The sequence below is a fragment of the Bos indicus genome, chromosome 2, assembly GCF_029378745.1.
Source record: "Bos indicus isolate NIAB-ARS_2022 breed Sahiwal x Tharparkar chromosome 2, NIAB-ARS_B.indTharparkar_mat_pri_1.0, whole genome shotgun sequence".
In the NCBI taxonomy this organism is placed as follows: domain Eukaryota; kingdom Metazoa; phylum Chordata; class Mammalia; order Artiodactyla; family Bovidae; genus Bos; species Bos indicus.
Genome location: NC_091761.1, coordinates 9,561,903 through 9,850,260, shown reverse-complemented (window position 1 = coordinate 9,850,260; position 288,358 = coordinate 9,561,903). Strand labels below are relative to the sequence as shown.

Genomic DNA, 288,358 nt, shown 5'->3' with positions numbered 1-288,358 from the left:
ATATTTTAAGATTAATGTATATTTACATTTCTGTATACAGGGTATTCTGTATCTAAGTGGTTAGCTTAAAAAAGATATGAATTGAATGTACCTATTCCATATACCTAAGCATTTACCTTGGAAACAGACCACACTGAGCCACTACTTGTGTATTAATAATACTGTCTCTCTAGGTGTGCAAGCATTTCCTTGAAGCTATTGAAAACAACAAATACGGCTGGTTTTGGGTGTGTCCTGGAGGGGGTGATATTTGCATGTATCGTCATGCACTGCCTCCTGGATTTGTCTTGAAAAAAGATAAAAAGAAAGAAGAGAAAGAAGATGAAATTTCATTAGAAGATCTAATTGAAAGAGAGGTAACTGGTATCTTTTTCTAGCATAAAACTCTAAAGCAGTACTGTGAAATTCTAATATTTACCACTTGGGGGCAACAATAGCATATTGTTATGAAAGGGAAAAAATAATACGAACTTTTCTCAAAGCTTCCTTACTTTTTATTTGATTACTGTTACATGTCAAAAATGCAAACCTAGCCATAATCATGATATTAATTTTAGGATTGTGAAACAGTTTTTTTAAGTGCTAGCCACTGGCTTATCAAATAAATTGTTTTCATAAGATTCATATACTGGTACATCAATTCATGAAAATGCTTAGTATTCAGAATGACTGAACTTGAAGTTTTAGATGTTTTCCTTGATGTCTTTATTTTTTCACCATTTTACCTAGTTATTTATTGGTTATTTTAACATGTGAAAGGAGCCACTACAGCTTTTCAAGTATGTTTCATCACTCTTGGACTCAAGGACTCTTCATCTGCTCATCTCTGGTTCAACACAAGAATTTTATCCTTTGAGCTAGCAGATAGGTTTACTGAGTCAACAGATAAGGCTCCTAGCTGCTGCTAAGTCGCTTCAGTCGTGTCCGACTCTTTGTGACCCCATAGACAGCAGCCCACGAGGCTCCCCCATCCCTGGGATTCTCCAGGCAAGAACACTGGAGTAGGTTGCCATTTCCTTCTCCAGTGCATGAAAGTGAAAACTGAAAGTGAACTTGCTCAGTCGTGTCCGATTTTTAGCGACCCCATGGACTGTGGCCCACCAGGCTCCTCCGTCCATGGGATTTTCCAGGCAAGAGTGCTGGAGTTGGGTGCCATTGGCAGTGACGTGAAAATGTTGAGATTATTGGAAATATTAGATTTAGGGTTGTGTGCTTCAAACAGTATCCATTTTGTCTTGCTATGGCTGGTCTAAATATGTTTTTGTAAATGTCTAACTTTGAAGTTATACATTTGTTCTTGAAAGGATGTATCATTTGGTGTCTCACACAGGAGGCAATATATTGTGATAAAAAATGTAGACTTGGAGTCAGATGTATTTGGAGTTTGTATCCTAGTTCTGCTACATTCTAGCTAAAACCTTATCTTTGAGAATCACAAATGAAACTTGGATGTATTGCTGCTTTTTCCTATTTCTTGTTTCACTATTTCTCATGACAAGTTTTACTCACCTTCGATTTTGAAAAGACATCTAGCTCAGAATAATATATTTTATAATGTTTGGAAATGTTTGTATCTGTGGACAATCATTTTGCTCCTTGCCATGTAAAGTAAAGATAAAGCAGTTAACTCCAGATTTAATGTCTTCTTAACAGTCATAGCAAGGACTTAATTGAACTAAGAGAAAATGATTAGATGTTATCATAGATAACTTTAGGGGGAGAAAATTAACTTTTTTATCTTTGCAGCGTTCTGCCCTAGGTCCAAATGTTACCAAAATCACTCTAGAATCTTTTCTTGCATGGAAGAAAAGAAAAAGACAAGAAAAGATTGATAAACTTGAACAAGATATAGAAAGAAGGAAAGCAGACTTCAAAGCTGGGAAAGCATTAGTGGTATGTCCCAAACTCCTGATTAGGTTTTCTATTCTCTCTTTCATTTTATAATTTCTATATTATGGAAGATTTTATCTCTATTTAATTGTATATGTCTAAAGTCAGTGACCAGCAGAGATTTCCCTGGCAGTCCAGCAGTGAAGACTCCACACGTCCACTGCCAGGGGCATGGGTTCAATCCCCGATGGAGGAACTAAAATCCCACATGCTGTGTGGGACTGCCAAAAAAATAAAGGCTTTTTAAAAATAAAACCAGTGACTAAGAAATGTTTGAAGGTTGTCCTGAGTTGATATATGTGTGTATTTGAATAGATCAGTGGTCGTGAGGTGTTTGAATTTCGTCCTGAACTGGTTGACGATGATGATGAGGAAGCAGATGATACCCGTTACACCCAGGGAACAGGTGGTGATGAGGTAAGAAGGACGCCTTGGCACTTCATTTTCTCATGTTGATTGAGAGAAACAATAGAGAGTGACAACAGAGCAGTACAGTTAAGAGTACTAACTTGGAGGCCTTGGTTCAAATCCCTGCTCTACCCTGGGAAATTAGCTACACTCTAGGCCTCCACTCTCATCCGTAATACTGCCATAATGATAATCCCTCCGGTCACAAAGTACTTCTGAGAATTAAGTGAGTTAGTACATTTATATTTGTTTATACAACTTGGGACAGTGCCTAATATAGTGTTCAATGCTTGAGTGTATTAGCTGTAAAATGTTCTACTCTCCCTCTCAAAAAAAGGTTTTTGTTTAACTACTTTATAGTAAAAAAATCATGAGACAGAGACACTAAAAAGTACAGAGAAGGGAGCAGAAGACAGCAGCAGAATTAATGGTGATAGATAAACTTAGTATTATTAATATTTTAATTATTAACTATATTGATTAATAAAATAGCAAATAGCTTTTGATTTTTCATATGAATATCATAAAATTCTGACTTCTGCCTTTGAGTTAAAAGATTAAAATATATTGTATATGTAAAACTGTGATGTCAGGAAGAAGCGTCAAGTATGACATTTCTATTCCTTTCTCAAGAAGTGTATAAAAGAAGTAAATTTGGCAATAGTCATTTGTTTTCATTTGGCACTATTAATTTTCTATCATTAAGATAAATGTCAGAGGTAAAGGGCAAGTAATGTATGAAAACTATTTTTATTAGTAACATTCCTTTTCTATGTGTTTTTAAAGGTTGATGATTCAGTGAGTGTAAATGACATAGATTTAAGCCTGTACATCCCAAGAGATGTAGATGAGACAGGTATTACTGTAGCCAGTCTTGAAAGATTCAGCACATATACTTCAGAAAAGGATGGTAAGTATGCTGAATTTCCATGTAATTCTACAAACTAAGAAACTGTCTAAAGGAAGTTAGACCAGTCTTGGCAAACTTAGATGTCTGCAGGTACCAGACCAGTAACATAAATGTATGATCTGGCTGAATATAAAAGTAGTAAATAGTGGAGGCTGTGGAAATGGGTGGCTGATTGAATATTGAAGCCATTAACTGAAACTTGAATGAAAATGAGTTTGGACATTTAGCTAATGAGTTCAGTTTGGGAGCACACGAGTATGAGATATTTTGGTTATCAAAAGTGGCATTGTCTAGGATGCTGTGTAGACATTCCTAGGAGGAAAAGGTTTGAAAGTCATCTGCATTCATAGCTAACAGTGAATGATTTCACCCAGACACCATACATAGGATAAGAATGTTCTAGAACAGACTTCTGAAAACATTAATGTTTTAGAGTAGTAGAAAGGAAAAGGCTTGGGAAAGTTGCTGAGAAGAACAGAATTTCAGGAAGATTAAGTTGGATGAGAATTAGAAATAATTATGACTAGGGAAAGAATTCTAAGAATAGAGTATACAGTTTTCATTGGGACTACAGTGGTATGAGGAATGAGGAGAAAAAGTGAATATAAATCACTCACTTTTAAGAACTTTTAGAGGGAGACATGGTCATGAGAGAAGGGTCTTTTAGAGTATGGGAAATCTAAATATTGGCCAGAGAAAAAGGATCTGAAAAAGACAGAAAAATTGAAGATGAAACAGTGCTAGATATAGAATCAAGATCTGGAACTGTAAGTAGTTAACTTCGATGAAGAATAAAAATGGAAGGGAGGCTGATTTACATATATTTGGAAACAAAAGATAGCTAATACAATTTATATCTAACTGTGTCTTGAGTGAGAATTAAAAGTTTGGCACAGTTGCTGTGAAAGAAAAGAGTAGACAAAAGTTGAGAGGGGAAAAAAAAGCTAAACCTTATTTTTACACTGAAGGAATACAAGTTATAACTGGAAAATCTGGCCTGTCCTGAGGTTTGAGAATGCTGTCAGACTATTGTCTTAATGCCAATTGCAAACTAATTTGCTCCTTTTAGAAGTAGGGCTTTGGTGGTAATAGGTACAATTGCAAGTACCTCAGAGGTTTTAATTCCTAAGAGTTTGTCATCAGAGATGTATGAAATAACTTTAAGCTATTGAAAATTCTCTTCTGTTCATTATTGGTGTTATTGAACAAGAAAGGGAAGCATTTTTGTTTTGTCAGTCATAATAACTATAGCCTGAAAGAAGTAGCTGCATAGCCCCAGGGTTTTTTTCCCCACAATTTGATGACAAGGTAAAATGTTGCTGTATTTACACCATTACAACTCATGTGACTTAACTACTGTTTGTAAAACCAAAAACTCAGTAGCTGCTTGGATCATGAACATTTTCTAGATCACATGATCATTTATCAAAGCACATGGAAGTTGACTTTAAAAACCTAATTGTTGGGTCATGTAGAAAATACAGAGTTGTATAAGATAAATCTTGCCCTCAGATGTATGAACCATTGAACAATCAGCTGTCTTCAGTGAAAGACGTATTTTATCGTAGGTTTAGAAAAGTGATACAGATAAGCTCAAAAAAAGAAAAATCAGTTCTTATTAGAGTAATCTTAAGGAAGGTTTTCATGGAAAAAGGAAAAGAACTATATCAGTCTGTAGCTATTCCTGATGGACTAGTGTTTTCTTTTTCTAGGCCTTATTGATTTTAATTTTTATTTTTAGAAAACAAATTAAGTGAAGCTTCCGGAGGTAGGGCTGAAAATGGTGAGAGAAGTGATTTGGAAGAGGACAACGAAGGGGAAGGACAGGAAAATGGAGCCATCGATGCTGTTCCTGTTGATGAAAATCTGTTTACTGGGGAAGATTTGGATGAACTAGAAGAAGAATTAAACACACTTGATTTAGAAGAATGACACCAAACAAGTCAATGAAAAAATTGAGCCAGCTCAGCAGGAGTTGAAATTGACTACATTAATTTTTTTCCACCTAAAACTCTTCAACAGGATGTTTGTTTCCCATGCTGATTCTGGAGGGCTTAGTTCCTCCAAAAAAGGAATATTCTCCCTACATCTCGTTTTCTGACTTTGGCTACATCTCATAGTAAGTTCAGAGTAGTTCATGATAAATTAAAGATAAATGGTCATTGCAGGAAATGATTGATTATTGTAATTGTCCACTCAAGTAGGAAGTGTAAACTACTTTTCCAGCTTTTGATTTTCATTGGGCATGTGTTGTTATAAGGACAACATAAATTTAAATTACCCTTCATTTAATGCAGTTTTTAATGAGTGATTCTATTTCCTTTGTATTTATATGTTTAAAAGACTGCCTAAGATATGAGCCTGTACTTCATCAAGGAAACTGCATATGCAGGTTCAGTATTATATATCTTTGGACAATTAGATGGTCATTTAAAATGAAACTTCATTAATCTGACAGGATCAACTGCAATGCCCTGTGTTAAACTGTTTGAAACTACTCCCTTTTCTTTTTTTGCCAATAAAGTTGTAAATAAAAACAGTGATACAATAAATTCCAAATACAGACTTTTTTTTTTTTAATGTTTTTCTATGAAAGTCTTCTGACTATTTCTAGCTTGAGAATTTTTACTAAATATCTATTAGAATTAACTATCACAAAAGACACACTTAAAGTATTCTCTTAATACCGATTACAAGATTGAGTGCTGATAGCACTACTATGAGTTTAGTAACACAAATACTTAGCCTCAAAAAGAGGCTATAGATGGTGTTATGTGAAAGGGTAATTACTGAATTGATAGATCATCAACCTAATTAAGTATCGCCTACATGCATATGTGCTAGCAGTGCAGGTAAAGCAGTTGTACCAAATACTACTTAAGCATCATTGTGGAGATCCAATGTGTTACAGTAGTGTGCAATGAAGTTTGATAACCTTGTTTAAAAGAGTGTAAAGAAATCCACCAAAAAATTGAGCAGGGGGCCTTTGACACTGATAAATTTTCAAACACGAATACAGTGCTGCTTTTGTTATTTGCTAACCTAATGGATTTTAAGGCAATTAAGTAATAAAGTAAAAGGTCAGGTGACCTAGGCCCTAATTATATGAACCTTAGTTTCTTTGTCTGCATAAAGAAGTTAAAGTGCTTCTGAATTGTGAAAGCTAAGAAAACATGATTGTAAATCTTATCAGCGATAACATCAAAGTTGATAGAGAAATTGAGTTCTTGACAGTTTAGTACTGTTAAGGTTTAGATTATCAGGAGCCAAGTTTCCCATCTGCAGTGGAAGTATGCTTTCATACTTTCTATGAAAGGTTTATTTCATTCTTTTTATTAAAAAGCTCTAAATACTTTAATAATGAAGCATTTCAATTTGAAGTATTATTTCTTTACAGCAAGCATTTGATTTTGAAAACCAGTTTTCTTTAATCAGTGAGTTAAAAGGAAAATACTATAGTGTGAAAGTAATTTTCATTACCCACGATTTACGTATAAGACAGCCTTCATCTAATTTGCCTGTGTCTTCTATTAGGAAAAAAAATACGCTCAGAAAATGCAAAAAAAAAAAAAATCTGAAAAAAATCAGAATGCAAAATTAAATCATATACAGGCATACCTCAGATATTTTGAGTGTTCAGTTCAGACAACTGCAGTACAGCAAAATATTCCACTAAAGCAAGTCACACAAATTTTTTTTTCCTGTTGCATAAAAAAATTTTATTTACACTGTATTGAAGTCTGTTAAGTGTGCAGTACCATTATGTCTATAGAACAGTGTACATTCCTTCCTTAAAGATATTGCTAAGAAAAAAGGCTAACCATCATTTCAGTCTTCAGAAAGTCACTGTATTAATATAAAAAAATCACTTACCACAGATCATTAAAACATTATAATAATGCAAAAGTTGACAATGTTACAAGAATTATCAACGCATGACAGAGACACAAAGCAAGCAAATGCTGTTGGAAAAATGGCTCCGATAGACTTGTTGAGCAAAGTACAGTTTAAAAATGCAGATGCTGAATGTTTATCAAATTGAAGGCCTGTGGCTTCCCTGCATCAAGCAGGTCTATCAGCATTATTTTTTCACATGTTATTCTTAATGTTTGTTTTTGTTTTTTAAGATGTAATACTATTATACACTTAATAACTTAATAAGCTGCAGTGTAAACTTTTATTTGTACTGAAAGTGAAAGTGTTAGTTGCTCAGTTGTGTCCAACTCTTTGCAATCCCATAGACTAGCCCACCAGGCTCCTCTGTCCATGGAATTCTCCAGGCAGGGATACTGGAGTGGGTTGCCATTTCCTTCTCCCACAGATCTTCCCTACCCCCAGGGATTGAATCTGGGTCTCCCCACATTGCAGGCAGATTATGGTCTCAGCCACCAGGGAAGCCCTATATGTACTGGGAAACCAGTAAATTTGTGTGACTCACTTTATTGTAATAAGCAGTTTTCTTGCATATTAATGTAATATTGCGTATATGTAATATGTGGTGATCTGGAACTGAACCTGCAGTCTCCAAGGTGTTCCTGTATTGTTGACAGTGCAGTTACGCTGTCTTGGTACAACAAATCTGACATTGGCACTTGTTTTTCAAGACCATTTACACATAACTTTAGGGTGGGTTTTTTTTCACACATTGCTCTTTTGTATAATTTCCATTGTTAACATAGTAGGTCTCTGTCATCTAATTTTAATTATTTGATGACTTAGCTTCATTTTTAAAGATTTGTGGTTTAGAAACTTAAAATGTAAGCCCTTCACAGAGAACTGTGACTTTAGCCTTATTTCCCTTTAGTTTATTAATGAGATCATTTTCCCAAACCTAAGGCCTTTTTATTTTCTTTAACATATAGGGGGTTTCATCAGTCAACACTTTTTATCCTGTACTCAATAATTGTTACTATCATGATCCCATGTTTGCCAAAATGTTTCTAATGCAAGCTAATTAAATTATAATATTAACTTCTTTTTGTACAGATAACTTATATAATACTATGGACCTACCATGGATGGACTAATGCAAAATTGTGTAATTGTTATATTTTTTTAATATTTGAATTATGCCATTCTGACCATTAAGTGGTTTAGAATGTGGTAAAAAGGAATCTACAACATCACATTTACATGTAGCAGATCATAAAGCATTGCATCCATCCTCAGGTTTTAGCACAAAAGGGAGTTTGTGACAGAAATGATTACAGATAATTAATAGTATTGAATGAGTTCTATTCATATTCTGTGTAGTGAACTTTGTATAAAGAGCTTTCAGGATCACAGGCTAAAAACTGGTCTTTATATATTAAAGTGGAGATCTGAGATTCTGATACACATACAGATAATCTATCTGATATCTATACAGATACATATATATATACTGTTAATGTTAAAGCTTCCAGGTATGTACACACTGTTCATACTGTATGAACTTAGGTACATGTAGCAATGAATGTATTACTACAAGGAATACCATGTGAGAGGTAGTAGGTGGACTACCAAAATCTTGTGTTTTGGGTTTTTGTCTTTTTTTCAGATGCATATCCCATTGGTAATAGTATTTTCTGAATGAGGATAATACCTTGTTTCTCAATTAATAAAAACTACAAAGATAACTTTAAACTAGAATTTAGTACCATCCACAAAATAAACTAGAATTTAGTACCATCCACAAAATTTCATGGCCTCCCTGGTGGCTCAGATGGTAAAGCATCTGCCTGCAATGTGGAAGACCTGGGTTCATTCCCTGGGTTGGGAAGATCCCCTAGAGAAGGAAATGGCAACCCACTCCAGTATTCTTGCCTGGAAAATTCCATGGACAGAGGAGCCTGGTAGGCTACAGTCCATGGGGTAGCAGAGAGTTGGACATGACTGAGCCACTTTACTTCACAAAATTTCATAGTATCTTTAGAAATAAATCTGAATACAGCTGAGTGTACAAGCACACACACAAACCTGAATGGCATTAGTACAAAATGCATTTCCAAATACCTCCCCCCATTGTAATGTATGTTTACCCTTTCACTGTTCATTGCTTTCTGTTAATAGGCAATTCATTCAATTAATAGGTTTTTGTGCCTTTTCACAAATACGATACTTCTCGTATGCACTGTAGCATGACTTACCTCAAGACTTTGTGCCTAATTTGAGTATACATTTTAGAAAAGGAAGGTCACAGCTATGTAAGGCTATGAAATATGAAACTAAAATAGCAAGTACAGAGCTGTTAATAGAAATGGCTTTTCTATCAGACTATAGGCAAACTTTTCAGTCATTTTGTATTTACATTTCATTGAGTATTTAGATTTTTTTAAATAAAAATGTCTTTTGTGAAAGTATTGTGAAGGACATTCTTCAGACAAAGGTGGTTATTTTATACTTGGTACCCAGAGACATATATTGGTTTTGAAACAAATGTATGTAAAATTAAGTGGTACTTAGGGACTTAAGCACTAGGACTTAATTTTGTTAGCCCTGTCTAGTTGGCTTTGTGCTATAATTCAGAAGACAATTAATACCTGACCACTTTTTTTTGACACTTAATCTTGAGAAAAGGGTATGCAAATGTTTTCAAAGGAGCATATATATACCAGTTTCAATTTTACATGTGCAGTTGTGTCTCTTTTTACCTATGAATCCTTAAAACTGCACTTAATCTTACCTAATTTTTAGAGAACTGTGTATTTCAGTGACAAAGATCAGTACTACTTTTACATATTTTAAGAATTTTGTGATGCTGTTACTGTGTTTATTTGGTAGTTATTTATTTTGAGTAATCTGTTTATAACTTTACAGCATGTAGAGAAATGTATCAAAGAATGTGTAATTGAAAGGTGTATAATACACTAATTGTGTGGATTACCTCATGATTATGCATTATTGCATATATTGTATGTGTGTGTGCATGCATGCATGCAGACTCAATCATGTCCAACTCTTTGCAACCCCACAGACTTAGCCTGCCAGTCTCCTCTGTCCATGGAATTTTCCAGGCAAGAGTACTGATGCTATGCTAAGTCACTTCAGTCGTGTCCGACTCTGTGTGACCCCATAGACAGCAGCCCACCAGGCTCCCCCATCCCTGGGATTCTCCAGGCAAAAACACTGGAGTGGGTTGCCATTTCCTTCTCCAATACATGAAAGTGAAAAGTGAAAGTGAAGTCGCTCAGTCATGTCCGACTCTCAGCGACCCCATAGACTGCAGCCTACCAGGCTCCTCTGTCCATGGGATTTTCCAGGCCAGAGTACTGGAGTGGGGTGCCATTGCCTTCTCCGAAGAGTACTTAAGGGGTTGCCATTTCCTTCTCCATAGGATAGGCCCAACCTGGGGATCGAACATGCGTCCCTTGCATCTCCTGCTTTTGTAGGCGGGTTCTTTACCAACTGAGCCACTAGGGAAGCTCATATTGTGTATATTTTAGTTAAGAAATGTGGGAGAAGTAGAATCCATTGCATTCGTAGGAATATTCATCCTTTAATTTTTATTCGTTATTGAATAGATAATGAAAGTTAAGACTATAGTAACTAAATCCTTTTGATAATTTTTCAAATTAAAGTGATTGAGAAGCAAGTTAATTTCTGTAGATAATCATAACTAAACCAGCTCTCACTGATTCAACTGTATATCAGCTGATTGACCACATTATTTGTTCACTCCATGGACCTTTTTTGTCTGATAATACTATTCCTACACTTCTTGCACTGGTTACCCATCATAAGAAAGAAAAGTGAAGTTGCTCGGTCGTGTCCGACTCTGCGACCCCATGAACTGTAGCCTACGAGGTTCCTCCGTCCATGGGATTTTCCAGGTAAGAATACTGGAGTGGGTTGCCGTTTCCTTCTCCAGGAGATCTTCCCTACCCCAGGATTGAACCCAAGTCTCCTGCATTGTAGGCAAATGCTTTACCATTGAGCCACCAGGGAAGTCTAAAGAGAACACCAGTCATAAAGGAAAAGTAAATATTAGCTTATTTTCTACTTACTCCAAACTTATCTTTCAGCTCTGTGGTGAGTGGGGTGGGGCGGTCATTAATAGCTCCAACTTGTTTATCTTCAATTTAAAACTAGGACTAAAAAGAACTATATCAACTTTGAACTATTAATTACAATTTTTAAATTACTTGATTGGTCTTTTGAACTTTTTCTCCAGAACAGTCTTCTAGTGGGAAGGGTAAATTCTCAACTATCTAATATGTAGCCTTCAAGAACCATTTGATGTATGGAATGGCTTATATACAGGAGACCCCATTCATCCCTTGATAGCCACCTCACTCCTTTTCTTCCCAGGAAGATTTCTGGCAGCAAAGAATTATTTTAAATTATTAATCATTCAACATTGGAGGTAACTAAAAAGATTACTTAATTTGTAGGTTTACTACAGTAGTTTCTGATTGATGATATTTATAAAAAAACTATGAAGGATGAAAGTTGATACCCTTATTTATTTAAAAAAATATATTAGAAGTGACAGAAGTATGAACACAGATGAGTTGTCTTATCAGAAGAAAAGTGGACCAATTGGATGTCAGGTTTTTGTCAACAAACAGGCTACTAACAAGTTTATTCCAGCACTTATATTTTTATATTTAATTTAAATGCATACATAAATATGATTCACCATAAGTGCCTGTGGAACCGGGAATAAGCCCTTCTGTGAGAACTAGAACTGTATTTTGGACACTGGAACAATTAATTTGTTGTACAATGGCTTTCTTGTGGGAGAATTTTGCCAGCATTTTAAATGAACTATTTAAATGAGCTTATTAAGTGAGTTAAGTTAAATTTAAAGATGTAAAATCAGTCAAATTTCAAAGAGATAAATTGATAGAAGCATCTCTATTAATTCCTCTATTCAGATAAAATGGTTTTTCACAGATGTTTACTGAATTATTTAAACAGCTTCATTGAGAAGGCATAATTAATACAATAAATTTATACATGATTAAAGTGTAAAATTTAATGTTTGACAGATGTATATACCTGTGAAGCCATAATCACAAGATACAATATGTATGTTCATCTCCACTGAAAGATTCCTCATGCCCTTGTGTAATTTTTCCCTCCCCAAGCAAATACTCATAACTAAGTTAATTTACATTTTTTAAGATTTTATATGAATGGAATCATACAATATGCAATAGTACTCTATTTTTTTCTCTTTGCTTTCATGCAGCATAATTATTTGGAGATTTATCAATGTCTCAGATACTAGTAGTGCATTCTTTTCTGTTAGTCAGTGGTATTCTTTTGTATGTATATTAACACTATCCATTCACCTGTTGATGACATTTGAGGTTGTTCCCAGTTTGGAACTCTCATTTTAAAAAGTTACTATGAACTTTCACATATAAGTCTTTGTATGAACATATAATTCATTTCTTTTAAGTAAATGCATGTGGAATGTTTGGTTCATACGTTTAATTTCTTAAGGAATTTCCACAATGTTTTCAAAGTGATTGCATCATTTTACATTCCCATGGCAGTTTGAGTTCTGCTTGTTCCACATCCTTACTAACACTTGATGTGATCAGTTTTAATTTAAATCTCATTCATTTTGGGTTAATGTTTTTATGTAGTCCAAAGTATGAATAAAAGTTCTTTTTTTTTTTTTTTTTTGCGTTTGGTGAACACTGTAATCATTCTAGCACCACTTATTGGAAGGGTTATTATCTCTCTCTTGCTGTCAGTACCATACTTTCTTGATGACTGTAGCTTTATACTAGTAAAGCCTGAAATTAGGTAGAATAAGTTCTCCAACTTTGTTCATCTTTTACAAAGTTATTTGTATTTTCATGTGCATTTTAGAATGAGACTGTTGATTTTTGCCCAAAATGATACTGGAATTTTGACTGGGCTTGCATTAAATGCATAGACCAGGGAGTTCCCTGATGGCCTAGTGGTTAGGATTCCAGGCTTTCACTGCCATGGCCTACATGCAATCTCTGGTTGGAGAACGGAGGTCCCAGAAGCAGTGCAGCACAGACCAAAAAAACCATACATCATATTTGAGAAGAATATGCATCTCAGTATTGAGTCTTCTGATTCCTGAATCTGGTGGATCTCTCAATTTATTTAGGTCTTTTTGAATTTCAGCAGGTTTGTAGTCTTTAGTATACAAGTTTCAGACATCTTTTGTGGTATTTAGTATTTGTCATACTAAAGTATTTCATATTTCTTAATGCTGTTGTAAATGATACTTTTAAAATTTCAATTTATAATTGCTCATCCCTACCATATAGAAATATAATTTTTGCATTTTGATTGTATTCTGCAGCCTTGGTAAACTCATTCTACTTTTTTTAACATAGATTTAACAGTCTTCTACATAGATGATCATTTGATACCATCTGTGAATAAAGATAGTTTTCTTCCTTTTCAATCTGGATACATTTTTTTTTTCTTTTTTCCATTATTTCATGAGTCAGCAAACCTGTTCTTATAAATAAGGTTTTATTCAAACATATTTATATATCCATTATCTCTCCTGCTTTCATGCTACAGTAGCAGGTTGGGTAGTTGCCATAAAGACCAAATGGCCTCACAAAGCCTGACTTACCATCTGTTTCTATTTTTAAAAAATTGAAATTGAAGAAATGCTTCCTTATTGTCCTGGCTAGGACCTTTAATTAAGGTATTAAATAAAAATGGTAAGAGCAAACCTTCTTGGCTTTTCATAATATTAGATAAAAACATTCAGTCTTTCATCATTAAGTAATGATGTTCAGTCAGTTCAGTTCAGTCGCTCAGTCATGTCCGACTCTTTGCGACCCCATGAACTGCAGCACGCCAGGCCTCCCTGTCCATCACCAACTCCCGGAGTTCACCCAAACTCATGTCCATCAAGTCAGTGATGCCATCCAGCCATCTCATCCTCTGTCGTCCCCTTCTCCTGCCCCCAATCCCTCCCAGCATCAGGGTCTTTTCCAATGAGTCAACTCCGCATGAGGTGGCCAAAGTCCTGGAGTTTCAGCTTCAGCATCAGTCCTTCCAATGAACACCCAGGACTGACCACGAGGATAGACTGGTTGGATCTCCTTGCAGTCCAAGGGACTCTCAAGGGTCTTCTCCAACACCACAGTTCAAAAGCATCAATTCTTTAGCACTCAGCTTTCTTCACAGTCCAACTCTCACATCCATACATGACCACTGGAAAAACCATAGCCTTGACTAGACGAACCTTTGTTGGCAAAGTAATGTCTCTGCTTTTGAATATGCTATCTAGGTTGGTCATAACTTTCCTTCCAAGGAGTAAGCATCTTTTAATTTCATGGCTGCAATCACCATCTGCAGTGATTTTGGAGCCCCCAAAAGTAAAGTGTGCCACTGTTTCCCCATCTATTTCCCATGAAGTGATGGGACCGGATGCCATGATCTTAGTTTTCTGAATGTTGAGTGTTAAACAAACTTTTTCACTCTCCTCTTTTACTTTCATCAAGAGGCTTTTTAGTTCCTCTTCACTTTATGCCATAAGGGTGGTGTCATCTGCATATCTGAGGTTATTGATATTTCTTCCAGCAATCTTGATTCCAGCTTGTGCTTCTTCCAGTCGAGCGTTTCTCATGATGTACTCTGCATATAAATTAAATAAGCAAGGTGACAATATACAGCCTTGACGTACTCCTTTTCCTATTTGGAACCAGTCTGTTGTTCCATGTCCAGTTCTAACTGTTGCTTCCTGACCTGCGTACAGATTTCTCAAGAGGCAGGTCAGGTGGTCTGGTATTCCCATCTCTTGAAGAATTTTCCACAGTTTATTGTGATCCACACAGTCAAAGGCTTTGGCATAGTCAATAAAGCTGAAATAGATGTTTTTCTGGGACTCTTGCTCTTTTGATGATCCAGTGGATGTTGGCAATTTGATCTCTGGTTCCTTTGCCTTTTCTAAACCAGCTTGAACATCTGGAAGTTCACAGTTCACGTATTGCTGAAGCCTGCCTTGGAGAATTTTGAGCATTACTTTACTAGCATGTGCTATGCTATGCTAAGTCACTTCAGTCGGTTCCGACTCTGTGCGACCCCATAGATGGCAGCCCACCAGGCTCCCCCATCCCTGGGATTCTCCAGGCAAGAACACTGAAGTGGGTTGCCATTTCCTTACTAGCATGTGAGATGAATGCAATTGTGCGGTAGTTTGAGCATTCTTTGGCATTGCCTTTCTTTGGGATCAGAATGAAAACTGACCTTTTCCAGTCCTGTGGCCACTGCTGAGTTTTCCAAATTTGCTGGCATATTAAGTGCATCACTTTCATAGCATCATCTTTCAGGATTTGAAATAGTTCCATTGGAATTCCTTCACCTCCACTAGCTCTGTTCATAGTGATGCTTTCTAAGGCCCACTTGACTTCACATTCCAGGACGTCTGGCTAGGTGTAGGTTTTTCATATAATACTTATAAAAGATTGAGCAAGTTCCCTTTTAGGGGGTGAGTGGTATTTGTTTTGTTTTAATCAAGATTGAATGTTGGTTGTGTCAAGTATTTCTCTGTATCTATTGAAGTGACCATATGGCTTTTAAATTTTTTAAATATGATGGCTCAGTCTGTAAAGAATCTGCCTGCATTGCAAGACACTTGGGTTCAATCCCTGTGTCAGGAACATCCCCTGGAGAAGGAAATGGCAACCACTTCAGTATTCTTGCCTGGAAAAATCTCATGGACAGAGGAGCCTGACATGAGGCTGCAAGAATTGGATATGACTTAGCTAATAAACCACCAACATGGTGAAACTAACTTTGAATTTCTATAATAAACCCTACTTGACTCCAAAATATGATAAAATTTTATTTAAAATACTTATGTCTCTGTTCATTATTGATGAGTTGGTCTGTAGTTTTCTTGTTATGTCTTTGAGTTTGGATCAGGGTAATACTGTCAGAGAATGTGTTGGGATGTATTTCTTTCTCTTCAATTTTCTAGAAGATATGTGTTCAATATTATATCTTCCTTGAAATTCACCAGGGAAACCATCTGAGCCTATAGTTACCTTTATTAAGGGAAGATCTTTTTATTACAAATTCCAATTATTTTTTCTTGTATGAGCTTTGTTAGTTTGTATGCTTTGAGGAATTTGTCCATATCATGTTTTCAGTGTATTAGCATAAAGTTTTTCATAGTTTCCTTTATTATCCTTTTAGTATACTACTGCAGAATGTGAAGCAGTATTAGCTCTCATTCTTAATGTTAACAGTTTGTGTCTTCTCTTTTCCCTGATAAGTCTTGCTAGAGACTTACCAACTTGATTGTCTGAGAGAAATAGCTTTTGATTTCTTTGATTTTTTTTGTGTGTAATTCTGTTTTCTGTTTCACTGATTTTTTTACTCTGATCTTTATTATTTTTTTCTTCTGCTTGCTTCAGGTTTAATTTGCTATCTGTTAGTTTCTTAACATGGTAACTGAGGTTATTAATCTGATACTTTTTTTTTTTTTTTTTTTGACTGCACCACACGTTTCGCAGGATCTCAGTTCCCTGACCGAGGATTGAACCATGGCCACTGCATTGGAAACCTGGAGTCCTAACCACTAGGCTACAAGGGAACTCCCAGATTTGATATTTTTTAAATCTAGTGATTGAGTCCTATAAATTTCCCTCTGATTACTGTTTTAGCTACGTCTCATCTCATGTTTTGCTTCTCTTGTGGCTCAGCTGGTGAAGAATCCACCTGCAATGCAGGAGACCTGGGTTCGATCCCTGGCTTGGGAAAATCCCCTGGAGAAGGGAAAGACTACCCACTCCAGTATTCTGATCTGGAAAGTCCCATGGTTTGTATAGTCTGTGAGGTCGCAAATACTCCTACACAACTGAACAACGTTCACTCTTCACTTTCATGTTTTGATATGATATATCCCATAACTTTTTCCTTTTTAATTCAGATCAAAATTCTTTATAATTGCCCTTTGACCATGTTATTGACTCTTGATTCTATTGTGGTCAGAGAACATACTTTCTATGACTTGGATTCTTTTTAAATTATTGGGACTTGTTTTACGGCTTAGAGTATAGTTCACCTTGGTGAATGTCCCATGTACATTTCTGCTGTTTGTTCTTTACATGTTTATTACGTCATATTGATCAGTAGTGTTTTTCAGTAATTCTGTATCCTTTTGACATGTTTTTTCCTCCTTTCCACTTAACCTATTTGTGTCTTTATTTAAAGGGTTTCTTTTAGGCAGCATATAGTTGGGTCTTGCTTTTTTATCCAATCTTATCTCTCTATCTTTTCACTGGAGTGCTTAGACCATTTACATATAATAATTGGATTCACAAGAGTGGGTTAAAGTCTATAGTCTTACTATTTTCTATTTGTTCTATTTCTTTGTGTCCCTTTTTAATTTTTACTACCTTTGGGGGAGATTGAATATTTCATATGATTTCCCTTTTTTCCATTCACTTACTAGTCATAATCTTTGTTAGTTTTGATTGACTGAATTTTTTCCTCCTTATGGGTTGTATTTTCCTGCCTTTTTTTTCCCCTGATAATTTTTGGTTGGATGATAGACACTTTGAATTTGTTGAGTGCTGGTATTTTCGTATTTCTCTAAATATTTGTAAGCTTTGTTTTGTATTCACTTAAGTTACTTGGGAAGATTTGCTGCTGCTGCTGCTAAGTCGCCTCAGTCGTGTCCGACTCTGTGCGACCCCATAGACGGCAGCCCACCAGGCTCCCACGTCCCTGGGATTCTCCAAGCAAGAACACTGGAGTGGGTTGCCATTTCCTTCTCCAATGCATGAAAGTGAAAAGTGAAAGTGAAGTTGCTCAGTCGTGTCCGACTCTTAGCAGCCCCATGGACTGCAGCCTACCAGGCTCCTCCGTCCCTGGGATTTTCCAGGCAAGAGTACTGGAGTGGGGTGCCATCCAGGTCTAATTTTCTACAAGTGAGGCAAAGCCTTTCTGAATATTGTGCCAGATGCCCCATGAATTTATGAGATTTTCCTGTCTGATAGTTGAGAACAGGAACTGTTGTAGCCTGTGTGAGCTTCAAGTATTAATTCTCTCTGAAACTGTCAAGTGTGGGTTTTGTTTGTTTGTTTGTTTGTTTGTTTGTTTCTCCAGCCTTAGGTAGTTTCCATGCATGGGCTGGTCATTAGTACTCAGTTGAAGACCTAAGAAGGGACCCTTGGTGTGGTGTGTGGCTTTCATCTCTGGCACTTTGCCTTGTAAATTCTAGCTGCCTGGGCTTCCCTAGACTCCTTCTGGGTTTCCTCTTCCTATCCTATAACTAGAAACTCCAGGCAGTAAACTTGGAAAAGTCATGGGGGTCACTTTCTTTTCCCATCTCTCAGAAATCATTGCCTATTGTCTAATATTTGTATCTTGAAAACCATTTTTTATTATTCTTTTTAATTTATTTTAGTTGGAGGCTAATTATAATGTGGTAGTTTTTGCCATACATTCACATGAATCAGCCATGGGTGTACATGTGTTCCCCATCTTGACCCTCCCTCCCACCTCCCTCCCCATCCCATCCCTCAGGATCATCCCAGTGCACCATCCCTGAGCACCCCGTCTCATGCATCAAACCTGGACTGGTGATCTATTTCATATATGATAATATACATATTTCAATGCTATTCCCTCAAATCATCCCACCCTTGCCTTCTCCCACAGAGTCCAAAAGTCTGTTCTTTACATCTGTGTCTCTTTTGCTATCTCACATATAAGGTCATCATTACTATCTTTCTAAATTCCATATATATGTGTTAATATACTGTATTAGTATTTTTCTTTCTGACTTACTTCACTCTGTATAATAGGCTCCAGTTTCATCCACCTCATTAGAACTGATTCAAATGCATTCTTTTTAATAGCTGAGTAATATTCCAGTGTGTATATGTACCACAGCTTTCTTATCCATTCGTCTGCCTATGGACATCTAGGTTGCTTCCGTGTCCTGGCTATTATAAACAGTGCTGCAATGAACATTGGGATACACATGTCTCTTTCAATTCTGGTTTCCTCGATGTGTATGCCCAGCAGTGGGATTGCTGGATCATAAGGCAGTTCTATTTCCAGTATTTCAAGGAATCTCCATACTGTTCTCCATAGTGGCTGTACTAGTTTGCATTCCCACCAGCAATGTAAGACGGTTCCCTTTTCTCCACACCCTCTCCAGCATTTATTGCTTGTAGACTTTTGGATCGCAGCCATTCTGACTGGCGTGAGATGGTACCTCATAGTGGTTTTGATTTGCATTTCTCTGATAATGAGTGATGTTGAGCATCTTTTCATGTGTTTGTTAGCCATCTGTATGTCTTCTTTGGAGAAATGTCTATTTAGTTCTTTGGCCCATTTTTTGATTAGGTGGGCTTTTTTTTTTTTTTTTCTGGAATTGGCCTGCAGGAGTTGCTTGTATATTTTTGAGAATAATTCTTTGTCAGTTGCTTCATTTATTATTATTTTCTCCCATTCTGAAGCCTGTCTTTTCACCTTGCTTATAGTTTCCTTCTTTATGCAAAAGCTTTTAAGTTTAATTAGGTCCCATTTGTTTATTTTTGCTTTTATTTCCATTACTCTGGGAGGTGGGTCATAGAGGATCCTGCTATGATTTATGTCAGAGAGTGTTTTTCCTATGTTTTCCTCTAGGAGTTTTATATTTTCTGGTCTTACATTTAGAACTTTGATCCATTTTGAGATTATTTTTGTGTATGGTGTTAGAAAGTGTTCTAGTTTCATTCTTTTACAAGTGGTTGACCAGTTTTCCCAGCACCACTTGTTAAAGAGATTGTCTTTTCTCCATTGTATATTCTTGCCTCCTTTGTCAAAGATAAGGTGTCCATAGGTGCGTGGATTTATCTCTGGGATTTCTGTTTTGTTCCATTGATCTATGTTTCTGTCTTTGTGCCAGTACCATACTGTCTTGATGACTGTAGCTTTGTAGTATAGTCTGAAGTCAGGCAGGTTGATTCCTCCAGTTCCATTCTTCTTTCTCAAGATTGCTTTGGCTATTCGAGGTTTTTTGTATTTCCATACAAATTGTGAAATTTTTTGTTCTAGCTCTGTGAAAAATACCGTTGGTAGCTTGATAGAGATCGCATTGAATCTAGATTGCTTTGGGTAGTATACTCATTTTCACTATATTGATTCTTCCGATCCATGAACATGGTATATTTCTCCATCTATTTGAGTCCTCTTTGATTTCTTTCATCAGTGTTTTATAGTTTTCTATATATAGGTCTTTTGTTTCTTTAGGTAGGTTTATTCCTAAGTATTTTATTCTTTTCATTGCAATGGTGAATGGAATTATTTCCTTAATTTCTCTTTCTGTTTTCTCGCTGTTATTGTGTAAGGATGCTAGGGATTTCTGTGTGTTAATTTTGTATCCTGCAACTTTACTATATTCATTGATTAGCTCTAGTAATTTTTTATATACTACATATGATTTTTTGTTTCAAGCAGGGGTATATCTGATTCATTGTGTCATTTTGGCCAGAAGTGGAAGTAAAATCTAAATTTAGACATGCACTTTTTCTTTAATACAGGAAATTTTTGAATGAAACTTGACTTTCTCTACACAATTTGGTAAGAATGTGGGGGTTCACAAAGTACCAAACCCCTAATTAATTCTTCCCCATATTTCCTGTGTTTACTTTGGATAGCTTATGTTTTTCAGTCAGTACTACTCATAAAAATCTATTCGACAGTAATAGCTTTGCTAATACTGCTGCTGCTGCTAAGTCGCTTCAGTCGTGTCTGACTCTGTGCAACGGCATAGACAGCAGCCCACCAGGCCCCGCTGTCCCTGGGATTCTCCAGGCAAGAACACTGGAGTGGGCTGCCATTTCCTTCTCCAATGCGTGAAAGTGAAAAGTGAAAGGGAAGTCGCTCAGTCGTGTCCGACTCTTCGCGACCCCATGGACTGCAGCCAACCAGGATCATCCATCCATGGATTTTCCAGGCAAGAGTACTGGAGTTGGGTGCCATTGCCTTCTCTGTTGCTAATACTAAGAATATTCATATTCAAAAAATTGTTATTTTCCCTTAAAATTCTTTTTTTAATGATTAAGCATTGCAGTATGTATTCTCTGTATGAGAATATAGTATAAAGTATTAAAATCTCATGAAAATTATTTTTTGAATGTGAAAATAACTCAGGTGTAATATAAATGGGTGTCACAAACTTCAAGGGAAAGAACTTCAGGAGTCTACTGAGTGGCTGAGAAAATGCTCTTTTACATAGTTCTTGAGTTCACTGTTGAGATATATCTGTATTTAAAGTGATTTTATGTAACATGGAAGATCTCTCGAAATTACTGCTTTATCTTTCCCGGATATTTTTATGTAAAACCCACAATAACTATAGAACTTTATAGAAGTGAGTGACCTTCTCAGAGAAAATACAAGTATATCTTTATGTCTTCTTTTCATTTCCTTATGCTTAAAAACTGTTGCTTTAAATTGGATCTTTTGGTATACAAAAGAATTCTTTGGACACATTTGACCACTTTGGTTTTCTTGTTTCATTTACTTGCCCATATGTTAATGAAGCAAACTGAAGTTAATAGCACCCTAAAATTGAGGAAAACACTTGGAGTGATAATAACCTGTTCAAGATCTCAGCTTTAAAACGTGAGCTTAGAAATTCAGGGAACATAGAAAATAACAGTTTATTTTGCCTTATCCTCTGAACATATTGACATAATTATTTAGCTGTATGATCATCCTAGGATGTTCAACATCTGCATAGATTGTTTACTATACATATTAACTTGCCAAAAATGGTTTGCAGAATTTTTCTAATGACATGAATATTGCAGTTCATTTTCAAAAAAGCAAAGATAAAACCATTAATAATGTCAAACAGGGTATTGTCTAGAGAAATTCTAGCCAGTCATTTAGTTACTGTTTACAATTTATTACTGAATGTGCTTTACCATCAGGAACAAGCTTCCCATGGTGGTTGTATTAAAAATTAGCAGTTTTACACTGAGAGGCCCAGTGCCAACCTGGAAAAATTGGTTGCATTGATGAGTAATAAACTGCATGTTGCAGATTCCCATACTGTTTGAATTCATTTCACAGTATTGGCAAAGAATCTGAATTTTAACTGGAAACACACGGTTCTCTTCCAAGCAGGTATTAAAAACACATTGTCTACTTTTCAGAGAATCATAATAGAGTTTCTGCACTTTGTCATTTTGACCGTAGTTTAAGGTTTAAAAGGTTTGAAATTTCTTGAAAATATTAATTATCCTTCTCTATTTTCTCATTCATAAAGTTAATATGATTCCAGTGCAATGTACCATTTGTTTTTAGATATATGAAGAAATACGTGGCCTACTTTAAAACTGTTTTCCTCCAAAAAATGAATTTTTAAAATGAAGGAAAAGATAGTTAAATAATTGCAAAGCCACTGTTTTCAGTTAGACTTGTAGATTATGTATATACTCTCGATACTGAAACATTGAGGTTTCTTTGAAAGGAGACAAGCTTAAAAGTAGGCCAGTATTCCTGTGGTTTAATTTCAACTTTCTGGACAGTTAAATAGAATTTTGTACTTAAAATATTTTCATATGGCTTTGTTTTAAGAGCAAAAAAATATGAATTTGCCTTACAAAATGTAAAAGTTTTAAATGCACTTTTTTTCCTCACTTGTCAAAGCAACCTTAAAATTAAACTCAAATGTCCTTATATATATGTTTATCAACTCCATATAGTAATTTTAAAGTGTACATGGTCTTTCCTAGGTAAAATTTATATCTCCCTGTAAGTGAAACAGTAAATCCTGGGCTTTCATATATGGACACTAAGCAATTTGTCAATATACCATATAGTTCTGAATGCACTAATAATACAAAGCTTAATTTTGTTCTTTAGTCTTGATGTATTCACTGATAATGGTGGGAGAGACCTCAGCTTGGCAATCTACAGCAAGTTAGTTAGGAAAAGATAACATTATTCATACACATATGCTGAGAAAATGAGTGACAGAATGTTAGGTACTTGAGTGGCCAGTGTCACTGCTCTGTTTATCTTGTATCAATCACTCTAGTCCTGAGCTAGAAGTACATTTATAACATAACACTCAGAAGTTCACATTCAAAAGAAAAATGTTAGGGATTTCCCTGGTGGTCCAGTGGTTAAGACTCTGCACTTCCATTGGAGGGGCCCCAGGTTCAAGCCCTGGTTGGGGAACTAAGATCCCACAAGCCACATAGCGTGGCCAAAATATATAGTCAAAAGGAAAAAGTTGATAAAAGTTTTTAAATGAAATGATAACAAGCAGGAAACAGTTTGTGAAGTCGCCATTTGGTTTCCTGATCAGCTACTTTCAAACTCAGCATTCTGCATCTGCAGTTGGTAATTTTGACTGAGTTCAAGATGATCAAGAATTATAGAACTGTTAACCTCATTTAGTATTTACAAGATGAGAGTTGTAACTATGTACTCCTTGACATCCTCCAGGCCTCTTTGCCACCTTTGATTACTCTCTATTCCTTGGCAGTGTCATTCACTTTATGATTTCAGTTATCATTTCCATATGTGCAGCTATATCTCCAGCCTCACATTTCCCATAAACTGCCATACAGCTCAGCATATCCTGCCAGTACATCAGATTCCAAACTGAAGTCATCATTTTCTCTCCTAAATCTTTTCTTTTTCTTTTTTTTTTTTTCACTTTCTTTTTTAACCCATTATTGAGGTTTTTTTTTTTTTTTCTTTTTTTCTGTCCAGCCACTTGAATCAAAAAAGTGCTTATTATTCTACTATGCCAAGATTTCTCTCACGTCCTTCCTCCCTTCTATTCACCCTGCTACTATCCGATATCACTGAGGTTCTCATTTCCCTTCATATTTGGTCACATGGTTATGTCTCTTCCAAACCAGGACACTTTTGAATGTAAAAGGGACATTATGGAGAGTGAAGAAGGCTCTTAATACATACAATAGGACAACTGTTACACAAACTATCCTTCGCAAATCTAGGTATATGATCACCGTTAATCTATTTCCTTCCTTCCTGTAACTAATCCATTAGTTTATAGCCCTGCCAGATTTATCTTCTTTTTTTTTTTTTAATTGATGTATAGTTGACTTACAATATTGTGTTAGTTTCAGGTATATACCATACTGATTTGATTTTTTATTTTTATTTTTTTTTTTTGCAGATTATGCTGTATTATAGGTTATTACAAAATAATGGGTATAACTCCTGTGCTATACAACATATCCTTGTTGCTTACCTTTTTATGTGTAGTAGTTTGTATCAGATAATGCCATCACCTTAATTTGTCCCTACCCTCTCCCCTATCCCCATAACCAAAAGGGACATTTTGGAGAGTGAAGAAGGCTCTTGTAATACTTAAACTAAGACAGATGTTACACACTCAGACTGTCCCTTGCAAACGTGGAACAGTTTTAATCACTGTACTCTGGTTAATCTATTTCCTTCCTTCTTGTAGATAATCCATCTACTGCACTACCAGACTTAACTTCTTTTTTTGAATTGATGTATAGTTATTTGTTTTCTGTGTCTCTGAGTCTGTTTCTGTTTTGCATATAATCCATTTGTATTATTTTTTAGGTTCTATATATGAATGATATCATAAAATATTTATCTTTATTCAATTTATTTCACTGAACTTAATATTCTCTAGGTCTATTCACATTGTTGCAGTGGCAGTATTTCATTCTTTTAATGGCTGAGTAATATTCCATTGCATATATGTAACACATTTTTGTAATCTAGTCACCTGTTGATGGGAATGGGGCTTGCTTCCCTATCATGGCTTTACACATGGTCCTGCTATGAGCATTAGGATGTAAGCATCTTTTCCAATTAGTGTTTTTGTTTTTCCAGATACATATCCAGGAGTGGAATTGTTAGATCATACAGTAGTTCCACTTTTGTTTTTTTAAGGAATCTTCATACTGTTTTCCAAGGTGGCTGCACCAACTTACATTCCCCCCAACAAGATGAGCTTTCCTCATAGCTCAGTCAGTAAAGAATCTGCCTGCGATGCAGGAGACCTGGGTTTGATCCCTGGATTGGGAAGATCCCCTGGAGAAGGAAATGGCAACCCACTCCAGTATTCTTGCCTGGAGAATCCCATGGACAGAGGAGCCTGGCAGGTTACAGTCCATGGGGTCGGACACGACTTAGCAACTAAATCACCACAGCAGTATATGAGGGTTCCCTTTTCACCACATCCTTTCCAACATTTATTTGTAGACCTCACTGCTTTGCATTTCTCTAATAATTGATGATTTTGAGCACTTACTCTTAGGCCTGTTAGCCATCTGTGTGTCTTTGGGAAAATGTCCAGATCTGCCTATATTTTGATCATTTAGTTTTTTGATATTAAATTCTATGAATTGTTTGTCTATTTTGAACATTAACCCCTTGTTAATCACATTGTTTGTAAATATTTTCTCCCATTCTGTAGATTGCCTTTTCATTTTGTTGATGGTTTTCCTTTACTGTGCAAAAGCTTTTAATTTTAATTAGGTCCTATTTGTTTATTTTTGCTTGTATTTGTTTTGCCTTGGGAGACTGATCCCAGAAACTATTGCTGTGATTTATGTTAAAAAGAGTTCTACTTGTGTTCTCATCTAGGAGTTTTATGGTTTCAGATCTTATATTTAGGTCTTCAAACAATTTTGAGTTTATTTTTTGTATATGCTGTGAAAGAATGTTCTCATTGTTTTACATTTGGCTTTCTAGTTTCCCCAGTACCACTTGTTGAAGAGACTATCTTTTCTCCATTTTATAGTCTTGCCTCCTTTGATATAGATTAATTGACCATTTTTGTGTAGGTTTATTTTTAAAATCATTTTATTCTGATTTTTCATTATTAGTATATAGAAATATACCAGATTTCTGTATATTAATCTTGTGCCCCACAACCTTGCTGAATTCATTCGTTCTGGAGACTAAATTTCTCTATATATAGAGTATTATGTCATCTGCAAATAGTGACAGTTGTATCTCTTCCCTTCCAATTTGGATATCTTTTATTTCTTTTTCTTGACTTATTACTGTGGCTAGGACTTCCAATACTGTTATATAGAAGCAACAAAAGTAGCCATTGTTGTTTTGTTCCTGAATTTACATGGAAGGCTTTCAGATTTTCACTGTTATTTTCGTTGTGGGTTTGTCATAAATGACCTTTGTTATGTTGAGATATGTTCCCTCTATACCCACTTTGCTGAGAATTTTTATCATTACTGGATGTTGAATATTGTCAAATGCTTTTTCTGTCTATTGAGATGACCAAATAGGTTTTTCTTTCCTTTTGTTGATGTGGTGTATCACATTGATTTATTTACATATGTTGAACCATCCTGTGACCCAGGAATGAAGCCAACTTGATCATAGTATATGATCCTTTTTATGTATTGTTGCCAATATTTTGTAGAGGATTTTTGACTCTATACTCATCAAAAATATTGACCAGTAATTTTCTTTTTTGCAGTGTCCTTGGTTTTGGTATCAGGATAATAGTGGCCTCATAGAATGATTTCTTTCTCTTTGAATTTTTAGGAATAGTATGAGAAGGACAGGTGTTAGTTCTTCCTTATATGTTTGATAGAATTCCCCTATGAAACTGTCCGGCCTACACTTTTGTATACAGATTCAATTTCACTTCTAGTGATTTTTGTAGTTGTTTCGTCACTCAGTCATGTCTGACTCTTTGGAACCCCATGGACTGCAGCACATAAGGCTTCCCTGTCTTTCACCATCTCCTGGAGCTTGCTCAAACTCATGTCCATCGAGTCGGTGATGCCATCCAACCATCTCATCCTCTGTCATCCCCTTCTCCTCCTGCCTTCAGTCTTTGTGAGCATCAGGGTCTTTTCTAATGAGTCAGCTTTTCATATCAGGTAGCCAAAGTATTCGAGCTTTCATCTTCAGCATCAGTCCTTTCAATGAATCTCAGGATTGATTTCCTTTAGGATTGACTGGTTTGATCTTGCTGTCCAAAGGACTCTCAAGCGTCTTCTCCAACACCACAGTTAAAGAGTATTAATTCTTCTGTCCTCAGCCTTCTTTATAGTCCAACTCTCACATCCATACATGACTACTGGGAAAACCATAGCTTTGACTAGATGAACATTTGTTGGCAAAGTAATATCTCTGCTTTTTATTATGCTGTCTAGGTTAGTTATAGCTTTTCTTCCAAGGAGCAAGTGTCTCATAATTTCATAGCTGCAGTCACCATCTGCAGTGATTTTGGAGCCCAAAAAAATAAAGTCTGTCACTGTTTCCATTGTTTCCCCATCTATTTGCCATGAAGTGATGGGATTGGATTCTGTAATCTTAGTTTTTTGAATGCTGAGTTTTAAGCCAGCTTTTTAACTCTCCTTTTTCACTTTCATCAAAAGGCTCTTTAGTTCCTCTTCACTTTCTGCCATAAGGGTGGTGTCATCTGCATATCTGAGGTTATTGATATTTCTCCCAGCAATCTTGGTTCCAGCTTGTGCTTCATCCAGTCCAGCATTTCACATGATGTACTCTGCATAGAAGTTAAATAAACAGGGTAATAATACACAGCCTTGATGTACTCCTTTCCCAATTTGAAACCAGTCCATAGTTCCATGTCCAGTTCTAAGTGTTGCTTCTTGAGCTGTTTACAGATTTCTCAGGAGGCAGGTCAGGTGGTCTGGTATTCCCATCTCTTTCAGAATTTTCCACAGTTTGTTGTGATCCACACAGTCAAAGGCTTTAGCATAGTCAATGAAGCAGAAGTAGATGTTTTTTCTGAAATTCTCTTGCTTTTTCTATGATTCAACAGATGTTGGCAATATGATCTCTGGTTCCTCTGCCTTTTCTAAATCCAGCTTGAACATCTGGAAGCTCTTGGTTCACCTACTGTTTAAGCCTAGCTTAGAGAATTTTGAGCATTACTTTGCTAGCATGTGAAATGAGTGCAGTTGTCAGTAGTTCGAACATTCTTTGACGGTGCCTTTCTTTGAGATTGGAATCAAAACTGACCTTTTCCAGTCCTGTGGCCACTGCTGAGTTTTCCAAATTTGCTGATATATTGACTGCAACACTTTCACAGTATCATCTTTTAGGATTTTAAATAGCTCAACTGGAATTCCATCACCTCCACTAGCTTTGTAGTGATGCTTCCTAAGGCCCACATGACTTCCCATTCCAGGATGTCTAGCTAGGTGAGTGATCACACCATCATGGGTTATCTGTGTCATGAAGATTTTTTTTGTACAGTTCTGTGTATTCTTGCCACCTCTTCTTAATATCTTCTGCTTCTGTTAGGTCCATACTGTTTCTCTCCTTTACTGTGCCCATCTTTGCATGAAATGTTCCCTTGATATCTCTAATTTTCCTGAAGAGATATCTAGTCTTTCCCATTCTATCGTTTTCCTCTATAGCTCTGCATTGATCACAGAGGAAGGCTTTCTTATCTCTCCTTGCTATTCTTTGGAACTCTGCATTCACATAGGTATATCTTTCCTTTTCTCCTTTGCCTTTTGCTTCCAATTTTTCCATACTCTCACTTTAAGTCTATATGTGTTGGGTTTCTTGTAGGCAGCATATATATGGGTCTTGTTTTTGTATCCATTCAGCCATTCTGTTTCTTCTTGTTGAAGCACTTAATCCATTTATATTTAAAGTGATTATTGATATATGTGTTCCTATTGCCATTTTCTTAATTGTTTATGGTTTGTTATTGTAGATCTTTTTCTTCTCTTGTATTTCCTGACTATATATGTCCCTTTAACATTTGTTGTAAAGCTGGTTTGATGGTACTGAATTCTCTTAACTTTTGCTTGTCTGTAAAGCTATTGATTTCTCCATGAATTTTGAATGAGATCCTTGCCAGATAGAGTAACATCGGTTGTACATTTTTCCCTTTCAGTACTTTAAATATATCCTGCCATTCCCTTTTGGCCTGCAGAGTTTCTGCCGAAAGATCAACTGTTAAAAAGATCAGCTTTTATTTGGATAAGTTAGATTGTTTGAGATTTTTCTTGCTTCTTGAAGAAAGCCTTTATCACTGTGAAATTCCCTCTTAAATGTGATTTACCTGCATCACATATATTTTGGAAAGTTATGTTTTCAATTTCATTTGTCTCAAAATATTTTCTGATTCTCTCTTTGATTTCACTGTTGATCCACTAGATTTTAGTGGCACATTGTTTAGTCTCTACATGTTTATTCTTTTCCTGTTTTCCTTTCTGTAGTTGATTTCTAGTTCATACTGATGCAGTTGAAAAAAATACTTCAGGTAATTTCTATCCTCTTACGTTTGTTGAGACTTTTGTTATCTAGTATATGGCCTATCCTGAAGAACGTTCCATGTACACATGAAAAGAATTTGTTTTTGAATGTCATGTCCTGTAGACATCAGTTAAGTCCAACAGGTCTATTGTGTCCTTTAAGAACACTTGCCTTATTTTCTGTCTGTATGTTTTGTGATTGATATCAGAGGAGTATTAAAGTCTCCAACTATTACTGTATTTTTATCAATTTCTCCTTTATGTCTGTTACTATTTTCTTCATATATTTAGGTGCTTCTGTGTATATATGTTAACAAGTGTAATATTATCTTCCTGTCCTGATCTCTCCTTTATCATTATATAGTGCCCTTCTTTGTCTTGTATTATAGCGTTTGTTTTAAAGTCTAATTTGTCTGATATGAGGATTGCTAGCCCCCAGACTTATCTTCTTAAAACATTGTTTTAGTCATGCCTTCCATCTTCATAATTCTTTAGTGGCTCTAAATTATAAAAATGTTCAGGCATGATCTTCAAAGTCGTCTTTAGTCCAATTTCAGTTTCTCTTTCCTACATTATTTCTTTTACAGTTTTATTGAGATATAATTGACACACCGCACTATATATGTTTAAGATGTAGAACATAATGACTTACATACCTTGTGAAATGATTACAATGTTAGTTAACATCCATCATCTCATTGATATTTTTTTAAAAAGTGAGGGAAGTATTTATTTATTGTGATGAGAAATCTTAGGGTCTACTCTCTTAACAACTTTCAAATATACCATATAGCAGTCTTAACTGCAGTCATTGTGTTATACATTACATTACATCCCCAGTACATATTTATCTTGTGACTGGAAGTTTGTAACTTTTGACTACCTCTATCCAGTTTTTCCACCTCCCACTCTGGTAACCACAAATTTAATCTCTTTTTCTGTGAGTTTGGGATTTTTATTTATTTTTAGGTTCCACTATTTATTTTTAGAGTCTGTGTATAAGTGAGATCATACAAATATTTGTCTTTCTCTGTCTGACTTATTCCACTTACGATAATGCCCTCAAGGTCCTTCCATGTTGCATTGTTATTATTTCCTCAGTCAAGCAACTCACAATGTTAATATTTAACTTTTCTGATCCTGAGTTACCTCATTAGTAAAACGGAATTAAAATGTTTATTCCTCACTTATGAAGCTAGCTTAGTACATAGATAAGTGAAGTGAAGTGAAGTGAAGTGAAGTTGCTCAGTCGTGTCTGACTCTTTGCAACCCCATGGACTACAGCCTACCAGGCTCCTCGGTCCATGGAATTTTCCAGGCAAGAGTACTGGAGTGGGTTGCCATTTCCTTCTCCAGCAGATCTTCCCGACCCAGGGATCGAACCCAGGTCTCCCTCATTGTAGGCAGACGCTTTACCTTCTGAGCTGTACCTACTGCCAAGTACTTGGTACAGGCACACTGAGGAACTGGTAGCTACTATTACATACTATAATTTTGTGTATCTTCTCTACCTATTTCTACTCTGTGAAATATTCTCTTCCTCTTCTCTAACTTCTCTATCTTCAAAGTCCTTAATCCTTCCTATCCTTGAATATTCCAAAAGTGTATTCCCTTTAAACCACTTTTTTTTACATTTTTTTATTTTTTTTAATTTTATTTTATTTAACTTTACAATATTGTATTGGTTTTGCCATATATCAAAATGAATCTGCCACAGGTATACATGTGTTCCCCATCCTGAACCCTTCTCCCTCCTCCCTCCCCATACCATCCCTCTGGGTCGTCCCAGTGCACCAGCCCCAAGCATCCAGTATCGTGCATCAAACCTGGACTGGCGACTCGTTTCATATATGATATTATACATATTTCAATGCCATTCTCCCAAATCATCCCACCCTCTCCCTCTCCCACACAGTCCAAAAGACTGTTCTATACATCAGTGTCTCTTTTGCTGTCTCGTATACAGGGTTATTGTTATCATCTTTCTAAATTCCATATATATGCATTAGTATACTGTATTGGTGTTTTTCTTTCTGGCTTACTTCACTCTGTATAATAGGCTCCAGTTTCATCCACCTCATTAGAACTGATTCAAATATATTCTTTTTAACAGCTGAGTAATACTCCATTGTGTATATGTACCACTGCTTTCTTATCCAGTCATCTGCTGGTGGACATCTAGGTTGCTTCCATGTCCTGGCTATTATAAACAGTGCTGCGATGAACATTGGGGTACACGTGTCTCTTTCCCTTCTGGTTTCCTCAGTGTGTATGCCCAGCAGTGGGATTGCTGGGTCATAAGGCAGTTCTATTTCCAGTTTTTTAAGGAATCTCCACACTGTTCTCCATAGTGGCTGTACTAGTTTGCATTCCCACCAGCAATGTAAGACGGTTCCCTTTTCTCCACACCCTCTCCAGCATTTATTATTTGTAGACTTTTGGATCGCAGCCATTCTGACTGGTGTGAAATGGTACCTCATAGTGGTTTTGATTTGCATTTCTCTGATAATGAGTGATGTTGAGCATTTTTTCATGTGTTTGTTAGCCATCTGTATGTCTTCTTTGGAGAAATGTCTATTTAGTTCTTTGGGCCATTTTTTGATTGGGTCATTTATATTTTTGGAATTGAGCTGCAGGAGTTGCTTGTATATTTTTGAGATCAGTTGTTTGTCTGTTGCTTCATTTGCTATTATTTTCTCCCATTCTGAAGGCTGTCTTTTCACCTTGCTTAGAGTTTCCTTTGTTGTGCAGAAGCTTTTAAGTTTAATTAGGTCCCATTTGTTTATTTTTGCTTTTATTTCCATTACTCTGGGAGGTGGGTCATAGAGGATCCTGCTGTGATGTATGTCGGAGAGTGTTTTGCCTATGTTCTCCTCTAGGAGTTTTATAGTTTCTGGTCTTATGTTTAGATTGTTAATCCATTTTGACTTTATTTTTGTGTATGGTGTTAGAAAGTGCTCTAGTTTCATTCTTTTACAAGTGGTTGACCAGTTTTCCCAGCACCACTTGTTAAAGAGATTGTCTTTTCTCCATTGTATATTCTTGCCTCCTTTGTCAAAGATAAGGTGTCCATATGTACGTGGATTAATCTCTGGGCTTTCTATTTTGTTCCACTGATCTATGTTTCTGTCTTTGTGCCAGTACCATACTGTCTTGATGACTGTGGCTTTGTAGTAGAGCCTAAAGTCAGGCAGGTTGATTCCTCCAGTTCCATTCTTCTTTCTCAAGATAGCTTTGGCTATTCGAGGCTTTTTGTATTTCCATACAAATTGTGAAATTATTTGTTCTAGCTCTGTGAAGAATACTGTTGGTAGCTTGATAGGGATTGCATTGAATCTATAAATTGCTTTGGGTAGTATACTCATTTTCACTATATTGATTCTTCCAATCCACGAACATGGTATATTTCTCCATCTATTAATGTCCTCTTTGATTTCTTTCACCAGTGTTTTATAGTTTTCTATATATAGGTCTTTAGTTTCTTTAGGTAGATATAGTCCTAAGTATTTTATTCTTTTCGTTGCAATGGTGAATGGAATTGTTTCCTTAATTTCTCTTTCTATTTTCTCATTATTAGTGTATAGGAATGCAAGGGATTTCTGTGTGTTGATTTTATATCCTGCAACTTTACTATATTCATTGATTAGTTCTAGTAATTTTCTGGTGGCGTCTTTAGGGTTTTCTGTGTGAGGATCATATCATCTGCAAACAGTGAGAGTTTTACTTCATTTTTTTTTAATTGAAGGATAATTGCTTTACAGAATTTTGTTGTTTTCTGTCAAACATCAGCATGAATCAGCCATAGGTATATATATATCTCCTCCCTTTGAACCTCCCTCCCATCTCCCTCCTCATCCACCCCCTAGGTTGATACAGAGCTCCTGTTTGCGTTTCCTTAGCCATACAGCAAATTCCCACTGACTATCTATTTTATATATGGTAATGTAAGTTTCCATGTTACTCTTTTCATACATCTCATCCTCTCCTCCCCTCTCCCCATGTCCATAAGTCTATTTTCTATGTCTGTTTCACCATTGCTGCCCTGTAAATAAATTCTTCAGAACCATTTTTCTAGATTCTATATATGTACGTTAGATTATGATATTTATCTTTCCTTTCTGACTCACTTCACTCTGCATAATAGGTTCTAGGTTCACCCACTTCATCAGAACTGCCTCAAATGTGTTCATTTTTACAGCTGAGTAATATTCCATTGTGTATATGCACCATAACTTCTTTATCCATTCATCTGTTGATGGACATCTAGGTTGCTTCCATGTTCTAGCTATTGTAAATAGTGCTGGAGTGAACAATGGGATGCTGCTGTTGCTGCTGCTAAGTCACTTCAGTCATGTCCAACTCTGTGTGACCCCATAGACAGCAGCCCACCAGGCTGCCGCGTCCCTGGGATTCTCCAGGCAAGAACACTGGAGTGGGTTTCCATTTCCTTCTTCAATGCATGAAAGTGAAAAGTGAAAGTGAAGTCGCTCAGTCGTGTCTGACTCTTCACAACCCCATGACTGCAGCCTACCAGGCTCCTCCGTCCATGGGATTTTCCAGGCTAGAGTACTGGAGTGGGTTGCCATTGCCTTCTCCGAACAATGGGATATATGTGTCTTTTTCAATTTTTATTTCCGCAGGGTATATGCCTAGAAGTGGGGTTGCTAGGTCATATGGTGGTTTTATTCCTAATTTTTTAAGGAATCTCCATACCGTTTTTCATAGTGGCTATATCAATTTACATTCCCACCAACAGCGCAAGAGCGTTCCCACTTCTCCACACCCCCTCCAGCATTTATTGTTTGTAGACTTTTTGATGATGGCCATTCTGACCAGAGTGAGGTGATATCTCATTGTGGTTTTGATTTGCATTTCTCTAGTAATGAGCAATGTTGAGCATCTTTTCATGTGTTTGTTAGCCATCTGTATGACTTCTTTGGGGAAATGTCTGTTTAGGTCTTTTTCTCACTTTTTGATTGAGTTGTTTGTTTTCCTGGTATTAGTTGTATGAGCTGTTTGTATATTTTGGAAATTAATCCTTTGTCAGTTGTTTCATTTGAATTATTTTTTCCCATTCTGAGGGTTGTCTTTTTACCTTGCTTATAGTTTCTTTTGCTGTGCCAAAGCTTTTAAGTTTAATCAGATCCCACTTGTTTACTTTTGTTTTTATTTCCATTACTCTAGGCGGTAGGTCATAGAAGATCCTGCTTTGATTTATGTTATCTAGTGTTCTGCCTATGTTTTCTGGTCTTACATTTAGGTCTTTAATCCATTTTTAGTTTATCTTTGTGTATGGTGTTAGGAAGTGTTCTAATTTCATTCTTTTACACATAGCTGTCCAGTTTTCGCAGCACCATTTATTGAAGAGGCTGTCTTTGCTCCATTGTATATTCTTGCCTCCTTTGTTAAATAAGGTACCCATAGGTGCATGGGCTTATTTCTGGGCTTTCAATCTTGTTCCATTGGTCTATATTTCTGTTTTTTGTTTTGTTTTGTTTTGTTTTTTGCCAGTATCATACTGTCTTGATTACTGTAGCTTTGTAGTATAATCTGAAATCCTGAAGGTTGATTCCTCCAGCTCCATTCTTCTTTCTCAGACTGCTTTGGCTATTCGGGGTCTTTTGTGTTTCCATATGAACTGTGAAATTTTTTGTTCTAGTACTGTGAAAAATGCCATTGGTAATTTGATAGGGATCACATTAAATTTGTAGATTGCATTTGGTATTTTCACAATACCAATTTTTTCATTTCACAATATTGATTCTTTTTTTTCACAATATTGATTCTTCCTACCCAGGAACATGGAATATTTCTCCATCTGTTTATGGCATCTTTGATTTCTTTCATTAGTGTCTTGTAATGTTCTGTGTACAGTTCTTTTGTCTCCTTAGGTAAGTTTATTTCTAGATATTTAATTCTCTTTGTTGCAATGGTTAATGGGACTGATTCCTTAATTGCTCTTTCTGATTTTTCGTTGTTAGTATATAGAAATGCAAGTGATTTCTGTGTATTGATTTTATATCCTGCAACTTTGCTAAATTCACTGATTAGCTCTAGTAATTTTCTGATGCTATCTTTAGGTTTTTCTATGTATAGTATCATGTCATTTACAAACAGTGAGAGCTTTGCTTCTTTTCCAATCTGGACTTTTTTATTTCTTTCTTCTCTGTTTGCTGTAGCTAGGACTTCCAGAACCATGTTGAATAATAGTGGTGAAAGTGGTCACCCTTGTCTTATTCCTGATCTTAGGGGGAATGCTTTCATTTTCTCACCGTTGAGAATAATGTTTGCTGTTGGCTTATCATATACGACCTTTACTGTGTTGAGGTAGCTTCCTTCTATGCACATTTTTTTGAAGATTTTTGATCATAAATGGGTGCTGAATTTTGTCAACGGCTTTTTCTGCATCTATTGAGATTATCATATGGTTTTTATCTTTCAGTTTGTTAATATGGTATGTCATCTTGATTGTTTTGTGCATATTGAAGAATCCTTGCATCCCAGGAATAAACCCAACTTGATCATGGTGTGTAAGCTTTTTGATGTGTTTCTGAATTCTGTTTGCTAAAGTTTTGTTGAGGATTTTTGCATCTATGTTCATCAGTGATATTGACCTGTAGTTTTTTGTGTGTGTTGTCTTTGTCTGGGTTTGTTATCAGGGTGATGGTGGCCTCATAGAATGAGTTTGGAAGTGTCCCTTCCTCTGCCAATTTTTGAAAGAATTTTAGATGGAGAGCATAGCTCTTCTCTAAATGTTTGATAGAATTCTCCTGTGAAGCTATCTGGTCCTGGGCTTTTGTTTTTTGGGAGATTTTTGATCACGAAAATGAAGTACAATAGATCGCTCCAGTGAACAAAGGAAATCAAAAATTATGTTTACCAGTTAAGAACAAAACTAACAAAGCACAAACTGGATAAAAAACTAAAGCAAAGTGCCAATTGGGGAATAAAGCAATGAAAATAAAATTAACAAATATGTTGAGAGGAAAAGAAAGAAAGAAAAGAAAGAAAGAATAGATATGCAAAGTTAAATATAGGTAGATAAAGAAGATTTATATATATTAAAGACTAACTATAAGGGTAAAAGAACAGGAGGAAAAACAAACAAAGGAATAAATGTAGAGGAAGCCACTTTTTACTCCTCCCAACTGAGAGTATAAAATTCATGTAGTGATTAATATATATGTCTTTATACCTTGTCTATTCATGTGTGTATCTTTGCCTCCATAATAGAGTATTGTTTGCCTGAGGAAAGGAACTCTTATCACTCATTATAATGCATTCCCCACACCCTAGTGCTGGACTTTTAGGTAATGAATATTGTTAATTATTAAAATTTTTACAATTAAAGGGTTCATTCATTTGGACTATGAAGCAATTGAGACCTACAGTACTATGTTTGCCAAATATGGTACATTTGTATATGAAATACTATGCAGTTGTTTAAAAGAATGAAGTAGATTTTTCCATGTACTAGCATGAAAAGATAACTATGGTATTCTATTGAGTATTAAGAAATAAGGCAATTATGAGAACTCTGTTGAAAAGTATATACGGGTGTATGGAGTGGCTGTATCTGTATATTTCTTTAAAAAAAGATTTTAAAACTATATACCTGTTAACAGTGTTTGTTGTATTTATGTAGTATATTTATAATTATAGTAGGAAGGGATATAATTACTGAGACCCTTGATTTTCAGATTTCTTCTTTTTGTGTGTGTGTCAAAAATAAATAAATAAAAGTAGTCCACAAAATACATACATTATATTTACCATTTTTAAGTGTTCTGTAATGTTAAGTATGTTCACATCACTTTGCAACAGATAATATAAGTGGATTAATACAGTATGTGTATGTGTTATGATTTTGCTTAGCATAATGTTCTCCAGGTCCGTTAATGTTGTAGCATGGGACAGAATTTCTTGAATATATACACAGAAGTGGCATTGCTTGTCAGTTCAGTCAATCAGTTCAGTCACTCAGTCATGTCCGACCCTTTGAGACCCCATGGACTGCAGCACACCAGGCCTCCCTGTCCATCAACAACTCCCAGAGTTTATTTAAACTCATGTCCATTGAGTCAGTGATGCCATTCAACCATCTCATCCTCTGTTGTCCCCTTCTCCTCCTGCCTTCAATCTTTCCCAGCATCAGGGTCTTTTCCAATGAGTCAGTTCTTCTCATCAGGTGGCCAAAGTATTGGAGTTTCAGCTTCAACATCAGTCCTTCCAATGAATATTCAGGACTGATTTCCTTTAGGATGGACTGGTTGGATCTCCTTGGTGTCCAAAGGACTCTCAAGAGTCTTCTTCAACAACACAATTCAAAAGCATGAATTATTTAGCAGTCAGCTTTCTTTATAGTCCAACTCTCACATCCATACATGACTACTGGAAAAACCATAGCTTTGACTAGACGGACTTTTGTTGACAAAGTACTGTCTTTGCTTTTTAATATGCTGCTGTCTGCTGCTGCTTCTAAGTCACTTCAGTCGTGTCAGACTCTGTGCGACCTCATAGACGGCAGCCCACCAGGCTCCCGTCCCTGGGATTCTCCAGAAAAGAATACTGGAGTGGGTTGCCATTTCCCTCTCAGGTGCATGAAAGTGAAAAGTTTGAAAATGAAGTCGTTCAGTCATGTCCGACTCTTCACGATCCCATGGACTGCAGCCTACCAGGCTCCTCTGTCCATGGGATTTCCCAGGCAAGAGTACTGGAGTGGGTTGCCATTGCCTTCTCCGTCATTTACAAGCTGGTGAGATGTAATTTATATCTGAGAGCAGGACATGAAAATATGCTGTCTTGGTTGGTCATAACTTTCCTTTCAAGGAATAAGCGTCTTTTAATCTCATGACTGCTGTCACCATCTGCAGTGATTTTGGAGCCCAAGAAAATAAAAGTATCTCACTGTTTCCATTGTTTCCCCAACTATTTGCCATGAAATGATGGGACCAGATCCATGATCTTAGTTTTCTGAGTGTTGAGTTTTAAGCCAAATTTGTCATTCTCCTCTTTCACTTTCATCAAGAGGCTCTTTGGTTCCTCTTCACTTTCTGCCATAAGGGTGGTGTCATCTGCATATCTGGGGTTATGATATTTCTCCTGGCAATCTTGATTCCAGCTTGTGCTTCATCCAGCCTGGCATTTCACATAATATACTCTACATCAAAGTTAAATAAGCAGGGTGACAATACACAGCCTTGACATACTCCCTTCCCAATTTGGAATCAGTCTGTTGTTCCATGTCCAGTTCTGACTGTTGCTTCTTGACCTGCATACAGATTTCCCAGGAGGCAGGTCAAATGGTCTCATATTCCCATCTCTTGAAGAATTTTCCACAGTTTGTTGTGATCCACACAGCCAAAGGTTTTGACATAGTCAATAGAGCATTGCTTAACCATATAGCAATTCTATGTTTGTTATATTCTGTTCTTTTGATAGTGATCATGCTAATGGATGTGAGGTGATATAGTGGTTTTGATTTATATTTCTCTTATGATCATCTGTATTTCTTCTATGGAGAATTGTCTTTTCAAGTTCTTTGCCCACTGTTTAGTCAAATTATCTGTTTTTTGTTGTTGAGTTACAGAAGTTCCTTATATATTCTGGATATTAGCCTTTTTTCAGATGTGGGATTTGCAAATATTTTCTCCCATTTTGTAGGTTGCTTTTTCACTCTGTTGATTGTTTCCTTTGGTGTGCAGGATTTTTAAGTTTGATATAGTCTGTTTTGTCTATTTTTGCTTTTGTTATCTGAGCTTTTGATGTTTATCTGAAAAATTACTGCCAAGTCTAACATCCTAAAGCTTTTCCCGTACCTTTCTCCTAGGAGTTGCAGTTTTAGGCCTATGATTTAGGTCTTTCATCCACTTTGAGTTTATTTTTAATATGGTATATGGTAAGTTTCCAAATTCACTTTTGGCATGTGGATATCCAGTTTTCCCAACACTATTTATGAAGAGACTACTCTTTTCCTCTTGTGTAATCTTGTACAGATTCTTTGGCCATATATGCAAGAGTTTATTTCTGGACTGTCTATCGTGATCCTTTGGCCTATATAACCTGTCTTTATTTCTGCAGCACACCATCTTGATTGGTCTCTCATGTATTCTTCATAACAACTATGTGAGCCAGGTACTATTATCCCCACGTTCTAGAAAAGGTAATTGAGTTCTAGAGAGGTTAAGAAAATGCCCCAAGGTCAAATAGCCAGTAAGTGTCAGAAGCAGAATGAAATCTCAGTCAGTTTTAAGGGTTTTATTTTATGAATGGATCTTTGTTCTTAACCTTAGCTAATATACTGTGGGGCTATTGTGATCACCAATTGACATTACTGTGATTTAATTAGAAGAATATCTGAGTCTATTTGACTACTCACTACTGGGCAATGGATTTGCAAGATGAATTAATTGGGCCAAGGCACAGTAGAGCCATTCAAAATGAATACTGAACCCTGGGACCCAAATGATCATGCTGTGATACCAGTGAACTCCTAAAGCAAAAGCTTGGCCATTTAATAAATCTATTTGTTCCATTCCTAGATCGATTCATTCATTCCTTCTCCATGTGACATTTCCCTCATAACAGTTCTTCTAACTATAACTTTTTAATTAGAATGATATGCTCTCATTATATATAGCATTTACTGTATGAAGCTGTTGTGCTTTCTTCACATAAACAACTTGTTGCTATAGAGTAATTCACTTAAAATCATTAGAAGAGAAGACATCAGTATAGAAATTGACCACTTGGTTACTGTACCTTCTTGGCAATGACTTTAGTTCAGTCAAACATGGAGGGGAAAAGCTAGTCAAATCCCTCTAGTTGTGCCTTTGTTAAGCATCTCAACTTTTTCATTTATTCAACAAACATTTGCACAATTACTATGCACAAGTATTACACTAGGTGTTGGGGATATCAGAGGTGGAAATGAAACAAAACCCACCTGTCTTGTGAGGCCCCCATCTAATGAGGAAAATGGGAAAATAAATGGATGATTTTAATACATTAAAATAGAGAAATGTATGTACTCTATGAAAGCACATAAGGGAAGCACTTAGCTCAACAGAGAGGATCAAGAAGCAATCCCACAGATGTCTTCTTACAATACTTTAACTTAATCTCAAAGTTCAGAGGAACAGAAATGTGAGCAAGCATGGATCATAGTTCGGTACAAAGTTCAGTACAATTGGAGCATTAAAAGAGGCATCGTGGGAGATTTCTGATTTCACGGTTGAAAGCATTTCAGGCATGTACATGTGTGCTCAGTCGTGTCCAACTCTTTGTGACCCTATAGACTGTAGCCCACAGGTTCCTCTGTCCATGGGATTTTCCAGGCAAGAATATTGGAGCAGGTTACCATTTCCTACTCCAGGGGATCTTCCTGACTCAGGAATCAAATTCACATCTCCTGCATTGACGGGTGGACTCTGTACATCTGGTGCCACCTGGGAAGCCCATTCTAGCAGATGAAGCAAAACTTGGTAGTGTTGGTTGTGCGATGTGCAGTTGAGGGTTGCTGGGGGAGAACTGAGCGCTTTCTGTTGACCAATGCCGGCTGCAGGCATTGCAGTTTTCAGTGCATCTCATCCATTTGCTGAGCATACTTCTCAAATATAATGGTTTTGCCGGGATTCAGAAAGCCATAGTGGATCAGACTGTCAGCAAACCACTGAACAGTAACAAGCTTTTTTTGTACAAGTTTGGCTTTGGGAAGTGCTTTGGAGACTCTTCTCAGTCCAACTTCTAAGCTGGTCATCACTGGTTGTCGTATACAATCCACCTTCCATCTCACATCACAATCCAATTGAGAAATGGCTCATTTTTGTTACATAGACTAAGAGAAGATAACACTTCAAAACGATGATTTTTTTGATTTGTGGTTATCTCATGAGACACCCATTTATCAAGCTTTTTCACCTTTCCAATTTGCTTCAGATGCCAAACGACTGTAGAATGGCCAACGTTGAGTTCTTGGGCAACTTCTTGTGTGGTTGTAAGAGGATCCACTTTGATAATTGCTCTCAATTGGTCATTGTCAACTTCCAATGGCTGGCCACTATGCTCCTCATCTTGAAGGTTCTTGTCTCCTTTGCAAAATTTCTTGAACCACCACTGGCCTGTATGTTCATCAGCAGTTCCTTGGTCAAATGCATTGTTGATGTTGTGATTGTTTCTGCTGCTTTATGACCCATTTTAAACTCCAATAATAAAGTCGTTCCAATTTGCTTTTTGTATAGCATCATCTCCATGCTCTAAAAGACATATAAAATAGACAGCAAATAATAATTCATTAGCAAAAAAAAAATACTGCAAGAAATGTGCATTAAAATGATGTATAACATAACCACATTTAAGAATGTATTTCAATATCAAATGGCAAAGTTCAACAATGCAAATCTGTAATTACTTTTGCACCAATCTAATAATTTCTATCAACTGTGTAAGTCTTTCAACCATTTCCTTAGTTTTTTCTTTCTGGAAAATAGCAGAATGACATGTTGGAGTTTAATATTTCCTGTAGATTGGAAATTGTTACTATTCATACGTTTCGGAGTCCCATGTTTGAACATAAAAAGAAGAAATGTTTCTCTTCTCTTAATGCAATTCCATCCTTGGCCTTCATACTTACGCACAGACCACAAAGTGACAAAAGCTGTATATCCCAAAACTGGATAAAGAAGAAAGACGGAAATGGAAATTACCTAGGAGTCATGATTCCTTTCTTTTTGGGGTCCCTGAAAATTGTCTCGTGTCTGAGTACATTCATAGCATCAGATGCCACACTCAGTCTCCAGAAACCATGTGAACAAGTCATGGCTGCCAGCACTAGTAAGGATTTCTTAAATCTGACACAAAGCAGGTTAAAGAGTACACAAGTGCAGGCACAAGGGCCTTCTTGGCCTTAGGAGTAAAAATTCATAGCCATTGTGTTATCTCTCTTCCTCCCCCAGCTGAATTGGAGTCTTTTTGCCAAGTGTTTTTTCCATCCACTTATGGACACTAGTGTATACGTAGGAGAAGGCAATGGCAACCCACTCCAGTACTCTGCCTGGAAAATCCCATGGACGGAGGAGCCTGGTAGGCTGCAGTCCATGGGGTCACTAAGAGTCAGGCACGACTGAGCGACTTCACTTTCACTTTTCACTTTCATGCATTGGAGAAGGAAATGGCAACCCACTCCAGTGTTCTTGCCTGGAGAATCCCAGGGACGGCGGAACCTGGTGGGCTGCCGTCTATGGGGTCTCACAGAGTCAGACACAACTGGAGCAACTTAGCAGCAGCAGCAGCAGTGTATATGTGCATTGAAAGGTGTGGCTGATTTGGACTTGGGTAAATTTTTCCTTGGAATCTTCTAACTATATGATACAACACCATGAACAGCTTCCTTTTTATGTGAAAGGAAAGCATGATAACACACTGGTGGCCCCAAAGTGGGATTGGCTGCTATTGCAAATTGTTGAGAGAGCAGAAACAAACAAATGCTACATAGATTAAAATATTTTTTTAATTGGCACAGTATAAGATGCTCATGGGGATGAGGACATCTTTAACAACAAATGAACTGGACATTGAATCTAAAAGGAAAGTGGATATCAAATTAATACAACTAGAATATCAACCATAAACCTTGGTAGCTCACCTGTCCCTGACAAAAACCCAAAATGTTTACTTTTATTCCCAAGAAGTGTTGGAGAATTTTTGTATTCAGTATCTCAATACTGGGAATATATAATATATTCTGGCACAGATTCAAAGAATAAAAATAAAAATAATGTGTGAGATTAATATAGAAGACATTTAAAGAATTAAATGGAGGTTGGTTATGAAAAGGGTTGAGAATGAATACCCTGCCCTTATTTCGGTTCTCCTTGTTCCATGAAGGAGGTAAGCTGGCCAGTCATTTAAATTCCTGCTTTGTGCCCAGGATATAGCTCATCCCAAATAGCTTTTGCATTGCTTGGGAAGTCACAAAAGAAAAAAAAGAAGGATCCCACGAGGTTTCTAGAGGCTGTGCACTAGTCTGAGTACACCATGCTCTCTCTGTACATAGTATCTGGGACAGTTCAAAGCAAATAGGCACCTCATAAATCATGCTGATGTGAATGGATTAACTAGATTTTTTACTGTAAAGTTAATCTCTCTTGGGACAAATATCAGATTATCTTTCTCTAAATAATTCTAATGTAATATAATTTAAATCACAGTGTAAAAGTAAATAATCATAATTTCTTAGGTGTATACTAGCCAAAAAAATTTGCTCACTGAAAAACAGATTCAGAAGAACCCTCAAATCAACCCTTGCCCTAGATACTAAATTCACTGCATTTTGTAAGAACCAATGAGCTAATATATTCTATTTATAGTTGATTCATATCCTTCTCCATCATCAAATGGGTTCCAGGAGATAAGTGAGATGTTGTCACTATGTGCAGTAACATTTTATCATTCTCTAAGTCACTTCATGGGAAGTAGATGGGGAAACAGTGGAAACAGTGTCAGACTTTATTTTTTGGGACTCCAAAATCACTGCAGATGGTGACTGCAGCCATGAAATTAAAAGATGCTTACTCCTTGGAAGGAAAGTTATGACCAACCTAGATACCATATTCAAAAGCAGAGACATTACTTTGCCAACACAGGTCCATCTAGTCAAGGCTATGGTTTTTCCAGTGGTCATGTATGGATGTGAGAGTTGGACTGTGAAGAAGGCTGAGCGCTGAAGAATTGATGCTTTTGAAATGTGGTGTTGGAGAAGACTCTTGAGAGTCCCTTGGACTGCAAGGAGATCTAACCAGTCCATTCTAAAGGAGATCAGTCCTGGGTGTTCATTGGAAGGACTGATGCTAAAGCTGAAACTCTAGTACTTTGGCCACCTCATGTAGATTCATTGGAAAAGACTCTGATGCTGGGAGGGATTGGGGGCAAGAGGAGAAATGGACGACAGAGGATGAGATGGCTGGATGTCATCACTGACTCGAAGGACATGAGTTTGGGTTTATTCCAGGAGTTGGTGATGGACAGGGAGGCCTGGTGTGCTACAATTCATGGGGTTGCAAAGAGTCGGACATGACTGAGCAACTGAACTGAACTGAACTGAACTGAATTCATTAGAAGTGGCAATGAGAAGTTTCTTTTCTTCCTCGTATTTCTACAAAAGCCTGAGTTGCAAGATTTTAAGCTCAGTGGTAAGAACACAGCTACATTTTATCACCCTTGACATTTGCAGACTGAAAAGAATTCTTTTTTCCACTTGGTTTTTGGCTTCCCTCACTGACTCAATAAACAGGACTTATTTACTGGAGAAAGATTTAAAGACCAAACCCAGCATGGTGAAAATGGCAAGAGAATAGATTTTGGAGTAAAATAGCCCTTGTCACAAATCCTGACTATTCCCCTTAATAGCTTGATAATCTTGACCTCTAATCTTCCTCATCTATAAAATGTGGAGAAAAAGATTTGTCTTGGGGATGCTGAGTTTTTGAAAAAGAAAATGCATGTGAAGCACTTACCACAAAGCCTGACAGTTTATAACTGTCAGCTCCCTCCCTCTGTTTCTCTTTTCTCTTCATGTTGTACAACATAACTCCAGAAGAAAAGATTCAGAATACATTTCTTCATCCTTTATTTACACAAATTAAAATTTTCTTTCTGCTAATACTCATTATATCACACTAAAATATGAACAATAAATTATAATAAAATATACTAATGATGATGATGTTTACTAATGATTGTCTTCCAAGTTGTTTGCCACAAATTGTAATAAACTTCAAAGGGCATGTTTCCCTCAAATAACAGCTCTGGAGGAGGGCTATCATTAGGCCAGGCTTGATCTAGATGCTCAAAGGATGTCATCAAGAATCTGGTTTTGAAGTGTTTACATAATATACAGGCTGCATCCTCCCCTAGGGGCCTTGTTGATGAGGGAGAGAGAGGGGAATTCTTTGAGGGAGATATTGGAGAAAGCAAGAGACAGAGACACGAGCAGATTACCTGGCAGAAGGACACTCCCGGCAGTGGGAAATCAGATGCAAAAATAACGGACAAAGGAATTAATCTAGGGCCTCCCTGGCCATTGACAGATATATTGGCTTTTGCTCTGAGTAAGATGCATAAGCACTGGAGGATTTAGGATGAAAGAGGGACACAATCTGACTTAAATTTTAAAAGTTTCACTCTGGTTGCTGTGTTGAACTAGACCAAATGGAAATAAGAGAAAGGCAGGGAGATGGATCAGTAAATTTTCAACGGAGCAGGTAGATGATTGTACCTTGGTCGAGAATACAGGGATGAGATATGGGGAAAGTTTGGATTCTGAATGTATTTTGAAGATAGAACCTTCAGTATTTTCTCATAGACTCAATGAGGAATATGATGGGGAAGCAAGCAGTAAAGGATGTTAGATAAGTCTACAGGAGCAGGGACTTAAGGGAGAAAAATTGGAAATTTGGCTTTGAACGTGTGGTGTTTTTGATGCCTAGTAGACAATCAGCGTGTTTATAGCTGATTGTTTAAAGTCACTTACTGTGTTCTGACAGTTTTAAGTGCCTATGCACATTAATTTATTTAATCCCCATTACAGCCATGAACTTCCAGATATTCAAGCTGGTTTTAGAAAAGGCAGAGGAACCAAAGATCAAATTGCCAACATCCGCTGGATCATCAAAAAAGCAAGAGAGTTCCAGAAAAACATCTATTTCTGCTTTATTGACTATGCCAAAGCCTTTGACTGTGTGGATCGCAATAAACTGTGGAAAATTCTGAAAGAGATGGGAATACCAGACCACCTGACCTGCCTCTTGAGAAACCTATATGCAGGTCAGGAAGCAACAGTTAGAACTGGACATGGAACAACAGACTGGTTCCAAATAGGAGAAGGAGTACATCAAGGCTGTATATTGTCACCCTGCTTATTTAACTTATACGAAGAGTACATCATGAGAGATGCAAGGCTAGAAGAAGCACAAGTGGGAATCAAGATTGCCGGGAGAAATATCAATAACCTCAGATATGTAGATGATACCACCCTACAGGCAGAAAGCGAAGAACTAAAGAGCCTGTTGATGAAAGTGGAAGAGGAGAGTGAAAAAGTTGGCTTAAAGCTCAACATTCAGAAAACTAAGATCATGGCATCTGGTCCCATCACTTCATGGGAAATAGATGGGGAAACAGTGGAAACAGTGTCAGACTATTTTTTTGGGCTCCAAAATCACTGCAGATGGTGGTTGCAGCCATGAAATTAAAAGACACTTACTCCTTGGAAGGAAAGTTATGACCAACCTAGATACCATATTCAAAAGCAGAGACATTACTTTGCCAACAAAGGTCCATGTAGTCAAGGCTATGGTTTTTCTAGTGGTCATGTATGGATGTGAGAGTTGGACTGTGAAGAAAGCTGAGTGCCGAAGAATTGATGCTTTTGAACTGTGGTGTTGGAGAAGACTCTTGAGAGTCCCTTGAACTGCAAGGAGATCCATCCAGTCCCTTCTAAAGGAGATTAGTCCTGGGTGTTCATTGGAAGGACTGATGCTGAAGCTGAAACTCCAATACTTTGGCCACCTCATGTGAAGAGTTGACTCACTGGAAAAGATTCTGATGCTGGGAGGGATTGGGGGCAGGAGGAGAAGGGGACGACAGAGGATGAGATGGCTGGATGGCATCACCGACTCAATGGACATGAGTTTGGGTGAACTCCGGGAGTTGGTGATGGACAGGGAGGCCTGGCATGCTGCAATTCATGGGGTCACAAAGAGTTGGACATGACTGAGTGACTGAACTGAACTGAACTGAACAACTGCATGATTTTTTTCTTTGAGGCATCCTCAGTTATCAATAATATGTAAAGCCATGAGTCTGGATGAGATCACCAAGAAAAGTGGGTATAGATACAGGGAAGACCAAAGACTGAGCTCGGTGAACTCTAATAATTAGCTTTTAGAGACATGAGCTAAATGGGAGGGGCTTCCCAGGTGACGCTAGTGGTAAAGAACCCGCCTGCCAATGCAGGAGACATGAGAGGAAGGTTTGACCCCTGGGTCAGGAAGATCCCCTGGAGGAGGGCATGGCAACCCACTCCAGTATTCTTGCCTGGAGAATACCATGGACAGAGGAGCCTGGTGGGCTACAGACCTTGGGGTCACAAAAAGTCAGACTCGGCGGAAGAGATTTAGCACACACCCGGAGACAGGAGCAGAAACTAGCAAAGGAGATTAAGGAGTGGCCCACAGAGGAGGAGGGGAACATTAAAAATTAGCACTCCAGGAATCAAGTAAGTCTATCATAAAAAGATGAAATGATCACTGTGTCAACAGCTGCTCGTATTTCAGGTAACATGAGGGCTGAGAATTGACCACATTTCAGTGGAATGCTGAGGACCAAAGCTTGGTGGGAATAGATCCAAGAGAGACAGGAAGAGGGGAAATAGAGGCAGCTAGTGAGCACAGGCAACCCTTTGGAGGAGTTCTTCTCTAAAAGGGAGCAGAGAAATAAGGTGGCAGCTGGAAGGCAATGTGAGGTCCAGTAAAGCTTTTTTGGTTTTGGGTTTGTTTTCAAATTGATTTTCTTTTTAGAGAAATTTTAGTTCAGAGCAAAATTGAGCAGGAGTAGGGAGATTTCACACGTACCTACTGAGCACACATGTAGCCTCCCCCCACCCTCAAAATCCCACACTTGACAGGTGCATTTGTTACAAGCAATGAACCTATACTGATACATCAGCATCACCCAAAGCCCATAGTTAACATTGGGGTTCACTCCTGTTATTGTACCTTCTATGGATTTTGACAAATGTACAATATGCACCTACCACTATAGTATTATACCTAGTGGTTTAATAGGCTCCACCTATTCACCACTCTGTCTCCCAACCCTAGCACCACTGATCCTATTACTGTCTCCATAGTTTTGCCCTTTCCAGAATCAAATTTCCTAAAAATCCTCAGAACTCTGCCTATTCATATCCCCACTGCTACCCTACCCTCCGACAACTGAACTTTTTATATGGTCTCCACAGTTCTGCCTATTCCAGAATGGAATATAGTTAGAATAGTACAATATGTAGCATTTGGGGACTGGCTTCCTTCACTTAGTAAGTAATATGCATTTATTTAAGATTCCTCCATGTCTTTTCGTGGCTTAATAATTCAATTCTGTTTAGCATGGAATAATATTCCACTGTCTGAATGTACCACAGATTATTTATCCATGAACTTACTGAAGGACATCTTGGTTGCTTCCGTGTTTTGACAACTATGAATTAAGCTGCTAGAAACATCTTTATGTGGACGTTTTTATGTGGACACAACTTTTCAACTCATTTGAGTAAATACCAAGGAGCACAGTTGCTGAATCTTATGGTGAGATACTGGAGAAGGCAATGGCACCCCACTCCAGTACTCTTGCCTGGAAAATCCCATGGACGGAGGAGTCTGGTCGGCTGCAGTCCATGGGGTCGCTAAGAGTCGGACATGACTGAGCGACTTCACTTTCACTTTTCACTTTCATGCATTGGAGAAGGAAATGGCAACCCACTCCAGTGTTCTTGCCTGGAGAATCCCAGGGACGGGGGAGCCTGGTGGGCTGCCGTCTATGGGGTCACACAGAGTCGGACACGACTGAAGCGACTTAGCAGCAGCAGCAGCAGCATGATGAGATATGTTTAATTTTGACAGAAATTGCTAAATTGTTTGCCAAAGTGGCTGTACTCTAGTGCATTCCCACCAGCAATGACAGTTCGTTTTGCTCCACATCCTCACTAGCATTTGGTGTTATTAGTGTTTTGGATTTTGGGCAAAGTGAATAACAGTGCTATCTCATTGTTATTTTAATTTGCAATTCTCTAATGACATATGATGCTGAGCATCTTTTGGATGCTTATTTGCTGTCTGTATGTATTCTTTGATAGAGTGTCTGTTCAGGTCTTTGGCTCATTTTTAAATGTAGTTGATTTTCTTATTTTTGAGTTTTAAGAGTTCCGTGTGTGTGTTGGAAAACTGTCCTTTATAGATAAGTCTTTGGGAAATATTTCCTCCCACTCTGAGGCTTATCTTCTCAGTCTCTTAATACTGTCTGTTGCAGAACAGAAGTTCTTAATTTTAATGAACTCTACCTTATAGTTCTTTCTTTCATGGATCATGCCTTTGGTGTTATATCTAAAAAGTAACTGCCATATCAGAGGTCATCTGGTATCCTATTATATTGTCATCTAGGAGGTTTATAATTTTGCAGTTTACATTTTGATAGGATACATTTTTAGTTAATTTTTGTGAAGATTGTAGTTATCTTTAAATATTCATGGGACCTGTAGCAATGTACCTTCTGTTAATCCTCTCTTCTCCTCCTAGTATTCCCATTATGTGTATGTTACACATTTTATCATTGTACCACAGTTCTTGGGTATTTTGTTCTGGGTTGTTTTTTGTTTTTGAAGTCTTTTTTTCTGTTTCCTCTTCAGTTTTGGGGGCTTCTAATAAGATACATTCAAGCTCAAATATTCTTTTCTGAACTGTATCCAGTCTACCAACAAACCCATCAAATGCCTTCCTCATTCCAGTTACAGCTTTTTTATCTCTAGTATTTCCATTTTATTCTTTCTGAGAATTTCCATCTCTCTGCCCGCACTGCCCATCTGTTCTTGCACACTGCCTACTTATCTGTTAGGGAGTCCTTAGCATCTGGTCTGATTATTCCAACATCCCTGCAGTATCTGAATCTAGTTCTAGTGCTTGAAAGTGAAAGTCACTCAGTTGTGTCCGATTCGTTGCAACCCCATGGACTATACAGTCCATGGGAATTCTTCAGGTCAGAATACTGGAATAGGTAGCCTTTTCCTTCTCCAGGGGATCTTCCCAATCCAGGGATTGAACCCAGGTATCCCACATTGAAGGAGGATTCTTTACCATTTGAGCCACAAGAGAAGCCCAAGAACACTGGAGTGGGTAGCCTATCCATTCTCCACAGAATCTTCCCAATCCAGGAGTCTAACCAGGGTGTCCTGCCTTGTAGGTGGATTCTTTACCAACTGAGCTATCAGGGAAGCCCAGTTCTAGTGCTTATTGCCTCTTCAAACTGCATGTTTTGCCTTTTGGTATGCTTTTTAATTTTTTGCTTGACAACCAGGTATAATATATTGGTTAAAAGGCACTGTGATAAAGACTTTTAGTAATGTGGTAATAAGGTGTGAGGGAAGAGAAAGGTCTCAGTCTTTTAGGGAGCCTGTGTCTCTGAACTGTGCATCTTGGTATTTGCCCCCCAGGTGGGACAGAATGGATAGAGGAGGCTGGAGTTGGCTATTTCCCTTCCCCAACATGGAAAGTTAAAAGGAATTAGGGTTGGGTATTTCCTTTCTCGCATGTGGAAAGCTAGAGTGGGCTAGACTTGGGTATTTCCCATCTAATAAAATCTCAATATTTAGGTTCTGTAAAATAGGTTTTCTTATGGGCAGGACTTGTTAAGAAAAAAAATGTTCCTACATACTTCAAAGTGATTTCTTTTCTCATCCCCCTGCCATCAACCTAAGCATATTTTCCTCTGATATTTACTGTAAGAGCTAGGTCAAGCTCTGGAGATAAAACTCACAAAATTGTGGGGACCTCCTGATGACTGGGTCCCCCTAGAGTATTTAATTCTCAGGCTTGTCCACATTGAGCCTCTAGCAATTTGTCGATTACAGTTCAGGTTTTCCTACCCTTGCACTGGTTCTCATGAAGGTCTTTGCTCCAGCAAGTTCTGATTCTCTGTATTTACTTGTCTCTCCAAGTTTGGAGGCAGTAGTTTGCCTATGACCTCACTTCTCTGCTGGATTTCAGAAAAGATGTTGATTTTTCATTTTGTTCAGTTTTTCACTTGCTGTTAGGACAAAATAACAGTTGCCAAGCTCCTTACATGCCAGATCAGAAACAAGACACATGTTTTTGTATTTAACATAGGAATATTACTTTACCTGCCTCCTGAGAAGCCTGTATGCAGGTCAAGAAGCAACAATTAGAACTGGACATGGAACTATGGACTGGTTCCAAATTAGGAAAGGAATATGTCAAGGCTATATATTGTCACCCTAGTTATTTAACTTATATGCAGAGTACATCATTTGAAGTGCCTGGCTGGATGAAGTTCAAGCTGCAATCAAGATTGCTGGGAGAAATATAAAATCTCAGATACGCAGATGACACTACCCTTATGGCAGAAAGCAAAAGGGAACTAAAGAGCCTCTTGCTGAAGGTAAAAACTCAACATTCAAAAAACTAAGATCATGGCATCCAGTCCCATCATTCATGGCAAATAGATGGGGAAAAAAAAGGAAACAGTGACAGAGTTTATTTTCTTGGGCTCTAAAATCTCTGCAAATGGTGACTGCAGCCATGAAATTAAAAGATGCTTGCTCCTTGGAAGGAAAGCTATGACAAACTGAGACAGCATATTACAAAGCAGAGACATTACTTTCCCAAAAAAGATCCATATAGTCAAAGCTATTTTTTTCCTGGTAATCATGTATGGATGTGAAAGTTGGACCATAAAGAAGGCTGAGTTCTGAAGAATTGATTCTTTTGAACTGTGATGCTAGAAAAGACTCTTGAGAGTCCCTTGGACATCAAGGAGATCAAATCATTCAGTCCTAAAGGAAATCAACTCTGAATATTCCTTGGAAGGACTGTTGCTGAAGCTGAAGCTCCAATACTTTGGCCATCTGATGTGAAGAGCCGTCTCATTGGAAAAGACCCTGATGCTGGGAGAGATTGAAGGCAAGAGAAGGAGACAACAGAGGATGAGATGTAGATGGCCTCACCGATTCAATGGACATGAATTTGAGCAAGCTCTGAGAGATAGAGAAGGACAGGGATACCAGGTGTGCTGCAGTCCATGGAGTTGTAAAGGGTCAGACACGACTGAGCAACTGAGCAACAGCATTACAGAATATCTGTATACTGATGGGAAATGATTTACGAGGGTAGAAAAATTGATGATACAGAAGAGAGGATATATTTGAAAAAGAGAGATCCTGGAGAAGGTGAGGGAATGAGATCCAGTGGAGCTACTGGATTTAGATAAGCAGATAGACATTCATCCATGGTGAAAGGTCAGGCAGGGTACATGGGGCCCGATGCAAGAAGATCAGTAGTTGTGGTGTTAGGAGTATGTGGAAGTTCTCTTCTGACTGCTTCCATTTTCTCAGTGAAATGAGAAACAAGTCATTGGAGAAGTGGCAACAAAAGTCTGAAATGAGATATGAAATAATTAATAAATGAACTGACTTAGAAAGTAGAGTAGGCTTTCAGGGCTATGCCGTGTCATGAATTTGAAGGAAGTATAATCAGCATGGTTATTAGTCTTCAGCTTGTTCAGTTTCCCAAGGACAGGCAGGAGAAGTACAGAATTCAATTTAACCAGAGAGGAGTTTGGCAGAAGTGTGTAAAGGCAAAGAGTATAGACTCTGGAGTTAGACTGCTCATATTTAAATCATGGTTCAAGCACTTGGCAACTAGCTTGTCTTGAACAAACTGCTTACGCTCTCTGTGCTTCTGATTCCTCAGCTGTAAAATGAGTACAGTCTGTTTCCCATTTACAGAGATACTAGGACCATTTAGAGGAAATCTTTTACATGTTTCCACCACCCTGTCTCCCAGCTTACCTGCGTCTGGGCCCATATACTCCTAGGGTGTGGTTGAGTGTCTGGGTGGATAATTCTAAGCACTGAAAAAAGAGGAGGGAAGGGTAAAGGATGGGGGAAGAGGGGAAGGACACATAGAAAACACAATAGAAGTGCTTTATTATCTTCTAAGAGGGTAAGGTGGAGGAGCAAAGTAGCAAGAAAGCTGAGGATGTATACAGTGCAATGATTAAAGTGATGAGTTGTGAGTGAGGAACTGAAATCCTGCTTCTTTAGATCTCAACAGAAGTGCAGGAAACTCCAGTTAACTTTAGGGAAACCCCTTCATCCAAAAGAAAACTCTAGAATTTGATTTGAACCTAAATGAAAGTGAGGCAGACTTGAAACTCATGATCTCTCGTACAGTTCCATGATGAAAGGAGAAATATATGCCAAGAAAACAACAAATTCTTAATGCAAATCAGAGAAATTCTGCTACTTCGTTGAAAATGGTCTTTCTCTTTCTACTGTAATTATTTCAGTGGTGTAGGATTGACTATAATCCCTGCTCAAAAGCAGCCATAGGGCAGTTTTTATACCAATTTCAGAAGTCTAGAGTTACATGTCAGCTTGCTGCATTTCTTAAGTATTTCATGTTCATTGGCCACAAAATTACTTCCATATTCTCATTTGTTTAAGAAAAGGCAGTGCCTTTTCATGTACTTATCCTTACAGAGTTCCACCAGAATTTCTCTGAATTTCCTGTTAATTTAGTGACTATATGACGTTTATCATGAGGACCTTTCTCTCCTAATGTATCTCAAGAGACTCTATTAGAGAAGAAAGAAGAGAACTGTTTTAGGAGGTAGCAAGGCATTGGCAGTCATACAAATGAGCAAGTGATGCCTAGGGCTTAAGAGTGTGGCCTCTGAAGACACATCGCCTGGGACCAGCACCTCCCTCCCTTCACTACTATTATATAGCTGTACATCCTTGGAGATTTTCCTTGGGATTGTTATTTATAAAATGGGCATCATAATAGGGTTAGGTGTGAAGATTAAATAAGCCATTGTATAAAATGTTCACAATAGTACTTGATGCAGTAGGAACTCAATAAGTATTATATATCTCAATTTTTAAAAATTAGACATGAATGGGTTGTAATTTTCTGTAGTTTTCTTCCTAAATCCCATAGTTTGGGATTGAGCATGATGAGACCACATTTGAATACTCCCATCCTTTTTTTTTTTTTTTTTTTTGGTTTTGTTTTTTTTTTTCTCAAATAACCCTAGGATTGTCCCTACCCAAAAAAAGTGTCTGCTCTCTTAAAGATAGCTTAGTATATGAGGGACAGAAAAAGGCAAAGCAGAGATTTTTCAGGTAGGATCAAGTGTTCATATATCGTACCATATAATCATTGGGTTATTGTTGAGTTAGTTGAGTTAATATGTGTAAAGTGCTTGAAACAATGCCTAGCTCGAGTGTTATCTGCCAAGAGAAAGAAGAGGAAGAAAGTAGCAAGGAATCTGGAGAACCAGCTCCAGTTACCCAGATCAATACGAAATCCTGTTTTCTCTTCACCACCTTAAGGGTTCATCCCCTTGCCTCCAGTTTTCCTGGACACATCGTGCCCCCCTGCTGAAGAACCATGGGAGTGCTAATTGTCCTGCCTGGAATACTCTTCCCGCAGTCAACCCACCCCCTCTTTCAGTTTGCAACCTCTCTTCTTCCTTCAGATCTCTGCTCAGCATCTCAGCTCAGATGTTGGTTCTTCGTGGGAGAAGATTTTGTTTTTTGTTTTTTGACTTCTCAGTTAGGTCTTGAGTTCTTTTATGAAGAAACTTGTCTTCAGCCATAATCATTCGGTTAGTCTGTCTACTCGTAGTTAGCAATCTGTGCATATTTATTAAACAATGAAAGAATAGTGCTCCTATTCTCACATTTTGAAAGCTTTCTCCTCCTTCCTGACTCCTTCACTGTTCATGCCTGGCCTGTGACTTAGAGAAGTAACCAGAGGAGAAAAGGGACTGGGACTGTATCATCCTGTGGCTGCACAATTGGGGCAAAGGCAAAACAGGCCTGAAGCTCATTAAAAAGTGTACAGTACAAGAATTGGGAGTACTGGTAAAGTCTTTCTAGTCCAGCTTCTTTGGTATCGACAACACAGGAAAATTCAACATTTAGTCAAGAACTTTAGCCAGTTACTTTCCAGACCACAGCTTCATATACAAATAAAAAAATGTGTTTGAAACTGTAAGAGCTTAAATGTGACTCATCAACATCTGCTTAAAGTAGTTTTTTCCTCAGAGACAAAAAAACCACTTACAAGGACAGAAAAAATTCCCCCAGCTTAACACATGACAGAAGAAAAGCGTTGTATGGCATTTTTCTTTTTTAATTCCCTCATTTTTCATCTCAAATGACTTTATCGTGAGACTCCTGTGAGGAATGTTTGAAAGGATCTATTGAATCATAGCTGTAGAGTCCATATTTAAGTCTCCTTTAATTAAGGGAATAATCAAAGTCACATCTACTTTCAGTAGAAAGTTATGACATTTTGATATTGACCTAGAGAGTAACCCAAATGTTAGAGGACTCTAGCCTCAGGGGAGAAAAGAAAAATCAGTTTGTTTTGAGAGTGTTTGCCTTTCGTCTTTCTCCTCTCTTTCTTCCTGACAAAGAGAAAAGTTACCTTGAAGCTGACTCCTTGGTACTCAAAGCGCTCCATAACATTACTCAAGCGCATGGGCCATGCACTGTTTCAAACATTCTTTACTTTCCTTGTACATCTCATTCCTTCTGATAAAAATAAACGGCAAAACATTTAATCAGAGACCACAATTATTGTTAATAAACCAATGTCCTTTCTCAATGAGGTAATAACATCCTTTACACATTTAAAATCCAAGTTCCCAGAAAGTCCCTTGGGAATGACTCATTTGGGGAATTTCAGACATGGCATCAGACTCATGGATTGAAATATGTTTGAGCAGTTGAGTCTTTCTCTCCTTATCCTTTAAACAATTTTTTTTTTTTTTTTTTACTGCACCTTCTGATATGTGGAATCTTAGTTCCCCTGACCAATGATGAAAACTGCAAGCCCTGCTGCGGAGGCAGTCTTAAACACTGAACCGCCAGGGAAGTCCCAGCTCTCCCTATCCTTTATGTTACCTTGTGTAGAGGGCTTCCTGTAATTGACTTTGGGCAGGGTTGACCCTGGAGAGTGAGTAACTGCCTGGTTACTGTCAGTAAATATGTTACTGCCAGAACAACCTAAGAAACTGAACAGTACAAAAAATTTGTGCAAATTAAAAGTTGCTTCCTATGATAGAAACCTTCAACAAAGCTAAAAGACAGAAGATAGTCATAAATAGCAATCAAAGAATTGCTAGATAGCATCAAGACTATATGAGGAATTTCAACAAGGTAAGAAAGCATGAACAACTCAATAAGAAACCAAGCAAAAACTCATAGAAAATTAAGTGTACGTAACCCACAGACATTTGAGAAACTAGTCAACTTCATTTGTAACCAGGAAAATGGACACTGAGAAAGCAAGGAGATACAGTTTTCATCTGCCAGGTTAGGAAATATTTAAAAGTTTAACCTTACCAAACTTTGGATAAGAAGTAGGGAAATAATTATTTTTTTCTGTACTGCTAATGAGAGTGTAAAGTGGTAATGGCAGAATGGTAAGGTTCTGAGACACTTAAAATGAGCCCTCTGTGGAAGCAATCTGACATCTTTCTATTCATCCTGGAAAATACTTCACATATGCATGATATACGGAGAAGGCAATGGCACCCTACTCCAGTACTCTTGCCTGGAAAATCCCATGGACAGAGGAGCCTGGTGGGCTGCAGTCCATGGGGTCACTAAAGAGTCAGACATGACTGAGTGACTTCCCTTTCACTTTTTACTTTCATGCATTGGAGAAGGCAGTGGCAACCCACTCCAGTGTTCTTGCCTGGAGAATCCCAAGGGGGAGCCTGGTGGGCTTCCATATATGGGGTCACACAGAGTCGGAAACGACTGAAGTGACTTAGCAGCATGCATGATATAACACAAGGGTGGTCACTGCATTATCATTTGTGTAGCAAAATGTTATATGGTGTTTTTCTGTTGTCTTACTCCCTAAACTGCAATCAGCAGGTGCTACTGCCCTCCTCCTGTAGAGATCCCCTAAGGATCCCTCAGACTCAGTGTCTAACAGTGCCTGCAACTGCAGCCATTCTGCTGGGGCCATGACGATGGGAAATCACACAAGGGGACAAGTCAACAAGTAGAGAAAGCATCTGCATCTTTGAGGATATTGTTAAGCCAATGGCAGTGAACTTAGGAGCAGTTCTGCCTGAGGATTTGTTGCGGTAGTCAGTATTAAGGGCATTTTTAGATACCCTTTCTAACAGTTCTTACCCAATCATCCACTAATCTCTAAAACCAGGTATCTTTTTCATTGACTTCAGTATTCCATCCACTGTCTTCCTCTCCACTTCAAGCCCTGTAATCCTCCCAAGGATAGTCACTAAGGTAGGATTCATGAAAATACTGAAAGCTAACACTAAATATTAATTTTAAATATGTTATGAGCCCTTTTCAGGTGTCAAACATGATATACGTTACTTATAGTATCCCATTTAGTTGCCCAACAATTCTAAAAGTTGGGAACTAATATGACCTCCATTTTGCAGATGAGAAAACAGATGAGGAAACATTTAGGAACTTGCACAGGGTCAAGCAAGTAAAGAGTGATAGAGCTGGGGCTTGGAGCCCAGACCACTCTGACTTACCCACTGGGTCATATTCCTGTGCCACCTTTCTCGCAGCTTTCTGGACTTTGAAGTTGAGTTTCTCTCCATTAGGTGACCCCCTGATAAGGCCTCTCTAGACCATCAGTGTTGCTCCATTTCTGAGATCTTAACCCCTGAAAATCCACATTCTAATCTCAACTTCAAGTCCTTCCACTTCTTTATCATCACTTATTTTTTGATCCTAATGGTATCAATGTATGTCTTAAACTTTCTCTTTTCTTCAATATATTCTCTCTGTTCTGAGTTCATGTGTTATGTAAGTAATATACCAAGCCATGTCAGTAGTTTTTCACCACATGGTATCCCTTACCATTTTTTTTTTCTCCCTCACTTCCGCTTCAACATCATCAAGCTTACTATAACCCAAAATATGCTTTCCCTGCTCTTCTTCCCTGATCATTGATCATTTCTGGGGAAAGTCGATGGATTGGGTCTACATGATATCATTAAGCCAGTGACGCTAAACTAATTGTCTAATTTCAGCTAAGCTGTCATTATTGCTCCAGAAATAATTGAATTCAGCTACAGTCAATGCTGTACAGCAGCCTTTCCATACGGCTCTCCTTATCTCTCAGTTCCCACCCACTCCCATAAATCTCAGCATATAGTAATCACTTTCTTGTTTACCAGTAAGATCCAAGATATCTGATCGAGACCTCATGCAATTCCATTTGTTCCACCTCAGTATCTCTTGGTAATTTTAATCTGCCCACTCCAAGAGAGACCCATGTGCCCGCTTTTATAAAGTTCAACCAAGCCTCTATTCTTGTTCTTACCTATTTGCTCTAAGTTTTTTACTAAGATTTTCTTATTCCACAAAGGACTTCTCTTGATGGTGTTTCATTTGCCTTCCTTATCTGGAAGATTCTCTCTCCTTATAATGATCCTTCCCTTGACGTTATTACTTCCTTGTTTTCTTGTCTATTCTTTGGAAAATATCTTTTAAAAGCAGGCTACCATTGTAGTGTTCAATTTTCCTACTACTCAGTTCCTCAGAATCTGAATTCCCCCTTGATTCTCTTTCTGAAACTGTCCTCTCAAGATCGCCAATTACCCCATAATTGGTAAAGCCTACAAATGTTCTTGAGTTTTTATGTGTCACTTAGCAATGTTGAGCATTACTGTCCTTCCTGCACGTTTCTCATTCTTGGGACTCTGACAAGTATCATTCTGCTCCTGGATCACTCATCTTTTCTTATGTGTCCCTTCCTGGCCTCTCTTCCTCCTCCTATCTACAATAAACAAACACCCAGTAAGGTTCATCAGCCCTCCTTACTCCCTTAAGGTTCTCCATTATTATCTCTATGTATATAATATTCTAAAATCCATACCATAAGGCCCCAAACCCTAAGGTTTTAATACACAGAGCAAACTGCCCTTTAGATTTCTTCAATTTATATTTTAAAACATCTATCTATTTTCTTTCCTTAAAAAAAATGTATTTATTTATTTATGATTGTGCTGGGTCTCTGTTGCTGTGCATGGACTTTCTCTAGTTGCAGCGAGTGAGGGGCTACTCTGTTGGGGCGCACAGGCTTCTCTTGTGGAGTATGGGCTCTACAGGGCAGGCTCCGTGGCTGTAGCACATGGGTTTTGTTACTCTGTGGCCTGTGGAATCTTCTCAGACCAGGGATTGACCTGTGTCCACTGCATTGGCAGGTGGATTCTTAACCACTGGGCCACCAGGGAAGTCCTATCTATCTATTTTCCAAGTGAAAGAGTATTGAGAAAATTCTTTAAAGAACCCACAATTAATAGAGAGATTAGCAACCAAATATCGACTAAATGCAATGTAGTAGTAGTAGCAATGTAATTAGAATAATAATACCTAACATTTAGAATCTTGGCTTCATGCTGAATACATTCAAGAACATATTGAATCTTCACAACAGCTCTGTTGGGAGCTACAAGTTCTATCCTCTATACATAAATCATCTCATAAATCTTTACAACTATAGTTGTTGTAATTATTCTCATTATTCCCCTTTAAAGATGAGCTGCTGCTGCTGCTGCTAAGTCACTTCAGTCGTGTCCGACTCTGTGCGACCCCATAGACGGCAGCTCACCAGGCTCCCCCGTCCCTGGGATTCTCCAGGCAAGAACACTGGAGTGGGCTGCCATTTCCTTCTCCAATGCAGGAAAGTGAAAAGTAAAAGTGAAGTCGCTCAGTCAGGTCCGACTCTTACCGACCCCATGGACTGCAGCCTACCAGGCTCCTCCGTCCATGGGATTTTCCAGGCAAAAGTACTGGAGTGGAGTGCCATTGCCTTCTCCCTTAAAGATGAGCAAGCAAGATTTAAAAAAGATTTAACAATCATGTAGCAAGCAGGTAAATGACTGAGCCAGTATTTGACCCTGACTCTGTAATGATGATGATGATGGTGATAGCTATCATTTCTTAGCACCTATTACATGTCAGGACCTGTGCAAGGTAGGTACGTATGTTATCTAATTTAGAAGTCTATGAGGTAGGTTTTTCTTTTGACATATTAGGAAACTAAGGCTGAGAAAGATTAAGGTAAAAGCCCTAGGGTTACAGAGCTAAAAAACTGTACAATTGGTGTAGTACATTCAAAATGGCAACAAATTGCAGAATTGGAGGTGGGCTTCTCTGGTGGCTCAGAGGTTAAAGTGTTTGCCTGGAATTCGAGAGACCCGGGTTCAATCCCTGGGTAGGGAAGATCCCCTGGCAAAGGAAATGGCATCCCACTCCAGTACTCTTGCCTGGAGAATCCCATGAAGGGAGGAGCCTGGTAGGTTACAGTCCATGGGGTTGCAAATAGTTGGACACGACTCAGCGACTTCACTTTCACTTTTCACTTTAACTTTCTGTTTCCCTACTAACTGAAGGATAGAATGGAGCCAGAAGTGACTAGAGGTATTCCCTTGAATGTCCCAGTGGCATCTCAAACTCAGTATCTAAATTTGTGCTCATTGTCTTATCCTTCTAACACAAATCTTTTTTATATGCTTTCTTCTGATAAGTCAAGGCTTAGAATCGCACAAATAGGGAATTAAATCTCAGTTCCATCTCAGTCATTCCCATTCCCTAGTCTCTGAATTGAAACTGCCTTATGTGCCATTGCCAGATTTATCTTCATTAAAGTGAGTGTCTTCTTCAAAAATTTTCCATGTGTTACCACAGTATGGTCCAAGCATATCCAGCCTCTTCCCCTACGTCCTTACTTATTACTCTAAATTTCAGCCAGAATGAATTACTTATTGATTCTCTATAGAGGTCTCCTTGCTGCCACCCCACTCCTGACACACATACTCACACTTTTCTGCCTTCTTGATGCTGTTGTTGTTGTTTTTGTTTAGTCACTAAGTCATGACTTAGCGACTAAGTGGTGACTTAGTGACTAGTCACTAAGTCCAACTCTTTTGCTACCCCATGGACTATAGCCCACCAGGCTCCCTCTCTCCATGGGTTTTCCCAGGCAAGAATACTGGAGTGGGTTGCCATTTCCTTCTTCAGGGGATCTTCCTCACCCACTCACTTCCTCACCTGTGTCTCTGACATTGACAGGCTGATTTTTAGCACTGAGCCACCAAGGAAACCCCTTTATAGCATTGCTGTGTGTTTTAAATGCTCTCCACCACCCCCATTCAATCTGTCAAAGTAATAAGTACATTAAATACTGTCTCTTCCGTGAGTTTTTTTCTTGATGCCTCCAGCGGGAAATGATTTCTCTCTCCTTTGAATTGCCCATAAAATTTGCTTATTTTAATTATTTGTTCTGTGATATAGTTATTTATGAAAAATTATCTTTCGGTTTACTAGATTTCAAGTTCCCTGAGGAAAAGAAGTTTCTTGGTCCTTAATGTATCACCTACAATAAGCCGTGGGCTTCCCTGGTGGTTCGGATGGTAAAGACTCTGCCTGCAATGCAGAAGACCTCAGGGTTTGATCCCTGAGTCGGGAACATCTCCTGGAGAAGGAAATGGCTACCCAGTCCAGTATTCTTGCCTGGAGAATTTCATGGACAGAGGAGCCTGGTGGGCTACAGTCCATGGGGTTACAAAGGGTCAGACACAACTGAGCGACTAACACATACACACACACAGTAACCTGCAATAACCTTATACACAGTAGGTTTTGAGAATTTGGGGGCCCAATAAATAAAATATTATTCTCCCTCTGTGTCAAAGCTAACTGAGAAAAGACATCCCACTTGTATGGTGGAGAACTATAAGCTTTATTACTGATAAAAACTAGATTGGAAAATAGGACCAAATAACTGATATCGTAGCTCTAAAATAGTATATTTACCATCTACCTGTTGTGGAAGAGCTAGACAAAGTCAAGTCTTCTCCGCTGGGCCAGGCCTGACACTGGTGGTGGAGAGCCAGATCTGAATGACAGATCCACTGATCACACAACCCAGGTTCTTCTCCCAACCCTCCAAGGTGAGAAGTGAGTGACAAGGCAGAGACCTGGGGTATTTGTCTTGTTGAAGTCCCTCCACATGAAAACCTGAGGACTGGCTTTGATGAAACTGTGAAATCTAAAAGAAGAGTCTGTCTTCAACTAACAGACAACCAGATTAACCAGATTTATAGAACAAAGAATAGAAGAAAAATGATTTAATATAAAGAAATTAAGAGAGGTACATGAAGGTAATAATAATGATAGGGCTGGGGCAATATACGATGAATTTTACAATGATTAGGACACTGTTCCAAGCCTGTTTCTTGTATTAACTCAGTTATCATACCAATAGCTCTAGGAAGCATGTACTAATATTACCTCCCCTTTACAGACAAAGAAACTGGATCTAAAGAGCTTTGAAAATTCATACAAGCTCACATAGCTAGTAGTGGTAAAGCTGGAATTCAAACACAGTTTCCCTTTAGAATCCAACTATTTATAAACTGAAAAATATTAATGACCCTTTTTATATTGCTGTACTGCCTAAACTTCCCCAACTCACACTTCCCTTTCCTAGCCCTAGCAATGTCAATAACTCGGTTTCTCTTTGTCGTAATTAGATTATCATTGGTTTGGTGGTCTGCAAGTGAAGAATATGTGTTATTGTGTGATCAAACCATTGCATCAATAAAGAAACCCCAGATTGCTTTCCCAGAATCTAGATGTCTTTCTGCAAGGAGCAAAGGGCATCCTAAAGTTGTTCCACCTTTTTCTGCCCTAGTTTTCCATCATAAAATGTAGATAAACTCTCTTGTCAGGAGATACCTCTTCTTCTCCCTCACTCCCATTCCTCAACACATTCATGTATTGGGTTTTTAGAAGTACAGTTTACGACTCAGATACTTTGCTTAGCTAAGAAAATATGAGAGACTGTGTGGCATGAAGGCACTAGCCTGGGAATGAAAAATTCCTTGCTGATTAACTGCAGACCTGACAGACTCGACTGTCTCTTGGGACGTGCTGAGTTAGCACTACTCGAGATCAGTGTGCTATGGAGAGAAGTTGGTACACACAGCACCCAGTTACTGAGGACGATTGCCTCCTATGATGCTACCAGTACGAAACTCCAGGAAGACACTGACACACAAGTCTAACACCATTTAACAAACTCTGCCTGGCCTTACTGCAAGCAGGGATGTGATTGCCTCCACTTGAAAGTCCCAGAATACCCTGGGGTGCCTGGGTAGAATGGGGTGGGGAGGAGAAGCAGGATCAGGTGGAGAGAGCAGCACACCTGACTGATTTTTATAATGCCACAGTCATTCCACTGCTTTTTTTTTTTTTTTTAATTTCAGGAATATACTTTCATTTTATTAGCACTTTATTTGGTTATATTTATTTTTAAATGATAGTATACTCTAAGCCCATAAAATAGAGAATATCCCTGTCTGCTGTATTGAATTTGACAATTCTATTCAAATAAACTGGGAAGTATTTTAATACTACTTAATTTACATTCACCATTTTGAATTGTCAAGGAAAACTTCTCTCTGATTCAAGTCAGCCAAAAATTTAATCAATCCAGAAATTAGACTTCTTGTTTTGTTCCGTCACTCAGTCATGTCCAGCTCTTTGCGACCCCATGGACTGCAGCACGTCAGGCTTCCCTGTCCTTCTCCATCTCCAGGGGTTTGCTCAAACTTACGTCCACTGAGTAGGTGATGCCATCCAGCCATCTCGTCCCCTTCTCCTTCTACCTTCAATCTTTCTCAGCATCAGGATCTTTTCCAATGAATTGGTTTTTTGCATCAGGTGGCCAAAGTTCTGGAAAACTTTACGACACCAGTCCTTCCAATGAATATCCAGGATTAATTTCCTTTAGGATTGACTGGTTTGATCTCCTTGCTGTCCAGGGGACTTTCAAAAGTCATCTCCAACACCACAGTTTGAAAGCATCAATTCTCCAGGACTCAGTCTTTTTTATGGTTCAGCTCTCACATCCATACATGAATGTCTTTGGGTTTCCGGGGTGGTTCTGCTTCACGTATTCTTCATTCTCCTCTTGGAGCCAGTAGCTAGTCCGAGTATATTCTTCTCATGTTGATAGCAAAGAGGTAGAGAGACAGCTTGGAATTTAAGTCATTTTGGTTTCCCATCACCGTGAAACTTCACCTTTCAGTCTGAGAAACTCGTCTCCGAAAAGTTCTCACCCGTCCGTGGCGCAGGTCTCACAAAAAGACGACAGTCCATTTCATTGCATTTTGATGGCCGCTTTAATGAAAAGCAAGGTTTAAGTTATCTTCGTAATGTGGACACAAACTGGGTAGAAACTGATATGCCCTAACATCCTTAAACTTTTTTTGTGTGTGTGTTCATGCTCAGTCATGTCTGACTCTTTGTGACCCCGTGGACTATAGCCCACCAAGCTCCGCTGTGCATGGAATTTTCCAGGCAAGAATACTGTAGTGAGTTGTCATTTTCTCCTCCAGGGGATCTTCCCAACTCAGGAATCAAACCCGTGTCTCTTGCATTGGCAGGTGGATTCTTTACCACTGTGCCACCTAGGAAGCCAACATCTTTCAACAGCCCATCCTAAACCATAGTCAAGGCCTTGGACACCCTTTAGGTTAGGAAGAGGCACAGTTTCATTTAACTACTCAGGGAATGTCTCTGTGTCTGCCTCTGACCCTCCACACTTTGTACCACTGGTTTTGTTTTGGTCAATACGGTGTCATTAGTATTTACAGTATTTATTGAGCAAAGAAGGCCTCTCCATAAAATAACACAGTGCCTAATTTCATGAATTCAGCAGCCTAGTCTAGAGTAGAGGAGAATGCACATTCCTGTACCTCATAGTCAGTGCTGTACTGGTGTTTATTATTATTTCCTATTGTTCTTGCCTAGTCAGAGAATTCAGCTCTGCTTGTTCCTCTTAGATTCATATCTTGTTTGAACTATGACTTTGCTTCCTATCACTTACTTATAGCACCCTGAACTCCAGTGTCTCACCATCTCTCTCTCTCTGTCTCTCAAATACATACACACACACACACCTCCTTAAGGATCAGAGCTCAGGTTCAGTGCCTCAGATTTAAATGGATACTTCTCAGCCTTTAGATTGATGAAATTATGCCTTAGTTCCAACTGAAAAGGAAAAAAATTTTCTGTCCTGCCCTGGAAAAATTGTCTGTGCTCAAAAGGATAATAGTATGGGGCTATCTGCTAAAAGGGCTTCCCTGGTAGCTCAGCTGGTAAAGAATCCATCCACAATGCAGGGGACCAGGGTTCAATTACTGGGTCAAGAAGATCCCCTGGAGACAGGATAGGCTACCCACTCCAGTATTCTTGCCTAGAATCCCCAGAGACAGAGGAGCCTGGTGAGCTACAGTCCATGGAGTCACAAAGAGTCGGACACGACTGAGCGACTAAGCATAGCACACAGCATCTGCTAAAAACATATTGGTACATGATTAAGACTAATTACTTGAAATTTTATTTCTGTGTAAAATGTGAGTGGTGAATGAGCAATTGTTCTGGGGAGGGACTGTATACATCTTTCCAGTCAGCAGGATGTTGTTCAAATGTGTTTCTAAAGAACACGAGTTACAATGATTTCACACTTTCCAAAAAGGATTATAATTCCTGTTTTGAAGTCGGTGGAAGCTCAAATGCTTCTGACTGTGTCAGATCTGACTGGAAACAGTGCCCTTAAGTGAATGAATCAGTGAATAAGTCATTTATTGATACTGACATGACGAGGGGCACCCAGCTAGACCCCGCCTTCTAGCAGCTTGCTGGGTAACAGGGAAACAAATTCATTGACGATGAACAACATCATTGCCACTAAAAAACAGTCTGAATTATATCCAGTGTGTAGGATCACCCAGTACTGCTAAAATTTTCTAAACTGGAGTGTGGAACAATTACTGGTGCCCTTTAACCTCCAAGGGAGTTTCATATCTAATACCAAAGCAAGGGTATGTTTCTCAGGGTTCCCACTGTGTATAATACAGTAGCATTTCAACAGTGCCTACAACACCTGGCAAGATAAAATAATGGGTAGTGTAGTAACCATTTTTATCCTGGCTATCCACATCTATTTACCCTACTTCTGGTTGCTGCTGCTGCTGCTAAGTCACTTCAGTCGTGTCCGACTCTGTGCGACCCCATAGACAGCAGCCCACCAGGCTCCTCTGTCCCTGGGATTCTCCAGGCAAGAATACTGGAGTAGGTTGCCATTTCCTTCTCCAATGCATGAAAGTGAAAAGTGAAACTGAAGTTACTCAGTCGTGTCCGACTCTTAGCGACCCCATGGACTGGAGCCTACCAGGCTCTTCCGTCCATGGGATTTTCCAGGCAAGAGTACTGGAGTGGGGTGCCACTGCCTTCTACAACTTCTGGTTAACAGCCCACAATTTATGTTAGGGGATTAACCACTCCTCCCCTCTTAGTCCATGTGGCTCCTCTGGAGCTCATTCCACTTTTAACTCTGGAGGTGTTACATGACCCAGACTTGGCCTGAGCCAAGTTACTAATCCACAAGCAGGTTGGTCATGCTAATGAGCCTCTGGGACTTTTGTTGAAGCCACATCTAGGTGGTAGACTTCTTTCCTGCTGGACTCTAACTAGTCGTGTTGTGAGACTGGGGCTGCTGCTGCTCTCTTGTCACCAAGAGGAGACTTAAACTGTAGCATGAGCACGTAGCACATGAATCTTCATATGGAGACTACAAAGACAAGACCCAAGAACTTCCTACCTCCAAGGTTCTCAGTTATGCAAGCCAGTAAATTCCTTTCTTATTTAGTCTTTGAGAGTTTTGTGTGTTTTGGTTTTACCTAATGCAACTGGCAAGTGTGGTTTATTTTATCTTAGGCAAACAGCGGCTGATTCAGGAGCTAGTCCTTAAGGAAACTCCCTTTGTCTCACATCCATTGAGTCAGTGCTGTTTCTTATCCAGAACACATGACTCACATAGCTGCAGCCAAGGTTGTTGCACCCCATGAGAGGAAATTTTCAAGTCAGATTTTCTTTACCACTCACTTGACCTTGGAAGTTCCCCACAAGCAAGTACGAGTGGGATTCTATCACCTTCTCCCACCACCCCTCCTCATGGTACTGCCCCTCACTGGCTGTGCGACCTTGGAAAACCCTCTCCTTGCTTCCTCCCACCTCTCTTCTCTCACTGCTACGTCTGCTAGGGTCTCTAGTGCACTGATCATTGAGAAAGGGTCTTGCCTTCCCACGAAAAGTGTGAGCATCATATTCTAACATGCTGTTCTGTGGACAAGCAGTAATTGTTACATATGTTGAATGCACATCAGAAGACATTACTGATAAAAGTTTTACTTAGATTATCTCACATAATCATTTCAACAACCCTGACCTGTCAGTTTATTATTTCCACTTTACTGGTTGGGAAATGGAGGCATAGATCAGTTAAATAAATTTCCCAAGGTCACACAGCCAGTAAGTATAAAATGGGAAGGAATATTACATTCTCTTGTGATTCTTGGCAATGCCTTTCTGGCCTCCATTCAGATACTGATAATTTATGTATGTCACAGGACTGGAAGGAAATGTGGAAGAAGGAGCTCAGGGTAAGGCATAGACAAGATGATTCAGTTAAGTAAAGATAAAGTAAAAGAAGTGTAAAAATCTATCTTGGCAGAAAAGAACAGAATAGTAATGTATAGTTACAAGGAAACTGATGTCTTCCAATTTGTAATTGTTCATAGACTATTCTGGAAAGACCAAACCTTATCTTGTTATGTACTCGATCAGCTTTATTTACCTATCACCATGACCTTACATGGGAGAAGGCAATGGCACCCCCACTCCAGTACTGTTGCCCGGAAAATCCCATGGATGGAGGAGCCTGGTAGGCTGCAGTCCATGGGGTCGCTAAGAGTCAGACACAACTGAGCGACTTCACTTTCACTTTCCACTTTCATGCATTGGAGAAGGAAATGGTAACCCACTCCAGTGTTCTTGCCTGGAGAATCCCATGGACGGAGAAGCCTGGTAGGCTGCAGTCCATGGGGTCGCACAGAGTCGGACACGACTGAAGCGACTTAGCAGCAGCAGCAGCAACAGCAGCATGATCTTACATATTTTTTTCAGCTTGGCAAATGTTTATTGATTGTTTATTGTGCACCACGCTGGGCATGGGGATACAAAGCCTGCCAAAAAAAGAGTTAGCGTGCCTGCCTTAATGGAGCTACAGTATCAATCTATGTACTGCACACATAGGTATTAGCTTACAACTGAGGTAAGGGCTTCAAAAGAGAGACAGATAGCCACATCTATGAGAGCCGAGGATGGGAGAAGTGGTCAGTGAAGGAGGCCAAGCAAAGGAGAAAGAAAAAAGGTCCATGTTCGGAGGACATTTGTTCAGGCCCTTAGTTCTTACATTGTTTCAGTTGAGACACTCCCCGCCATGATTTTCTTTCTTATTCTTAACTTCTCAACGCTTTTCTGACCTTTGCCCTGAATATCCACACTCTCCCAAAAGCACACACATAGTGCCTGCTTTTCCATACTCTTTCCCAAGCTTTGAGTCTCCTACCTTGGTCCCAATCACAATGCATTCCTTGATGTCTTTGTCTCATTCCCCAAGGCTTGTTCTATTGTAAAGTCATACGGTTATGTTTTAAAATCACTGTAGAGATGTGGTACTGCCTAACCAATGTCTGCCAGTCTCTTCTTCTTTAGTACTAGAATTTTTACTTATTTGATTTATTAATGTGCCTACTTGAAAATACTGTATTTTTTAACCTCCTTTGAAGCTAGATACGGCCATATGACTAAGTTCTGGCAAATGAGATATAAGCAGAAACGTTACAAGAAAGCATCCAGAAAACTTCCTGAAACGGCAGCTAATGTTGGGAGACTTCCTTGGCGGTCCAGTAGTTAAGACTGCACTTCCACCGCAGGGGGCACAGGTTGGATCCCTGATCCAGGGACAAAATTCCCGAATGCCTCCTGCGTCTGGCCAAAAAAAATTTTTTAAAGGAAAGGCCGCAAGTGTGGGCTGTTTGCTTCTCTGTCTTTTATATCCCTTTCTCTCTTCACCAGATTATTGATACATTAAGTAACATTTTTGAAAAAAACACACTCCCTCTTCTCAATACTCTACTTAGAACACTTAACGCTTGTAACACCAGATGTGTGGGTTTTTCACATGCTAAACAGTTCCGTGATACTTGTAATAGAGTACGGCCATGTGCAGCCCTTAGCACACTGCCTTTGCTGTGCACCATCACTCGCCACCCTGTTACTAGGCAACTGTTACCATGGGACCATTAGTGGTCCTGCTCAGCCATTGGTCAGCACTGCAGTGGGCTCCTCCCCCAAGCCAGCAACTCTCAATGAGCAGCGGTTGGTGATCCTGCTCAACCATTGATTGGCGCCATAGTGGGCCCCTTCCCCAAAAGAGCAACTGTCAAGGAGACACCGCTTGTGGCTCATTCAGCCAACTCTCAGAGGAGTGGTGGTCGCCAGGCAGAGAATGAGGTAAGAGGGAGATCCTGGCCTTCTCCCCAGGACCCTCCCCCTCAACTAGCCTCGGGCGGAGGATCCCAGGGAACAGACTGGAGTCTGTGTCCTATAGGGCTCCTCCGCCCTCGCCAAGGCCACCTACTGGACGGGCCCAGGCCTTGAGGCAGAGGTGAACCTCTCCGCCATCCCTGTCTCTGCGACTTCATGACAGCAGCAGTCCACCTGGGTCGCAGTCTGTGGAACCTGCCCCCAGTGTTTGGGCGGCCTGAGGAGCCTGCGGGCCAGTTGGGTCCTGGGCACCCGGCTCCTTCAGTGATGATGGCTGGGCAGAGTCTGGGGAACTTGCCCTTTCTTATTAGAACAAAATAACATCTATTTGGTGGAGAATCACAGGAACAGCATTACCTGACTATGACCTGACCTCAAGAACAAAGGATCTGACACTTAGAAGCTTACAACAACTAACCATGCTCCACGCTCACATTTCCTAGGAAAGGGCTTTGCTGAGAGCTCTCCGGGAGTTTGGGGTTTTTAAGGGAGGAGCCACCCATCTCCTTGTAAACCTTTCTTTGTAAAGGTTGCTGCTACTGCTAAGTCACTTCAGTCGTGTCCGACTCTGTGCGACCCCTGAGATGGCAGCCTACCAGGCACTGCCATCACTGGGATTCTCCAGGCAAAAACACTGGAGTGGGTTGCCATTTCCTTCTCCAATGCGTGAAAAGTGAAAGTGAAGTTGCTCAGTCATGTCCGACCCTTCGCGACCCCATGGACTGCAGCCTACCAGGCTCCTCCGTCCATGGGATTTTCCAGGCAAGAGTACTAGAGTGGGTTGCCATTGCCTTGGCCCTCAGTAAACCCTTCTCTGTTCTAAACTCCGATGTTTTGGTATCGCTGGCCTCACTGTGCCATGAGGACGTGGACTTACATTTCAGTAACAATCACCAGCTGCGCGTCTTAAATGTAACTCAATTCTGACACTGTCTACCTGGAGATAGTGTCACATCCCACAAGTTAAAGGTTCAGTCCCACCAAACTGCTCACCCACTCCCCACCCCTCCACCTCCCCTGCTGCCAGTCAGAAGCCCATTTTGTCACCATCTGTGCTCTGACAGAGGCTATAAATGACATGTTCCCACAGCTCATTTCATGGGTTCAGTTAATTTCTAGAGTGATTCACAGAAGTCAAACAGTGTACTACTGGATTACCAGTTTATTATAAAAGGAAACATCTCAGGAACAACCAGATGGAAGAGATACACAGAGCAGATATATGGGAAGAGGGACAGAGCTTCCATGCCTTCTCTAGAAAACACCTCTGTCCCAGCACCTAGGCAGGGTTGGTTACCCTGGCAACCAGCCTGCATCTTTAGGAGCTTTCTGAAGTCACCTTGTTAACACAAACAGATGTGGTTGAAAGGTGTTTGCTATGAATAACAAAAGATACTTTTATCTCTCTGATCACTTAGGAAATTCCAAAGGTTTAGGGGCTCTGTGCCAGAAACCAGGATGAAGACCAAATATATATACTTCTTATTATGAATCACAGCACCACGTGGTGGTGTAAGCTGGAGCAGCTATTTTGACCCTTGAGATGATCTTGGAATGAAAGTCACTAAGAGATAGCCAACAAGAAAAAAGGAGGCTGAATTTTTGAGGCTGCTTTGGAGCAACATTGCCATCACGAACTTAGGTTGTGAAGCTCCCTAAGAAAGAACACTTTGCTCTTGTTTAAGTCACTGTTGTTTTACACATCTGTTAAACTTCTAGCAACACCCCGTCCAAAGAGAACATGTCATTAGCATGCACCTTTCTGCTGTTCTTTACATTTGCTTCCTGCCTGGGATGTGGACGCCAGAGCCAAAGCATTGGCAACTGTTTTAGCCAACTTTGAAGACGATAAATAGAAAGAGATGGGGGTGCCTGAAATGACTGGATCTGCCTTCCCAGCTCTGGACTTACTTTCTATGAGAAAAATACAAACTTCTCTCTTGCTGGAACACTAGCATTTCAGTTCTTTGGTACCAGCAGATGAATCCAATTTATAACTGGTAAAATCTGTAATTCTGTAAAGAATCTCCTGTATCCACTTAAGACAGCAAAAGTTTTTTTTTTTTTTGGCAGTTTTATAACTTTATTTTATAGTTGGCTGTTAGTCCTCATCCATACTGGCTGTAGATTTTGACCGTGGTGATGGGGACTTAGGTAGCCAACATATACAGCTTGCTTGTTTGGCAAATCTTCATCCTCATTATGCTTCCTGGACAACCACACATGGAAATGGTATGGGACATTCCTATTCCTTTGGTTCAGACAGCTTTGTTGAGCCTGGTATGAAAATGCACATCTAGAGTTCCCATCTCCTTCGTGGCAGATTTCCAGATTTCTTTGAGTTCCTGAGAGCCAGGCTGCTTAGCCCACTTCATGTATGTCAAATGGTTGTCCTCATGAAGTGTCAATAGGCTGGACATCAATCCCTGACAGCAGCCAGTCCGTAGGTGCTTACATTATTCAGGTTCTGCGGTCGTTGGCTCTCTTCTTCTCCCTAGCTATTCCAGCAATCCTGACAAAACAGGTGGTTTATAGGGGACTACCACAAACTAAACAATGGCGGCAACTGAGAGTTTGCTCAGGTTAACTGTTCCAGGGGACTGTCAATAAGCAGATTACAGAAACACTGTTACTCTGTGCCACATCCAGGTCATGGAGCTAGATATTTCCATATCAAGCTTTTCTTAGGAGGTTTGTTGGACTGGACATTTAACAAATACTTCTTTGTTTTCCAGTAATACAGTTTCCAGTACAAGGGCCTATAAAGGTTATTGTTAATGACAAATTCATCATTTTGCCCTTCTCGTAGATTAGCATTACTTTGCAGGTATTTATCTCTGCATTCCCAGGATCTCAATGCAGCTATACTCATATTGTTTTTTCCCCACTTTTCGTTATGTCTCATGAAAGTCATTTCATGCATAAAGTGCTTAAAATGTTAGTGAACACAAAGAAGGACAGACTAAGAATTACATGGTTGGTGCCAGGTGGTAAATTGTAATGAAATGAACATGCTATATCTGTCCTTCTAACTAATCCTGATTACAGGGCAGATTGTCTCTGCTCTCCTACAAATATGCCAGATCCTTTGAAAAGATGTTTATAAAATATGAATTATGCAACTGGGGATTTAAGTGATCTTACACAGCTCACAAGGACTGATCTTGTGTTTTCTGCTTTTTGTGTTTTCAGTGTGTGATTTGATTTTAGTTTTTGTCAGGCAACCAGAACCTGCAAGGTTTAAGGGCACTGACTTAAGCTGGGCTGTCTATTTACTGCTGGACACGCTCAGTAACAGCACTAAGCTGATCACACAGATAAGCAGTTCTGGAAGAGTTTCCGCAGTTAGTCAGCCAACAAGAGAATGCAGTTTGGTCATCCTTTCAGGCCATAATTACATTCTATTCCAGTGACCAGTGGTAATTAATTGTACTTTGTGCCCAGTGTAAAAATAAACACGTACAAGGAAAAGCACAGTGTCTGGTAAGTGGCCTGGGCATTCTTGGAACTCAGGCTAGTTTCTTTGAATGGTGTAAAGGAAGTGGAAGCCTCACTTTCCTCCCAGAATAATATCGAGTTGTAACATGCAGCTGACCTGTAATAGCTCCCTCCCCGAACCCCAAAATAGCCTTCAATTTCTGTAACCTTTGATAACAAAAACAGAAGCTTTACAAGGTAAAGCATTAACATGGCTTATATTCTCTCAAAAAAGCATGTGAGTTGTACCGGCCTGCAAAAAGCTTCCCCGAAATGAGCCTTTTGGAAGAAAGGTAAATAAATGTGCAGACCATTTCAGATACACTGTAGAAAGTTAGACTAAAAGAGCTAGAAGAAACAGTTTAATTTGATCTTTTATTTCTTAATAGAGACACTGACTGCAAGGACCTGCATAAGGCTAGTGGCAGAGCTTGGACACAAACCACAGCTTCTGAAAGTTAATCAAGAGCTCTTTATACAGTGGAAAACAGCCTCATAGCAGGGAATGAGGAATAATTAAGTTTTCTACAGTCTAGAACTCTAGAATCTGAAATCCAGGGAAATTCAAAAGCAGTTTTCTGTTTTCTTTAGAGCTAGACTTTTCATTTCTTCCTTAATTCAGACATTTTCATGCAGCTAATGGAAACAAGACTGCAGTCTTTTGGGTTTTTTTCTTGTTGCCTCATTTAAAGTATTCTACACTTTAGCCATCATGGTACATCAAGGCAGCCCAAGGCCTGCCCTTCTTTGTTAAAAAGAAAAATGAATACAAATTAGCACCAATCTAAAACTTAACCTTTGTTATAATCAGAAGGACTGAAAGAAACTGGAGGTGGGTAAAATTTTTACTGTGATTCACTTAGATAACACTTCAAATAACTTCTTTAACCATTGGCTCGGTTGGGAGAAAACTACTACAATGAATGCATTTTCTTACTACCATTAATACTTAAAATTAAGAGTCATTTAGTCGTTCAGTCACCAAGTCATGTCCGATTCTTTGTGATCCCATGGACTGCAGCACTCCAGGCTTGCCGGTTCTTTACTGTGTACCGAAGTTTGCTCAAATTCATGTCCATTGAGTCGGTGACACTGTTTAACCATCTCATCCTCTGCTGCCCTCTTGTCCTTTTGTCTTCTATAATTCCCAGTGTCAGTTGTTCACTCGCTCAGTCATGTCTGACTCTTTGCAACCCCCACGGACTGCAGCATGCCAGGTTTCCCTGTCCTTCACTATCTCCCGGAGCTCGCTCAAACTCATGTCCATCGAGTCAGTGATGCCATCCAACCATCTCATCCTCTGTTGCCTCCTTCTCTGGCCCTCAATCTTTCTCAGCTTCAGGGTCTTTTCCAGTGAGTCAGATCTTCGCAACAGGTGGCCAAAGTATTGGAGCTTCAGCTTTAGCATCAATCCTTCCAATGAATATTCAGGATTGATTTCTTTTAAGATTGACTGGCTTGATGTCCTCGCAGTCCAAGGCACTCTCAAATGTCTTCTCCAGCATCATACTTCCAAAGCATCAATTCTTTGGTGCTCAGCTGTCTTTATGGTCCAACTCTCACATCCATACATAACTACTGGAAAAACCACAGCTTTGACTAGATGGACATTTGTCAGCAAAGTGATGCTTTTGCTTTTTAATATGCTGTCTAGGTTTGTCATAGCTTTCCTCCAAGGACCAAGTGTCTTTTAATTTCATGGTTGCAATCACTGTCCACAGTGATTTTGAGTCCAAGAAAATAAAATTTGCCACTATGTCTATTTTTTTCCCCATCTATTTGCCATGAAGTGATGGGACCAGATGCCATGATCTTTGTTTATTGAATGTTGAGTTTTAAGCTAGCTTTTTTACTCTCCTCTTTCACCCTCATCAAGAGGCTCTTTAGTTCCTCTTCACTTTCTATCGAGTGATATCATCTGTGGAGCTGAGGCTGCTGATATTTCTCCCAGCAGTTTTGACTCCAGCTTGTGATTCATCCAGCTCAGCATTTCACATGATGTACTCTGCATAGAAGTTAAACAGGGTGACAATATACAGCCTTGTTGTACTCCTTTCCCAATTTGGAACCAGTCCATTGTTCCATGCCCAGTTCTAACTGTTGCTTCTTGTTCTGCATACAGGATTCGCAGGAGGCAGGTAAGGTGATCTGGTATTCCCATCTCTGTAAGAATTTTCCAAGCTTGTTGTGATCCACATATTGAAAAGCTTTAGTGTAGTCAATGAAATAAGCAAATAAATAAATAAAGGGTCCTTTAGGATCCTGTTATTCCCTGCAGGAACTTTCAGAAGCAATATCATATGGTGGAGGCCCCGGATATTTTCCGATGCATGGTAGCTAAGGTACATGCAGGGTTATGTTTTTAACTTGTTTCGTTTGGATTTATATCCTGGCTTTACTACCAATTATCTGTATGATGATGGCCAGGTCATTGTTCTTGAAGCTGTAGCTTCCTCATCTTTAAAACTGGAGTAGTGCTAGTGCTCGTTGGATGGTTACAAAGATTTAAGGATCTAATGCACATAAATACATATAGTGAGTGCTTAATAAATATTAGCCTAGTTATTAATTTATCATATTGTACACTACCCTGCTAAACTGTGGGCTCTGTAAGAAAATGTGTATAAACTTTTCATGGCAGGTAGAGTAAATAAACTGCCATAGTTTAGAACAAAAACATTTTTAGGTAGTGACATTTTTTGCAGGCCAGATCAGGTTAATTTCCTCCTCTCATGGGAGACATCTGCTGCCTAAGAGTCACTTTCTACTTTTCTCTCCCCTAGGCGGAAGTTCCCTGAAAGGGCACACGGAGAACCCACAGTTAAATGTTTGCATAGCAATTTGCCACCCACCCCTAATGACTTTGTTTTACCTCTTCTGAGCCAACATTTCATCTTGGCAGCCTTTCAACCTGCTGATGGGCCCACCCAGGAACAGGGGCATGTGTGTAATTCCTAACGTTGTTTCCCAGGGCATGGTGATGACTGCTGGCATTGATGAGGGATGCAGATCAAGTAAAGGTCTGGTCACAGATTCTAGAATGCTCAAGGTAAAGAATTGAGCAGAACAGTGATGGAAGGTGTAGACTAAGCATGAACAAGAGAAAATAATGCATGATGAATCAAGTGGACCAAAAAAAAACAAAAAAACAAAAAAAAACACTATCCCCAAAGAAAACAAAACAAACAAATAAGCAAACAAACCAAACAACAAGATAAAATTTTAAAAGGGGAAAGAAATCTGTGGGTAAACTTCAGTGCAAGGTACAAGAAACCCAAAAAGCATTCTTTCAGCTAAACAATACTGCAGAAAAGATCATGATTTAAGAAAGGTGGCATAAAAATTGCTGACACTAAAGTGTGACACAATTAGAAGAAAAAAGAGGAAGGTGTTTGGTTAAAAAGCAAGTTAACTTTATCCAAGCCCATGTCTGTTTTGTGTAAACATGTGTTATATATTAATTCATGCAATATTCTTTTTTCTTAATTGGTGGTTCCAGACTGATTCATGTGAATGTATGGCAAAAACCACTACAATATTGTAATTAGCCTGCAATTAAAATAAATAAAAAATATACATACATAACAATTTTAAAAAAGTAATAGTCTTATCAGTAGCTTTGAAGGCATGCTTTTATTTTTGTTGACATGTCTTTGTGTGAAAAACAACAAGAACTTAAGGTTTGATTTTCTTCCTTAAGTCACATTCCTTGACTCTAGCCAAGCCTCACAAAGAGTAACAGACTATAAATTGCAGTCTTTTCCAAGCCAGACCGACTCTGAGGTGGTGGCTGTTTGGTTTCCATTAGAAACATTAAGAGAAATAAATTATTTTGGACCCATGGAAAAAATGTGTGTTACAGATATAAAGTTTCCAAATTTGGAAAATATTTAGTGATCTACCAGTTAAAATAATAAGTCTATTGCTTTCCTCAATTGCTTAGAAAATGTGATTGAAAGTGGACACATTGAAAAGACCAAGGTGATTGAAAAGATCATGGTGATAATCCTTCATACATCAGTCTCTCAAGATTACAATTAATGAGTAATAAAGCACCATGTCAGTTTCTTTTTTAAAAAGCTTTGCCCCCCAGGAGTGTGCGTGTGTGTGTGCTTGTGTACTCAGTCGTGTCCGACTCTTTATGACCTGGTGGAATGTAGTCCGCCAGGTAGGTGATAATAAACCTTATCCAGCATCAAAGTGAACTCATCAAAGACAGCAGTTCTCAACACTGGCTGTACACTGGAAGCAACTGAGGAGCTTTAAAAAATACTGAATCCTGTCTCCCACTTCCCTGCAATTCACATCTAATTTGAATGGGACACAGTTTGGGCATCAAGAATTTTGAAAATTCCTTGGGTGATTCTAATGTGCAGCAAAGTCTGAGAAACACTGAAAACGTTGTCACTGAAAAATGTGGTCCAGGGGCCAACAGCACTAGAAATGCAGAATGTCAGGTCCCCTCAGGTTAGAGTTAGTATCTGAATTTTTCCAAGATCCCCACATGGCCTATATGTACATTAAAGTCTGAGGATTACTGCTCAAAAGAATTCTTGTATTTGATAATTTTTTTTCTTTCTATGATATTAGGTAGTAATTACATGATTAATAAAAGATGAAAGAAAAATAGCTTGACTTTTCTTCTCAAAAACTCAAGAAACAGACTTTCATCTCTCTGACATTCTGCAGATGATATGAAGTGAGATCCATGTTTGTAGGTTTGCCAGATAAAATATACGATGCCTAGTTAATGTGAATTTCAGATAAGCAATGTATTTTTTTTTTCAAGTGAAAGTAGGTTACGAATATTTCATGGAGCATACATATACTAAAAAAAGTATTCATTGTTTATCTTGAAATCTAAATGTAACTGAGCATCCTGTATTCTTATTTGCTAAATCTGGTAACCCTACGCATATTCCCAGGAGTGTCTCTTTGCTCTCTAGGTTCTCAGTAGTAAAGGGGAAATGATACCATAAATGGCCAAGTGACTGTCTAGACTGATTGACTGTAATGTTATTTCTCATCCCGCCCAGACAGCCAGGACTGTGACTTCCCTAAGCCGGGCTGATGACTCACCCAACTGGAAGAGTAATGGGAAATTTACTTGCTGATTCAGGGAGACACAAACCTTGGCAAACTTTTCCTCCAGTCTAAACCAGAAGAAAAAAATTTCCAAAGCAAATGTTAAATATGGCACAATATATAGAACACTTTGCAGCCGACACATTCAAGGGTTTGTAATAGTATGTTTTCCATTATTTGATTAAAAGACATTTTTGTGGTTTGTTCTGCCATGGCACTAAGAGGTTGGTATTTTTTCTTAACAATTACTGCTACTTAAGCCCCCTCAGAGAACACTTTCCAAGAATACATTTTAGATCGTTTTCTCAATACTGCCTGTAGTTTGCAAATAAAGTAGCACATTTTTGAACAGAGATGTGGGTGTGGATTGGATGGCTACATTGCCTCTGTCACTGACTCACAACAGGCTTTCAACTGTAGGCAAAGCTGACAACCCAGTCCTTCCTCCTGGAACGGTCCTTTAATCTTACACCCCATACCTAATTTCTCAGGTTGTTGTCAATCCTTCTGTATTCTGTTCTATAATTTTGTCATTTTTAACTAAGTCTACTTGTTACCAAAATCACTGAAGATTAGCTTTGGTAGAAGAGTAAACTAAACTTACATTACCCAATTCTGACCTTTTTGTTTTTAATTTGGAAAATAATTGATCAGAAAAGTCTGGATAAAATAGCTGTGAAAATAAGCAATCTTGTATTAATTATTTTTAAAAAATAATCCCATGGTTGATTTTGAGTAGATTGAAAATGTAAGTGTAGATACAACTTTTTTTGACAATCTTAGTTTCAGGACCTGAAAGAAAACCAGCTTTTTTCTATCAAATGAAGGCAGAAACTTCCATTTAAAAGGAAAGCCTACAGGGGCTTCTCTTGTGGCCCAGTGTTAAAGATTCTGCCTGCCAATGCAGAAGACACAGGTTCGATCCAACATGGGTTTGGTCTGTGATCTGGGAACATCCTACATGTCTTGGGGCAACTAAACCCCTGCAGCGTAACCACTGAGTCTCTGCGTTAGAGCCCAGGAACCACAACTACTGAGCCTACGTGTTGCAACGACCGAAGCCCTGTAGCCTAGAGCGTGTGCTCTGCAACGAGAAGCCACCAGAATGAGAAGCTCATGCATCACAACTACAGAGTAGCACCTGCTTGCTGCAACTAGAGAAAAGCCTGCGGAGCCATGAAGACCCAGCACAGCTAAAAGTAAATAAACATTAAAAGAAACTCACAAATACCGTATTTCAGAGGTTTCCATTTCCACAGACAGGATGATGAAGGCTGAAAGTATTATACACTATAGTATGTTGGGAAATATAGCTGTAAATGCTTTGTATCTCTTTCAGTCAAGAAAAGGAATCAGTTTCCCATACTTTGAACCTGGTCTGACCTTGTAACTTGCTTTGACTAATAGAATATGGCAGAAGTGATGTGTCAATAAAGTCTAGGTTTCCTGAGAGCTTTCGGTTTCCACCTTTGCCCTCTTGGAACACTGCCTTGAGAATGCCACTTGTAAGGAAGCCACCTCTGGTATCAGGAGGCAAGTGAAGGATGAGAAACCACAAAAAAAGAGAACTGAGGCACCCCACTGACAGCCAACACCAACTGACAAATATGTGAGTGAGGCCATTTTGGACCTTCCAGTCTAGAAAGATGTTGCAAGAGTGAGCCCAGGAGAAACTGCCAGTCAACCCACCTAGAATCATGTGAAGTAATAAATCATTGCTGGGACTTCCCTGGCAGTCCAGTGGTTAAGACTCCTTGCTTCCACTGCAGGATGCACGGGTTAGATCCCTAATTGGGGAACTAAGATCCCCATGCTGCTTGGTGTGGCCAAAAAAGAAAAAAAAAATCACTGCTTTAAGCCACTGTGTTTGGGGGTGAGGGGAGGATTGTTATTTATTAACAGGTAACTAAAACTCCCAAAGGAAATCGTTAACAAGGCACATGCAAAGTCCCCTCTCCAGAAATTCTGATTTAGTGCCTGGCTTGGGATTCTGATCACACTTTTCACATGAAGACCCCAGATGAAGGTGAACTTCAGACCGTCCTTTGGGAGAATATCCTAGTGAGATTTCTCTCAGCACACAGCAGGCCTGAGGCAGGTGGCCACATAACTGTGCATCACCCCTGCAAATGGTGCTCCTGCATCTGTGCAAAGTACATTTGCATTGCCACATGCAATGGCCAGGTACAGACAGAAGCTTTTCTTAATGTTTGCATAAAAAGACTAAATATATATATATAGAGAGAGAACATAAAATAGAAACCAAGAAGTTTATTTTTATGCTTCCCCATTTGCCTGATAAAATTGATATGGGCTAAAGTCTTGAAATAAGAGGGTAGGTATTCTTTTAAAGGCTGCAAAACTGAGGCAGAAAGAGAAAAAGAGTATGCAAGTTTCTTTGAGCACTGTGAAAAAAGAAGGCAGGAAAATAGGAAAGGCAGATGCTCAGGAAGGTTATTTGAATGAAGAACAAGACCAACTGCAGGTGAATATCCTGAAGCTCTAGAAAGATGAAATGTGAATCTGCTAGAAAGAGAAAGCTGATTTTTCTACTCATGTGTACAACCCTTGATAGGAGTGTCATGAACTTTAACAGGTGTATCTTTAAAGCCATAGCTTTATTATGTTGTGCTGGATGGTGATGTTCTGAGTGTCTGGGTCCTGCTTTTATCCATCTTGTATTTGTGATTTCTGCTAATGTATCATTGGAAGAATGGGTTCCACTGCCAGGAAACATTTGAAAACCAAGGAATTAAAGTATGAAAGAAATATTATTTAATTGAAGAGAAAGAGTATCACACCACTGATATTTTAGTTTCTGAGATCGCTGCTTCTCAGTGGCAGATGTAGTCAAACTCAGTCTTCTTGTGGTTCCCTTTTGTTCTCAGAAGGTGATGGAAATCCATAAAGCTTTCAACAAATGCCATCTCCCTGGATCCTTTGGTGAGTCCAACCTGTATTTTCTTTTCCATGTGCTAAGTCTCTTCAGTCATGTCTGATTCTGTGAGAGCCCATGGACCGTAGCCTTCCAGGCTCCTCTGTTCATGGGATTCTCCAGGCCCTCCTCCAGGGAATCTTCTTGACCCAGGGATCAAACCCATGTCTCTTAAGTCTCCTGCACCGGCAGGTGGGTTCTTTACCATTCGTGCCACCTGGGAAGCCCCAGTAGATGTGAAATAACCTGTGAAAACCCCAACTTCTTATACAGTAATATAACTTATATTCAGAAGCTTCCCTTTTATAGGAGCTGTTTGTGAAACTTAAATCACTGAAATACAGTAAGAAAAAAAAAATCATAGATACCTACAGAAAGTTGGTGTTGATGATTCTTAAGTTTGACAGCTTTCTTGACACTCACCAAATTATGATTTTTCCCTATTTCTCTTGGGAAAAAGGCAGACTTAACCATCACTCTTAGGAAATCACACAGACATATGTATGTTTGCCTAGAACATAAATTATACATATTGTAATAAGGTAAAGTATATAGTATTTGTCTAATTATAGTAAGAATCTTTTTATTTATAAATTATACCTTGAAACTTAACACATTTATATTTATCAGGATTGGCTAGGATATATTTCAGATTATATTATAGATTTTGTAAACTATAAAATTAGTTCACAAATCTCTGTGACTTAACCCAGCAAAAGCTTGTCTTTCACCCTATCGCATGAAGCACATTTAGTAAAAATTTGTGATAATAGCAGCAGGTTTTTAATTTCTATATACCAAGGCAACATGAGTAGAAAATAACACAAATCATGCTTTCTAGCCAATAAAATTCCTATAAAAATAATGTTTTTCTGTCAAGGCTAAAATAGTCTCTAAATACAGTGGCAACCAAAGTGTGGTGAAGCCAAGACACACTGTTAAGACTACCACAGCCACACAACTCAGATTAACTGGGGAAATGGCTTGTTAGATTGACATAGTATTCACAGTGTCTAAAAACAAATTTATCATTCATTATACCAGAAAAAGTTTTAAGCCAACATTGCCTTTTGACCACCACAAAAATGTTACACCAATGAGCAAACAATTTTCACACGTAGTTTAAAACTAACAAAATCAGGTTTATATAATGGTAATAAAAACTGATAGGATATTTAAATTTTATAACTGAGATAACTGATTAATAATAGAAGTCAAAATTGGAGGCCTGTGCGGGGGTATTTTCCCCTTTGATGTAATAAATACTAAGATTTACGTGGAACAAACCGCATACATTGTATTGGCATGCTTGGCTGCACCCCTTTCTTTGTACAACTTCCGTTCCTGCATCCTAAATCATTAAGAACCTCCTATCTACAACAGTGTCATGCCACATTCTTGCTACAGAAGTGATTACTTGACGCAGGCATGGCCAATCCTAATATCTCACTCCACTGAACACAGCGATCAGCTCAGGGGTAAGCAATTATTACAAACAGAGCCAACTCAAACGAATCATTGCCTGGAGCTGCTATCCTGGGATTTTAGCTAGAATGGAATTGCTAAATTACGATACAGAGCCTGAGGTTACAGGTGGCTATCTTCTCTAGTCAACTGGGAAACCTGAAACAGGAGAGGAGACAACTAAAAGAAGGAAGCAGAGCTGGAAGAGGAAGCGGGAGAGGGGAGGGAAGCGGGGGTGGGATATGGATCAAGCTATTTTTAGTTACTTTTTAAATCTATATAGCTTTCATTTTTATATGCTTTTCCCCAAGTGTCTGTTATGCCATTTTCTAGTGCTCATGACCTTGTTTTCATTGGAGACAGTATTGTAAGTGGTTGTGAGAGTCTCATACCTGTTTACAAAATCTTATCTAATTCATTGTTTATGGCTATAATTTAATGAAAAGATAAATGCTCTTCAAGAGTTTCACCTTCTAGTCCCCATAATGTCTTTTATTGACTTTAGGACCATGGCCAAGTCTTCTTTGAAACTATAATATACAGTTATGTAGTCACATGAAAAAGAAAATTTTACTTCAAAATCTGGAAGTAGAATCCTTTTTTTAGGGTAAGAACATTTTGTATACTTAGTTTTTTATTTGAAATTTTGGATCTGGCAATATAGGTCCCTGACATCTGAAAAATTAGGGTAGAGCAGAGAAGTCTGAATTATTCTGAAGGAAAAATTGAGAGCAATTTAGACATGGCCATGGCCCAGAGTGAAGAAATAATAGGGGCTTGGGAATGAGGAAAAGAGACAGAAAAGGGCCTGGTAGATGTGGGCACTAACATGACAGGCAGTCAGGAATTGGAGAAGGGGACACAGGTTGGGAGAGATTCCCACAGTAGGAATGCTGAAGCCTTTAAGGAACAGGGCTTTTTAATATTTAGCTGCAACACAGCACATCCCACTATTACCCTCCAACTTTTTACAGAATCCTGCTACCTTGCATTTAGGTTGCTTTGTGGAATCGATGTGAAAGGGAGCATGTTCCATATCTGGGTTGAGATAGTTTATCTGCAGGGATGAATGAACAGACCAGATGCAGGAGTACAAGCGAGACTAAGAACTCGATACAGGCTGAAGCTGCTTTGAGAATCCTGGGAAACACTGCGAAGGAGGCTGGCAACAGTAGGAATTCCTTATAGCTCACATCTCACATGTGCAGATAATATCACTTTAAAATCAACTTGAATCTGATCAGAACCCTTATTGCTGCTGCATGACCCCATCAATTCCCGTGGCTTTACTCTATCCAAGCAGAGAAATCTCTGGTGAATCTGGGAGTTCCTGCATTTAGATATGGTGTCCACAGCCTGCTGCTACCTGGACATCATATTTGAGAGGTGTCCAGAAAAGAAGGGTTATTGAAGGTTCTTGTTCAGTCGTCCAGGTGTGTCTGACTCTCTGCAACTGCATAGACTGCAGCACACCAGGCCTCCCTGTCCCTCACCATCTCCAGAAGTTTGCCCAAGTTCATGTTCATTGCATCAGTGATGCAGTCCAGCCATCTCATCCTCTGACACCCTCTTCTCCTGGCCTCAATCTTTACCGGCATCAGGGACTTTTCTAGTGAGTTGTCTGTTAACATCAGATAACCAAAGTATTGGAGCTTCAGCTTCAGCATCAGTCCTTCCAGTAAATATTCAGGGTTGATCTCCTTTAAGATTGACTGGTTTCATCTCCTTGGGGGACTATCCAAAGGACTTTCAGGAGTCTTCTCCAGCACACAGTTCAAAGGCATCAATTCTTTGGTGTTCTGCCTTCTTTACAGTCCAGCTCTCACAGCTGTACATAACCACTAGGAAAATAATAGCCTTGATATGGACCTTTGTCTGCAGAGTAATGTCTCTGCTTTTCAGCACACTAAGTTTGTCGTTGTTTTCCTGCCAAGAAGCAATCGTCTTCTGATTTCATGGCTGCAGTCACCGCCCGCAGTAATTTTGGAGCCCAAGAAGAGGAAATCTTTCTCTACTTCCACCTTTTCCCCTTCTATTTGCCAGGAAGTAAAGGTCCATCTAGTCAAGGCTATGGTTTTTCCAGTGGTCATGTACGGATGTGAGAGTTGGACTGTGAAGAAAAGTGAGTGCCGAAGAATTGATGCTTTTGAACTGTGGTGTTGGAGAAGACTCTTGAGAGTCCCTTGGACTGCAAGGAGATCCAACCAGTCCATTCTGAAGGATATCAGCCCTGGGATTTCTTTGGAAGGAATGATGCTAAAGCTGAAACTCCAGTACTTTGGCCACCTCATGCGAAGAGTTGACTCATTGGAAAAGACCCTGATGCTGGGAAGGACTGGGGGCAGGAGGAGAAGGGGACGACAGGGGATGCGATGGCTGGATGTCATCACCGACTTGATGGACGTGAGTCTGAGTGAACTCCGGGAGTTGGTGATGGACAGGGAGGCCTGGCGTGCTGCAGTCCATGGGGTCGCAAAGAGTCGGACGTGACTGAGCGACTGAACTGAATGGAGCTAGATGCCATGATCTTAGTTTCTTTTAATATTTAGTCTTAAGCCGGCTCTTTCACTCTCCTCCTTCACCCTCATTAAGAAGATCTTTAGTTCCTCTTCGCTTTCTGCCATGAGTGGTATCATCTGCATTTCTGAGGTTGCTGAGATTTCTCCCACCTATCTTGATTTTGGCTCATAACTCATCCAACCCGGCATTTCTCATGATGTGCTCAGCGTATAGGTTAAATAAATAGGGTAGTAAGAGGAAAATCGAGAAGGTAAAAAATATTAATGCCCCCCCCAAATTAATACCAGAGCAGATTCTCTTGTGTTTTTTTTCCCTCACTGCATTTGGCACATTATAGTTCTGTGATGATTAAATTAATTCCTTGGTTAATTTTAGATATTAGAAACAGGGATAATTTGGTGCTGAACAGAGAAGACAATGGAGAAGAAATAAAGTTTAATTGCATGTTTTTGCAGCTATGGTGATATAAAGGTGGGAGGGAGTTTAGAATCCATCAAAATTAATTCTTTCACCCCCCATGAATACCATCTAAAACTATATCATCCAGTTTGAGAGTCACTAGCCACATGTGGCTATTAAAATTAAATACAATTTGAAATTTACCTTCTCAGTGATACTAGCCATATTTCAAGTGCTCAATAGCCACATGTAGCTATTATAAATATTAGAGACAGTATAGATACAGAGTATTTCCATACTTATAGAAAGGTCTATTATATCCCTATCAAATGATCATCCAGCCTTAGCTTGAATTATTTTTGTGAATGTCATTTACTATTGCATTTTGGGTCAGATGTAATTGTTAGGTTGTCCTTGAAGCTTTCTTCCATGTATTTATCCTAGACATTTTAAATGTATGAAAATATTTATTCTCTAATGGAAGCATTTTATTACAATCACTGTTCAAAAATGTTGTTTACTTAATGATAAGGATATTCTGAACTGAAATAGAATAACTAACTTGAAATAGAATAAAAAAGTTAATTCAGTTTCTTAGAGTATCTTATTTCTGCCTATAATAGTATTAATTTACTATTAATAATTACATAATATTATTAATTTACTTTTTCAGAACTCAAAAGAAAAACTATGGAAATGCTGTTCTGCTTCACAAAAATGCTGAATATGCACCAAACCTTTTATTTAATTCTTTTATATTTTTATGAGCTAAACCTAATACAATTATGTGATTAAGAGCTCTGCATCTAACTCCTTTCTGAATGTAATAATTTCCTATTAAATCCAGATATTTAACGTATCATGAAAATCCCCTGTCATAATGATTGTCAGGTGGAAATCTTTAATTAATTTTCAAGTTTTAAGAAGAAGTAAGAGTAGAGAGTTTAGAAGAAAAAAACCCTCTAATGACTCATTTAAAAGGAACAAACTAACCCATCTAAGAGTATCACTTAGCACACTTAATTCATACCTGGTTTATTTAATACAAATAGTTGAATGAGCTTCCATGGGGCATATAAAACTCTGCTGCTGCTGCTGCTAAGTCACTTCAGTCGTGTCCGACTCTGTGTGACCCCATAGATGGCAGCCCACCAGGCTCCCCCGTCCCTGGGATTCTCTAGGCAAGAACAATGGAGTGGGTTGCCATTTCCTTCTCCAATGCATGCAAGTGAAAAGTGAAAGTGAAGTCACTCAGTTGTATCCAACTCTTAGTGACCCCATGGACTGTAGCCCACCAGGCTCCTCCATCCATAGGATTTTTTATTAGGCACTAAAAAGTGAGCTGACTCTCCTTTCTATAAATAATAATAACCTTGTATCATCAAGAAAACTGTCAGTGCTTTTATTTTAGCTACTTTAAAAAGTAGGAAGGGTGTTCAATATATTGAGAACAATTTCTATTAAAACAGAGTAAGTATACAAATGTTTGGTGCTCAAAACTTAAATCTATTGCTTGAGGAATTAAGGTGGGTATATCAGTTAGGATTAGGTTAATCAAGGTATAACTGAAAACCCTTGTAATATCTACTTAAACAAAGATAGAGGCATATTTTTTCTTTCACATAAGAGAAAAATTTACTAAGACAGAAACAGTGGGTCCCTGGTTTGCAGAAGCCCAGACTTTCTGCTCTGTTATTCTTAAATCATGACCTTCATTACCAAGTATGCCTCCTCATGTTTGCAATGAGGCTGCTGCAGCTACAACCACCATATCCATGTCCCAAGTGTCAGCAGGAAAGAAACTGAGAAGGAAAAAGGGCTCCTGATAGTTAAGCTAGCCCTCTTCTAAGTGGTTTCTTAAGTAGCTCCACCTGATAACTTCTGCTGACGTCTTCTGGTCATCTATAAAGGAGGTGGCAAATGCAGGTTTGTTTTTTTTTTTTCTGGCTAGACACATTATTGCATCACACAGTGTGGGAGTATTACCAATGGGAACAACGAATATTTGGTAGACAGTAGTCTCTGTCGGAGTACATGCTTTATACCTTCCCTGTGCTATACTTCCATTGTTGGGTAAGTCACACTGTATCCAGTAATTTATATAGAAGACAATGTTCTGTTGCAGTAAAGCGCATAGGCTGTATAGTGAATCTATGTCCCAGTTTGCCCTAGATAGTTCCAGTATATAGCTGTTGTACCAATATAATTATTATCACTATCCCTGTTACTCTCTAAAGCATCCCAGTTCGACAATAAATTACATGATTAGCTATAGTTGACTGGCTGACACATCTCTTACATTTCCTGGCTCTGTGACCTTAGCAAATTACATATCTGCTCTAAACTCTTTGTCTTAGTTTTCTATTGCTGAATATCCCCAAAATGTACTGGCTTAAAGCAACAAATATTTATTATCTAACAATTATACCATAGCTTAGATGGATAGTATCTGGCTCAGTGTCTCTCTTCAGATTAGATGTTGGCGGGAGCTGCTAGCATCTGAAGGCCTGACTGGGAAGAAGGAGCCACTTTGAAGAGGACTCACTCCCATGGCTGTTAGGAAAAGGCCCCAGGTTCTCACTATGTGGACTTCTCCACAGGGCAGCTTGTAAGTTCCCACCTCAAGACATCTGGCCTCCCATCTGGAACAGCAAAAGGACACCTTTTATGACCTAGTCAACAAAGTTGCACCGTCACAAAATTTTTTAATCCTATTCCTTGAAAGTAATTCATGAGATCTAGTCCACATTCAAGGGAAGAGGAATTGGGCTCCACCTCTTGAAGGGAGCATACTTTAACATCTCCAAACTTACTCTTTTCATCTGTAAAATGGGGTAAAATTACCCACATGTAGTAACTATATTGTTACAAAGAGGCAACATCTATATGATGAATAAGTGAATGATTAACATATTCCTTAATAAAGTAGTTAAGTGGAGTGTTTCTGTAAGTGGAAAGAAAATGTGATGTGAATAAATTTATGTTTTATTTGAGTTATATATCAGATTGTTTTAGCTGTTTATTTAATAGAACAAGAAAAAGTTTTATATATTAAAATTTCTTCTGCAAAATTGTGTTTTGTAGACATATGTCTAGCTATGTCTTTTTGGGACACAAGATAATTTTTTTCATTTTTTGGAGATAATGTTTTATAAGAAAATACTTTAATAATCATTTAGGTAACATAGTACTAAACAATAGTAGGATTAAATCATGTATCTAAGGAAAAATTTCAGGACCTATACATACATACATTATACAAATGCTGTGTTTTGTCATTAATGACATTTTCTTGCCATTTTTTCCAAGGAAAAAATAAAAATATGCATGACTTTGTGGACTTTATTTTTTAAAGATCATCTGATTATGAGTATTTAAATTTATCATAAAGCTGAAGGAAAAAAGAATTAGAGGTTTTGGGAATTCCCTGGTGGGATTGGATCCCTCTTGATGGTGAAAGAGGAGAGTGAAAAAGATAGCTTAAAACTCAGCATTCAAAAATACAAAGATCATGACATCCAGTTCCATCACTTCATGGCAAATAGATGGGGAAAAAAATGGAAACAATGACAGACTTTATTTTCTTGGGCTCCAAAATCCTGTGGACGGTGACTACAGCCATGAAATTAAGATGCTTACTCCTTAAAAGAAAAGCTATGACAAGCCTAGCTGCTGCTGCTGCTGCTGCTAAGTCACTTCAGTCATGTCCGGCTCTGTGTGATCCCACAGACAGCAGCCCACCAGGCTCCCCTGTCCCTGGGATTCTCCAGGCAAGAACACTGGAGTGGGTTGCCATTTCCTTCTCCAATGCATGAAAGTGAAAAGTGAAAGTGAAGTCACTCAGTTGTGTCCAACTCTTAGCGACCCCATGGACTGCAGCCTACCAGGCTCCTCCATCCATGGGATTTTCCAGGCAAGAGCACTGGAGTGGGGTGCCAGTGCCTTCTCCAGAACTGAGCTCAGAGGATACAAAAACAAAAATCATGGTTCCTGATAGAAGGCTTCCTGAGAACATGATGATGACTGATACACATCTTGAAAGAAGAGTAGGAAGCAGCCAGAGAGAGGACATTGTGTAGGTTGAAGCTGCAGAAGGATGTAGGCTGGTTGATGAGATCTGATGTTTTCTAGGAAGACAGAGACCCTGTGAACAAAGATGGCACTTTGGGGACACTGAGTAATTGATTTAATTGATTTAATATAGTTAAAGCTACTTTGTGAGGTGCAGAGCGGTAAGATCATGACAATGAGTAAGATAATGTTAGCGATGTGTAGAATGAGAAATGCAATGAATCAAACAGACCTGGGCAACCCTAACCCTGAGGGAGCAGATTAGGAAAGAAAGCCCAGAAAGACAAGTTTTTTGCCTTCCTTCTCTTCTGTTCCACACACCCAAGTGCTAGCTGGGGATCTTTTGTGATACAGATAGGAAAAGGCAATTCTGTAGGGTATATAGAAGTAGAAATGAAATGTTGTACCCATAAAACTTGTATAATGTAATAAGCCAATGTTATCTCAATAAAAAGAAATGAATGCCTTCACCCAGAAGGGAGTGCAGCTGGAAAGGCCAAGGCCAAGTTGATCTCCTTAATAAATAGCTGGAAAGCAATAGCAACAAACATTGTAGGGTTGGGTTTAGTGGATTAAGGGCTCGAGAAATGGAGGGCGGAAAAAGAGGATTTCAAAAGGGTTTCTGTGGATTATGAACTGAATCCTCCTTGATGTTGGTTGAAAGATAAAAATTTGAAATTCCTCTTATTTTATGGTAACAGAACTGAGCTTTCTTTGAAAAGAAAACAGACACATAATGATGGGAGCGATTTGCCCAGCATCACACAACTAACTAGTATTTGGTGAAGCCAGCAGTTGAACTCAGGCATTTGAATTTACAGAAGTCAGTGGACTCAGGATTTTAAGCATAGGACAAAGAAGTATGGGGTAAATTCAAAGTAAATATACTTTTACTATTTAATTTTCTTGATTTAAAAATGATTATACTTAATGTTGATATCTAGTTCTCTTAAGTTGGAAAACTGTTATAATGTAGTTTTAAGGAATGCTATGGGAAAGGGGATAGCACAGTTTTTCTTTGTAGCATAAAATATGCTCTTGCCCTCTCCTGTGCACACAATACCTGGCACATTGTGGATTCTGAATAAGCATGGGCTGAATTGGTATACACACTTCTCAGGTGGTGCTAGTGGTCAGGAACCCCCTTGCCAATGCAGGTAGACGTTAGGAGACACAGGTTCGATCCCTGGGTTGGGATTCCCCTGGAGGAGGGCATGGCAACCCACTCCAGTATTCTTGCCTGGAGAATCCCATGGACAGTCCATGGGGTCGAAAAGTGTAAAACATGACTAAAGTGACTTAGTTGCTTCATTCACATAATAAACTTCCTCAGTCTGCAAGGTGCTGGATAGATGACTGCTCAAGCTTGACTACTCTGTAACAAAGATGTCTGCATTCACAACCCTGAAGGTTAAGGTACTGGCTTACCCTGTTCGTCTCCTCAGAGAAATGTGGTCTTCATTCACTCAAGCTTCAGCTTCTCTCCCTATCTCGGTGGATTTCCAAGGGAACTGATTCTCAGGCTTTTAAGGCATAGATGATCCTTTGGGTTTGTGTGTACATACCCATGGCCTGATTTGTGTACCAGAGAACACGGCAAGGAAAAAGGTACATTTATATTTATGTACAAGTATGCAACACAAGCTTAGGCATGTTTTATAACATGTGGTCCAACATTTGCCTAAAGGAAATCTCACATAGTAATTTCCTTTAGGCAAGTGTTGGATCTTACATTATAAAACATGCCTAAGGTTGTGTTGTATAAATATTAGTCACATTTAAAAATCAAAGTATATGATGCAATTAAGTAATACATTCAAATTAGATATTTCAGTTTACATACATATCCCTGCACAGGATTAAGAGCTTTTAGGTTCAAATTCAAAATTACTGTTTTAGTACTTTTTAAACTGTTCTAAAAATCCAAACAATGCATTTATACTCTTATCTTGTTCACCAAATTCTTTATAGCACATGATACACAATATGAGGAAGTCACGTCTCTGGGCAAAGTTTACTGGTGATTTCATCTTAGATTTCATCTCATCTCATTCATTCCTTCAACATTTTATTGATTGCTTGCTAACTGCAACTGATTGCTTGTTAAGGTGCTAAGAGTTGTGAATACAAAAGAAAAGGTCAAGGTTTAGTCCTCAATCCTGCTCCAGGGCCTGGGCGAGGTGGAAAACACCAATAGCAAGCTAGCCCCAAGGGACCTCAGGTGCATATTCCTTCTTCCAAGTCTAAAATCCTTCAGTTTAGTTCAGTTGCTCAGTCGTGTCTGACTGTTTGCGACCCCATGGACTGCAGCACGCCAGGCCTCCCTGTCCATCACCAACTCCCGGAGCCCACCCAAACCAATGTCCATTGTGTTGGTGATGCCATCCAACCATCTCATTCTCTGTCATGCCCTTCTCCTCCTGCCCTCAATCTTTCCCAGCATCAGGGTCTTTTCAAATGAGTCAGCTCTCGGCATCAGGTGGCCAAAGTACTGGAGTTTCAGCTTCAACATCAGTCTCTCCAGTGAACACCCAGGACTGGTCTCCTTTAGGATGGACTGGTTGGATCTCCTTGCAGTCCAAGCACCACAGTTCAAAAACATCAATTCTTCGGCACTCAGCTTTCCTTATAGTCCAACTCTCACATCCATACATGACTACTGGAAAAACCACAGCCTTGACTAGACGGACCTTCGTTGGCAAAGTAATGTCTCCGCTTTTTAATATGCTGTCTAGGTTGGCACCCCACTCCAGTATTCTTGCCTGGAAAATCCCATGGATGGAGGAGCCTGGAAGGCTGTAGTCCATGGGGTCGCTGAGGGTCGGACACGACCGAGCGACTTCACTTTGACTTTTCACTTTCATGCATTGGAGGAGGAAATGGCAACCCACTCCAGTGTTCTTGTCTGGAGAATCCCAGGGATGGGGGAGCCTGGTGGGCTGCCGTCTATGGGGTCGAATAGAGTTGGACATGACTGAAGCGACTTAGCAGCAGCAGCAGCAGCAGCAGCAGCAACAGCAGGTTAGTCCTAACTTTCCTTCCAAGGAGTAAGCACCATCCACAGTGATTTTTGGAGCCCAGAAAAATAAAGTCAGCCACTGTTTCCATGGCACCCCACTCCAGTACTCTTGCATGGAAAATCCCATGGGCAGAGTAGCCTGGTAGGCTGCAGTACATGGGGTCGCTAAGAGTTGGACACAACTGAGTGACTTCACTTTCACTTTCATGCATTGGAGAAGGAAATGGCAACCCACTCCAGTGTTCTTGCCTGGAGAGTCCCAGGGACCGGGGAGCCTGGTGGGCTGCCGTCTATGGGGTCGCACAGAGTCGGACACGACTGAAGCGACTTAGCAGCAGCAGCAGCAGCAGCAGCAGCAGCAGCAGCAGCAGCACTGTTTCCACTGTTTCCCCATCTATTTCCCATGATGTGATGGGACCGGATGCCATGATCTTAGTTTTCTGAAAGTTGAGCTTTAAGCCTTTTTCACTCTCCTCTTTCACTTTCATCAAGAGGCTCTTTAGTTCTTCACTTTCTGCCATAAGGGTGGTGTCATCTGCATATCTGAGGTTATTGATATTTCTCCTGGCAATCTTAATTCCAGCTTGTGCTTCATCCAGCCCAGCGTTTCTCATGATGTACTCTGCATATAAGTTAAATAAGCAGGGTGACAATATACAGCCTTGATGTACTCCTTTTCCTATTTGGAACCAGTCTGTTGTTCCATGTCCAGTTCTAACTGTTGCTTCCTGACCTGCGTATACGTTTCTCAAGAGGCAGGTCAGGTAGTCTGGTATTCCCATCTCTTTCAGAATTTTCCACAGTTTATTGCGATCCACACAGTCAAAGGGTTTGACATAGTCAATAAAGCAGAAATAGATGTTTTTTTTTTTGAACTCTCTTGCTGTTTCGATGATCCAGCGGATGTTGGCAATTTGATCTCTGGTTCCTCTGCCTTTTCTAAACCAGCTTGAACATCTGGAAGTTCACGGTTCACATATTGCTGAAGCCTGGCTTGGAGAATTTTGAGCATTACTTTACTAGCGTGTGAGATGAGTGCAATCATGCCGTAGTTTGAGCATTCTTTGGCATTGCCTTTCTTTGGGATTGGAATGAAAACTGACCTTTTCCAGTCCTGTGGCCACTGCTGAGTTTTCCAAATTTGCTGGCATACTGAGTGCAGCACTTTCACAGCATCATCTTTTAGGATTTGAAATAGCTCAACTGGAATTCCATCACCTCCATTAGCTTTGTTCATAGTGATGCTTCCTAAGGCCCACCTGACTTCACATTCCAGGACGTCGGGCTCTAGGTCAGTGATCACACATTCGTACTTCTACACTAATAAACTAGGAATAAGGTTTTGACTAATCTGACGTAATTTAAAACGGTTAGTGCGGTTCTTTGCCCTGCCCATCTTTTCGGGGTCGGCTGAAGATCAGCTTTAACACGACTCGCCTGGAAGAGGCTGTGCTAGCATTCTGAAAGTTTATAATTAAGTTCAGTGTTTGAGTGTGGGCTAGAATTGGGGAGGAGAACGACCATTAATTACAGAGTTTCGTCTGTGGGTGCCTGAGGGCTTTAAAGTACCAGAAACAGGAAAAACGGACAAAGCTTTACTCGTTTTTAAATAAACGTCGCACAAGAGTTGCCGACGGAATCCGGCTGCCCTTGGCACTCCGTAGGGCGCGGGCGGGTTGGGACGCTCGAGCATCTCCTCCACCGACCATCGTTCACCCCCCACCCCGCTACTCCGGTTGTGGGTCTGAGGCCCTAGTCTAGGAGCGCTGCCGCTGACCCGGGCTCTGAGGGTTTGGGGCCTCGATCCTCGAGCCCCGTTCTTGGGACAGGAGGTGATAGCCAGCGCGCACGGAAGTGTGCTCGGCTCGTCCCAGTCCGAGTCTGACTCTCCTCCCCCACTTCCTCCTGCGATGGCTCAGCCTCCAGGGCGGCTCCTCCTCCTGCTCTGCCTCCTCCCACTGGCCGAGGCAGGACCCCGGCCGGGGGTGCGGCGCCCGTCCCGGCAGTCCCGAGCCCGAGGCGCGACGCTGAGCGGCCGAGCGGGAGGGAGGCGGGGGCCGCCCGAGCTGCTGTCCCCGCCCCGCGCGCCCTGCGCCCCACTTCCCGGGCGGCCGCTCAACAGCTCGGCCCTCCTTCCTCCCCCAGCGCTGTCCGGGACTCGCGGGGAAGCGAGCAGCTGGCAAGTTTCGGCGCGCGCAGGCGGCGGGCCGCGGGCTCCGTGCGCTCCGGGAGGGGTGGCCGCGGCTCCGGGCTCGGCGCCCCGCGCGCACTTCGACGATGGCTTCTCTGCCGCGGCGGCGACTGCGCCTTCGCCCCCGCCGCCTCCTGCTCCTTCTCCCCGGAATCCTGCTGCCTCTTTGCGGCGCCTTCAATCTAGATGTGGAGAGTCCTGCGGAGTACTCCGGCCCAGAGGGAAGTTATTTCGGCTTCGCGGTGGACTTCTTCGTGCCCAGCGCGTCTTCGTAAGTGGCCACCCTTGGAAGGGGAGTTGGTCCCCTCCGCCATCAAGCGCACCCACCCTGCGATTTCCCATAGGGAGCGACCTCTGCAAAAGATCCCGGCGTCTTTCTATCCGTTCCTTCTAACCTTCCCTCCCCCTCACTGGGCGAGTTAGATTCTGGGTGGATGAAATATTTGGGGGAGGTGAGCCCCTGCACTGCTCATCACCCAGTTCCCCCTTCTCCCTTCTTCATAGGGAGCGCTTTGAAGCAGACCTGTGCTTAAAATTAGGGGAAAGAGGGAAATCAACAAAGGCTAGTCCGGCGGAACACCGCGCAGCCTCTGCGGGCTCCCGGGACTTGGTCAGTTTCATCTCTGAACTTCTTTCTCTCCTATACCAGTTAAAGTTAGCCTTTCCTGTAGTCGTCTTTTTTGCTTCACAGACTTACTTAAACACCCGTGTTTTTCGCTCTCCCCAAAGCCCTCCCTCATTCTTTACGCCTCTCAGTCTGATTTTGTCCCTCCTCGTCTGCTCCTTTTCCAGACATTCTGATGACTAAAATGACCATTCTGTCGTAGGAGATTCATTGTGTCTTATCTCTGAGACTGTCAAACCTGTGTACATTGGAGGCTGAACAGATGAATTGGATGTGTCATCTGTTCTTTTTATAGTGATCCATTATTTGGGTCATTGTTCAGTAAGAACAAGGGTGTTTGCTGAGTTTTCACTCACTACAGGTCTTTTCAGTTATGTTTCAAATTACCAACGTTTCGCGTTGCACAGGATTTGGAACAGAGTTATTGTCATTATTGGATTAAAAGTTGTCTCTCACGTCACCAAACGCTGACATCATTCTCACCACCCACCACCTTTTTTAGCGTTAGAAATACTGATTTAATCAATGTTCACTGGCTGTCTTTTGATGTTTAAATCTTGTTTCCAACAGGGAGAACTGTTCCTAGCTCTTATAAATCGTAGCAACATATTTTTGTTTTTTTGTTTTTTCTGTATTTTAAAGTATTGTTTTTTGGGGAGGGGAGGGAGGATAATTTTAATGGTCAGTGCTTTTTAGAACCATTTTTTCTTATTCATACATACCTAATTTGAAGATGATTAAGTATTTTTCCTTGACTTTTAATAATATTCATCAGGATTTATTCTTTCTGAGAGTTGTTGATTATCATTCATTTTGGTGACAACCTTTGCAGCACTTTGGAAAATCTGTTGGAAGCAGTTGGTGGAAACTAGACCTCGATCTCTGTAGTGAACTCAGTTTTGCTTTCTCCAGCATCATTGCTTTTTATGAGACCTGAGCACAGATTTTCCAAAGTGATAAAAATAATCATTAACTTCAGGAAGCATTTACTGCCTTCTCATTTGATGTAATCATATTTTCAGCCTTTTTTGTTATTTAAATTTCTTTTTGTCTCCAGATAGTTTTAAGTGTATGCCTTTATATTGCAGAGGATTTTAGTTGCTCTCAGAGTGCTCTTAATAATTCTAATAGTTTTGAAAATACGTGTTGTTTTTTGTCAAGAGTTACAGAAACAAGAATTAGCATTTAAATGTTTTCTCGTTGATGGAGTGTTTTGCAAATGTTGCTCTTAACTCTGTGGCAACCCTCTGAGTTTAGTGGTGTAAAGATATGTGACAGAATGATAAACTTTAAGTGTTTTTACCATGGAAAATGCAGTAATGTTGACTGTTGGCCTGACATATTTCCTATTTTTTGGCTGCGAGGGTGGATGTCTACTTTGTGACTAGCCATTGTAGTTGTTGAATACACTGTGACCTCACAGGTTTACATTATCTCCCACTTGGGCCTTTAATGATAAGGTAAAACTGAAGTTGGTTTGGTTTCATATAACATTTTGAAACTTTCTTCACTAACTTTGTTATTAATAGACTAGTGAGCTCTAGAAAAGCCTTACTTAAAAAAATATAAAATTATCTTTGAGATTAAAAAAACCCAAAATATATATAAACAAAGGTGTCTACTTCTGAGCATTTCAGATTTAAAAAAGATTGATGCAAACTTATGCTTCCCTGGTGGCTCAGTGGTAAAGAATCCGCTGCCAGTGCAGGAGATGTGGGCTCCATCTCTGGCTTGGAAAGATCTCCTCGAGAAGGAAATGGCAACCCACTCCAGGATTCTTGCCTGGACAATCCCAAGGACAGAGGAACCTGGTGGCTACAGTCCATGGGGTTGCAAAGAGTCAGACAGGACTGAAATGACTGAACAACAATGTGCTTAATTTTGGAGAGAGGTACTTCTAAAGTTTAACAAGCATTGGAATCCCAGGTGCACGAGAATGCCATTTACAGTATCAGCAGCTGCATTTACTGTTGTCATTTGGTGTGATAATAAACATCTAAAGGGAAATAAAATTCACGTTAAAAAAAAGTGCTAATTAAAAATTCCTTTCTTCTGAAGGAAGAGTGCCTGGATTAATGAGGAAGCAATGAGGTCTCCTCCTGCTGCTTCTGGTTTCTGAAGGTGTCTAAATACCTTTGGCAAGCTGTAGGACTGTTTTATGTCTCATTTTTCTTGTTACAGAAAATTGTTACCAAATTATATCCATACCCTAATGAAAACTAATGAATCAGTGTTCATAATAAGCAAAAATATTAAAGTGACTTCAGTAAAATTTCTCCAGAAATGTCTTAGGTTTAAAGTGAAAAGTCAGAAAAATTGTGATTTGAAAATTATAAAAAATATAGAAAACAAACTTATGATTACCAGAGGGGAAAGATTGTAGGGGAGAAGGATAAACTAGGAGTTTGAGATTAGCAGATGCAAATTACTGTATATAAAATAAAGCAACAAGGATTTACTGTATAGAACAGGAAACTATATTCAATGTCTTGTAATAAGTTGTAATAAGCTATAATGGGAAAGAATACACACACACACACACACACACACACATATATGTAAAACTGAATCACTTTGCTGTACACCAGAAACTAACACAACATTGTAAATTAGCTATGATTCAGAAGAAAAGGAAAAGTAATTAGGAAAAATAAAACATTGGCACTCCCTATTTTTTTTCCCTGTATGCATTAATTTATGGTGACTGTATTGCCAAACTTACATAAAGTTTAAATAGTGTATACAGGCCAAGAAGCAAAGGCATGTTTTTCTTATGGAGAGTAATTGAAAGAGTTAAAAATTACACCCTAGGCTTAGTTATAATAATGGTATTTTACATTGGTTGACCTATTTTATAATTTACAAAGCACTTTTGCTGTGATTTCTCATTTTGCTCTACACCACAGACCTCTAGGGGAAGAAGGGAAGCAGATAAACTCATTCTTACAGATGAGGGAACTGAGGCCAGAAGCGTTTGTAGCCTTAAGTTGTTTGAGTGGGATGATGTGGGGTAAAATGGAAAAGATGGGAACAAAAGGCAGAAGAAATGAAATCCAAATTCCATTTAATTTTTGTATTCAAATTTTAAGAAGAAAATGAACAGTTTTCTTATTCTTAAGGTATGTTATACAGTTCTCATTTTACATATATTTTGAAATAATGCTATAATGAGCAACACTAGATTATAAGGCTTAATAATTAACACTAGATTATTAAGGCTAATAAGCAACACTTAATAAGGCTATTAAAAAGCAACAATTAATAAGGCTACGAAACTAATAAGCAACACTAGATTATAAGGCTTCCCCCCATTAAACATGATTGGAGCCTTACAGTTACTATTTGTCCTGTGACCCCAAAGACAAGGTTTGGGTGGGTGTGCCCTGGTCACAGGCCATCCTGCAAAATGATTCTCAGTCCTGACTTCCTGTTTGCAACACCTGGAGAGCTTTTAAAACCATACTGCTTCCCTGTCTGCATCTTCTATCTCAAAGCAGAGCTCAAACTTTATATTCAACAGCCTCTGGATCATTTCTCCTTGACTAGACTGTCTTACCTCAATTTGACAAAAAAGAAAAGGAACTTTTTCACTAAGTGATGTCAATTGCACCTCTGTTTCTATTATGGTACCTTCATTCTCTCTGTCGCTCTGGAAATAATTTCGTATTCCGCCCTCTCATTTTCTATTTTTCTTTATCTCTCCTACTGCACACCCCTAATATTAGCCAGTGATTAGTCACCAGGCAGAAGGTCCTAGAAGTTCTTCCTTGCTAATGTTTCTTGCATCCATCCCTGTTTTCCACTTGTACTTTGACGAGCTGTCACAAGCATGGTCTGTGGTACTCAGGTCATCACTTTTGCTCATCATTTAGCTCTTAGACCTGCAAAACATCTTACATGTTTCTAACAGTTTTCTCTTTCTGAAGCATCTTTTGATCTTGGTATTCTGCTGTTTAAGTTTCCTCAACAATGTTCTCATGACCAGAGATGAAGTCCAAACTGCTTAACCTGAATGAAGGCCCCTTTCAGTCTGTCCCAGTCTGCTTTTACGTTTAAAAGCTCACATCCTATTTCTCCCTTAGTTTTTGTAACCATCTTCACAACCTTTTTGGAGAAGGCAATCACACCCGACTCCAGTTCTCTTCCCTGGAAAATCCCATGGACGAAGTAGCCTGGTAGGCTGCAGTCCATGGGGTTGCTAGGCGTCGGACACGACTGAGCGACTTCACTTCACTTCACAACCCTTTACCAAATAATACAGGTTATTTTCATGAACTGAACATAGTGTGGGTCTGGCTATATTGGTTCTTTTTTCTTATCATAAATAATATACATGCATAGGTTCTGTCATTTTTATTTAGAAAGCAAGTCCTATGTTGATTTCTCCTGATTAAGGCCCAAGGTTTATAGGATAGATATTATGGAGAAAAAGAGCAAATACATAGAATTTATAATTAAAGCATCTGTTTTACATCATATAAATATTGACTGTAGCTTTTTTTTTTTGAAAAAAATGAAAAGTAAATGTGACTGGAATTATAGCTCTGAAATAACATTCAGACAATATAATACACATTTCTTTCTATATATGTATATGATCATTTTTCGGAAGTTCCTTTTGGTGAAACCTCACTGGTCAGCCAGAGCCAGCCAAAATATGTTCAACATGCTTTATCATGGAGAAGTCGATGCTGAAAGCAGCCAAATAACTTAGTTCATTTGGAGGGTTTGAAAAGTGTTCTTGTCATTGTTCGGCTGGTTGTCTCTCCTCGGTGGTCAAGGTCCCATTCCCTGCAACTGCCCCTAAAGTACACTTTGGGTTAGAAGTGCGTCCACAGGGCATCTTCCTGCTTGTCTGCTCACATCCTCTTGTCTGTCTCACATCCTCTTCCCCTCCCTTTCCCTCTTCCTCCTTCCCTTCCCTTTTTAAAATTTCCTTTTCCTCCCTCTCTTCTGTGCTCCCTCCTCTCTTCTCCATCCTGACCCTCCCTTTCTATCTCCCTTCTCCCTTCCTATCTGCTGGCCCTCCCTCTTTCTTCTTCACCTGCTACCCTAAAATTTCTTGGCATGATATTAATAACCTGCTCATATATGTAAACCTTAATTTTAAAGCCATTTAATGAAAATAAGTCATTGAGTGAAAATGGGGATTCTGATACTGTTTTGGGGCAAACTTTCTGGTGGGAGATGGATTCTGTCAGGAAACTGCAAGCACGTGAAACTAAGTTGCTCAAGTTCACATTTTTGCTGCTTCTAAGAGAAATCTCTATCAGCCTCAACTAACCCTGTGCATCTCCCCCAGCTGTCCACCGTTGTCAGGAAATGTTGCAAGCCAACCATTTTCTGCCTTCTTTTTTACCTCTCTCCTGAGAGCTTGCCTTTGGGTTAATTAATGACCCTTTGAGAAAATTGAGGAAAGAAAAAGCTCTTTTAAAAAGAGGTTTGAACTTTTTATTTCTTGCTTTATTAGGGAATCATTTTATTAATAGTTGTCTTTCGTTCTGGTGTCATCATCTTGTATTTTTATGAAGTGGTCACATTTTCTAAGTTTGCTCTTATCTGTACACATTCAGAAAATTTCTCTTTTAAGTAATTGTACTGGGCATTACTATTTCCATACAATGGAAGTGGAAACTGAGGCTGAGAGATTTACAGTGACTTTCTTGAATGATTTATATGGTGATTAGAACCTTTAGACCCAAACTGCCCATTAGACAGTGCTGCTTACATCACATTTTTTTTTTCTGGTCTGTCACTTCTTTTACTTTAATTAAGCTGTTGTAGGCACATTAGATATTCCTAGATGAACTCTAGTAAAAACGATTTAATTGTTTATAAGGTGATTTATTTACAGGCTGTTTTTTGTTACTGTGGCAGAAAGACACAAACTTGTCCTCCCAACACATTAGCAGGCTTTTCCTCTCTGCGATATGTGTTGCTCTTATAGTCTTAATTTTCTCATATAGGATCTTTTGCCACCCTGTACTCTTTGTTCTCTACAAATGCTTACTTTTTTTCTCTCCCTTTTAGAACTTAACATTTGTCTAAGGCAGTCTTACTGTTTTTATCTCTCCATTTTTCTCTTGGAGAACTTTCTCTTAACACTCTTTACAAGTAACTTCAATATCATGTTGACACTTGGCACAAAGAACTTCATTTCTCAGCTTTTTTTCCCTCCCATTCCTCCCATTAACCTAGCACTTAGAAGCTGAGAATGCTCACACATTCCTTTTATATTATTCTACCATTTCTGTGGCATTTCACCAATGTGCAAGACTGCACATGAAGGTATGCTTAGGAAAACTTGATGAACACCCTGGTTAGCACATCTAATTACCGTCATTTCATGCCCATAATGTGCAAATGGTCTGATGAAAAGCAGCAGCCTTGTTCCTGGTCTTATCCAAGGAACTCGAGCTCTGTGCCACCAGTAGAGTGAGTGCAATTTCCATTCAGAACTCTCCTGCAGAGCCCTTTTTTCTGTCTTTGCTGAAGCCTGTGTCCCCTACCAACTTCCCAGCCTTCTCTGTCTCTAGTGCCACGTAAAGAAAGTATCTGAAATCCAAGATTAAGAAGCGATATGTTACAGAAAGAAATTATTTTAAGGATAACTTAACCAGATGTTTATTGGAGGATGATTTCTGCATTCTGCAGGGGTTGATGATAGTGGAGGTGGCTTTTTACTTATGGCTGTTAAAACTGAGACTTATAACTATCAAATGTACCTGCCACTCAGTTGTCAATTTAATAAGCTTTTTTAAAGCGCTTATTATGTGGCAGTACAAAGATGAATGAGGGTATCCTTCATTCATGGAAGCCGTTTATTATAAGGTAGGAAGAAGTGCTTTGACAAAAAATTATTAAAGGTACTGTAGTGTGCTGTGTGAGGACAGTTCAGAAATGAGTTTGCTTGTAGGTTTTTAAATAGATTCTGAGAACCAGCTCTTCTGTCCTGATGTCCCGGAACCGGTCCTTTATCCACAACACAAAAGTCATAACACACACCTGTGCTTGTATTACCCTTATTAGGGCTACTGCAGGAATGATCCTATGCCTTTTTAGGTACAGATCTGAAAAGTATACTTCTCAGAAATACTTTTTTTTTTCCCCCTATCTTGTACTCAAGAATCATTTAATTCAGATAAGGAGGGGCAGTTTTATAATTTTGTAGCCAAATTTTTGACCCGTTGAAAGGCAGATTTCATATATATATATGTGTGTGTGTGTGTACGGATGTGTGTGTGTGTAATTTAGTTGTTAACCAGCTCTGCTGTAGAAATGTAGGGTAGGATGATAACTGAGCTGCTGTCTTATTCATGGGGGTTAAGAGTTCTCGAGTTGGACTGTGAAGAGAGCTGCGTGCCGAAGAATTGATGCTTTTGAACTGTGGTGTTGGAGAAGACTCTTGAGAGTCCCTTGGACTGCAAGGAGATCCAACCAGTCCATCCTAAAGGAGGTCAGTCCTGGGTGTTCTTTGGAAGGACTGATGCTAAAGCTGAAACTCCAATACTTTGGCCACCTGATGCAGAGAGCTGACTCATTTGAAAAGACCCTGATGCTGGGAAAGATTGAGGGCAGGAGGAGAAGGGGACGACAGAGGATGAGATGGCTGGATGGCATCACCGACTTGATGGACATGAGTCTGGGTGAACTCCGGGAGTTGGTGATGGACAGGGAGGCCTGGTGTGCTGCGATTCATGGGGTCGCAAAGAGTCGGACACGACTGAGCGACTGAACTGAACTGAACTGAACTGAAGGGTTCTCTTACTCAGCTTTTTTTTTTTTCCCTTGCTGAATGAAAACTTAGTTGGCTATGAGGAGAAAGAGCCAGCATTGGTGTTTTACTGATGCCAAATATGACTGCATAAAACTTTATTCAGCAGGGTGTGGCTTGGTTGGGAATTTTGTCTTTTGAGTGTGGAGTTTTAAGATAAGTATCTGAAAGCAAGATTCAAGTAATTCATGCAGCCAGCTCTTGACTGGTCTAAATAGGATTTGGTAGCTACCATCCAGAAGAAATGAAATTGATAAATAAAAGTTAAAATCAAAGCATTCCAGTACTTCCCCCAAATCAGCTTTATCACTTTTCCTTTGATGCCATGGTTACCTTACAATAAAATATCTTTTAGCTCAAAAAAAAAAGAAATCAGAGCATTCCATATTTAAGATGTAGGTTTGTTCATAACTTCACAAAAAAGTGAAAAGCAATTGTGAGTATTTTCTTTGCTGGAAGAATGTAAGTGACTTAGTGTTTAGTAAGGAAATGATAGCGGTGGTAGCTTTTATCCAAGGCCTTCTGTGCTTGACTCCGTCCTGCTCAGCCCCTTTTACGCTGGCCTCTTTCTCTGCCTCCTAAATGTTGTTGCTTCCTCTCTTTGGTCCTCCTCTCTGTGCGAAACTCTGCATTCCTAGTTGACATTCTCACCATATTATCTCTAAGACAGAAGTCTCCTTAGAGCCACAGATACCAATTAGGTGTCTCACAGGTGTTGCAGGCTAACATGTTGGGAACTGAATTCTTGGTTTTTCTGTAAAATACTCAGTCTGCCTTCTGCTTCCCTACTCTCTCTGCTTTTCTAGCACAGTGTATGGTTCTCCCACTCCTGAGCTCCAGAAGGAAACCGAGGTATTATTCTTTCATCTCATCTTCTCTTTCTACCTTAGTCAAGCCATGAGCTCTTCCTGTTCATTCTACTGCAGATATTTTCCAAACCTGCCCATCCGTCTCTTTCTCCATCTACCCTCCCAATCTCAGTTACCGTCACCTCCTTCCTCCGCTGCTGAAAGTCTCTCACTTTTCTTGTTCCATTTTTACCCCCTCCTTCCTTTATTTGTTTCCCCTAAGGCACCAAATTTCATTTTCTTTATTAGATTATGTCTTTCTCTTGCTTTAAAAAAAAACATTCAGAAGCTTCATATGGACCTTAGGAGAAAACCTGAAAGTTTTCCTCTGGCTGAAGGACCCTGCGTGATTCAGCTTTGGCCAAGCGCCCTAGTTTTATTTTGTGCCATTCTCAGTTTGCTCTCCTTCAGCTGCTCCTCTTCTTTGTAAGTCTTTCCTGCTTTGCGACTTTGTACCTCTGCCTGGGATGTTCCCTTCCACCTCTCTATTGTTGTTGTTCAGTCACAAAGTCGTGTCTGACTCTTGGTGACCCCATGGACTGCAGCACTCCAGGCTACTCTGTCCTCCACTGTCTCCTAGAGTTTACTCAAATTCATGTCCATTGAGTCTGTCATGCTATCTAACCATCTCTTCTTATGTTGCCCCCTTCTCTTTTTCCCTTTAATCTTTCCCAGCATCAGGGTCTTTTCTACTGAGTTGGCTGTTCAGTAGAGCCACTCATCAGGTGGCCAAAATATTGGAGCTTCAGCCTCAGTCCATCCAGTGAATATTCAGGGTTGATTTCCTTTAGGATTGACTGACTTGTTCAACCTCTGCATTCCAGTCCCTTATTCCCTTACTCCCAATACACAAGACGCTCTTTGGCAACTTCCTTCTAATCATGTACACTTCAGTGTCTTAGTGAGTCTTAGTGAAGTCGCTCAGTTGTGTCCGACTCTTTGCGACCCCATGGACTGTAGCCTACGAGGCTCCTCTGTCCATGGGATTTTCCAGGCAATAGTCCTGGAGTGGATTGCCGTTTCCTTCTCCAGGGGATCTTCCCAACCCAGGGATCGAACCCGGGTCTCCCTCATCGTAGACAGACGCTTTACCGTCTGAGCCACCAGGGAATTCAGGTAAATCCATTTGTGACTTTACCTACAAGAAGTCTTTTCTCCTAGTTCTTTAAAGATAACTTCCTTAGATATCCCTTGATCTGAAGAAAATCTCTCCCCTGCATTCTTTAGAGATAACTTTCCTTTATCTAAAAAGGCGTCCTCTCCCCATACCCAAATAATGTCTCTAGCCAATTGTTGGTTTCTTTCCTGGCACTTGTAACGGGGACTAATTTTCTTTGCCAGTGTCTTAATTTTCCCCCGAGGGAATGTAAGCTCCACTGAGAGCAGGAATCAAGATGGTTTTATTCACCCTGGTTTCTCTAGTGCCCAGATCTGTGCCTTAGTAGTGGAGACACTCAATCTATCTTTTTCGGAATGAATAGAAAAACAGCTAAAGAAAAGACCTCTTTTACTTAAAAATCTGATTCCTGATTATTTTTATCTTTTGCTAATTTTACCCTTTTAGGAAATTGAATAGTGGTTTTGTTCTTTGACCAGAGGTTGATTAAATTAATCCAGTGAAAAGAGAAATTTGTTAGTCGCTATAAAAAAAAATTAAAATATGTTGTTTTAAGACAAGATAAGTTTTCCCAGTGAAGAAATGATAGTATTTAGAATTACCATACGATAGAAATCATTTATTTATTTATTTTTTTTGACCATTCAGGATATAGAATGTATAAAGTAAATCATTAAAAAAAAACCCCAAAACCCACAAATTAAAACTAAATGTCCCTGTCTTCAGCCAGCATATATTTTTAACAAATTTATTGAGCTATAATTGACATGATTTGCTGGCATATTGAGTGCAGCACTTTCACAGCATCATCTTTCAGGATTTGAAATAGCTCAACTGGAATTCCATCACATCCACTAGCTTTGTTCATAGTGATGTTTCCTAAGGCCCACTTGACTTCACATTCCAGGATGTCTGGCTCTAGGTCAGTGATCACACCATCGTGATTATCTGGGTCGTGAAGATCTTTTTTGTATAGTTCTTCTGTGTATTCAAGTTTGGAAAACTCAGCAGTGGCCACAGGACTGGAAAAGGTCAGTTTTCATTCCAATCTCAAAGAAAGGCAATGCCAAAGAATGCTCAAACTACTGCACAATTGCACTCATCTCACACGCTAATAAAGTAATGCTCAAAATTCTCCAAGCCAGGCTTCAGCAATATGTGAACTGTGAACTTGCTGATGTTCAAGCTGGTTTTAGAAAAGGCAGAGGAACCAGAGATCAAATTGCCAACATCTGCTGGATCATGGAGAAAGCAAGAGAGTTCCAGAAAAACATCTATTTCTGCTTTATTGACTATGCCAAAGCCTTTGACTGTGTGGATCACAATAAACTGTGGAAAATTCTGAAAGAGATGGGAATACCAGACCACCTGACCTGCCTCTTGGGAAATTTGTATGCGGATCAGGAAGCAGCAGTTAGAACTGGACATGGAACAACAGACTGGTTCTAAACAGGAAAAGGAGTCCGTCAAGGCTGTATATTGTCACCCTGCTTATTTAACTTATATGCAGAGTACATCATGAGAAACACCGGGCTGGAAGAAGCACAAGCTGGAATCAAGATTGTCAGGAGAAATATCAATAACCTCAGATATGCAGATGACACCACCCTTATGGCAGAAAGTGAAAAGGAACTAAAAAGCCTTTGATGAAAGTGAAAGAGGAGAGTGAAAAAGTTGGCTTAAAGCTCAGCATTCAGAAAACGAAGATCATGGCATCCAGTCCCATCACTTCATGGCAAATAGATGGGGAAACAGTGGAAACAGTGTCAGAGTTTATGTTTTTGGACTCCAAAATCACTGCGGATGGTGACTGCAGCCATGAAATTAAAAGACGCTTACTCCTTGGAAGGAAAGTTATGACCAACCTAGATACCATATTCAAAAGCAGAGACATTACTTTGCCAACAAAGGTCCGTCTAGTCAAGGCTATGGTTTTTCCTGTGGTCATGTATGGATGTGAGAGTTGGACTGTGAAGAAAGCTGAGTGCCGAAGAATTGATGCTTTTGAACTGTGGTGTTGGAGAAGACTCTTGAGAGTCCCTTGGACTGCAAGGAGATCCAACCAGTCCATTCTGAAGGAGATCAGCCCTGGGATTTCTTTGGAAGGAATGATGCTAAAGCTGAAACTCCAGTACTTTGGCCCCCTCATGCGAAGAGTTGACTCATTGGAAAAGACCCTGATGCTGGGAGGGATTGGGGGCAGGAGGAGAAGGGGACGACAGAGGATGAGATGGCTGGATGGCATCACTGACTCGATGGGCATGAGTCTGGGTGAACTCCGGGAATTGGTGATGGACAGGGAGGCCTGGTGTGCTGCGATTCATGGGGTCACAAAGAGTTGGACATGACTGAGCGACTGAATTGAACTGACTGAACTGACATGATAAACTGTACCTATCTAAAGTGACAGTTTGGCTGGCATAAATTTTTAGTTGATACAACTTTGCCGACAAAGGTCCTGTAGTCAAAGCTGTGGTTTTTCCAGTAGTCATGTACAGATGTGAGAGCTGGACCATGAAGAAGGCTGAGTGCCAAAGAATTGATGCTTTTGAATTGTGCTGGAGAAGACTCTTGAGAGTCTCTTGGACAGCAAAGAGATCAAACCAGTCAATCCTAAAGGAAATCAACCCTGAATATTCATTAGAAGCACTGATGCTGAAGCTGAACCTCCAGTCCTTTGGCCACCTGATGCAGAGTTGACTCAGTGGAAAAGACCCTGATGCTGGGAAAGATTGAGGGCAGGAGGAGAAGGGGCAGTAGAGGATGAGATGGTTGGATGGCAACAGCAACTCAATGGGCATGAGTTTGAGCAAGATCTGGGAGATAGTGAGGGACAGGGAGGCCTGGTGTGCTGCAGTCCATGGCATCGCAGCAGAGTCTGACACGACTTAGTGAGTGAACAACAACAGCGACAACCCTGAAGTTGCCCTATAATGTGTTACTGGATTGAATAAACCATACTGAATAATGTATGTATGTAAAAGAGCACCGAATGAGTAAGGAAGATGGATTACGCTCTCAGTGAGTGGTTTTTTAAAAATATTTGTGGATAAAATAAGGAGAATGATTGCTTTTCCTAAATCACAAGAGATGGTTTATGCTTTGTGTGACTTAGAGTCTTTGTCTTCCCATTTGTATTTTAGCAGGATGTTTCTTCTGGTGGGAGCGCCCAAAGCAAACACTACCCAGCCTGGGATTGTGGAAGGAGGGCAAGTCCTTAAGTGTGACTGGTCTTCTCACCGTAGGTGCCAGCCAATTGAGTTTGATGCCACAGGTAAGCATTTATATGGTGGCCCCTTTGCTTAATTTCTGTTACTTATATTTTCTCCCTATCTTTACCTCCCTCCATTTGACATAGTTTAAAACATTTAATTTTTGAAAGTACTTGCATTAGCTTAAATGTAACAATTTAATGACATAGATATATAAGTACTTCAGATCCCCAGAGAGTTAAAGACAAATGACTTATTATATGATTTTTTGTTTTTTGTACAATTTTGTGGCATGTGAAAGCCTTAATACATTGTGTTTCTATTGCTTTAGATGTCTCCAACTTTAACTGGTAATGTAACCTGCAGAAGTCTGGGGAAATCTATTAAAATTTTTTTGCCAACAGAGAAAGGACAAAAAGCTTTCTTTGAAGAGGTGCAAAAAATTTTATCAAAAACCAGTTGAGTAATCTTTTGTATTCAAGTAGATTTGGTTGACTTAAAAAAATTCTTTTCTAGAATTTATTGGGGAAATAATATGTTATGATTCTGATAACATTAAAGTTTTCTCTACAGGGACAATTCCACTGTGGTGGTAAGGAGAAAGATAGGATAAGATGAGAAATAAATAATTGTAAGTTTTTCACTTACATAGGTAAAATAAAATATGCATAATCCTATATATATTTCTGTTGGTATATTTATCTACATTTGTGAAAGCTTAGAGAATCCTTAAAGAAAGAGTTTGACATTCTTCAGGTGCAATAGTCTGCATAATTTTTTTAACAATGTTGATTTGCTGGCTTTGACAGAATATTTTAAGATAAGTCTGAAGAAAATTAATATTTTTTTCCATATTGTTATTTACTGCTAGTTCTAAAATTCATTCTGGGAATTATACTATCAATTAAACAGAAATCATGATATGGACTGTTCCATTTGATATCATGATCAGTGCCAAAATGAATGTCATTAAGCCAGTTCTTTATAGGAATCAGGTCACGTTTGCTTTTTTCCATTTGAAACCATCTGCATTAAACCTTGTTTTTTTCCCCATATATATGGCATTTGGAAAACTCTAGGAGTATGTAAAAGGTTCAGTTTTACCACAAATAGAGAAATATATCTGTGATTCAGGGTATTACTGGTCAGGGCTTTTATGTCTTTTGACAAAATATGCATATTAATGAATAAAAATGTTGAACTGTTCAGATATATTTCTGTATTCAACACCATAGGTTTTGTGCAGTGCAAGGTAATTTATTAACTGGTCTTTATTGAAATTTGTTTATTGAAAAAATTTCAAACAGTTTAAAAGAGTAGACAGTGAGAAATGGATTTGCTCACATCAGCCTGCTTAGAGGCTACCACTTGAAACAATTTCTTTTATCTTAGAATTTTCTTATTCTTACATATCTATATATCCTTTAAAAAAAAAAGCAACTCACGAAATAGGAGTCTTCTATATATTACTAAGGCACCTGAGTCAACCCCCTCCGCCTCCTAATATAATCTCTTATAGACATATATAGATTTACCGCATTCTTTGCCAATCATGGTGATTATTCAGTTTTATGTACATACAGTCCATATTGTTTATCTCTTGCCAGCAGGCAGGGCAGTCCATGGGTTCACCCCGGTCAGCATCCTAGGCATTCTCGGCACACAGTAGCGTGGGGAACGGTGGAGAGGAGACCTGGAGGGGCAGATGGAAAAGAGCCAGCACCACCCTCTGCAGTTCTCCACGCTTCTGCCCCCGGTAGCCCTGCTGTTTGTTCTCTAGAGCAGCCAGAGTGATTCTTTTAAAATAATATTCAGATTGTAACATTCCCATTCAGATTCCACTGAATGGACAGATTCCACTTCCATCTGTCTCACAGTAGCTAAGAGGACTCTTGAGTATTCCAGCCCACTGTTTCTGTCTTTACCTTCATGCTCTTCCAGGCTCACTGGGTCTCTTTGCAGAGGTTTGTAAACAGTAGGCACATTCTCACCTCACCTTTGCCTGGACTATTTCCACTGCCTGAAACATTGATTCCCCGAATGTACATTGGGTGCCCCTCCATCACCTCTTCTGGGAATTCCTCAAATGTCATTTTCTCAGTTATGCGCTGACCTTCTTATTTAAAATTCCAATTCCCCCTTTCCCACTGTGTGCTCCCATCATCTTCTCCCCTTTATTTTTTTCCTTAGTACTCACGCTGCTGTACAATTTATTTTTAGTTAATTTGTTTTAGTTATCCTTTCCTTCAATTAGGATATGTATTCCATGGGGATTGTTTTTATCTGTTTTGTTCACTGCTGCAATCCCAGGGCCTAAAACAGTGCCTGGCACAAGTGGTACCCAATACGTTAAGTAGATGAATGAATGAGTCATAAGAGCTTTTTCTATAGTGAAGAAATTGCTAAAGTCCTTCAGTTGTACATTGACATGTATGGACTTTTTCTATTCTTTTTGCCCTTGTTTATGATAGTTCTCCAGTCATTTTGTATAGCCTTTCAGACTTCTCTTATGAAAAAAATATACAAATTGTATTTTTTCCATTACAGTTTTTATCCAAATAGTGTTTGAATTTAAGAAAACAGGACAATATGGTTTTCAGTAATCTAGTCATAAACATGTATTATCTGGAACTAGCACCATCAGACTGTATCTTGACTGTGAAAGAAATGCTTACAACTTACAGCATCCTCCTGAACATTCCTCACACCTCTGTCCCATCCTGGCCCAAATACCTCACCATCTATGCACCACTGATGTCTTTTATCTTTTTCATTATCTCAAGAGAGATAGTGGCATTTCTGTTTCCCTCATCCTCAGTCTTGAGTCAGGGGAGATAGTGAAAGTGAAAGTGAAGTTGCTCAGTCGTGTCCGACTCTTTGCGACCCATGGACTGTAGCCTACCAGGCTCCTCTGGCCATGGGATTTTCCAGGCAATAGTACTGGAGTGAATTGCCATTTCCTTCTCCAGGGGATCTTCCCAACCCAGGGATTGAACCCTGGTCTCCTGCATTGTAGACAGCGTCTGAGCCACCAGGGAAGTCCTGCTGACTTCCCAGGGAGATAGTAGCTGAGGGGATAAATGTGGTTTCTGGAAGCAAATCGCCTGGGGCTTAATCCAGCCCTGTCATTTACTGCTGTTAAACTTTTCACAGTTTACTAACAGGTTACCACCCTCTCCCTGACACAGTGCAGGCATGTGTTAAAAGGAATGAGTTGATTCCTATGGAGTTAAATGGAATGTTAAAACATGTGACCTACTTGGTGCAGGGCCAGGCCCACTACAGTCACTCACTTCGTATCTGTTGTTGTTCTGTTGCTCAGTCATTTCCAGCTCTGCGACTTGGTGGACTGCAGCGCACCAGGCTTCCCTGTCCTTCACCATCTCCTGGAGTTTGCTCAAACTCATGTCCACTGAGTCGGTGATGCCAGCCAACAGTCTTGTCCTCTGTCCTCCCCTTCAAGTTGCTTTGTATTGTTAATACTTCTCCCTTCTCAGGGACCCTGCTTACTTTCATTTGTCTCTATGATCCCACCCTTCCCCCGTACTCCTTTTTAAAATTTTTTTAAAAAGAAAACAACTTTCAAACATGCTTTACTTTTTCCTACCTGAAAAATTAATTGAAACAGCTTTCCCTTGAGCTTGTGTCTTCTCTTAGCCATTTTCCTTTCTCCTTTTCTTCACAAGCAATATACTGAACACTCTGCCTCCGTTTATCACCTCCCATGCTCAGCTACTTCAATCTGGCGGCTCCCTGAACCCAACCCAGCATTGCCCAAACTCAAATCGCTGGTGGCAGCTCTGCCTCAGTGGACACTTGATCCCTCATCCACCACTGTCTTATTTAAAGTTGCCACTTTTTGCCTGTCTGGAACTATCTTGTCCTCTTATTCCTCCTGACCTTTAAAAAAAAAATTATTGATGTATAGTTGATTTATCATGTGTTAATTTCTTCTATACAGCAGAATGACTCAGTTATATATGTGTTTTTTTCATGTTCTTTTCTATTATGTTTTCTCATAGGATATTGAATATAGTTCCCTGCCTCCTAGCCTTCTTGGGACTCTTGTGGAGTTTGCCCTTTGACTCTTCTTTCTTCGCTCTCTCCATCTGTATTTGTTATACATCGTCGTGTCATGAAAAGGAAATAGACCATGGAGTCACACAGACCTGCGTTCAAATCCAGCCTCTGCCATTTTTTCCAGTGTTGTTGTTTTCTAGTTGCTCAGTCACGTCTGACTCTTTGTGACCCCATGTACTGAAGCCAGCCAGGCTCCTCTGTTCATGGGATTCCCCAGGCAAGAATATTGGAGTGGGTTGCCATTCCCTTTTCCGGGGGTTCCTAATGTTACTTTGGAAAGATTGCCTACCTTTCCACAGCTGTACTATATTCCAGGGGTGATCATGAAATGTTTCAGTTATTTAATTTATTTTCTCTGCTTTATTGTGTTTCTGAGTCCAGAGGAGACTTCAGTGCTTTAAAGGGCTCCATCCTCATTTTTTTGAATATTTGGGAAATAAAATTTATTGTTGTTCAGTCACTAAGTTGTGTCCAACTCTTTGTGACCCCATGGACTATAGTATGCCAGGCTTCCCTGTCCTACATTGTCTCCTGGAGTTTGCTCAAATTCATGTCCATTGAGTTGGTGGCAGTATCTAATCATCTCTTCTGCCGCCTCCTTCTCCTTTTGCATTCAATCTTTCCCAGCATCAGGGTCTTTCCCACTGAAAGACCATATTGTTACTACTTCTCCTGTTATTACTGCACTGGCTCGTAGCATCAGGTGGCCAAATAATTGAAACTTCAGCTTTAGCTTTAGTCCTTCCAGTGAATATGCAGTGTCGATTTCCTTTAGGATGGACTGACTTGATCTCCTTGCAGTCCAAGGGACTCTCAAGAGTCTTCTCCTCCAAAGCACAGTTAGAAAGCATCAGTTCTATGGTGCTTAGCCTTTTTTATGGTCCAGCTCTCATACCTACACATGACTACTGGAAAAACCATAGCTTTGACTATATAGACCTTTTTTTTTTTTGAAGTGAAAAGAAATCATTCTAATATACACACTTTCACTTCATTAATTCAACAGTGATTTCTGATAGGCATGCTCATCCATTTAGTTTTGCTTCAAGTTTATTCTTCAACATAGAGCCACCTTCCTAATGAGATAGTTGAGTTGAACTATTTATTTTTAAAGAGTACAATGTACCTTGTCCTCAAAGAGTTTTATCAACTTTAACATTTTCAAAGAGCCCTATGAGGGTGCTCATTATGGTGGTTTCCCCCTGAAACTTCCTATTTGGAAGATTGCAAAACAGACTAGGATCTTCCCCAGTCTATCGGTTGCTTATATTCATATCACAACCCAGGTGGGTAAGAGGTAGAGATTGAATGATAAATAGATTGCCTCCAATCCCAGCTGGGTGAGAGAGCTTCATGTTTAGAAAGGAAGCCAAATCATGAAAACTTTCCTAATGGTGTAATTTATTCCAGGATTCTTTTGAACTTAAGTAGGGAATTTAATCCTTGTGCACAGTACTCTTCTTTATGGCTTTCTCGAGTTTTCCTCTCCAGCCATCATTCTCTAGCCAGGTGATTGATTATACTTGCTGTAGAACTGAAAGCATGAAGTCTCTTTCTCTTTCATAATTAAAGGTGGTGATAGTCTTCTCATTTCCTACCAAATGGATCCAACCACACTTTCAGCCATGGTGGCTGCATGTCTTCTTGAACAGTGCCAGCTTGATTTATGGTTTGTTGCTTCTGTTACTCCTACAGTCGCATTAGGGTCTGGAAGTAGATGAGGTAGAGGGTAGCACCAATCAGGGAGATGAAGCTCCCGAAAATGAGAGCAGTGTGCAGATTCTGGGACACGGCTGTAGTTGGGGGCGGCCTGGATTTCTATATAGACCTTTGTCAGCAAACAGTCTCTGCTGTTTAATATGCTGTCTATGTTTATCATAGCTTTCCTTTCAAGGAGTAAGCGTCTTTTAATTTCATAGCTGTAGTCACCATCTGCAGTGATTTTGGAACCCAGGAAAATAGTCAGCCACTGCTTCCACTTTTTCCCTTTCTATATGTCATGAAGTGATGGGACTGGATGCCATTATCTTAATTTTTTGAATGTTGAGTTTTAAGCCAGCTTTTCACTCTCCTCTTTCACCCTCTTTAGTTCCTCTTCACTTTCTGCCATTAGAGCGGTATCATCTGCATATCTGAGGTTGTTGATATTTTTCCCAGCTGTCTGGCTTCCAGCTTGTGCTTCATCCAGCCCGGCATTTTGCATTATGTACTCTGCATAAGAATTAGATAAGCAAGGTGACAGTATATAGCCTTGTTGTAGTCCTTTCCCAATTTGGAACCATTTTGCCTTCTTGCATTTCTTTTTCTTTGGCATGTTTTGGTCACTACCTCTTGTACAGTGTTAGGAACCTCTGTCTATAGTTCTTTAGGCACTCTGTCTACCAGGTCTAATCCCTTGAATCTATTTGTCACCTCTACTGTATAATCTTAAGGGATTTTTGATTTAGGTCATGCCTGAATGGCCTAGTGGTTTCCCCTACTTCCTTCAGTTTAAGCCTGAATTTTGCAATAAGGAGCTCATGATCTGAGCCACAGTCAGCTCCCAGTCTTTTTTTTGCAGACTGTATAGAGCTTCTTCATCTCTAGCTGCAAAGAATATAATCAATCTGGTTTCTGTATTGACCATCTGGTGATGTCCATGTGTGGAGTCATCTCTTGTGTTATTGGGAAAGGGTGTTTGCTATGACCAGTGTGTTCCCTTGACAAAACTCTGTTCAAGGCTGCTTCATTTTGTCCTTGGAGGCCAAACTTGCCTGTTACTCCAGGTATCTCTTGACTTCTACTTTTGTACTTTAATCCCCTGTGATGAAAAGGACATCTGTTTTTTTTTTCCCTTTGGTATTTAGTTCTAGAAAGTCTTGTAGGACCTTCATAGAACTGGTCAACTTCAGCTTCTTCAACATCAGTGATTGGGGCATAGACTTGGATTACTGTCATGTTGAATGGTTGAATTTATAAAATTACTGTGATGTTGAATTTATAAAATTGTTTTATTTACATTAGCTCTTAGATGATGTATAGTAAATATTACGACTAGTGATTAGTATCATATTTCTAAACCTTCTAGGAATGCCCCTGAATTAGGTAAGCCCCTGTGACTTTTGCAGCCAATGAAACATGCGCAGCAGTGTAGGTGGAAGGGTTTAGGAGTCGGGACGTTGTTCTGCTCCTCCTCTTGCCAGATGCCGCAGTGAGTGGTGATAGTTTAAATGATAGAGGCTCCCTCAGCGTAGTTTCCTGAGTGAGGATGATGTGAAGCTTAGGCTCTTTGACCCACAATGTATGTATATAGAATAATTTTTTGTTATTTTTGACTAATAGACATTCGGGATGCTTGTTACTTTAGCATAATGCAACCTAACTGAATAATACATGTAGGGATATTAAAACTAAGTAAAATTATCAGTAGTCAGCTTTTGGAAAATGGTTATTAAAACCCTTTCCTACTCTGCATGCCAACCCGAGTTCCTGTTAAGTTTCTTGTTCTATTTTATTGGGTCCTGAGTGGCTAAGTAAATAGATATCGTTGCTTTGTTAAGAATGGCCCCTGGTTGGTAAATTGAATTTAGTTTAGGAGAAACTATAGACTATTAGTACCTGATGGGGAAGCCATAGCGTTAGCGTTCCCTGAGTGCACTGACTCTCATAACTGGCATGTCCTTTGTGGGAACTCTGAAAGTGCTGGCTGTGGGGTTTTTATAGGAGATAACCATTCCCATGGGGCATGAGACCTGACACACTGGTAGCTGTTTTATCCGCCAGATCTCGTTCATGTCTGAGCTGTGTCCTGGTGAGGCAAAGAGACATGCTCTGGACAGCTGTGTGTACTGCTGCAGAGGAAAGTTCATGTGAGGACTCTCTTAGGGAGGTATGTCCAGTTCTGTTCTAAAGCCTTGAAATAGACTGGTGCTGAGTGTGGCCTCTGGTGGTTTTGTGAGTCTGACCATTCAATTGAGTCCTGAGAATCCCTCCTGATAGTTGTATCAACATTTGATGTTTGTAACTGTATGAAGTACTTACTTTTTAGGCTCATTTATTTCTTGGGCTGTCTCTTTAAAAACAGAACAGTGACTTATCCCTTCTTGTAATAAGAACAAATATCAGCTAGTTCCAGAATCACAATAAAGTTTTTTTACAGTAAGGTGCTTTTTGGAGATACTACAAATACTTGGTGTTAAATAGGTATTATCAATGTCCTTTCCCATTCCCTTTGTCTTCCTTTAAGATCAGCTTCTGCTATGCAGGCTGTCAGCGCAGTAGGTACAGCTCTTTTTCTTTATTTAGCTAAAATTTACACTTCTTTTCTTTTCTTTCTGGTTGTCTTACATTGTGTTTGTTTTCCAGACTAGACTGTAAATTCTCCAGACAAATTTGTTTGTGCTCACCATCGCGTGCTAGTGAATAGAGATGTGCTTGGCATATGGTAGGCTGTGTGTGTGTATTTATTGCCTGCAGGTGTTGGGTTCTTCATGTAAAGCAATAAAAACTGCCTTTGGCTAAATTTTGCTGAATAGGAATTTATTGGCAGAATATCGGTAACTCGATAGTTTTCTGAATAATGGGTAAGAGAAGCTAACAGAGGAACTAGTAGTGCAGGGTCTTACTGCTGTTGGACTTGCTGGTACTGGCTATGGGACAACACCGTGAGAATAATTTCTTACCCATCTCTGGCTTTTGGCATCACTTGCTAGAGATTCAAAGCTTTTATGGTAGTATCTGACTGACTCTAAGAAGTATGCCTATGCCTGTGTCAGAAAGTCTGTCTTACCTGGCACAGCTAAGAAATGATAGACTATGAGCTTGTTTAGAGAACTAAAACTTACAGTTTTCAAACGAAGAAAAAGAATAGCAGTAAGAGAGTACCTTTTTCTCTTTTGGGTTGGAAAACAAGGTCATAGTAAGAAAACATCCAGTGTGTATCTGTGGTTGTTGTCCAGTTGCTAAGTCATGTCCAGCTCTTTGCAACCCCATTGGCTGTAGCACGCCAGGCTTCCCTGTCCTCCACTATCTCTGGAGTTTGCGCAGGTTCATTGTGTGTTTATTGCTGATCAGTAATTCATGAACCAATTTTATTTTCTCTTTACCAAAGATATACCTAGATATTAAACAGTGTATAACTTTGTAGGCCATTTTAGTGTGACTTGTCACATGCATTAAGACATGTAGCAGTAGCTAAGAAAGAAAATCTGGAGTTTGGTATTAGAATAGTGTAACACTTAGTTTCTTAGCTCTTAAAGAGGAAAGATGAATACTTGTAGTGTTTTTCTTTTTTTCTTATCCCAGGGCATGATTTTTGGTAGTGGAAGAGGAAGAAAGATTTTAAAAATTATGGTTGGAAGACTAGTCTAAATTTATGTCACTTTATGTCTGAGCAGTAGACACAAGTAGATTTATACTGAAATAAAGGAGGCAGACCCAGAAAGTCTTAACTCTGCAGAGAAAGGGCTTCCCAGATCAGTTGCTGGTATTTTAGGTAGCTAATAAAAGATAAGGTAGAATTCACCAGAGGCAAGAGAGAGTTCCAGGGCAGAGGAAACAAAATATGCATAGATTAGTAAAAGTGTTTTTGAAGGAAAATCAAATAATTCTATGTGACCTGCATGTGTACATTTTTCTATAAGATTTATATGCATAAGGTGAGAGTGTCTGAGGGCATGTTGAGAAATTAAGCTGGAAGTAAATGGAGGGAGGATCTAAATGAACTTTAAAAAGATAATTCAAGCCAGCAGTCTAACCAAATAAATTCACCATCGAGCCTAACACACATAGAGCATTGTATGAAAAATAAAAGGATCTAAAACCCAGTGGGTAGAGCTCTTGGTTCTTTGCCATGCTAAGTAGATTTGATGTGAACTTTACAGAGAAAGTAACATTTTCAGTACCTAGTCTATTAATTTTCTTAGTCATTATTTTTGGTAGAATTATACAGGTTACATGAAATAATGAATATTATATGGATAGCTCCAAAATACTGTAGACGTGTCTTTTAAACAAGGAAAATGTAGGGTTCTGTGATGAAAAGTTTAATTTAGTAGAAAATTCAGTCTGAGATGGTACGCTTATTTACTGCTTTGATTTTTGAATGATATTTGTGCATTACTGATCCTGCAGGAACAAAAGAAAACCTTAGTCTAAACTTCCTTATTTCATGGATTTGTTAAACTTAGTTCCTAAACATGCTCTCTTAATTTTTTTTTAAGCTTTTGACTTTGGCTTGTCTTCCTTGTTTTCTTTTGTTAACTTCTAAACATAAACTTTATTATGTTTCTAGTTGTGTCCTTTTGTGTGATTTGTCGTCTTTATTTTTCTTTTTCCTGCTGATTTCCTTGATGTAATATGTAAATAAAACCACAACTAGTATGTAAAAAGGAAAACCTCGTGTCTTATTTTACATACCTGTTCAGTGATTTCAGCTACTTTGAAATGGTAGTTACCCACTTAGGTTTTTAAACCCCTTCATCTAGTGACTCAGCAAAATTGGTAGGTTTTAACCAAGGTTTGCATAATGGTTGGAAACTGATTTTTCCCTAAATTGATAGAATAATCTGAACTTTGAGACATGGGTTGAATTACTGAAATTTAAAAGGTCATTTTGGGGTATGATTTGTTTGTTTTCTAACATGATTTTTAAAAAAATTTTTTGAGATATAATTGATTTACAATATTTTATACATTTCAGGTATACAACATGGTGATTCACAATTTTTAAAGATTATACTCCATTTATAGTTATTATAAAATAGTGCCTCTATTTTCTGTGCTCTACAATATACCCTTGGAGCTTATTTATTTATACACAGTAGTTTGTTATCTCTTATTCCCCTACTTCTAAAAAAACAAAATGATTGTTATGTAGAAAACATAATTTATCTGAATGTAGATGGCAACCCACTTGTATTCTTGCCTGGAGAATCCCATGGACAGAGGAGCCTGGTGGGCTATATAGTCCATGAGGTCGCAAAGGAGTCGGACACGACAGCACACAGCACACAGATGTGGAAAAGTAGAACTTAAGCAAGTCTACTTTAGTGTAAGGACTGATGATCTGTGTATTTTAAGAAGTAAAAGTATTCTAAAATTGTGTTATGTTGGTATGCAAAACATTATCAAGAATATTATGTAGCAAGATAGGGTTAGTCTGTTATCTCAGTTTTGTCTTCATGCCTGATTAATTTCTTATTCTTTTTATCACAAGTTACTATAAATACATTTGGAGGCTTAAAAACAACACAAATTTATTATCTTCAGTTTTGAAGGTCAGATGTCTCATGGGGCCCAAATCAAGGTCTGCAGTGCTGCATTGCTCTTGGGGGCTCCAAGGAAGAAGCCATTTTCAGGCCTTTTCTAACTTGAAGAGGCCACTCATCTTCCCTGGCTTGTAGCCTCTTCCTCTGTTTTAAAAGCCAGGATTGACTGGTTGAGTCTTTGTCAGGCCACATCACTGATACTGACTCTCCGGCCTCCCTGCTGTGACTGCTGCTCCTGCTGCTGCTGCTAAGTCGCTTCAGTCGTGTCCGACTCTGTGCGACCCTACAGACGGCAGCCTACTAGGCTCCTCTGTCCCTGGGATTCTCCAGGCAAGAATACTGGAGTAGGTTGCCATTTCCTTCTCCAATGCATGAAAGTGAAAAGTGAAAGTGAAGTTGCTTAGTCGTGCCTGACTCCTAGAGACCCCGTGGACTGCAGCCTACCAGGCTCCTCCACCCATGGGATTTTCCAGGCAAGAGCACAGGAGTGGGGTGCCATTGCCTTCTCCGCCCTGCTGTGACTACCTCAGGCCTACTGAGATAATCCTGAGTAACTTTCCATTGCAAGGTCCTTAACTGAATCACACCTGCTAGGTTCCTTTATGTAATGTCCTATATCCAGGTGTGACATTTCACGTGGTGTGAAGTTTCCAGGGATAAGGATTTGAACGTCTTTGGTGGCGAAGTGGGGGTAGTGGGGATTATTCTGTTGTCACAGAGCCCTTTTAAATATTTTGTTTGATATTGGTTAGAGGCTTCCCTGGTGGCTTAGCGGTAAGCAATCCGCCTGGAATGCAGGAGACATAGATTTGATCTCTGAGTCGGGAAGATCCAGACATGGCAACACGGGCTGAGGAGCCTGGTGGGCTACAGTCCATAGGGTTGCAATGAGTTGGACACGACTGAAGCATCTGAGCACGCATGCACACCCATACTATAAGCTACTTTAAGGGCACAACCATGATTGTATAAGTCGGCCTTGTTTTCTCTCTCTTTGTTTTTGCTTTGGCTCTGTTGTTATGGGGAATGCAAACTAGAAGGTGAAGGCTCAAATCTATGTCCTGACACTTACTAGATGTGACCTCGGGCAAGTGATTCAAGTTTGCCAGCCTTAAATTTTCCCATTTGTCAAATAAGCATAAGACCTACGCCTCAAACTTGTATGTGGATCAAATGAGATAATGTCTGTGAAGAATGTCTTCATCCTTCTTCTTCATAAATGATGAAGAAGGATACAAATGAAGAAAGGATAGTTGACATCATGCTCATACTGCAGCTGTGGGGAAGTGAATGATTATGGAAAAGGGATAAAATTAAGATAACTGTGGATATCCTTGGTCTGTGTTGTAACCTCTTATGATAACATTTAGGAAAATCTTCTTGCAACACGCTTTCCTTTTTCAGGAAGCAGATGTTACTGACAGATTGACCATTGCCCAGTTTTCTTAATAGTAAATCTTTTCTCAGAAGTTAAACAGATGATGAGCACTGACAGGAAAACATGTAGCACCTGGCACCGTTGCAGTCTCTCTGTTTAGGAATGTGGACTTGCCTGCGTGATTTGTTAAATACATCTCTCTTATAAAAGGAGAAGCACCTACATTTATGTCCCACATTCAGGGAATTGGTGGCACCTTTCACCAACAATGTCTGTCCTAGAGAAGGTCATTAGGTCATTGCCCTCCATCCAAGTGACTTGCTGGAACACTTACCACCTGTTCCCAGAAGGGCTTGGCTGTGTAGACTGTGGGCAAACCCTGGCTATGCCAATTTTCCAGTCAAGAAAAATGCTGTGGAGTATTTTCTGAAAATTACTGTGCTTTGTATTTAATAGAAAGTAGAAAACTGAGCTGCTCTCTGGCTTCTGCGTCATACAGTTGCCAACTCAGTGCAATTAAAACAATCAGGCTGACTCAAAAGCCACCTAAGTTTGCCTTTGTCCTCCTGGTGGATTTTCTGTCTCGGAATGGTGTCAAGATACCTGTCCAGGTGCAATAGTCCTGCAAATTAGAAAGTTAAAAAACACAGAGAAAATAGTCTCCCTTCCCTTGTTACTACAAAATAAGTTTATACTAAAGAATTACATATGTGTGTTTTTTTACTTTTGGTTTAGCGTGTCTGTGTTTATTCACATATGTTGTTTTTTAATGAAACTGTTTCTCCTAATGTACTCTATTGTTCCCCAGTAGAGAATTACACAATTGAAGAACTGGCAGACAACCTAGAAATCAATGAATCCAGTTCTTTTATTACTAGTTGACTACTACTCATGCAGTTAGTTGGTGTTTTAACACTTTAAATTTTTACTGAAGCTGAGCACGTGTAGTCCTTTAAAGACCATCCTCTTCCCAGCCTGTTTGGACCTGACTCGTCCCCATTATTTTAAGACTTAATGGTGACTTTTGTTTTTTTTTTATCTTTGGTAAAGAGTTTTTGTTTTAAAATGTTAGACGCTTTCAGGATCATTTCCTTCTCATCTCTAGGAGGAAACAAACCAGCATTGATAGAGCACTGGGTGTTTTCAAAGGGCCTGTATTCTTTGTGCTGGCTCCATCAGAAGCATCAGAATTGCTCATGGAAGGAGAGGGAGATTTTGATTCTCTGTTCCCCGTGATGGTAATAAATCAGTCAGTAAATAAATACCAATCCCGGGTGAAATGAGCTTTATCATATTTTCTTCTGGCTCTACTTTTCTGACACTTCTTGTTTGCTTTTGAAAAACAGCTGTATCTAATATATATAAAAGATATTCTTGGATAGCTCTGTGTAAATTAGTAATATTTGCTCATGTTCATAGACTATGATTTATTTTTACATTCGCAAGTGATTAGTTTTTCAGTAGTCTGTGGCCCCAAACACTGGATTTAAAGATCTTTATCTCTTTTCATTTTAAAGTCAGTACAGTTACGCTTTTAGAGATATTTAAAGACACTTTAAAGTTTATAAAGCAAATAATTCTTTTACTAATACTAAAGTATAACCATTGCATATTGTCTTCCAGAGTTTCTTATATTAAGAAACTGTGTTTTCTTAGTCAGAGAAGTTTATTAACCTCCATTTTGGTCATCAGTAATATCTGGAATTTTGGTTTTTTTTAAATGAATTATTTTTCACAACATTCTAGTCCAGTAGTTTGAGTACTAGGAAATATAATGTTTACTGACTATACGAAGAATAACGCTTATAAACATTGCTAGGAGAGCTTGTTCAACCTAAATGTTCTTGAATTTCATGAGCTAAAACTCTTATGTATGGAAGACAAAAATGTAAACCTTAGGTTAATTAAAAGGGGATATATAAGCTCCTAACAGAGCTTTTATATGTGAAGGTTTTTGAATATATACCCACACTACTTTTTTTTCACTTTTTGAAACATACAAACAATACATATTCATTGATTAAAAAAAATGAGAAAACTCCAAAGGGCAAAAAGAAAAGAAAAATCTCCCAAGTCCCACCACCGAGGAAATCAGTAGTTATAGGATATGTTTGGTTGTGTGTGTATAACATGTTTGTGTATGTACCTTGTTTATTATGTTTTTGTTCTTTTAAATTATTATTTAGGGTTAAATGAAATTTGGAAATCAGAGGGATGTGTGTTTTTAACACGTTGTAATTTAGTTGCTAAATCGTGTCCTCCTCTTTTGTAACCCCATGGACTCTAGCCTGCCAGGCTCCTCTGTCCATGGGATTTCCCAGGTGAGAAAACTGGAGTGTGTTGCCATTTCCTTCTGCAGGAGGACTTTCCTGAACCAGGGATTGAATCCGTGTTTCCTGCTTGGCAGACGGATTCTTTACCAGGGAGCCAGGAGGGAAACTCCCTTTAACACATACTTGATACATATTTGTGAAGTAGGAAAACCCTCTAAACCAAACTTGATGTAATCTTTCTTAGTCTGGCAGATGAATCAAATTGTTTTAATTTGCATTTCTTGTTTCTAGGGAGGTTAAGTCTTTTCTCATGAAAAGAGGTTAAGTGAGGTTAGTTTCTAGTGTGGAGAAGGCAATGGCACCCCACTCCAGTACTCTTGCCTGGAAAATCCCATGGACGGAGGAGCCTGGTGGGCTGCAGTCCATGGGGTCGCTAAGAGTCGGACACGACTGAGTGACTTCACTTTGACTTTTCACTTTCATGCGTTGGAGGAGGAAATGGCAACCCACTCCAGTGTTCTTGCCTGGAGAATCCCATGGAGAGAGGAGCCTGGTGGGCTGCTGTCTATGGGGTCGCACAGAGTCCGACAGAACTAAAGTGACTTAGCAGCAGCAGCAGCAGCTTCTAGTTGAGGGTAAGGCTTTTCTCACTTTTCTAGTGAGATGGCAGCAAACAAAACCATCCTAAAGAAAAACGCAGGAAGGCAAAGTGGTTGTCTGAGGACACTTTACAAATAGCTGAGGAAAGAAGAGAAGTGAAAAGCAAGGGAGAAAGGGAAAGGCACACTCAGCTTCCCAGGTGGCGACAGTGGTAAAGAACTCACCTGCCAGTAAAGGAGACTCAAGAGACTCGGGTTCAGTCCCTGAGTTGGGGAGATCTCCTGGAGATGGACATTGCACCCCACTCTAGTATTCTTGCCTGGAGAATCTCATGGACAGAGGAGCCTGGCAGGCTACGTATCCATAGAGTCACAGAGAGTTGGACGTGACTGAAGCAACTTAGCACAGCACACACCCAACTAAATGCAGAGTTCCAGAGGATAGCAAGGAGAGATAAGAAGGCCTTCTTCAATGAACAATGCAAAGAAATAGAGGAAAACAACAGAAAGGGTAAGACTAGAATCTCTTCAAGAAAATTTGAAATATCAAAGGAATATTTCATCCAAAGATGGGCACAATAAAGGATAGAAATGGGAAAGACCTTACAGAAGCAGAAGAGATCAAGAAGAGATGGTAAGAATACACAGAAGGACTATACAAAAAACATCCTTAATGACCCGGATAACCACGATGGTGTAGTCTCTAACTCAGAGCCAGACATTGTGGAGTGTGAAGTCAAGTGGGCCTTAGGAAGCACTGCTGCCAGTAAAGCTAGTGGAGGTGATGGAATTCTAGCAGAGCTATTTAAAATCCTGAAAGACGATGCTACTAAAGTGTTGCACTCAATATGTCAGCAAGTTTGGAAAACCCAGCAGTGGCCACAGGACTGGAAAAGGCCAATCTTCATCCCAGTTCCCAAGAAGGGCAGTACTAAAGAATGTTCAAACCACCAGACAATTGCACTCATCTCCCATGCTAGTAAGGCTTTGCTCAAACCCTCCAAGCTAGGCTTCAACATTGCGTGAACTGAGAATGTCCAGATGTTTAAACTGTGTTTAGAAAAGGCAGAGGAAGCAGAGGTCAATTTGCCAACATTTGCTGGATCATAGAGAAAGCAAAGGAATTTCAGGAAAACATCTACCTCTGTTTCATTGACTGTGCTAAAGCCTTTGACTGTGGATCATAGCAAACTGTGGAAAACTCTTAAATAAAAGATGGAAATACCAGACCATCTTACCTGTCTCCTGAGAAACCTGTATGCAGGTCAAGAACCGAAAGTTAGAACCCTGTATGGAACAACTGATTGGTTCAGGATTGAGAAAGGAGTACAAGACTGTTTATTGTCACCCTGTTTATTTAACTTATACACAGAGTACACCGTGAGAAATGACGGGCTGGATGAGTTACAAGCTGGAATCAAGATTGCCAGGAGAAATATCAACCACCTCAGATATGCGGACTACTCTAAAGTAGTATGGCAGAAAGCAAAGAGGCATTGAAGAGATTCTTGATGAGGGTGAAGGAGGAGAGTGAAAAAGCCAGCTTAAGAAGAGTGAAGAGTGAAGTCGCTCAGTTGTGTCTGACTCTTTGCGACCCCATGGGCTGTAGCCTACCAGGCTTCTCCATCCATGGGATTTTCCAGGCAAGAATACTGGAGTGGGTTGCTATTTCCTTTTCCAGGGGATCTTCCCGATCCAGGAATTGAACCCCGGGTTTCCTGCATTGCAGGCAGACGCTTTACCCTCTGAGCCACCAGGGAATGAGGGTGAAGGAGGAGAGTGAAAAAGCCCACTTAAAACTCAATGTTAAAAAAACTAAGATCATGGCATCTGGTCCCATCACTTCATGGCAAATAGAAGGGGAAAAGGTGGAAACAGTGACAGATTTCCTCTTCTTGGGCTCTAAAATCACTGTGGATGGTGACTGCAGCCATGAAATTAGAAGACAGTTGCTTCTTGGCAGGAAAGCTATGACAAACCTAGACAGCATGTTAAAAAAGCAAAGGCATCACTTCGCTGACAAAGGTCCGCATAGTCAAGGCTATGATCTTTCCAGTAGTCATGTACGGATGTGAGAGCTGGACAATAAATAAGGCAGAGTGCTGAAGAATTGATGCTTTCAAATTGTGGTGCTGAAGAAGACTCTTGAGAGTCCCTTGAAAAGCAAGGAGATCAGACCAGTCAATCATAAAGGAAATCAACCCTGAATACTCTTTGGAAGGAATGACGCTGAAGCTCCAGTACTTTGGCCACTGATGTGAACAGCTGACTCATTGGAAGTGACTCTGATGCTGGTTAAGATTGAAAGCCTGAGGAGAAGAGGGTGACAGAGATTGAGATGGCTGGATGGCATCACTGATTCAATGGACATAAACTTGGGCAACCTCCGGGAGATGGTGAGGGACAGGGAAGCCTGACCTGCTGCAGTCCATGGGGTGGCAAAGAGTTGGACATGACTTGGCGACTGACAACAATTTGCATTTCTGATTTCTAGCGAGGTTAAGTCATATTAGGTTAAGCTAATATGTTTATTAGCTCTTTCTGTGTTTTTTGTTTTTTTTTTTTTTTTTGTATTGTCTATTTGTATTCTTGGTCTGTTTCCCTACTGATACATCTGTTTTTTTGTTGATTTTGAAAAGTCTTTATTACATATATACATTTCTACTGTGTGGCAGCTACTTTTCTGCCTGACAAGTTTGTCATTTTTTAGGAACAATATTGAGATATAATTTTACATATTTATAGCATTTTGCAGATATTATTAAAATTGAATTCCAGAGCATTTCTATCACCCTTTATAAAGAAACGTCATGTTCATTATCAGTCACTGCCCATTTGCACCCCCATTGATATTAAAATGTGCTCATGAGGTACTACTAAAAAGTGCTGCTAATTATAATTATGTCACCATTGACTGTAATACATATTCATATTTCAAAGATGTTGATATCTGAATATTTGCAACTCTGAATCAATAAAATACATTATTTCCCAATAGTATTATCTTACTTACATAGTCAGTCAGCAGCTGTCTGATTACTTCATTTTCTTTCATATTTCTTTTATAGTATTTGTAACTGTCTGAAAATATCTTACGTAATTGGTTATTATTTCTCTCCCTTGAAAGCAGGGATCTTATCTGTCTCATTTAACTGTTATACTCCATGCATTTAGATGTAGGAATTGCCCATGATTTATTTATTTAACTGAATGATCAAAGAGATTTCTTTCTCTGCCCTGTTAATTTTCACATAAATAAGCAAGCCATATTGGGAGATTTTTCTTTCAGGCAGATTTGTTACAGGAAACATGATTGAACAAAAGTGATGTCTGAGGTAAAAAGCTACTTAAGGAGGATTCCAAATTGTCTCATTAAATGGTGAATATGAAGTGGCATTATTGTTTTTAATTGAGGTATAATTGACATATTAGTTTCAGGTGTACAATATAATGATTTGATTTTGTGTATATTGCAAAATGTTGACCGTAATAAGTCTAATTAATTTATCATATACAGTTACAAAATATTTTTTTCTTGTAGTGAGAACTTTTGAGATTTACCCTTTTAGCAACTTTCAAGTATGCAGTATGTTACTATTAACTGTAATAAAGTCACCATGCTGTCCGTTATATTGTTTTAATAGCCACTTTTTAAGGGCAAAATGTAAACTCTCTGAGGACCCACATCATATCATTGTTTGTAAAGTAATGGAAACTAAATGACTAAATACACAGATAACTTCCAAATAGGGCTTCATTGGTTTGCTTTTCTAATGCTTTGGCATTGTTGCCTTTGGCCTTTTCAGAAAAGGTGACGTAATCTTATTGTTCCCAAGGAGATTCTTTAGGCATGAAAAGAAGAAACAAAATGTAGTTTCAGGGTGATAAGGTGACTTTGTCTTAAAAATAATTCTGATTCTCCTGAAAGTTGAACAGTGTCTTTTCAAACACTTGGAGGAAATGAGAGAAAAAAAGTGTTGGTTACTATAATCAGCAGGCCAGTTCTAAAGCTGTGATAGTTTGTGTTGTTCAGTGTGCTTCTGTGCTGAAGTCCTCAATCATGGAAGTCTGATAAAGTGCAATGGCAAGGTCAAAAGCCAACCAAAATAGTAAATTTTCAAGTCTCAGGGGATGTACTTGCTAATTAACTTCAGGACTCTCTAGCAACATTTTCCTCTATGCATTTTTGAAAGTGATAGTATAGAGTCTTAATTTAAATAATATGGGGCAGTTTCTTCTCACTTTTGCCATTGCATGAGATTTTCTTTTTCCTTTGAATTTACTTGGGAGATCAGAGCTAATATTCCAAGGGGTTTTACAGAACTGTGGACAGAAATCGTTGTTCTTTCTTGACTGTTGCCTGAGGTAGCATTTCCTCCAGCACTGGAATTTCTGCAGTTTGTCTGTATTAGATTTCCCTTTCAAGGTTGGTGGCATAGTCCAAGCAGCCTGGGGAGTTCCGGCATCACTCGAAATGGTGACTCAAGGCCATGACTCAAAATATTTACTTCCCTCATGCGCCCTGGATTAGCTGCCAGTTTCAGCCAGGTCATGAATGAACTTCTTGTCCGTGTGTTTGGTGAGCAGGCTTTCCTTTTCTTTCTCCCCACCCAATTCTATTCACACTGCATCTGAGTTAAACTTCTGCCTGAGATTGAATTGGGTATTTTAAGACTTGGTCTCTGAAAAAAAAAAAAAAAAGTTCTGATTGGTAAAGAAGAACTTCCCATTGAGCAAACTTCTTAAAGAAATGGTAATTTGAGATTGTGAACCTGTTGAAGCTGAAGCCATTCAAAGCAATGGGTGGCATTAATACATGTTTTTTGGAAAACTGTTGACTTAAGTTTTAGATGTTAATGCATGCTGATACATTATAGCCAAATATATTTTACTTCTTTTGTGTGGTAATGTGATTGAAAACACAGTTGATAACTTGATGCCTTAAGATGTAATTATTGGGGGCATATCTAAGTTTTAAATAAGCTCCGGGCTGGAAAATCCCATGGATGGAGGAGCCTGGTAGGCTGTAGTCCATGGGGTCGCTAAGAGTCAGACACGACTGAGCGACTTCCCTTTCACTTTTCACTTTCATGCATTGGAGAAGGAAATGGCAACCTGCTCCAGTGTTCTTGCCTGGAGAATCCCAGGGGTGGGGGAGCCTGGTGGGCTTCTGTCTATGGGGTCGCACAGAGTCGGACACGACTGAAGCGACTTAGCAGCAGCAGCAGGGCTTTTCAAATGTGCTTTTTAATTAAAAAAAAAACAACGAAAAAAGCCATATTGCCTGATGTTTTTTTACCTTTGACTGGTGTTTCTTATTTTTTAAAAAATCCTGTGGGCAAATTGCTTGCCATATTGGAAAGAACTGTGGATTTTTGTGTACCATAATACTTGATGATAAAAATAAAATTGAAGTATATGTAATACTTATTTTCTTGGGCATTTTTTAGCTTAAGCTTAACCTGGTGTCCACAAAAGCAGATATCCATAATCATAATGGTAGGGGTGCTATAGGAGCTTTTTTTTAAAAAAAAAAAAAATAGGACACAGAACATGGTAGCAATGAGAAGCACATATTACTTAACAGTCATTGCAGTGTCCTGTGCTACCACTTACAAATTTAGAGAAAAGTCCATTTGTTTAGGGAAAAATATATATATGGAGGCAGTTTTTCAAAGTAGTAGGAAGAGAATTGGTATCATTTTACGGAGGAAACTTCTCTTCCATCTTTCAGGAGTATAATTGAAGAAAAATTGCTTAGCACAGAGGGCAATTGTAAAATGCCATGCAGCCCCTTCTTAGCATTGTGTGAAAGCTCTTGACCACCTAGAGACTCTTTTCTCTAGTCACAGTGAACAACTCACGAGTCTCTAAAAATCCAGGAATACCCATTGCTCTCTTTCTTTGCACAGGGTTTTCTCTTGACCCAGAAAGCATACCCCTCCCCTGTACGCTGCCACCCTTTTCCCAGTGCTCTTTCCACTCCTCTGCCATCCCTCCACTGTAATTACTTGTCCCCATGACTGGGCTTTGTGTGTCAGATATTTCCTTCAGGGAAGACTACCATTTCATCATGTGTTAGAGTCATGGACGGTTGCAACTGAATTTTCAGTTAGGGTTTGGATCAAGCATGGAAGGAATAAGGTATTCCAGGTCAGAGGGCCTTGGGTAAAAAGGCCTACAGGTGGGAATGAGTGGTGTTTGTATAAGGCACTAGAGGCTCAGAGTAAGGGAACTCTTACATATAAGAATAAGTTTATCTGGGAAACTGAATAAAAATTTATCCATTAGAATAATATTCTATATTACATTCCATATTCCAGAAGGATTAGGAACCTTCATTTAGGAATTATCTTCACTTAGGAATGAGGTCATGCTCAGTTAGCTTATGCTGAGCTTCTTGAAATTCAAGAGGAAGTGGATGTGACTTTGAGACAATATGTAAGTCTCTTAAATCAAAATACAAATGTTACTGAACATGAAACTAAAGGAGATGTAGGAGGTGGATTAAATAAACTGCTGTGCAGTTGTAAATTATATAACAATGAAAATGGTGCTATAGGTCTACTTTTATTGACATGTTGTGACATGGAAAAAAGTATATACATTTATATAGAATAATACAATGTTTTTTTTAACCTTTTAATTTATTTTTTTTATTGAAGGATAATTGCTTTACAGAATTTTGTTGTTTTCTGTCAAACCTCAACATGAATCAGCCATAGATACACATATATCCCCTCCCTTTTGAACCTCCCTCCCATCTCCCTCCCCATCCCACCCATCTAGGTTGATACAGAGCCCCTGTTTGAGTTTCCTGAGCCATACAGCACATTCCTGTTGGCTATCTATTTTACATATGGTAATGTAAGTTTCCATGTTACTCTTTCCATACATCTCACCCTACTTCCCCTCTCCCAATGTCCATAAGTCCATTCTCTCTGTCTGTTTCTTCATTGTTGCCCTGTAAATAAATTCTTCAGTACCATTTTTCTAGATTCTATATATGTGCATTAGAATACGATATTTATCTTTCTCTTTCTGACTTACTTCACTCTGTATAATAGATTATAGGTTCATCCACCTCATCAGAACTGACTCAGATGCATTCCTTTTTATGGTTGAGTAATATTCCATTGTGTATATGTACCACAGCTTCTTTATCCATTCATCTGTTGATGGCCATCTAGGTTGCTTCCATGTTCTAGCTATTGTAAATAAAGAGTGCTGGAGTAAACAATGGGAAACATATGTCTTTTTCCATTTTTATTTCCTCAGGGTATATGCCTAGTAGTGGGATTGCTAGGTCATATGGCGGTTTTATTCCTAGTTTTTTAAGGAATCTCCATACCGTCTTCCATAGTGGCTGTATCAATTTACATTCCCACCAACAGGGTAAGAGTGTTCCCTTTTCTCCACACCCTCTCCAGCATTTATTGTTTCTAGACTTTTTGATGATGGCCATTCTGACTAGTGTGAGGTGATATCTCATTGTAGTTTTGATTCCCATTTCTCTAATAATTCATGCGTTCCAAAGCCTTTGACTGTGTGGATCACAATAAACTGTGGAAAATTCTGAAAGAGATGGGAATACCAGACCACCTGACCTGCCTCTTGAGAAATTTGTATGCAGGTCAGGATGCAGCAGTTAGAACTGGACATGGAACAACAGACTGGTTCCAAATAGGAAAAGGAGTATGTCAAGGCTGTATATTGTCACCCTGCTTATTTAACTTCTATGTAGAGTACATCATGAGAAACACTGGGCTGGAAGAAGCACAGGCTGGAATCAAGATTGCCGGGAGAAATATCAATAACCTCAGATATACAGATGACACCACCCTTATGGCAGAAAGTGAAGAGGAGCTAAAAAAAAGCCTCTTGATGAAGGTGAAAGAGGAGAGTGAAAAACTTGGCTTAAAACTCAATATTCAGAAAATGAAGATCATGGCATCTGGTCCCATCACGTCATGGGAAATAGATGGGGAAACAGTGGAAACAGTGTCAGACTTTATTTTTTTGGGCTCCAAAATCACTGCAGATGGTGACTTCAGCCATGAAATTAAAAGACTCTTACTCCTTGGAGGGAAAGTTATGACCAACCTAGATAGCATATTGAAAAGCAGAGATGTTACTTTGCCAACAAAGGTCCATCTAGTCAAGGCTATGGTTTTTCCTGTGGTCATGTATGGATGTGAGAGTTGGACTGTGAAGAAAGCTGAGCGCCGAAGAATTGATGCTTTTGAACTGTGGTGTTGGAGAAGACTCTTAAGAGTCCCTTGGCCTGCAAGGAGATCCAGTCCATTCTGAAGGAGATCAGCCCTGGGATTTCTTTGGAAGGAATGATGCTAAAGCTGAAACTCCAGTACTTTGGCCACCTGATGCAAAGAGTTGACTCATTGGAAAAGACTCTGATGCTGGGAGGGATTGGGGGCAGGAGGAGAAGGGGACGACAGAGGATGAGATGGCTGGATGGCATCACTGACTCAATGGACAGGAGTCTGAGTGAACTCCGGGAGTTGGTGATGGACAGGGAGGCCTGGTGTGCTGCAATTCATGGGGTTGCAAAGAGTCGGACACGACTGAGTGACTGAACTGAACTGAACTGAATAATTCATGATGTTGAGCATCTTTTCATGTGTTTGTTAGCCATCTGTATGTCTTCTTTGGAGAAATGTCTGTTTAGGTCTTTTTCCCACTTTTTGATTGGATTGTTTGTTTTTCTGGTGTTGAGTTGTATGGGTTGCTTATATATTTTGGAAGTTACTCCTTTGTCAGTTGTTTCATTTGCTATTATTTTCTCCTATTCTGAGGGTTGTCTTTTCACCTTGCTTATAGTTTCCTTTGTTGTGCAGAAGCTTTTAAGTTTAATCAGATCCCACTTGTTTACTTTTGTTTTTATTTCTGTTACTCTAGGAGGTGGGGCATAGAGGATCTTGTTTTGATTTATGTCATCAAAACAAGGCAGAGTGTTCTGCCTATGTTTTCCTCTAAGAGTTTTATAGTTTCTGGTCTTACATTTAGGTCTTTAATCCATTTTGAGTTTATCTTTGTGTATGGTGTCAGTGTTCTAATTTCACTCTTCTACCTGTAGCCATCCAGTTTTCCCAGCACCATTTATTGAAGAGGCTGTCTTTGTCTCATTGTATATTCTTGCCTCCTTTGTCAAAAATAAGGTACCCATAGGTGCATGGGTTATTCTGGGCTATTTTGTTCCATTGGTCTATATTTCTGTTTTTGTGCTGGTACCATACCATCTTGATGACTGTAGCTTTGTAGTATAATCTGAAATCCCAAAGGTTGATTCCTCCTGCTCCATTCTTCTTTCTCAAGACTGCTTTGGCTATTTGGGGTCTTTTGTGTTTCCATATGAATTGTGAAATTTTTTGTTGTAGTTCTGTGAAAAATGCCATTGGTAATTTGATAGGGATCACATTGAATTTGTAGATTGCATTTGGTAGTATAGTCATTTTCACAATATTGATTCTTCCTACCAAGGAACATGGAATATCTCTCCATCTGTTTATGTCATCTTTGATTTCTTTCATCAGTGTCTTATTTTCTGTGTACAGAAAATTTGTCTCCTTAGGTAAGTTTATTCCTAGTCATTTTCACAATATTGATTCTTCCTACCCAGGAACATGGAATAGCTCTCCATCTGTTTATGTCATCTTTGATTTCTTTCATCAGTGTCTTATTTTCTGTGTACAGAAAATTTGTCTCCTTAGGTAAGTTTATTCCTAGATATTTAATTCTTTTTGTTGCAGTGGTGAATGGGATTGATTCCTTAATTTCTCTTCTGATTTTTCATTGTTAGTATATAGAAATGCAAGTGATTTCTGTGTATTGATTTTGTATCCTGCAACTTTGCTAAATTCACTGATTAGCTCTAGTAATTTTCTTATATTATCTTTAGGGTTTTCTATGTATAGTATCATGTCATCTACAAACAGTGAGAGCTTTAATTCTTCTTTTCCAATCTGGATTCCTTTTCTTTCTTTTTCTTCTCTGATTGCTGAAGCTAAGACTTCCAGAAATATTGAATAATAGTGGTGAGAGTGGACACCCTTGTCTTATTCCTGATCTTAGAGGAATGCTTTCAGTTTCTCACTGTGGAGAATAATGTTTGCTGTAGGCTCATCATATATGACGTTTACTGGGTTGAGGTAGATTCCTTCTATGCCCATTTTTTGAAGAGTTTTGATCATAAATGGGTGCTGAATTTTGTCAAAGGCTTTTTCTGCATCTATTGAGATTATCATATGGTTTTTATCTTTCAATTTGTTAATGTGGTATATCACCTTGGTTGATTTGCATATACTGAAGAATCCTTGTATCCCAGGAATAAACCCACTTGATCATGGTGTATGAGCTTTTTGATGTGTTGCTGAATTCTGTTTGCTAAAATTTTGTTGAGGATTTTTGCATGTATGTTCATCAGTGATACTGGCCTGCAGTTTTCTTTTTTTGTGTTGTCTTTGTCTGGGTTTGTTATCAGGGTGATGGTGGCCTCGTAGAATGAGTTTGGAAGTGTTCCTTCCTCTGCAGTTTTTTGAAAGAGTTTTAGAAGGATAGGCATTAGCTCTTCTCTAAATGTTTCGTAGAATACTCCTATGAAGCCATCTGGTCCTGGGCTTTTGTTTTGGGGGAGATTTTTGATCACAGCTTCAATTTTAGTGCTTGTAATTGGGTTGTTCATAATTTCTGTTTCTTCCTGGTTCAGTCATGAAAGATTGAACTTTTCTAAGAATCTGTCTATTTCTTCCAGGTTATCCATTTTATTGCCATATAGTTGTTCATAATAGTCTCTCATAATCCTTTGTATTTCTGCAGTGTCTGTTGTAACCTCTCCTTTTTCATTTCTAATTTTATTGATTTGATTCTTCTCACTTTTTTCCTTGATGAGTCTGGCTAGTGGTTTGTCAATGTTCATTTTCTCAAAGAACCAGCTTTTAGTTTTATTGATCTTTACTATTGTTTCTTTCATTTCTTTTTCATTTATTTCTGTTCAGATCTTTATGATTTTTTTCCTTCTATAAATTTTGGGGTTTTTTGTTCTTCTTTTTATAGTTGTTTTAGGTGTAAAGTTAGGTTGTCTATTTGATGTTTTTGTTTCTTGAGGTAGGGTTGTATTGCTGTTAACTGTCCACTTAGGACTGCTTTTGCTGCATCCCATAGGTTTTCAGTTGTTGTGTTTTCATTGTCATTTGTTTCTAGAATTTTTTGATTTCCCGTTTAATGTCTTCAGCAACCTGTTTGTTATTTAGAAATGTGTTTTTTAATCTGCTTGTGTTTGTGTTTCTTGCAGTTTTTTTCTTGGAATTGATATTTAGTCTCATAGTGTTGTGGTCAGAGAAGATGCTTGATATGATCTCAATATTCTTAAATTTACTGAGGTTTGGTTTGTGACCCAAGATGTGGTCTATCCTGGAGAATGTTCCATGTGCACTTGAGAAGGTGTACTCTTCTGCAATTGAATGGAATGTCCTGAAGATATCAATGAGATCCATCTCATCTAATGTATCATTTAAGACTTGTATTTCCTTATTAATTTTCTGTTTTGATGATCTGTCCATTGTGAGAGTAGGGTGTTAGTCTCCTACTATTATTGTGTTACTGTCAATTTCTCCTTTTATGTCTTATGTATTTATGTCTTTTTTGTTTTATATGTTTGTCTTATGTATTGAGGTGCTCCAGTGTTGGTTGCATAGATATAACAATTATTATGTCTTCCTCTTGGATTGATCCCTTAATCATTATGTAGTGTCCTTCCTTATCTCTTGTAATCTTCTTTATTTTAAGGTCTATTTTGTCTGATATGAGGATTGCTCCTCCAGCTTTCTTTTGCTTCCCATTTGTATGGAATATATTTTTCCATCCTCTCACTTTCAGTCTATATGTGTCTTTAGGTCTGAAGTGGGTTTCTTGTAGACAGCATATATATAGGTCTTGTTTTTGTATCCATTCAGTCAGTCTGTGTCTTTTGGTTGGAACATTTAATCCATTTACATTTAAAGTAATTATTGATATATATGTTCCTATTGTCATTTTCTTAATTATTTGGGGTTGGTTTTTAGATCTTTTTTCTTGTATTTCTCGACTATATAAGTCCCTTTAACATTTGTTGTAAAGCTGGTTTTGTGGTACTGAACTCTCTTAACTTTTGCTTGTCTGAAAAGCTTTTGATTTCTCCATCAATTTTGAATGAGATCCTTGCTGGGTAGAGTGATCTTAGTTGTAGATTTTTCCCTTTCAGTACTTTAAGTATATCCTGCCATTCCCTTTTTGGCCTGCAGAGCTTCTGCTGAAAGATCAGCTGTTAAGTGTGTGCGATTTCCCTTGTGTGTTACTTGTTGCTTTTCCCTTGCTGCTTTTAATATTCTTTCTCTGTGTTTAGTCTTTGTTAGTTTGATTAGTATGTGTCTTGGCGAGTTTCTCCTTGGGTTTATCCTGTATGGGACTATTTGCGCCTCTTGGACTTGATTGACTATTTCCTTTTCCATGTTGGGGAAATTTTCAACTCTTCAAAAATTTTCTCATACCTTTTCTTTTTCTCTTCTTCTTCTGGGACCCCTATAATTTGAATGTTTGATCTTGTCCCAGAGGTCTCTGAGACTGTCCTCAGTTCTTTTCATTCGTTTCACTTTATTCTGCTCTTCAGAAGTTATTTCCATCATTTTATCTTCCAGCTCACTGATTCATTCTTCTTCTTCAGATATTCTGCTCTTGATTCCTTCTAGAGTATTTTTAATTTCAGTAATTGTGTTGTCTCTGTATGTTTATTTTTAAGTAATTCTAGGTCTTTGTTAATTGATTCTTGCATTTTATTTTCAAGGTTTTTGATCATCTTTACTATCATTATCCTGAATTCTTTTTCAGGGAGTTTGCGTATTTTCTCTTCATTTATTTGGACTTCTGTGGGTCTAGTTTATTCCTTCATTTGTGTTGTATTTCTCTACCTTTTCATTATTTTTTTAACTTATTGTGTTTGAGGTCTCCTTTTCCCAGGCTTCAAGGTTGAATTTTTCTTCGTTTAGGTTTCTGCCCTCCTAAGGTTGGTGCAGTAGGGTGAGATTTGTGCTGAGTTTTTGTTCGTTTTTCCTCTGATGGGCAAGACTGGGTGAGGTGGCAATCCTGTCTGCTGATGACTGGGTTTGTATTTTTGCTTTGTTTGTTGTTTAGATGAGGTGTCCTGCACAGGGTCCTCCTGGTGGGTGGGTGGTGCTGGGTCTATATTCAAGTGGTCCTTTGTGTGAGTTCTCACTATCTGATACTCCCTAGCGTTTGTAGTTGTCTGTTAGTCTTGGAGTCATTGTTCCCACTCCAAAAGCTCAGGGCTTGATCTCTGGTCAGAAACAAAGATTCCACACGTGGTTTGTTACATCATTGAGTGAGATGAAAACAAATACCCCAAACGAGAAACCAAAGATGAACCCAGACAAATGGCAGTTCCAAAATCAGGCAAATAATAATTAAAATAATGAGATATACACATATACATATATACCCATGAGCAAAGTCAAAACAGCCCAACAAAAATGAAGTACAATTGATTGCTCCGGCGAACAAAGGAAATAAGAAATTATGTTTACCAGTTAAGAACAAAACTAGCTAAAGCAGAAAGTGGAAAACAAAATTAAAGTAAGGTGCCAAGTGGGGAATAAAGCAATGAAAAAAAACTAACAATGTGTTGAGAGGAACTTAAAGAGAAGAAAGAATAGATATGCAAAGTTAAACAGAGGTAGATGAAGAAGATTTATATACATTAAAGATTAACTGAAAGGGGAAGAGAACAGTAGATAGGCAAACAAATACATGTAGAAAAAAAGAAAATAGGTTTAAAAAAATGAAAATTACAAAAAAGAGAAAAGAAAAGAACTGAAGAAGAAAGAAAAAAAAAGGAAAACTCCACAGAACTGCAAAAGCCCAACGTAGAGGCAGAGGTTTATAACAATAATAAAAAGTGTGACTGAATATACACATATACATATCCACCCATAAGCAAAATTAAAACAGTCCAACAAAAATAAAGTACAATAGATTGGCCTGGCGAACAAAATGTTTATCTGCCGGGACAAAATTAACTGAAAGGCATAAATCGGATAACAAAACTAAAGCAAGGGGCCAATTGGGAAGTAAAGCAATGAAAATAAAACAAATATGTTGAGAGGAAAGGAAAGAAAGAAAAGAAAGAATAGATATGCAAAGTTAAATAGAGATATATAAAGAAGATTTATATACATTAAAGATTAAGTGCAAGGGGAAAAGAAGAGTAGGAAAAGCAAACAAGAGAATAAATTTAGAAAAAGTAATAATAGGTTTAAAAAATTAAAAATTAAAACTAAAAAAAAGGTGGGGGAAAGGGAGACCCCCCCAGAACTGCAAAAGCCCAATGCAAAGGCAGAGGCCTATCACAATAAAAAATGTGACTGAGGAAAAAAAAAAGCTCGAAAGCTTAATTTCATAGTGCCAATAAAGTTGGCAAGTACAACAGAGGGAGGGGGAAAAAGGGAAAAAAATATCCTAAGCAGTCTACAGAACAAATTGAAACATAAGAATAATAAATGTTTTTCTTGAGTCACTGCTGCCAGAGTGCTTTCCCTTGCTGGCAGTCACAGTCCGCCTCACCTCCCTAGGGTGCCCTCCAACACTCTGCTGGCCTCTGGACCTACTGTGGGGGCAGCTCAGATGCTAATCTGGTCCTACTCCTGTGTGTTCTTGCCTCCAGTGTCCACAGCTATCAGAACTAGTGCATTTTCTTTTGTGGGAGCTCTCAATGACCTTTTATATATTGCGTAGACACAGAGCCTGCCTAGTTGATTGAGTGGATTTAATCTGCAGCTTGTACAGCTGGTGGGAAGGTTTTGGTTCTTTTTCCTCAGTCACACTGCCCCTGAGTTTCAATTGTGGTTTTATTTCCACCTCTGCATGTGGGTCGTACACTGGAATTTGGTCCTGAGGATGCCCTGGAAGGTCTTGGATTTGCCCCTGTAAGGGCCAGGTGTGGAGGTGGTACAGCTGCTTGGGCGTCAGGGGTTCTGGCAGCACCAGGTACTCAGGGGAGTTGGCAGCTAGGGCAGCAGGAAATATGGTGCTGTAGTAGGGTATGGCAACCAGTATTGGCCAGTATGCCCCAATATTCTTGCCTGGAGAACCCCCGTTCCTGACAGAGAAGCCTGGCATGCTGCAGTCCACAGGGTCACAAAGAGTCAGACAATACCAAAGCAACCCTGTGAGCATAGATGCAAGACTTTTTTTTCCTGTGGCAGCTCTGCCCCAGTGAGAGTTGAGCAAGAAGGTGGCATAGCTGCTTGGCTTGCAGGGACCCTGGTGGTGCCAAGTGTGTAGGGACAGGGACTGCTTCCACTGAAGGAGTTATGGCCCTATCAGAGTCTTTTTCAAGCCTCTTGTAGCTGGCGATCAGAAGGCCTCTTTGGCCAGTCTTTTTCCCTTGCTCCGCCTGTTCAGGCACTTAGAGGGCTCCCTTGCCCGGGGTCCTCTGTTGTGCGGCATGTCAGGCACATAGAAGGGCCCCCCTGCCTGGGGTCCTACTCTGTAGATCCACGGGTCAGGCACTTAAAGGGGCACCCAGGGTGGGGTCCTGCGCTGTGTTTCAGTGCATCAGGTGTTTGATGGGCCAGTCTCTGTATTGTTCAGCTGCTGATGCTGTTGTGTGGGGGGAGAGAGGCTATGGTGACTTCACTCCCTACGTGTGACTCAGCAGTGTCACCTTGCTTCCATGGATGCCTGGCTTTCCTCCACAGGCATTTCCCACCACGATCTCTTCCCTCACATCCCGTCAATCCATCTCTCTGCAGTCAATGACAGCTCTTGCCCTGGGATTGCTCTGCAATCCCTAAACTCCAGCTGCCAGCCACTGCGCCTTCCAGGGGATATATGTCCTTGTCCGGGATATGTATGGCTGTGGCAAGGACTGTCTTATTTTCCTTCCATTTAGGCTGCCACAGATCAGCTGTTTCATTCTCAGCCTTAAATGTGTCTCCTCTGACTCAGACAATTGCCCTGATGTGGGGATCGGACCCCTGCTCTTTCCCCTACCCGCCAAGGGCAGGTCCAGTCCTACTAACACTCCTGTTTCCCACCTAGTTCCTTCATCCTACTGAGTTTTGCCTGGGTCTATATGTTCTTTTCTGCTTGTCAGGTACTCCTGTCCGCTCTCAGCTGGTGTTCTGTGTGCACTTCTGTGTCTGAACGTGTATTCCTGATGTATCTGTGGAGAGAGATGTACTCCACATCCACCTACTCCTCTGCCATCTTGTTCTCTGAGTGTTTTTTAAATACTGGCTTAAAATATCTATTTTACATAAAAGAATACGCATGTATTCCTAAAACAGATGTTTAGGATAGATACCAAAATATAAGCAGAGGCTGTTTTGTTTCTTCATGGTAGGATTGTAGTCTTTAGATTTGTCTTTGCATATGGCTTTATTTCATATTTTTTTTTCATTTGTTTTATAATACTTTTAATGGTATTATTAGAGTAAATGTGTGTGTGTGTGTGTGTGTGTGTGTGTATGTTTGTGGTCGGTCGTGTCCAATTCTTGGTGAGTCCATGGACTGTAGCCTACCAGGCTCTTCTGTCCGTGGAGTTTTCCAGGCAAGAACACTGGAGTGGGTTGCCATTTCCTCCTGCAGGGGATATTCATGACCCAGAGACTGAACCCACATCTCCTGTATTGGCATGTGGATTCCTTACCATTAGCACCACCTGGGAAGCCCAGAGTAAATATGATAAAGAGTGGAAATAAAAGATATTCTGTTGTTGGCCTACAGTACATACAATTTTACTTGCTGACTGCTGTACTTTTATTTTGCAAAATTTTAAACTTACAGAAAATTTGAAACTGTAATGTAATGAACAGTATCCCCTTCACCTAGATTCAAGTATTCTTGCAGACATTGTGGAACTTTACCCCCAGAATACTTCCTATGGCAGATAGTTCCCCATAACTAGGACCTTCCCTTTTATAACCACAGCACTGTCATCATCACAGACTAGACATGTGTCATTATTACAATACGGTATCTAATAAAGTCCTGCTGCTGCTGCTGCTAAGTCGCTTCAGTCATGTCCGACTCTCTGTGACCCCATAGACGGCCGCCCACCAGGCTCCCCCGTCTCTGGGATTCTCTAGGCAAGAACACTGGAGTGGGTTGCCATTTCCTTCTCCAATGCATGAAAGTGAAAAGTGAAAGTGAAGTCGTTCGTTCATGTACGACCCTCAACGATTCCATGGACTGCAGCCTACCAGGCTCCTCTGTCCATGGGATCTTCCAGGCAGGAGTATTGGAGTGGGGTGCCATTGCCTTCTCCGAATAAAGTCCTATGTAACTTGAAAAATTTCTTCAGACAAAAGAGTCAGTCAAGGATCATATCTTGCATTGGGTTGCCATGTCTCATTGTTCTTTTAATCTTGAATCTTACTATTTTTCTTTTGTCTTTTATGACATTGACATTTTTGAGGAAGCTATACCAGATATCTTTAGGCAGGAATACTTATATTTGCAAGAATATAGTGATGTTGGGTCTGCATTTTTTTTTTTAATTGAAGTTTTATTAGAGTATGAGGAACTGTATAGAGCCATAATTTGAATTAATTTGAGTTGCACCTCTCCAGTGTGGTACTTTGGTTCATGAAAGAACAAAATACAGAAATACAGAAAAATTGTGCTTCTGCTTGGATATCTTTAGGGTCTTGCTGAAAAGGCTGTTTTAAATGAAAGCAGAAGTAGAAGGCAGCAATTGTGATAATGCTGTACCTTCTGTTCAGATACATAAGTTCATAACGTCAGTTCCCTCAGGCTAAGCTTACCTGAGTTTATCAGGTGATGGTGACTGGAAGTGTATCCCTCCAGGCACCAACTGTTTCAGGTTCATACTGTATTTCTCAGTAATGTCAGGGAGGGGCGATGCCTTTATTTCCTTTGCAGAAAAGAATAGAATAGAAAGCCAGTGAGAGAACTCAGCTTGCAGTGGATTTTTTAAAAATCCTATTACATAGCTTGTAATCATACATTTATTGGCTAAAATCCTAGAAAGAACTATTAATTGAATCCAGTTCTTCCAAGGGCAAAGCCTCTTTGCAGTTGTAGGTCAGGCCATTTTTAGTGTTTTGTTTTTAGAATATATGTTGCTCAAACTGTGCTAGGCTGTACTGCAATAACAACATTTTTTTTTTTTCCCTTAAAACAAATACCCAGATCTTACTCACTTAAAAAAGGATAAGTTCTTGCTCATGTCATCTATTTGTATTGATCATTTGGCTGTTTTTGATGGTTTGGAAACTTGAACTATGGCTTCTTTCGTTAAGGAATTCCACACCATCTATTGTTTTCAGTTTCATAGATGGGAGAAAAAAAACATGGAGAATTTATATCCACTGTTTTTGTTTTGCCTTGTTTTTTAAAATGAAATGACAATTTGAGATTTAACATATAAGTGATACAATGAAGCATTTGTTTTTCTGTGTCTGGCTTATTTCCCGTAACATAATGCCTCCTAGATCCAACCATATTGGTGGACATGGAAGGATTTTTTTTTCTTAAGGTTGAACAATATTCCATTTTAATTATAGACTGTATTTTCTTTTTTTTTTTAGTTCATTCAACCATCGACATTTAAGTTGCTTCTATGTCTTGACTGTTGTTAATGATACTTCAGTGACAAGGGAGTACAGATTTTGCCTTAAGATAGTGGTATATTTCCTTCAGGTATATTCCTAGAGTGGAATTGCCAGATCATACAATAATAGTCCTATCTTTAATTTCTTATGTCGCCTCCATACCATTTTCCATAATGGCTGGACCAATTTACATTGCCAACCAGCAGTGTATCAGGGTTCCCTTTTCTCCACATCTGATAATAGCCTTCTTAACTGGTATGAGATGACACCTTATTGTAGTTTTGATTTGCATTTACTTGATGACTGCTGAAGTCATATCCACTCTTAACTGACTTGAGCTAGAAGGAACACATGCCACTTCTGCACTTAACTTATTGATTAAAATGAGTTGTGTGGCTTTAACCTAACTGGGAGGATGGGAAATGTAAGGGAGCACATGGACTGTTGGGGGACCTTTAGGTCACTGATGTGTCTTATTGCCAGTGAGGTCAGCATGTGAACATCAGCATCAAAGGCAAGCCAACCACTCTTGGGAAACCTTGATTTTCTTGGTAAAAGGCATATATTAGTTAGTTCATTCATCCTTCCTCCCTCCCTTTACCAATAAAAAGGTGCTTTGTGACCACTGACAAAAGTGAGTGGTGTTTAGACTACAGATAGAGGACTTTGGCGGAGAAGGCAATGGCAACTCACTCCAGTACTCTTGCCTAGAAAATCCCATGGACGGAGGAGCCTGGTAGGCTGCAGTCCATTGGGTCGCTAAGAGTCCAACATGACTGAGCGACTTCAGTTTTCACTTTCATACATTGGAGGAGGAAATGGCAACCCACTCCAGTGTTCTTGCCTGGAGAATCCCAGAGACTGTGGGGCCTGGTGGGCTGCCGTCTCTGGGGTCGCACAGATTCGGACACGACTGAAGCGACTTAGCAGCAGCAGCAGCAGAGGACTTTGGAGAGTGACAATTCAAATTATTTATTTTTTTTGCAAAAACAACAAAAAAGTTAAAAGAATTGTATAGCTAATATGTCCTTCATCTTGCCTATGAAATGTCTGGCATTATTGAAATGATCATTAATTATTTATAATTCTTCAGTTGATCTTAAAAGTCCTCAAAATGGAATTGAATAACCATAAGCACTATCTTAGAAGGTTGAGATTTAGAGAATAGATTTAATCAAACCTCCTGATGATATTTACATATTGGCTGGCATTCTTAAAGCTGACACTGGTCTGATATATCTCTCCAGTATAGTTATTGAAATATCTGTTTATAAGGAATGATTATTATAAGTAGATTTTAAGAGGAACAGACTAGTCTTTAAGAATAGTCTCTCCTAATAGTTTATGGATTTATTTCTGTAATTTCTTTTTCATTGAGCCGATCAAGAACTTTCTTGTAGAAAATATTTTTATCTTTTTCTTTTAAAATCTATAGTGCTTTACGAGTACTTGGTATACTGGAAATAATTTTTTCAATAATGTAGGCTGAAAAATAAATGTTTGCATGTAGTGTGCCAAATCTAGTTCTTTTTCCTACCAGCCAAATAATGTCTCCTGGACTCTGACTCATGGTATAATGTCATTTGCAAGATCTTAGTCTTTTACTTTAGTCTTTAACTGTTGGTGTTCTATAAAGGTGTTTCATAGCTTTCTATTTTTAGAAATATCTTTATGCTACAGAAAGAACTTTGGGGAATACAAAAGGTATTTAATAGTTAATTATCTTATAATTAAGCAACTGGAAAATTTCACTTATTGTGACTTTTACACATCTATATTATGATCATTGATAGGGCAAGTAACAAATCTGATATACTTCCAAGTCATCTTGCATTTTATTTTTCTGACTAGTTGAAAGTATAAAGTATATAATGTTTTAAAGTGTATGAAATAAGTAGCCAAATTTGATTAATCAGAGGCATGCTATTTGTAAACCTCACTGAGTTGAAATAAACTCTGTTATACAAAGAAAGCATATTTTGATTCTCACCCTCATGCTTTTAAAAAAAGTTTTAAATTTTATTTTATTTTATTTTAGGCAACAGAGATTATGCCAAGGATGATCCATTGGAGTTTAAGTCTCATCAGTGGTTTGGAGCATCTGTGAGGTCAAAACAGGATAAAATTTTGGTAAGTTTTACGCTTTTACTCACAGGTTAAATTTAGTCAATTTATGTGAAAACACAGGAAGTTTTGTGTTTGAAAGCTGATAGTAAAATTCAGTGTGCTCAGGGGCACAGAGTCTATTCCGATAACATAGCTCTAATTACTTTGTACACAAAGGTCCATCTAGTCAAGGTATGGTTTTTCCAGTAGTCATGTATGGATGTGAGAGTTGGACTATAAAGAAGGCTGAGCACTGAAGAATTGTTGCTTTTAAACTGTGGTGTTGGAGAAGACTCTTGAGAGTCCCTTGGACTGCAAGGAGATCCAACCAGTCCATCCTAAAGGAGATCAGTCGTGGGTGTTCATTGGAAGGACTGCTATTGAAGCTGAAACTCTAATACTTTGGCCACCTCATGCGAAGAGCTGACTCATTGGAAAAGACCCTGATGCCGGGAAAGATTGAGGGTAGGAGGCAAAGGGGATGACAGAGGATGAGATGGCTGGATGGCATCACTGACTCTATGGACATGGGTTTGGGTGGACTCCTGGAGTTGGTGATGGACAGGGAGGCCTGGCGTGCTGCGGTTCATGGGGTTGCAAAGAGTCGGACACAACTGAGCGCCTGAACTGAACTGAACCCCTTCTAAGGATACCTTCTCTTTCACCCTTCATAGACTTGGCTTTTGCTACTTTCACTGTCATTCCTACATTGGACATTTTTTCTGCCCCATTTGGTAGTTCCCTGGGAATTTGTTTCTCTCCAGCAAGGTTTATGAACAGTGTGGCTTTGATTACTCAAATGCCCTAGTACCTCCTTTCCTTACGAATAAAACACCCTTACCTTTGCCTCATCTTCCTCTTTGCTATAGTCTCCTTCCTTTGCTCATCTTTTCGAAGACTTGTTGAAATGTTTTCTGTAGTAACTGTCTCCACTTTCTCACTTTCCTTCCTCTTCCCAGCCCTTCCTGTCTGGCTCAGGTAGGCATGGGCAAGGTCACTTTTGACTTTCAGGTCAAGAATATTTTTCTTGGCCCCTCAACACTATTCAGCAAGGTCACTTGAGCCACACTTTTTGAAATACTTTTCTTTCCTTGGCTCCTGGGACTGTACTCTTCCAGTTTCCCCCCTTACCACTTGCTCCTTTTCCATCACCTTTAGTAGCTCTACTTCTGCTTATTTTCTAAATGTTGGAGTGTCTGAGCTTTGGTCTGGGCTCCTATTTTCTTGAACTGTACCTTTTATCTAGCAGCTCCTAACCTATCCTGTGACTATGAATACAGTCTGTATATCATAATCCGCAAATCTACATCTCCAGCTCTTAATTGTTTTTGTATCTTTCAAGTTGTATTTCCAAACTGCCAATATGGCATTTCCATTTAGATATCTCATTATTACTCAAAATAAATGTGAACCAAAATAGAAGTCTTACCCTCTATCATAAAGGAAAAACCAGGGAAGTAACTATTTCCGTATAAAACATCCTCATCTTAAAAGCATGACTCTACGCCATTCCTCAGCAACCCCAGTCAGTTCTGCCTTCAGCTTCCAGGATTCCACCCCTCAATAAATCATCATCTCCACTATTTCTGTCCTGTGCCAAGCCCCCATCATTACTCTCCTGGGCCAGTGTAGTAGCACCTGTCACCTCTCTGCTTCCTTTCTTGCCCCAGCTACAACATGTTCTTTATAGAGGGACCAGAGTGAACCAGAGCATTTCACCTTCCTGATTCAAACAATTAAGCAGCTTTTCATCACCCTCAGAAAAAAAATCTGTTCATCCTTGCTTTTATCAGCATCTTCATAGTCCAGTCACTGGCTGCTGTCTCTCTGCCAGCATCTCACTCCATCTTACATGTGTAGTACACTAATTTTTTGATTCCTTCCATACCAAGTCATTTCAGTTAGTTCCTTAGTGTTTGTCCCTCTGCTTATCTTATGTGTAACTTACTGCTTTTCAGTTGAGCTGGCTCCTTGTCAGTCTGATTTCAGCTCTACTTTCATTTCCTCAGACAGCCCTTCCCTATTTTAATTAGCTGCATAGTATTTAGTATTTTCTTTCTTTCCCATTGGATTGTGGGGCATCAAGGAAGGGTTTATTTAGGAAGTAATATTTCAGTGGCGCTTAGGAATGTGTCAAATTGCAGTTAGAGGTGAGGGGAGGAGTTGAGAGTAGTGGCATTCTGGGCAGAAAGAGGTAGAGGCAAGCAAGAATACGCAGAAGTGGTAATACTCCACCCTGGAAGTCAGGTACATGTAGAGAAGTAGTACAATTGCTTACTTCCAGTTTTTCGGGTAAATATAGCTCAGCATTGTTTGCGGTGTTTGTTTTAAAATGTTTTGCTTCAAAGGATATTATAGAAAATTTATTGATTTTTTTTTTTCCAGCAAATTGAATTGTTATACTTTGGTAGATTACTATGCTATTCAAACATTGGTTCTACCACTTATACGTAGTGTTGAAATCTATAGCCCTGAAAGCAAAAAGGTCGTAGTCTATTTGAAAAGTAAATAAAATAAGTGCTGCAAATTCTTTTACTCCCTTATTCGATAAATTATTTGTTTTATAGGTTAGAGATATATTATTTAGTTAAAGTATTGAGTTGGTCTGTGACCTGTACCTAAAATCAAAAAGGTACTGCATGGAATAATGATTTTGCTAACTATTTTGGGAAAAAAACAAAATCAAAACCTAGACTACATATACAGCCTTTAGAAGCATGTGAGAAGAGTACTTATAAAAATCTTATCCACTACTATGATAAGGAATTTAAGAGTATAGGTTTGATTAATTTTTGTTAATGCTTATAAAAAGATGTTATATATTGTCTGAAACACTAATTTTTTTCAGAAAATGTTTATGCATGGACTCCCCCCTTTGATTCCAGGCCTGTGCCCCACTGTATCACTGGAGGACTGAGATGAAGCAGGAAAGAGAGCCTGTGGGAACATGCTTTCTTCAGGACGGAACAAAGACTGTTGAGTATGCTCCATGCAGATCAAGTATGTGTTGGAAGTTGTACTAGCTTTTACCAAGAGGATTGGGAAGCCTAGGCTGTTAAAAATGTGTGTGTGTGTATGTGTTAAAATTTGTAGACATACCATGATGTTTGAGAGAGCAAAATGAAAGCAGCTTTATTAATGTAAAGAAATGTCAAAAAACAGTCAAAGGTTTATCTTTTCTTCCTAAGAACTGTTGTTTTCCTTTTCCTTGATCAGTAACAATTAACATTTGATTTTGGAAACCTGCATTTTTAGTCACTATTAGTCAAAAGGTGCTCTCTTGAACTTTATCAGAGATGCAGGCCCCACAGCTAATGATTCTGATTCAGCAGGTCTAGATCAGGCCTGGCTACCTGCATTTTTAACAAACTCTACGAGGTAATTCTGATGGAAACCAAAGTTTGAGAGCTCACAGCTTTATATTAATAATGGTGTTAAAAGTTAAAAAAAAATTATATCTTAAGAAGCCAGATTTTTTATAGGAAGATAGAATATTGGGCTCAGGAGTCAGAGTGTGAATTTCCTTGCTTTAATCAGTCTCTTTGTCAGTCTGTTAACTAGACTCACTCTTCTTGATGATCTAAAAGATCTCACCCTGTTCTCTAATATTATTTGAAATTTCCAGTGAAATTTATATTGTGACTAAAGATGACTTTGAGCATTTATAATTTTAATTATGCTTTCCAAACGCTGTATGTTTTTTCCTTCCTGGAGACTGCAGTGCTTTAGCTTCTCCACCATCGTTGAGTTGGCCACCACCCCAGATCTCCATATCAGAAACATAAAAATCTCTTACTGAAATGCAGTATGGTGTTTATACCTGGAGCACTTTTTAGGCCTTTACTCTTTCTGCTTCATTGGTGACTAGGTAGTGTAGTAGAGAAAGTTAATAACAAAGGCACAACATGTAAGATTCTTATTGCTGGACTCTTTTTTCCTCGTCAGGCGACTTCGGACATCAGGTCAAAGGATCAACTTAGTCTTCAAAATTCTAAGCAGTTGAACCTCTGAGAAACTGCAAATCATTTTGCTAAATGCTTGTTTTCTTGGCCTACTGCCTTGCTCCTACTTCTGTAAGTGGGAGGCAAACATGAAAAGAATGATATGTACGTGGAACCACGTCGTTTACTCTGGGAGGGCAGGAGGCGCACAGTGTGCAGGATGGAGGGAACGGGCAGCTTTATCCCCAGTTCCTGACGCCATCTGTGTTGCCACCTTTTGTCGGTGTTTTGGTCACGGTACTGTTCTCTGGTGGCGTGTGGAAAATGGGAGGACTAAATTTGTGTTTTTAATTTTTGTATTGCAAAAATATTCCTATTATGAAAAGATAATTTTGTAGCTCTCAAGGATGAACTAACCATTGTGTGCCATACTTGTAACTTACTGTTTGTGTGGTGGGCACACCTGTAAAATCATCCTTATTCTCCTCCGATACATGAGGGAACCGAGATCTAGACAATTGAAGTCACGGTTTTTTCCTGCATGTTATGGTGCTGAGTGATCTAATGAGGATATAAACCCGGGTCTGTCTTATTCCAGAGGAACCTTTTCCCTGTATTACTAGCAATAGGAAACATTTGCCATTTCAGCTGCCTTTGTACTAAGCACAACTTTTCTATAGAGAGTACATTCTGATCTCACAAGTGCAGGTTTGAATTAATTCCTGATGTAAGAGGACAAGAAACCTTCTGAAAACAAGCATTCTAATGATGATGGTCCCTTGAGGATATACTGCGATGTTTGGCTAGTATTTTTCGTCATTTTGCCTCTTCGCTAATGACCAGTTCTTTTCTTAACATGTATTTAAACGATTAAGACTGTTTGCATGATGTAGCTGCTGCATAATGCCTTCACTTATTTGGTTTAAGCACAGACATTTTAAACTTATTTTCCAAAGTATTTAACATCCAAATCAGGTCAGCAAACTATGACTTGTGAGCCTGTTTTTGTAAATAAAGTTTGACTGGAACATAACCACACCCATTTGTTCACATGCTATTAATATCTACAATGGGAGAGTTGAATTCTTGCCACAGAGGCTGTCTAGCCCCTGAAACATTTATTACCTGGCCCTTTACCGATAATAATACCTCAAGTATGAGAAAAAGCAGAGAAAAATCTAAAAAAAAAAAAAAAAAATCAAAGTGAATGCCTTCTTCCTAGTAAGTCTGGCTTTCAGTATCTCTTGATCATTGTGTGTACTTTTGGGCTCAACCTTTGAAATATTAAGCTACATGCAGGCCTAAAGTACAAAAGGCAAACGGCCCAGAGGAACACACTCAAGAGTGGGAATCTGAGAACTTGGGTTGTATTCTTATCTGCCGACAACCTGCTTGTCTACAGTCGTGGGTGATTGATCATTAATAAAACACTGATTTAGACAAAAGACTTCAGAGGCAATTTTTGTAGTTTATGGCTTCTTCGTACTTCAATAAATTATGTAAGCTAGCCCCATGACTGATTTTACATGGGAATGCCAGTTTTGTAGGGCTACACTGCCAACTTCTTGATAACTGCTTGTTTTGGTGTGGTGGTAGTTTGTGGGTTTGTTGTTGTTCATTTGTTTGTTTATTTGCTTTCGTTTTTATTGTGACCTATGTGAATTTATGGAACTTTACTCTCTGTAAAAATTTACCTTATTACTGATTATGTTTGCTTTTGGCTTTTCATTATTATATCTACGCCCGTTCTTGGGCATTGCACAAAAGGCTGAATGTCTTTCTGTTCTAAAAGTGCCTGAACCACAAATCATATGATTTAAATAGTCTTTCAGCTTCAGGCTCGGACTGAGTCTTTGTTCTTTCTACTTTCTGATGATAATATTATTTGCACATAGATTTTTCTCAGGTATCATTTCTAGTTTTCTTTTTCTTCCCCTTGATAGTTGCTTGGGGAATTACAAATACACTGCTGGTTTGAGATACTGCAGCCTTAATCGTATAGGCACTCTTCACCTCAGATCCACTCTCTTTTATTTACTAGCAGGTTTGCCATGGTTAAATTCCTTAATTTCTGTGAGCCTTAATTTCCTTAGATGTAAGTGGTGACTAATAATACTATCTCTCATAGAATAGGGCTACTGTTATTCTCATAGAATTTTGCTGTGTAAATTTGAAAAGAATTTAAGTGCTTTAGTACAGTACCAGACTCACAGTAAGGGCTTGATAAACACTAGCTGCTCTTACTATCACGATCAGTAACATTAAATATAATATTGTCAGGCTTAACAATTAGGAAAAATATTAACTGTCCATACAAATAAAAACAAAAGCCTTCCCTGAAATAGGTTATAGTCAACAGAAAATTCTTTACATTTGCGCTGTTTAATATGTACCTGTTACATTTTTAAAAGACAGTAATGTTTTCTAGTTGGATGTTCTGGGAAACCAAATAAAGTAGATAACTGTACAGTAAGATAATCGAAAAAGGATGTCTTTATAAATAGCTTAAAAGAGTTCCCCAGATGCAACTCGAATAAAGGAAATAAAAGGCTGACTTGAGGTCAGAGCAGAATTCCTTACTATGATTCACTAGACGCTGGAAACCCCAGCCCTACATTTTCCCATTCCCTCTTGGTTAGAAAAATTTACATTGGGGGAGCATTATACTCTTGAGGCTATTTTCTAAAAAAATTTCTGAATTTAGATATTAAGTGTGTAATCTTAGGGCAGTTCCCAGGTTTTAAAAATGGGTTCAAAAATTTTGATGGGAGTATTTGACAAAAATTCTTGCAAGTTGTCCTTATGACTGAAAGTAGGTATTTTTGGTTACTGTATTTGGGTGGCAAATACAGGAATATTATATCATAATTATTTAGATATTGTGGCATTGACTACAATAATTCCTTGATGACTAAAGAGTAGCTGTTTTTCATTGCTCTTATTATCCTCAAAATAAAACAAGGAAAAGACTTGCTCACTGTTACCTCTATTCTAGGTACAGTATTACTAGTGATTAGAGCTAATTTAAATTAATTGGCTAATTGTCCCCTTTTGTGAGAACTATGGGGAAAGGGGTAATTGTGAAAGAGTAAAACAGTTGAGTCTGTCATCATTTGGAATATACTTAAAAGTGTCATGTTTTAAAAAGTTGGCTTTCTAAATGTGTTTTCAGGGTATATTTTGCTCTCTGCAGAAAATTCAACGAGGCCATCTCCCTAAATTCTGAACTATGTTTTTTTCAGATTTGTTGTTGTTGTTGGCTATAAATGTATTGGAATGCAGGTATCTGCTTATTAGTCTTCATAATAACTTAGCAAAGACCTAGCAACTGTAGGGGAATAATAGTAAGATTTAGAAATTTCAGATTGGAGTTTTTAACTCAAAGATCATGACTCATCATTGTTAAATGAAATCAAAGAATGGGTCATAACCAGTTTTTTAAAAGATGGAATGAAATACAATGCGTGTATGTTGGGTTGTGTGAGCTATGATATAAACTATAATCTTTCTGTATAAAAATAAAGTTTGAAATCCACTATCTTAGATGATCTTTCTGCCCCTTGCTGACTGGTCTAGTTACTTTCATCTCTCTGTGTTGCCATTTCTGATGAATGGGTGTTGATAAACATGCATACTAACTTTTTAAGAATGTGTTAATAACCCATTAAGAACCTGAATGAATGAACACTCTCCGAGACTAGTACATTATCTTACAGTGATATCAGATTTTTCTCATGTTTTGTTTTGTGTTATTTGTTTGTTTTTGGGTTTGTGTATATTTCCAATCTTTTTATTTTAGAAAATATTGATGCTGATGGACAGGGATTTTGTCAAGGAGGATTCAGCATTGATTTTACTAAAGTAAGTTCTCATTTAAGACTGAATGAGATTCAGATCTACCTTGTTATCTAAACCATGGTTAAAAATTACTGGATAATACTTCGTATTCTCTGTAACTATTACCTGTTTTATGGAAACATCTAATAAAAATTACCCTTGCATTTGATATCCTTTGCTTGATACTGTTCTCTCCCTAGGAGACGTTGCTTATTTGAAATATTCATCAAAAAGGGAATGGAAAATAGTAGAAAATCTCCTTAGCAGAAGATAGACAGCAATTATGACTTAATATTAAAACTTCCAGTTGGATAGATTTACGGACTGTTATAGTAAAGCTTTCTATTTTTGCCTGAAATTGAGTTTTCATAAAAGCTATCAATGGGAGTTTTTTACAAATCAGGGTTTAGTTAATAAAAGTTGAAAAACATGCATGTTTGCCATCTATTATGTGCCCATAGGCAATAAATAAAGATGAAGAAGTTTAATTACTGTAAGAAATCTCATATATAGGGCTTTATGTATTTTTAAGCTGATATGCTCTCTAGAGTTGATAATTTTTCATCTTTTTTTAAAAATAATAATTCCATGTATATTTTCAAAGGAAATTTTTCTTAAATATTTTATATAATTTACTTTTGTCTTTGTGTGGTTTTTTGTGGGATATATGAGCATTTTGAATAACAAATTGAGAAAATTAATTACTCCTAGAGAAGTCTCAAAAACACATTGCTTGAATAAAAGTAGAGCTTTCTTAGAAAACTTAATATGACTTAGAAAACGTAAGCAAAAGTACCTTAAATTTACTAAAAGCACAGAAACTATAATCATGGTTCAGAGAAACTAATAAAGCATTTTCTTATTTTTATAAATTTATATTTTTAATCTTAAATATTAGGTACTAATAATTTTAGTTAACTCTCCTTATCAAGCAGTTAATTTTAATTCACTCAGTTTGAAACTCATAATTCAAAATTTATTCATAATTACTCATAATTTAAAATTTAAGGAAGCAGAACAAAGAGAGGTAAAGTGTATTAACACATAAAAGGTTTCAACTTGGATGATGTATTTTCAAATAGATGTTGTATTAAAACAAGAAGTGTTCATAGTTTCTGTACTTAAACCAATACAACTATAACCCCAGAAATATTCCCATACCATGAATAGTCTTTGCTAAATTAACTGCTGTCTTCAACTCATTTCTGAAAAGTGGTGTCATTTTAAAGCAGACAACTTAGAAATATCTTTTACATAGCCAAGGCAGGAGATTGTTGAAAGCTTCAAAGGCTGTATGTGTATTTGGAGAAAGTTTTTCTCTTTTCTCCAGCGAGAAGAAATTTTTAAAATATGCTCAAAACACTATCTTGAATTAGATACTTGTAAATTATTACAGATATAAGAAATGTTAGTCAAGTGTAATTTGTATACATAACATACCCTGAAAAATGTACCCTCAAACCTCACTCCTGTTTAGATCTACATGACACTACAAATTTTGCTTTAGCTTAAAAAAAATTTAATGATTATTAGAAAGGAAATTTGTCAGTGTAGTCACAAATGTAATAAACAAAATTAAGGAGTGACTTTTTTTCTTATTGTAACTAATAATACTTTGCTGACAGTACTTCATACCAAGTATGTGAAGCAGTCAAGATCTACAGAATCTGTATGTATATATGTATTTGTATATTTTCATATATTAAATGAATATAGGCCTACTTTTTAATAGTTATTGTATTGTGTTTTAGAAAAGGTACAGTGAAAATTATGGAATCAGCTGGGTTTAAGATTTATGATTTTGTTTGCTTTAATGTATATGCATATATATGTCATATATACATGAATGTGTAGCTTTTATGTTTATTATATTGCTCTCAGTTTTTAAAGCTATCTGTTTTAAAATATATATCTTTTTGTTTGATTTAATCTAGGCTGACAGAGTACTTCTTGGTGGTCCTGGTAGTTTTTATTGGCAAGGTAGGTTAATCTTTTTAAAAAATTACCCAGTAATGACTATATTTCAGACTCATCTGGCTTATCATGTATTTTTGCTGCTGCTGCTGCTGCTGCTAAGTTGCTTCAGTCATGTCCGACTCTCTGCAACCCCATAGACGGCAGCCCACCAGGCTTTGAGACTTTTCAAATTATTTAAAAGAAAGAAATGAAAAAATTAAATGGATAACCACTATCTATATATAATTAGTTTAAAAAGGACTGTAACATCATATAAGGTATATGTAAAATATATAACAATATATGACATATGCATTTCTAGTAGAAAATAAACTAAATATTTTAAAAGTAAATTATAAAGTAATTTAAAGTAATTAATTTTTATTGCTTATATACTTCATCTCTGTACTTTAGAGGAAATGATATAATTAATCATTAGGAAGTATGAGGAGCTGTAGGTAAATTGTGGCCTTCCAAAAGCTCATGGTTTTAAAATTAATTTGCACATTAGATTATTGATGTGGTTATTTTTTCATTAACCACTGACATCAAGAATGATTTCTTTGTATCTGGGAAGTTGTAAAAATAGAGGATCTTACTAAATTTCAAAAGAATATATTAGCATTGGTGATTGAAGTAAAAATCTGCATTCTTTAGTCATTTCCAGAGGATTAATAAAATTGCCATTTGAACAAATGTATAACAGGTCATTATTTTCTTACACTTTGAAAATTGGTAACTATATCTGCTTATTTGATTTATGTTTCATTTATCATTAGAAACATAATTATTTATTTAGTCAATGTATTCATATGTTTATTTTCTGTTAAAAAGTACCATTTACCAAATCAAGACTTTTTTGTTTATTGGTATTCTGTTATTCAAGCATTGCCAATATTTGGAAGAACTGGAAAATCTCTGACTATATTGATTTGCAAGTACTTTCTGATTCTGAATTTTACTTCTGTATTCTGCTCTGTGCTTTCTTTACTTGTTTCCTTATAGGAAAACCTGTGCTTTTGCTTTATAGAAAGGGAACTAAAGAAAGAGATTTGCTGAAGGAAAAACAAGGTGGAAGGAAAATAAGGAATGAAAAGTGGGAATAAGTGAGAAATTGGAAGGGATGGCAAAGGAGAAAAAGAAAAATCAGGCAAAGAGGATCAACATGACACATATTAACTAAAACTGAAAGATTTGAATTTCTGTGAATTATACCTCTATTGGAAGATGAAATGATGTAGGAGAATTATACTTGAGTTTTGCAGCCTTACAATAAAAATGAAAATAGCAGTTCTAATTATATGTAAGAAAATATATATTAATGCTTTCTAGTTAGCTATAAAACATGGGTTCATTTTCCTCTTTGCTGCTAGGTATATCATTCAGTGGAAGAGAAGGAAGTGTCTCGTGGGCATGTGTGGGAACCAAAGATGGGTTTTTTGATTCTCGGTCAGGACTTTTTAAGAGACACAATTGTGAATATATTAAAATTACTTGTTCTTTTAATACTTTGAATATTGCACAATGCAGGCATTCCTGTTTATTATAAATTAGCACAGATACTATTGATTTATTATAAATGATATATGATATGTTACTAAAAACTCAGTGACTGGGCAGATAATATTTTAATAAGATTAAAATCAGCATGTTTCATTGGGAATACATAAGATGTTAGGATGAATTTTCCCATAGATCTCAGAATTGTCTCTGTAAGAATAGAGAAAATGATAATGATGTTTTATTCCAAAGACATGATAAATGTTCCTGTGTTCTTTGAATCAACAAATATTTAAGGAATCCCTCCTATGTGTTAGATACCATTTAGGCAAGATGATGGGATTCCCCAATCGCTCAAGCAGTAAAGAATCCGCCTGCAATGATGCAGGAGATGTGGGTTTGATCCCTGGGTTGAGAATATTCCCTGGAGAAGGAAATGGCAACCCACTCCAGTGTTCTTGCCTGGAAAACCCCATGGACAGAGGAGTCTGGTGGGCTGCTGTCCACGGGGTCACAAAGAGTCAAGACACAAGTAAGCACACACACACGCAGGCAAAGATAATAAATTAGTGATCCAGACAGAAAGTGTTCTGCCCTACAAACTCAGCGTATGTGACTGGAAAAATTGGAACTAAACTGATAATCTTTAGCTATTACGATTTTCTTTCTGAAATAGCAGAAATGAAGAGATTGTTTTCTGTATGTTACGGAGATGGCATTTAATAAATCAAACAGCCTTTCTTGGGTACAAGGAGGCAATCTGACTTTCATGTAGGTGTCTGGCTTTCTTGTGTACTCGATAACTTAAGGTTGTGAAGAAAATGCAGTCACTCATTCAGGCTGCTGCATAAAGGTGTCCAAATAGCTCATTAAGATTGACAAACCATTAGCCAGACTCATCAAGAAACAAAGGGAAAAAAATCAAATCAATAAAATTAGAAATGAAAATGGAGAGATCACAACAGACAACACAGAAATACAAAGGATCATAAGAGACTACTATCAGCAATTATATGCCAATAAAATGGACAACGTGGAAGAAATGGGCAAATTCTTAGAAAAGTACAACTTTCCAAAACTGAACGAGGAAGAAATAGAAAATCTTAACAGACCCATCACAAGCACGGAAATTGAAACTGTAATCAAAAATCTTCCAGCAAACAAAAGCCAGGTCCAGACGGCTCCACAGCTGAATTCTACCAAAAATTTAGAGAAGAGCTAACACCTATCCTACTCAAACTCTTCCAGAAAATTGCAGAGGAAGGTAAACTTCCAAACTCATTCTATGAGGCCACTATCACCCTAATACCAAAACCTGACAAAGATGCCACAAAAAAGAAAACTACAGGCCAATATCACTGATGAACATAGATGCAAAAATCCTTAACAAAATTCTAGCAATTGGAATCCAACAACACATTAAAAAGATCATACACTATGACCAAGTGGGCTTTATCCCAGGGATGCAAGGATTCTTCAATATCCGCAAATCAATCAATGTAATACACCACATTAACAAATTGAAAAATAAAAACAATATGATCATCTCAATAGATGCAGAGAAAGCCTTTGACAAAATTCAACATCCATTTTTGATAAAAACTCTCCAGAAAGCAGGAACAGAAGGAACATACCTCAACATAAGAAAAGCTATATATGACAAACCCACAGCAAACATTATCCTCAATGGTGAAAAATTGAAAGCATTTCCTCTAAAGTCAGGAACAAGACAAGGGTGCCCACTTTCACCATTCCTATTCAATATAGTTTTAGAAGTTTTGGCCACAGCAATCAGCAGAAAAAGAAATAAAAGGAATCCAAATTGGAAAAGAAGAAGTAAAACTCTCACTGTTTGCAGATGACATGATCCTCTACATAGAAAACCCTAAAGACTCCACCAGAAAATTACTAGAACTAATCAATGATTATAGTAAAGTTGCAGGATATAAAATCAACACAGAGAAATCCCTTGCATTCCTATACACTAATAATGAGAAAATAGAAAGAGAAATTAAGGAAACAATTCCATTCACCATTGCAACGAAAAGAATAAAATACTTAGGACTATATCTACCTAAAGAAACTAAAGACCTATATATAGCAAACTATAAAACACTGGTGAAAGAAATCAAAGAGAACACTAATAGATGGAGAAATATACCATGTTCATGGATTGGAAGAATCAATATAGTGAAAATGAGTATACTATCCAAAGCAATTTATGATTCAACGCAATCCCTATCAAGCTACCAATGGTATTCTTCACAGAGCTAGAACAAATAATTTCACAATTTGTGTGGAAATACAAAAAACCTCGAATAGCCAAAGCTATCTTGAGAAAGAAGAATGGACATGGAGGAACCAACCTGCCTGACTTCAGGCTCTACTACAAAGCCACAGTCATCAAGACAGTATGGTACTGGCACAAAGACAGAAATATAGATCAATGGAACAAAATAGAAAGCCCGGAGATTAATGCATGCACATATGGACACCTTATCTTTGACAAAGAAGGCAAGAATATAAATGGATTAAAGATAATCTCTTTAACAAGTGGTGCTGGGAAAACTGGTCAACCACTTGTAAAAGAATGAAACTAGAGCACTTTCTAACACCATACACAAAAATAAACTCAAAATGGATTAAAGATCTAAATGTAAGACCAGAAACTATAAAACTCCTAGAGGAGAACATAGGCAAAACACTCTCTGACATATATCCCAGCAGGATCCTCTATGACCCACCTCCCAGAATATTGGAAATAAAAGCAAAAATAAACAAATGGGACCTAATTAAACTTAAAAGCTTCTGCACAACAAAGGAAACTCTAAGCAAGGTGAAAAGACAGCCTTCAGAATGGGAGAAAATAATATCAAATGAAGCAACTGACAAACAACTAATCTGAAAAATATACAAGCAACTCCTGCAGCTCAATTCCAGAAAAATAAATGACCCAATCAAAAAATGGGCCAAAGATCTAAATAGACATTTCTCCAAAGAAGACATACAGATGGCTAACAAACACATGAAAAGATGCTCAACATCACTCATTATCAGAGAAATGCAAATCAAAAGCACTATGAGGTACCGTTTCACGCCAGTCAGAATGGCTACGATCCAAAAGTCTACAAGCAATAAATGCTGGAGAGGATGTGGAGAAAACAGAACCCTCTTACACTGTTGGTGGGAATGCAAACTAGTACAGCCACTATGGAGAACAGTGTGGAGATTCCTTAAAAAACTGGAAATAGAACTGCCTTATGATCCAGCAATCCCACTGCTGGGCATACACACTGAGGAAACCAGAAGGGAAAGAGACACGTGTACCCCAATATTCATCGCAGCACTGTTTATAATAGCCAGGACATGGAAGCAACCTAGATGTCCATCAGCAGATGACTGGATAAGAAAGCAGTGGTACATATACACAATGGAATATTACTCAGCCATTAAAAAGAATACATTTGAATCGGTTCTAATGAGGTGGATGAAACTGGAGCCTATTATACAGAGTGAAGTAAGCCAGAAAGAAAAACACCAATACAGTATACTAACGCATATATATGGAATTTAGAAAGATGGTAATGATAACCCTATATACGAGACAGCAAAAGAGACACTGATGTATAGAACAGTCTTTTGGACTCTGTGGGAGAGAGGGTGGGATGATTTGGGAGAATAGCATTGAAATATGTATAATATCATATATGAAACGAGTCGCCAGTCCAGATTTGATGCACGATACTGGATGCTTGGGGATGGTGCACTTGGACGACCCAGAGGGATGGTATGGGGAGGGAGGAGGGAGGAGGGTTCAGGATGGGGAACACATGTATGCCTGTGGCAGATTCATTTCGATATATGGCAGAACCAATACAATATTGTAAAGTTTAAAAATAAAATAAAATTAAAATAAATAAATAAATAAATTTTTAAAAAAAGAAAAATCAGGTTTAACCAATTATGAAAGTAAAAATAATTTCAGTAGATTTTTCAAGTTCTAATTTGAAATTTGGTTGGGAAACAATCCTTGATTTTATGATTCCATTTATTTAACAATGACTTTTTAGTGAATTAAATTCTGTATTTATAAATTTTTGCTTTTTAGCAGAGACTAACTTTAAATACTAGCCTTGAATAGAAATAATTGTGACTTAAAAATAATCAAATTTCAGATTTAGGATCATGAAGAGTTGTTTAAGGCTAATAAGCAGAAATATTTATATCTAATCTATTTTCTTTCATGCAGGTGCTATCCATCATCTGCATCATAAGATTCTGCTAGAAAATTGTCAATTATTTTATATATTGTTTTCAGGGCAGCTCATTTTAAATTATAATTTATTTTATATATTTCTTTCAGGTCAACTCATTTCCGATCAAGTAGCAGAAATTGTATCTAAATATGACCCCAAAGTTTACAGCATCAAGTATAATAACCAGTTAGCAACCCGGACTGCACAAGCTATTTTTGATGACAGTTATTTGGGTAGGTAAAATCGAAATATGGATTCACTTTCTGGTGTTGCGGTAGATTCGTCCTATATTTGCATATGCTGCTTTCAGTAGAAAAATCTTTTATGTGAAATAGATTAAGATTTTCTTAAAATAAGGAACATATAATTTCAAATTGTTATTGAGTACCTAGATTATGTTGTATTTCAGTAGCTGAAATTTAAGGCATGATTATTTACACAGTGATAATAATAACGGATAGTCTTTAAGATGTGCTTGCTGCATTCTGGTTGTTGTTCTAAGAGCTTTATTGTTAACAACTCATTTATCCTCACAAGTCTGTTACAGTGTGCTGTTATTACTCCCATTTTATAGATAAAGACACTGAGGCACAGAAAGGCAAAATAAAGTCTGAAGTCTTTGCCTAAAGTCTTTCACTTATAACTTTGCTTTTCTCAGATTCCAACTCAGGCAGTCTGATTCTTGAACTTCTATTCACTGTATTAAACTACAGTTTTGGTTTAGGATTTATTTACTTTTGTTCTAAGTTTCTCTTATTCATTAAACCAAGTATACATGACAGAAATAGTATTTTGCTGATTGAGAAAATCTGTTGTTTGTTACTCCTTTACACCAGATTGCAAATTTGCCCTGTTTTTAACTGACTCCTTTGTAAAGTTGATAAAACAGTCTTATATTTCTAACAGAGATATACTATTTGAGTATTTAGCGCCATTATTTTCTTCAAGATTCATTTATCATGCACATGTGAACCCATTTCTCCTAGAGGACAAAATATTACATAATTAAAGGAATTAGTTGAAGGTATTTTCCAGGAAAGCTTAGCCTGCAAATAAGTTGAAGATAATCAGTTCTGCCCTGATGGTGTTTTACCTTTGGTTCCTCTTTAGGTTACTCGGTGGCCGTCGGAGATTTCAACGGTGATGGCATAGATGGTACGATGTGCTTGAACTAGATTTAATCGTCTTTAAAAAATTTAGACTACGCATTTGAAACAGGTGGCACTGAAAAATTTCAGCAGTTAAAGAGTTTTGAAACTGAGCATGGTCCTGGGTAAACCTCTTTTAGGTAGCCAAGGGAGCTGAGCGCCTCAGCGACCTCTGTCTGCTCTCACTTCCAGCTGTTTCTTCGGCTCTTTCCTTCTTACGTGTGGTGGGTTCAGTTCTCTTGGGGAGGCACAGTTTAATAGTTCCTGCTTTCTTTGGACACATCATCTGTAACTTTTTGAGCTCTGTCTATATCTTCTCTTTGTCCGTTTTTAGAGCTCAGTCTTGGGAGCCTAGACTTGGCCTGATTTGATCACGTTTCTGTATCATTGCAGCCTCAGCCTTGTTTCACTTGACTCTGGATTATTTTTTATTACTGTATGTACAGCTTTTCTTCATCCTTAAGCCCTTTTCTCTTGTCTGCTCTCTTTCACAAGATTATAAATACCTTAAGGGCACATGTGCATTTATTTGAAGTCTTCAAGAATCTTTCCATATTTTGTAAAGATTTGATTTTGTGGTTAAAATCAATGCTTGGGTCATTTATTATGGAGTCCCAAGTTTTTAAGATCTCATATTTACTGTTTCCTGAAATAACAAAACTTAAAGCTGTCTGACATAGCCACTTACTGTTGGAGTTGCCAGTATTGGTCTTAAAAAGAAGTAATTTTTTTCTTTTCAGACTTCGTTTCAGGAGTTCCAAGAGCAGCGAGGACTTTGGGAATGGTAGGAAACTTAAAAGGTGTTTTCTAAAAAATCTCTGGGTTATATTGAATTTTACTCTATTTCATATGCTTTTGTTTTTCTTGCACAGGTTTATATTTATGATGGGAAAAACATGTCCTCCTTACACAATTTTACTGGTGAACAGGTATGCTTTTGAAATGTTGTGGAGTTTGTTTTTTTTTGTTTATTTTTTTCACTTAACATTTTGACACCAACACTTCCTACTATCTTTAACAACTTTTCTTGGTAATATTCTGAGGGTTTAATATTTAATATATAGTAACTATTGGTTTAATAGTGGATATTATAAATATAAAATAGGCTTTAAATATTTCACCTTTGTTTTAACCAGAGTAATTTATTTAAGCAAAGCCTTTTGTAATTGTTAACAATAGTTTTTTAAAAAAGGAAATACAAAATCAAATTGAACACATAACAAAACTAAAAAATTTCCTTTTTGTTTGCTAATAACATTAAATTCTCTTTTAAAGAATGATCTATGCTTTTTTTTTTTTAAAGAATGATCTCTCTAAAGAATGACCTTTTAATTTTATTAGATGTAAAACAAAGCATGGCCAAGATGTGTTAAGTATAGATATTACAAGTAAACTTCATTTGTACTATATGAAATACAACATTCTTCAATTACTAATTAGTACTTTTAAGTACTGGACATTCTCTATAATTATAGGTGTTTTACAATATTCTCTATTGTATGTCTCAAAGAATGAAATGGTAAGTTAGTATAGGAATACCATGTTTTCGTTAATAATGAAATGCATTTCATTATTAATACATTTCATAGATTCTCCTTGTTTTTTTTACAAACTGAAAGTTTGTGGCAACCCTGAGTTGTCAGATGATGGTTAGTATTTTTTAGTGATAAAGTATTTTAAGATGAAGATACATACATTGTTTTTTTAGACATAATGATATTGCACACTTATAGACTATAGTAAAGTTTAAATGTTATATGTACGGGAAACCAAAAAATTTGTGTGACTCACTTTATTGGGCTGTTCAGTTTGTTGCGGTGGTCTGGTCTGGAACTGAACTTACAGCATCTCCGAGGTGTACCTGTAACAATAAAGGAAAACTTAAATCAGTGGTAGAAAAAAGCATCTCCTAGTTTGCACATCTAGGATTTAAGCCCACTTCTTGTTCAGTTGAGACTGTTTGGCTTTGCGAGAGGATTGATAGGCTGGGAAACTAGACTCGAGGTCCCCAGGAACGTCCCGCTTGTGTGGCCGTCAGGGTTGACATGTCAATTATCAGCTGTTATGGCTGTGGCAGGGGCGGCTATCCCTTTGTGCTGTTGTGGCTTCTTGTCCTCAAGCAGCTTCTGCAGTCGGGTGCCCGTGTGTGTCTCTGGGTCTTGTACTTGGTCCCTGATGCTTTCTCTTTGTCCTCAGCTCTTTTGTGGAGGAAAGCAGGGTTTGCATTAGGACTGACCTGGGTTCTCACTACTCAGTCTTACTGCATTGGATACGGTATTTAGCATTGTCAATCTGATGGCTTACGTACAAAAATAGGGATCCTGGTAGCTTCCTTATGGGGATGTGGTGAAAATCCAAGGGAAAAACTTCAATGATAATAACACAGGACAAGACTTTTCTCAGTCAGTGACATCCTTTCTTTGCAGTTTCAGGCCCAGTAACCTGAGAGACCACAATCCAAGAGTAGTATTCTGTTAAATTCCAGCCAGCACTTTATCATGGTACCCCTAATACAGCGCACTTTATTACACATGTTCTGACCTTGTGATTCAACACAGACTTTGTCTTTCATTTTCTCAGTTACACTGTATAAATTCAAAATAGATTAACCTGGGAATCTCCCTCCTGATAGCTCAGCTAATCGAATTTTGGAAGATTTACTAACCACTTTTTTTGGTTTGTTGATTCATCTTTCATTTTAGTTCATCTTTAGTCTGTCATCACTCCTAGTTCTGTTTTGTATGTTGGAATCTGTTTAGAACTTTTTTTTTTCACATGTATTTCCAGCCAGACTGCTCTGTCTATGATGGCCAGCAGTCTCCTGTGGTGAGGAGAGGACATTCCTTCTCTGCAAAACAAGCCCATGATAAACCCAAGCACATTTGTACTACATGCAATTTAAAAGCAAAACCACTGGCACATAATTGATTGAGATGTGAAACAAAAAGGAACTCCATTCTGTATCTTTCCAAACAGTAATTTCTTTTGAGTTGTAGTGGTTTCACATAGGAAGAACTATTTGCTGCTGCTGCTGCTAAGTCTCGTCAGTCGTGTCGGACTCTGTGCAACCCCATAGACGGCAGCCCACTAGGCTCCTCTGTCCCTGGGATTCTCCAGGCAAGAACACTGGAGTGGGTTGCCATTTCCTTCTCCAATGCATGAAAGTGAAAAGTGAAAGTAAAGTCGCTCAGTCATGCCCGACTCTTAGCGACCCCATGGACTGCAGCCTACCAGGGTCCTCTGTCCATGGGATTTTCCAGGCAAGAGTACTGGAGTGGGTTGCCGTTGCCTTCTCCGAAACTATTTATGACCTATTAAAATTAGTATTTATTATTTTTACTGCTCTGGCATCATTTATAACTTCTTGTGTTCAGTTGAAATGTCTTGTCTGTCTTTCTGGTAGTGTGTCTGGTGTCTTTGGGTAAGTAGAGAGGACAGGAGATAGGAGGTGAGGCCTCAGGAGGAGCCTTGATTGTACTTGGACTTGTGAATGGCGTGTGCTGAAGACACTGGAATGTCTTCCAAGACACATTGCTGTCTTGCCAGTAAATCTAGGAAAGTATACAAGCCTCATTAACTGACGGTCATTGTTTTGGTAGAATAAACAAAAGAAGAAACTTAGATTGAAACACTATATGCAGAGAAAAAAGTAATCCTTTCTATTTGGTAAATACACAACAAATATTAATTTTCTAAATTAGTTGGATGAAATTGTAAACATTTCATTTTCATCTCATTATCCAGATGGCTGCATATTTTGGATTTTCTGTCGCTGCCACTGACATTAATGGGGATGAGTAAGTTTTAAAAAATGTTTTCAGAAACAGTTTTCCTCTTGTGTTTATGAATGCTTTACTAAAACTAAACATTTTTCCTTCTGTTTCTCTGTCTCCTTCCCACTAATCTTCCTATTTAAGGAACCAATTTGATGCAGCCTTAATCATGAATACTAGAAAATCTTTATGTTGTTAATAATTCCTTTCAATAGCTTTTATAGTATGAAGGAATAAAATAATCTTATGAATTACTCATAGCTTCTTAAAAGAACTGAAGGAAGGTTTGAATTAGAAATGGTCATTTCAAATGTGGCCTTAAGAGAGGTAGAAAGAGGAAAACTTGAGTTTCAACTAAGAAAGAAAATGATTATTAATAGTCACATGGAATTTGATCTTGCCTTCGTGAAAACGATTCTGTTGTTTTAGTTACGCAGATGTGTTTATCGGCGCACCTCTCTTCATGGATCGCGGTTCTGATGGCAAACTCCAGGAGGTGGGGCAGGTCTCGGTGTCTCTGCAGAAAGCTTCGGGGGACTTCCAGACCATCAAGCTGAATGGTTTTGAGGTCTTTGCAAGGTTCGGCAGCGCCATAGCCCCTTTGGGAGATCTAGACCAGGATGGCTTCAATGGTAAGGAGTGTGAAGAGCCGAAGGTCCCTGATTTTCTGTGGCCACATGAAAAAGTCCTATACCCTATTTATAGAAGCTCACATGAGCAAACCTCCTTCCTGGAAGGAAGGATTTGAGTGACACACTAGGTTCAACGACAGGTTATTCATTTCCCTTAAAAATCAGAGGGGAATTTTCAAAAACTGACTCTCATGAGTTATTATACATGCAGCTCAAATTAGAGCATCAGAGTGGTTAATTTTTGAAAGGCACTTGCATTCCCAGGGAGCCCAGTGTGAGCTGGTGATTTTTTGTCTATGTCCTGCTTAGCAGCAGTGCCCTCTGCTGTCCATTCAGATACAAGTATAAAAAATGCTCCCAGGCCTATTGTCAAGGCAGTGCTGACCCTAATGCCTCCTTCAAAGGTATGATTTGATACTAATATTTTTAAAGCCGTAATTTTGTTGTGGCTATCCAGAATATTCTGAGGGAGGTTGTATCTCCCTTCACAGGGACAGATAAAAAAGGTATACGTTCACTTTTATCACAGTCCCACTTAATAATTTAATTAATAGCTATAGATAGCTTTAAAAATCAAAGTTGGCTTCTGCTATAGAGTGAAATGTAGATTACAAATCAGCAAGATTTTTTTCAAAAAGGAATGATACTAATAATCTTCCCAGAGGTCACAAAATGGAGAGTTGAACCGTGGGTTTGTTTGTATAATCAACAGTATATAGGGATATCCCCCCAAAAATGACAAGAAAGTTATAAATTAAGATGAAAACCTCAAAAAAGACAGATGACTCTCAAATCTCCCAATTAGTAGTAGAAAAGGAAAATGTTTGTTTGGCCTCAAGACTCCTCCTGCCACGTGGGTAGTGTTATGTCACGTGCTGAAAGTATCATCTCTAACCCTAGAAGTTTTCATTGTTAGTGGAAAAACTACTCAAGGGGACATTTTGCCTCCTAAAATAATCTTAAAGGTTGTTTTTTACCACCAGGAGAACATAAATGGAATTCTAGTATAAAACTCAATGTAGAACTTGAGAAGAATACTATAGAACAGATCAAATCATTAACTTTTGATAACAAAAACTACCTAGAAAACAGGGCCAGATTCGAAGTTCTACCTTGAGTAAATTTAACAGGTTCTTTGCTGAGGATGGGCCTGTCTCCAGGCATTTTGGGAAAACCTGGACATGTTTGCCTTCACCCTGTTTTGAGAATATTCCAGCCACTTTAAAGAACGTTTCTTTAATATCGTAATCCAGATAGTGTCTCATCTTGCTTTCCCTATTCCTATTAAAATGTACTGTGAACACAAAAATTATAAGCAGTGATAGCTAAAAAATATCAAAGTTTTATAACAGTTTTACAAAGAGATTTTACTTTTAGAGCTAGATACCATTGAGGATGATTTTTTCTTTTTTTGCTCCCAAAGTGTCTCCTGAGGTCTTATTGTCCCATATAGTCTGTATGTGTGTGTGTATTAATTATAACCTGGATCTTTTCCTTATTCAGACCTGATGACATTGACTCTTTTTTTTGTCTTTGCTCCTATTTTCCTCTCTTTCCACTTAACACCCACTGGGAAAACCCTAGGTATGATCAAGAGGGATACTGAAAACAATAATAAAATTAGGTTCCACAATTACGTGGAGTTTTTGTCAATACTTCTCCAGAAAGGCAGAGGGGGAAAAGCACAGAAAAAGAAAGTAAAATGATCAAAGGAGTAGATTGATTACATGAAAAAGGAGGGCTCTCCAGACTAGACAGATACCAGCCAAGAGAAGACATGATTAGAATATACAAAATAACAAAGGTAAAGAGAATTTTTTTAAAACTGTCTCTCAGTAGTAGAGCCATCTTCTGTTGGAAAATTGTATTTTAATAAAGACTTTCTTAGTGCATATGTCAATTTAGAATTTATATTTATCTTTTAAAACTTAAAGAAAGATAAAGAAGAACTTTTACGTAATTTTAAAACTACTTTTTATCTAAGGATAACAAATTCTTAGTTGGTGCTTACTGCAAGCTAAGCACTGTGGTAAGTGCTAAAAATGAGAGGATGAATTAGAGCCCATCCATGTCCTTAAGGAATTTAGCATCAATAGGAGAAAGTTTAATATGAACAAGTAAACACTAGAAAGTAGTCATCACAGTGTTTGAGATATTCCTGGGTATAACCGTCTTAAAAAATGAGTGACGAGGTGTCTTTGATGTCTCGGGAGGCTACGTTGACGGGGGTGAAACCACTTCAGGTATATTAAGAAAACTGAGGCAGTTTGAAATGGCTGGTATTTAGGGGCTGTTATAAGCAAGATGAACACATCTTTGTTCTTAGGAAATTTATGTTTTGTAGAGGACCAATAGCGTAAACACATAAAGGGGAAATTCAGGTAGTGATAAAGGCCGTGGGTTTAGACAAACAAAAGCAAGGTGATGCGATAGAGAGTGCCTAGACAGAGGAAGGAGAAGCTGTTACTCCACAGACGGGCCAGGGAAGAACGCTCTGCCAGTTTGGACAAACAGTAGGAGCAAAGCTTGAAAAGCTCTGGAGCAAGAGCCTATAAAGCAGAGGGCACAGCAAGTATAAATCCAGAGATGGGGGCTAACCTGGTGAGTTTAAAGGCCAGGATTGGTAGGAAGATCTGGGGTTGGGTTAGAGGTGGGGTGATGAATGGACAAACTAGGTGGCATTTGAATGCTTGGGGAAATAATTGAAGGATTTTTAAGAAGGAAAGTGACATGATATTAACATTTGGCAGTCTTGAGGAGAATGGATTATAGAGGCAAGAGTAGAAGTGGGAGGCACTTAGACTCCTTTAGGGGTCCAGGCAAAGGATGAGAATGGCTTGTCCAGTGTGGGGCCAGAAAGGTAGAGGGAAGTGGACATAGTATTCATAATATATTCTGGAGTTAAGAAAGGTTATAGTGACCATTTGGTTGTTTGTTTGTTTCTTTGTTTCTTTTTAAGAATTTCAAACTTTTAAAAAAATTCAGTATAAATTGATTAAGATAGAGATGAAATCATAGCGTTCATGTCTCTGAACCAGATTGACTTCTCAAAAAAACAAAACAAAAAACCCCCAAACCATGCCCAATTAAATTAACAAGAATTTTGAGAGCTAGAATGAACCTTAGATGAATATTTGGACATGTCCCCTCCTCTCTGTTTTAAGGATGAGTCATTTGAGGTCAAGAAAGGTTAAGTGATTTGTCCAAGATCAGACCCAGAATATATGGCTCCAAGTTAATGTCATTTCCATACTGTTTGCTTGAATCTCCTTGAGTTTGGTTTTTGCTTTTAAGAGTACCCTACTGAAGTTTGATATTTATCATGGTATCAATACATGGATTCTAAAGATGTTAGGATCTTCTCCACAGAAATAATGATGAGTACTATGACTTATTTTCTCCATCTATTCTCTCCTCCCTCCCACTCTCATATCTTCTTTACCTTCCCCCAACCCCTTTCCCCCCTCCTTACTCTCCCCCTCTTCCTTTTCCCCCTCAGATATTGCAATTGCTGCTCCATATGGGGGTGAAGACAAAAAAGGAATTGTTTATATTTTCAATGGAAGACCCACAGGCTTGAATGCAGTACCGTCTCAGATCCTTGAAGGGAAGTGGGCAGCTCGGAGCATGCCACCAAGCTTCGGCTATTCCATGAAAGGAGCCACGGATATAGACAAGAATGGATATCCAGGTGCTTCCTAGAAATAAATAGTGCATCTTAGATTTTTCAGTCCTAACAGCCAGTAGTAGTAGGTTGGTGCAAATGTAATTGCAGTTTCAGACCGTGGACTTTAAATCATTATAACTAGGTTCAAACACATCTTTGTTAATCAAAATAGGAACCATTACAATAAACACATTTTTGCCAGTGAGAAATAAGTTTGTTTAATCCTGTAGTGTAAAAATCTGTGCTTCAGGATTTGACGAACCTCTTGGAAAGCATTTTCTGTTTCCTGCTGGTTGTGGAAGCATTTTCGCTGCATTAAGTGGTCAAGATGCTTGAAGAAGTGGTAGTCAGTTGTGAGAGATCAGGTGAATATGGAAGATGAGGGAAAACTTGTAGCCCAATTTGTTCAACTTTAGAAGCATTGATTGTGCAACATACAGTCAGGGGTCGTTGTGAAGAAGAATTGGGCCCTTTCTGTTGAGCAATGCCTGCTGCAAGTGATGTAGTTCTCTATACATCTCATCAATTTGCTGAGCATACTTCTCAGATATAATGGTTTCACTGGGATTTAGAAAGCTATAGTGGATCAGACCAGCAGCAGATCACCAAATAGTGACCATGACCTTTTTTGGTGAAAATTTGGCTTTGGAAAGTGATTTGGAGTTTCTTCTCAGTCTAACCACTGAGCTGATTGTCACCAGTTTTGTATAAAATCCACTTTTCATCACAGGTAACAATATGATTGAGAAATGGTTCATTGTTGTTGCATAGAATAAGAGAAGATGACACTTCAAAAGAACTATTTTGATTTTCGGTCAGCTCACAAGGCACGTACTTATCTAGCTTTTTCACCTTTCCAATTGGCTTCAAATGCCAGACAAGTATAGAATGGTCAGCGTTGAGTTCTTCAACTTCTTGTGTAGTTGTAAGAGGATCCACTTTGATGATCCTTTCAATTGGTGGTTGTCAACTTCTGATGGCCGGCCACTACGCTCCTAATCTTCAAGGCTCTCATCTCATTTGGAAAACTTCTTGAATTACCAACGGCCTGTATGTTCATCAACAGTTCCTTGGCCAAATGCTTTGTTGATGTTGTGAATTGTCTCCGCTGCTGTCTGTGACCCACTTTGAACTTGAATAAGAAAGTCACTCAATTTTGCTTTTTGTCTAACATCATTTCCATAGTCTAAAATAAAATATACAGCAAGTATTAAGTCATTAGCAAAAAAACGTAAAGCGAGAAATGCACATTGAAATGATGTATAACATAACCCCATTCATTTAAGGATATATTCCAGTATCAAATGGCACCAACCTAATATTAATTACTTTTGCACCAACCTAGTATTAATTACTCCTCTCTTGATTCTATGTTATAAGTCAGTTTAATTTAGTATTTCAGCTGCTGTTCAAGCCCTGCCATTGTTCAAGGCAGGTGGTCATCACTGAGGGGGTATGGAGCACAGACAGCTCTGTTCCCTGTGATGTTTTCTTTAGGGGCATAAAAAAGTTCCTAATTCTTTTGTGATCCATTGTACCTGTCTTTATGGTTTCTCATGTACTTTTCTGCTTAGAAAGAGCTTTGTCAAATTTAGCTTGGGTAAGCCTATTGGACTACAGTCCATGGGATCACAAAGTCAGACACACTGAAGTGACTTAGCACACACGCATGCATATACTGTGAGATAGAGTTCTGATTTCATTTTTCCTGATTGTGAACCAGTGGTACTAGCTACGTGTAAAGATACGTGTGAAGACTAACGCATTCTGTTCTTGTTGATTTGGATGCTATCTGCTGTCATTCTAAGGATTCTAGGTACAGTTGATCCTTGGACAGTGTGTTAAGGGTGCTGACCCTCTGCACACTCAAAAGTTCATCTATAACTGACTACACTCGACCTCTGTATCAACAGTTCTGGTTGTGAACCAACCTCGGGTTGTGTAGTGCTGTAGTACTTTCTGTGGAAAAAAAAAAAAATCCATGTATAAGTAGATTTTCACAGTTCAAACCCATGTTGTTCAAGAATCAACTGTGTTTGTATTTTGGTTTTATTTTGTTTCAAAAACAGAAAAAAATTTTGTTTTGTTTCAAAACACAAAATTCAAAAATTTTTTTGTTTCAGAGAAAGAGAAATTTAAGTCCACAGGCAAATGTATCCCTATGGCTGATGCATGTTGATATATGGCAGAAACCAACACAATATTATAGTTATCCTTCAGTTAAAAGGAAATAAATTAAAAAAAAAACTAAATTAAAAAAATCCACAGGCATCTATAAAGCTTTTACCTTTGGGAATGTGTGTTTGGGTGGTATATCCTTCTTCATTGGTGCTGATTTTTACTCAGTATCTATTCAGAAGATTCTTATCTACCTGGATGGATGAAAAAATTAGTGTTATGAAAGTGTTTGTCATTGATAATAGTGTAAAGTTTTCATATAAATTTTAGCCTTTTAGATGTTGTCTTAAAATCACTGATGAAGAACTTTGAGTCTATGTCTAAATCTAATCTTTATTATGTACATGGAGAGCTTTATAGAATGGTATGTGAATTTTAAAAAACTATTATTATTAACGTATTTTTTCTATTCTCTTTTAAGACTTAATTGTAGGAGCTTTTGGTGTCGATAGAGCTGTATTATACAGGTAAGACTTTCCATATCTGATACTACAGGAGTGTTATGAATTATATGGAAGTTTTATAGTTAAGTACCAGTGCTTAAATTTCATTTTAATTTTCTTGAATTAATGATAAAATTTGTTCTTTCTATTCAAGATTCACTTCAGGCAAGGAGGAGTGATACAAGGAGATCCCCAGAATAGAGAAAGCAGTAGATTGTTTTTTATTAGAAAAGCATTAAGAATTTTCCATCTTTGTTCTTTAAATTTGTTCAAAGATGTTCTCCTGTGTTTTAGATTTTATGAATTTAAAAGTATACGAGTTACATTTAAAAGTATAAAAGTTACATTTTCCTCTAAGAGACAAGAAATTAACTTGGTATTTGTGCCACAGTATTCTGAGACCACTGGGGAAGGATGTAATGACTCCCCAAATAAATATTTTTATCAGAGTAATATGTGTAAATCTACATGTCTCTAGTTCCCAGCTTCATCCGTATTTCCAGTAATTCTCTGTGTTTCATCAGTTCCTCATGCCTTACGGTATCATCTAGCTTCGCAAGTAGATTAAGATGTTTACACTTCTATGGACTGTGCTTATATCTGGCAGGAAAACTAACGCTCTTGTGTAGTGTAGGTCAACTTGATTGTGCCTCTCAGAGCAGCTTGCGACCATACAGGTTCTTGGATTTGTCATGATTGGAACAAGCACACTGACCTGAGCCTGCTGTATTTTTTTTACAGAGCATAAACATGTACATCTGAACTTTGGAAAACTATATTTATTTTAATTTATTGTTTAGTTTTAAAAATTGCTATTAATAGTAATAGCAGTAATACAGGCATGTGGTAAAATGTCAAGCAATATAAAAAGGGCATACAATAAAAAATATATACTTCCTCTCACACCAGTTACTAGTTCATTAGTATATCCTACCAGAAACATTCTGTGCATTACAAAATTGTGTGTGTGAATATGTGCACGCATCCTTTTTACATGGTGGTTTTTTTTCCTGTCATACTAAAATTCTCTCCTGGCTAATATCATCCCATATTAGTGCAGATGGCTTTACAGCACTCATCTCCCTCTTGTATTGCAGCTGCATTAGGTAGCTATCCCCCGACTTGTTTAATCATCCTGCTTTAATGGGCTGTGTTCAGATAGGTTGTGACCAGTGGTCCTGCTTTGCCTGGAATTGAGGGGGCTTTACCAGGTCATGGAACTTTCACTGATAAAATCAAGACAGTCTGGGGCAAACTGAGCTGTTTGGTCTTTCTACGTTTAGATTGTTTCTATTCTTTGTGCTATTACAGACACTGCTTTAGTGAACATTGTGCTGTATACACCATGAACGTGATCCTGAAGTACTTAGATCAGTGTATCATTTTAAATAACTTTTTTTCTTTTTTTTTAAAACCAGGGCCAGACCAGTTATCACTGTAAATGCTGGCCTTGAAGTGTACCCTAGCATTTTAAATCAAGAAAATAAAACCTGCCCTCTGCCTGGGACAGATCTCAAAGTTTCCTGGTAAGGGTTTTTGTTTAATAATAGTTATAATTATTGGTTCAATCATTATAAAATTAATTGAAAATGGGGGAGTGGGCTGAAATATTACTGAAACAGTTTCTATGGATATACTCTATTTTCTTGTCATAGATTGAATTTACAAATATTGTTCCAAAGAGGGTACATATAAGCCTCTAGAAATATTCTATAAACTAGTATAAAACTAATTTTTGAAAAATGAATATATCAAAAATAAAAAAACCAGTGAACATTTTGATTTTGATTTTGATTTTTAAAAACTAATGATGTTTTTCAGATTTAGTATCTGTGACTCATTGTATGAAAAGAATTATTTTGCTTGAAGGTATTGGTCTTCTATTTGTTCTTTTACTAATTTCTGAAGAAAAATGTAACTTTTTCTGTAAACTTAATGTCTGAAATTCTTCTCTATTTTTCAAGTTTACATTTTTTATTACTTTTCACTATATCATGTGATTTTTTTTTTACTATTTTTTATTTTATTTGTATTTATAATTTAAGATTTTTTTCCTTTAAACTGACTCATGTTTTACTTTAAAACATATTAAAATAAAATGGAGAAACCAGTCTTTCTCATGCATGTCAACATAAATATAAAATTAGTAATGAAAAGTCCTGATCCATATAAACTGACTGTAAGTACCCAACTTTGGGAAACAATGTTCGTGTTTCTTACTTACACAGAAAAATCAAAGAGAACTTATATATGAAGGGTTGAATGATTGGAAGCTGGGAAAATTTTACTTCAAATGATCTAATGGAAAGATATTTTTCCTGATTTTGTTTTTGAAGTATTGTTATTATTAAAATCATTTTTCAAAATTTTGTTTATAATATATAAAACAAACATGTATACAATAAAAATTTTATTTCTTTCATCAGAGTGCTTTAAAAGTTCAATAGTATTTGGTCTTCATTTTCATTGATTGGCAGTGACATTTTCAAGGTTTTGCTTATTCTGGTAACAGTGTGAAGGCTTTGAATACATTAACTAGAGCAGTAGCTTTCACATGTTTTTGATTATAGGATGAAACACATTTTACATCATAATCCAGTAAACATACGTTTTTAAACTTAAGTTTCATGAAATCTTACCCTTGATACTTACATCAGTTTTACACATACATTCGTTTTTTTAAGATGCTGGCCACAGCCCAGTAAACTGATGTCATGACCTAGTAATAAGCTGTGAAAAATGCTATTCTAGAGGAGCTCACTAATTAAAGGGAGCTTTGCGGGGCTTTTAAATAAGTGAGATATTTATTTTAAATCTGGACTGTCATTTTCCTCATTTAGATTTGTCAAAGAGATTCTATAAACTTGAGAGGAGGTTAGGAACTTTTTTTTCTTTTTTGTCTCATTAAAGTATTGTGAAAGGAAATGTGCCTGTTACTGAAGAATGAGTTAGAATATTCTGTATAGTTTAATGTATAAAAATAATATTAAGATGTAAAGAAAGATACAAGGCTTCACAGTGTAAACTAAGTATTAGAAATGTGAGATTTAAAAAAGAAGAAATGTGAGATTTGGATGATATTAAAAAATGTTTAAACTGGATTATGGGATTTGTATGTATTTTTTATTTTTTTACAGTTTTAATGTCAGGTTCTGCTTAAAGGCAGATGGCAAAGGAGCACTTCCTACGAAGCTTGGTAAGTGTTCTATGGAAAAATTATATATAATGGTGCAGCGTATGCAGCACTTAAAAAAGTTCTAGGATATCTGAATAACTATTCAGATAGTTGTTATTTTTTTTTTATTTGAATGTTTATGTAAAAGACATTTAAAATTACAACATAATTATTTTGTTTGGCAGCTCTTAAGCCAGTTCAGAGATAATACATTTATTTATTGGCATTCTGAAAAATTAGTGATAAATACGGCCTTGAGAAAGTTAAAGTTACAAATGTGAGACAAATGAACTTCAGGAAAAATGAATATCATTGCTTATAAAGTCAGTTACCTACTGAGAAGTTTATATTTTATGTGCCGGAGAAACCCTGGTAATTTCAGGAGTAGAAAGAGAGAAGAAATTTAGAAAGAGAGAAGGAGAAAAAGTTTTGACCACTAAGTTTAACCCACACAGAAAATACTAACTTCACTCTTTTTTTCCAAAAAATTGTTTATGTGATTCTGAAAGCAGGGTAGGAGAGTTCAGTAACTATTGTGGAGATTTTTCAGTGTAAATGCTAAGAAATAACAGTGAAGCTCTTAACAGAGGGACTGAGTCTGTTGGGAGGTGTGTTTGTGTCTGAAGTTCACATAGGGTGGCAAGGAAGGTAGTTTTTCAGTAAAGACTTGAAGGAAATGAAGGAGCTAAGGGATTACCTGGACACGTATTTTGCGGAGGAAATGGCAGTTTCAAGAGGCTAGAGGCAGGCGCTTGCTGTCTCTCAAAGAGTGGATGGAACAGAACTGGAAGCAAAATAATCCTGGGTTTTCACTCAGATTTGTTATGAAGTTGAGCATTTAGAGGAACTTGAAAGGAGACTTGTGGTTTTAAAGATCTACATTCTTATCTCCTTTGAAGAAACTATTTAAGAAGAACTGAATCTTAAAAGCTAGTAATCTAGCAACTATGCTTGATTCTTGGCTGCACATTCTTTTTAAGATGATTCCTGACCTGGTCAGCTTTGTTTGGTCATTTGCTTCACAAGAGACATATTTACCTGATAGTTTGATATGGTAGCTTTATTAGAAGTAGGAGTTGGAATTGATACAAACTGCTCATTCATCACGGTAGTGAATGTATGGGTGCAGATTAGTAAACATTTCTTACTCACAATCAGCAGGAGTGCTGCTACCTGCATTAGTGGTGGAAGTCTTAAGTATTCACATATCTTATTTCTGAACTTCCTCCTCTCAGCTTAAGTGAAAAGAAAAAAAAATTCCCTTCTATCTGCTAGTTGTTTTATCATTATCTAGTGTCTGAATTATTAGATGACATTAAGCTGGGAATGGTTGGATTAATTAATTATTAAATATTTATTCAGAATTAATATGTTGTGGTCTCACTATACCGGATAGACTTTTTAAGAATGAATTAGAAGGAAGTTACTTCTTAAGAAATGTCTGTATATCTCTCTTTACATGAAAACTTGAGATATTTAGGACAGGTAGGTGTCCATAAAGATTATGTTGGTTATAAATCCTTTGGTTTGTATAGACTTCCAGGTGGAGCTTCTTTTGGATAAACTCAAGCAGAAAGGAGCAATTCGACGAGCACTCTTTCTCCATAACAGGTCCCCGGGTCACTCCAAGAACATGACCATCTCAAGGGGGGGACAGATGCAGTGTGAGGAGCTGATCGCATATCTGCGGGTAAGACATACTTTTATGTTTCTTATCTTTCTATGTATTATTTTTTCATCTGAATGATTTTTCCTTTCTGTAAAAGTTTTTTTGGTGGTGAATAAACAAGAAAACAGAAAAATGCAGTTGAGGAAACAGGGCTTTTTAAAGAGTCAGACTTGAGTAATGGACATCTACTCTTGTCAGGTGGCCTTATTAAATTATGACAAACGTATTAACTGGACTCTCAAGACCGTAAAATAAATCTACCCCTCCCCAAGTAATCAATTAAAAAACTCCATTGGCAAACCTGACTTGTGAGTTGTAAGCAAGTGTATGAGTCAGGGTAGCTAGAGAGGGAGGGATGGAACCTGGGCAGAGGGGAGCAGTACTTGCCAACACCATTATGGGGGTTCAGAGTCACCTGGGGCCTGCTGCAAGCTAGGGGTCTGACCTGAACCTCTGTATTAGGTCTAGATTTTTCCACAGGGCTAAAGTGTCCCCAAAACAAAGATGCCCCTGACTCTTGCAAGAGTAAGTGCAAGTTTTCACTGGAACAATCTAGTACAGGTCCCACAGGTTAAGTTCAAATCAAATAGGAATTCATTTCTAAAGTACTAAAGAAACAGAGAGTAAGCCATTAGAAGACACAGCAAACAAATCTTAGTCCTGGAAAAGTAAAGTGAAAGTTGCTCAGTCGTCTCCGACTCTTTGCCACCCCATGGAAAGACTTGAGATTTAGAATTATCAGTTACAAAGTATAAATGTATATAAAATATTGAAAGAAATAAAGGGTGAACTTTGATTTAAAAGACAAAGATATCAGTAAAGATATAGAAGACTCAACATAATTAATAAACTCTATATAGAACTTGGCATCCAACATTTAGAGAATATAAAAGTTCCCAATATACATATAGGAAGTCTGAACAAATTTAATAAAATTGAAATCATAGAATATATGCTGTTTGATTATAGTGCAATATTTAGAAATCAGTAACAAATTTAAATTGAGAATTAGGAATTGTGATTTTAAGCAACTTATGGATTTAAAAAAAGATCATACTAGAAATTTACTTAGAAGTAAATTATAATGGAAATATCAAAATATGTAGGATATCCCAAAAGCATAATATAGAGGTAAATGTATATAGCCTTAAATGCTGTTTAAATGAAAGCTTGAGGGAAAAAATGAAGGGGAAAAAAACCCAAAAACCTCCACAAAATTAAAAATTAAAAAAGGACATTCCTGGTGACTCAGCAGTAAAAAATCTACATAGAGTGTGGGAGACCCTGGGTTCGATCCCTGGGTTGGGAAGATGCCCAGGAGAAGAGAATGGTTACCCACTCCGGTATTCTTGCCTGGGAAATCCCATGGACAGAGGAGTCTGGAGGGGTACAGTCTGTGGGGCAGCAAAGAGTCGGATATGACTGAAGCAACTTTGCTCGCAGGCACATAGATAATGGAGGAATTAAAATAATAGAATATTATGAACAACCTTGTACCAAGAAAACAAAAACATTCTTAGAAAAACATGATACAACTGTTACTTGAAGAAATAGAAAACCCAAACAATCCACTTAACCATATAAACTAACCATATAAACCATTCTGAAAATTGAACTGGCAGTTTAAAAGTCTTTACACAAACAGATCACAAGACCTAAATAATTTTATAGGCAATAATGTCTAAGCTGTCAGGAATGAGATATTCCAATATTAAGCTCTTAGAAAGAATAGAAAAACAAGATGTATTTCCAGTTTATTCTCTGAAGCTAGTGTAATTGATACCTAGACTGGCCAAGGATAGTATAAACAAGAATTCATGAGTCTTACACAAAGACATAGATAAAGAATTACTAACCAAATATAAGCAAACTCAATCCAAGCTGTTTATAAAGAAGATTAAAAAACAGACCAACTTGGCATGTATCCTAGAGTGGGTTAACATTAAAAGTATAGAAGTACAACTTCACACATGAATAGACTGAAAACATGGCCATCTTACTTGAAGTGCAGGAAAGGTTTTTGATTAAATAACTGTTCATGATATTTGCAAACAAGACAAATACCTCAAGCTTCCACTATGAAGAAATACCATTTTATACGCAAAGTCTACCAGTACCTATTGCTTGGTCCAGCTGTGAATTAATGAGAATTCTTATGTGTTGCTGATGGCAGTGTAAATGCTGTGAAGATTTTAGAAGATAATATGGTATTATCTTAGCCGACAAATCTCCTTTCCACTGTGTAGAATGATACATTTTTTTTTTTTTGTAATAGCAAAAATAAACCAAAAACCCAAAGAAATCCAAAAAATAATTGATAAACTGTGGATTTATTATAAGTATTACTCAACATGGGCTTCCCTGATAGCTCAGTTGGTAAAGAATCTGCCTGCAGTGCAGGAGACCCTGGTTCAATTCCTGGGTTGGGAAGATCCCCTGAGGAAGGGATGGGCTACCCCACTCCAGTATTCTTGGGCTTCCCTTGTGGCTCAGCTGGTAAAGAATCCTGCAATGTGGGAGATCTGGGTTTGATCCCTGGGTTGGGAAGATCCCCTTGAGAAGGGAAAGGCTACCCACTCCAGTTACTCAGCAATAAAAATTAACCTTGCTACATGCAATAATGCAAATGAATGTTCTAAAAAAGTGTCGAAGCAAATAACAGAAGAATACGTATGGTCTCATTTTAAAATGAACAGGAAAAGCAATCTGAAGAACATGCTGTTTTAGAGACCTATACACTACTGTGAGCAAGCTAATGGAATGATTACCTCTGGAAGGAAGACAGAGGGATGAAAAGAGCATGTAGGTAGCTTAAGCAATATAGGTAATGTCCTAGTTATTATTTATATTGGGTGTGTGTCAGAGTGCTCATTTTATTAACAGGTCTCATATATTTTTGTGTGAATCAAATATTACATTGCAAAACAAAGTTGGTTAAGGATTCTCAATGGATAATGATAGTCTTCTTTATGGATATCCTATTCTTATGTAAGTGTAGTTTTACAGAGAGTTTTGGTAGAACTGGATCAAGGGCTGAGTACAGCTGGCTTTGTATTGTGCGCTTACGGATTTCTACAGATAGCTTGATGTCTTACTTAGGTTGATGTTGTAATTAATTCAAAGCTTTTCCATTTTTAGGATGAATCTGAATTTAGAGACAAACTCACTCCAATTACTATTTTTATGGAGTATTGGTTGGATTATAGAACAGCTGCTGATGCAACAGGGTTGCAACCTATTCTTAACCAATTTACTCCTGCCAATGTTAGTCGACAGGTACTGTACTTTTTTATTCTTTTATCTTTTTAAAAAATATTATAATTCATTTTTTAAATAGCATAAAGGATGGCTTTTATTTTATATTTTTAATCTTTTTGCATTGGAGTATAGCAGATTAACAATATTGAGATGGTTTCAGGTGCACAGCAAAGGGACTCAGCCGTACAAGGATTGCTTCTATAATGTTGCCTTTTTAGTCAGAGAAGTCAGAGGGGAGGAGACATTCAAAGCCACTCAGCTTATATGCAGAGGAAGACAAGGTCACATTTTGAATACATAAAACAATAAAGTAATTCAAGGAAAACAACAAGATGCTAAGTAATACATAGTATTTTAGTATTTTGCTGAACAAGTTTATGTTATCTTTGATTTATATTTAAAAAACTAGTGTATATACACACATATGCATATATAGTATATAAATCATTCTTTTGATAAAATCAAATACAGCAACACAGAATTTTATAAGGAACATATTTTATATGTTTGCTACATTTTATAGTTTTAATTTTATAATTTATTTTATATAGCTATCTTATATTTATTTTGCATGTAAATAGTATAGATGCTGCTTTCCACTACCCATTAGTATAGAACTTACAAACATTGTTCTTAGTTCGTATTTTTTACAATTTATATTTTTAGGGGATGCACAGTCTTACTTTGATTAATTTAATAATGAACATATGAGCCTCTTATAGTCTGTTGTTCAGTTTTACAGTTTTTAAAAAAGTTAATTGTTAATTTTACATTATGCATTTTGATATATGGGTTATGATTATTTTCTGTTTATAATTGTGGAATTTTTTCGGAAACTATTTATTAGTGTTAACATTAGTTTACTGGGATCACCAATCTCTTTGATACCAATATAATTTAAAGGCAGCTTATCAAACTGCCTAACTTTGGAATCTGATTTGAGGGAAATAATAACTTTAATATTTGACTTTCTTCCCTTTCTCTACCTCCATTTCTTCATTATTTGAATCTTTGTTTCCTCTGTGTTCTACTTTTGTTTCAACAAGGACATTACCTATTCTCAGGCATCTTTCTTTCTCTATTCTTAGTTTTATTATGAACTCTCTGTGTTAATTACCTACCCCACCATGCTTATTTACTTCTCTCTAAAATGGCCCTTTATTTCCCTGATCATATTACTCACTTTTTTTTACTGTACACTCTTTAAAGTACTGCTTTCTAGTAGAAATATAATGTGAGACACATTCATAATTTAAATTTACTGATCAGTAACATTAAAAAAAATAGAAAACTGGTGACTGTAATTTTAATAATATATCTGTATTAGTTTGCTAGGACTGACTGCTATTACAAAGTGCCACAGAATGGGTGGTGAAATAATGGAAATTTATTTTCTCACAATTCTGGAGGCTTAAAGTCAGAGATCAAAGTGTGGGCTATTGGTTTCCTCTGAAGCTTTTCCCACTGGCTTGTAGTGGTCACTTTCTCCCTGTGTCTCTATGTGGTCTCCCCTCTGTGTCTGTGTTCTAATCTCCTTATAAAGCACTGGTCATATTTGATTAGGGCTTCCCTCATAGCTCAGTCAGTAAAGAATCTGCTTGCAATGCAAGAGACCTGCGTTCGATCTTGGGTTGGGAAGATCCCCTGGAGAAGGAAATGGCACCCCACTCCAATATTCTTGCCTGGAGAATCCCATGGACAGAGGAGCCTGGCAGGCCACAGTCCATGCGGCTGCAAGAGTTGGACATGACTTAGCGATTTAACCACCACCACCACCATATTGGATTAGGGCCCACCCTAACGATGTCATTTTAACTTAATTACCCTTTAAAAACCATATTTCCAAATAGTCACATTTTTCTATGAAATTCTTTATATTGTTTTTTACTGTCTTCAAAATCCAGAGTTTATTATACTATAGCACATCTCAATTCGGATGCTAAAGCTTCGTCAGATATTTTTTCTGCATTTAGAAGTCATAGAATTTGCAACTGGAAAACTTTTAGTATAACTTTTAGAATAACATAGGCAAGTTATTCTAAAAGTTATACTAAAAGTTTTCCAGTGGCAGAATCAAATATCAGTTTTTAAATTTAAATAAATTAATATTAAATGAAATGTAAAACTCAAACAACCCCCGCCCGCGCCCGCCCCCACGCCGCCCCGTCATACTAGGTACATTTCAAGTGCTCAAAAGCCACGTGCAGCTTGCTGTGGCTTTTCTATTGGACAAAGCAGCTCTTGAGTTTTCCTTTCTGTACCCTTATCCCTTGGACTTAGTGCTTTCTGCAGAAAACGTGCTTTTAAACCACCCCACCCCCCTACCCCGCCCTGGAGAAGGCATTGGCAACCCACTCCAGTGTTCTTGCCTGGAGAATACCAGGGACGGGGGAGCGTCGTGGGCTGCCGTCTATGGGGTCGCACAGAGTTGGACACGACTGAAGCGACTTAGCAGCTCCCCACCCCCCCACCGCCTCCTGGTTGTTAATTCAAATGTGTATTAAGTTCTTAACTCTGTGTAAGATCAGATCAGATCAGATCAGATCAGTCACTCAGTCGTGTCCGACTCTCTGCGACCCCATGAATCGCAGCACGCCAGGCCTCCCTGTCCATCACCAACTCCCGGAGTTCACCCAGACTCACATCCATCGAGTCAGTGATGCCATCCAGCCATCTCATCCTCTGTCATCCCCTTCTCCTCCTGCCCCCAATCCCTCCCAGCATCAGAGTCTTTTCCAATGAGTCAGCTCTTCACATGAGGTGGCCAACTATCACATATCATTAAATCCAGTCTTAGTTTATGAACTAAGTTAGCAGTTGATTGTCTTTGATATGATTTGTGCAGTTACCTCAAAGTTCTTCTAATGATCCTGGCCTTTTCCCCCCAACTTCTTGAAGCACATAGCAGCTGTTTCCATCTAGGTCAGTGAATTAGTTAACATGTATTGTTGGGTTTCATCCCAGTTACGTTGCCAGTTAAGATCTCTATCATGTAATTTTATTCTTGGAAGCCATATATCCCTGTAACTTGAAAGCATACAGTTTTGTTGTTGTTTTCAAGAAAGCCTGTCACTATTTTTCCCCTTTAAATCTTTTTCTTTTCTGTTTGCCTTAGGACCTGAAGCCCTTTGGATGTTAACAATAGACAAACCAAGAATGGCTTAATCATTTTTTTCTTTCCTCTTTTATTAATTTTTATGTTTCTTATTTCACATCCTGCCCAACTTCTTCTGCTTCCTCCACTGTGTCTTTCTGCTGGGTTTTCCACAGTGTTCCGGCTGACACGTCATATGGTCATATCTAGAGGGAGAAAGTGTTGAGGTCTTTGCTTATTGTATCTGTCCTGGATCTGCTAACTTAATGCTTCTGGGTCCTTCTTCTTTATCTCTTTCCAGATGGCCATGCCAACACGGAACTCCTTTCATCCAGTTTCTGTTCCGTTTGGTCTGTCTGTCTGAATTGCTGCTATGCATCCACAGCTCCTTATTCTTTTACTCCTTATTCTGTGCTCTCCAGAGGCATAGTCTGTAATGAGAAATTCTGTAAAGGAGCTTCTTTGGCCCAGGATCACACAACTTAGCAGTAGCAGATTAAAGCTAAACTCTAAATTCAGTATTACTTTCTATTCTACACTTCATTCCAAAGTCATAACAGCTTAATTCGAGATAGACCTAAAAGGTTCCAACTAATTGTATTATACCCTATGAATCTTTTCCTTCCTTTTCATTCTTACTAGCTAACACTGACCTGTTTAAAAACAGGCAGCCATGATCCCTTTTGCATTCAGGTATATATAAGTTGAGTGTATATAAATATATACATGTATATTCATATACATCCATATATATATTAATATACACTGTGTGTGACCGGTATTGGTATTTATTCATGTATAAAAAATTAAAAAACTTTTTTCTAGGCTCATATTCTACTTGACTGTGGTGAAGACAATGTCTGTAAGCCCAAACTGGAGGTTTCTGTAGATAGGTAAGTTTTGTTCCAAATAATAGACTGTATAATAAGAAATTGAAATGAAAGAGCACATTTTTCTATTAAAGTAATAGCAATGAGAATTAGTTAAATTGGAGGATAATGCATGATTTTCAGTAAAGGAGTGAATGTTGAGCTTTAGAAAAATAGGCTGTATGTTTCACCAGCTGCCTAGGTTAACAGATCTTTTTTCATCAGTATGGAGTAGTGTCACAAAGTAGCATTGTATTCTCTTAAAGATTGTCTCTTGACTAAAGGACGTATTACCATTTTATATGATGTATAAATTATAGCAAAGTATCATGACCAGGGGATTAGTTCAACTTTTAGAAAAAAATCAGGAAATTAATAAGTACAAAGGGATATAAAATTACTTCCATAAGTAGATTTGAGTGATAGTGATATGAGAAAGGCATCAGTGTTTTCTTTGATTGGGAGAAACATTGAGTTTGCACCCAGTGTGCTATTTCCAGTTCAGTGTTGATCTGTGCAGTGGTCTCAAAATATCCTGAGACGCTGTTGAACACCATCAGTGCTTTGAACAGTCATGCTCTTGCTATGCAGTCTTTCTTCATTGACTAGATTTATATTAACTTGTAGTGATCAAAAGAAGATCTATATTGGGGACGACAACCCTCTGACCTTGATTGTTAAGGCTCAGAATCAGGGGGAAGGTGCCTATGAAGCCGAGCTCATCGTTTCCATCCCACTGCAGGCTGATTTCATCGGGGTTGTCCGTAACAGTGAAGTAAGCAAGCTGCCTCTTTAAAAATCGAAATGCACTCATGGTTCACATTAACATTAATGAGCAGCTACCCTATTTATTATACTACAGCTTAGCTGTTCTACCTAAGGCTAAATTGCTAGACAATAGAGTGCCTGTCTTACATAATTCTTTTCAAGCCTAGTACTTTGCATAATGCATTGATATGACTTTTTAAAAATTGCTAGCTAAGTGCCTGACACAAGGTCAGATGGATAAAGGGTCTAAGCCTGGCCATCAAATAATTTGTCAGAAATAATATGGTTATGTGTCTGAGTCCTCGAGGGATCGTTCAGAAACACTTCTGCATGTATATGTGGCAACTGAACACAGTTCTGGTTCCCCCATATCCCTCATTATTCAAATAGATCTGTTAGCTTTGTAAAGCAAGAAACCCAAACATCCAAATGTATGATATTGTCTAGAAACTTTACAGTTTTAGTATGACTTCTGCTTTTTTTTTTTAGTGATTAATTTATTTTCCCTTCAATCTTCTTTCTTCGTCTATCAAAGGCCTTAGCAAGACTTTCCTGTGCGTTTAAGACAGAAAACCAAACCCGCCAGGTGGTTTGTGACCTTGGAAACCCAATGAAGGCTGGAACTCAAGTAAGACATTTTAATTAAATGGGTCTCTTTTGTTCTTTCATAGAGATTAGCATATTTTTCTGTGGGTTTGTCCACAGTCATTTGTTTGATTGTTTTTTATTTATGTTTTGATTATGGTGGGTCTCTGTTGCTGCATGTGGCCCTCTCCAGTCGTGAGCAGAGGCCACTCCTTTCTGCGGTGCTCGGACTTCTCCCTGCAGTGGCTTCTCCTGTCGCGGAGCTTAGGCTCCAGTAGCTGCAGCACGTGGGAGAAGTAGTTGTGGCTCGTGGGCTCTGGAGCATGGGCTCAGCAGTTGTGGTGCATAGCTGCTCTGTAGCATATGGGCTCTTCCGGGACCTGGGATTGAACTGGTATCACCTACATTGCAAGGCAGATTCTCAACCATTGGACCACCAGGGAAGTCCCATAGTAATTGTTTTTTTTTTTAAATAAAAACTTCAAAATAGTATTTCAGTTGGTTTTGATTTAGAATGTAACGATTATTAGAGCTTAGTTTTGATTAAGATACCAGAGTAGTGAGTTGTGCTATTACCTGTATTCAGTAAGCTCCTCTTTGCCTTCAGTTTGGTGAATGGATGAGAACATGGTTTAAACTAAGGATAGATTGTAACTTTGATGTTTTAAACTGATGCTTTAATGCATCCTCAAAGCTACTCTGACAAATACCGAGACTGTTGTTATTAGGTGAGTTAGAGTGATCTCATTAATTGGGACTTCCCTGGTGGCTCAGACTATAAAGAATCTGCCTGCAATGCAGGTAGGCCCAAGTCCTATCCCTGGGTTGGGAATATCCCCTGGAGAAGGGAATGGCTACCCACTCCAGTATTCTTCCTTGCAGAATTCCATGGACAGAGGAGCCTGGTGAGCTACAGTCCGTAGGGTAACAAAGAGTCAGACACGACTGAATGACTAACACTTTCACTTCACACTTTATTAACATGAAACCTGTAAGGTCATCCCATTAGGATCAAACTGCACATTGGTTGGATCAGACTTCTCTTTAGGTGGTGGAGAAGGGAGCCCAGAAGCTTGAGAAGAAGCACTCACTGGATTGCTTCCCAAATCTTCTAAAAAAGGAGACAAAATATACCTTTTTGAATTGTTAGTATCAAGGGGGAAAAAAGCAGTATATTTCTTGTTACCTTTTCAGTAGAATTTAATTTATTAATAATGACACATCAGTTCAGTTCAGTTCAGTCACTCAGTCATGTCCGTCTCTTTGCGACCCCATGAATCGCAGCACGCCAGGCCTCCCTGTCCATCACCAACTCCCGGAGTTAACCCAAACTCATGTCCACTGAGTCGGTGATGCCATCCAGCCATCTCATCCTATGTCATCCCCTTCTCCTCTCGCCCCCAATCCCTCCCAGCGTCAGTCTTTTCCAATGAGTCAACTCTTCGCATGAGGTGGCCACAGTACTGGAGTTTCAGCTTTAGCATCATTCCTTCCAAAGAACACCCAGGACTGATCTCCTTTAGGATGGACTGGTTGGATCTCCTTGCAGTCCAAGGGACTCTCAAGAGTCTTCTCCAACACCACAGTTCAAAAACATCAATTTTTCGGCACTCAGCCCTCTTCACAGTCCAACTCTCACATCCATACATGACCACTGGAAAAACCATAGCCTTGACTAGACAGACCTCTGTTGGCAAAGTAATATCTCTGCTTTTGAATATGCTATCTAGGTTGGTCATAACTTTCCTTCCAAGGAGTAAGTGTCTTTTAATTTCATGGCTGCAGTCATCATCTGTAGTGATTTTGGAGCTCCCAAAAATAAAGTCTGACACTGTTTCCACTGTTTGCCCATCTATTTCCCATGAAGTGATGGGACCAGATGCCATGATCTTAGTTTTCTGAATGTTGAGCTTTAAGCCAACTTTTTCACTCTCCTCTTTCACTTTCATCAAGAGGCTTTTTAGTTCCTCTTCACTTTCTGCCATAAGGGTGGTGTCATCTGCATATCTGAGGTTATTGATATTTCTCCCGGCAGTCTTGATTCCAGCCTGTGCTTCTTCCAGCCCAGCGTTTCTCATGATGTACTCTGCATATAAGTTAAATAAGCAGGGTGACAATATATAGCCTTGATGTACTCCTTTTCCTATTTGGAACCAGTCTGTTGTTCCATGTCCAGTTCTAACTGTTGCTTCCTGACCTGCATATAGGTTTCTCAAGAGGCAGATCAGGTGGTCTGGTATTCCCATCTCTTTCAGAATTTTCCACAGTTTATTGTGATCCACACAGTCAAAGGCTTTGGCATAATCAATAAAGCAGAAATAGATGTTTTTCTGGAACTCTCTTAGAAGATCTGTGATAATTGCTATTCAGCCGCTCAGTCATATCTGACTCTTTGCTACCCCATGGACTGCAGCATGCCGGGCTTCCCTGTCCTTCACTATCTCCTGGAGTTTACTCAAACTCATGTCCATTGAGTCACTGATGCCATCCAACCATCTCGTCCTCTATCGTCCCCTTTTCCTCCTGCCTTGAGCCTTTCCCAGCATCAGGGTCTTTTCTAATGAGTCGGCCCTTCACATCAGGTGGCCAAAGTATTAGAGCTTCAGCTTTAGCATCAGTCCTTCCAATGAATATTCAGGGCTGATTTCCTTTAGGATTGACTGGTTTGGTCTCCTTGCTGTCCAAGGGACTCTGGAGTCTTCTCTAGCACTTCTCTAGTTCAAAAGTAGCAATTCTTAGGTGCTCAGCCGCCTTTATGGCCCAACTCTCGCATCCGTACATGATTCCTGGAAAAACTGTAGCTTTGACAATAGGGACCTTTGTCGGCAAAGTGATGTCTCTGATTTTTTAATATGCTGTCTAGGTTTGTCATAGCTTTTCTTCCAGGAAGCAAGTGTCTTAATTTCATGGTTGCAGTCATTGTCTGAGTTGATTTTGGCACCCAAGGAAATAAAGTCTATTACTGTTTCCATTTTTGTCTCATCTGTTTGCCATGAAGTGATGGGACTGGATGCGATCTTGATTCCAATCTGAGCTTCATCCAGCCTGGCATTATCTGTGATAATATGGGACTGCAAATTCCATATCTACCCTTACAGACAGTGTCCTATTAGGTGTTTTTAAGGGTACAGCCTTTCAATGACTAGTAAATAAGTCCTAGAGATCTAATGTGCGGTATATGATTATAGACAAGAGTATGGTGTCAAACTTGTGAGAGATTAGATCTTAATTCTTCCGACCACAAATAAAGAAGTTATAATTTTGAATGTGACAGAGTTACAGTTATTGCTGCAATGGTAATCATGTAATGTATGAAATCAACATGTTGTATATCTTAACTTTACACAGTGTTGTGTGTCAAATATTAATATATTTCAATAAAAAATAAATATTCCGTATTTCTTTAAATATATTTTTCCCTTAAAAGTCATAATTATTTCTAGATGTATGGTCTCTTGGGGAAGATGGCTTGAACAGAGTCCTCAAAGTTACATTTCAAAGTTGTGTTTAATGCAGTGTTTTATTAAGAAGTGAACGTGCCTTTTATTTTCTCATACACTCATTCTCTCTGACTTTCTTACTCCCTGTGTATTCAGGAAAGATAATTCCAGGTTAATTCTTATGGCCGGCTCCAGGCTTTGTAAAGTGAGAGGTGGTTTCATGAAGTCCCCTGGAAGGGCCACTTTTAGATGTCTTTTATATGACTTCCAAGAAGCCTGCTTTCTCTAACTTTGTAGCTCAGTTGTTTTCTTTAAAATAACAATTTTCTGCCCGCAGAAGTTAAGATGTTTGTTACTGATGGACTTGTGGGTGGCGTAGAGAAATTCGGCTTCTGGCCCTACTTCTCTCCTTTTTAGTCAGGCTCTCTGAGTCTTGTAAACCATCTATTTCTTCCTGCTCTATTAAAACAAGTTCAGGTATTAGCTTCCTGTCACTAAATCTTGTGCATAACTACTGTACTTTCATTGGATCAGTGGTTCCTCTTGCATTTTTCAGAAAGTTAATATTAGTTGACATTATAAGGAGCTAATAAGTTAATATTATAAGGAGATATGATTAATCATTGTTGTTAAATTGGCTCCATTATGGATTGGTCTGAGTGTCTTAATAGAAGATCAGACTTAGGGCTTCCCTGGTGGCTCACTGGTAAAGAATCTGCCTGTAATGCAGGAGACACAGATGCGGTTCAATTGCTGGGTCAAGAAGATCCTGTGGAGAAGGGCATGGCAGCTCACTCCATTATTCTTGCCTGGAGAATTCCACGGACATAGGGCCCTGGCATTCTACAGTCCATGGGGTCGCAGAGGGTCGGACATGACAGAAGTGACTGAACAGCAGCAGCAGCAGCAGGCTTAGTTATTTTTGCGAGAGTACTTTCAGTTTTAAGTTCAGAAAAACCCTGTGTTAGACCATTCTTTTTTCTTTGGACATTGGATTTGAAATTTCACTTGTTTGACATGTTTCTAACTAACATTAACCTTCTCTTCCTCCTTTAGCTCTTAGCTGGTCTCCGTTTCAGTGTGCACCAGCAATCAGAGATGGATACGTCTGTGAAATTTGATTTACAAATTCAAAGGTGTGAAGACAACTTTTTTCTGTCTATAATAACTTTTGAGGAAATAGCATTTGTTATAAATATATTTTGCAGTATACTTAAGTATTATGGAATAAGGTAGACTAAAATTTTAGTACTTAGTTTTCAAATTTTAAGACCAATATTTATATGATAAGAATAATTTTATTATTTTTGAGTTTTAAGACAAAAATAAAAGTTAAATAAAACTCATCTTCTTAGAATTAAATGCTAATGAAAATAATTATTTTGTGCACTTTGTCATTTCTTTATTGCTTTTCATTTGTTCACTTTTAGTTTCACTGCCTTTGCCTCTGTATGATTTTGATGATAATTATGCTCATCAATAAATTCAGTCCTAAATTTATTTTTTTTCTTTTTCAGCTCCAATCTTTTTGATAAAGTAAGCCCGGTTGTATCTTACAAAGTTGACCTTGCTGTTTTAGCTGCTGTTGAGATAAGAGGGTCAGTATGATTACCCAGTTGAGTATCTTATTCTCATGATTTAAACTACTTTAAAAAGTAGTTACTTTTTTTTTACATTAAAAAAATTATTTATTTTTTAATTGAAGGATAATTACTGTACAGAATTTTGTGGTTTTCTGCCAAATATCAACATGAATCAGCCATAGGCATAGATATGTCCAGGGCTTCCCTGGTGGCTCAGACGGTAAAGAATCCGTCTGCAATATGGGAGACCTGGGCTCAATCCCTGGGTTGGGAAGAATCCCCTGGAGGAGGACATGGCAACCCACTCTAGTGTTCTTGCTTGGAGAATCCTCATGGACAGAGGAGCCTGGCAGGCTACAGTGGGTCAGACACAACTGAGCGACTAAACGCAGCACATAACTCATGTCCAAGTCTTAGGCCGCCTAACTTCTTTTGGATAGTATATGTTCTTATTCCTACAGAAGCTAGAACTATAGCTTCTGTAGGAATAAGAAGGCTCTGGGTTTATTCCAAAGCCCCAAATATTTATTTGCTAATTCTCTGGTAATAAACCAGACATGGCAAAAGCAGCATAAAGTAAATTTATTGAACTTTTATGCAGAAATGTTTGCCTATTACCAATTCATCTGTTACACTGGATTCAGTAAAGAAGAGTTTGTATGTCCAGCTGTGCATGTACACATACAAGTATAATTTTTCTTGTCTTTGGTGCTTTTTTAAAAATTCTGATTTTATTCATTTGGATACTAGGTACTTTTGAAAATGAACTGACCATATCATTTTGATATTCATGGTAGGTTTTCTTTGGTCATTGTTTAGAGTCTCAAGTCCTGATCATATCTTTCTTCCGATTCCAAATTGGAAGTACAAAGAGAACCCTGAGACTGAAGAAGATGTTGGGCCAGTTGTTCAGCACATCTATGAGGTTTGCGTTGGATTTAATTGATACCTGGTAGAGAGACAACAGAGGGAGGAACAGATAGGCTGCTTTTAAAAAACAAGTCCAAAGAACAAAAAGAAAACAAATCTATGTAACTTTTATGTGAACTCTGCATAGTTTAATTTTGTACCAGAGATTTCTTAGAATTTTTTCCCCATTCTGAAGCTCATTACCATTAGACAAGTAACTTCAAGTGGTAAAAGAAAGCTGTTTATACAAACTGTTGTTTAAAACCAATTAGTTGTACTTGGGTAAAAGGAATAGGTCAATGAGTAAAATTTTGATTCTGTGGGAAGAAAATTTTCTATGCCACTTCTCAGTAACTTTCTCATGTTTTCCTCTTTTGTTTATATTCTTATCCTAACACATACTGCCCTATTCGGAGGCAGATGTTGAGTTTGATTCTTTTGCATATTAATGATCATGATGTAATATTAGAGTCACTATGGAAACTCTGCTGTTAGTCAAATGCTGTTGCTTTAGGATTCCTAAAGATGATGTAGGGGACGGATTATAGATTTTTGCCCAGAGTATTTACATTTTTTTTTTCCTCATTAGCTGAGAAACAACGGTCCGAGTTCATTCAGCAAGGCAATGCTACATCTTCAGTGGCCTTACAAATATAACAATAACACCTTATTGTACATCCTTCAATATGATATTGATGGGCCAATGAACTGCACTTCAGATATGGAGATTAACCCTTTGAGAATTAAGGTAATATGCTTCATAGCAGCCATTTATTATGCTGATGTTTTATTGCTTTTCTTTCTAAATCTATAAAAGAAATGCATAAAATAAAGCAATTGTTTTAGTAATAAATCCATTCTGCAAAAATATTTTAGTTCATAACCAGTATGCTATGGATTAGATTGTTTATTTGTGTAATGAGTAAGGATGAATTCTATGACGTTCTACTGAACCATTTGTTTATGTAGTATTTAGTGAGCCTCTGGAGATATTCTTAAGTGATCCAGTTTGACTTTGGTTTCATCACAGAGTGGTTTTATCCACATGTGATATTATATCAAGGATGTTTGGATGTCCAAATTTTTGTCTTTGGGGTAAGATGTAACATTTTACTCTTGGCTTTTTTGACTTGACCTAGAAAATCTCATTTTATGGAATTCCATTTACTTTTAGGTATAGTCCTCTCCATCCTAGCATGTATCTTTGGATAGGAAGCTGTTGCAGTTGGGAAAAAGGAGGGTTAAGAAAACAAAACAAAAAAATGTATACTCTTGACACACATCACAGATGTACACTGTGAAATTTCTGACTGTTTTGTGTATTTTATCAGTTTCTCCTCTCACTATGCAAGGGGAGAAAATGATGGCTAGGCAGAGGTAATTTTTCCCCACATACTAAGGACTCATCTTTATTTTCTATGCTTAGTGTTAGCCATATAGTAAGTGGTGAATTTTCTATCATACCAAATTTTTAGTGGCTTTGTATTTTAATCACGTGTAACAGTTTATGTCAAAATTTTTATGCAAAATATTTTCCATTGTTATTTACCACCAGTTTATTAATGTAATCCTAGATCTCAAATTCACAAACAAGTGAAAAGAATGATACAGTTGGTGGGCAAGGCGACCGGAACCATCTCATCACGAAGCGGGATCTCACCCTCAATGAAGGAGATGTTCACACTTTGGTAAGTGCCATTCCAACAACAAGCACTTTAAATGTTTTTAAAATAAGTGATTATAGAACTGATGCCAAAGAACATTTCAAAAATAACAACAGCTGTGCTGGAAAGAGCTATATATTTTAATACCATTCACTCCTCTTACTTTCCTCTTCCTAACTGGATTAACACCACATTTTATTCAAAGGATCTGTCTTTATAGATTGCTAATAAAAATGTTTTATATTCTAACTTATTTTTCTGACTGCACTCCTTTAACTGACCTCTTTCTCCGTCTCATTCTAATCTTTGCAACTTATGTGCAGTACTGTAGAAAAAACCCAGAAGGCCTCAACAAAAATGTGGGAATAATTAACATTATGATCATCTTTTGTTGAGTCAGCCTAATGACTACAATATTATAGAGAGGTTTGTCACTCCAGTCCTTAAAATTTAATGTGTTAAAAGATGTTAAAATTTAACAGCTGCAAACCACAGCTAGCAGAGCACCTGGTATAGTGTTTCTGTTCACTTGCAATCACCAGTTACCTTCATATCTCCTAATTCCATGGTTCTTCTTAGCTCTCTTTCAGTTTAACTGCTCAGTGGTTTTTGGGCACATTAAGCACTTCCTCCGTAATGAAACATTCCTGTCTTACTTCTAGAGCACTACTCTGTTGGTTGTCTTCCTACCACAACTCTCGACTGCTTACTCTCCATATCTAGGCTTTTAAGCTCCCGAGAGGATTTTCAGGGCTCAGATTTCTTGCTGATCCACTTCCAGTCATTCATTAGATCTATGTGGTCCAGTTTTGTAAATAGCAGCCGCATTTCAGGTATTCATTGGCCACGTGTGGCTAGTGGCTACCACTTAGAGAAGTGCAGGTATATCCACACTGATGATTTCTGTCACTGTAGAGGTTATATCCCACAGTTCCATGTGAGATGACCTTCATCATTCTCAGGGCTATTAAGTACTATTTCTGTATAGATGACTTTGATTTATATTTCCAACCCAATCCTCTGCATTGAACTGCAGACTCTTATTATCCAGCTATCTACTGGAACTCTTCTTAAATAGGAATCTTACACTTAATGCTGAGAATATACCCTTGAGTTTTCCCAACGCTAATCTTTCTGTGATGTCGCACGTTTTAGTAAATACCAGCTCATATCTCTGTCCAAAACATGGGCGTTGTGCTTGACTCTTTTTTTTTCTCTCAAACTTCATATCTGACATATCAGCAAATTCTGTCATTATCTACTTTCACAACACACAGAAAGTGACCCCTTGTTGCCATCTGTATCACTGCCACAATCTAACCCAGGCCACCTTCCTCTTGCACTTGAACTATTATTGCCAAACCTCCCGTTAGACTCCATGTTTCTGCCCTTATCCCCATGACAGTGTATTTGCCACATAGGAGCCATAGTGACTCTTTTTAAAAATTGGTCAAGTCATGTCACTCCCAAGGACTTCCCTATAGCTCAGACAGTAAAAAAATCTCCCTGCAATGCAGGAGACCCAGATTTGATCCCTGGGTCGGGAAGATCCCCTGGAGAAGGGAATGGCAGCCCACTCCAGTATTCTTGCCTGGAGAATGCCATGGACAGAGGAGCCTGGTGGGCTACAGTCTGTGGGATTGCAAAGAGTCAGGTATGACTGAGCAATGAACACTACTACTGTGTCTTCCCATCTAACTCAGGAGAAAACCAGAGCCTAAAAAGCCTTCAAGGCAAACAGGATCTGGGTCCTTCTGCCTTGCTGCCTGCATTTCCTCTCCTTACTCTGCTCTTCCCATTTTGGTCACCTTGCTTTTCATTGAACAGACAGCCCCAAGCCTGTTTCTACCTCCTAATTTTGAAAATTGCTCTCCTCCTAAAATGCTCTTCGCCCAACTCTCTCTGTGGCTTACTCCCCCATCTCCTGCTGTTCTTAAGTGGCAGATTGGACTTGCCTGACCAACCCATGTGAATTCGAAGTTACCTTCTACCTTCATCCCACTTTTGATCCTGTTCTTTCTGGCCTCGTACAGAATCACATTTTTAAAATATTTGAGATAAAACTTAGATAAAATTTGCCATTTTACCCATTTTAAAATACATGATTTAGTAATCTCTAGTGTATTCACAACACTGTACATTATCTAACTCCAAAACATTTTCATCACTTCAAAAAGAAACACTGTGCACTAAGCAGCCACTGCCTTCTCGCCTACCACCCGTCTCTGGAGACCACTATCAGCTTGCTCGCTCTGAGGATTCATCTGTTTTGAACACATCCTATCAACGAAATCATATAAAATGTGGCCTCTTGTGTTTGGCTTCTTTAACTTAGCATAGTGTTTTTGAGGTTCATCGTGAAGCATGCATTAGTACTTCAGTCGTTTTGTGGCTGGATAATATTCCATTCTGTGGATAATACCACATTTTGTTTATGCATTCATCAGTTGATGAGTGTTTGTGTTGTTTCCGGTTTTTGCTATTTTGAATAGTGCCACTGTAAACGTTTGTGTGAACATATATTTTAATTTTTTTGAGAATAAATCTAGGGGTCCAGTTGCTGTGTCATATGGTCATACAGCCAAACTTGATTTAACTTTTAAGAACTGCAAAACTGTTTTCCAAAGTGGTTGTACCATTTTACATTCCCAACCAGCAGTATAAGAGGGTCCCAATTTCTCCACATTCTTGCCTTCACTTGCTATTGCCTTCAGAGAAATTTATTTTGTAGTCCTCCTTTTTGGAGTGAAGTAGTACTTCATTGTAGTTTTATTTGGATTTCCTAATGGTGCTGAGCATTTTTTCATTTCTGTATCTTCTTTTGAGGAATCTCTATGCAAACCGCTTGCCCATATTTAAATGGGGTTGTTTGCTTTTTCTTGTTGAGTTGTGAAGTGTTCTAGATGCTACCCTGCACATGTTTTCTCTCATTCTGTAAATTGTCTTTTTACTTTCTTGATAGTAGCCTTTGATGCAAAAAAGCTTTTAAATTTGAAGAAGTCCAAATTTCTCAAGTATACTTTTTTTGTGTGTTGCTTATATTTTTACTGTCATATTTTAAAAACCATTTTCTACCCCAGAGTCCTGGAGATTTACACCTAAATTTTCTGGTTTTCTGAGTTTTATAATCTTAGCTCTTACTTTTATATCTCTGATCCATACAGAATTAATTTTTGTATATGGTGTGAAATAGAAGCCCAGATTCATTCTTCTTCATGTGGTTTTCCAGTTCTTGCAACATCATTTGTTGGAAAGACCTAGCTCTTCCCTTTAAATGGTCCTGACTCCCTTGTTGAAAATGAATTGACTGTGAATATATGGGTTTATTTCTTGACTCTTAATTTTGTCCCATTGATCTACACATGTATCCTAATGTCAGTATCAAAATTTTTTGATTATTGTTTTTCTGCAGTAAGTTTTGAAGTTGAGGGGTGTGAGCGCCCCCTGCACAGTATTTCTTCTTTTTTAAGAGCGTTTTGGCTGGTTGTTGGTGGTGGTGGTTTAGTCGCTAACTCATGTCCGACTCTTGTGACCCCATGGACTGTAGCCTGCCTCGCTTCTCTGTCCATGGGATTCTCCAGGCAAGAATACTGGAGTGGGTTGCCATTTCTTTCTTCGGGGACTCTTCCCAGCCCCAGGAATCGAACCCAGGTCTCCTGGCTTGTAGGCAGATTCTTTACCAACTGAGCTACAAGGGAAGCCCTGGCTAGTTGGGGTTCCTGGCAATTGCATGTGAATTTTAGGACCAGCTTGTCCATTTCTATAAAAACACTTGTTGAAATTTTGATAGCAGTTTTATTAGCTCTGTCACTTTGAGAGTATTGCTATTTTGATGTTAAGTCTTTCAGTCCTTGAATATGAGCTATCTTCTTTATTTAAGTCTTCTTTATTTCAAAAATATTTTGTAGTTTTCCGTGTACAAATCTTACACTTCCTTGGTTAAGTAACTTCTACATATTTTATTCTTTTTGAATTCTGTTTAAAATAGAATTTAAATTTTTTTTTCATTTTATTTTTCATTGACAGTTTATATAAAAATAATTCACATTTGTATACTGATCTTGTGTTCTGTACCTTTTCTATACTTGTTTATTAGCTTTAGTAGTTTTATTTTGGGTTCTTTAAAGTTTTCTGTAAGTATTCTATCATCTGAATAGAGATAGTTTTACTTTTTTCTTTCTGATCTGGATACCTTTTTTTAAATTTTTTTTTCTTGCTTAATTGCACTGGTGAGAACCTTCTGAACAGTGTAGAGTAGAAGTATCATGAATGGACATTGTCATACAGTTCCTAATCTTATGGGAAAAGCATCCATTCTTTCACCAGTAAGTATGGTATTAGCTGTGCGCTTTTCATAGATACCTTTTATCAGGCCAGAGGAGTTTGCTTCTAATTCTGTCATCAACCGGAGGGGTCAGTTACTGGATAGCACTGTTGTGAGGTGTATGCATATGACATTACAGTTTATGTCTAATGCAGGTTGACCAGCATATAAAAGGTGGTGAATATTTGTTACTTCTGTCTGCCTTCAAGTTACCATTAAAAATGTCAAATGTGGCAAAGACCATCAGCATGCCACTTGATTTCTACAGATGTGACATGGAGTAACTATTAAAGATTCACCCCATTTCTCTTTCTTTTCCACAGGCATATTGTGATCTGATTTTCATGTCTTACTAAAATAACCATGCTCTGGGTTCTTTAGAATGTTAAATTCTAGCTATAAAAGTAAATATTTTAATATTATAAAGTTTATCCTTGCATAACAAATCACAGTAAAACCAATCCCTTCATAACAAGAAACATTCATAGGTTCAGCTGTTAGCCTGCTCATTTTGAATGTTATTGCTGTAAGGCAAAAGAATCTAGATCTCTTTAGCTTTCATATAAAACAAGACAAATGTCTAACTTTTATATGTTGAAGAGATGATGGAATGATCTTTTCTTTTAAGTAAATAATTTTTTTGGCAGGGTTGTGGAATTGCTGAATGCTTGAAGATTGTCTGCCAGGTGGGGCGACTAGACAGAGGAAAGAGTGCAATCCTGTATGTGAGGTCTCTCCTGTGGACCGAGACCTTTATGAATGTAAGTGGGGAAAGGCGGCATTCAGCAAATTTATCCACTTTTTCAAAGAAATAAAAAAGGCCTGACATCTAGAAAATCATCTTATTGTTATTCCCATATAGAAGGAAAACCAGAATCATTCATATTCTTTGAAGTCATCTGCTTCATTTAATGTCATAGAGTTTCCTTATAAAAACCTTCCAATTGAGGACATCTTCAACTCCACATTGGTAAGTCATTGATTTTGGGAAATGAAATAAGTGCATTCAGTTAAATACTGTAGTTGTTTTTATTTTAAGTATTAGCAGTTAGCTATTTTCGTAAAGTAATTGAGTTATTTGAATGGATTATAACTTAGTTTAATACTATTTTACTCCCCCATCCCAGAATTATTAAAGGTAGACTTTAGCATCTTATTGTGTGTAATATACTTAGCATATACTGAATTTCATGTGGGAAAATTTGGGGAATCTCTCTCCACAAAGTTAGAAAGTTGGAAATTAACTGCAGTAAGTGAGGGCATTTTATAGATCTTTAATTTGAGGATTAAAATGAAACCAATGCATCATAAAGTGGGTGGTCAGATTATTTAAAAAATCATTTCAGAGACAGTCAGAAGTTAACCTGAAGTTGAGAGTTTCATGTGTGTATATGCTATTGATGCCAGATGTGTAATGATACTATGTACTTATACTAGAAATGTACTTATACTAGAAATGTACTTATACTAGAAAATGTACTTATGTATAAGAAATGTGCTTATACATAGGTACTCATACGTATAAGAAATGTACTTTTACATATGTACTCATATGTATAAGAAATGTACTTATACTAGAAAATAATGTCAGTAACATTAACTTAAAATGCAGTATATATTCAGATATTTGTTGAATAACTCAGTGAACTATTTTTAAGACTCAAGAACTTTTTCTCCTCAACAGGTCACCACAAATGTCACCTGGGGCATTCAGCCGGCACCCATGCCTGTTCCTGTGTGGGTGATCATTTTAGCTGTTCTAGCAGGATTGTTGTTACTGGCTGTTTTAGTTTTTGTAATGTACAGGGTAAGTGATGGACTTAGGAAGAGAGGGAGGGAGGGGAAGCAGAAGAAAAGAAGAAGGGAGAGAAGAAAAAAGGGAGAGAAAAAAGGGAGGGACAGAGGAGTTGGACATTTAATAATGAGGTATGATGAGCACTCCTTATTGTTTGAAGGAAGAAAAGTTGAACTAAGTACCATGTTAAATTTTCTTGGCCATATTATGGCCACTCAGAATACTTTCTGTATTCTTCATTGATGTAGCAGTGATGTTATTTCTTCTTTTTTTTTTTTTTTAACTTGACAGATGGGCTTTTTTAAGCGTGTACGGCCACCTCAAGAAGAACAAGAAAGGGAACAGCTTCAGCCTCATGAAAATGGTGAAGGAAACTCAGAAACTTAACTGTAATTTTTAAGTTACGCTACATCCTGATCCATTAGAAGTTCCAACTTCAGTTTAGATTTTAATTTCCTTCCTGAGGAATAAAATTCCAAGACCATACTGCTGATGGTGCCCATTGGTGTTAACCACAAAGTGAGAGCAATATTTGTCATCCTTTTCATTATGATTAAGTTCATACATACATTTAATACCCCTACTGACTTGTGTTTTTAGGTATTTAAATAATAACATTTCAAGTGATAGGTCTTCTTCAGTGTACATAAGATAGTGCCTGAGTTACCACTTTATCTAAAATAGTACCTCCTACAATTACTGTTTCTGATTTTGTATGTTGGATTTTGTTTGTCTTTTTTGTTGTTTTAAAGCAATCCAAATTTGGACCTTAGGATCCACATCTTTTGTGCAGATATATGATGTTAATACACGTTACACTACACTTGAGTTTTCAAGCTAACTTCATAGCTGTATAAACTTGGATTTTAATATTACCTATATGGTAGGACTTTTAAAAAAAGAAAAATGCATGATCCCATCAAAACTCTTTCTTGTAACTGCAAAGGTACAGATTTTTGTTTTAATGTGAAAATTGAGTACATGCTATTAAACTTGTATTTATATTTTTATCCACAGTCCATTTGATTACATTTTATTTTGTATAAGTTTAAATTCTATTTCAAATCCTTTAAGTCAACTTATACTAAAAAATTAGTTTTTCCTGGTAGCTCAGCAGTAAAGAATCTACCTGCAATGCAGGAGATGCGGGTTTCATCCCCGCGTCAGGAAGATTCCCTGGAGGAGGGCATGGCAACCCACTCCAGTATTGGAGTTCTCTTGCCTGGAAAATTCCATGGATAGAGGAGCCTGGCAGGCTACAGTCCATGGTGTCGCAAAGAGTTGGACTTGACTGAGCGACTAATACACACACAAGTTATATTTCAAATCCTTTAAGTCAACTTATACTAAAAATTAGTTTTATAATCAAAATTGCCTCTTTTGCATAATTGTTTAATTTCTGCTAAACATCATGATGCTTGAAGTTAGATGGAATTGGAAATTGTTTCCAAAGTATATTCTATTGCATTAGTCTGGCTGTAGACAATACCAGGAAAAAAAAAAAAGCATTTAAATTAAAAGGCTATGTAGTTCTTTGACAGAGTTGCTTATTGAATAGTTTGTTCTTAGATTAGAGCAAGAGTTTTTAAGTTGGGATTAATTTATTTTCCTCCTATATATGTATTTTTCCTTATATTTTCAAAACTGTTATTGAGAATGTGTCAAGATCATTGAGAAAACTTTACAGTTTATAAGAATGTGCACTCAACCTCTGAATCCCACAAGAAATGCTAAGGTAGCTCACTGGTTTACTTCTAGCAATAGCATGATGCTACTCACATGGATATTACCTCAGTTGAAACCAGGTATAACATGTAAAACCAGTCTCAGCTATCATAATAACTTCTTAGAGGTTATTTTATAGGCAATTCAAGTTATTGGAAACCTTTTAAAATTTTCTTAGTTTTATTAATATGAACTACTTTTCTAGGATTTTTAAATAAAAGCTGTACAGGTGGCAAGTTGTAGTTTTTTAAGTCTGTAGGGTGATGAATCTTACTAGAAGATTATGTGAATTATTCACAGTTCCTCCAGGCCTGGGGATAACTGTTAATTATACCTATTTTTGTGTAATTACATCATATTGTGCATTAGAAATTGAGAGTTCAATAGCTTTTTAACTACTGCCTTCATTAGGTGATGATAAATATTTCCCTTAGATAATTGAATATTTTTCCATGTTTTAAAAATAATTGAAATTTTCTTGCCATGGCTTGTGTTATAACTCCCTACACAAGTGGCTAAACTAGAATACATTCATAAAATAGAAGCATATGTAGGTGAGTTGTACAAACAAGTTAGAACATTGACAAGACCCTATATTTAGCTTTAGTGATTTTCAAAATTGGTGTTATAATATAGATTTTACTAGTAGCTTAAAAGATCGTAGGTAGTCATACACAATAAGTACTTTTGTTACCAATAAATTTAAAGTTTTTTAAATAAAAATTTTTTTTATCATAGGGCCTGCCCAAGACAGTTGCTAAGTTGGTCTAGAACAGCATTTACCTCACCTGTTTTCCCATCTAATAGCGGTCATTCCTGGAAATATCTGTTGGATAGAAAGTCACTCTTTCAAAAAGTTAAATGTTACTATTTGCTTTTGCACAATCTGTTCCTTTTATGGCCTCTTCTCTCAAGATATAATCTTTTATGAGCGATTGAAGGAGGAGCCAAAATAGCTCAGTTGGGAGAGCATTAGACTAGAGGAGACTGAAGGGTCTTGTCATGAAAATTAACATGTTTTAAATTGCTCTTATGAACTGTAATTTAAAGCAATAGTATTTTCTTTTTTAAAAAAAATTTTATCTCTACAAAAATATGGTAGTCTAGACTTTGAAGACTAAAAACCTAGTCTTTGAAGAAAATATTTGGCAAAATGTTGGGATTAAAGTAACGTAAATGTTTTGGTTAAAATGTCAAAAAATAATCACTGCTGTATTTGTGATTTATTGAGAACTGAAAGCTGTTTTGACTGTAAAATTCTTATAATCTGGTTCAGTTTAAGAAATCACATATCGTTGGAGTTGGGAATATCGTAAAATATATGATATTGGTAAGAAATTGATTATGTTGTTGATTTCTTATGTAGGCATTTATTTCAGACTTAATATTTTGCAAAACATTTGTGTGAGGAATGCTCTTTCCTTTTCTTCCCTTTACCTTTCTGTTGTAATTAGTGATTATTATAATTCTGATTAAGTTCTTAATACTGAGTTGTAAAACAGTTAATCAAAATATTAGTGCCACAATTCTACATGTTTTGAAACTAATTATTCATAGTAAATTCTCATTAATACTTTATATAAAGAGAAAATTCAAGTGTTAGAGGCTCTACTGACTTCTCTAAGAGGATGTGAAAGGTTTCTGATAGTGAATCATAACCCTAAGAGAGATGTATGTGGCAAAAGTATAGTGTATAATAAGATCAGCGGGTTTTTTATAAGGCATACAGTCTGTAAATTGATAGATGTCCCTGTGTTACAGAATGTAGTGTTGAGCTTGCAAAGAATAAGCCATTCTTGGAATATTTGTGTACAACTGTTGCTTATCTCAGTATCACTGTGTTAGTGCTCTTGGATAGCTTATATATGCGATAGCTTGATTAATAAGAAAAATACAAAATTTGAAAATTGAATATAAGATCAAAAATAGAGAATGAAATGATGTAGTGCTCAGTGTTGTAGAGAGTATTTCTTTTAACTTGTTGGTAGGCTAGTTTGGCCAATGAACGTATCATGTAGCATGCATGTATGCTTGTATTTCATTGTAATTTCTCATACATAATGAATTTTTTGGCAGAGGTACTGAATCTTTGATTTTTTTTTGCTGTTGTTCTTCTCAAGTGCAATATAACAATGTAACCAAACCTAGATATTTCAAAGTCTAATTTAGTAAACCTAATCTAAAAGAATTTATTAGTATTTTTGTAAGCAGGAAGGAAGGATTCTGAGATGGATATATGAATGAAGTTATTTGCCCCTAAAAGGTCATTCTACCCTTTATTCATTCTACACTTTATTTCAGGCTGGACGTGAACTGTTCCCTGCTAGTTTTGAAACACTTTACAGTATCTTAAAGTTACTTGGAAGTTGTGTATATCAATTAATTTCCTACCTAGGTAACATAGAAAGTCATTTTCTTTCTTTAGCTCTCTTGTGATCACCCACATTGGGTGAGGCATAAAATGAGTGTGTTCTAAAATTTATGATTTGCTAACTTGATTTGAGTTAGTGAAAACTGGTACAGTGTTCTTCTTATTAGTTTCCAATGTGTAACTTGTGTCTGTTCAATAAACTTGAGCATGTGGTGCCACTTTTGTGCGTGGATGTTCTATTTTCCTTCTGTGATGTTGCTTTTTTTTAATCACAGGAGCCAGCAACAATGCACTAAAAGGATGACCTCAAAGAGGTGGCACATCTCTTTAAAAGTCCCAATTCTTAGCAGTGTTAGTTGGGAGGTGGAGGTTGACATACATACACTATTGACACTGTGTATAAAATAGATCACTAATGAGAACTTACTGTATAGCTTAGAGAACTCTACTCAGTGCTCTGTGGTGATGTAAATGGGAAGGAAATCCAAAAAAGGAGGGGTATATGTAAACATATAGCTGATTCACTTTGCTGTACAGCAGAAACTAATGCAACATTGTAAAGTAACTATATTCCAATAAAAATTCATAAAAAATTGAAATTTATCTACCTGCCTATCAACTTTCTGTAATAAACATGTATGTTCAAGTAAGAAAAATTTTGATTTGTTGTTTTAATCAACCAAGTTATCAAACAGTCAGTGTTGGGCCTTGTGGCAGGAACTGGAAATATAGCTGTGAACAAGATGGCCCTGGTCTTGTGGAACCTACACTAGCGAGGATACAGGCAAGAAAATATCCGTTTTATGTAATAAGAGTCCTAAGGGGAAAGAAGAGGTGTTGTGAAAGTTCATAGCAGGGGTTCCTAATCAAAGCTAAGGATATCAGGCAAAGTAGCCTCAAGAAAGTAATATATAAGCTAACCTTCAGTGTCTGTGGGGGCTTGTCAGTTAAAGACATGAGGGAGTAGAGGTCTAGGCAGAGGAAATAAGTATCTTCAACCCAAATAGTTCAGTTCTAGCTCAAGGGAATAAAATACACCCTTCCCTTCCCTTCTCTCCTCCCAAGAACCCCCATCTCTGTGCATAGTCAAAGGATATATTGTAAAGAGCTTTGTCAGTTTGTTGGGGATTTTGGATATTTTGCTAAGAGCAATAGTGAAGTACCAGGAGATCTTAAGCAGAGAAGAATTATTATATAGAATATGTATGGTATTATACTCTTTCTGATGGCTCCTGCAGTATGTTTATAAAAACAAAGTTCTAACATTAGTGATTACATTATATATGAGAGTTGGACCATAAAGAAGGCTGAGCACTGGAGAAGTGATGCTTTTGAATTGTACTGGAGAAGACTCTTGAGAGTCTCTTGGACTGCAAGATCAAACCAGTCAATCCTAAAGGATATCAACCCTGAATATTCATTGCAAGGACTGTTGCTGAAGCTCCAATACTTTGGCCACCTGATGCAAAGAGCCAACTCTGGAAAAGACCCTGATGCTGGGAAAGATTGAAGACAAAGGGAGAAGGGGGTGGCAGAGGATGAGATGGTTAGATAGCATCACTGACTCAACGGACATGAATTTGAGCAAACTCCAAGAGAGAGGAAGATAGAGGAGCCTGGTGTGCTGCAGTCTATGGGGTCGCAGAGTCGGACATGACTTAGTGACTGAATAACACCATAAACATGAACAGTATCATGGATTAAGAATTGAAAATAATTTCCTAGATTAACTAGCACCTTCCATCCATTTTTAAAACACACTGGCTGGCAGGTATAGTACATGCAGTTGGCAGGACACCCCTTTGTCAGCATCTACTTGGTTTTGTCCCCATCAGTTGGCCTGTATGTATGCTGAAAGTCAGTTATGTTTGTTTACACAATTTTTTTTTTTGGCAGTTCTATGTGTTACATGGAATGGATGAAATATAAATTTAAAGTATATTTTTCTATGGAAAAAAAGTGGGTGAGGAAATTGTAAAATTGGAGAGAAATTACAAATAGAAAGATTTGGCATTCAAACTGCTTGACAAGAGCTTTTAAGAACTTCCACTTAGCCGAAAACTTCAAGTAATAGGCATTCATTGTAATTGTGGTTTACTACTTCAAACTCTTGGGGTTTGGTTAAAAAAAAATTATTGACCCTATATCAAAAGGTTGGTAAGTGAATATATGCTTCTTTTAAAATATGTTTTAAATATATTGATTTTGTCTCTTGACCTACTTTTTTGATTCACCAACTACTAGCCCTGATTGCATCAAATAATACGGCTTTTGTATATTGCACAAAAATAAAGCATAAACTATGCGTAATGGAGCATTTAAAAGTCATTTAAAAACCATCTTGATTAATCTTATTTCTTCAAATAGTCTGTAGTATTGAAGGGTTTCACACCCATCCTCCTCCACTGGTGGCTGTGAAATCAGCAACTTTGCCTCTGGAAGGTCACCAGAAAATTACTAGAGCTAATCAATATAGTAAAGTTGCAGGATATAAAATCAACACACAGAAATCCTTTGCATTCCTATACACTAATAATGAGAAAATAGAAAAATTAAGGAAACAATTCCATTCACCATTGCAATGAAAAGAATAAAATACTTAGGAATATGTCTACCTAAAGAAATTAAAGACCTAAGAAACTAAAGACCTATATATAGAAAACTATAAAACACTGGTGAAAGAAATCAAAGAGGACACTAATAGATGGAGAAATATACCATGTTCATGGATCAGAAGAATCAATATAGTGAAAATGAGTATACTATCCAAAGCAATCTATAGATTCAGTGCAATCCCTATCAAGCTACCAACTGTATTTTTCACAGAGCTAGAACAAATAATTTCACAATTTGTATGGAAATACAAAAAAAACCTCGAATAGCCAAAGCAATCTTGAGAAAGAAGAAAGGAACTGGAGGAATCAACCTGCCTGACTTCAGGCTCTACTACAAAGCCACAGTCATCAAGACAGTATGGTACTGGCACAAAGACAGAAATATAGACCAATGGAACAAAATAGAAAGCCCAGAGATAAATCCACACACCTATGGACACCTTATCTTTGATAAAGGAGGCAAGAATATACAATGGATTAAAGATAATCTCTTTAACAAGTGGTGCTGGGAAAACTGGTCAACCACTTGTAAAAGAATGAAACTAGAACACTTGCTAACACCATACACAAAAATAAACTCAAGATGGATTAACGATCTAAACTTAAGACCAGAAACTATAAAACTCCTAGAGGAGAACATAGGCAAAACACTCTCTGACATAAATCACAGCAGGATCCTCTATGACCCATCTCCCAGAATATTGGAGAGAAAAGCAAAAATAAACGGGACCTAATTAAAAGCTTTTGCACAACAAAGGAAACTATAAGCAAGGTGAAAAGACAGCCTTCAGAATGGGAGAAAATAATATCAAATAAAGCAACTGACAAAGGACTAATCTCAAAAATATACAAGCAACACCTGCAGCTCAATTCCAGAAAAATAAACGACCCAATCAAAAAATGGGCCAAAGAACTAAACAGACATTTCTCCAAAGAAGACATACAGATGGCTAACAAACACATGAAAAGATGCTCAACATCACTCATCAGAGAAATGCAAATCAAAACCACAATAAGGTACCATTTCATGCTAGTCAGAATGGCTGCTATCCAAAAGTCTACAAGCAATAAATGCTGGAGAGGGTGTGGAGAAGAGGGAACCTTCTTACACTGTTGGTGGGAATGCAAACTAGTACAGCCACTATGAAGAACAGTGTGGAGATTCCTTAAAAAACTGGAGATAGAACTGCCTTATGACCCAGCAGTCCCACTACTGGGCATACACACTGAGGAAACCAGAATTGAAAGAGACAGATGTACCCCAATGTTCATCACAGCACTGTTTCTAATAGCCAGGGCATGGAAGCAACCTAGATATCCATCAGCAGATGAATGGATAAGAAAGCAGTGGTACATATACACAATGGAGTATTACTCAGCCATTAAAAAGAATCCATTTTAATCAGTTGTAATGAAGTGGATGAAACTGAAGCCTATTACGCAGAGTGAAGTAAGCCAGAAAGAAAAACACCAATACATGGAATTTAGAAAGATGGTAACGATAACCCTGTATGCAAGACAGCAAAAGAGACACAGATATATATAGCAGTCTTTTGGACTCTGTGGGAGAGGGAGAGGGTGGGATGATTTGGGAGAATGGCATTGAAACATGTATAATATCATATATGAAATGAATCGCCAGTCCAGGTTCCATGCATGATACTGGATGCTTGGGGCTGGTGCACTGGGACGACCTAGAGGGATGGTATGGGGAGGGTGGTGGGAGGGGGGTTCAGGATGGGGAACATGTGTATACCCGTGGCGGATTCATGTTGATGTATGGCAAAACCAATACAATATTGTAAAGTAATTAACCTCCAATTAAAAAAATTTATATTAAAAATAAAGATGACTGCCACCATAAGGCAGGATGACAGAAAATTCTGGCAACATTCCTTTCCTTCTGATCTGCTAATCAGGATTCTGGAGCCATTTCCATTTTATTCCTTTTTTCTCTCCAAGAGCAGAGGTAAGTTGGGAAGAAAATGCAACACAAACAGCTTGATGAAACTAATTAAAGACTGCATTCAAGCCTCACCTCACCCCCTAATAGCTCCTGCTCATACAGGTGAGGCAAAGCCATGATGGAATAGTGATATTTAGTGCGAGGGCCCTCATTTTGGCGTTTCTCTTCCAAAAATTATGTAGGCCATTCAGTTTATTTTTTCTAAAAGTCACTAAGAAACAATGTAAACTCATTTGAAGTTTCAAGCAGTGCAGAAAGGTAAAGGCACATATTAGTATAGCCTTGGGCAAGACAGTTGCCACTCTGATCTTCAGTGTTTCCATTTACTAAACAGGATGTTGTTGTTCATCACTAAGTTATGTCCGACTTTTTGCAACCTCATGGACTGCAGCACGCCAGGCTCCTCTGTCCTCCACTATTTCCTGGAGTTTGCTCAAACTTGAGTCTATCGAGTCAGTGATACCATCCAACTATCTAATCCTCGGTCACCCTCTTCTCTCCTTGCCCTTAATCCTTCCCAGCATCAGTCTTTTCCAAAAGAAAAGGAAAATGAGAGCTAATTTGTAGGACTGCTCTAAGAATATACGATAACGTGTATAGAATGCCTATTATTTTTTATGGAACTAGTTTCATATCTTTGACCAAAGAATAATTTTCCACTAGTGAGAAATTTGTTCTTTTCCAGCATGTTGGGAAAATTGGGAGGAACACAAAAGAGTGGTGAGTGTGGAAAGGGACTGTCCAGTCAGCCAGATCAGCTGAATCTAGTATGAGGGTAAAGGAAGTGATGTCATAGATCGCATTTACATTATATGATGAGATGTTCCAGAGGTACTCCAAATACAGAGACTACAGCTGACCAAGCCATGGCTTACCACCGATTCTGTATATGTCTTAAGCAGCCAAAATCTCAGTTTGGCAATTTGAATCACACCGCACATACCTCACTTCTCCATACCAATCAACCATGTCTGCTGATTCTAGCCCTACATACTGAATCTCCCACTCTTTTTCTACACCTTTCCACTCTCACTAGCCTGGTATTTTCTCACTGGCTTTCGCAAACACCACTGGCCTCCTCTCCACCAATCTACTCCTCTAAAATCCATCTTCCATACTGATAGCATAGTGATCCTTTGAAACAGACTGGCAGCAAGTCTCTTCCCTGATTAATTTCTTTCACTATTTCATAATCACTTGCAGTGTAAATTTCAGTTTCCTTTTGTAACATCCAAGGTTAATGTTGTTCAGTCACTAAGTCGTGTCTGACTCTGTGACCCCATGAACTGCACACGCCAGGCTTCACTATGAGTTTGCTCAAACTCACGTCCATTGAGTTAGTGATGGCCATTCAGCCATCTCATCCTCTGTTGCCCCCTTCTCCACTTGCCCTCGATTTTTCCCAGCATCACAGTCTTTCCAATGAGTCGACTCTTTCATCAGGTGGCCAAGGTATTGGAGCTTCAACTTCAGCATCAGTCCTTCCAGTGACTCCATGGTTGATTTCCTTTAGGATTGACTGTTTTGATTTCCTTGCTGTCCAAAGGACTCTCAAGAGTCTTCATCAGTACCACAGTTCAAAAGCATCAATTCATCGTGCTCAGCCTTCTGTAAGGTTAATGTAACAGGAGTTAATGTGTATAAGGTGCTTGAACAGTGCCTCCACACTATGTACTATAGAAGTGTTTGCTGTTTTTTTTTTTTTTTAATGACCTGATCTCCACTGTCCTTTTCAATCTAAAACACTGTCACTCTATGACAATTATTGCTCACAATTTTCCAAGCACACTGCACTGTTAACTCTAGGTGTATGCGCACGCGCACACACGCACACACACACACACACACACACACACGACTCCACTTTTTAGATGACCTGGTTGCCCCCACCTATGCGTGGAACTCGTAATCTTCTTTAAATCTCACCTCTCATAGTGTTTCATAGCCCCCTTCCATATACCACATTGTTAATTTCTTCCAATTTGATGTAATTTCTGCGTGTTGTAGTGTTTCTTCATCACCTTGGGTTATAATTTGCTTTTATGTTCCTCTGCTCTAACAGGGAGTGAGCTCCTAGAATGCAGGGATTCTATCTTGCTTATTCAAATCCTCATCAAAATCCTGGAACGCACGCGGTAAGCACCTCGTAGGCATTTAGAAAAATATTGAGCAAATGAAAACTGTAGACTATAATTAGACAAAATGTAATTAAGGACATTTTATGATACAGAAAGAAAATTCAACTTGGGAAGAAAAAGGAAGTTTAATCAAAATCTGGAGAACTGTAGTTTAATTTCGAGCTAGCCAATGATGGCCGCGGTGTCCCCAAAGCCCATATGGTTAAGAGATCCTGGCTTTTGGATTCGTTGTTGCGGCCCCGCGTGTTGTAGGAGTGTAATCAATATGTTAATATCACCTGCTCTTCTTTGCGGTCAGGAGGAGGGAATTTTATTCCACTTTCTGCAAAATTTCTGTGTCTCAGTAGGGGTTGGAGGACCTGGTCTGCCAGTCCCCTGAAAGGCTTTCCTTTTTCGTTTACCCTCGGAGGCCACCAGTGGCACGGCGCCCCAGCACCCCGCCGCGTGCGCTCCCTCGGAGCAGCCCAGCCCCAGGTTGACCGCGGAGACGCGGTCCCTGGCGCCGGGTTCGTCCCGCCTCCAGCATCACGTGCGCCAAGGATGCTAACTTCCCCCTCCTCCTCCCGCGGCGTCCCCTCCGCCTCTGCGGCCTCCTTCTGCTGAGCGTGTGCGAGTCAGACTGCGCGAGGGGGCGCGAGCGGGCGGGCGCAGCCGGAGCCCGCAGCCCTGGCGCCCGCCGCCGCCCGCAGCTCCGCAATATGCCGCCGCGGCCCTCTGGCTCTCGGCCATGGCGAGGCTCAGCCGGCGCGTCCCTTGCACCCTGCTCCTTGGCCTGGCCGCGGTGCTGCTGAAGGCGAGGCTGGTCCCCGCGGCCGCCAGAGCCGAGCTCAGCCGCTCAGACCTCAGCCTCATCCAGCAGCAGCAGCAGCAGCAAAGGCAGCGGGAGGAAGCTGAGGAAGAGAGGCCGGAGGTGCCGGGGGCATCCTCTACAGCCGCTGCTCCAGGTAGGTCCCGGGAGCCCGGCCCTGCCTTTCCATCTCCGCCGGCGACTCTTCTGATTTCACTGGCGGCCTCGCGCAATCCCTAGCCAGATGGTTTTCCATCGCCTGACTCTACCCACCCCCCACCTCCCCAGCCTTCCTGCCCAGGACTGGGGCTTTGCTTTGGTTTCTGGAATCTGCCCTTTGGGTGATGAGCTTTCTGGTAAGCGCAGAGTACTGCAGTGGGGTGGGGACGGGTCGGGAGGGATGGGACTGAGAGACTGCCTCGATTGATCCTTTTCTTCTCCTCCCTTCCTGGGGATGATTGTGTACGTACACACACACACACACACACACACACACACACACACACATACACACGGTTCTCAAATCCTTCTAGCCTGGGGATGATTTACACACACACACACACACACACACACACACACACACGGTTCTCACATCCCTTTAGCCTTCTGTTCTGTAACGTTTTCTCTCCCGGAGACTGAAAAATTTTGCGATAGACACCCACACACCCCTTTTCATCATCTGGCTCAGCCTGTATATTTAAATTTGGCTCTAGAGAAAAATCTTGATTTATTTTATTATTTATTTCTATCTCTTCTTATGCTGGGAATGGTTTTAAGGCAGTTTGCAAGAACGTCTTCTGTTTAATAAAAATGAAACAAACCAAAAATGAAATAGGAGTTTGTGATTGAAAGAAAGGGAAAAGGAGAGAGGGGGTGGTTGAGATCAAGTCTGTAGTGGATGTTGGTATAGCAAAGCCTGCCCCCAGAGAGGGGAATCTCCTTACTTGTTAGTAGGAGTAATGAGGCAGATTCTCCGCACTATTCAGTGAGGGTGAGGAAGTCCCTTTCAGTATCTGTAGCTGTAACAGTCCCTCCATTCCTGCCTGGTTCCCCTCCATTAAGGCTCCACCGGTAAGCAAAAAGCGGGATTGTCCATTTTAATAGCCTCTCTCCACCCCCCACCCCAGTTCCCTTCCCTACTGTAGAAGCTGCCTGCTATTTGGAAAGAAAAAAAGCCATCAGTTTTTTTTTTTTTGGCGAATGGACTTAGGTTTCTGCAAAACCAAAGTGAATTGTAACATTTAATTTTGCTTTAACATCTTGCCTAGTAACATCATACCAGATGCCGAAAATGAGATTTTTGAAGAGTAGGATTCAGTATCTTATTTTTTACTGCTTGTTCATCCTCAAAGAGCAGTATTCTGACAACACCAGCTGTGATTCCTGACAGAGCCAGGATGATTTAATTTATCAGAGTGCTCTGAGCAAAGGATGAAATCACCAAAGTGTGGAGGAAAGGATGTGTTTCTGGCACCCTTTTAAACCAATTAATAAGACTTGAGCATGGCTGAAAGTCCTGAAAGGTGTGTGGAGGGTGGTGGTTTTCCTTCCTGGCTTTTTATAACTGACATTGCTAACCACAGAGCTTCGATGAGGCAGCTGTTAGACACAATGTTTGCTGAATTTAAGGAAATCAGAGATAGAGTGATTGAGAGCCTGTCTTCATGATTTCATAAATTACGGAACAGAAGTCTGAGAGTAGAGATGAATTATGGTTTGCAGTATATTTTTATTTGGATTTATCTTTCAGAAATATTCGTAACATGGGTTTTGACTACTGCCGTTGTGAAATAATATGAGAAACTTCTGTATCCTGCATGCATGTGAAAATATTTGCTTTCTGATATTTGGGATAGAATATTTTTGAAAAGGATTATTTGGGGGGAAGTACAGTTTTGGAGCATATTTACCTATTAGATTAATGGAGATAAAGGAACCACTAGTGAACAGAGCAGACTCGAGCCTGAAACGTAATATGACTCTTGCATTTCCCTCAAAAACTCTACCTCTCCAAGGCAGTGCCAACCAGGAGAGCAATTCAGATGATTGCTGTTTTAGTTAGAGATATTGGGTTGCATCTCTGGAGAAGGGAACGGCAATCCACTCTAGTATTCTTGCCTGGAGAATCTCAGGGACAGAGAAGCCTGGCGGGCTACAGTCCGTGGGGTCGCAGGGAGTCGGACACGACTGAGCGACTAACACACACATTCGGCTGCCCATTGAAACACAGCCCGTACACAAAGAAGTTAAATATTCCTCTGAGCACATTGTGGTCTACATTGAACTGGTCTTCCTGCTTCAACCTTTGTTCCTCTACTCTCTGTTCTCCTCACACAGTTAGTAATCTTTTAAAAAATATTAAAAAGGACCAATTTCAGCTCACAGTCCCACAGTGGCTTCCCGTGGCTCTCACACTAGATGCCCAGACCCTGAAAATGGACTTCAAAGGCCTGGATCCTCTATGCCCACCTCCTTCCTGTGTCCCTTGGCTCTCACTCTGAGTGCTGGGGCCACACTCTCCCTCTGCTTCTTCAGTTGGCAAGTGGGCTCTGGTGTCGGACCTTTGTGCTTTTCATTTTCTCTGCCTGGAATTCTGGACCTTCACATTCATCAGATTTGCTCAGATATCACTAGAACAGAGAAGCTTTTCTGACCGCTGTATTAAATAGTAATCTGCATGCTCTTTTCCTACCAATTCTCCTCCATGGCATTTAATATCCTCAGCCCTTCTTGTAAACCTGTCTCCTCTTACTAGAATGTAAGCTCTCTGAGGGCATGAACTTTGCTTTGTTCATTATTACATAGAATTATTACATATCTTTCTAGCACCTAGAAGAGCATATGTGACTCATAGGCACACGTTAAGTTTTTTGAATGAATAAACTAAAATGCTGGCATTGGGCATCTCTTTTACTTTGAGTTTATGTTATTTAACATCTTGTGAAATTCTTCATTGAAATTTAGCAGGGGCATATAAAAATAAATAGTAGGTAGAAATATTTATAGGAGGAGGTTATAAAGTGCATTTATCTTGGACTTTTAATTTTAGCTAATTTCACTGTTTATCTTAAGTTGATTGCAGACAACTTCTAGAACAATACTTAAGTCCACTTTTTAGGTTCTGTCAAGAAGATTCTTTACCCAGGCGCGCTTATAATTCTCTTATGACCTAGGAGGGTATTATATACCTTTAAATAGCTCTGACTGAGCCTGACAGTTCTTTCTTTGCCTCTGTATGGTGCTTCTGATTTTTCAGACATTTGCCCTTCTCAGGCAAAATGTAGAAAACTAATAAGATGTGTTTAGTGACTCGTATATGATTGAGCTTCATAAGTCCATATAGAAAAACTGACTTGACTTTTATTTCAGATTTTATTACTTTCAAAATTTTTGTCTCTTTATATAGCTGAGAAATAAGAAAGTGATGTTAAAAGAAGTTGAATATGCGATTTATAAAATCAAGGTATAAAAACAAATCTTTGTTACCTCATTAATTTCCAAAACATCATCCTCAGAGTAGCGAGAAAAAAGATGAAAGTTGAGATCTATTTTCTCTAGTGTCTACAGCAGCTCTGATTTCTCCATCTGCACCAGTAACTGTTAGAAATAAATATTTGAGGGATGAGGGAAGAATTAATTTGAGGGTTGGTAATAACTGAAACAATAATATCATATCCAGTCTGATGGCCTATTAGATGGGAGACATACTGGGGGTTGGGGTGAGCAGAGCTGGAGAAAATGACGAGCTCCATTTCAGATTCTCCACGTGAAGTACAGACACAGGGAACCTCCACGGATTTTTATAAAAGTCTTCTGCATACAATGAAAGCTTGTTGAGGGGTATGTTTTCACAGTATAAGTGTGTGTTTATACTGATATACTGTTTATATCAGTGATTGTGTGTTTCACTGATTCAGTTCAGTTGCTCAGTCATGTCCGACTCTTTGTGACCCCATGGACTGCAGCACACTAGGCTTCCCTGTCCATCACCATCTCCCCTTGCTTTCTCAAACTTATGTCCATTGAGTCAGTGATGTCATCCAACCATCTCGTTCTCTGTCATCCCCTTCTCCTTTCGCCTTCAGTCTTTCCCAGCATCAGAGTCTTTTCTAATGAGTCGACTCTTTGCATCAGGTGGCCAAAGTATTGGAACTGCGCATCAGTCCTTCCAATGAATATTCAGGACTGATTTCCTTTAGGATTGACTGGTTTGATTTCCTTGCAGTCCAAGGGACTCTCAAGAGTCTTCTCCAATGTCATGGTTCAAAAGTATCAATTTGTCGGTGCTCAGCTTTCTTTATGGTCCTACTCTCATATCTGTACATGATTACTAGAAAAACCATAGCTTTGACTATATGGTCCTTTGTTGGCAAAGGACCAACAACCTTTAGAGACAACATATAGACAACCATATGTTGTCTCTGCTTTTTAATATGCTGTCTAGGTTTGTCATAGCTTTTCTTCCAAGGAGCAATTTTAATTTCATGGTTGCAGTTACCATCTGCAGTGGTTTTGGAGCCCAAGAAAATAAAGTCTGACACTGTTTCCATTGTTTCTCCATCTATTTGCCATGAAGTGATGGGATTGGATGCCATGATATTCGTTTTTTCAATGTTGAGTTTTAAGCCAACTTTTTCACTTTTCTCTTTCACTTTCATCTGCCATAAGGGTGGTGTCATCTGCATATCTGAGGTTATTAATATTTCTCCTGGCAATCTTGGTTACAGCTTGTGCTTCATCCAGCCCAGCGTTTCTCATGATGTACTCTGTATGTAAGTTAAATAAGCAGGTGACAATATATAGTCTTGATGTACTCCTTTCCTGATTTGGAACCAGTCTAGTTCCACGTCCAGTTCTAACTATTGCTTCTTGACCTGCATACAGATTTCTCAAGAGGCAGGTCAGGTGGTCTGGTATTAATCTACACAGTCAAAAAGGCTTTAGCATAATCAGTGAAGCAGAAGTAGATGTTTTTCTGGAACTCTTGCTTTTTCTATCATCCACCGGATGTTGGCAATTTGCTCTTTGGTTCCTCTGCCTTTTCTAAATCCAGCTTGAACATCTAAAGTTCTCAATTCACGCACTGTTGAAGCCTTGCTTGGAGAATTTTGAGCATTACTTTGCTAGTGTGTGAGATGAGTGCAGTTGTGCAGTAGTTTGAACATTCTTTGGCATTACCTTTCTTTGGGATTGGAATGAAAACTGACCTTTTCCAGTCCTATGGCCACTGCTGAGATTTCTAAATTTGCTGGCCTTTTGAGTATAGCACTTTAACAGCATCATCTTTTAGGACTTGAAATAGCTCAGCTGGAATTCCATCACCTTCATTAGCTTTGTTCATAGTGATGCTTCCTAAGGCCCGCTTCACTTCGCAGTCCAGGATATCTGGCTATAGGTCAGTGATCACACCATCATGGTTATCTGTGTCATTAAGATCTTTTTTGTATAGTTCGTCTGTGTATTCTTGCCACCTCTTCTTAGTATCTTCTGCTTCTGTTAAGTGCATACCATTTCACTGATAAGTAGTTTTAAACCTTTTAGCTTGGAAAATGTCAAATATATAGAAAGTAAAGGATAGTATTCATAAAGCCATACCCATCACCCAGCTTTAACAGTGATCAAATTCTGCTGTCCCTGTTTTCCTTCACAGTTCCATTCATTTCTACTATGTGGGATTTGGGGGAAGTGGAGAGGTAAAATGTACTTATATTAAAATGGACATACCTAAACTGTACACTTTTTAAACAATAAGCTAGTTTATTAGGTGGGGAAAGTGGTGCTTGATTTAGAGTTGCCACATTTTATGTATATATATATATATTTAAACTGACATGAAAACTTTTATTATCACTCTATTTTTGTCTTGCAAAAAATTCAAAAGTCATTTTCAAGTTAGCTTATGATTATATACACTTTGTAAATATTAGTTTAAAAATATCAAAAGTCATAAAATGAAAAAAAAAAGAACTATAGGAGCTATTTAATGGACATCCATACTTCAGATTCTGGTAGTAACATAAACTGTAGTCTCTTGACAAACAGATACACCCCTGTAAGCATTACCCCTATTAAGACAGAAGACATTTATATCACCTTAGAAAGTTCCCTCATGTCCCCTTCTCAGGCAGTCTTTGACCCTGACCCATTGACCACTGATTTGATTATTTTTGTCATTAATTTTGTGTTTTCTAGACTTCATAAAATAGAAGCATATATCATGTACTTCTTTGTCTAGCTTCTTTAGCTAAGTCTAATTTCCAACGGTTTTGTTGTTGCTTGTTGAGTAGTTTATTCCTTTATACTGCTGAGTAGTATTCCATTGTATGAATTATTGCAGTTTGATTTATCACTTCTATTGAAGGATATTTGGGTTATTTCAGTTTTAGCCATTGTAAATGAAGCTGCTACATTCTTGTACTTTTAAAGTTAAAACCTTTTTTATATTCTGTATAGCTGGGACCTATTTAACTTAATGAAATTGAAAAATAGTGAAATTCAGTGTAGAATATTACTCAATATATTACTCTGTAATTTTTATTATGTTCAAAAAACTTGATTAAACTTCTTGATTTAAGCAGACCTGTTTGAAATCTCCCATCCATGAAGGCATTTGTTTAGATTTTTTTTTTCTGTTCAAGGAATTTGAAAATCAGTAGAAGTAGGACTGGACATTGACTGTTTTATCTAAAGTACTCATGCTTTGAAGGCCATCATCCCAGATGGAGTAATTATGATTTCTTTCCAGGATTTTAATCACTAAAGGGAGCCATTTCTTGGTGTTGATTACAGGTTGAAAAAGTCATGCCATTGTGTTGAATTTCAGTTTGTTTCAGTGGTGGTTTTTCATTGTTCTTAATGTGCCTGAACAGAAACCATGAACTATTTTTCGGAAACAAAACTCTTCCACCTAAGTATATAAACATTGAACTTGAGTCTCTTTCAACAGTCTGTTTGACTAGGTTAGTGGCAGTATTGTCATTCATTGACCTGGTTTAGTGTAATGTGTCCTAATTTCTTTTTTATAGCCAAGTTGCCTTCCCTAGGAAATCGATACAAGATTTTCCATCTGCTGTTGGTAAAAAAAAGTATGCTTTGGAGTAGTTACCTGGAAAATTCTAAAACTATGAAAGCTGTGTGCATTGTAGTGAAATATATAATAATCTTAAGAAAATAGCTTCTGTTTGCTTTGAAGATTCTGTTTGGAGATGTCTCTGTAATTGCCCTTTTGTGTAAGCACAATATGTCCAAGACATACCAGATTCTCTGCCTCTTACTTTTTTGTGACTGGGTTATAAGGACTAGGCAGCATTCTTGACTACTTGTTGATGATGTCTGTGAGTGTAAAGGCCAGTTCATTTGGACCTGAAATGAGAAGTGATTTTTGGGTGCCGTTTCATGTAGGGTAGAGGGTGTCAGTGAAGTGAAGCGAAAGTGGGTCAGTCGTGTCCCGATTCTTTGTGATCACATAGATGGTAGCCTGCCAGGCTCCTCTGTCCATGGAATTCTCTAGTCAAGAATACTGGAGTGGGTAGCCGTTCCCTTCTCCAGGGAATCTTCCCAAGCCAGGGATTGAACCCAGGTCTCCCTCACTGCAGCTGATTCTTTACCAGCTGAGCCACCAAGGAAGCTCAGCGGGTGTCAAGGAAAATAGCAATGCTTGTTTCAGATCTGCCTCAGTGACCTAGTGAACCACGATTGCAGAGTGTCTCAGCAGTGTCTTGGGCTTCTCTGAAGCCTTGAGTTGATAATACCCGTAAATCTCTCCATGTTAAGCTTCTCTGTCTTGCATGGAAACTAAGATTTTAAATTAATTTTATTTATATGTGACCGAGATTTCAGTTGCTATTTACTGTGCTTTTTTTTTTTTTTTCTCAACTAGGTTTCTATATCATAACGCTTGAGGGGCTAATTTAAAATTAAACGTTTACTGGTTATCATCAGTTATTGTACCTAGTTTACTTTGGTTTCTGTTCAGTAGAGAAATAGCATTTATAAACTATATACTCTTAACTCACTCGTTAGCTGTGCTGAAATTTAGAACACTCATATAGCTAAGCCAATGGCAGTTCTTATCTGTGGACCTAAATATTAATTGGGCTTTCATTGACCACTTGACTAGTTGGAAGCTGGTTGAAATATCCAGCCTCAACTCAAGGCTTGTACTGTGAGGCCTTTGGGTTACCTCGGTGGTAAGTGCTCCAGGGATGTTGTAGAATTTCATATCCATTGTCTTAATACCAGTGTCCCTGGTTTTATTCATACCTACCTATTCCGATTCTTTTTTGTAACAGAAATATGATACAATAGAAACAGAATGGGAGATGGATGCTTTGTTTTTTCTAATGGGTTGACTATAACCAGGAGTTGAAGCTACAAAGGTCCTGGATTTTGTGACCCATTCCACCCTTGCCTGTCTCCCCATCCTGCCCCCCACCAGCAGTATTTTTAGAAATGATAGAAATTAATCTGCCTGCAGTGTGGGAGACCCACATTTATCCATGGATCAGGAAGAGCCCCTGGAGAAGGGAATGACTCCCCACTCCAGTATTCTTTCCTAGAGAATTCCATGGACAGAGGAGCCTGGCCGGCTACAATCCATGGGGTCGCAGAGAGTCAGACATGACTGAGTGACTAACCCTAGGTTAAAGCTGTCAAAATATGGCTGTATATAGTTAAAACTTAAGTCTTGGAATAGTTGGCTCTTGGAACTGGGATGAGGTAGAAATGGCCTCCTAAGTGCTTTGCTTTGGCTCTGTTTGAAAAGTATATGACATAAGCTGGAACACTTTAAGAAAAAAATCTGGTAATTTGTAAATCTTTTTTTTTTTTTAAGACAGTTATTTTTTAATTGAAATATCATTGATTTACAATGTTATATGTTTCAGGTGTACAACTATAGTGATTCATAATTCTTAAAGGTTATATACTCCATTTATAGTTATTATATTCTCTGTGCTATACAATACATCCTTCTAGCTTATTTATCTAATATGCAGTAGTTTTTGCCTCTTAAATCCCTACCCCTGTCTTCCCTCTGCCCCCATAACCATTAGTTTGTTCTCTGTATCTGAAGTAGTTTGTTTTTATTTATTCTTATTTTTAAATTTTTATTGACGTATAGCTGCTTTATAATATTGTGTTAGTTTTTGGTGTACAGCAAAGTGATTCAGTTATTTATATATATATATATATATATATATACACACATACATATATCTGTACACATACATGTGGCTCAGACAGTAAAGAATCTGCAATGTGGGGGACCCAGGTTCGATTCCTAGGTCAGGAAGATCCCCTGGAAAAGGGCGTGGCTACTCACGCCAGTATTCTTGCCTGGAGAATTCCATGGACGGAGAGGAGTCTGGCCGACTACAGTCCATGGGGTTGCAAATAGTCGGACACGACTGAGCACCTACCTCTTTCACATACATACAAATATCCATATCCATATATATATATTTATGTGTGTGTGTGCTAAGTCACTTCAGTCGTGTCTGACTCTTTGCGACCCTGTGGACTGTAGCCTGCCAGTTTCCTCTGTCCATGGGATTCTCCAGGCAAGAATACTAGAGTAGGTTACCATTTCCTCCTCCAGGGGATCTTCCTGACCCAGGGATCAAACCGCATGTCCTGCGGCTTCTTCATTGCAGGTGGATTCTATACCATCTGAGCCACCAGGGAAGGCCGTATATATACACACGTATATTATATGTTCTTTTTCAGGTTTTTTTCCATTATACATCATTAACAAGATATTGAATATAGTTCCTGTGCTATGCAGTAGGTCCTTCTTGTTTATCTGTTTTATATATAATAGTGTGTATATGTTACTCCCAAATTCCTATTTTATCCCTTCTCACTGTCTTTCCCTTTTTTAACTATAAGGTTTTTTTTTTAATGTCCGTTTCTGTTTTATAAATAGGTTCATTTGTATCATTCTTTTCAGATTCCACATATAAGTGATCCCATGATATTTCTCTTTCTCTGATTTACTTCACTTCATATGATAATCTCCAGGTCCCACATCCACATCTTAAAAGAAATTGTGGTACCACCTGGCAGATACAAAGCCTGATAACACTGTTACTTAAGGATAATTTGATTTTCTTCACAGCAAATATGACTAAGATAAGTGAGCTCTTTCCTTACCAACGAATTCAATTTTGTGAATCAGAAGAGTCAAAAAAATGTATTTTTAAATTGCTTCTATGCCATGGTATTTCAGATAGGAAAGAAGTCGTGCGAATCAGTAAAGCTTGGTGAATCTTCTTCTCCCCTGGTATGTGTAAGGGACTCACTGTCCCTTATACTTATATGGCAGAGGTTCTAGGGAACCAGTGCAGGGTGTAGTGAGCTCCCTGCAATTAATTACACAGTCAGCAGTTACCTAGTGTTGAGATCAGCTGTAAGATTTTCAAAGCAATCCTTGACCCCCAAAAGGTTAAGAAAACCTGCCATGGTTAATTAGGCCTTTGTAAGTGGACTCAAGGAGAACAAGGGTAACATTCAGACTCAGATAACATTTTTCTGTTCTTTTTTAATATGTAAAGTTCCTGTTATTGTGTGTCTGTGATGGGTAAAACTAGCGTTTCAGTGACATAACCAATCCTGCCAGAAGGCCTTAACCCTTAAAGGAACTGACTGCTTGAGATGCATGTACCTTGGCTGATTCTTTCAACCTTTGGCTTTTCCTTTCTGTTTATAGAATGGCTACCAAAATGCAGCAGTTATCTTTTTTCAAAATTTTAATTAATGTATTTTTGGTTACACTGAGTCTTCACTGCTGTGCTCAGGCTTTGTCTCATTGCAGCGAGTGGGAGCTCCTCGCAGTTGTGACACACAGGCTTATCAAACAGCGGCTTCCTTTGAAGCGCAGCCCAGGTTGTAGGCAGCGGGGCTTCGGTAGTTGTGGTGCGTGGGCTCAGTTGCTCTGCAGCGTGTGCAGTCTTCCCAGACCAGGGATCGAACCCATGTCCCCTACACCAGCAGGCAGATGTACCGATACAGTGGCAGTATCCACTGTACTGCCAGGGAAGTCCCAGGTTTATCTTTTGATAAACTACGTGACTTTGAATTGTTTTGCATCCAGGTTTCATTATATAATAACCTGGTGGGATATCTTATACCTGAAAAAAGCCCTCTGTTCAGAATTTTTTGGCAGTCAACCCAGAAACTCTCTGGATTTTGGCTCTTGGCTCTTGCACTGAAGGATAGAGTCACAAAGATTAAGTTAATATCTTAACAAGGGCTCTGATGACTTTGTGATTCATCCAATCCCTCAGGCCTGATGATAAACTTCAATCAGTTTTAGCAGATGAGGGCCTGCCCTGGTTGTTATTAGTTTACAGAGAAGGCATTTATAAAAATGTAAGCTCTTTCCCACCTGCTGAAATAAGTATTAATCTTTGGTTTTAAAACAGTTTCTGGGTCAAAATAGTAACTTCAGCCTACTGTGACTCAAGTTTGTGGTTTGAACTTGCTCTCTTTATCACCAGTGCTGTTCTAGGCTTTCAGAATTTTAGAATATCATCTCTAAACTTACTGAGACTCGTTTTCCTTACGGTTTTTTTTACACCTCTCCTACTTTCACTAATAACTGACTGCGTTGGAAAAGCTAGATGCTACGAAGAGTGAATAACAGAGTGATTCCTTGTTTTGAGAAGTGGCTTAATATTGCACATTTTTTCTTTCATTTGAAAGTCCAAATGGAAAAATTTATGTTTCAACACATTTTGATGTTCCAAAGATAAATAATAGCATGTGTTGAGACTTGGAAAACTAAAGCTTCAGAAAACAGTGTAAGTGCACAGGCAGGGAGGTAAAAACAATGTAAGCTCCCTGACAAATCTGGGTTTTTCTGTGGCCATTGTGTATCCTGTCTGTAAGGACTGGCTCACAGACTAGAGCTCTATGCAGGGTCTACGTGTGGGACCCTTTATGGATCCAGCAGCTTAGAGATCTGACAAAGAAAGAGGAAAATACAGTGACTCACATTTACTCCCCTTTCTTTGTATCAGTATTCTTTGTAGTGAAGTCTGAAGTTTGTAACTTTTGAATAATTTGCTATGCAGTAATTACATGATATTTTAGTTATACTTAAGTATCATTACAACCATAAAATATTCGATACTGTAACATGTAGATAATTAAAATATCTTTATGTTCTAAAACGTAAAAGTAGAAAAAGATTTTTTTCATTCCACATTCTCTCTTCTCACTCTCCCTTCTCACAAGGTGATCTCATCTACTCCAGTTGCTTTAAATACTATCTATAGGCTAAGACTCCCCAGAGTGTACTTCTGAATATATCCACCAATTATTTTGACATCTTTATCTGGATAGATTTCAAGATTTTCTGTTAAACCATGCCTAAGTCTGGATTCTTCATTTCTTACCACACCTTCCAGGATAAAAAAATCCTCTCCTGGCTTTTTTTTTTTAACTGCAGTCCCTATGCTATACACTACCTTCCAGAACTTACGTTAACTAGCAGTTTTTACCTTTCACCTACCTTCAGTCATCCTTGTTGTTAACTAAAAACTCCACTGTTACTAAAGTGCCCCTGTGACCAATAAGGAGAATTGAGGATGCTGTCCTTGCCATTTCCTTCTTCTCCTGGCCCGTCACCAAACCCATCAAGTCTGTTTCCTAAGTATTTCTCATCTGTTAACTTCTCTTCATCTTCACTGCCCCTCCGTCAGCCCAGGTTACTCTTAATGCTCTAGTTGGGTTCTCATATTGACTGGCCTCCCTGTGTCCATTCTTGGTGCTGTGAAATCCATGCCCTAGAGCAACGATGGAGACCATCCACCCACACCCACAGTAGCGGTTATTTTATTTTTAAGTACAAACCTGATCAGACTTCCCAAGACATTGAGAACCAATGACCTGTGTGTAAAAGTCTGTGTGCTCTCCTGCCCAGTCTCAGTGCCAGCTTCTCTCCTGCTTCATCACTACACTCCTGCTCTCTGTGCCTTGAGTGTGACAGGTTTTGCTCCTCAGCACCTTTGCAGGTTGTTTCTCTGCTTGCAGTACTTCCCTGCTCCAACATGCACACACCTTCTGCCCCCGCCCTTCCCTCCCCTAATTCATCCAAACTTCCAGTATTAGCTTAAGTGCTACTTCGTTGGATTTTCTTTGGCTTTCCAGTCTGAACTAGATTCCTCTGCTATTCTGTGCTCTCATAAGCATTTTATAATTGCTCAGGGTCTGTAGTTGAGCTGTAACTAGGCACCTTAATTCCTAGCTAGGCATCTTGTTCCATAATTCCATATTTGTCTTCACCTCTATATTGGAAGCCAGGGGAGGCCAGCTGCAATAATTGTTTTGGTTGGGGCCATATCTTGTATAAATAGTCATTGAGTGAAAAAAATAATAACTCCATGTGGATAAATATGTGCCGTTGAGTATCTTCTTTCTTCCCTAGCTTGAGTGGGTTTCTCTAGCGAGTATATATATGAAAAGAACATTATATAGGGAAAAGGCTGTAGTCTTGCAGAATGAAGTGGCCAAAGTATGCAGGTTTTGGATCAAGAGCAATGTTGGCTTTGAAAAAAATTGATTGAAAGAGGAACTGATATTTATTTGGATTTAACTCAACATCAGATCAGATCAGTCGCTCAGTTGTGTCCGACTCTTTGCAACCCCATGAATCGAAGCACGCCAGGCCTCCGTGTCCAACACCAACTCCCGGAGTTCACTGAGACTCACGTCCATCAAGTCAGTGATGCCATCCAGCCATCTCATCCTCTGTCGTCCCCTTCTCCTCCTGCCCCCAATCCCTCACAGCATTAGAGTCTTTTCCAATGAGTCAACTCTTCGCATGAGGTGGCCAAAGTACTGGAGTTTCAGCTTTAGCTGAAACTAAAGGATTTCATTCCTTCCAAAGAAATCCCAGGGCTGATCTCCTTCAGGATGGACTGGTTGGATCTCCTTGCAGTCCAAGGGACTCTCAAGAGTCTTCTCCAACACCACAGTTCAAAAGCATCAATTCTTCGGTGCTCAGCTTTCTTCACAGTCCAACTCTCACATCCATACATGACCACAGGAAAAACCATGGCCTTGACTAGACGGACCTTATATGTTAGTTTATATATGGTGCTGCAGATAACATACGAGATTCCTATAGGAACTGATTTCATTCATTTTTTTTTTCCTTTTTTAAACAAAACTCTCATTGCAGAGAACACTTGGTGGGGACATAGAAAGACCGCAAATGCTAAGAGTGTGATAAATGCTGTATTAGAGGAATATATAGAAGAGTGTGGGAACCCAGGTTTGGGGGAAATGATTTAGCCTGTTTCCTGGAAGAAAGAACACTTAAAGTGAAACCAAAGTGATAAAAGCAGAAAGAAATATTTTTTTTAAGTCATTTTATTTATTGTTAGCTATCCTGGTTCTTTGTTGCTACATGGGCTTTTCTCTAGTTGCGGCGAGCACAGGCTACTCTCTAGTTGCGGTGATAAGGCTTCTCATTGCTGTGGCTTCTCTTGCTGCAGAGCACGGGCTCTAGGGCATGCGGGCTTCAGTATCTGCAGCACGTGGGCTCAGGAGTTGCAGTTCCTTGGCTCTAGAGCACAGACTCAGTACTTGTGGTGCATGGGCCTTGTTCCACGTATATGGGATCCTCCCATGTCGGGGATCAATACTCATGCCTCCTGCATTGGCAGGCAGGTTCTTTACCACTGAGCCACTAGGGAAACCCAGAAATAATTTATTTTTGACTAAGGTGTATTTTTTCATTTCTTTATGATTAACAGTACGATAATTCTTTTCCCTTTAATATCTTATATTCTCTAGAATTCTTTTTCTTTCCTTTAATTCCTCTTTATTTCGTATTCCTAATGGCTCACCATTCCATACTGTTATGAAGAAAAAGAGCATAGTTCTTCCACTGTGCTCACATTTCCTAAAGACCAGACTGATGTGCATACTTCTTTCTAAATAAAGGAATGGAATTCAGGATTCAAACATAAGCCCCATTTCTATCAGTTTAGATCTGCTGTAACCTAGCAGAGACTTCATCTTGCCTCTGCACTGATATATAGCCGAAATACTTTCCCCTGCAGTTAGCTATGAGCTGTCGCCACCTTGACCAACTTGTGCTGTTTTTTTAGCATCTCAGCTCTCCACATGAACACAACACTGAGAGCTGTGTCTTGACATTTCTTGTAACCTCCCTCTCCCATCTGGGCCAAACTGTTGGCCATTACCCCAGTCTGTCTCGGAAACAGCCTGGCTTCTCTTCTTTCCTCTTCAGTGACCCGCAATTTCATTTCCACACCCCACCGCAAGGCAGTGAGTGATTTAAAATTTGTTAATGATTGTGATTGTACCATCTGAATTGTACTTTAAAGAAATGTAATTGCACATAACAATTGCCTGGTTTTCTGCTAAATGGGAAAGTTTAAGAAAACTAATAGAGAGGAATTTTATGTATTCATGAACTTTTTCTCCATTAAGATACTCTAGAGGTGTCTTCATAGCAAGAGGCCATTTAACTGACATTATCTAAGCATGAGAAAAGGTCTCACACTTGTGTGTAAGTCACTTCACTTGGGTCCAACTCTTTGCAACCCTATGGACTGCAGCCTGCTCATGGGGCTCCTCTGTCCATAGGATTCCCCAGACAAGATTACTGCAGTGGGTTGCCATGCCTTCCTCCAGGGGATCTTCCCCTCCCAGCGATTGAACCCACGTCTCTGTCTCCTGAATTAGCTGGCAGGTTCCTAGGAAGCCCTCTCACATTTACGTGAAGCTGTATGCTTGGATGTATTTTTGTGGATCAAGTTCAGGTTTGTTCTTACCACTTTAAAGCACCCTATCCTGCAGTTTTTGTGTTTTTTAAAAAGCCCTTAAATTTTGTACATCTTCCCGGCTGGGGGAGCTGAGACACTGAGGCAGGTGGCTTGCCAGGGGGAGCATATGGGCTGACGCACGCTGTTCCGCCTCGGGCTCCAGCTCACTGTGTCTGCTGCTCTTGCTCTGAGGATGATGGTGTGCTATGCTGTCTTTTGGGCTTTCAGAGACTGAGGAGGAGATGATAGCACATACACCACCATTCAGCATGTGAACTGTACTTACATGATTCACAGGGAAGAGGCAATATATTAACCTATTTAATGAAAGACATCGTCTTAGCCCAACAGATCTGCTCCCTGCTTTAGATCTGTTTCTCTCCCTTCTCTATGTGACCTGGGAAACCAGGATTCATCGATTCTGTCCTCTCCCCCACACTCACCTAGCACTCACTGGTTTCAGTTAAGTATTCATCAGAGTGTCTTCCGGGTTCATTCCTTCTGTTTCATTCTCTCGGCCACTCGCTCATCTAGCCCATCCCCCTCTCCATCTGCTTGGACTCTGACAGTAATCTCCTAGGTCTCCCTGTGTTTTTCCTGCCCCTCACTCAAACCATACCCTTACTCCATGCGTCTTCCTGAAACACCATTTTCATTTTTAAGCATTCATTATGTTTTCATTTAAAATGTGAAGCCGTCTGTCAAGCTTCTACTCTTCACATTTTTACAATGAATAAGGTACTGTATAACAAAAAATTGAATTATTGTAACAGGTATCCATATATCCTCCAAAATGCAACAGTTACTAAAATTTTGTTATTTTTACTTTATCTCTTTTATTATCTATCTACACACACACACATGGTATAGCAGAACCAGTTGAAACTTAGATTTATATATCCTGAATTCTCATGTCTAAAAGCTTTAGCATGCCTCTTTTAAGATCTGGGGAAACATTTAGTGGGCAGGTAATACATTTTTTTTGAAATGATAATTTTTTGAAATGGTAAAACAAGTACTAAAAACTTTTAATTGAACTGTATAAAAATGATCAAAGAAAAGATATAGAGCTTCAAGTACAGGATGAATGAATAAATGAATCTTACAGATTGTGCAGTATAGGTTTCACTTTGTTAATATTTGTACAATTAACATGTTACAAATCCACTTTCAGTTCAGTTCAGTCGCTCAGTTGTGTCCGACTCTTTGCGACCCCATGAACCACAGCACACCAGGCTTCCCTGTCCATCACCAACTCCTGGGAAAAAAATCGACTAGGTTGTGATAAGACCGAGTTTTGTATTGTTGTTCAGTTGCTAAGTCATGTCCAACTCTTTGCCTTCCCATGGACTGCATAAATGTAGCATTTTAGCTTCATTATGCTCCAAAATGGGAGGTTCTGCCAGGCTTTCAATTTATCTTGTCTTTTGGTTGTTTCCTACCAGTCTAAGATCAATTTCCATTAGTCAGCTTTTTAAGTGTATCTTTGATGGTGGACATATATAGAACCATGTCTGGCTGGTACCTCTCTCCCCCTTTCTTCTGCTTCTGCTGCCCTCATCCATCCACGTTTGATGGTCGAAATGGTAAGACGTAAAACCTGAGAGTTGTCATCAGTCATGTTCCCCACCGTGTGGAGAAAGTGAGTCAGCCTGTGGATGGAAAGGATGAAGCCGATATAACAGAGGTGGAGCTCCTGGTTACAGTCATTCTCCAGATCAACTGGATAATTGCCATCCCTGTGGTTTGCTTGTAATTTTTCTTGTATCCATCAATTGATAAATTTCCCTTTTGCCTCGGGAAATTCTGGTTGATTTCTGTAACGATTTTAATCCAAAATGTTATAACTAGATTAATATGTTATTTCCAGTGGTAAGTCCTAACTCCAAGCAGATTTTAAATTCATTGACTCTTCCCTCCTCCCCCATTGTATGTGCTCAGTCATTCCTGACTCTTCGTGACCCTATAGACTGTAGCCCACCAAGCTCCTCTGTCCATGGGATTTCCCAGGCAAGAATACTGGAGTGGGTTGCCATTCCCTTCTCCAGGGGATCTTCCTGACCCAGGAATCGAACCTACGTCTCATATGTCTCCTGCATTGGCAGGTGGGTTCTTTACTGTTAGCACCACCTGGGAGCTACTGTTAGCACCCCATTGGCATTGCCCTAACTGTTTTATCCCTAACTCCATCAGAAACCAACTTAACTCTAGTCTTTTCATGAAGGTTTTTCAGTTCTCAATTATTTTTCTCTTGCTGCATCACTTGGTGATCTCTCTTTGGTGATTTAGTATTTGATAACACGGTATTTTGAATTAGTCCCTAATTATTTCTGGTGTGTGTGTCTCTTCTGAATTCCTTTAGCGCATAGATATACTTTTTAATCCATTTTTACCTTCCAGAATGCCTGACACTCAGTAAGTGCACAATAGAAGCATGGCATGTTGATTCCTAACATGCTGTGACACTGTATATTAAGACACATAGCTAAGGAACCAAGGGTCTTTTGTTAGGCACGTTATTCATTTGCTCTTCATGCCTGCTACAGTGCTAGAAAAATAGTAGGTGTGCGTAAATTCATGTTAATTAAAATATTCTTATATTTATGAGTTTGGAGTAAATACTGATGATATTAAATGAATTTGAAGATGATGAAAATTGTATGATGCTCTAAGGTTGAGAGTGGTCAGTTGTGTGCAGTTCTTACACCTGGACTGCTTTGTCAGAGACAGTTTTTTCCCTTTTCTATATCTTTGTTCCCTTTTACTTCTACTTTTATTTTTTTGTCTCTCATTAGCACTCAGTTTTATCACTTTTTGGTCCGTGATGAAAGCCTCATGCCTCTCACTCCCTCTCCCTCTTTTTTCTCACTCACTTTCCCCCCACCTCACTTCACAGGACCAATTTAGATGTCCTAAGGATTCCAAACTGAAATCTTTTTTTCTCCTCCAAATACTGCTCTAGAGCCTCTGACTTACATAAACAAATCTCAAAATCTACATTGCAAACAAGTGCATTTAATTAATCAGTCCTCAGTAATTATCAAATAAAAGTTCTTTGTCACAAAACTCATAATAAATGAGGGCAGTCATGAGACTTCATGGCACTTTTAAAAAGCTGCCTGACTAGCTGACTTATGGTTCTTGATTGTGAAGTGGAGAGGCCTTGGAGAATTTGAACCACAGAAGAAGGCCCATGTGGCGTGGCTGCCCTGAGGGGAGTGAGGTGAGAAGGTGATGGGATTGGGTGGTGAAGGCAAGCAGGACTTGGGTGTGGTTGTTTATGGCAGCTCACTGGGTTCTGTGCGCTCACTTGCTCCTGTGTCTTTGTCAGAAGAGGAATTGTTCTCAGGCTCTGTAGTTTGGTGGCTATTCCATGGGCTTTGGAACTTGGACAGCTAGAATTCAAAATCTGTTCTGCCCCTTCTTAGGCATGCTCTTGGGCAAACTAAACTTCCTCTGAGATAAAGATACTGAGACTTAACGTTGCAGCATTGTCAAGTATTAGAGTTGTTGTGAAACACCCAGAACTTAACAGGTACCTATCTATTACTGCTGTTATTAGAGATGGTTTTTAGTAAGTTAAGTATTTCAAAACTATGAGTGTTCTGTCTTGGTCTCTGGTGGTAAGGATTGAATAAGTAGACAGAAATGATAATGTGTCGATTTTTACCACTTTCTAGTAAATGAGGCTGGATTTCTTTTCATTGCTTTAATGCATTTCCTATAAGTTGATTCTAAAGAGAATGTTCCGTTAATAAGAAGTTTTAAAGCATATTGTGGAATACAGTTTCTGTTTTTCTTTTCAGACAACCTAGAAATGACATTGTCTTTGGAACCTTACCTCAAGCAAGCACGCAAAATATATTTGAAAGCCAAAAATTCATCTGTGAGCTTCCTGCTTTCACTGTTATAGTGATTACTTTTGTTTTGCTGAAAACACAACTTGGTTCTTAAGAAAGGCTGAATTCAAACAATAGTTTATATTATTCTTTTGTTATCTGTCCAGAAAATCTTAACATGATCTAGAATATTCTCAGCATACAAATAAGCCAATGAATACTGGCTGTGGTCCTTGGAAAACTATGTATTGAAAAGATAGTGTTTCTTTGTTGAACAAACAGGAATATTTTGCAGTTCACCTCCTGTCTTTTTGCTAGCCTTGGATTGTGCTGGGGAGAAGGATCTGTCCATGAAAATGATGTGTCTGGAAGCATTCTTGTTAGAAAAGAATTCTGCAAAGCAGATGAAATCTTATTTATTTTTGAATACAGCGTATCTCAGAGGAGTAGTAAATTATGTTTCTCTCTAGTATTGTGGTTCCTACCGCAGCAGAGAAGGGCATTAACATCCTAATGGAGGCAGCTGATTGATTAACATATTGATTAGATCTAGAAGGTTGTGTTCTGTGAATTTGGTAGGGCAGGTGTATCTGACTAGTTTAAAATTTTCTGTTAACAACATTCACAAGTAAAACAAATTCTAAGGTGTTTTCATTAAAGGACGAGATGGAAGAATGAAATAGAATTATTATAAAGTACACATTAAAAGTATTCAGAAATGATTTGCCATGCTTCTTTCTATAAGTAGGAAGCAAGAGGAAGTCATGCATTGTAAAGGCCAAATAAGATTCATCAGGAGTTTACTGAAAATTCCTAATCATGATGATATAGTTGTGTTCAAATTAAAGTAATAAACAAGATGAAGGTTTATAAAGCTAGTAGGACAAAAATAAATGAAAGCTCATAGTTTAGGAGTTATTTTTAGTCCACTTTGAATGTACACAGAAACAAAGGATTCAGTGTTAGTGATTTTTTTTTTTTTTTTTTCGCTCTGTACTTACAGAGCCTGGCAATTGGCAGGAAGGCAATTATCAACCCTGGACTTGTGTTGGGTTCACAGTAATAACTTCCTGGGTGGTTGGTTCAGTGGATATATGTTTGCTTCTTGATTGGTTAGGTGGAATTGATTGACAGGTTGGGCACAGGCTAATAAGTCAGCTGTGTCTAAGTTGATGGCTGGCTAAATATAAGATTTGATCTTGTTCAATTCTTAGCATAAAGCAGCTTATGCTATCCTCTCAGGTTTTGCCATAAGAGAACAAACTAGAAACACTTAGTTTAAAGGTGGTAACTTCCTATGGCTGATTCATGTTGACGTTTGGCAGAAACCAACATGATACTGTAAAGCCATTATCCTTCAATTAAAAATAAATAAATTAAAAAAATTTAGCTCTATTTTTAAAAAGGTGATAGTTTCTTAGTCTATTAAACCTGACAATTGAAAATTAAATGTGATACACTGAAATTCTAAGATGGAAAATGATCCAGTCAAATAGATGGACATAGAGAGTAACACTCAAATTCAGTATAGCAACTGCAGGTGAACATTTACAAAGTCTGACTTTTTGAAGGAACTTTGAAGAGCAAGTTTTTTGCTCTCAAGATACTTAACATTAAATTGATTAAGAGGGCATAAACATATGTAAATATAATTTAATGTAAGATGCCATAATATATCCCCTTAGAGTTTAAAAGTGCTATGGGAACCTGAGGGAAGGAGAAACAGACTTTCAATTTTTAAGGGACTGATTTCCCAATTGCTATGGCTTAATTACCTTCTTTATTGTTACCACAGTTTTAGAGCCTACGTTAAAGGGAGTGGCTGGAAAGGAGTAAGGAGAATTTTTTTTTAATTGTCTCTCATTAGAAGGTTAGCTGTTAAGAAGGAGAAAATGGAAACTAAGATTTTGGTTTGTGTTTTTATATTCACTCACCTATTCACTGTAGGAATTCATTTTCCCACTTCTGTTTTTATATTTCATATTATATGAAAGATTCCAAACATATAGAAATGTAGTCTGTATGTCTACATAGTTTCATCAGTGAAATTAGTCAAATATTAGCTTTTTGCTATTTGCTTCAGATTTCTTTTTTTCAAGAAGCAAAAATTAAACTTAGACTCAAGCTCCACTCTCCACTCTGAATTAATCACTGTCCTGAAATTGGTGTTAATCTTTCTGTTTAAAAAAACTGTTTTATATATATATATGTGTGTATGTATATGTGTGTGTGTGTGTGTGTGTGTGTGTGTGTGTGTGTGTGTATTAGGTATGGGTTGGTGGTGGTCTGCCACAGGGATAGGGGCTCTGGGTACAGCAGACTTGGGTATGGCATAAGCCCTCCTGGAGGACTGACTGAGGTCTGACAGAATGTGGTCCACTGGAGAAGGGAATGGCAAACCACTTCAGTATTCTTGCCTTGAGAACCCCATGAACAGTATGAAAAGGCAAAAAGATAGGATACTGAAAGAGGAACTCCCCAGGTTGGTAGGTGCCCAGTATGCTACTGGAGATCAGTGGAGAAATAACTCCAGAAAGAATGAAGAGATGGAGCCAAAGCAAAAACAATACCCAGTTGTGGATGTGACTGGTGATAGAAGCAAGGTCTGATGCTGTAAAGAGCTATATTGCATAGGAACCTGGAATGTTAGGTCCATGAATCAAGGCAAATTGGAAGTGGTCAAACAGGAGATGGGAAGAGTGAACATCGACATTCTAGGAATCAGTGAACTAAAATGAACTAGAATGGGTGAATTTAACTCAGATGACCATTGTATCTACTACTGTGGGCAAGAATCCTCTAGAAGAAGTGGAGTAGCCATCATAGTCAACAAAAGAGTCCAAAATGCAGTACTTGGATACAATCTCAAAAACAAAAAAGAATGATCTCTCTTTGTTTCCAAGGCAAACCATTCAATATCACAGTAATCCAAGTCTATGCCCTGACCAGTAATGCTGAAGAAGCTGAAGTTGAAAGGTTCTATGAAGACCTACAAGACCTTCTAGAACTAACACCTATAAAAGATGTCCTTTTCATTATAGGGGACTGGAATGCAAAAGTAGGAAGTCAAGAAACACCTGGAGTAACAGGCAAATTTGGCCTTGGAGTACAGAATGATGCAGGGCAAAGGCTAATTGAGTTTTGTCAAGAGAAAGCACTGGTCATAGCAAACATTGTCTTCCAACAACATAAGAGAAGACTCTACACATGGACATCAACAAATGGTCAACACCGAAATCAGATTGATTATATTCTTTGCAGCCAAAGATGGAGAAGCTCTATAGAGTCAGCAAAAACAAGACAGGGAGATGACTGTGGCTCAGATCATGAACTCCTTATTACCAAATTCAGACTTAAATTGAAGAAAAGTAGACCATTCAGGCATGACCTAAATGAAATCCCTAACCATTATACCAGACCACCTGACCTGCCTCTTGAGAAATTTGTATGCAGGTCAAGAAGCAACAGTTAGAACTGGACATGGAACAATAGACTGGTTCCAAATAGGAAAAGGAGTACGTCAAGGCTGTATATTGTCACCCTGCTTATTTAACTTATATGCAGAGTACATCATGAGAAACGCTGGACTGGAAGAAGCACATGCTGGAATCAAGATTGCTGGGAGAAATATCAATAACCTCAGATATGCAGATGATACCACCCTTATGGCAGAAAGTGAAGAGGAACTCAAAAGCCTCTTGATGAAAGTGAAAGTGGAGAGTGAAAAAGTTGGCTTAAAGCTCAACATTCAGAAAACAAAGATCATGGCATCCGGTCCCATCACTTCATGGGAAATAGATGGGGAAACAGTGGAAACAGTGTCAGACTTTATTTTTCTGGGCTCCAAAATCACTGCAGATGGTGACTGCAGCCATGAAATTAAAAGACGCTTACTCCTTGGAAGGAAAGTTATGACCAACCGAGATAGCATATTCAAAAGCAGAGACGTACTTTGCCAACAAAGGTTTGTCTAGTCAAGGCTATGGTTTTTCCTGTGGTCATGCATGGATGTGAGAGTTGGACTGTGAAGAAGGCTGAGCGCCAAAGAATTGATGCTTTTGGACTGTGGTGTTGGAGAAGACTCCTGAGAGTCCCTTGGACTGCAAGGAGATCCAACCAGTCCATTCTGAAGGAGATCAGCCCTGGGATTTCTTTGGAAGGACTGATGCTGAAGTTGAAACTCGAGTGCTTTGGCCACCTCATGTGAAGAGTTGACTCATTGGAAAAGACTCTGATGTTGGGAGGGATTGGGGGCAGGAGGAGAAGGGGACGACAGAGGATGAGATGGCTGGATGGCATCACTGACTCGATGGACTTGAGTCTGGGTGAACTCTGGGAGTTGGTGATGGACAGGGAGGCCTGGTGTGATGCAATTCATGGGGTCACAAAGAGTCAGACACGACTGAGCGACTGAACTGAACGATTATATAGTGGAAGTGAGAAATAGATTTAAGGGACTAGGTCTGATAGAGTACCTGATGAACTATGGATGGAAGTTTGTGACATTATACAGGAGACAGGTACAAGACATGTCAATGTATGGCAGAAACCACTACAATATTGTACAGTAATTAGCCTCCAATTAAAATAAATTAAAAGAAATGCAAAAAAGCAAAATGGCGGTTTGAGGAGGCCTTACAAATAACTGTGAAAAGAAGAGAAGTGAAAAGCAAAGGAGGAAAGGAAAGATATATCCATCAGAATGCAGAGTTCCAAAGATAGCAAGGAGAGATAAGAAAGCCTTCCTCAGTGATCAGTGCAAAGAAACAGAGGGAAACAATAGAATGGGAAAGACTAGAGATCAAAATTAGAGATGCCAAGGGAACATTTCATGCAAACATGGGCTCAATAAAGGACAGAAATTGTATGGACCTAACAGAAGCAGCAGATATTAAGAAGAGGTGGCAAGAATACACAGAAGAACTATACAAAAAAGATCTTCACAACCCAGATAATCACAATGGAGTGACCACTCACCTAGGGCCAGACATCCTGGAATGTGAAGTCAAGTGGGCCTTAGAAAGCATCACTATGAATAAAGCTAGTGCTGCTGCTGCTGCTAAGTCGCTTCAGTTGTGTCTGACTCTGTGCAACCCCGTAGACGGCAGCCCACCAGGCTTCCCCATCCCTGGGATTCTCCAGGCAAGAACACTGGAGTGGGTTGCAATTTCCTTCTCCAGTGCATGAAAGTTGAAAGTGAAAGTGAAGTCCCTCAGTCGTGTTTGACTTGTAGTGACCCCATGGACTGCAGCCCACCAGGCTCCTCCGTCCATGGGATTTTCCAGGCAAGAGTACTGGAGTCGGTTGCCATTGCCTTCTCCAAAAGCTAGTGGAAGTGATGGAATTCCAGTTGAGCTATTTCAAATCCTAAAAGATGATGCTGTGAAAGTGCTGCACTCAGTATGCCAGCAAATTTGGAAAACTCAGCAGTGGCCACAGGACTGGAAAAGGGCAGTTTCCATTCCAATCCCAAAGAAAGGCAATGCCAAAGAATGCTCCAACTACCACACAGTTGCACTCCTATCACACACTAGTAAAGTAATGCTCAAAATTCTCCAAGCCAGTCTTCAACAATACGTGAACTGTGAACTTCCAGATGTTCCAGCTGGTTTTAGAAAAGGCAGAAGAACCAGAGATCAAATTGCCAACATCCACTGGATCATCAAAAAAGCAAAAGAGTTCCAGAGAAACATCTGTTTCTGCTTTATTGACTATGCCAAAGCCTTTGACTGTGTGGATCACAGTAAACTTTGGAAAACCGTGAAAGAGTTGTGAATACCAGACCACCTGACCTGCCTCTTGAGAAATCTGTGTGCAGGTCAGGAAGCAACAGTCAGATCTGGACATGGAACAACAGACTGGTTCCAAATAGGAAAAGGAGTATGTACTTTTTATATGCAGAGTACAACATGAGAAATACTGGACTAGATGAAGCACAAGCTGGAATCAAGATTGCTGGGAGAAATATCAATAACCTCAGATATGCAGATGACACCACCCATATGGCAGAAAGTCAAGAAGAGCTAAAGAGCCTCTTGAGGAAAGTGAAAGAGGAGAGTGAAAAAGTTGGCTTAAAGCTCAACATTCAGAAAACAGAGATCATGGCATCTAGTCCCATCACTTCATGGCAAATAGATGGAGAAACAGTGGAAACAGTGTCAGACTTTATTTTTTTGGGCTCCAAAATCACTGCAGATGGTGACTGCAGCCATGAAATTAAAAGATGCTTGCTCCTTGAAAGAAAAGTTATGACCAACCTAGACAGTATATTAAAAAGCAGAGACATTACTTTGCCAATAAAGATCCGTCTATTCAAGGCTATGGTTTTTCCAGTAGTCATGTATGGATGTGAGAGTTGGACTATAAAGAAAACTGAGCACTGAAGAACTCTTGAGAGTCCCTTGGACTGCAAGGAGATCCAACCAATCCATCCTAAAGGAAATCAGTCCTGAATATTCATTGGAAGGACTGATGTTGAAGCTGAAACTCCAATACTTTGGCAATCTGATGTGAAGAGCTGACTCATTGGAAAAGACCCCAATACTGGGAAGGATTGAAGGCAGGAGGAGAAGGGGATGACAGAGGATGAGATGGTTGGATGGCATCACCAACTCAACGGAAATGCTGCTGCTGCTATTAAGTCGCTTCAGTCATGTCTGACTCTGTGCGACCCTATAGTTAGCAGACCACCAGGCTCCTCTGTCCCTGGGATTCTCAGGGAAGAATACTGGAGTGGGTTGCCATTTTCTTCTCCGTCAATGGACATGAGTTTGGGTAATCTCAGGGACTTGGTGATGAACAGGGAGGCCTGGTGTGCTGCAGTCCGTGGGGTCGCAAAGAGTTGGACACGACTGAGTGACTGAACTGAATATATATGTATATTCATATTATACATATCCTTTAGCAGTTTATTTTTCACTCAGTATCCTGTTTGGGAACTTCCGTTGTTGATGGATTAACATGTCATTACTTCAGTTTAATTGCTACATAATAGCCCATCATATAAAAGAGCCTCACGGGGCAGTTAGATTTTATCTAGTGCTTTTTCAGTTCAGAAGCTTTGAGAAATATGAGAATTTTAAAAGAACCTATACAGTATGTTCTGGAGAAGGCAATGGCAACCCACTCCAGTACTCTTGCCTGGAAAATCCCATGGACAGAGGAGCCTGGTGGGCTGCAGTCCATGGGGTTGCGAAGAGTGGGAGACGACTGGGCAACTTCACTTACACTTTTCAGTTTCATGCATTGGAGGAGGAAATGGCAACCCACTCCAGTGTTCTTGCCTGGAGAATTCCAGGGAAGGGGAAACCCAGTGGGCTGCCGTTTATGGGGTCACACAGAGTCGGACATGACTGAAGTGACTTAGCAGCAGCATATGTTATATTCAGTATATGAAGTTATTTGTATTTAGATCATATTTATATAATATAAAGAGAACTCTTTATGAAATAATAATAATTCTCTTTATTTATGAAGTAATCCTGCTTTCAGAGCACTCAAAATGAAAGCAGTTGATGAAGAATGGGATACTAGGCTTGGAACAGTGTTAGCAAAAAAATTTTTTTTTTTTTTTATGTGGAAAGTATTGTTTTCAGTGTCTGTTTAGGCCTGAAATAGCATGCTTTATGTCAAAGGACGAAACTACCAGTTGATACCTGAAGCAAAAGCAAAATGCTGAATTTGTTGCATACTTGATGGAGAGAGCTATATGATCAGGCAGTTTTTCTCAGCAGAGCAGGAAACTGGCCTTACATGAAGGTGTTTGGTAAGTGTTGAGTTCTTGGATTGGCGGACTTCCAGGAGTGCCAGTGGGATGACATTGGCAATGGAAACTGGCTTCTCAGGTGAAGCTTTTGCTGTCTGGATGGCAGGACAGAGGCACCATCCATGAGTATCTCTGTTCCAGATTGGCTGATGCTCAGGAGTGTTGGTCACTGATTGGTTGCCTTATAGAGGCGCCTTCACTGTGGCAACTTGTCAATCATTGGTTAAAGGAGTTTCAAACCAATTCTCTGGTTTAAAGGCTATTTCAAGCTGTCATATATTAATTAAGCATGTTTAAAGTCTGTTCTTGTGCCTACCTATTGCCATGGTTACAGAAGAGTCTTTTTTAGGAGTGTGGGAACTTTTATTCTTGCATGAATAATTTATTTTCAGAGTTGACTGCTTCAGAAATTAGATTATTATATAACTTCTTTGGAGAAACTTATATTCAGATTTGAAGGTAGAAAAGAGCAGCTTATCTGGTTTTGTCGTAAATTTGCCTTTGCACCAGTTTTGGTATTGCTTGAGATTGGGAAAGGAATTGTATACAAGTCCAGCTGCTGCTGTGGAATCTTCCATATAATGGCTGATGTCACACTACTGGATGCTTCAGTTTTCTTCTTGGGAAAGAATAATGTATGTAATTGAGCAGTATACTATCTTCACTCTTCCTTGAGGATTTCAGTACTCAAGTAATGAGACCTTGAGCAGTTTCTTTTTTGAATCCTGTTTCCTCACTTTTAAATTGTGAAGGGTAATGCTTAAAATGGGTTAGTGAGACTTGAGATGAGTTCATATATACAAGATACTAAGAACACTGTAACTCAGAAGGCAAAACTGTTGTTAAATCCATCCTGGTCTCAGTGTTTTTTGCTTAGTTAATGTTTGTTGAATACAGAAAATTTCTTATTTGAACTAGACTTCCTTTTCTATACAGTTTATTCCAGATCAGTTAAATGAAAGCTACAATATACAAGTAATATCTTTGCCTAACAGAAATAATAAAAACAGTATTTTCTAATTGTTAACTCACCTATATGGATCACTTGTCAAGATTTGCTGTAAGACTTTTTAGTCATTTAAGTATCCATATATATATGTAAAATTTTTGTTTCATAAAAGAATATTTTATTGAAGGTAATTATTTTCAAAGAAATAAACAGCCCCCCCCTTTTTTTTTAGCAGACTGTTTTCTTTTCTTTCTTCTTCTTCTTTTTTTTAACCACACTGCTCAGCATTCAAGATCTTAGTTCCCTGACCAGGGATAAAACCTGTGCCCCCTGTGGTGGAACCACTGGGACACCAGGGAAGTCTCAACAGCCTTCTTATACAAATATTAAAGTGAAGACAAAAGTTCCAGAAAGGCCAAAGTATACAAACTGAAATGTATATAAATATGTGCTCATTTTTCTGAGAAAGATCTTGGTAAAGTGAGAGTGATTCTTCAAAAATACCAGAGGAGACTTATGTTCAGAAGCTAAGGAAATATTTACAAATATGGAATAACAGTACCAAATGCTAGTAATACTCAGGGCCAGGAGCTGTTCTAAGCATTGTTTAATATTTCATTTAATCCCGCAGTAACTTTATGATATATAGCCATTGCCTGGGTCCTGTTATTCTCACTTCATAGATGAAATTCAGGCACAGGTTAGCTATGTAACTTGCCACAGTCACATAAATAGTAAGAGACAGAGCTGGAACTGGAACTGTGGCTGTTTGGCTCTTAAAATAGACTGTATTGGCCTCTTGGAAAATTACCTGTGTTTATAAAACGAAGACACATTTTTGAAATTAAGATAATGATAGTTAAAATAATCTTGTTTTTAAAAAATGTGAAGCAGGGAATATGCTGATATCCTCAGCAATTTAGAAACCCTAGTTTATGGGAATGTTTGAGCCCAGTGAAATTACATGCAAAATTGTTGTGCACTTTCTTTTTTGTGGGGTGGAGATGAAGAGAGACCATGGACTTGTCAGATTCTTGAAGGGATTGAAGTATCACTGGCACGAAGAGGGCAGACCTTTTCCGTGGAGTTATATCATAGAATCACTAGGCTGGGCAACCTATGAAAGTTCATTCACATTGCTTTCCAGAAGGACAGTAGCTGAATCTACTATAATGGGTGCTTCTGTTCAGATGCTTCTTGCTCGTAGAGCCTTGACGTTCTGGGCTCTAGGCAGGCTTTCCTGTCTCCTGCCTTCTACTGCCTCAGCATTTTGCTTCACTCTTCTGTCTAGATCACTGTCTGGAGAGCTTCTTCTCGGTAATGTAGAAGAGCTTTCTAGTGTCAGCTTACCTGTCACCTTTATTAGGGGCTGTTCTGGCTCCTCCGGGTCTGGGTTGGTGTCCTGCTCTAGGTTCCATGTCATTGGACGTCTTAAAGCACTCTTGGTTCTCAGTTGAAATGGCCTTTGATTTGTCTGTGTCTTCCCACTAGACTTTTCTGTCCACAGAGTAGGGAGTATCTTGTTCTGTTCGGCTGACTGTCAGTTCAGTCACTTAGTCGTGTCCGACTCTTTGTGAGCCTGTGAATCGCAGCACACCAGGCCTCCTTGTCTATCACCAACTCCCAGAGTGTACTCAAACTCATGTCCATCGAGTCGGTGATGCCATCCAGCCATCTCATCCTCTCCTCCCCTTCTCCTCCTGCCCCCAATCCCTCCCAGCATCAGGGTCTTTTCCAGTGAGTCAACTCTTTGCGTGAGTTGGCCAAAGTATTGGAGTTTCAGCTTCAGCATCAGTCCTTCCAGTGAACACCCAGGACTGATCTCCTTTAGGATGGACTGGTTGGATCTCCTTGCAGTCCAAGGGACTCTCAAGAGTCTTCTCCAACACCACAGTTCAAAAGCATCAATTCTTCGGCGCTCAGCTTTCTTCACTGACCATCATTGCCTGCCATTTTCATCAGCAATGATTAGGTACTCAGTAAATAATATTAAATAACAAGAATATTATTTCTGTTCTCCTAGTTGTTGAAGTTCAAAAATCTCACGTAATTTTAACTTTACCTCATTCTCAGTTATTGTCAGTGGCCAGATCCTAAATGTTTTTGTTTCCAATCCTCCTTTGCTCTGCATCTACTCTAACTTTGACTTTCTTCACTTGATCCTAAATTATTTCTTCACTTGATCCCAAGTTATTTCAATAGATATATCTATTTCTCACTATCCAAGTCGATTTTTCCCCTCCACTGCCAGAGAAGTCTTTTTATACACTGCTCAACCTTTCATCACATAGACAGTGGAATGAAATCCTGTCCTCTCCCATTGTACATGGACTTTAAAATTTTCAGGCTACCACTGACTGTCGTGTTCTGAATACTTCATTTATTTTCTTTTTTCCCCTAACTTTGGTGCCCATTCTCATGCTAGTCCTTCTTCTTGCTGTGTCCTTACATCAAGCCTGTATTTTAAAATTTATCTTACTCTTTTAAGTTTGTTGTTCAGTTGCCCATTCGTGTCCGACTCTTTGCAATCCCGTGGACTGCAGCAATCCAGGCCTCCTTGTCCCTCACCATCTCCCAGAGTTCACCCAAGTTCATGTCCATTGCATTGGTGATGCCATCTAGCCATCTCATCCTCTAAAACTCTCTTCTCCTTCTGCCCTCAATCTTTCCCAGCATCGGGGACTTTCCCATTGAGTCAGCTATTCACATCAAGTGACCAAAATACTGGAGCTTCAGCTTCAGCATCAGTCCTTCCAATGAGTTTTCAGGGTTGATTTCCCTTAAGATTGACTGGTTTGATCTCCTCGCTGTCCAGGGGACTCTCAGGAGTCTTCTCCAGCACCACAATTCCAAGGCATCAATTCTTTGGCATTCTGCTTTCTTTATGGTCAGCTCTCACAACCGGAAGACCACTTTTAAGTTTAGCCTCAGTTAATTGCTGCTTGAAAATGTCTCACATTCTCTCACTTAGAATTCATATTTCCCTTTTTGCATACCTGTAATACTTTGTTCATATCATTTCTATATGCCTTTCTTGCTAGATTTTGAACTATTTCAGATCTAAAACTAGGTACTATTAAATAGAATCACATAAAAATTTAGAAGAGCATAGTTTCTGATACAGAGATCATGGTGAATAAATCCAAGTTACGATATGTGCTCCACTGGACCTGGCCCTTTACCTGATGATGCCTGGTCAGTATTCGATAAATGTTTACTCAAGTGAGTTTCATCTGACTTTTTAAAAATACTGTGATTTTTAAAAAGTAATTTTTAAAATATTTTTAAAGTATTTTAAAAGTATTTTAAAGTATTTTAAAAGAAAAGTCCATTTCTTTCATACAAAATTCATACTGCTTTGTCTTTTAAGATCTTTTGATTTCATGTTATTTTTTTCACTGAAAAAATAAATTAATGAATGATTCATTTTGCTTAAAATGTGCATACCCATATATTACCTCTCTGCCATACTGTAAACTGCATTCCCTTCAGGCTGTAGTAGTCTTTCTGTGGTCATGGCTTAGGTACTTGTTCTTCTAACACCTGAATTTCTATTTTCTGGTCACTATTCCTTTCATATGTCTATTTACAGGGAAGTTGCTTCATTTTACTAAGTTGTTAGAGGAGCACTGGAGAAAATGCTGGAACACAGTCTGTTTAAATCTGAGCACTCTCCCCGCAGGGTGGGTCTCATCTGCTTAAATGAAATGCTGACAGTAGTTTCAGACCCTTTTAAAAAGCTACTCTGCTTAAACTATAAGCAAGGTGAAAAGACAGCCTTCAGAATGGGAGAAAATAATAGCAAATGAAGCAACTGACAAAGGACTAATCTCAAAAATATACAAGCAACTCCTACAGCTCAATTCCAGAAAAATAAATGACCCAATCAAAAAATGGGCCAAAGAACTAAATAGACATTTCTCCAAAGAAGACATACAGATGGCTAACAAACACATGAAAAGATGCTCACCATCACTCATTATCAGAGAAATGCAAATCAAAACCACAATGAGGTACCATTTCAGGCCAGTCAGAATGGCTATGATCCAAAAGTCTACAATCAATAAATGCTGGAGAGGGTGTGGAGAAAAGGGAACCCTCTTACACTGTTGGTGGGAATGCAAACTAGTACAGCCACTATGGAGAACAGTGTGGAGATTCCTTAAAAAACTGGAAATAGAACTGCCATACAACCGAGTAATCCCACTGCTGGGCATACACACTGAGGAAACCAGAATTGAAAGAGACACGTGTACCCCAATGTTCATCGCAGCACTGTTTATAATAGCCAGGATGTGGAAGCAACCTAGATGTCCATCAGCAGATGAGTGGATAAGAAAGCAGTGGTACATATATACAATGGAGTATTACTCAGCCATTAAAAAGAATACATTTGAATCAGTTCTAATGAGGTGGATGAAACTGGAGCCTATTATACAGAGTGAAGTAAGCCAGAAAGAAAAACACCAATACAGTAAACTAACGCATATATATGGAATTTAGAAAAATGGTAACAATAACCCTATGAGACATATGAGACAGCAAAAGAGACACTGATGTATAGAACAGTCTTTTGGACTCTGTGGGAGAGGGAGAGGGTGGGATGATTTGGGAGAATGGCACTGAAACATGTATAATATCATATGTGAAACGAGTTGCCAGTCCAGGTTCGACGCACGATACTGGATGCTTGGGGCGGGTGCACTGGGACGACCCAGAGCGATGGTATGGGGAGGGAAGAGGGGGAAGGGTTCAAGATGGGGAACACATGTATACCTGTGGCAGATTCATTATGATATATGGCAAAACCAATACAATATTGTAAAGTTAAAAAATAAAATAAAAAAAGCCACTCTGAAGCATGTATCTGGCAAGTTCTAAGTAAGTTCTATTTTCTTTTTACTTATTTAAACATACTTTGCATGTAGAAAGAACAAGGAGAGAACAAGAAGAGAGCCTTCGGAAAAAGGGAAGATAGATGTTTTAAGTCCTTTCCACCTCATTTGACTGCGAATTAAGTCTATAAGTTCATCAGTGCAATCCCCAAACAACAAAATAGGCAGTACATGTTGGCTCTTTGTCAGGCTATTTCTTACTTAATTTTGTTCATAAGAAGGCTCCTCTCAGCCTCTCAGGAGGGTATCAAAAGAAAAATAGCAAAAAACATAAAATGACTAAAAGGTAAAGTAGAAAAAAAAAGTAGAATAAATAATTTCAAAACTTTAGTATTTTTCATGGCAACTCCCTGGAGAGACAGAAGCAGGCATATTGATACGTTGACTACAACAAAATAAAGTATGAATACTCTTCTGTTTCCAAATTCGTATCACATTCTGGAAAGCAATTTAATAATTATATATCAAGACTCTTTTTTTAAAAACAGGAACCTTTAAAGAGTTTATACCTTTGGGCCTATTATTTTTCCTCCCCCCAAAATAATGAAAGATTCAGATGAAGATATTTGTACATGGATTTTAATTAGAGCATTGTTTGCACATGTGAAAAGTTAGAAATGACTAAACATACACTAATGAGAGAAGTATTAGGTGGATAAACAACCATAGAATATTCTTCACTGATGAAATATGGTAATTTTGAAAAATACTTAATAGCATGGATACATGTTCACAGTATAATCTTAACAAAAGACACAACATATAGCATTCTTTATTTTTTATTTTTATTCTTCCTACCTCTAATGCATGCTCACTGTAGTAAGTCACATCACGTTTTAGCAAGTCAAATGGTATCTTCCCGTGACCCAAATAATACAGTCAATATTTGGTCAATTTTTTCACACCTTACCTCATGCTTACATAAATATATACACGATTATATACATGTATACAATATGCTTTTAATTTTGTAAGTCTTTTTTTAGTATGCTTTTAAAAGTACTGGATGGAATCCAAGTTATTTCTGAGAAATTGGGTTAGAAAATTTTATTTTTCCATATTTTCCCAATTATCTATATAGATCATTTAAAAGACATTGTGTGGAGCCATATCTAAGTTAACCAGGTGTTTTTAATGTGAGAAGGACACAGAAATAAATGATTAGAAAATAGTAAATATCAGATTAAAAAGAAAAAAAAAGCAGCTAACAATAACTATTAGTAGATAGCCACCAAGGTTAGCTTTCTTTCATGTCAGTATCCTATGTCTCTGATTCTCTGGGGTACCTGTGCAAGCCTTGGAATAAATAAATCTCATTTCAAAGATAAGTTTATATTTTTTTATAGTAAAAGAAACCAAACAATTGAAGAGGATGACTTTAGGTCATGTCCCTACCCCCTAGGAATATCCAATATTTTTTTATGTCAGCGATTCTCAACCATGGCTGTACATTAGAATCATCTGGGACCTTTTGAAAACTTGATTCCCTGGACCCCATCTGCAGTGATGCTGACTTAATTGGAGTGAGGTGGGGCCTGGGAATATAAAGGTTTCCGGGCAATTTTGATGTCTACACAGGGTTGAGAACTACTATCCTAGGCCAGGAGAACCGTACATACTAGAGAGGTAACAATAGTAAACACATCATTTGCAAGTTGATAATTTTGAGATTTTGTAAGAGTTTCATTTAATATATCATGTATTTTTTATTCAATCACACATTCAGAAAATAATTGAGTAAACACATGTGTTTATAATTCTAAATGTGTTTTGTTCCCCAAAGAACAGTTGTTTCCTGAAATGTTTTTACTAACAAAAGTGAACTGGCACTTTTAGAAAGATAGACACTATGAGTTCACATGTGACTCATTTCTTGTTTAATATCGTTAACCAGCATAATTTAATCATACAATTCTCTTAACTCTTAAATATCTTTGTGTGCTTTTTTGGTACTATTACTCTTTTTATTTGACTCTTGTCATGTACATATTTGAAGGCAGCCGACTCAGTGATGAAGAATCGCCTGTGATGCAGGAGCCTCAGCAGACATGGCTTCGATCCCTGGGTCAGGAACATCCCCTGGAGAAGGAAATGGTCACCCACTCCAGTATTCTTGCCTGGAAAATCCCACAGACAGAGGAGTCTGGTGGGCTACAGTCCATGGAGTCCAATGAGTAGGACACGACTGAAGCGACATAGCACACAGTTTCTTTGTGTCTCTCACAGTGACTAGTACAAATCATGCATATAGTCGGTGCTTAATAAAAGTGTGTAGCATAAAATGACTGCTGAGACCCAGACTCTGAAACTTTCTTGGTTCACACTCGCTTTAGTAGCTCAGTAATTTTTCATGTGGCCACACAGCAACTTCTAACAAATTAGTAGTCATTTGAAAAAAATAATACGTATTTGCTATTTACTTAGTGGGATGTATTTTTCTGTTAGACACTGCACAGCTTCTCAGACGTTGGAGTAAAACTAAATATGGCCATCCTTATTTCCTGTTCAGCATTGGTTTTCATGTGCTGTTTACTTTTTAGCAGAACAATCAGTAAATATTCAGCTACACAAAAATCTCATGTCATTGCTTTGAGTATAGAATCTTGAATTATGAACTCTCTCGAGTTGGTTTGCTTTCATGAAAGTTTAAAATACCTTCTGTCACCCCTGTGAGTTTGTTGTATAACCTTTGGTGGCTTCAAACACAGTTTAGGAACTGTGGCCCCAAGTCTCTGGCTTTGATATTTTTCTGTTTTGGGCATGACAGAGGATTTGTCTGTTAAGGATTTTTTGATTGTTTTGTTAGCTTTCGATATCTAGTTGCTAAGCCTATGCATACATTCTAACAAAGAAGACTAATCATAGTCTTTGTTTGTATCATTGAGATGTGGGACCACTAAAAATGATTACTTTAAAAAAGAAAAGCACTTTACTGGATTCAAGGCGCTGCACTAATAAGTACTTTATAGTACCATATTCTTTGATGTTTTTGAAATTGGAATGCATTTCACAAACAGTGGTAAAGAAAACCACCCTGGTTCTAAAGAAAGAGTAGGAGGTTGTTTTGTAGCGTGGGGCTTGGAGGTGGTGGTCTTCGGGCAGTGCTGGGCTGTTCACTAGACAAGCGGTGGACGCTGCTGGCCATTCCAGTTGGTATGGACTGTGACCCTAGCTCATTATGGAGAAATGTACTAATGTGGGCTCCAGGGATGAGTTCTGTCTTGTACCAGGTCCCCTGGCTTAGAGTTGTGCAGCTCAAAATAGTGATCACACTTTACAGTTATTTGCTCTTGGAGTGTTACATCCTTACTGGAAGCTTGGTGGGGAATATTTTGGGGAGATCATTTGGGAAGACAGTTTAGTAAACTAAATCCTTTTCAGGATATTAATTGTATAAATAGCAGTCACTTAATTCTTCTTTTTGCCTGGATGACATAGTCCTTTCCAGACTTCATCCATCAATTATACTAAATTAGGAATGCTTAGTCAAAGCTATGGTTTTTCCAGTAGTCATGTATGGATGTGAGAGTTGGACTATAAAGAAGGCTGAGCCCTGCAGAATTGATGCTTTTGAACTGATTCTTGAGAGTCCCTTGGACTGCAAGGAGACCCAACCAGTCCATCCTAAAGGAAATCAGTCCTGAATATCCATTGAAAGGACTGATGCTGAAACTGAAACTCCAGTGCTTTGGCCACCTGAAGTGAAAGGCCGACTCATTGGAAAAGACCCTGATGCTGGGAAAGATTGAAGGCAGGAGAAGGGGACGACAAAGAATGAGATGGTTGGATACATCACTGACTCCATGCACGTGAATTTGAGTAAGCTCCGGGTGTTGGTGATGGAAAGGGAAGTCTGGCGTGCTGCAGTCCATGGGGTCGCAAAGGGTTGGACACAACCAGTGGCTGAACTGAAGGACACTGACTCATTAAGTTTCAAAGGAGGCTAGAGTACCCTGTGTTCAAGTAGTTCATACTTAATTCTTCCCCAAGCAGGTATTGCATCCCAACTAACACATCTAACCTGATTTCCATGTTACATTCATGGGAGGGAGCATTCAGTGATTGTTGGTTCTCTAAAGGTCCTCTCTCCTATGTATCATCGTTAATATATTTGAAATACCTAGGGGAAAAACATTTACTACTCAACCGATTCCTAATGGATTGTTCCTATTAAATAGCAATTTATTAAGAAGCCTAAATCTGTGTGAAATAGATTTTGTAACAACTTTTTATTTTAAAATTCTTTAATTATTTTCCCAGATGGGTGTTCCCCCCTCCCTTACAGCAGTCTCTTGTTTTCACTCATATTACTTGTTTCCGTTTTTATTGCCAGCTTCAATTTTGGTTCCTTGATGATATGCTAAAGAGATTTTTTACAATTAATTATTTAGAATTGGGTAATAATTGGTAGAACTTAATCTTCATTTAATTGCTTTTCTAAGGAAAAGCCACAATGGTTGCCCTAATCTTGTTTTTAAAAGTTCTTTCTTGACATCACAAGAATGAACATATCTGTTGAAGAAATTATTGAAGGAAGAACTGGTAAGGAATCAAAGAATCTGTACTTTGCTTAAAGTATATAACTTACGAATATTCTATGCACAGAAGTTGTTGATTACACATTATCTCCTTGTCCCAGATGCCACTGCAAGGCTTATCCACCTCATTTCACATGTTTGTATCCTCCCTTGCAATTATTGCTTCCCTGGTGGCTGAGACGGTAAAGAAGGCGCCTGCAATGCGGGAGACCTGAGTTCAGTCCCTGGGTTGGGAAGATCCCGTGGAGGAGGGCATGGTAACCAACTCCAGCATTCTTAGCTGGAGAATCCCACAGAGGAGCCTGGCAGGCTATAGTTGATGGGGTTGTAGAGTTGCACACAACTGAGTGACTAAGCACAGCACACTTACAGAAGTGGTTCTGAGTTGTAGTCTCACTTTGTGATTTCAGAGTAAGGAATTCGTTCACTAATTTGATCATTAATTCGAAAATAAGGATTGATAGTTTAGGATACAACGATAAATAAAATGAAAAATCTCAATATCTCATAGAACTAATAGGGGAAACAGAAAATGAACACTCTGAGTAAATTAAACAGTATGTAAAGATGGTAGTATGGAAAAAATAGGATATAAGAAAAGTGATAACACAGCAGGTGTAGTTGCTCAACCCTTGCATGTCTCCAGCAGACCCTGGAACCATGGCTGTTCCTTGGCCAGCTCCTGAGACTAGGCTCTTGAAATGTTCTTTCTGTTACTAACGAATGATGATATGCACAGAGCAATAGGGTGTACTATTCCAGCTTGTCAAGACTTCTCAGGATTATTTAGCAGGTACACCTGGTATCTTTGCTTGGGTTCTGTGTTTCAGCATCCATGGCTAGTTACGTAACAGGAATATGGCTACATGACCGGTGTCCCCATGGCAGGCTCTGACCCTAAGATTCCATGTGCCTGCAGTTCACAGCTAGAGAAGAATTGTGTCTTGTGTAAACTGAACAGGAGAAGGACTTGAAAGCCCATGCCTGACTTCTCTGGGCTTGCCTGATGCATTTAATTTTCCTGTTGTTTTTACTTTTTATCCTTGACTGTTACAAATCTTAGTTTTGAGTATGACCTCCTATTAAGTGGTGTGAGTCCTTCTGATAAGTCACTGAACTGGAAGTGGTCTTGGGACTCCTGAAACATAGAGTAAGAAGGACTGGGAGAGTATGGAGTCATGAGAAGTGTAATTTTGACAAAGACTCTAAGGAGGTGAGAAAGTAAGCTGTTCATTTATGGGGGTAGGGTGGGAGGTAGGGAGAGAATTCTAGGCAGAAGGGACAGCCTGTGCAAAGACCCAGAGGTGGGAACTTGCCTGGTTCAAGAAAGTGCTGGAGCCCAAGTGGATCAGAGGAGTGAGGATGGAACGGGGAGGATTAAGCTCAGAGACTCAGGGGCCTATAAGGACCTTCTTGAGGGAAGCGGGTGATATTGCTCAGTGCATGTTTGTGGGGTCGGTCACTAAATTCCCATCTTTCCTCTGAGGAGGAATATCTGCTTCTCATGTTTTCTTAGCTCAGTTGTTTCTGGTTTTGGCAGAGACTTAACATATTCTTTTTAACCTCATTTTTTTCTTTCATCAGTCCTTAACTTTTTTTTTTTTTGCTGACTTTTCACAGGAAAATAAGTCTCACCTTTTTGTTTTTCTTTTAGTCTTTTCATCTGTGTTGCCACTCACTGGGCTATTGGTTCTTCTGTCACCCCATACTTAGTGCCTCCCTATATAGTGTGCTCAATTCATGCGTGTTGGGTGAATGTGTGAGTGAGTGAATAATTGTGATCCTGAGGCAGGATAAGAGATTGCAAAGAAAAAAAGAGTGAGAAATGCCTGTGGAGTTTGATTTGTTTATTTATCAGACTGAATTATTTCCACTGAGGGGAAGGGCCCTTTGGGTAGGCAAGAAGGGACTGAGTCCAACTGCAAATGGCTCACTTTCTCACTGGCTCCCTATTGAGGCCTCTGCCATGTGCTTGTTCTTAAGTTATAAGGACTTTTTCACGTTACTCATCTCATTAGTTTTGGCAAATCACACTCAAGTTTCTGGTCCTAATGAAGACAACGTGCATTTTACTTGCTTCATACCATTTTTCACCTTTGGAGATCATGTCTTCATTCCAGCTCCATAATTTCTTCTTCGATTTGACATTTTCTCTGTAATAAGTATTAGTGCATTAAGTTTGTTTTTGCTTCAAACAGGCGCAGATTGTTTTTTTTTCCCTTAAACTCTAAAGCCTGTAAGAATTTTGGATCCAATATGGTGCTTAAGCAACGAAAAGAAGCCTTTTCTGATTTGTTGAACTCGTTCTTTAATTCAGCTCCCTTTTGTTCCTTTAAAAGAAGGAGGCTGTGTGTCCATGTTTGAAATGCTGTAAAGCTTAGACTGTTGAAGTCCTTTCCATTCTGCTTTATAGAACATGGAATAATATGGTCCTTTCTCTCATAAACTCCTTGGTTGTCCTTATTCTTTCCTAAACTTTCAGTCCTCCTTCCAATTAAGTAGGAAAATTGGGCTGGTATCCTGGGAGAAAGAATTGTAAACCTACTTTGTTGGTATTGTTTTGTAATAGTGAAAGTAAATTAGACTTAATCTGCTTGCATTATATTTATTTAGCAAATTTTGCTACTTAAGGGTTTTTTTTTTAATAAAAATTTCCGAGTTAAATTTTCTTATAAGAAGGAAACATTAATTTCCAAAAAGAATGCACTCTTAATATATGTTTTTGTGATTATTGTAATAATGTGAAATATTTGTCACCAGCAACTATGGGGTCAAGCCCAAAACTTCACCAATCCTAGGACTGGAAAGCTGGCTATAATTTCAAGTGACTTCTGTGGATATCCAACAATTATCACTCTTTACCCTGGTGCTTGGTCACTTCTGATTGTCTCTATCTTCTTTTCTTTTCTTCTTCATTTCTTTTCTTTTTCCTACTTTTCCCAACTTTCTGCTCTTCCTTCCTCTCCCTGTTCCATTCACCTAGAAGCTACATGCTAACTACCCTTAGTAAACCCTGGCAAAACACAAGGCTGAGTTTGAAACAGCTTTGACTGTCAAGAAGTTTGTTCTCACAGAGAAGATCAATACACAGAGAATAAAAACATACACCACAATATATCATGTGCCATTAGATGAGTCAGTACAGGAGAGGAGGGCCATCTAACTGGGATAAGTGCAAATTTATCCCAGTGCAAGTTTATGAAGAGGGTTGTTTGTCCTAAACTTTGAAGGATAGGTTAGGGTTTTTGATGGGTAGAGATTAAGATTTTCTTCAGATAGAAGAAAGGAAGGATGTAGCAGTAGAGTGGGTTGGTCTGGGATAGTGACTAGTGACCCATTTATGTCATGGTCATTGGAAAAGACCCTGATGCTGGGAAAGATTGACGGCAGGAGGAGAAGGGGACGACAGAGGATGAGATGGTTGGATGGCATCTCTGACTTGATGGACATAAGTTTGAGCAAGCTCTGGGGGTTGGTGATGGACAGGGAAGCCTGGTGTGCTGCAGTCCATGGGGTCACAAAGAGTCGGACAGGACGGAGCGACTGAACTGAACTGATAGAGCAGAGTTCTTCAGACGTTTTCAGTAAAGTGCCAGAGAGTAAATAATTTCTTTGCAGACCATGTGGCCTCTGCTGTTGTAGCAGAAGCAACCATAGGCAATCCATAAATGAGTACACTGGCAGTGTTCCAATAAAACTTTATTTACAAAATGGGCTGCAGGTCTGAGTTTGCCCATGGGCTGTCGTCTGCTAATCCCTGATAAAACGGTGGTTAGTAGGAAATAAATATGCTGTGCTTAGTAGTCAGTTGTGTGCAACTCTTTGCGACCCTTTGTACTGTAGCCCACCAGGCTCCTCGTCCATGGGGATTTTCCAGGCAAGAATACTGGAGTGGATTGTCATTTCCTTCTCTAGTGGGAAATAAGGCTAGAATGGGAGGTGATGGCCAGATGTCAGCTTATAAATGCTAAGCTAAAGACGTGGAAATTAATTGTACTCTCTTTAGTAAAACCATGATTATGTCTCTACTAAAGACTTTAAATACCTTGATATTTAAATATGGAACCAGATGTTTTCTGTTTACATCCTTTAGATACCTGTATAGCTAGCTCAATACTAAGATTTCTCTGATTAATATTTAGTATAAAAATAGTGGATAGAGAACAAACTAGGCCTTTGAATGCCCCGCAGTAAAGTTTGAGTCATAGCATCTTTGGGCTTCTTCTTCTTTTTTTTTAATTGTATTTTTTATTTTTATTTTTAAATTTTATTTTATTTTTTAACTTTACAATATTGTATTGGTTTCTCACAATAAAGTCTTCACTGGAATGGATCAAAAAAATCAGAGCTCAGAAAGTGGGAGAGAATGAATGGGTGGGCCCTTTGGAGATCTGGACTCAAAATGTCCACATTCTTCCCTGTTCAAAAACTGATAGTGTGAACTTGATTCCAAAGTAGATATAAAATCCACATTTTTTGATACTTACTCTTTAAAAGGCATTTTATTGGGCATGATTGACATGTAAAGGCTGTAGATATGTCACGTATATAACTTAATGAGTTCAGGGATAAATGTACACATGTGAAACCATCGCCACCATCAAAGCCATAGACATATGCATCACCTCCCAAGGTTTCTTCCTGCTCCTATTATTATTATCTTGTGGTAGGAACACTGAAAGTAAGATCAGTCCTGTTAGGAAGTATGAAATATGCAGTGTTGTTGGCAGTAGGTACTGTTGTACACTAAATCTCTAGTACTTATTTATCTTGTGTAACTGAAACTTCACACCCTTTTACCCCCACGTCTCCTTCTTCTCTGCCCCTGGAAACTCCATTCTAATCTTTGACTGTTTTGTGTTATTGTTCAGTCACTAAGTCATGTCCAACTCTTTGCGACCTCATGGACTGCACCCTGCCAGGCTTCCCTGTCCTTCACTGTCTCCTGGAGTTTGCTCAAACTCATGTCAATTGAGTTAACTCTTTTAGATTCCATGTATAAATGACAGCATACATTATTATCTTTGTGCATCTGGCTTATTTCACTTAACATAATCCTCTAGCTCTATCCATCTTGTTGCAAATGGCAAATTTCTTTTTTTTATTTTGTAAGACTGAATAATATTCCATTGTATGTATATACCAGTTTCCTTTATTCATCTGCTGATGGACATTTACGTTTTTTCCGTGTCTTGGCTGTTGGGAATAATACTGCATTGAACATGGGGGTACAAACCTCTCTCTTCAAGATTGATACCTTCAGGAATAGTTACACGTGTTGATTCTAAAATTCTACGTAATTTCATAGAAGATTGTATTAGGTACTATAGACAGTTCTTCTCTTGTCTCTGGTTCATTTCCTTTTTAAAACTTCCTCTACGGTAATATCAGACAAATCTGCAGTACTATTTCTCATGTCTTTCCTCAGAATCTTCCTCAAGGTAAGGATGTACCTTATTCATGTTTGCAGCCCTGTTATCTCCTGGTGCAAATCTAGCCGAAAGCAGACTATCAGTCTACATTTGCTAACTGAATGAATGTAGGTAAACATTTCTAATTGTTCCCAACAAGTTATTTCACTATATTTTGTGTTTTTCATTTCTTAATAGTTCTCATATAGAATGCATAAACCTCAAAGTTTAAAAGTCTTCAGTGTTAAAATATTAAATTTCATCTGTGATCTGTTTACAAAAACTTTATCTACTTAGTGTATTTGTAGCATTATATTCCTAGAGAGAAAAAAAAATTGTATATGAAATGAAATTATTGTAGATGCTTTATACATAGTTGAAAAGAAGTAGGCTAGTTTTTGTACCAGAGAAATCTGAAAATAGAGTTTCTCCATTCGTACATTTGTAACCTACATAATAGTACCAACATAATAAGATGTCAGATTCTCTTGGAAAGAAGTGGGGTTGTAATTTCTCAGCCCACCCTACTCCAGATGTTGCCAGATAAATGACTAGCAGTACCTTTTGTTTTAGCCCTTTCTGGATTTTGAGTTTTACCTATCTATACCCTATAGTCGGAGAAGGCAATGGCACCTCACTCCAGTACTCTTGCCTGGAAAATCCCATGGACAGAGGAGCCTGGTAGGCTGCAGTCCATGGGGTCGCTAAGAGTCGGACACGGCTGAGCGACTTCACTTTCACTTTTCACTTTCATGCATTGGAGAAGGAAATGGCAACCCACTCCAGTGTTCTTGCCTGGAGAATCCCAGGGACGGGGGAGCCTGGTGGGCTGCCGTCTATGGGGTCGCACAGAGTCGGACATGACTGAAGCGACTTAGCAACATACCCTATAGCAAAACCATCATACAGTGTTGATTCTAATAGGCTTTTTCAAGAACATTTCTTTATACCTATTTAGCAGTCTTTTGAATTTTAGTGATTCTCATTACTTAATGCTTCTAATCATGTGCTAAGTGGTTAAATCTTTGCCAGCAACCTCAGGGTCTTGCTCATGCATGTATATTTTATTTTTACTTGTTTCTTTCAATGTTTAGATTATATGTTTTCTAAGGGTGTAGTTGAAATCATTTGATATTGAACCATTTTTAAACCAATGCTGACATATTGAAAAGAAGATTGTGTGGGCAAGACATAATGATTATAATTAAGTGACAGAGAAAATAATATGGGCATGGAGAGCTGAAAAATACAATGGAGAACAGTAGGTAGATTATGGAGACAAAAGCACCTCTGGTGGAAAATCATATATTTAACCACACAATCTGTCCAATCTAAATGCCAAAGTATTTTTGTTGAAGAAGAAAGCTAGTGAGGGGGATTATTATGGCTATATATTATTTCTGGCTGCCAGTACCATTTGCCTGATCAAACTATTGACATCACAGAAGCCAGAAGCATCCTGTTTTTTAAGTCATGGCAGACAATTCTTTATAACTTTTTATTTGGAGGAAAAAGAATTGTTTGTGCCTCTTTAATTTCTATAACTAGGCTTTCAGCCAAGATTCTGTTTTTAGGGCTTTTTTTTTTTTTTTTTAAATGCTGTTTTTTGCTGCTGCTTATGCTGGGGCCAGAAAAACCAAGCTGAAGGAGGGAGTGGGTGGCTCAGAGGGTCAGCAAATGAGGGCTTCCTTCTCTGGTTGGGAGGAAATAAGCTAGTGAATATTTTTTTGTTGTTCAGTTGCCAAGTCATGTCCGACTCTTTGAAACCCCATGCACTACAGCACTCCAGGCCTCCTGGTCTTTGCCCAAGTTTGCCCAGGTTCATGTCTATTGAATTGGTGATGCCATCCAACCATCTCATCCTCTGTCACCCTCTTCTCCTTCTGCCTTCAGTCTTTCTCAGAGAGCATCAATGTCTTTTCCCGTAAGTCGGCTCTTCCCATCAGGTGGCCAAAATACTGAAGCTTTAGTTTGTGCATCAGTGAGTGATATTCAGGGGTGATTTCCTTTAGGATTGACTGGTTTGATCTCTTTGATGTCCAAGGGACTCTGAAAGCAGAAACTAGTAAATATGGTGGAAACCAAATTCCTAAGGCTTTTCGGTGAGAGAGAAAGTACAAATACATGGAACTTGGAGTAAAATGAACCTGTTAATCCTGCCTGTGCTCTATTAGCTGCTCAATGTTTGCCTCGGTTTTCTTGCCTTAAAACGGGGGAAGTCTTGCGGGTTTGTATTGAGATGAAATTGGACAACGTATATAAAGTTTCTAGTACTGGGCCTGGGGGAAGAGGTGTGTGTGTGTGTGTTACACAAATACTAATTTTTTTCCTATTTGAGCTTAGAAAGACAGTTTTGGTCAGGCCTACATTATGTCCTAAGTCTGTCAGGCAACCTAAGGTATAGATAGAGGAGATCTCCTCAGAGAGAGACGGTGTGTTTTTGATAGTGAAGATTTGACCTTTGCAAGTTGTTTTTTTCTGAATTTGATACTCATTTCTCATCAGATTTATTAACAGTATTGGACTTCCCTGGTGGCTCAGAGGTTAAAGCATCTGTATTAGTACATGTGAAAAAATAAAATCATCCATTCTGGATTGGAAGACATTTTGTGAATCAAACCCAGTTTCAGAATGCCAGGAGGTTTTTGGGTGTCTTATTTTGGCAACTGTACTTTTATAAAGATGGAACAGATGGAATATGCAGAGTTTTTAATTAATTTAGTTTAGACTCTTACTACACTTGGACTTTGTCTATAAATCCAAAGGCTCTGAGAATTTCTGAAACTAATCTTTGGAGCAAACAAATTAATAAAAATTCCCTATTGAGTCCCATTCCTGAAAATGCTGTTGAAGGAACCATTGTAGTACCTTTGGTTTGAATAAGGCCCATCACCAAATTTTAAAAGCTTTTAAAATTATTAGTTTCCTTATCTTCTAGTTCAGTTCAGTTCAGTCACTCAGTCGTGTCCGACTCTTTGCGACCCCATGAACAGCAGCATGCCAGGCCTCCCTGTCCATCACCCAACTCCCACAGTCCACCCAAACCCATGTCCATCGAGTCGGTGATGCCATCCAACCATCTCATCCTCTGCTGTCCCCTTCTCCTCCTGCCCTCAATCTTTCCCAGTATCGGGGTCTTTTACAATGAGTCAGCTCTTCACATGAGGTGGCCAAAGTATTGGCGTTTCAGCTTCAGCATCAGTCCTTCCAATGAACACCCAGGACTGATGTCCTTTAGGATGGACTGGTTGGATCTCCTTGCACTCCAAGGGACTCTCAAGAGTCTTCTCCAACACCACAGTTCAAAAGCATCAATTCTTTGGTGCTCAGATTTCTTCACAGTCCAACTCTGACATCCATACATGACCACTGGAAAAACCATAGTGTGCAGTATTCCTCTTATATGGTTTATCTGAGTTTGGTACATTATCCTTCCCTCCTCTTTCTCTTATGGAAGATAGGGTGTAAAGAGAAAAAAGTGAAAGGGTTAGTTGTCAGTCGTGTCTGACTCTTTGTGACCCCATGGACTGTAGTCTGCCATGCTCCTCTGTCAATGGAATTCTCCAGGTAAGAATATTTGAGTGGGTAGCCATTCTTTTTTCCTGGGGATCTTCCCAACCAAGGGATTGAACCCAGGTCTCTTGCATTACAGTCAGATTCTTTACCATCTGAGGAATAAACTATTCTGTACTTACAGTTGTGTCCTATGTCATTTAAGGTACTTGCTTTGGAAACAAGCAACAGAACCCAACTCATGCTATAAGATTCAGGGAGTTTGATACAACTCACAGATCATCAGGAGGGGCTGTATAACACTTCTTCTGGAAGGAGAGGGAAGCACAGAGAGGGGAAGCTTATAGACTCCCAGAGATGATTCAGCTTCAGCAACTGTTAGCCTCTGTGTATCTTTAATCAACATTTCAAGGGCCTAACAGACTGTCTGGCCTGTGGTTTTGTTGTTGTTCAGTCACTAAGTTGTGTCCGACTCTTTGTGAACCCATCGACTGTAGCCTACCAGGCTCCTCTGTCCTCCTCTGTCTCCTGGAGTTTGCATTAGTTGGATGCTTTATGCCAGTGGCTCAGTACATTTTGTCTTGGGGTTTAGGGGCAGGTGGCTGGGGTATTTACTTTAGATTGAGCAGCAGCTACTTGTCCTCTACGCATAGTTTATTGTACTAGGTGGACCTGTACAAGGACATCTGGTTTAGAAGCTCATCATACCATTTTTATTACAACCTTTTATTATTTTGCCAAGAGTTATATTTCCCATTTGAATTTGAAGCCGTGGTCTGGCACGAGCGTGTGTTTGTGATTACTTTTTTATTTTTAATTAATGTTATATAAAAATTTAATGATTCTATTTTTGACGATTGTATTTTGATCTAAATGCCTTTGTTGTGGTCCAAAAGCAATTTAAAGTCTCGATTATTTTAACAAAGAATAGATAAGGTGTGATAAGTTTTGTAGCAATACTAAATTCAGTCAGTGCTGCAATTGCTTCACTGCAATTCAGTCAGTGCTGACTGGGATTTTTTACCTGACATGATGTTCTTGCTAAAAATTCTTAAATATAGGTTTATACAAACGCATAGCAGCATAGTTAATCCTTATGAGCTGTTTCTTAGTGATGTTCTCATGTTTGTGAAGTGGTCTCCAATTGTGAAGTAATAATTTTTGTTATAAATAACAATATTATAATTTGATTTGACGAACACTATACAGAGCACATTATTTGCATTATTTCACTTTATTAGCTCAAATTAGTGGCTGCTGTCCTGATTTTACAGATGAGCAAATGGACTGAAAGGTGAGTAACTTACCTAAAGTCACACATCTAGGGAACAGCAAAGATGGACCTTGACTGACCTCAGAGCCCATAAATAGTGGAAGAGAAGAAAGACATTTTTAGCAAAGGTGTTGTGATGCTGGCTTTGCAAAGGTATTTCCATGATGGTAAAAGTTCTTCCGTAGCCAGATATTATCAATGGTAAATCCACGAACACATTGTCAAAATCTGTAAGGCTGGAGGTGTTAAGTAGAAGCCAGCCTTAGTTCTTTTTTCTTGAATTTATCGTCTATATATTTAATTGATAATGTTTTTAATATTTTAGTAAAAGTTTTTTTAACTTAAGGTGGAGCTAGGGGCAAACATACCTGCCAGTGCAGGAGACTTCAGAGATGCGGATTAGATCCTTGGGTCAGGAATACCTCCTGGAGGAGGGCATGGCAACTCACTCCAGTATTCTTGCCGGGGGAATCCTGTGGACAGAGGCGCCTGATGGGCTACAGTCCGTAGGGTCGCAAAGAGCTGGACATGACTGAAGCAACTTAGCACACACACATAGGTGATCTACAGTATTAGTGTCAGCAGTACAGCATAGTGATTCAGTATTTTTGTAGATTTTATTCCATTATAGGCTATTACAAGATAATGGCTGTAATTCCTTGTGCAATACAACACATTCTTGTTGCTTATCTATTTTATAAATAGTAGTTTGTTAATCCCATACCTCTAATTTGTCCCCTCAGCTTCCCTCTCACTTTTGGTTATCTTAAGTTTATTTTCTATGTGAGTTTGCTTGTTTTGGGTATACGTTCATTTGTATTATTTTTTAGATTTTATTTAAAAGTAATATCATAGTATTTATCTTTCTCTAACTTATTTCACTACGCATAATATTCTCTAGGTCCATCTGAGATTTTGTTTTGATATTTTGTAATTTGGAACTAAAACACATCCTCTGCTTTCCAGACAACAGAGCAAAATAAAAGAGCTATCCATGCACTAATGGGTTTGGTGAATAGCATTTTATTCTAAGACCTTTGACTGTATTTATTAGTATTAAATCTATGTAACTTGATAATACCCACTCCAGTGTTCTTGCCTGGTGAATCCTGGGGACGGAGGAGCCTGGTGGGCTTCCATCTGTGGGGTCGCACAGAGTCGGACACAACTGAAGCGACTTAGCAGCAGTAGCAGCAACTTGATAATATTAGAAATTTGTCATATAAAGTAAAAATTTTCCTAAAGCCAGAAGCTGTCTTTGCATTATTTACTATTCTCACTTTCCGTTATTCACTATTCTCCCTTCTTTTCCTTTTAACTGGCAGACAAAATAGTGATAATACTATACCTTATTAATAATATTCAACTTAATCAGTTTTAGGAAGAATGAATTTGGTGGAATGTTTAACACCTTTCTATCCATCCATATGTATGTATCTTCTAAGTTTTTCAACAGTTTGGTATTGTTCAGGTGTTTTAAATGACATTTTACAGTATAGTGACATATGCTTTCTAGGATTTAATGTGCTGTGATTTTGTCTTTTCTAGTGTCTGTATTTATGCTGAAAGTCCAGGTGAATGACATCATCAGTCGTCAGTACCTGAGTCAAGCAGTTGTAGAAGTGTTTGTAAACTACACAAAGACAAATTCCACAGTAACTAGAAACAATGGAGCAGTGTTGATAAGCGTACCCTACAAGTTAGGACTCAGCTTAACCATTATTGCTTACAAAGATGGCTACGTGTTGACGCCTCTACCTTGGAAGACCAGAAGAATGCCAAGTAAGCACTTAAATAGTGTTTTGCCTTCACTAAATGTAAATGATTTTTTACTCTTTGAGAATTGCTTGTTCTGGTAAACTGAAAATATGACTGTCTATGTGAAGCCAGTATAAGGAAATTAGAAAGGTGTGCCAGTTTGAAGAAAATATGAAGGCCTTTTTCCTGCTACAGAGGCCTGAAGGAATCCTGAGAAACAGCTCTGCTCTGGTATAAAACTTGTCTGCAGGTGTATGGGGGTAGGGGGCATGGCATGCCTACAGGATTGCTAAGTTGTTTCAGTCGTGTCTGACTCTGTGCGACCCCAGAGACGGCAGCCCACCAGGCTCGCCTGCCCCTGGGATTCTCCAGGTAAGAACACTGGAGTGGGTTGCCATTTCCTTCTCCAATGCATGAAAGTGAAGAGTGAAAGTGAAGTCGCTCAGTCTTGTCTGACTCTTAGCGACCCCATAGACTGCACCCAACCAGGCTCCTCCATCCATGGGATTTGCCAGGCAAGAGTCCTGGAGTGGGTTGCCATTGCCTTCTCCGGCCTACAGGATTAGGATGGGCCAAAGTATTGGTGAAGGGACCTTCTCTAAAGGTAGATGAACAGTTTAGATTTACATGATGACTAATAAAGCCATTCTTATAGATTCTTGAACACATGAATTTAAGTTGTTTAGAAACTGAGTTTACAGCATATAGGGAATAGGTCAACAGCAGGGCTAAAATAGATTCAGGGAGTCTAGCTATGAAACTGTGGCTGTGCTGGGGGACTGTAAGGCTAGCCTGATGTAAGAAAGGAGATGAAAGGAGACGTAAGCATATAAGAGGCATACTAGAGAAAGAATCAATATTTATTATGGTAATCATTTTTCAATATATACACATATCATGCCATTGTATACCTTAAGGTTATATAATGTTATGTGTCAGTTATATCTCAACAAAGCTGGAAAAAATTGGTAGTACTTAGTATCACTAATTTGGAGAAGGAAATGGCAGCCCACTCCAGTATTCTTGCTTGGAGAATCCCATGGACAGAGGAGCCTGGTGGACTACAGTCCATGGGTTGCAAAGAGTTGGACATGACTGAGTGACTACCACAGTATAACTAATTGGATATTGGGGGTAAAATGGCCAACCAGTTTCCAGAATACAAGTCTGATTGGAAGGATGATCCATTCGGCAGTCAGTCTTTTCAAAAATTTTATATTTTATTGTTCTTGTTAAATTTTAGATATTATAGTTCATATTGGAAACATTTGAATCATTGAACTATTTAAAATTAGATTGAGAAAGAAAATGAAAAATTAGGTAATTTAATAAGATTCACATGAGTAAAATTCTAGAAAATAATGACTAGAAAATCTGTATAGGGATATGGTTGAGATAAATTCATGGTCTCAAATGATTTAATTTTTTTTAAAGATAGAAATTAAACACAACTATTCATTCAGAAAAAGTGAGAAAAACAATGAAAGAAGAAACCAACTATTGGGAAAAGGAAATAATAAAGACAGAAGTATATTGGCATATGTTAGAAAAATATAAAGAAATAGTTGACAAAAATACATAAAAGTTTTAAAAGTCATAAAAGTTATTGATAACAAATTTGATGGCAAATATCTTAAAAATCCAATAAAACAAACAATTTTGTTATAATGTAAATGATTATTGCTTTTAGATGAGGTAAATTAATCATGCATAAAATGTTCTAGATAAAAATAACTTCTGAGGCTATAAGGAAAAGTACTGCAGGTCATTCTACCATATCAATCAGTACAGCCTTGATCCTGAGACCTAACAAAGGTCAAAATTAAATGCCCTCTTGTGAGCATACTCTTTCTCATTTACACATCACTCTATAGATCAATCTTACCTGTAACTTGAAATGCAAAAATCCTAAGCAGAATAGTGAAAAAGAATTTCACCATTATTTAAATATAGCGTACTGTCCAGACCAAGTAGAATTTTTCTCTTTGCAGGACTATACAGATGTCAGACTTTATTAATTTTATATATCATACTATTAGAACAAGTTGGAATCAAGATTGCCAGGAGAACTGTCAATAAACTCAGATGTGCATATGACACCACTGTTATGGCAGAAAGTGAAGAGGAACTAAAGAGCCTCTTGATGAAGGTGAAAGAGGAGAGTAAAAGTCAAGTGTTAGTTGCTCAGCTGTGTCCAACTCTTTGCGACCCCATGGACTTAGCCCACCAGGCTCCTCTGTCCATGGAATTCTCCAGGCAAGAATACTGGAGTGGGTTGCCACTCCCTTCTCCAGGGGATGTTCCCAACCCAGGGATCAAATGTGTGTCTTCTGCATTACAGACAGATTCTTTACTCTATGAACCACCAGGGAACATTCAAAAAAATGAAGATCAAGGTATCTAGTCCCATCACTTCATGGCAAATAGATGGGGAAACAATGGAAACAGACAGATTTTATTTTCTTGGGCTCCAAAATCACTGCAAATGGTGACTACAGCCATGAAATTAAAAGACGCTTGCTCCTTGGAAGAAAAGCTATGAAAAACCTAGACAGCATGTTAAAAAGCAGAGACAACAAGGGTTTTTCCATTAGTCATGTATGGATGTGGGAGTTCGACCATGGAGAAGGCTGAGTGCTGAAGAATTGATACTTTTGAACTGCAGTGTTGGAGAAGACTCTTGAGAGTCCCTTGGACAGCAAGGAGATCAAGCCAGTCCATCCTAAAGGAAATCAATCCTGAATTTTCATTGAAGGGACTGATGCTGTAACTGAAGCTCCAATACTTTGGCCACCTGATGCGAAGAGCCGACTCATTAGGAAAGATCCTGATGCTGGGAAAGATTGAGGGCAGGAGGAGAAGGGGACAACAGAGGGTGAGATGGTTGGATGGCATCACCGACTCAATGGACACGAGTTTGAGCAAGCTCTGGGAGATGATGAAGGACAGGGAAGCCTGGTGTGCTGAAGTCCATGGGGTCTCAAAGAGTCAGACATGACTGAGCGACTGAACAACAACAATTAAAACAAATTAAAACTAGTATGTGATAATATCAACAAGTGCCTGAAATGTATTTTGTAAGTTTACCATTCATGCGTAACCAAGAATAAACTCTTTAAAAACTAGGACCATAAAGATATACTTAGATATCTCAAACTCATACTAAGCATAAAATATTAGAGGTGATCCTACTAAAGTAAGAAACTAAATACAGATATCTGTATTATTTTACATTGTAGTAGAGTTCTCATCAGAACAAAAAGATATTAACAGACAAAAAAGAGGAGAGCTATTAGGAAGAATCAAAGCCATTATTTGTGGTTATGATCATATCCCTGGAAAACTGAAAGTTAGCACTGGTAAAAATCAATAGATGTTCTTACATACATTTCCAATTAGGAAAAAGGAAAATAAATGCTTCTCAGAACACTATGAGAAGGGAAACCTACAAAAAAAGTGAAGTAACTGTGGGGAGGAAAATAAAACTACCAAATGTTACTGATAGAACTAGAAAAAAAAATCAACTAAAACACTGAATAACTGGAAAAATATATATTTTTCTTACTCTGAATATTGTAAAGATTTTAATTCTTCCCATATTAATTTACAGATTTAATGTATTAGCAAAATACTTGGCAAAATAATTCTTGAAGAATAAATATGTAAAAATACCTGAAGTTTTAAGAGATTTACTAGAGGCAGTTTGAAATTCCAGATAACTAAAATATCTAGCTACAGATTTATTGTGATATTTTACAAATCAGATACTAGTAGGTATAAAAAATATAATCTATGGTAAGGAACTATTATAAATCATTGAGGAAAAAGCTGAATATTCAATAAGTAATACTGGAATATTTTGCTAACCATTTGCAGTAAATTAATTTGAATCCATATTCCAAAATATATTGCTCAAAGAGTTCGAATGTAGAAAATTATATTTAATATAATAAACTATCTTTTTTTAGGATGGTCTTTTTAAACTGAAAAGCAATGAATGATGTCGTAAAAGGTAAATTTCACCATAATTTTAAAAAGTAGGAAAAATATGTGAAGTAATAAGGAATGATACCTTTTATGTGCTAAGAATTCATTCATGTCAGTAAAAGACACCAGGACACTGCCTAAATAATATAAATGGACAGAACCATGACTTAGCAGATTTAAAACAGGAAATACAAGTTAAAGAATGTGATAAAATATTTACCTTTCTAATAATCTAAGTACACCCCCAAAACATGCATTTCTTAGATTTTTCACCTCAGGGAAGTTTTATAGAGTGAACATCCTCAGTATTGACAGGATGGGCCTCCTCTAACACTGCTGGTGGGAGAAGTTGGCAGTATTATTGGGATGACAGTTTTGAAATATGTGTGTCGGAGTCTTTGAAATCTTCATCTTTGCTGGGAATCTTTTCTAAACATGAACATACAAATAAAGTGGACAGATACTTGTGCACAAGGATAATGAGGCGAATATTCTGTAATCGTGAAAATGGAAACAGTCTGCAGTATTATACAGTTTAAGTGAATCTTGATACTTTAAGGAATATGACCTTGAAAATGTTATGAAAAGTTTCTACTGAGGGACAGAAATGCTTACAACATTATCTTAAGTGAAAACTCAGGGTGAAAATACTCTGTGTATGATATCACACTCCCTCTTTTTTAAACCGCAGGACAAATCCAGGAAGAGCTACAGTGAAATACTAATGGTGGTGGTCTCTGTGGTGGTCCTGTGATGACCATCATTTTCTTCCTTTTCTGTATTTCTCAGCTTTTCCAGAGAAGATACACATCCCTTTTAAAATCAGAAACATTTCTGTAAATCGAAGGAAATCTGAATGCAAATTTTAATGAGATTCAGAAAGATTCTCCTCAGGCTTAATAGGAAAAGCTGTCAGGGTAGCCCCTTTCCACAGTGTGGGATCCAGTCATCTCAAGGTCCAAGCTATTATCCCACCACCTCCTCTCCAATCTTGGAACTCCAGCAATCTGTCTAAATATTAATAATTTCTGAATTAAAATTACTTTCATTGATAGTCTTCCTTTTCTATTTAATAAAAAAAATTGTTTTACATCCACCCATAATTTTTGTATAGTTTTATATTTTATCTTCTTTTTCATATTTCCTTTAACAGTAAGCTCTAATTAAAAGTATTCCCAGGCAAGTGTATTTTATCTTTTACGTGATTTAGGGGTACTATATAGTTTCTGTTGATATTTAAATACATTGCATGGAGGAGATCAATGAGAACTTGTACTTTAGGTAATGCCTCAAAACATTTTTCTTTTGCAGGATTGGTAAGCTTATCCGACTTGTTCTTGCTTATAAAATGATGGTCTTTTATCCCTGCCTCTTGCTCCTCATCTGGAAAGAATTGTTATCTTTCAGGGATTTGCACTTACTCATCCCACCAGTCATTTCAGATGCCTACTCTTGTAGACAGGTTCAGCCTCATCCTGCCTACTACTAAAGGTTGCCTATGGATCATGTGTATGTTAAACTGTTTTATCCTTTGCCAACTCAGTCTGTTTGGTGAACCACGCTGTGAAGAAAAGCATTGAACCTTTGTGTGGGAAGTTAAAACAGAATGGATGTACTCCCCTTAAAGAACCTAAAATCATGGAGGCAGGAAAAAAGGTTTTAAGAATTATAAGAAGGAAATAAGTAATGATTGTATAGAGAAAAGAGCAGAGGGTTGTTTAAGCATTTAGCTTGACCACACACACACACACACACACATAGGGTTAGAGAACATCATTAGTCATCTTGGTACAAAGTATTATATGAAATTTTTAACAAATTAGTAGTGATGCCCAATCTTCTCACTTTATTATGTTCCTTTTTTCCCCTCTATATTTTACATTCATTCTTCCTTGTTTTGAATTGCTTTTCCCATCACATAGTTTGTTTTTCCTACGTTTTTAGGGCCTGCTGGAGCAGAACTGTATTTGTCCCAGTTTTACTTCCATGTCTAATAAAATATTCTAATTGTGCTATATTTCACAGTATATTCATCAGTTACACTTTCATTGTTCCCACAAAACCAAGCAAATATATGGCTATTTGAAGACACTATTTTAATTACTGGAAAATTAGCTGGTAAGTACTCTACTTCTTCTTAACTAGTAAGTAAACACTTGAAAGTGACTGTATTGTATAACTGTACTACTTCACCAATGGATCAATGTTGATTATAAGGTGGGAAAAATTTTAATTGAACTGGGATGACTAGTATTGACTATAAGTTGACCTGAACCGATTCTTATTTCACTATCAAGCTATAGCATACATATTTTTTTGTGTGTAGTGGGACTCATTCTCTTTTATCATTTTAGCCACCCTCAATAGAACATTTGACTTTCAGAAATACTGGAAAGAGTTTCTGAACTTCTCAAATCACAGCTCTTTCTGGGCTTTGGTGGTTGATGAAATTGGGAAAAGGACTCAGACCTTTGGGGCATTCTCGTCGGCAGGTCACCTTCATTCCTGCCTCTGACATTAATCTTGCTGCCTTCGAGGGAAAGGTCTGAGGCTGGGGAATTCAGTATCTACTGAGCAGACATGATTTGCCCCACTCACATGTCCCGAGGGCAGGAATACAAGAAGCCTGATTTGGGCTGTGATTCAAACTGTGTTTTCCAACTCTGCTTAGCAACCTCGAAGATGCTAGCTTTCATCCTCACCTACCTCCTCCCCTCCCTTAACTAGTCCTTAGGGAACATCCCAGCATTTTGTAACTCTTACTGCATATTATGTAAAACGTCTGTAAATGACAATAATTCACTTATTTCTTTTGGGAAATCAATGTTTAGAACCAAAGCATATTAGGAATGACTGGTAAAAGTAGAAAATCTTAGAGTCCAAGACAAGAGTCATGGTAAAGAAACAGTTTTTGAAATTCTTCATTTTTAGAAGCTATCTTATTTAGTCCTAATGTATTAAAGAAAACCTAATACTATCATTTGGGAAAAACTGGGGCTTGATTAATCTTGGAGTCATTTACTGAGCGAAGTAGTAGAATCTCTCACTCTTGCACTGATTTTGCTGGTGCACAGCAGGATGGATGTAGAGCTGTGTGTGAAGGGTAAAAAGTAAATAGGACCTGCATGTGTGCAGAGAAAGGCCATTATCTTGACATAGTCCCACTCCTTACTGGCCTCTTCAAACTCTTTCCATTTTTCAACTTTCCGCCCCTTATTGTCTATTTTCAAATGAGTTCTCATTTCTGGTCACAAAATGGCTTTTGCGACTCCTGGACATACCTGCTCACATTAAATCTAGTAGGGAATAGCATGTCTTTGCCCCTAGAAGTCCAAGCAAAATTCACATTGTCTGTGCTCAGATGCTTAGTGTGTCCTACTCTTTGTGATCCCATAGACTGTAGCCCACCAGGCTCCTCTGTTCATGGGAATCTCCTGGCAAGAATACTGGAGTGGGTTGCCATTTCCTATTCCAGGGGATCTTCCCAACCCAAGGATCGAACCCATTCTCTTGCATCTTCTGCATTGGCAGGTGGATTCTTTATACTGTCTGCTGCCTGAGAAGCCCAAAATCCACGTTGGGTCTCACTAACTGTGGTTGGCACAGGTTCTATCACTCAGCAAGTCACTGTGGTCAAGAGGACAATGAGATGCTGTTGATTGCTTTCAGCCCATTCTAGCATGCTCCAGTGCCTCTACTCTTGTTGCAGAAATGAAACCCCAGATGTGCCACATGGGTCAACGTGTGGTTCCCCAGAGTGAAACTCAAAGGTGAAGAAATTCTGGGCAGATGAATCAAGCTCAAGCAGGCTCTAGCCTAAATGTGCCTTGTGTGATCTAAGTTCAGTTCAGTCGCTCAGTCGTGTCCAACTCTTTGCTGCTCATGGACTGCAGCACGCCAGGCTTCCCTGTCCATCACCAACTCCCGGAGCTTACTTAAACTCATGTCTATCAAGTCGGTGATGCCATCCAACCATCTCATCCTTTGTCGTCCCCTTCTCCTCCCATCTTCAATCTTTCCCAACATCAGGGTCTTTTCAGAGTCAGTTCTTCACATCAGGTGGCCAAAGTATTGGAGTTTCAGCTTCAGCATCAGTCCTTCCAATGAATATTCAGGACTGATTTCCTTTAGGATTGACTGGTTTGATCTTGCAGCCCAAGGGACTCTCAAGAGTCTTCTCCAACAACACAGTTTCAAAGCATCAATTCTTCGGCACTCAGCTTTCTTTACAGTCCGACTCTGACATCCATACATGACCACTGGAAAAACCATAGCTTTGACTAGAAGGACGTTTGTTGGCACGGTTATGTCTCTGCTTTTTAATATGCGGTCTAGGTTGGTCATAACTTTTCTTTCAAGGAGCAAGTGTCTTAATTTCATGGCTTCAGTAACCATCTGCAGTGATTTTGAAGCCCCAAAAAATAAAGTCTCCCACTGTTTCCACTGTTTCCCCATCTATTTGTCATGAAGTGATGGGACCAGATGCCGTGATCTTAGTTTTCTGAATGTTGAGTGTTAAACAAACTTTTTCACTCTCCTCTTTCACTTTCATCAAGAGGCTCTTTAGTTCTTCTTCATTTTCTGCCATAAGGGTGATGTCATCTGCATATCTGAAGTTATTGATATATCTCCCAGCAATCTTCATTCCAGCTTGTGCTTCATCCAGCCCAGTGTTTTTCATGATGTACTCTGTATGTAAGTTAAATAAACAGGATGACAATATACAGCCTTGATGTTCTCCTTTCCCGATTTGCAACTGGACATTGTTCCATGTCCAGTTCTAACTATTGCTTCCTGACCTGCATACAGATTTCTCAGGGGGCAGGTCAGATGGTCTGGTATTCCCATCTTTTGAAGAATTTTCCACAGTTTGTGATCCACATAGTCAAAGGCTTTGGCATAGTCAGTAAAGCAGAAGTATATGTTTTTCTGGAACTGTCTTGCTTTTTTGATGATCCAGCGGATGTTGGCAATTTAAACTCTGGTTCCTTTGCCTTTTCTAAACCCAGCTTGAACATCTGGAAGTTCACGGTTCATGTACTGTTGAAACCTGGCCTGGAGAATTTTGGGCATTACTTTGCTATCGTGTGAGAGGAAAGCAATTGTGTGGTAGTTTGAACATTCTTTGGCATTGCCTTTCTTTGGGATTGGAATGAAAGCTGACCTTTTTCAGTCCTGTGGCCACTGCTGAGATTTCCAAATTTGCTGGCATGTTGAGTGCAGGACTTTGAGTTAAAGAAAGGGGCATTTCTTGTTTATTCAGATCTGAATATAAAATAATCATTATAATAAGATGTTAGTAATGTTTTAGAAATAACTGGTTCACTTAGAGTAACATGTCCTGACCAGTAGTGCTATGCTTTCTGTGCATTTGTTTTGTTTATTGGCTAATGAGGTTTTCTTTTTCCAGATGCCAAATCTCAACCAAGTGTTCAGTTTTCAAAAGCCTTAATTAAACTACCCAACAACCATCATATTAGCAATGTTACAGGCTACCTTACAGTTCTACAACAGTTTTTGAAGGTGGATAATTTTCTGTATACAACTGGCATTACTCTCAATAAGTCAGGTATTTCCTAATTTTTATATAATCTCTTTATAAAAATAGTACATATTCAAATTCTATTTATTTAGATGTTTGATATTAATTTACACTTTGGAGGAGACATCAGTTTTGAAACATAAACACAGTTATTAAAGTGTTTATAGGCAGTCCTTTTATTCTAGTACATTATGAAAGAGATTACATCAGAACCTTATGCATAAATTACAAGTTAATGGGGAATTTAATTTACAGGGTATTTTTATTCAAAGTAGGTAAACAAACTATAGAAAACAGTAATGTTTACTGTAAAATTTTGCAAATTAAAAAATGCATTTAAAAGTGGAAATTTGACTAAGAAGTTTAGACATATGATTTGACCAGTCATTCTCAAATTGATCAGAAGTGTCAATAATTGTTGGAAACAAAAAAGTTTGTAGATTGGAGTGAGCAATTGGAAATTTTGAAATATTTGAAATACTTCAAGTAAAAGGGTAAATATTGAAAAAGTATATTTTTCAGTTTCAACAGTAGTAATATGTAAGGCTGTCATGACCTAAGTTAAGGAGGTGATGGGATTTTACATTTTATTTAACAATTTACTTATGAATGACCCCTGTAAAAGCTGTATCTTTCCTCTGTACATCCATACTTGTTCCACCATTTCTGCCACTTGTTGCCAGTAAGAAACTCCACAGTTTTAAAAATCACCTCAGACAATCTGTAATTTTTATGGTTTCACGTGAGTCAAATTTTCGGTCCATATCATTTGGGGGCTAGTCAGAAATTAGAGTAATAAGCAAATACGTGTTATGGTTACATAGGCATTTTTTCTACCTGCTGTAGCTGATGTTATTGATACCCCAGGCAGATGACCCTCTCTTCTGTTACAAGCCTAAATATTTCCTACTGCATGTATCTGTGACTCTGCATAAGGGCATTCCCTGGCCCAGGAAGTAGACTGAGCCCTCACAAGAGGCAGGCTCTCAAGCAGTGACAGAAAAGAGTACGTAAAGTGTACACACCTCTTCATTAACACATCGTGTGTTGGCTTCCTTCCTTCTTCTGTATTACTCCTCCATTCCCTCAGTGGTGGGTGCTTCCTTCCTTCCAAAGTGTTATTTCAGGGTCTGCTTCTTGAGGAAGCCAATCTAAGACACCTGCCAAAGTTTTCCAGGTATAAGTTATAGGATGCTCCAAATAAAAGCATTGCAAGCATGGTAGCCAATATACACTATCACAAATGAAGCTCATGTTGCCCTGGAGGGTTTTTATGAACAAGACTCATTAGATTCAGTGGGAGGAAGTTATAATATGTTCTGCTCTTCATCATTTCTCTACCACCTGCTTTTGAGATTGTTCATTAGACGTTTCAATGGTCCTGAAGCTGCTAACATTTGAAAAGTCCTAGAGCCATGGTGTCAAATGAAAATGTTCTGTCCTGCCCAATATGGTAGCAGTTAACCACAGGTGGCAGTTGAGCTCTTGAAATATAACCAGTGCACTGAGGAACTAAATTGATAATTTCATTTAAATTGAAATTGCCATATGTTGCTCATGGCTAATATACTGATTGCACAGTTCTAGAGTTCTGTGAATATGAAGATGCTTTTTTAAAGTCTCCTCATTGTCTTTCAGACTCTTTTTTCCTTTTCTTTTAGTTGGCCTTATCCCAAATGATAGGGTGTTGACCTCATCAGTTTCAGACGCATTCAGTATGTGAAGCCACTGACTTCACAGACCCGAGGGGTGGAGTTAAGAAAGCCAGCTGGTTTTACAGTTTGATATGAGATATTATAATTACTCACATAGTACTTTTTATAGTACATTACTTACCAGTGCAACTAGTCTACAGAATATGTATGGCACTATTTTGCTTATCTTATGGATAGAATTTTAGGATGTTTACAAAGGTTAAATCTGTTACATTTAACAGAAAATCTCCAATAAGCCCAGTGGTTGCCCTGTCTGATAACTGGAGATACATTCCCAGGTTCGGTGGCAGCGATAATTAGAATTCCTTTCCGTGGCCTCATGCTGGTTCCATCTCCCTCTGCGCTCTCATCTGCCTTCTTACACATGCCAAGATCACTTCTGATTTGGGGGATTTGCCCTGGTTTCCTCTGCCTGGAAGGCTCTTCTCTGAGGTCTCTGCATGGATGGCACCTGTCATTTGGCCACTGCTCAAATGTCTCCTCAGAGAGGCAGCCTTCCTGATGGTTTTGTAGGTTTTTAAAAACATCAAATTATTGAAATAGATAACCAACAAAGGCCCTACTGGATAGCACAGGGATCCCTGCTCAGTATTAGATAACAACCTAATGGGAAAAGAATTAGAAAATGAATAGATACATGTATATGTATAACTGAATCACTTTGCTGTACACCTGAAACTCTCACAGCATTTTTAACCAACTATACTCCAATGTAAAATACAAGTTAAAAACAAAAAAATATTGACTTTTAGATTCCAGTGACATTAAATCAGAGGACTCTGAGAGAATTAGATCATTAGGCTCATAACATGATGTCTCAGTGTTACATAAGTATAGCATTTACTTACGATATATTTTATAGTTTAAAAATCTTCGAATAGAATCTAGTATCTATTTGGTATTACACTGGATAGCTCTGGTTGAAATAGAGGAACTAGATATTTTAGGCCAATATTAGTTTATTGTTAATATTTGTTGTTAACAGTTTGTGCTTTACATATTTTAATGAACTGTCTTCTGTTTTTAGGTTTTGAAAGCATTGAATTAACTCCTCTTGCTGCAATATGTGTGAAAATATATTCTGGAGGAAAAGAATTAAAGGTGGATGGCTCTATTCAAATTTCTCTTCCTCTTCTACATACAAATGATGTAAGTGCAGGCGATCACGTACCTGCCTGGACATTTGATATGAACACAGGTATGTGAACTATGGGAAAAAGTTCTGAATATTTGGAATTTTTTGAATATTTGCAGGTTTACCTTAAAAATAGGTTTCTATTGTTATTAAAAATTTTCAGCTTTATTAAGGTACAATTGACAAATTTCTATTTTACATAGAATATTAAATTTTAATATTCCTTATTATTTAAACATTAATATTTATATATGAATGTTTTATCTTTAGTAGAGCACTAAATCAGTAATATTATAATTTTAAGCACTTTATCAGTGACCAAAAGTGGCCCCACTTTGATTAGTATAATAAAATTGTAGGGAAAATGATATCACTATTATTTTAAAATAGCATTATTTACTCACATTCCCATGTTTTATATTTTGAGGTTCTTATGGGTTTTTGCTATGATAGTGCTAATGCTTAGTTGCTCAGTTGTGTCCAATTCTTTGTGACCCCACGTTCTGTAACATGCCAGGCTCCTCTGTCCATGGGGATTCTCCTGGCAAGAATATTGGAGTAGGTTTCCATGCCCTCCACCAGGGGATGGTCCCCACACCAGGGATCATACCCAGGTCTCCCTTATTGCAGGTGGATTTTTAACCATCTGAGCCACCAGCGAAGCCCAAGAATACTGAGCCTGCCCCTTCTCCAGGGTATCTTCCCGACCCATGAAGCAAACTGGGGTCTCCTGCATTGCAGGTGGATTCATAGGCAGTATAAACTTATATCTAAAAGCCTGGATAAAGCAATTAATAAATGTATGCAAATTTCATGAAAATAAATAACATTGTATTCTGTGTGTATGTGTGTGTGTGTGTGTGTGTATAAAGGTAGAAAGTGATTATTTTCCAAAAAAACACTTCGGTACCAATTTTGTTTCCTGAGATTAGCCTCCTAAATAGCAACTGGATGCATTTTTCTCTTCTGCTTCTCTTGGTTTTGTTTTTCCATGTAAATAAAGTGGAGTCCTGATCAAAAAACAAAAAAAGATGATCAGTCCCCCACAACTGAAAAGCCCCGGGGTAGAGCTGTGTTGGATTAAGTCACGATGCACAGACTAGACTGATTTGTAGGGCTTGATTTCTTTCTCATCTGTTTCCTCTGTTAATAACCTTTCTGAAATAGGATTTTCCTTTGGAGTAGCAGGAAGGCCGTAGGCGCTCTCACTTTATACTACCCAGGTTAAAGTCCAGAAGGTAGAGAAATTCTTTTCCTATAGCTAGTACACAAGCCCTTGGAGTCCGTGCATTTCTAGAAGGAGGTTTGCATGCCTATTCTCAGAACAAATGTCTGTGGCCTGCAAATAGATTTCATAGATTTATTTAGGCTTAAGTCATGTGTTGGAGCTGGGACTGGAGCCCTAAACTAATCATGTGGACTAAGAAGAGGGAGCAGTGTATTCTCAAAGAGATTTGGAATTGAGGTTTCATTGTAACTGAAAAGGTACGTAGTGAGGCACAAACATGTTCACTACAGAAGATAAAAACAGATATGTTATTTTTAAAAGACTGGAAATTATGTAAGTAACAAAGGTAGTTGTAAGCGACAAACTCTTCTTTCAACTCTATTCTGCACTCAGAAGTTTCACTTCTGGTCACCAAATGTGAGGGTATTTTTCTTGTACCCTCCAACATGAGCTAAGTGTCCTAAAATTTCCTTCAGTGGTCCGTCTAGTCAAAGCTATGGTTTTTCCAGTAGTCATGTATGGATGTAAAGAAAGCTGAGTGCCAAAGAATTGATGCTTTTGAACTGTGGTGTTGAAGAAGTCTCTTGAACTGCAAGGAGATCCAACCAGTCCATCCTAAAGGAAATCAGTCCTGAATATTCATTGGAAGGACTGATGCTGAAGCTGAAACTCCAATACTTTGGCCACCTGATGTGAAGAACTGACTCATTTGAAAAGACCCTGATGCTGGGCAAGATTGAAGGTGGGAAGAGAAGGGGACGACAGAGGATGAGATGGTTGGATGGCATAACCGACTCAATGGACATGAGTTTGAGTAAACTCCGGGAGTTGGTGATGGACAGGGAGGCCTGGCGTACTGCAGTCCATGGGGTTGCAAAGAGTCGGACACAGCTGAGCAACTGAAGTAAACTTACTGAGATCCTATCTACCTGGAGTTAGTGTCAGATCCCGCAGGTTAAAGGCAAGCTCACAACCTGCAACTCAAGAGGCCAACTGCAAGTCCAGCTTATCAGCCATGCTCCTGCTGCGATTGGCTATAAGTTGGAAGCTTCAGTGACCCTCTCCTCAAGTTTGGTAACTTGCTAGAATAGCTCACAGGAAGACAGGTTACTAACTAGGTCATCGGTCTTCTGTAGAAGGATACAGTTTGGTAATAGCCAGATGAAAGAGATGCACAGGGCAAGGGGTTTGGAGCCACAGTGCTCTCTCCTCTGGGCGCATCACCTTCCTAGCGCCTCCACGTGTTCACCAGCTCTGCTCTCTGAACCCTGCAGTTCAGGGGCTTTTGTGGAGGCCACAGTATGTAGGCATGCTTGATTAAATCTTTGAACACTGACAATTGAATTCAAGGTCCAGCCCCTCTCCCTTCTCTAGAGGGTTGTGTGGGGGTGGGGATGAAAGGTACATGCAGTTGGTTCCCCTGGCAACCAGCCCCCATCCACTGGGACTTTCCAAAATTCACCTCATTAACATAAACTCAGACATGGTTGAAATTAGCTTGTTGTCAACAAGAAAAGACACTGTTTCCACCTTTATGGATCTTATCACATAGGGAATTACAAAGTTTTAGGCGCTCTGTGCCAGGACTGGGGATTCAAGACCGTATATATAAATTTCCTATTATAAGTCGCAGTGTCACAGTGGTATGGTACTGTAAAACACTGGATTAAAAGCTGTAAGACCTGGATTCTGTCCATTTACCAGCAACATGATGTTGAACAAGTCACTGACTTATTCTGGCCTCAATCCCCTGACTTGTTGAATGAGAGAATTGTTTCAAGGCACTTTAAAGAAGAATATCTGCTTTGAGTTCTGCTTTCTGATTGTTTCTCCTGAAAAAAGCCTGTGTTTCTCATGTACCTTCCAGTGGCAGAATTTTTGAATTGATTCATCACATGTACTGCTTAAGTTTAACGTGACTATTCAAAAAGCAGGTTGACTCACTCCCATAATTTCATCTATATACATCATTACAATGAATCAGTAAACCAAATACATAGACCAAACTTATAAACAAGCTTTGTAATGCTGGACTTCATAAAAGATACTGGTTTTACTGAATTCTTTTTTCTGTGGTTGATATTTAAATGAATCAGAATAGCACTTTTTAAAAGACGTTTAGTTCTAAAAGAACCATGCCAGCAGTACTAGAACAAAACACCATTTAATAAAAATATTAATAAGGTCATAAAACACATACTATAAGCATTTAATGAGAACCCCAGAGCAGGTAACAACCATCTGTTGATAAATTTGGATTTAATTACATTCTTACTAAGACATATCTCAACATACACAATTTAGACATTATTTGGAGAGTATGATTTCCCTAAGTTGCTGCTAAGTCACTTCGGTCGTGTCCGACTCTGTGCAACCCCACAGACGGCAGCCCACCAGGCTCCACTGTCCCTGGGATTCTCCAGGCAAGAACACTGAGTGGGTTGCCATTTCCTTCTCCAATGCATGAAAGTGAAAAGTGAAAGTGAAGTCGCTCAGTCGTGCCCGACTCTTAGCGACCCCATGGACTGCAGCCCACCAGGCTCCTCTGCCCATGGGATTTTCCAGGCAAAAGTACTGGAATGGGGTGCCATTGCCTTCTCCAACTCTTAAGTAGATACCCTTTTTATATTTATATAAAATTTATATTGATTTTATATATGATATAAAGTTTATTTATATTGATTGTATATTCTTTGGTCATAAATTATTCTATTTAATATAATATATTATGATATATATTATCCCATGAAAATATATTGTCACAGTTTTCATCTTTGAAAATATCCTACAAAGTATTCTGTACATGACTATCAGCAAACTCCTATTAGCATTCAAGATATATAAGGTAACTGATTAGTACTTTTTTTTGCCTTCCTTTTTAGGTGCGTGGGTAAATCATGGCCAGGGAATGGTCAAGGAATATAACAGTCATTTAATTTGGACATATGATGCACCACATTTGGGCTACTGGATAGCAGCTCCACTTCCAGGAACTAGAGGTATGGTAAAAATGAAACAAAATATAAACTTAAAAAAATCCAATAGTCATGCTGAAACTGATATTAGTTTCCCATTTTATTGTAAGCATTGCTACTTACTGTATTACACTGGAAAAAGCTCCTAGTCTCTTGATCTCAGCTTTATTTTACTATAGTAAAATTAGAAAATATCTATATTTTACTATATTTACTATAGTAAAATATAGAAAATATCTATATTTTCCAGATATATAGGGAAAGATTAAGTTCCATGAACTCTAGGGTCCTTTACAGCTGTAATACCTGATGAATCTGAAGTACAAAGTTTATTCAAATGAAGAATTTTCTTAGTTTGTTTTTTATAAATGAATTCTACCCAGATCAGTTAAGAGCTTTTGATTGCAAACAACAGGAGCAGAGTTTGGATAATTAGAAATATGTAGTAGGATATCAGGAGTTTGCAGGATCCTAGGGAAGGCTGAAAAAGCAGACTGTAAAAGGCAGGAATCCTAGAGGACCCAGTTAGCAGACCTGCTCCACTGTCTTTGGAAGATTGCTGCTTCAAGATAGCGGAACCTAACCCTTTGCAGTCTTTTCCTCACACTGTTCCTGATCTTTCTAGGGATGAAGAATTTGCAGACTTAGATCATGAGCATTTTCCTTGGTGGGGGTGTGGTGGGGACGAGGGACTGTTGAATAATAGTGTCCCCAGTGTTCATAGGATAAGACAGGTGATGGCCCAAATGAAGATTGGCCTGACATGTGAACAGAAGGTGGGCAAAAACCAAGAGCTGTGTGCTAGAAATGGTCTTATTCATATTCTAGGAGAAATAAGTGTTTCATTTTTCCTGGATTTAACTGGTATCAAATTAACATGGTATCAGTCTATCTATATACTTTGTACTTAGAAAACCTACATCTTGAGTTGTGTAAAAGTCTCAAAATTCTCAAACATTGCATATCTCATCCATTAAGTCATCTTAAAAAAAGAAATACTCTAACCAGCTGTCATGTAGCCTGGCTGCACCGTGGGCCGGCAACCACTCATTAGGTCTCCTGGGTGTTCACTGGTATGAGTTGAGTTGCTTCTTGGTTTTCCCTGCTGCACACTCTGCTAAGTCAACTCTCCAGCTGTCAGCATCTTGTTGCTCCTGTCTTTGATCTCATTCTCCTTTAACCTGTGGACATGTATATTTATAAAAACAAGACAGAGCAAAACTTTCAGTGTCCTTTTTGTAAAGTTTAGGGAAAGTGTAAAAGCTGAATGCATATGTCCCTCCTTCATCTTTAATTGGGTCAGAAGTAATTCTTTTGGTTTAGCTAGTGTCTTGGCTTCCAGCTGAAAGGCAGCTGCAACCTGGCTATTTCATGCTGTTCAGGAATAGTCCTTGTACATGCCCTGATCCAGGTTACGGATAACATTTTACATCCATTTCTCAGTAGCACTGTATCAGCTAACTTTGTTATGGCTGCCTATTTGAAAGCTTTGAGTTTTTTGAAAGTTTTTATGTAGTTTATTTTTATTTTACATTTGACAACCTTCCATTTTTAAACCATGCAAGGTAACAAGACTTTATTTCAAAAATGAAGCTAAAATAGAGTATTTGAGTAGAAGAAATACGAGCTATTAACCATTATAATCATGAGGAATGTTCTGTTTTTGTTTCAATGTAGTGCTTATGAGTTTATATTTATCCAGAAAACAGAGGGTGATTGCTTTTGTTGTTTATGGTGCAAAATATCATGCAGTCTTGCCAGCTGTCTGATCTTATTGTATTCTAAATTTGCAACTATAAAATATTGATGAAAAAGAACAATTAATATTTAATAGTTCAACTCAACTAAATCCAAGTTATTTCATTTCTGATAAAAATAACCACAGGAGCACTTGAGTTTTACAGAGAAATGTGGTTTCCACTAAAAATATACCATTTATGCAAGATGACTGAATTATAAGAGCTGAAGTAATTTTCTAAAATAGAAGTTTTATTTTGGCTTTTATGTTGGGAACAATTTTGTGTGAATCGGAGTACTAACAGAAATGTAGGATTATTAAGATAATTTCTAGTTATGCTTTTGAAAGGTCCATATGAAAAATATGGGTAACATTAATTTGATTGTAGTTCTGGCTCTGACAGTAATTAACAGAGTGAACTTGAAATAGGTACTTACCCATCTGAGTATTAGTTTTCCTTTTTCTAAATTGCAGGAGTTGGATATGAGGATCACTCATGTCCCTAAACAGTTTAGGATGCAAATATTACTGTAAAATCAAACTGGTTTTGTGATGGGCTAGTTAGTGTCTGGTGTGCTGAAGCTATAATTTGGTTAATAATATTACTAAATATGTTTTTAAAATAAATCTTAAACCAATTTCTAGAAAAAATATTAAGTGCAAAAAATTAAAATCAATTAGTTTTTCACATTATTATAGGTAAGTAGGTAGCTGAGTATAGAATTAAACAAGTACCATTAATTTTCAAATATCAGAATGAAAATTTATGTAATTTTCTAACTTTCTGACCTCTCTTGGGCACGTGCATACACACTAACACACACACATGCAGTTGTATGCTTTTCTGCTGTTGTCATACACGTAAGATCTGGGACAGATGTAACAATGTCAGCCTCTTAATTCCAAAGGTGAGTTCTGTTGGAATTCTGTGGAGTGAAAATTGCTTACATTACTCAATTGTGAAAACGTATATTCAGATATTCTTTGGAGAAGAACTTGAATTTCACCCAGTTATAGTCTAACTACTCTGTTGCAGCTCTGGATCGTAAATAGTAATCTACAGATAGAGTTGTTACTTTTATCTTTTTTCTTTGAAGAAATTTCATATTGTGCGATGCTGTGCTTGCTTGCCTACTCAATATGATAAACATTTTATTTTCAGTTACCAGTTAAAAGAGTATTCAGTACTAGAGTGCCCGTTCTTCTATAACCTTGACATTTCATTTAACAACAGTGGTATAATATAGCCAACACTTGCTGAGTGCTTATCATGTGCTAAACACTGTTCTCAATATTTTATTTAATCATTGTAACAGGTATGACAGCTGTGCAGTGAGACATAAGTGAATGAAGCTTGCCCAACACCACACAGAAAGGGTGAAGCCAGGATTCCAGTTCAGGCACTCTGGCTTCGAAGTCTGAATGCATAAACAAAACACTGCTTCTCCAAATCCTTTAATGTCACTACACTTTGGTCAACTTAGATGATGTAAAAGTTAAAGGATCTAAGTCTTTGTGTGTCCTTAGTCTTTCCAGTGTCCTTGGTGAAGTTGAAAGCCTCATGCTGGACTTTTTCTTATGGTTGAGATGAGCGGAAAATCAGGTGTCTCATCACCCCCAATACACATTAGAATCCAGTTGATACTAATCAGTAGACTTGTATACATTTCTGAGCAAAATTAAGTCCTAGTGATGTTGAAACATTACCTCAAGGTAAGTTACGTCTACTTTCATGCAGGATATTCAGAACCTCCACTGATCATCCCCATGCTTAGTCTGCTTTTACTGCAGTTAAGCTAATTCCAGGGGCTTCCTTGGTGGCTCCATGGTAAACAATCTGCCTGGCAATGGAGGAGATGCAGGTTTGATCCCGGGGTTAGGAAGATCCTCTGGAGAAGGAAATGGCAACTCGCTCAAGTATTCTTGCCTGGAATATCCCATGGACAGAGGAGCCTGGTGGGCTACAGTCCATGGGGTTGCAAAAGAGTCAGACATGACTTAGCAACTGTACAAACACAACAAAGTAATTACCACAACATTGTGTATATGTGTTCTCATAATGAAGAATAATGGGTCACCGTCTTCTGCTGGGCTTAGTTTATGGGGATCATGGCGCCATGTTATTCTAGAGTCCTGTCAAGGAGTTACAACTTGATTCTTCAGGCCCCCTAATTTTTGCATTCTCATTGGTCTTTTCATCCCTGTTTACTTTAGCAAATTCTTTTTAAAGAATTTTAAAGGATTCTTTTTATCTTTAAATTTTCTTTTTCAATTGAATACAGCTAATATCAACGCTCACTATATTCTATCTCAAAACCTCTTTGCACAAAGCTCTCTTTAGAAATATTTTTGTTCCAGCACACATTTTGCTACCACATAATTTCGGTCACTATTTTTACTACCTCCTGCAACAGTTTCCTTACTGCTTGACTTGGAAGCCAGTGTCACATATTTTAAGTTCTGTAACAGCAGGACTTTAGCATCTTGGTATCATTTTCTATAACATTCAGCATCAGTAACAAATAAGCCTGCTCTCTATTTGTTGCTTTCATTTTGTGACTGTTGGGCTTGACTTGGTTCAGTTTTAAGATTTTTTCTCATTCCAGAACCTAGGTTAAAAGAATAGCAAAACTTTAGGATATACTTTTCACTTAGTAGAAGACCTTAGCAGAGGACAGGCAGTTTATACAGTCTCATTTAAGGTGCTCATATCTCACTGGGCACAGCAAGTCAACTGATTAAATCTAACGGGGGTAGGGAAAATATTTTCCATCCACAGAGAAGCCTGCCATGGGAGGGGGACAAATTAATAGACCTGTGTACACATCTTTAATCTGCCTCACCCAGGATAGGACACAGTTGAAAGTCTGACCTAAAGTAATATATTTTCTCTTTGTTATTTTGAACTATTTAGGGTCAGGTATGAATGGAGATTCAAAGGACATAACTGCCTACCACACAGTATTTCTTACAGCCATATTAGGAGGAACAATAGTCATTGTCATTGGATTTTTTGCTGTACTTCTTTGTTATTGCAGGTAAGAACAACAGTAATGTGTGTGAACACAAACTGATATTAGTGTCATGTAAATTCTGTGTGTTACAAAGTTTGTAGAAAGCAGTGGTTTGATATTTAAAATATAGATTAAAATAAAAAAAGATATATTCTAACAGTAGCATTATATATATAAAATAAACGTGAGATTTTTTTTTTTAATGAAACCTAGATAAGTTTGAAAAAAAAAATTTTTTTTTTTTGCCTTCTCTTCTACTCTAGGGATAAGTGTGGTACTCCACAGAAAAGAGAAAGAAATACCACTAAACTTGAGGTCCTCAAGAGAGACCAGACAACTTCAACAACTCACATAAATCACATCAGTTCAGCCAAAGTTGCATTAAAAACCGAGGACAAATCACAGTTATTCAATGCCAAAAGCTCCTCGTACAGCCCTCAGAAAAAGGAATCATCCAAGGTGGAAGCAGAAGAAAGAGTTTCCATGGTGAAAACTCGGGACAATTTAAAAATCTACAATGAAGATGTTTCGTTTCTGTCAGTCAATCAAAATAATTACTCCAGAAACCCAGCACAGTCTTTGGAGCCCAATGTGGGGTCCAAACAACTTAAACATGTTAACAACAATATGTCTTCGTCTCTAGGTGATACGCAAGAGGAAAAGAGGTACCTCACAGGTAATGAAGAGGCATATGGGCATCCCCACGTTCCAGAGCAGATCATGCACATCTACAGCCAGCCCATAGCCATCCTTCAGACATCTGACCTCTTCCCCACTCCAGAGCAGTTGCATCCTGCTAAGTCGGCTACTCTGCCAAGAAAGGGACAGTTAGTCTATGGCCAACTGATGGAACCAGTAAATAGAGAGAACTTTACACAGACATTACCAAAAATGCCAATGCATTCTCATGCCCAGCCCCCAGATGCCAGGGAAGAGAACTTCCCACTGGAAGGTCAACAGAGTTTGCCATCCCAAACTTCAGATTGGAGTCGGTATTCAAACAGCCTCCTGGAATCTGTTTCTGTTCCTGGAACACTAAATGAAGCTGTTGTAATGACTCCCTTTTCATCCGAGCTTCAAGGAATTTCAGAACAGACCCTCCTAGAACTGTCCAAAGGAAAGCCCTCCCCCCACCCCAGAGCCTGGTTTGTGTCTCTTGATGGAAAGCCGGTCGCACAGGTGAGGCACTCCTTCATAGACCTGAAAAAGGGCAAGAGAGCCCAGCGCAATGACACGAGTCTGGACTCTGGGGTGGACATGAATGAGCACCACTCCAGTAGAAAACTGGAGAGGGAGAAAACGTTCATCAAAAGCATGCATCAGCCTAAGATCCTTTACTTAGAAGACTTAGACCTGAGCAGTAGTGAGAGTGGAACCACTGTCTGCTCTCCAGAGGACCCAGCTTTAAGGCACATCCTAGATGGAGGGAGTGGAGCCATCATGGAGCACCCTGGGGAAGAGTCCCCAGGAAGAAAAAGCACCGCTGAAGATTTTGAAGCCAATATATCCCCTACTAAAAAAAGGGGCAGACCACCACCACTAGCCAAGAGAGATAGCAAAACTAACATCTGGAAGAAGCGAGAGGAACGCCCACTGATTCCCATAAATTAACACCAAGAGTGGTTGTGTCTCTGTTGTCTCGTGCTGTTTATTCTTGCTTTTTATTGTAAATTGCTGTGTGAACTTCTGAAGAAGCTGAGACTGAGCAATCTCATGGTCCCTGGACATGTCTCAAGCAGAGTAAATAGTAAACTGGTAATTCAGTAGTGAGAAGGCTACCAAGAAATGCTTTTTTCTGGCCTATGCTTTTTATTTATTTTTGGGTGATGAATTTGAAGTATCTGAGGGTTCAAAATGTAAAATAGTACCTGAAATTGTTGCTCAGTCATCAAGTTGAGCCCTGACTCTGAAGAATAACAGTGAAAAGTGTACTTCTAAAGTTGCTAAAGTTCAAAAATACTGCTTTTGCTTTAACTACCCCTGTGAAACATTTAGAAATGAAACTGTATTACTCTTGTGAAATGTTACTATTATATTCTCCACTGCATATACTTGAAAATAACTGGATAAATGTTCTGGATTGATGTTATTCTAGAGTTCAAAGGCCAAACCACATTTTCTTTCATTTTAAACAGCATGTATATTGTATCAACCCAAAAGTAAATTCCATACTCACCTAAGATGGGCAAGAAGCTACTTGGTTGTTAGAGAGGGAAATGCCAGCTCTTTGGTTGTTTTTGGATAAAACTTCACAGAATAAAAAGATGTTAGTTTATCTAGAAATCTGAGAAATGAATGTTCTGATACTGAATTTTTACTTAAAAATTTCTTGCCCCCTTCCCCATTACCAAAAGGGGAAGTGAGCTTAGCTGTCAAGAAAATTTTTTACCAGTCTTTAAAAAAATAAGTCATTCCTCCCACTCCCCAATCTTTAAGGCTCACTGATACATATAGACTGAAATTACTTTTCAGATATTTCTTCTATTCAAAAAAAGTCACTTAAACTATTAAACTTGATTTTTAAAAATCAATGAATTGAAAGTTTCTTATAAGCATCCAAACTTAAAATATGTGGAGCTAAAGGAAATAAACGTTTCAATTTTTTCTGAAATGTCAAGCAGAAAAAACGTGCCATTTCTCTTGAGATTCAAGAATACCTTCAGGATCCCAGGTATACATCCAGATTTTTTTGTTGCTGACATTCTAAAAATGTTTGGGAACAACAGTTTCAATTTCACAGGAAAAGTAAAAGATTTTTATTAAATCACGTAAATGCTTTTAAGTTATATAACATTTTTTTTCCAGATTTGGAAGTAATATATTCTTTCCATCATAGCAGAGAATTAGTGTGAACACATTCAAGAACTGTTTTTAAATTTTAAGTGCTTTCAACTCTGAATTATCATTCATGTCCTAAAAATGAAATTTTGTTAATTAAAATCAACTCATCTCATTTTTCTTAAAATTTCCATAAAGGCAAATGTCTGAAGCAGCTTACCCTTTTCCTTGGGGCGGGGCGGGGGCAGGGAATGAAACTAAATTGCTTTATTTCTCATGCACTACTAATTAAGATGGGAGCAACATAGAGACCCAAGGCACATAAACAAGTTGGTAAGAACTAAAATTAACCACATTAGCTTCAGTCAAACTGTAGATAGATAGACAACAAAAGACAACAGCTTTTCCCCCAAGGCAGTAGACTTCAGCCAGGTTTTCCCTGTAACCATTTCTGAAGCATAGAACCTGTCAGATAACATTCCTTTCTGTATTAACCCAAATAATTTAAAGATCTAGGTAAAAGTTTGCTATATTCTACCCCAATCCATAGAAGAGAGAAATGTTTTGGTTAATTTACTACATTTACTTTTTTGAGGGAGGGGGTGATAAGGTCCAAAATTAGAGGCAGTTTCTTACTGGTTTTACACAGAAAGATGTATTTAAGGTGACATAAATGAAAATGATTTGGAAAAGGTTAAGGAGTTAGTGCTCTGCTGAAGTGCCTTTGATATAGACTTGCTTTATTAGAAGGATATGATAACATCTTTCTTAAATGTGCATTTTCTTTCTGTTAGCCAAATTAAACAGATGTGCAGTTTTTATTATAAATATAGACCTAGTGTTTCACGTTGGAACAATGAATTTTGCATGCCAGTAACATCTCTTTGTGTATTTAATTCTTTTTTCAGTCTAGTTTATATTGATAACATTATGTTGGAATGAAGTTAGAAACTATATAGTAATGTACTGACTTTGACATTTTAAGTGTATATTTTTCCCACCCTTAAAAAATGTTCAATCTCTCATCTTGGTAATGGAATACACACTTTGATATAAGGGTATGCCATTAAGGTATGCCACTTACTCATTCTTGTGTAAAGGAAATGAGAAGATGTATCCCCAAGGGCTTTTCTAGAAATACTTTTGTTGGTTTCAGAATAAAATCTTATTTTTTTATACACTGCACATTCTGTTCTCAATTGGGAAGTATAGGTAATTCATCTTTTTCTAATGATCCAAAATGTGTAACTTCTCATTTGTGAGTAGTTCACAAATTTCCTGTTAAAGAGCTGAAGCCATCTACTTTTTCTTAACCCAAGTGATAATAAACCGGCAATATTCACAACTTTCTTAAAATTTTTAAATTGAAAACCACCACAGTTTTTTGCAAATGAAAACCTTGAGAATTTTAGTCACAAATTGTTAACATTTGTGGATCCTTTGTATATACTTTGGATATAACTTAAAAGCAAAATTATCCCTCAAGGAACTGATGGATTCATTTACTAAAGCACAGCTATATGTATTTTTGAATACATATGATATTGAATTTGTAAAATCCATTTGTATGACATTTATGCAATTGTATAGGGATTACGCCCTTTTATAATACACAGTATACCACGAAGGTCACAAATATTGAGGAATAAAAGCACTTCTTTGCTTTGGCAATCATTTTCAGATCACTTTCTGTATGTTTGAATCCTCTGGTATCAATACATAGTATAAAGTTTTGGGGATCTTTGGGTCAAATGATGTCCCTCAAAACTTCCAGGAAGGTGAAGCTCAAAGTTACGTATTCATTTATAGGGAATGAGTTACTCATTTCTCCGTGTACTAGAGTTGTAAAGAATTTAACTATGTTAATTTCCGTCTCAGAACTAGAATTGACATTTTGCCCTCCGTTTCCAGGTGTTTCTATCTTTTGTATTCTCTCCTCAGAGGAATCTCACATTTCAGTGTATTTATGCCATCACTACTATATTTACTGCTGGAAATTGTTAAAAATCTGATGATTTGTAAAAATGTTAAACGGTTCATTAAAGATAATAAAATCTAAAAATGTATCTGATGCACTGTTTTATTTTGGGTAAACTATGAAACATTCCTTCCTAAATTGTTATTTAATCTGGTAGATGAATATTCAATTATTTTCTTGATTACACTCCCTATAGTAAAATAAATATTTGAATACCCTATGTTTATATAATGAACTTGATTTCTCTTTGTATTTCATGTTCTCCAAAGTTCACATTTGACTATTAAAGCTGAATATAGACAAATCATTTTCCCATTCAATGAGAAGACTTTACAAGATAATGAAAATGAAAGTGTTAGTCTCTCAGTCATGTCCGACTCTGTAATCCCATGAACTGCAGCCTGCCAGACTCCTCTTTCCATGGGATTCTCCAGGCAAGAATACCGGAGTGGGTAGCCATTCCTTTCTCCAGGGGATCTTCCTGACCCACAGATTGAACCCCAGTCTCCTGTACTGCAGGCAGATTCTTTACCATTTGAGCCTCCAGGGAAGTCCAGAAAATATGACAGCTATTTTTGGAGTTGTAGTTTTTATATTCTAAGTAAAAACAATAGAGTACACCCTCCCATATCCCCTGTAAAAAAAAAAAGAAAAAATTCTTTTAGCTTTAAACCTAAGACTAATGATAACACTAAGGCTGTTTGCTCAGTTAATTGAACAGTGCTTAGGTTCATGTATTGGGTTGGCCAGAAAGTTCATTTGGGTTTTTCCAGATCATAGAGAAAAACAAGAGAATTCCAGACAAACATCTACTTCAGCTTCATTGACTAGGCTAAAACCTTTGTGTGGATCACAACAAACTACAGAAAATTCTTAAAGAGATGGGAGTATCAGGCCACCTTACCTGCCTCCTGAGAAATCTATATGCAGGTCAAAAAGCACCAGTTAGAACCGGACATGGAACAATGGACTGGTTCAGCACTGGGGAAAGTGTACATCAAGGCTATATATTGTCACCCTCTTATTTAACTTAAATGTGGAGTACATCATGTGAAATGCCGGGCCGGATGAAGCTCAAGCTGGAATCAAGATTACGAGGAGAAAAATCAACAACCTTACACGTGGCGGAAAGTAAAGAGGAACTAAAGAGCCTCTTGGTGAGGGTGAAAGAGAGTGAAAAATCTGGCTTAAAACTCAACATTCAAAAAACTAAAATCATGGCATCCAGTTCCATCACTTCGTGGCAAATAGATGGGGAGAAAAGTGGAAACAGTCACAGATTTTGTTTCCTTGGGCTCCAAAATCACTGCAGATGGTGACTGCAGCCATGGAATTAAAAGACACTTGCACCTTGGAAGAAAAGCTATGACTAACCTAGACAGCATATTAAAAAGCAGAGACATTACTTTGTCAAAAAAGTCCCTCTAGTCAAAGCTATGGTTTTTCCAATAGTCATGTATGGATGTGAGAGTTGGACCATAAGAAGGCTGAGTGCTGAAGAATTGACACTTTTGAGTTGTGGTGTTGGAGAAGACTCTTGAGAGTCCCTTGGACAGCAAAGAGATCAAACCTAAAGGAAGTCAGTTAAGGAGTCAATCCTAAAGGAAATCAATGCTGAATATTCATTGGAAGGACTGATGCTTCAATACATTGGCCACCCAATGTGAAGGGCTGACTCATTAGAAGAGACCCTG

At 38.4% G+C, this 288,358-nt stretch overlaps 3 protein-coding genes, 1 non-coding gene and 1 pseudogene across 5 annotated transcripts in view; 4 read left to right on the top strand and 1 right to left on the bottom strand.

The window, feature by feature from the left end:
- Positions 1 to 5,773, top strand: part of ZC3H15 (zinc finger CCCH-type containing 15) — a 21,059-nt gene extending 15,286 nt beyond the window's left edge. Inside the window, exons 6-10 of the mRNA XM_019969667.2 lie at positions 174 to 356; positions 1,747 to 1,893; positions 2,206 to 2,307; positions 3,085 to 3,208; positions 4,950 to 5,773. Coding sequence (XP_019825226.1) covers positions 174 to 356; positions 1,747 to 1,893; positions 2,206 to 2,307; positions 3,085 to 3,208; positions 4,950 to 5,140 — 747 coding nt within the window. The 3' untranslated portion in view covers positions 5,141 to 5,773. The remainder of the gene's footprint in view (positions 1 to 173; positions 357 to 1,746; positions 1,894 to 2,205; positions 2,308 to 3,084; positions 3,209 to 4,949) is intronic.
- Positions 5,774 to 23,265: 17,492 nt separating this feature from the next.
- On the top strand, positions 23,266 to 23,338 carry TRNAG-UCC (transfer RNA glycine (anticodon UCC)). Its single transcript has one exon. It is a non-coding gene; the product is annotated as a tRNA-Gly (tRNA).
- A 71,356-nt stretch (positions 23,339 to 94,694) lies between these two features.
- On the top strand, positions 94,695 to 203,930 carry ITGAV (integrin subunit alpha V). Of its 2 annotated transcripts, none has more exons than XM_070802534.1 (30): positions 94,695 to 95,135; positions 108,375 to 108,502; positions 144,700 to 144,791; positions 147,653 to 147,767; positions 152,508 to 152,569; positions 154,480 to 154,525; positions 160,365 to 160,490; positions 161,368 to 161,412; positions 162,146 to 162,189; positions 162,278 to 162,334; positions 165,150 to 165,202; positions 165,608 to 165,810; positions 169,310 to 169,501; positions 172,077 to 172,122; positions 173,517 to 173,624; positions 175,236 to 175,294; positions 176,809 to 176,963; positions 180,081 to 180,218; positions 184,120 to 184,187; positions 184,791 to 184,938; positions 185,467 to 185,559; positions 190,013 to 190,092; positions 190,474 to 190,554; positions 191,359 to 191,464; positions 192,038 to 192,196; positions 193,023 to 193,136; positions 198,084 to 198,197; positions 198,299 to 198,406; positions 199,121 to 199,243; positions 199,523 to 203,930. In XM_070802534.1, the coding sequence occupies exons 1-30, from the start codon at positions 94,951 to 94,953 to the stop codon at positions 199,616 to 199,618; spliced, it is 3,144 nt and encodes a 1,047-aa protein (XP_070658635.1). In that variant the 5' UTR covers positions 94,695 to 94,950; the 3' UTR covers positions 199,619 to 203,930. The 2 variants fall into 2 exon arrangements, with proteins under 2 accessions (XP_070658635.1, XP_070658633.1); XM_070802532.1 differs by having other exon boundaries at positions 108,372 to 108,502.
- LOC139185761 (small integral membrane protein 20-like) lies at positions 114,108 to 115,457 on the bottom strand (annotated as a pseudogene).
- A 6,716-nt stretch (positions 203,931 to 210,646) lies between the features above and the next one.
- FAM171B (family with sequence similarity 171 member B) lies at positions 210,647 to 286,752 on the top strand. Its single transcript, XM_019969654.2, has 8 exons — positions 210,647 to 210,990; positions 260,365 to 260,598; positions 266,587 to 266,679; positions 269,972 to 270,130; positions 272,846 to 273,016; positions 277,064 to 277,180; positions 281,809 to 281,932; positions 282,172 to 286,752. Exons 1-8 carry the CDS (start codon positions 210,774 to 210,776, stop codon positions 283,517 to 283,519), a joined length of 2,463 nt encoding a protein of 820 aa, XP_019825213.2. The 5' UTR covers positions 210,647 to 210,773; the 3' UTR covers positions 283,520 to 286,752.
- Positions 286,753 to 288,358: the final 1,606 nt, after the last annotated feature.

Excerpts from the sequence above, each read along its gene's own strand:
- ITGAV (XM_070802532.1), top strand. The coding sequence starts at position 94,951 with ATGGCTTCTCTGCCGCGGCGGCGACTGCGCCTTCGCCCCCGCCGCCTC. Across the intron at positions 108,503-144,699 it reads AATTGAGTTTGATGCCACAG|GCAACAGAGATTATGCCAAG; the intron begins GTAAGCATTTAT and ends ATTTTATTTTAG. Across the intron at positions 169,502-172,076 it reads AGACAAGAATGGATATCCAG|ACTTAATTGTAGGAGCTTTT; the intron begins GTGCTTCCTAGA and ends TTCTCTTTTAAG.
- FAM171B (XM_019969654.2), top strand. The coding sequence starts at position 210,774 with ATGGCGAGGCTCAGCCGGCGCGTCCCTTGCACCCTGCTCCTTGGCCTG. Across the intron at positions 266,680-269,971 it reads AATTACTGGAAAATTAGCTG|ATGCCAAATCTCAACCAAGT; the intron begins GTAAGTACTCTA and ends TTCTTTTTCCAG. Across the intron at positions 281,933-282,171 it reads GTACTTCTTTGTTATTGCAG|GGATAAGTGTGGTACTCCAC; the intron begins GTAAGAACAACA and ends CTTCTACTCTAG.